General features: G+C 45.3%; 2 protein-coding genes across 2 annotated transcripts; one reads left to right on the plus strand and one right to left on the minus strand.

The window, feature by feature from the left end:
* Positions 1–56,986: 56,986 nt before the first annotated feature.
* On the plus strand, positions 56,987–84,809 carry Txndc5 (thioredoxin domain containing 5). Its single transcript, XM_041632712.1, has 10 exons — positions 56,987–57,555; positions 61,855–62,004; positions 67,079–67,184; positions 73,852–73,948; positions 76,116–76,231; positions 78,281–78,367; positions 78,958–79,098; positions 81,185–81,267; positions 82,401–82,530; positions 83,363–84,809. Exons 1-10 carry the CDS (start codon positions 57,236–57,238, stop codon positions 83,483–83,485), a joined length of 1,353 nt encoding a protein of 450 aa, XP_041488646.1. The 5' UTR covers positions 56,987–57,235; the 3' UTR covers positions 83,486–84,809.
* On the minus strand, positions 84,796–229,602 carry Bmp6 (bone morphogenetic protein 6). The gene is made up of 7 exons (XM_041632711.1): positions 228,179–229,602; positions 113,260–113,452; positions 97,192–97,340; positions 96,220–96,417; positions 87,651–87,727; positions 86,174–86,284; positions 84,796–86,081 (listed from the first exon to the last, which is right to left on the minus strand). The coding sequence occupies exons 1-7, from the start codon at positions 228,810–228,812 to the stop codon at positions 85,932–85,934; spliced, it is 1,512 nt and encodes a 503-aa protein (XP_041488645.1). The 5' UTR covers positions 228,813–229,602; the 3' UTR covers positions 84,796–85,931.
* Positions 229,603–288,358: the final 58,756 nt, after the last annotated feature.

Raw genomic sequence — 288,358 nt, forward strand, 5'->3', positions numbered from 1 at the left:
CTTGTTGCTCTTCCAGGGGACCCAGGCTGGGTTCCCAGAGCTCACATGGCAGCTCACAACCTTCCGTAATTACAGTTCCAAAGGTTTCCCTCTTCTGGCCTCGGTGGGCATTGCATGCATACAGTACATAGACAAATGCAGGCAGAACACCCATACTCATAAAATTAAGTCAATCTAAAATTAAAGATGATCTTATGTTTTCAAGATAAAATTGACCCTGTCTCAAAAAACCAAAAAAAAAGATAAAATTGAACTTACTATAATTGTATTAAATATAAAACTACCTCTGGTGACTTGTGCTTTTCTCTTTCAAAAACAAGTTTTGAGTGGATTTTAATCTTCATTTTAAACTGGGGTGGGGCCGGGAGTGTTTATACTAAAGATTTAAACCCAAGCTGTTGTTTCTTGCTCTATCTGCTTAAAAGTGGATCAGAATCAGGTTAGGCTTCGTATTAAAAAAAAAAAAAATCAGAGTTCTTCCCCTTTATCTGTATTAAGAATGGTGTCTTGGGGTCAGAGAGCTGGCTCAGCAGTTAAGAGTGGATTTCTGTGGTGTTCGGGTATAAGGATAGCTATGGGCTTGCATGACATAACGGGCGAAGTTCGGGTGGAATCAATTCTGAGTCTGTCCTGAAAACAAGGACGAAGAGTAGCCATGAATGTGGGGAAAGTGGGTGCCGGGCTGCGTAGCTATCACAGTTCTATGTCCATTTCAGTGGTGGATGAAATGCTTTTAACCGAATGACCGGTAGAAGAGGCCCCAGCTACAGCTGTCAGCCAGCAGCAGCATCAGGAGGGCTCCCAGCAATGACGGAAGCAGTTTCGAGGAATCCCCAACCTTCCTTTGTCCACTTACCTGACTTCCACTGCAGCAATGAGGGAGAGCAGAGGGGCTGTGACTGAGAACTGTGGTCCCATCCCCCAAGTTTTGGCAGGCTTTTTGTTTAACCTCCTGGGCTAATAGACTCCTGATTGGTCCTTACTCTTTGCCTCATTTATATATAAGGCAGCCAATCAGGGTCTTTCCATCATCAAGCTGAGACTTATGGGACTGTTTGGAGTTTTGTTGTTGTTGCTCCTGTTTTGTTTGTCTCAATGACCTGCTCTCTGAGATCCAGCGCTTCTGCCACTCTGATCCTGAGTCCAACTTTTGCAGACCTGTTCTTAGGAAGACGGCACTTGGGGACCCTGAGGCCCTGACGCAGGTTCTCTCACTTGGCATCCCACAGCCACTGCAAGCTAAAGCTTTTCAGTTTTCTGTTCAAACTGCCGCTGCCTTCTCCAGTGTGGTGACCTTCCCTTTTCCTTCCGTTCACAGAGTCGTCCTGATACATACACAGTCAGGGTCTGCACACTTCATTCGTGGAGGAGGGGGCAAGCGTTTCTCAGACAATGTGGGCAAACAAGTGTATGCGTATCTCTGTGCATCTTTCCTAAGGCAATAGTTTGCCATCTACACATCTGTATTCATGTTTGTATTTTTTCTTTTTCCTCTTTTTCTTTTTTGTTTTTCAAAAGACAGGTTCTTACCGTATAGCTGAGGTTCATCTCACGCTCAAACCTCCTCCCTCACTTCCCGAGTGATGGAATTGCAGGTGTACAAGCCACACCCAGCCACATTAGCGCCATATCTGTATCTATATTTTATCCTGTGTTATGTGACTTTTCCAGGGGTGGGATGATCAGATGTTTACTTGCCCCAGATAAGGCACTAATGATAGAGCAGGGAACAGACTGCACTGGAGCCTGGAGCCTGACTTGTTTAACCAATGAGTTTATTGGGGTTATTTACAGGCGTGGAGGTGTATCGGGGGCCGTTGTATCACCTCAACATGGGGGACAACTTGTAAAACCACACCCCTGCAGCTCCCTGCACAACTCTCAGGCATCATAGAGCCACTGAGTCTCAACTCAAGCCTTCTCTTGCTGTGTCTATAACCTTGGGGAGCATCCTTGTGATTCCTGTAAGTCTCGAGAGCCTCCTGGGCCTTTTAAAGTTAGTTTTCTGAGTCTGGTGAGTCCCGCCTCCTTCCAGGAAGGGAAATTTCAATTCAGAGGACAAAGCTATTCAACACACACCACCTGTTTCTGTTTAAATGGGATGAAACTGACAAAACTTGGAAGAGGTTGTGTAGCTTGAATGTTATGCGTTATGAAATGAATATCATGGTCGAGCCATTAGCATACAGCTCACCTCCTATAGGAACTATGCGTGATGAGAATATTTAAGATTTAAGGTTTACTCTGAACCAATTTCAAATATGCAAAATTGTTAACTAGGTAGGGTTCTGCAGCATACCCACACCCACTCACAACCCCCCCTCCACACACATGCTCGATTCACTAGAATGGCTTACACCCCAAAAAATGTGCCAGGGTAGTCCATCAGTGGCTGTCTTCATGCTGGAAAGACTGAGAACCCTGTAGTCCTGAAACTGATGCTCAGCAGGCTCAGTCTCATTCCGAGGGCCAGGAAGCTCTCTTTAACACCTCTGGTGTCAGTCTTCATTATAAGGCAGAAGAAGTTAGAACCCAATGTTCAGTGGGTGATGGTGATAGCAACAGCAGGAAGATCACATGCACAGTCCTGAAACTGATGCTCAGACACTCCTCACCAGCAAAAGCGGGCATGAGGCACTAATGTTGGACCTCTGCATCTGCGCTGCCTGTGAGAAGACCATTCATGCTGACGGAGTGTCTCCTTGCCTCCATAAATCCCTCCCGGAAATATCTTCCTAATTTACCAAGAAGTGTGTCTCTTAGTTGATTCCAGATCATGTGAAGTTGACAAACAAGATTAACCCTCACAGTAAGTGATTTTCAAATTCCTTTGAGAAAAAGTTGTGAAAAATATTTGCCTAAAGGAGTAATATTTGTTTCCTATATTATCTTCTAGAAATTTTGTAGTTTGAGGCTGCACATTAGAGAAGTTAGATTCAAAGTTCATTTTTCCTTATGTGACTATTCAGCTTTTCAAATACCATTGACTGAAAATGTTCCCTCTTCATCTCAATTAAACTCTCTTTGTGACTTTGTAAAAAACTGGCCTTCCCTGGGGGCTTGTAAGATGGCTCAGTGGTTTAGCACACTGGCTGCTCTTCTGGAGGTAAATTTTCAGCATCTACAGCAAGTTAGGTTTCAGGGGATCATCTAGCCTCCAAGGACACGGCGTGGTGCACAGACTTACATACAGCCAAAAGAGCCATACACATAAAAATTATTTTCTAAATTGGCCTTAGTATTGCGGGTCTGTTCCTGGGTCCTCTATCCCACCCCACCCCATTCCATTCCATCCACCCCTCCCATTCCACCCTATCCTATCCCTTCCCATTCCAGAGTGAGTCTTATATCATCACCACTTTGTTGTGACTGTAGTTTCCCAGTGAATCATAAAATGAAATCAAGTAGTAGTAAGCTTCTAACTTTTCCCCTTTTCAAGTTATTTTGGGACCCGTGCAGTGGTTCAGACACCAAGTATGACAACCTTGGCTTGATCCCTAGAACCCACACAGTAGAAAGGGAGAGCCAACAAACAAAGGTGTCCTCCGACCTCCACTCTTACGCCATGCAATGTACACACACACACACACACACACACACACACACACATAAATAAATGTAACAATGTTTTAGAAAAAACAAAATGAAAACAATTATTTTGGCTCTTCTGTAGGACTCGTTTGATTGTGCTAATGGTACTGCTTAACATGCATGAAGCCCTGGGTTTAATTCCAAGTAAAAAACCTCCCGAGATGTCTTCAGGCTGGTGTTCATTCTGCAAATTAAGCTAGGGAGGATGGTTTGCTAGACTAGTCTCAAAGACTGGCATGTTTCTTTTATTTGAACTTTCTCAATTGCTTATTCAAAAACAAAACTGTAAATGTAAGTAGACGAATGAAATTTAAATTTAAGACTATTCAAAACCAACTAGGTCAATACAAACACTACTACTCAGTGTAGAACCGTGGTTCTCAACCTGTGGGTCGCCACCCCTTTACATTAAATGACCTTTTCATAGGGGTCATCTAAAACCACAGGAAAATACTGTTACCTTACAATTCATCACAGTTGCAAAAATTAGAATTATGAAGTAGCAACGGAAATAATTTTGTGATGGGGGAGTGGGTCACAACATGAGGAACTGTATTAAAGGGTCACAGCATTAGAAATGTTGAGAAAAGCTGGTTTTTAAAAATGTAAAATTATAAGGAAGTAAAAATCTTGCTTGGCTAGGGATGTGGGTCAATTAGAGCACGTGCCCGGCGTGCCCAGCCCTGTTTTCCATCTCCAGCAGAGTAAGCTGAGTATGAGGCACCTGTCTGTAATGCCAGCAGGTGGGAGATAGAAGCCAGAGGAGCTGAGGTTCAAGGTCATCCCTCAGCTGCACAGTGAGGCTGAAGCTGGCCTGGCCTGTGTGTGATTCTGCCTCAAAAAATTACTAAACAAAACAAAAACAACTTCCACTCAAAATCTTGGCCAACTTGTATACCATAAAGAAAGAATGTTAGGGGTAAGGGAGGTGTTGGAACTCCTTCTTGCTGGTTCTTAAATGTTAGAGACTGCCTGCTAGATGCAGGGAGCGAGGGACTGGCAGGTGTCTGGACTTCTGGACCCTTTGATTCATGTAGTTGCTAAGTCAATACTGGATTTGAGTTTGTTCCCCACCAAAGTCTCCTCAGTCCCTCACCTGGGGAGTAAATTTGCAGTGTTGCTCATCCGAGGTGAAGGTACCACCTCGGAGCTATACCTAGCTTGAAGGTACACCTAGCTCGGAGCAGCATTGGGGTGCCTCGTACTCCTCAGGATTCTTGGCTTTCTAATACAGGTTGTCTATTTATTTATTTATTTATTTATTGCCTCAAGTGCCCCTTAACTCATGCCTTTCCTTCAGAACACAAAAAGGACCCTTCTTCAGGCAGGCCATCGAGGTTCCAAGGGCCAATCCTCTTTCTTGCTTTGTGGACTTACCATAGGTTATGAATAGCACATTAGAACTGCTTTTCCATTTTTCTTTCCTGTGTCTATTTGTGGGAAACAATGATTTCTTATTTGTCACTAAACAAATAAGGTCTACTAGGTGCATGCCACCTCAGAGGTCCTTAATAAGGTGCTGCAGAATGACTAAAGCAATTGCGCATGAATGAGTACTTTAACCCAAGGTGCGTTCGAAATGTTCTCATGCCTGAAATAATTAGTACTCTTACCCTCTCATAGGGTGCTAGCCTGCAAAAATGCAACCACGGCTCTTCCTGCCCTCGGCCTCAGTTAGTCAACTGCCTTAGGCACTGGGTGTTGGGGTAAGGTGCCGTCCCATAGGCTGTGTATCATGGATGTGACTTTTGACTTCAATGTTCTTTTGACATCTCAATTTATGATCTCAGGGCTGGTTGGGATTTGCTCTTACAGGTCACCAGAGAAGCTAGTCACGGTACTTCTGCAGGGCTCCTGGTCCTCAGGTTGTAAGGCAGCCATATCCTGCATTCTCTCTTGTTAACAGTTGATATCCCCTTCTAGAGGATACCCATCAGACACCTGGACATTAGAGTTTGATTTTCCAGGACTCTAACTGCTTTTATGCTATTTTTTGTGTGCTTTAGTTTTTCCTTGCTCCCCTGACCAAGAGGCTACGGTTTCTTTCTGGGGTGAGCGTCTTTCTGCATTCTTCACAAGACTAGAACTGCTTTCAATGCACCACTCCGGGAAACAGAACCCGGTGATAGATTGAAACTATCTTAGAGTCACTGCTAGGTTGCAGGGAGCTTGATTCTAGAGCCTCCTGAATCGGGTACCTACTTGTTAGAGGCAAGTTTCTAAAGTTGTGAAATTGATCTCATTTCCCATTTTTAATGCTCAGCCCAGTGGCTTTGAGCATATTCACACTGTTGCACGACTGTCACCACCGTTAGTTCTCAATTCTAACTCCTCCAGGACCCAGAAGTGAGCTTATATAGGACTTCCTAGGGGAGCAGGGCTTTCCAGGGTGGATTGGGATTGGTCGATTTTTGTGGTCTGATTCTAGGGCAAACTCAGGGATTGGTGGGATTCTGCAGCCCATCTGATTCTAGGGCAAACTCAGGGATTGGTGGGATTCTGCAGCCCATCTGATTCTAGGGCAAACTCAGGGATTGGTGGGATTCTGCAGCCCATCTGATTCTAGGAGAAACTCAGGGATTGGTGGGATTCTGCAGCCCATCTGATTCTAGGGCAAACTCAGGGATTGGTGGGATTCTGCAGCCCATCTGATTCTAGGAGAAACTCAGGAATTGGTGGGATTTCAAGTTCTGGTCCTGGGTTAGTCGGGGTTGGGGTGTTTTTTCCTTGGCCCTTTTCACTCTGTAGATAGAAAAACTATAACCAGTGCTTGTATCCACGGAGCCATCTCTCCAGCCCTGTAATTTACCCAGTTTTAAGTGGGAAAATTTATCGACTTTCAGTTCATCTCCATTCGGTACAAACATCACCATTACTTAATTCCAGGACATTTCCTCACCCTCAGAAAAACTTTACATACATTGATTCACTTGTTAGGTTTTCTTTTGGAGACAGGGCCACATATAGGTTGACCTGGAATCACCTAAGTAGGGGATCAAACACAGGGCTTCATGTAAGCTGGGCAAGCACTCTACCAACTGAGATGCATTCCCCGGCCCCATTGGTTTACTTTCTGAGTAACTGCTCATTAACTTTCTGCCTCTGTAGATTTGCCTATTTGGAACTTTTTATATTAATAAAATGACTGTAATGCTGAGCTTCTTTTCTTTAAGAGAATGATACAATATTTTCAAAGTTCATCCATCTTGTGTATGTATTCATACATATATGTATGTGTGTATGTATGCGTGTGCATATATATGTATATATATAGGGACATTATATATTATACTATATAAAATCAGTTCATTAACTACTGAACATTTGTCTTCAGCATGCAGTTACTATCGACAATGCTTCTATACACACTTAGGCTTCTGGGTGAAAGCCTTCCCCTCTCTTCCCGTCTCTGTTTTACTTCTTACATTTAAGAAGGTGGCTTTTATATGTTTTTCTTATCCAATTGCCCTCATCGGGATGCCCATTCCATGCCATATAGAGCTAAAAACACACTTCATTTTGGGCTCCTGTCTTCAGAGCAGCTTTTGCTTTCGCTGTGGTTGAGAATTCTTGCCACGGGCTTTCCTTGTAGCTGGTATTAGCGGATTCCAGGAGTTCTCTTCTCTTCCTAGCTATTGGGTGTCATTATTAGTAAAGGGTTGTAGTTTGCTAAGTATTCTTCCTGGACCTGTAGAGGGGAACATGTAGGCATTGTCTTTCCTATGATACTGTTTTCAGGTGACTTTTGTTACTGACATAAACCCTCCTGTTTTAGGTGTATAATGCAGTTTATATCTCTGGATTGGGGTACAAATCTTTTTGTAGGATTTTACACTCATATTTCTGGGAAGTACATATTTTTCCCATCAGTTTGGTACCAGTATCATTCTGGCCTCACAGACATCCAGGAAGTGTCTCGAATCTGTTTTTTTCAGAAACATTGCAAGAGATTAGTGTTGGTTCCCTAGGTAAGAACCTATATTTCTTCTTGGTGGGTAGTTTATCAACTATTATTGTTATTATTACCTTGATATCCTTGCCTGATACAAACATACTCAGACTTCATACTGCTAAAGTGAGTTTTCTAGTTTCTGCCTTTCTAGCCCTTTGTTCATTTTATCTAGACATGTGATTATCCACGGAATTTCCTTTTTACATATCTAAGATACGGAGTGACATGCTCTCTTGTTTCAGAATTAATAATATGAATCCTTACTATTTTTTATTTTGATCAGTCTACCTAAAAACCTTCTTAGTTGTTTTGTTTTTGTTTTTCTCTATTGTTTTTCTACTCTCATTTTTTATACTTTCATTGTTATAATTTTTTCCTTCTGATGGCCAGGGATTAGTGTGCTTTTTTTTGCTATCACGTTTATCAATCTGGGATTTTTGAATTGTTTGTTTGTTTGAAGAAGTAGCTCATGCTGGCCTCAAATTCAATATATAGTCAAGCCTTGAACTCCTAACCCTCCTGCTTCTACTGCCAAGCATGGGATTATAGGTCTGCTTACCATGCCTGGTTTGTGAGGTGCTGGGGACTGAACTCAGGGCCGACTGACTTCCTCCACAGTCTGTGATAGTTCTTGTTTAAATGCAGGCATTTACAGCTATAAGCTTCCCTCTAAACATGCATTTCCTTCTAAAATAGCACATAAGCTGCACCTCATCAAACTTAAAGTTTTAATTTACCTTAAAGATTTGCCTCCATTTACCTTATTTCTTTAATACATAAATTATTTTAAGATTATGCCCCTTGACTTTTGTATGGTGTGAATTTACTAAATCCCTTCTGTTGCCGACCTCTTATTTCATTGTCTTGTGGTGGAAAAACACACTTTGATAATTCCAGAAAGTTTCATCTCTTGAGAGCAGTTTTATGGGAGAGTGCTATTTCTCTGGATAAGTTTGTCTGCTTGATAAGAATGATATTCTGTTGTTCCTGGGCAGAGTGTTCTACAACATCTGGGAGAGCTGGCTGATTGAGTCATTCAGATCACCTGTGTGGTAACTGACCTTCTGTTGTTTGCTTTACCCATTATTTAAGCTGTGCTAGGATTGAGGTATGGCTCCGTAGGAAAGCACTTTTCTAACTTGTGAGAGGCTGTGGGTTCAGCTCCCGAAACCACAAATCAATGAGTTAATTAATGTGAAAGTGGACTATTGACGTCTCCAGCTACTCATGTTGGGGTGTCTAGTGATTCCTCCACTCCCGTAAACTTCTGCTTCAGGCCATGAGATCCTGATGCTAGGTACATGTAATGTATGTCCAAAATATTATAGTTTTGACACCTTGATCCTTTTATCTCTATTAGATTTCTTTGTCTCTTGTAATAATTTTTTTAATTAAGGTCTGATCTTTCTGAAAGTAGCTTATATGATACAGTTTCCTTTCATTTATTATTTGTATCATTTATTTCTCCATCCTTTTAGTTGTAATCTATTTATACTTTTTGAATCTAAGCATTATCTTTTTGTTTTCATATGTTTTGTCAACTCTGTATTCCACTGAAGTATTTCACATATTATATCTAATATAATTTCTAGTATGGCAGGATTTAGATATGTCAATTTCTATTTGATTTCTGTATTGTATTATATATGTGTGTACATATATATTGTGTGTGTTCTTTGCTTCTTTTTCCTCCTTCTCTATGCTCTTCTTTTGTGTTAAATTCTAGTTTTCATTTTTATCTTTTTATCTACCTATTTTTAGCTATTTCCTTATCTGTTTCCCTAAAGATTGCCATTGTCTTAATTTATTACGCTATTGTTCAAATCTTCCAATTAAATCACAATAGTATATAAAAAACATTTCTCTTATTCCACTCTGTTTTTGATCTCCTATTATAGACTATTTTTCATGTTCATTACATCTTTATTTATCATATGCCCCTCAATACAAATATATTTAATATATGTATTAATATATGATTTCTCAGTGTGGTTACAAAAGGAAAATAGTTACAAAAATATCTTTGTACTGACTTTTACTTATGTAACAGCCATATTGCTTTCTTGGCTGGTCTTCAGTTCTTTGTTTTGTTGAGCTGCTGTCAGGTATCTCTTTATTTAATCCTAGAAGACTCTCAATTTCCAAATTATTTTTTAAATTTTTAGTACATTTATTTATTTATTCGGGGGAAGTATGCATGGAGGTTAGAGGACAACTTGCGGGCGTCAATTCATTCCCCTCTACCTAGGGATCAAACTCGGATCATACATCCTGATGACAAGCATCCTTACCTTCTCTGTCATCTTGGCAACTCCAGAATTATTTTTGTTGACTAGTTCCACCAGTAGCCTGTCTCTCATTTTCTGGAGAGTATGTCAATCTCTCCTTCATTTCTAATGATAGATTTGCTGGGTATTGAATTCTTTTTTTGACAGGTGTTTTTCTTTTAGCATTTTGAATATGACATTCTGTTGCCTTCTGCTCTCCGTGGCTCCTGATGAGAGACTTGAATTTGCTATTACTGAGAATTACTTGTCCACAAGAAAGGCAACTACTTTCTTGGTGCTTTTAAGTTTCCCCCGTAAGCTTCAATGTGCAACAACTTGATTATGATGTGTTCATATGAGACTCTCTCTGAATTTATCCTACATAGTGATTTTTAAATGTCATATATGCTCTTGTACACTGAAAAGATTTATCACTTGAATTGGTGTAATAAAACACTGATTGACCAGTAGCCAGAGAGGAAGTATAGATGGGGTGACCAAACTAAGGATGATGGGAAGGAAAGGGAAGGTGTGAAGAGGGGCCAGCCAGACACAGAGGGAGCAGGAGATGAACATGTCATGCTAATAAAGGTACTACCATGTGGCAGAGCATAAATAAGGAATATGGGTTAACTTAAAATGTAAGCGCTAGTTAGTAATAAGTCTGAGCTATCTATAGGCTGAGCATTTACAATTAATATAAGCCTAAGAGTGGTTATTTGGGAACAGGCAGTTGGGATGAGAAACTTCAGTTTACACATATTTAAATGTTTTACATTAAATTTGTGAAATTGTTATCTATTACCTTTTCACTTATTCTTTCTTCTTTTTCTTCTGCAACTCACATTCAGACATAGTTATGATTGGTATCTCAAGTCTCTGAGGGTCTGATCATATTACTTCATCTTTCACCATCTGTCCTCAGACTAGAAACTCAATTGACCTATTTTAAGGTTCACAGATTCATTCTTTTTTTTTTTTTTTTTTTTTTTTTTGGTTTTTCGAGACAGGGTTTTTTTGTGGCTTTGGAGCCTGTTCTGGAACTAGCTCTGTATACCAGGCTGGTCTCGAACTCACAGAGATCCGCCTGCCTCTGCCTCCCGAGTGCTGGGATTAAAGGCGTGTGCCACCATCGCCAGGCTAGATTCATTCTTTTTTTTTCTCACATGCCTAAATCTGCCGTGGAATATCTCATTTTTAAAAAAAATTTGGTTAATGAATTTTTTAATTTCAAAATGTCTGTCTAGCTATTCGCTATATGTTTTCTATTTATTGATATTTTCTATTTTGCTTTGTATCATTTTCATGTTTTTTTGTCTTTTCAAGACAGGATTTCTCTGTATAGCCTTGCTCTCTGGAAACTCACTCTGTCAGGCTGGCCCCAAACTCACAGAGATCCATTCACCTGCCTCTTTCTCCCAGGTGCTGGGATTAAAGGTGTGCATCACCACCACCTTATTTCTATGTTTTTATTTAGTTCTTAGGTGTGGGTTGGTTTTTTGTTTGTTTGTTTGGTTGGTTGGTTGGTTTTTTGCCAAAACATTTTTTCTCTGTGACAAGGTTTCACTTACGTAGCCCTGTCTGGCCTGCAACTGACCATGTAAACCAGGCTGGCTTTGAACTCACAGAAATCCACCTGCCTCTACATTCTGGATACTGAAATCAAAGGCATGCACTACTCTGCCCAGCTTCTCCAGTTTATAAATAATTGACACTTTAGTGTATAAATATTGCATACAGTTAGAATAGAAATTCTGAAGCTGTGGACTTTCACATGGGACTTTAAACTTTAACTATTGGATATATTCTTGTGCACACCTTATCTCCCAGTGAAGATGAAAACTTTATGATAGAATCAGAACTAAAAAAAAAAAAAGCAGCTTTTCCTCCCTTAGGTGGCTTCCTGCTGCGTATTTGGGCATGGTGAGAATGGTAGTTAATCCAGTGCATACTTTTGTCACTTGGTGATTGTTTTGTCCTTCTCCTGTCAAGCCTCTGGTTTTGTTCTGCATAGCCACTCTAGTCCCTCCCCATTTGTTTCCTTTGTCAATGAAGGGTTAGAAAAATTTCCTTAGGGACTTAGGACCACTAAGTCTCTCAGTCTTTGTAGTCTCTACCGATTGGCTGTACATGTTTTCAGCACTCCGCCAGGCAGGTGCCAGTGCTGTTCTTCTGACTCATGCAGAGCTGCTCACAGCGAGCCCCCAGGGCCACCTGTTTTTTTTCTAAGCATGTACCCAGAATCCACCTGGACATTTTCAAATCTCTGTGGATATCTCATTCTCCAGGTTTCCCTCTTTAAGTTCTTTTGGTCTTCCCGTCTCTCCACCTGTTTCCACTCCTCAGCCATCCTCGGGATGAAACAGCAGACTCTGGCTGAAGTCTTTGGTACTTGGTAACTGGGTCAGGTTAAACACAGACAAGCTCCCTAAGTCTGGCTTCCCAAGGAATGCCATGGAGGTCACATAGCGACTCTTCTCTAGGAATGGGTCTTTGAGGAAGCTCAGTCTGTCTGTCCTCCAGTGGTTCCCTGTGATTCCTTCACTGGGATAGTGAGGCATTTCATTTTCGAGGTGACCACAGATAACAGTGAAAAGAAATGGTACACAGCAAATTAAAACACCTCAAGGCTTACTGTTTTAATTCAAATTCAAGCATTTTTCTTCAAATAAATGTTCCCTAGACTATTGCAATTCTCTGGTTAATTCCCAGAGTTCTGAAAACGTTGCCTTGCTCAGATTGCTTTCCTGGAAAAGAGTTCCAGAAGCTTGGGTATTAACCTCACCGTTCCCCCATGTCAGCCTCCTCTAAATGTGCACTCAGTTTGTATCTTCACAGTTAAACTCCAGTCCCCGTCAGGGTCAGGGAGGTGCTGCTTGACTTCACCCTTGGTGACCTCCTCATCTTGTCACCTACTGCTCTTGCTTCCCTCACTGCATGGCCACTCTGCCCTTCCCATTCCTTAAATACATCTCAGTCACGGTTCACTGTCACCATCCGGAGAGGTAATACCTTCTTCCATACACCTCCATGTCCCTTCATCCATTGCCCTACATGCATGGTTATTGTTTGAATTTGGCCCCAAAGTCTCTCTCTCTAGAGTGACCATAAACTCAGCACGAGTGAGGGGTAGGAAACAAGATTTAAATGTGTTGATCAGGTGACATGCTTCTTCCAACAAGGGTGAACCTCACTATAAACTCCCCAAACAATTGTTCAAATTGTTCAAAGGACCAATTGTTCAAATACATGAGTCTATAGGGACATGTCTCATTCAGAGTGCCAGCAAGGTGTTAGATAATTTTGTGGCGCCATGAGGAGGCTAGAGAAAGTTTAAAGTTAATAGGGAGTTAGAAAGCAAGAACTCAGGGCCTCATTTTGCATTTATTGGCATATCGTAGCCATTTGTTGTTGAGAGAATTGAAAGCTAAGTTCATTTTGCAAACAACTAAAAGAGACTCATTCCGGTTATTAATGATTAGAACTTTATGACTGATAAATCAAAACTTCTCAAATCTCTATTTTCATTGCTAAAATGAAGTTAATAAGCTTTGGAAATAGTGGGTAAAGGTGTTTGTTCCCCAATTCTGCTCACCTGAATTTAATCCCTGGGACCCACTAGGTGGAAGGAGGGACTGATGCCCAAAGGTTGTCTACACACACACACACACACGCACACACATACATACACACTCATGCGCACACACACTCACGCACACACACATACACGCACACACACACTCACGTGTGCACACACACACTAAATTAATTAAATGTAATTTAAAAATAAATTCTCATAAAAAGCTTTGAGGAATGAATATATTTTGTAATTGCTTTGTATAGCTGGTTGTAGTCTGTATTAACTGTGTCCAATGTATATTCTCAATATTTTTCATTCCTAGCCTCATACCTTAAGACCTCAGAATCCCGTTTGATGCTTTATCTAAACCCAAAGATCATTTTCCTTCCCTTTATACTTAAAACATTAATCACAGGAAATTCTAAAGAATCTCCGTCCTGTTAGTAAGGAAACAGTAAGACCTGAAAAGAATGTGAACTATAACAAGCTACAAAGGGAGTCTGCGGCAGCGTGTGGTGTGTCGAGCCCTTCTTTCCAGCGTTGTTAGGGTCAAAGCCTTGGTCCTCTTGGCCCCACTGGTCCTGCTGTCTCCGTCCAGCCTGTCGGTCCTCACAGCCTTAGTAGGCTAGGCTCAGCCACCCGTCTCACATGTTCCAAGATTTAGTGAAAATCAGAGAACAAGTCACTTAATGTGGTAACATTTGGAAATTCCCCAAGTCCATTTTCTGGGCCTTGACATGAGGTTGATTTAGGTTTAAGTAGAGGGCAAGAGGTATACATAGGTAAGCAGTCCTAGTCGAGGTGTGGTTCTGCCCAACCCTGTCTCAGCTCCAGTCTCTCCTGCAAGGTGGACTGAGAAATTATCAGAACCATGTGAAATCTCTGCAAAGAAACAAGGTCTCCTTGATGGCACAAGGTTTCGGCATTTTTGTCCCAGCACGAGACTCCTGAGAGAATCGCAATTCATGGGGTTCATTGTCTCAACAGTCTGATAGCCAAAGTGAGGCTTGTTGCTCTGTTTAGAATATCTTTGCTCCTGCCTAGGATAGTTCCCCCTACAGGGTATGAAGCTCATCCTTGTGCTATTGTTTACCCTAGTGCTAAACTACCCTCACAGAGTAACCAAACCAAATCTGAATTAATACAAAAAAATGTTCCCACCTTCCCTGGACACTTTCTTCCCCTGTGGCACCACTGGCAGAACTAAAGTCTGAAAAGGTGCTCCATCCCGTACCAGTGGCGTGGATAAGTACACTGAGGTGTGGCCCAGTGACTCCCTCTGTAACTAACTCCGCTCTCTCCAGGAACTGAGCCACGTCCACAGGCACAAGAGCTCCAATGCCAGATGTCAAAAGTCAATGTTTTCTTAGGAGAGGAAGTGTGTCACTGGGTGTCACTGACTAACACAGGGAAGTCATCTAAAGTCGCTCCTTTCCTCTCCAGCTTGTAGTGGGGATTGCATACTAGATCCTCAGGGTTGCCGTGAGAAAATAAGGGACATGGCCAGCACCGGTGCTTTCCGTGCCATGATACCTCTAACACTGGCCTTGGAAGACAGCAGTTAATTCCTTTCTGTCTGAGCAGAGCTTTTGACCTCACGAGCACTGTGGGTGGGTGGGTTCCACGCAGGTGTATTCTTTGGAAAGTAGGAAGCAGCTTGCCGATGTGAAAAGGTACCAGACCCAGGAACTCCAGGGCAGTGATGACCTTGGAAATGCTTTAAATAGGGACCAGAAGCCCCACCCACCTAGCTTTTATCATTTTTTTTAAAGAGTGCAACAGGGTCCTTGTCCTGTCCTTGTAGCTAAGTACAAGATGGCTCACCCACTCTCCCCTTACTGGCTATAAACCACACAGGCTGAGAGACAATCGCAAAAGTACCTGATTGACTGACAGTCGCATGGCGCTGAAGGGCCCAAGGATACTGGGTCCTCTCCAGTTGGTTTGCTTATATGAGAGGAAGCATGCCTATCCATGTCCACAGCATTATCCTTGACCAATTCACTAAATGATTTACAGCTGTTAACAAACCAGATTTTTGGCTCAAGAGGAAAGCAATTCCCAGAAGTCACTTTCTAAAGTCTTTCTGCACTGAGGACGGTTGAGATGTGACAGACAGAAGGAAGCTAATATTTCAAGTGCATAGCATGGTGTTGACATGCCCATCACCTCACATAGTCACATCCAGAGGGGAGATGATAGAAATACTAAATATAAGCTTAGTAAGTTTTAAATATCAACACATTATTATTAACTATTATTAACTCACAGAACATTCAGTTCTCATTAAAGTATATACCCTTTTACCAACGCTCCTGTTTTATTCACTATTAGCTCTTGGTAACTTCTCTGTTTCTCCAAGTTTAATTCTATGTTAGAGTTACATAAAGGTGGCATCAGTATCTATGGGTCACAAATTACAGAATTTCCTTTTTTAAATCTGAGTAATATTCCACTGGTAAAACGGGCCGCTTTCACCAATTTCCATACTTCTTTCAAGAGAAAACTGTTTCTTAATGTAAATAAAGGTATATAATGATGATGATGATTTAATTATGTGCAATAGAAGAGTTTTAGAGGTTGTATAAAATATATTTAGACATTTACTGACCTGTTAATTAAATCAGTAGGGAGTATTTAAGACTACACTCAGAGAATACAAGGACCAAAGAGAAATATCTCTGCCTTCTGAAAACTTATAAGGTAGGGAATTTTCAGTTTGGATTGAGCGACTGAAGGATAAGTTCTCTTGAGGAGAAAACCGTAAACTGAGTTATGAAATTCAGTTATTCTCACACATTTCTACAAGAAGCACCTCCCCCCTACATATCAAATTTCATTCAAATGAGTAGTGTATGCCTCTAATCCCAGACTCTGAGGCAAAAGCAGAGTCATGAGTTTGTTGTGGGATAATCTTTCTATACACTGTGAAGATGTGTCTCTGCCAAGGCACCTTCTGATTGGTTTAATAAAGAGCTGAATGGCCAATAGCTATGCAGGAGTGGATAGGCAGGACATCCAGGAAGTGGTAGGAATTCTGGGAAGAAGAGAGGCAGGACTCACCAGCAAGACACAGAGCACATTGTACATGTAGTATGGAGGAGAGTTAATAAGCCACATGGCAGAATGTAGATTAATATAAATGGGTTAATTTAAGTTATAAGAGGTAGTTGGGAACAAGCCCAAGATAAGGCCAAACTTTCATACTTAATAAGAAGTCTCAGTGTCATTATTTGGGTTCTGGTGGTCCAAAGAAAGCCTGGCTACATGAGTTCAAGGCCAGCCTAGGCTACAGAACAAATTTATTATCAGCCTGACCTAAAAAATAATACCTAGTCTCAGCAAAATGAAAAATGATGAACTAAGTGGAGCTCTTGCCTAGTATCCACAATGCACTGGGTTTGATTCCCATCATCGCCAAAAACAAATTCTAAAAATGAAATAATAAACTTCTTTCTCTTGTTATTATAAATAGATAGCAAATAAGCATCTTGAAACTTCATTTCTGGTCAACATACAGAGATAAAATTTTACATATAAATTAATCCCAGGCACTTTAAAGAGGGAATCTAAATTGATACTTTATATAAGAATATAGACCTATTGTCTGGAGAGATGGATCCATGGTTAAGAGCACCTGCCGTTTTTCCAGAGCTCAAAAGTTCAATTCCTAGGACCCACATCAGGTGATCCACAGCCAACTCAAGCTGCAGTTCCAGAGTATCTGATGTTCTCTTCTGGTGTCCACAAGCACCTGCATTCATGTATACATATCCATACATAAAACAAGTGCATACACAAAATAAGTAATTGGAAAAGGAATATAGACCTAGGGAGTAGTGAATTTTTAGTGTTTTCTTCTTACATATTCTTGTAGAATACTCAGACTATATAAATTGCTCACTGTTTTGTTTTAAGACTTAACTTCTAACCTTGTATCTATAATAGCAGCAAATTTTGGTAGGTACACATGACAATAGCTGCCACCTCAGTATGTAGCCAAGCCTGTTATAGCCAGCATCCCTATTACATCCAGTGTCTTGTTTGATAAATGGGCTCAGCCCTCCCTGTGTTTACTACCAGTTTTAAAGGTAATAAATTGGCTGGGCGGCGATAACATATACGTTTAATCCCAGCACTTGGAAGGCAGAAGCAGGTGGATCTCTGTGAATTTGAGGCCAGCCTGGTCTACAGAGTAAGTTCCAGGACAGCCAGAGCTACAATGAGAAACCCTATCTCAAAAAAATAAAAAAAGTAATAAATTGTGTGACTTTTTTTAACCATCTTTTTTACTGAGATATCGTGTTAAGTCATGACACAGAATTTTAACTGATTTGATTAAGCAGATGCACTTAGTCAAATGATTTATTTTTGAACCCTTTGCTATTATACTAAATGCCAGTGGTAAGCATGTGTTGTTGTGATAGCACACTGAAAAAGATCTTGTCTCCAAGATTATTTTCTTTTCTTTTCAAGACATGGCTTCTCTGTAGCTTTGGAGCCTTGAATTTACCCAAGTGCTCGTGCCATTATGCCTGGCAAGTTAAAACATTTCACTGAAGAGCAAAGGACTTTTGAAGAAGTCAGCCCACTTGTAGAGGAAAATGAGTCTGTGTTCTGTTGAAAAGGAGAATGATTGGAGAGATAGCTCTGGAACGTGGCCAAGAATTCAAACGTAGTTAAAATATAGATGACCCAAATGAGGAGGATTTTCTAAGAACACAGTGGTGAAAAGTATCCTTCCATTGTTCTGTGTAGTGGAATAAATTCCTCAAGAGCTCTTACAGATAATGTGTTCTCTTCAGGGCAGCCACTGATGCCAGATTCCACTAATGTGGACTAACCTCTTTTGACAGATGGCATCTGATGCAGGCTTGCTGAAATGAGCTTTCATCTCTCGTGATAACCCTTCATTCTCAAGCACTTTCTTTACTCAGCTGAAGTTATATTTGAAGATTTGTATGGCTCAGGAATACAGGTTAGCCCCCAGTAACCATGGGAACGATCCCAGGAGTCCCATGGCAATTAAACCCCAAGAATTGCTCAAGTACCTTAAACAGTTGGCATAGTCTTAACTTATGACATACACAGACTTTTCTACATAATTCATCATCTCTGATTACTTAGGATAATTAATGTTTGGTTAAAAGCATCACCTCAGCTCCCCAACACTCCTTTATACAAAGAGTCTGAAATGTTTAGTCAGTGGTTTATCCCCATCCCCATGGCATCCATTTTAAAATGTTGAGTGGAAAACTCCATTCCAAGCCCCCTTCCCTGGGAGTAGCTGCAGTCCAGACTCCACCTCCAAGAAAGCCCGCCAAATGGTGACCCTACTCCAGGGACGGTCACTCCCACAGGCTATTTTACTACGCCCCAGAGAATGAACATGTGGTCTCCTGATGTAGGATTCCCCTCTGTATGCTGTGATTACCACTAATGAATAAAGAAACTGCTTTGGACCTGTAGCAGGACAGAACTTAGCTAGGCAGGGGAAGCTAAACTGAATGCTGGGAGGAAGGTGGAAACAGGAAGAAGCCATATAGCCCCACCAGAGACATATGCTGGGAACTTTACCCAGTAAGCCACAGCCACATGGTGATACACAGACTACTAGAAATGGGTTAGATTAAGATATAAGTGTTAGCCAATAAGAAGTTAGAGCTAATGGGCCAAGAAGTGTTTTAAATAATACAGTTTCTGTGTAATTATTTCCGGTCTGACCTGCTGGGCGGCCAGAAACCAAACAAGCGGCATTCTAACAACAATGTCCTGGTTTTCCATGGTTGTTCTGGTTCTCCTTTTCTCCTTCCGTGTTTTCTGGGGCAGGGGGAGGCACCCGGGAGTGTTGGCATCCATTAAACCTGGACATCTTCTAATTCAGTCTGATTTGGTCTGATTGGGATTATTATGTCAGCAGAGAGGTTTGTTGACTAAAGACAAATGCGTAACACTTAATATTATATAAATGCTATGTAAATAGTTGTTATTTCTATACTGTTTAGGAAATAGTCACCTTGATTTTATAGGAAAGTGATTATAAATTTTGTAGAAAAACAAAATGCTTGATGGAGAATCCCATGGAAAATTACCCAGCTCTATTCTAGGAACCAAAGGCCAACTAACTTATTTAACCCTTGTTAAAACTGCCTGTTTGTGTGGAACCCCCTGTGGTTAACTGCTCATCTTAGCATCTAGTAAAATGAACTGCTTTAAGTTGCTTACTCTGTGAAGCCTACCCCACAGCTGCTGATTGATGGAAATGCTTGGATATGGTCTCTCTCCTTGAAAATCCTATGTTCCCTTCGGGAATTTCCTTTCTGGTGCAGTATATTTGGTGTTTTGTATGCTTCTTATATCTTCTTAAGGTTGCATAATTTTTCTTCTATGATTTCGTTGAAAATATTTTCTGTGCTTTGAACTAGGTTTCTTCTCCATCTTCTATTTCTATTCTTTGTAGATTTGGTCTTTTCATAGTGTCCCAGATTTCCTGGATATTTTATGCCCGAATTTTTTTTTAAGATATAATGTTTTCTTTGACTGAGATATCCATTTCTTCTATTGATTCTTCAATGCCTGAGATTTTCTCTTCTATCTCTTGCTGGTGAGGCTTGCCTCTAAGGTTCCTGTTGAGTTCCTAATTTTTTTTTTATTGCCAGATTTCCTTTAGTTTGGGTTTTCTTTATTGATTGTATTTCTACTTTCAAGTCTTGGGTGGTTATTAATTTCCTTCTCTTCTTTGTTTATGTTTTCATAGATTTTTTTTAGGAGATTTATTTGCCTCCTCTTTAAAGACCTCTATCATACTCATAAAATCTGTTTTAAGGCCTTTTACTTATGCTTCAAATACATTGGCATATTCAGGGCCTGCTGTGGTAGAGTTGCTGGGCTCTAGTAAAGACACATGGTCTTGGCTGCTATTGTGTTTTTATGCTGGTATCTAGGCATCTGAGTTTGGGATGATTGTAATTCTAGGTGCTGATATCTGGCTTTGTCTTCATTGGATGGGACTTTCTTCCTTGGATTCTGTGACCCTCTCTGGTAGTAGATGTGTATTGTCTGGCAGAGAATTCTTCTGGGATCCTTCCAGGTGTGGCCAATGGAGTTCTGCATAGAATATGTTTCCAGGTATTGGAAACTGACCCTTAAGAATGGGGATGGGCAGAAGTGGGGGGGAGCTGAGGGTTTATGTAGGAGGGAGGAAACCCAGCAGGATCTGTTTAATCTCCTAGAAATGGGGGTAGAGAGTTAGGAGAGGCCACAGTAGGTTGTGTGCTACAGAGCTGGGGATGAAGACTGGAGATTGGATTTGGAAGAGAGGAGGCAGAGTGAAGATCTGAAGCTAGCCTACCTGTTTTGTTGGCCTACTTGCTTCTTTGGCAGGCTTGACTGGCAGATTCCCAAGGGATGCCTGCTGGAGTTGGGGGCTGGGCGAACAGGATGAGTAGGAGGAAGGAGGGTTAGAGGAGAAAGACCTGATCTGCTGGAGATGGTGGCAGGAAAGGAGGGGAGGCCACAGCAGGAGGTCTACTGCAATGGCTGGTGGGGTTGGATTTGGGATTGGATTTGAAGAGGAGGGAGAAGTGAAGATCTGCCAAGAGCCTACCTGCTTCCCTGGCTGCGAGCAGCCTGTGGGTTTCAGGATTTGAGAGCTGGGAAATAGGATCAGTGAGAAGAAAGACTGTCAGAGAAGATATGTCTAAATATAAATAATTCTTGAAAAAAAGATTATGCTATGGTATATTTAAGAGGAATGTTTTTTATCATTTGTAGAAATTAAATGTAAAAGAAATAATTCAGTTGTTTTTCTCTTGGAAAAAAAGGCCCACAATCCTTTATTATTCTGAAATCCAGAAAACTTTAAGGTAGAGCTCTTCTCCTTTGCTTTCAGCAAGCTTTTTTGATGATCTAAGGGACCTAAGCAACTGTGAGTCTAACCTTATTTCTTTGCTAACCCTTCTTAACATGTGTGTACTGGTACCATGCTACACAGTACATTAAACAGAAGCTCTGTTCATTATTAAAAGTTTCTTACGTATCTTGACTATGGAACTTTTGTATGAAGAATGACTTACTTGAATCTGCATATTAAATTCACGAATAAAACAAATACTTTCGACAGGGACTCCTTTTGGAAATTTAGTCAAGGGAAATGTAAGCATCTCAGATCTAGTAACTTTTTAGAGGGTATAAATCAATAGGATGTGCGGTCACAGAAGGAGACTTTAAGAATGGAAGCCACGTTCACAGCCCATGGGGAATATACTCTCACTTCAGTTTGATGCAGATTACATTAGCTTAATGTTGGGCAGAATGCTAACCAGATAGCCACCCAGGGGGAGAGAAGGAAGACTGATGTCAGGCCTGGCAATCCCGACTTCTTCTTAAAAAACACACTCTGTTGTTCCACCTTCTCTGTGACAGCTAATGGGTATGAAAAATCAACAGCTACAACCCATTAAACAGGGTGACGAGACACACCAAGTGGTCCTGTCATTGCTGGTTATATTATGGTAGTTTTATAATAATATTATATTGAGAGTCTTCTTCACTTTAGGGGACCCTGTAGCAGAAGGGCCTTACTGCTTAGATCAAGGGTTCAGACATGATTATTGGCCCTCAACAGTAATATTTAAGTCCTGCTTTTTTGGCTGCTGAACATACAAGTTGTAAATCTTCTGAACAAATGTTGGCTAGGGAAGAAAGAAACCAGTAGCTAAAGAATTAAAAATAGTTTTTCTGTTAATCTTTGATTAGGCTAGACTAAGCCCTGAGAATAAGAAGAGAGTGCACTGTTGTGGAATACTGTGTGAAGATGCATTGCTGTGACTGGTTTAATAAAGAGCTGAATGGCCAATAGCTAGGCAGGATGTATAGGTGGGATGTCTGGGCAGTAGGAGATGAATCTAGATGCTTGAGAGATGCCAGGAGACACAGAAGAAGCAGGATGGGTGGTATGCAACAGAACATAGATTAATAGACATGAGTTATAATAGCTAGTTAAAAGCAAGCCTAAGCTAAGACCAAGCTTTCATAACTAACAAGAAGTCTCCATGCCATTATTAGGGAACTGGCTGTTGGGACAGGAAAAGAATTGTTACATATGGTGTCCAACATGGGGGCACGTATTTCATATGGGACCTGAGAAAGCTTTTTTTTTTTTAAAAAAGTTTCAAACACACAAACAAGAGTCAAATGCAGCTTCCTAGTCCCACAGTCTCTTAAGCAGGCCATAGCATTCAGAGAGGTGACTCCCAGCCATTGCCTGCACTTGAATCAGGCAGCACCATGTGTAGAGCCAGTCACATGGGGGGGCTTAAGGCTTGGTTCACATGGTAAGAGAAGGCTGCAGGCACACAGAGAAATAGTCTAAATCGAAAAAACATTTTAATAGACACAGTAAAGAAATGGATTTAGACAGTCACAGAAAGGAATAAATAGTTTAAAATAATATAGTAAAGTCTTTAAAGAAGAGCAAATTCATATACAGTGAATACATCACACAAGGAGGAGAAATATACAGGGCATCTGGATCCTGTATGATGCTTTGTTGACTTTGAATTTTTTTCAATGCTAATGAACAGAAATTGATAGCTGCTGAGAAACACTGAACTATGGAAACTGCTAAATTAAACTTACCTATATATTTTAAGAAAGTCTTAACTTCAGAATGGAAGTCAGAAAACATGTTGCATTTGAGGAGAGGTTATTCCTTTGCTTTCACAGGAAATAAAAGGTTATGGTTCTTTTCAAAATGAATGAAGAACAGATTTGATTGGGGGAGACCTCCTAAAAAAATCTTGGTTACAAATATGAAGAAAAGAAAAAAGAAAGGCTATGTATATGCTGAATTTTCTCTGAAACTGCATGAGACATGATGAATCTTGTTGACTACAAAGTCCTTATTACTTATTATTACTTGATATCCTTTCATATGGCATGGATAGAAGTTTGGGTAGACAGACCTAACAGACTTATAAAGTTAACAGACAACTTTTATCTGTTCAAACATAGAACAAAAAATCATCTTTAGCTGACTTGTGCACACCGCACATTCCATATTTGTGTTAATACAGATATTTATGTTGCCTTTAAAAGTCTGTGTGTTTTCCAAAAAGAAAGGACCAGAGAGCAATGAAAACAAGACAAGTAACCCAGGTGATCCAGCCCTAAGAATGACTCTGCTGTGATGTGGGAGTGTCATATATCAATCTGTTGATTTCATTGGTTAAGTAATAAACAAACTGCTTGGGCTCATAGCTTAGAACATAGGTGGGTGGAGTAAACAGAACAGAATGCTGGGAGGAAGAGGAAGTGAGGTAAGACGCCTCAGACAGAGACGCCATGCTCCCCTCTCCTGGGCAGACGCGATAGCTCTGCTCTCTGAGGCAGATGGCGATGCAGCCAGCCATCTGGTCAGACATGCTGAATCTTTCCTGGTAAGCACACCTCTTGGTGTTACATAGATTATTAGAAATGGGTTAAGAGGCTAAAACTAATGGGCCAGGCAGTGTTTAAAAGAATACTTTGTGTGTAATTATTTCAGGGCATAAGCTAGCGAGGCTGCCCTGGTGCTGGGGACGCAGCCCCGCTGCTCAAATTACTACAGAATGGCACTCAGACGTGTGGACAACTGAATCCACTGAAAGCCTGAGGAAGTTTGGGAAAGAGTAAAGCATGTTTTCTTGGTAGCAGCGATATCTTGGGTCTGCTCTGCTTGCTAGTAGCAAGCAAGCGCACTCATCTAAGAGAGGCTTCCTGACTCAGCTTCAGCTGCAAAACCCTGCAGCTCTTAAGAGGTCCTGCCAAGAAACATTTAAATGGTGTTGATAAAAGCCAACTGAATGCTTGTTTGTTTTCAGCAGTAGCAGGAAAAAACCTATGTTGTTATAAAATGCCAGCTTTCTGGGCTGTCCTGCCAGGGCAAACTCTGACTGTTTGAGGCAGGAGGGCCAGCTACAGAGAGAGGGCTTGAGTGCTGTCTGTTGCAGCTTGTTTGATGGCAAGGACCTTGAAACACTATAGACTTGTGGCACTGAATGCGGCTCTGGCCGGTACCTCAGCCACAAGGTTGGAATGGCAGAAAGCTAAGGAATGGGCTACATCTAGCCGGCAAAGCCATGGCTTTAGTCCTACTAAGATTGCTTGGTAAATTAAAGACTCATGTGGTCAGAAAAACAGAAAGAGATATAGAGTAAAAAGAGATTCAAAGACAAAGAAAATTTTTAAATGATTTACAGTGTGTTAAAAATATGTGCAGGCTAAAAGTTGAAGTTCTTAAAGTTAAAAAAAAGGAAGAGAGTTGTTGGTTGCGGTAGTACACACCTTTAATCCCAACACTTGGGAGGCAGAGGGAGATTGACCTCTGTAACTTCAAGGTGTGGTAGCACATGCCTTTAATCCCAGTGCCTAGAAGGCAGAGACAAACAGATCTCTGTGAGTTCAAGATGTAGTACCATACACCTTTAATCCCAATGCCTGGGAGGCAGAGACAGGTGGATCTCTGAGACTTCAAGGACAGCGTGGTCTACAGAGTTATTCCAGGTCAAAGATACAGAGAACCTGTCTCAAAAGGCAAAAAATAAAAAGGAAAAATAAACAAAATAGAGGTTAAAATAAAACGCACAAAGATGGAAAATACACAGAGAATTTTGATATTGTATGCTATTATGCTCTGTTTGAATCATTTGAATGCTGAGGAAGGAGCAATAGTTGCTAAAAGATATTTGTTTATAAATGCTGCTGAACTAATCCAACATAGATATTTTGAAAGTGCCTTGACTTTAAAATTTGGATCTAAGGGCATGATGCTTTGGAAAGGAGGTTCTTATTTTGTTTTCACAGAGGGTGAGAGTCTGTGGATTGCCTCTATCCCAATATGGTATGATGGACCACACCCTCCTGAAAGGTTACTGTGAAAACCTTCAAAAAATTGCTTCGCTCAACTGCCAACTAAGATGAAACTAGCACATAGGTTATACCATGAAAGACCTAATTAACGACGCCCCCATTCAGCAGGAAGCAGTTTGGAGAGAAAAAACTGCACCCATGTTCCCAAATATGGTTTATAAATGTTCTTTTACATTTAAAGGGGGATATGATATAGATATGAATAATTTGCATTAGTATAGACTTTGCTTTATTGATAGAGATTTAAGGTCAATTTTGTTATATATATATATGCATTTTTATCTTTATTAAGGTATTGTGATTGTGTAGTTCATTTAAAAATGTAATGTATATAGGTTGTTAATGGATAATCATTAATAATAGTCAAGTTTGTAGTTATGTTAGTTAAGATTTTCTAGATGTACATAGATATATTTTAGATAGGCATTCTTCATATTTTTTAAAGATTATAGAATATGGCATTTAATGTTTTAATAACTTAGGACTTTTCATGACAATGAGACACTCTACTCCTGGCAGCACCAATCTACTTCAAGAAGAAGATGGGCATCAAGGAGGATCCTTATGGAGTTTGATAGCCATTTGGGCAAGAAACTGCTCTTGCCTGGACTATTGCATAAACTGGAAACAGAGAACCCTCAGAGAGAGGACTACTGAACTTGCCTAAAGGTGAGATCATCTTTCGGGGTTCCTGATTCATGAAGGAGTCTGCAAGACATTCTTCAGGACAAGCAGATAGTGACTGCCTTTGAAATTTCCTGCTTCATGGAAATGTCTGCTGGAAACTATGGGCCTGTAGGCCAAAGATGGATGCCCCAACAGTACAGAGGAACTTTGGGTGACTGTCCAGGCAGCGAGATGTCTCTGTCATTTCTAGAGTTTGAAAGTTGCTCTTTTTCTTGTTTGCTTAGGTAATATTGTATCTTTCTGGAGTCTTTGATGGAGTTAAGAATAGTTAGTTATAGTTATAGTTTTCCTTAGTTATGATAAAGATTATTGTAACTTTTACTTGATAACTGTTTTGTTATATGTAATGTTGCTATGTTAAAGTTAAAGCCTTTTTTTTGTTTAAACAGAAAAAGTGGAAGTGATGTGGGAGTGTCATATCAATCTGTTGATTTCATTGGTTAAGCAATAAACAAACTGCTTGGGCTCATAGCTTAGAACATAGGTGGGTGGAGTAAACAGAACAGAATGCTGGGAGGAAGAGGAAGTGAGGTAAGACGCCTCAGACAGAGACGCCATGCTCCGCTCTCCCGGGCAGACGCGATTCAACTCCGACCCAGGATGGACGTAGGCTAGAATCTTCCCGGTAAGCGCACCTTGGGGTGCAACACAGATGATTAGAAATGGGCTAAATTAATATGTGAGAATTAGCCTAGAAGAGGCTAGATAGAAATGGGCCAAGCAGTGTTTAAAAGAATACAGTGTCCGTGTAATTATTTTGGGTAAAGCTAGCCTTGCGGGCAGCGGAGTGCTGGGGACGCAGCCCCGCTGCTCATATTACTACACTGCTGTAATTTCCTCAAAATTCTGTATCCAGAACAACTTCAAAGCTGCTAGCTGAGATGATCAAACCTCATGGACTATGCATCCAATATTTCAGATAAGCTCTATACAGAGACTAATAAACAAAAAAATAATATAGCTAGCTCTCCCAGCACTTGACCATTATCCCAATTTTCTCAGGGTCCTCTAAAGATGCCATTGCCCCCAGATAACAGGAAGCAGCCTAGAGAACAGGACACCCACATTCCTAGTAGGTGGAATGGATGGTTTTGGTCAATCAGTGAATTATGGTTGTTTATCATCATTTATGAGGGTTTGATACAAATAGTTATTGGCTGTGGCCAGTAAAAAAAGCTTAACAAAGCATATTAGATTCAGGAATCTCTTTCTGGAGGGAAAAGCACGAGATATAGTATAGAAATGGTAGAATAAAAGGGTAGATTGTTGAGTCTACTTTTGAACAACCACTAGTCTCAAATATTTTACTTTGGTATAGATTTTATATTTTGATACAAAGTTACATTTATTTTTATTATGCAGTACTGTATGTTTCTACTCTTGTTTAAGGTATTATACCTATGGAGCTTATTTTAAAATGTAAAGTTTTAGTTCTTGGAAGCTATTTAGGATAATAATAAAAAAAAGGATAGGTTAGTAGTTAGTCATCTATAACAATCAAACTTACAGTCATATTTGACACCAGGTGCTTTTTCAGTCTCCAGAACCATTTGTGGGTTTCTGTGCTGTATCATCCCATGGCAGGAGAACACGCACAAAAGAAAACAAGAGAGGGCAGCTCACTGCATGTAGTAGGACATTTTCCTATTCCAAATAACCATCTCAGAGGCTGAATATGAATTATAAATGATAAACTAATAGCTCATGCTTGTTACTAGCTAAATCTTATATTAACCCATATTTCTATTTCTGCTTTGCCATGTGGCTCATGGCTTGTTTCCTCATTTTTCACATGTCCTTCTTGCTTTACGGCTATTGATGTCTCTCCTGACTCTGCCCTTCTGCCTCCCAGAGTCCTCTTGTCTCATTGTTCCACCTATACTTCCTGCCTGCCTACTGACCCGTCAGCTTTTTATTATCACAGTGTGCAGAAGGATTATTCCACGGCAATAGCAAGGTCACTGTCATGCTTCATGATACAGTCCTGGGAGGGTGACATCAATCCATGCCCTCGTGACCTAGTCACCTCTGATCAGGCCTAAGTTCCCAACACTATGGATGAGGTTTCCAACAGCAGGGTTTGGGGGTGCATGAATATTCGTGACTGCAGTGCTGCAAGTAGCAGCAGTTGTAGAGGATGCTGACATGTGTGTCCTTTCACAAAAAAGAATGGAGTGTAGAGAAACATGCTTGGCTTGCCCCAAACAAAAGGATCAGCTGCAGGAGGAGCAGGCAGGAAATACTCTTTATCATCCAAAACAACTTCAGTACATGGTGGTGTGTCTGAGCAGTCACCCTGGAGAGCAGCATTATAGCAGAGAAAGCTGCAGAAGGAGTGACCAATCATAGCACATATACTTTACATTCTTGTCTCCAGAGCCCCAAGTTGTGAAAACCCCAATCAGAAGGGGACCTAAAATTCATAATTTTACGCAGGGATTGCTGTTGGCCATGGCTCTCCGGGAAGCTAATGGCTCTTGTCGTAGCTGTAACGTTTCTGGAGTAGTAGTTGCCAAACCAAAAGAGAAAACAGCAAACATAATAACTTTTTACGAATATATTTCCTTTCAAATACCCAAGAAATTTGTCAACTTAGTCGGAGCTGTGCTCCATCAAGTATAAGCCATCGTCTGGGCTGTCAAACCCGTAACATTGGTGGGTGGCGAGATGACGTCACCGCTGCTCTGCAGCTTGTGGTAATTTCCACTCCCAGCTTAGCACAGAGGCTGAGATGACGGCTGGAAATGGGATTTAGGCTTTCGGATGAAAGTCACACTTTTCTTTTCCATTGCAATCACAACATTCCTCTCTTGAGTGGGATAACAATTGTGCTGTCACCGGCATTATGTCATGCTATCTCCCTTGAAATAGCATCGTGTAAGCATGTGAGCACAGCTGTGCAAATAAAACATATTTGCTGGCAGCCTGGTGAAATCCTGCAGGCACATACTAATTGGCTTGCCTTTTTAAGAGTAACATCAAGGATGTAATATGAGAGTGGTTGCTGCTGCAAATGAGCCAGGAGAGAGGTCGGGAACTCTGAACCAGGCCTGGGCTCTTGTCATGATTCCTATGCCTGTCTGAGTACTCATTGTAAGTCTCCGCAGGAATACCCTGGACAGCCAGGGAAAGCCTCCATTGCTATGCTAGTCTACCCTTGGTCCCTGAGATCTGGCTGAGCTTGGGGAACAGGTGTATTGCCAGCTGATAACCAAGGGAGGGAGCACCACATGTTCAGAGTCTGAAGGAAACATTTATTGTAATTGTTGTTAGAATCTGAAAACCTTGAGTACCTTTTGCAATAGCCCAGAGCCCATCGAATAAATACAACAAAGACACAATTGATGAAGTGCTATTATGTACCAGGGTGTGGGAGTATAAATAAGTGTCTCTTATAGGTTCATATATTTGAATACTTGGTCCCCAGCTGGTGGCCCTGTTTGTGGTTATGGACTGGGCATGACAGGGAACTTTGCTAGAGGAAGTACATCCCTGGGGGCTGGACTTTGAGAGTATAGAGCCTCACCCCACTTCAGTTTTATTTCTGTTTCCCCGATGTGCTACAAAGTGTAAAATCAGTCAGCTTCCTGCTCCAGCCACCTGCTGCCACACCCTCCCCTGCCATTACGTCCCTGCCCTCTGGAGCTGGAAGCCAAAGCAAACTCTCGTCTGTATGCTGCTCATGGTCATCATTTTATCACAGCAACAGAAAAGCCACCGAAACATGGGGCAAACCAAAGAACTACCCTGGTGTTAGAAATACGCTCCGATGCTACCAGGGTGGATAGGAAGGGATTAGAGATGCTTGAAAGAGGGGCTGAAGAAACGGCACTTCCTTTAGCCTACAACAGAAATTCCTACTTGGTAGTCACTTCACCCACGACTTCTCTACAAACGGTGTGTCGAGAAGCCGGGGATGCTCACCTCCAGAGTCATGGACAGAAGGTTTGGGCAGTGATAACTGCAGGAGATCCTCCTCCACAGACATTTCTGCGGCCAGAGCTCTCTTAGCTTTTTTTTTCTTGTTCATCCTCCTCATTATCTTATCAAGCAAGTTCAGAAAGAGCTGGGGGTTTGGCTCAGTTGGTGGGGTGCTTGTCCACATGCAGGAAGCCCTGGGTTAAACCCCAGCATTGTATAAATTGGGCATGAAGGTACCTATTTGTAATCCCAGAATTTAAGGATTTCAAGCTGAAGGTCATCCTCGTTAGGTAGTTTGTGACCAGCCTGGGATACATGAGATGGAAGAGGAGGAGGTGATACACGACACTTCCTTCACAGAGCTGTGTATAAGTTGTGGTATCACCAATTGTAGTGGTGTCTTAGGGTTTCTTTCTTTATTTTTCTTTCATTCTGTTTTTGTTGTTGTTGTTTGTAGTAAGAACGGAGCAGGCTGCGTCCCGTTCTTTTGCTTTTTTCGAGACAAGATTTCTCTGTGTAACCGTCCTAGCTGTCCTAATACTAGCTCTTGTAGACCAGGCTGGCCTCAAACTCACAGAGATCTGCCTTCCTCTTCCTCTTGAGTGCTGGGATTAAAGGCGTGCACCACCATTGCCCGGCTAGTTTGGGTTTCTATTGCTATGAAGACGCCATTACCAAAAGGCAGTTTGGGGAGGAAAGGGTTTATTGGTTTATACTCCCATACCGCTGTTCATTATTGAAGGAAGTCAGGGCAGGAACTCAAATGGCAGGATCCTGGAGGCAGGAGCTAATGCAGAAGCTGACGCAGAAGCAGAGGGGTATTGCTTACTGGCTTGCTTCCCAAGCCTTGCTTGGCCCACCTTCTTATAGAACCCAAGACAAGAAGCCCAGAAGCCCAGGGATAGCACCATCCTCCATGGGCTGAGCCCTCCCGCTTTGATCACTAATTGAGAAGATGCCTTACGGCTGGATCTCATGGATGCATTTCCTTAACTGAGCCTCCTTCCTCTGATGACTCTAGCTTGTGTCAAGTTGACACACAAAACCAGCCAGTACAGATAGTTTGAGAGAAAATGGCCCTCGAAGGGAGTGGCACTATTAGGAGGTATGATTTTGTTGGAATAGGTGTGGCCTTGTTGGAGGAAGGGTGCCGGCAGATTTTTCTTTGGGCCGCCAGCTCACAAAAACAAAACAAAACAAAACAAAAACAACAACAAAAAAAAAACTGTGGAGACTTATTATTAACTGTGAAAGCCTGGCCTTTGCTTAGGCTTGTTTCTAGCCAGCTCTTATAACTTAAATTAACCCACTTTGATTAACTTATGTACTGCCACATGACTTGTGGCTTTTACCTCTCCTCCTGTGTGTCTTGCTTCCTCTGTGGTCAGCTGGCAACACCCTTCCATCCCACCCTACCCCTGCCACTTCTTACCAGAGTTCTCTCTCTCCAGAAGTCCTGCCTATACCTCCTGCCTAGCTGTAGTAAGAGGTCGCTTGTTTATTTGTCAGCTGCCTGGCTCAGCCCCAAAATAACCACACAGAAACTGTAATCTGTGTATCATCATGAGGCTGTGGCTTACCGGATAAAGTTCCGGCATCTGTCTCCAGTGGTGCTACATGGCTTCTCCTTGACTCTGCCTTCTTCCTCCCAGCATTCACTTTAGTTTTCCCCACCTAGCTAAGTTCTGCCTTGCTATAACTCCAAAGCAGTTTCTTTATTAATCAGTGGTAATCACAGCATACAGAGGGAAATCCCGCATCACCTGGCTAGTTAGCTTTTTATTAAACCAGTCATGGTGACATATCTTTACACAGTGTAATTAAATATCTCACAACAGAAGTGTCATTGTGGGTGTGGGCCTTGAGATCACCTTTGTTCAAGCTATGATCAGTGTAGGAAACATTTCACTTTGTGTTGCCTGTGGGTCAAAATGTAGACCTTTGAGCTCCTTCTCCAGCACCATGTCTGCCTGCATGCCACCATGCTTCCCACCACGATGATCATGGACTAAGCTCTGAAAGTCACCCAACTAAATGTTTTCCTTTATAAGAGTTTCCGTGATCATAGTGTCTCTTCACAGCAATAGAAAACCCTAATTAAGACACCAATCATTCATTCTGGGAACCCATGTCTCCAAAATGGCAACATATTCTGGGGTCTGTATTACCAAGAGAAATAGTGGTGGTTTTCTTTGATAAGGTCTTCATAATAAAGTATCACAATCTAAGGAGCATAAACATCAGGAATATATATAATATATATACATATATATATATCACATATGTATGTATATATATCACACACACACACACTCATAGCAGAGATGTGGAAACTGGAAACTCACCAGGATTGGTTCCTCCTGAAGCCTTTCTTTCCCCTTGGCTCACAGAAGTATCTTCTCTCTTGTCCTCTTGTGTGACCTCCCTGTGTGTCTATGTCTTATAGCCCCTTCATATAAGGACTATAAATGGCCCCACTTTAGCTTAATTGCCTCTTTCATGGCCCTGTTTAGGACTGTAGCTAGTGATAGACAGCCTGTTGAACAGCCCAGGGCTCTGAGCCCAGACCCACTCAGTCTGCCCGGGCAGAATTGGAGTGGTGTAACAAGGAAGGACCACTCAAGACTCTTGGGGATGGTTCCATGTAGATCTGGCTTCAGAGCCCTAAGGTAAAAGTTTATCACTAACCCTCTTTGCACTTAAAAACCACCTCTTAGTGTCTTACGTGAGGGACAAGCTCGGAACAGTAGAAACGCTTTTCCTCCCCAGCAAAAGTGGATTTCTTCCTTCCCTTCTGCCAACAGAAGTTTCCAGAGTGTAAGGCATAAAAAAATATCCATTTGAGGCCCTCATTAGCATGCCTATTTTGCAGACAAAAACCCCTGCCAGCAAGCCTTTGGCAGAGCTAGCCTCTAAGTCAGAAATTCCATTTGTGAGCCTCAGTGACACAGATGTGAGTGACCACCTCTGCCGACATGCTGCTCTCTCTGCTGGGGTCCCCAGAAGCTTCCTGTAGCCAGTGACCAGCCTGCCTCTGGCTGCCATGCCAGCCTTCCTGGTAAAGGGAAGCCAGTGGGTGTCAGGTTTTGGCTGGACAACAGGAATCATGCCACTGTGTTTATAAAAAGCACAAAGGCTTTTTAACCTAGTAGAGAAGTCTTCATTACATCATTGAGGTGCGTCCACCATTACATATACTTGGTGTATTTTATATTATGTCTGACTTTCGTGGATGAAGCTATGGAATCTTCTATGTTTAGTTAAACACCAAACAAGAAGGCCCAACTGAGTAAATACCAGACACTCAAGACCTAGAATGTTGACTCAAAGGTACACAATTTCACAGCTCTCCAGTTATTTGTAAATCTTAAGAACTAAGACTTTAATGTAATTGCACTAGTTCGAGACAATCGATTCTTACAGGGTCCATCATGGTTAACAATGACTGTCAACCTTGCCAGGTTCTAAATTCACCTAGGATAACACCTGTGAGGGATTATTTAGACTATGGTAATTGAAATGGAAGACTCTCTGTAACCAGGCAGAGCCTTTCCATAGGTGTGGTCAGAAGGCTGCTTGTTCGTTTCCTGACTGCCCAGACCCAAAATAATTACACAGAAACTATATTATTTAAAACACTGCCTGGCCAATAGCTTAAGTGTACTGCTAGCTAGCTCTTATATCTTAAATCCACCCATCTCCATTATTTTATATTTTACCATGAGGCTAGTGGTTTACCAGTAAAGTTCCTGGCATCTATCTCCTTCAGCGGCAGCTACATGGCGTCTGACTCTGCCTACTCTCTCTCTACATCTATCTACTCGGGATTCCTGCTTTGCCCTACTCTGCACTGCAATAGGCCCGAAGCAGCTTCTTTATTAACCAATGGTATTCACAGCATAAAGAGGGGAATCCCACATCTCCTAGGATCCCAGAAGGAGTAAAAGGGGGAAGGTGAACTGAGCAATGGTGACCATAGTTCCCTGATTCCTAAGTGTGGGTGCAATGTGACCAGCTGTCCCATTCTGGTGCTGCCAGGTCTTCCTTGCCCTGATGGACTGCAGCCTGGAACCACCAGCCAAAGCAAACTCCATCTTTCTTAAGTTGTCTTTGTCAGGGTATTTTATTATCACAGCAAAAGAGGAAGAAATGCAGCATATTTAGTGTTTTTGCAAATAGATTTTCTAAAAGAAGATAAAAGAAAAATGTGGGGGTTTCAGCAACAGGAAAATGACAGAGACAGCCATTAACCAACTTCAGAATGAGATCTTGTTTCCATGGAAATATAATTGTACTAATAACTGAAGGGAGAAGAGAATGTGCATTTATATAGGATTTGAAAGTTTAGCATTTATTTCCATTTTCCCTAATAGCTGGCTCTGTTAATAAACAATTTAGAATTTCATTACCAGACATTTTGGCTCAAACACAAGAAAACTGAATATGTTCCCTTGGTGAAACAGGTACAGCGAACATATCTATCCATCTGTCTGTCCGTGGGTTTGTCTGTCCGTCCATCTGTCTACCTATCTATTGATACAGATAGGACTTCATTGGGATTTAAGAGAAATAAACTGCTACTTTATTGAACATTTTTTTGTTTTTACAAAGGTTTGTTCTTCAGAGGTATATGCCAAGTTAGTCCAACCTGGAAGAGCACGTGACACAACATTTAGAAGTGCTTATTTCTAAAACAAAATATGACAGAATCGAGGCAGCCATTAGTGCAAAAAGAGACTACTAACTTTTGCTTGAACTAATTTATTGATTGATTGGTTTTTTTTTGGGGGGGGACAGGGTATCTCTGTATAGCCTTGACTGTCTTGGAACTTGTCTGTAGACCAGGCTTGTCTAAAACTCACAGAGATCCTCCTGCCTCTGACTGCCAAGTGTTGGGATTAAAGGCATGCACCTTCACTATCTGGTATGAACTAATTTATTTTAAAGATTTATTTTTCTTGTTCTTTTACATTTATGTATGTGTGTTTTGCCACATGTGTGTGGGTCCTCAAGGAGCCCAGCACAGGGCATTGGACCCTCTGCAGCTGCAATTATAGGTGGCTGTGAGCTGCCTGATAATAGAATCTATAAACTGAACTCGGGTCCTCTGCAAGAGTAGCAGGTGCTCTTAACCTCTGAGCCATCTCTCTAGAGCTGAATTTCCTATTTTAATAATAAAAATTTAAAAAAGTCCGCAAGTATTTATCCCTACTGCTTGTACTGGCTTTTGGAACCCATTCTCTTTGGAAGCATTCCTTGCTCAGCCTAGATATAGTGGGGAGGGCCTTGGACCTGCCTCAAAGGAATGTGCTAGCCTTCGTTGGCTCCCCATGGAAAGCTTTATCCTTTCTGAGGAGTGGTTGGGGAGTGGGGAGGGGGGAAGGTGGAAGGAAGAAGAAGAGGAGAGGGAGTGGGAACTGGGATTAGAATATAAAATGAGAAAAGTAGTTTAAAAAAAATAATTAAAAAAAGAAAAAGAAAAGAAATGGAAGGACAGATCACAGAGTAAGAGAAACAAAAAAAAAAACAGAACGATAAAACCCACAAGTATATTTTCTTTAATTGTATGGGCAATATTTAATTTGCAATCCACAGTGGATTAAAGTGGAATAATGGAGACTGAGAATTCTATTTCTTTTCCAAATCAGAATGTGCTGTTTGTAAGAGCCATTTGCTTCAAAGCCACAACAAAAGAAAAACAAACCAAACAAACAGCAACAACAGGGCGCTGCCTCATCACTGTGCCAGAGACGATGGTACCCTCAGTGAGCACATAGTCAGGAATGTAACTCAGATCAAACTGCTCCGTCCCCACCAAATCTAAACAGGTAACCTAAGAAATATAAAATTAGGGAAAACATCAATCTTCACAGAAAGACGCAGATATCATCAGATCAGCAGTGAAACAACCTTCTGGGAAGGGAAGGGGTAAAACCGTGGGCTCCACGAAGTCTGGACCTAGAGGACTGAGCTCTGGAGAAAACTTTGATTCATGAAAGGAAGCTGGCGGCCTGAGCTAAGGTCCCCTCAAAATGTTTGTGCTGAAGCCAACAAGCTGGTCTAAGGTGGCAGGACCTTGGGGAGGTCATTGGCGTGGGTTTCCCATGAACTGTGGTGGCATCTTTATGAAAGAAGGTTCTGGAAAGCTGTCCCGCCCCTACTGTCAGATGCCAGGGAAAGGTGAGCTCTATGAACCGAAAAGTGGGTCATCCCCAGACACTGACACTTTGATTTGGGACTTTCAGCTTCCAGAACTGTGAGCAATACATCTATTGTTGATAAGCCACTCTGTGTGTGATATTTTGTCACAGCAACCAACATAGATAAGACACTCAGGAAGTGGTGTGAACTGTGGATGAACTGCTAGGATCCCCTGCTGTGGGGTCAAGGCAGTGGGCTGAGATCCATAATTATAATTAGTGAAAAATGGTGGCTAACGTGATGGAAATTGCCTAGTAAAACTGGGTTGGAGACTTTGGAGCAGAAACCACTGCATCAAAGATGAAGCTGCCAGCAACGGGAACAGCATCCCTGGATAGTAAGGGCGATGGCTCATCTTGGCTATCACTTGACACACCTGAGAAGCGGGAACCTTAGTTGAAAATAAATGGCCTCTGTCGCATTGGGCTATGGGCGTGTCTGCTGGAAAGTTTTTGATTGCTAACTGATGTAGAAAGGCATAACCAACTATGGGAGGTGCCATCACTAGGCAGGTATTCATGGGCTGTAAGAAAGCAGGCTAAGTGGTGGTGGTGCACGTCTTTAATCCCAGCACTCAAAAGGCAGAGGCAGGCAGAGTTCAAGGACTGCCCGGTCTACAGAGCAAGTTCCAGGACAGCCGGAGTTACTCAGAGAAACCCTATCTTGAAAAACAAAACAAAAAATGGGCTGAGCAAACCAGGGGAAGCAAGCCAGTAAGCAGCATTCCGCCTTGGTCTCTGCTTCAGTTCCTGCCTCCATGTTCCCTGCCACAGCTTCCATTGATAATAGATTGACTGTCACCAATGAGCAAATGGACCCTTTCCTCCCTCTAGTTTGATCTGTGATTTATCACAATAAGAAGGAAGCAGACTAAAGCTGTGGCCTAACAAAACGGTAACCTCTACGTAGGAGACTAGGCTGATGCTATAAGGAGGCCTCTTGTTTGTTTCCCTGGCCACCTGGCAGCTCACACTCGACATAACCATACGGAAACTGTATTAATTAATTCACTGCTTGACCAATTACTTAAGCATATTGCTAGCTAACTCTTACATCTATAATTAACCCATCTCCATTAATTTTTTTTATTTATTCTTTTTGGTTTTTCGAGACAGGGTTTCTCTGTGACTTTGGAGCCTGTCCTGGAACTAGCTCTGTAGAGCAGGCTGGTCTCGAACTCACAGAGATCCGCCTGCCTCTGCCTCCCGAGTGCTGGGATTAAAGGCGTGCACCACCATCGCCCGGCCCCATCTCCATTATTTTATATTTTACCACAAAGCTCGTGGCCTACTGGCAAGGTTTCTCTGGCATCTCCATGGCTTCTTTTCACTCCGCCTTCCTCCTCCCAGCATTCAGTTTAGTTTTCTCCACATAGCTAAGTTCTGCCCTATCACGGGCTAAGGCAGTTTCTTTATTCACCAATGGTATTCACAGCATACAGAGGGGACTCCCACATCAGGCTGAGGAGCAGGCTGGCCACAAGCCTGGTGGTAGAGAAGCGTCACTGTAGCCACAGAAGAAATCACAGGGACAGAGTTCCCTCATCAACATAGCAGTGGCTCAGATGGTCTCTGCTGTACTCAGACTGATCACCCACTGGGTCAGCACCAATCAGTAAGGAAAAAAAAACCACCCAAAACTATGCTATCCACAAAAAAATGTTCTTTATCACAAAATCTGAGGTAGGGTTCAGAGAAAGCATATATTTTTGGATTTTTTGGTAAATCAATAATTTTCAGACATCATTTTAAACCTCAATAGCATTCAAGGAGTATCTCCCCCATGAAATACAATGAACTGTGAGGTGACTGCAGAGGAGCAAACTGAAAAGTAGTCAGACTGTAAAAGGAAATCAATGGGGTATTGAAGAAATAGAACCAGGAAGATGACATCAAATTTTCAAGAAGCTTTAGACTTTAGTGGGAAAGAACAGAGTCAACCCTGCCAAGAATTATTTCAGTAATGGAGAAGACAGACTGGAAGTGGCACACACACACACACACACACACACACACACACAAATATTTATGCACACATATACCATAATGCAAAAAGAATCAAAGAATATGGGAGTTCCTATAGTCATGCAATGGCAAGCCAATGCATGTATAGCTGATACTTTTAATAGTTGTATTTGTTTATTCTGTGTGCATGCAGGAGTGTGTGTATATGTGCCACAGTGTCAGAGGACAACTTGACACAGAGGACAACTCTCTCTTTCTCTCTCTCTCTGCTATATGGGTATGAGAATCAACCTCAGGTTCTCAGGCTCACCGGCAATTTACTGAGTTATTTTTCAGACTATCTGATATATTTAAAACCATCAGAACTAATGGAACAGGTATTATTTTAAAACACATATTTAATTATGTATTTCTCTGCATGTGGGTATGCATGTGGTAGCCAGCAGACAACATCCTGAGGTTGGCTCTAAGTCAGGTAGTCAGGCTTGGCAGCATATGATTTTACTCCCTGAGTCATCTTCTTACCCTGGAAAGCTATCTTTAAAGAACTAAAATTTCCAGGAACCAGGGAGATGGCTCAGCAGTTAAGAGCACAAGCTGCTCTTCCAGAGAGCCCAGGTTCTGTTCCCACTGCACAATGGCAATTTATTAACCAACTGTAACTCCAGTTCCTAGGAATCTTACGCCCTCTGCTGGCATCCACAGGCACTGTATGCACATGGTGCCCAGACTTACATGCAGAGAAAACTCTCTGAGTTCAAAGCCAGTGTAAGTTCCGGGATAGTCAGGGCCTAATCCAGAAACCCTGTCTCGAAAAACCAAAATTTCCTAGAAATCTAGATCTCCCGATTAAGATAGACCAGCATGTATTAAGCAAAATAAAGAGAATGACAGACAGCACACACCTTGGCTAAAGTTCAGAAACATGTATAAATATAAGCATAAAAATAAATAACATCATTCACACTCTGAAGGAAGTTCCACACAGGGAAACAGGCTGGTTTCGGAGCAACAGGGGTGTCTACCCTACTTTTTACGAGATAGTGCAAAAGGCAATGAATGATTTTGAGGGGGAAATTTGTGGCCCCAAATTCCTCACAGTCAGGCTTCTCTTCACTTGTCAAAAGCAGAGAGATTCAGAGAGACCCAGGACCTGTGAATGTACATCTTTGTATTCTTCATGGAAGGGCTCAAACAGTGCTTCACAGTCCAGCAGAATCCTGTCACCTGGGGGCATCTGAGAAATCCCAGGGATCGTGTAATCATGAACTCGGTTGATCAGGTGACAGGCACCGATGACAGGCACTGGTGACAGGCCCTCTCACCAGTGAGTCACCAATGGGGGACAGGCTCATGGGCCCCTCCCCCTGACTGCTGAACTATTGGCTCTCAGGAGGTGCCATTGTCTTTAGTTGTGTAGACACTGGTGACATTGCCAGGCTCCAATGGATAGATCCAATCCCAAGGCCACACAGACAACCGCGGTCAAACCCGGAGAGACACAAAGAAAACAGAAACTCTGAATGTGGGGAGGAAGTTAGTGGGGGGGAGGAGAAGGGGACAGAACGGGAGGGAGGAAGATGAGAGGTGGTGGGAGTGAGAGCAATTAGGATGCATTATATACACGTACGAAAGTTTCAAAGAACAACTGTAATTAATAAAGAAGTAAAACACATACACACGCGCACACACAATCCCAGGAACAATCTCGGACCCACTACATCAGAATCGGACACTTATCAGGCTTTCCGTGTGATTTATGTGCACATTAAAATCTGAGACCTGAGGCTGAGGAGATGGCTCTCAGTGGGTGGGAGCACTTGCTGTATGAGCATGAGGTCTGGAGTTTGGATCTTCAGCACACATGAAAAGCTGTTACAGTGCCAGGCACCTATAACTGTGGTGTTGGGGCTGTGGCAGAGACAGGAGATTGTGGGGCTCACTGATTGCCAGCCTAGAGCAAAAGTAGCAAGCTCCGGGTTCAGTGGAAAGTGATAGAGGAGGATACTTAGCGTCGTCCTCCTTGGCCTTTTGGGGGCAAATAGCTATGCACCCAAAGACATGAGAGCAGGGTGGGGAAGGCAATAGTAAACCCAGGGTTTGATCAAAATGTAAACCAAGGGCTCTAACAAGCACCCAAAATGAATATGTAGAATCAATTTTTCTCCTTTTCCCCCACCTTTCTCTATGTGTGTGTTTGTGTATGTGTGTGTGTTGTGCATATCATGGCATTTGTGTGTAAATCAGAGAACAATTTAGGAGAATTAGTTTTTATCTTTCACCATGTGGGGTCTAGAGATGGAATTTAGGTTGCCAGGCTATCTCATTCAGTCAGGCTGACTTCTGTCCTCAGCTGTGAGGCAAGTGTGGCAAGTGCAGCTAGACCTTACCTGCTAATATCTGGGCCTATGTACTGGAACACAGTGGGTGATAGGCTGGGCACTGGAACACAGTGGGTGATTGATAGGCTGGGCACTGGAACACAGTGGGTGATAGGCTGGGTACTGGAACACAGTGGGTGCGAGGCTGGGCACTGGTACACAGTGGGTGCGAGGCTGGGCACTGGTGCACAGTGTGTGATAGGCTGGGCACTGGAACACAGTGGGTGATAGGCTGGGCACTGGTACACAGTGGGTGCGAGGCTGGGCACTGGAACACAGTGTGTGATAGGCTGGGCACTGGTACACAGTGGGTGATAGGCTGGGCACTGGTACACAGTGGGTGATAGGCTGGGCACTGGAACACAGTGGGTGATAGGCTGGGTACTGGTACACAGTGGGTGATAGGCTGGGCACTGGAACACAGTGGGTGATAGGCTGGGCACTGGTACACAGTGGGTGATAGGGCACTGGTGCACAGTGGATGGGAGGCTGGGTACTGGAACACAGTGGGTGATAGGCTGGGCACTGGTACACAGTGGGTGATAGGCTGGGCACTGGTACACAGTGGGTGATAGGCTGGGCACTGGAACACAGTGGGTGATAGGGCACTGGTACACAGTGGGTGATAGGCTGGGCACTGGTGCACAGTGTGTGATAGGCTGGGTACTGGTACACAGTGGGTGTTAGTCTGGGCACTGGTACACAGTGTGTGATAGGCTGGGCACTGGTACACAGTGGGTGATAGGCTGGGCACTGGTACACAGTGGGTGATAGGCTGGGCACTGGTACACAGTGTGTGATAGGCTGGGCACTGGTGCACAGTGTGTGATAGGCTGGGCACTGGTACACAGTGGGTGATAGGCTGGGCACTGGTACACAGTGGGTGATAGGCTGGGTACTGGTACACAGTGGGTGATAGGCTGGGCACTGGTACACAGTGGGTGGAAGACTGGGCACTGGTACACAGTGGGTGATAGGCTGGGCACTGGTACACAGTGTGTGATAGGCTGGGCACTGGTGCACAGTGTGTGATAGGCTGGGCACTGGTACACAGTGGGTGATAGGCTGGGCACTGGTACACAGTGGGTGCGAGGCTGGGCACTGGTACACAGTGGCTGATAGGCTGGGCACTGGTACACAGTGTGTGATAGGCTGGGCACTGGTGCACAGTGGGTGATAGGCTGGGCACTGGTACACAGTGGGTGATAGGCTGGGCACTGGTGCACAGTGTGTGATAGGCTGGGCACTGGTACACAGTGGGTGATAGGCTGGGCACTGGTGCACAGTGTGTGATAGGCTGGGCACTGGTACACAGTGGGTGATAGGCTGGGCACTGGTGCACAGTGGGTGATAGGCTGGGCACTGGTACACAGTGGGAGATAGGCTGGGCACTGGTACACAGTGGGTGCGAGGCTGGGCACTGGTACACAGTGGCTGATAGGCTGGGCACTGGTACACAGTGTGTGATAGGCTGGGCACTGGTGCACAGTGGGTGATAGGCTGGGCACTGGTACACAGTGGGTGATAGGCTGGGCACTGGTGCACAGTGTGTGATAGGCTGGGCACTGGTACACAGTGGGTGATAGGCTGGGCACTGGTGCACAGTGTGTGATAGGCTGGGCACTGGTACACAGTGGGTGATAGGCTGGGCACTGGTGCACAGTGTGTGATAGGCTGGGCACTGGTACACAGTGGGTGATAGGCTGGGCACTGGTGCACAGTCTGTGATAGGCTGGGCACTGGTACACAGTGGGTGATAGGCTGGGCACTGGTACACAGTGGGTGCGAGGCTGGGCACTGGTACACAGTGGGTGATAGGCTGGGCACTGGTACACAGTGGGTGATAGGCTGGGCACTGGTACACAGTGGGTGATAGGCTGGGCACTGGTACACAGTGGGTGCGAGGCTGGGCACTGGTACACAGTGGGTGCGAGGCTGGATACTGGAACACAGTGGGTGATAGGCTGGGCACTGGTACACAGTGGGTGATAGGCTGGGCACTGGTGCACAGTGTGTGATAGGCTGGGCACTGGTGCACAGTGGGTGATAGGCTGGGCACTGGTACACAGTGGGTGATAGGCTGGGCACTGGTACACAGTGGGTGATAGGCTGGGCACTGGTACACAGTGTGTGATAGGCTGGGCACTGGTGCACAGTGTGTGATAGGCTGGGCACTGGTACACAGTGGGTGATAGGGCACTGGTACACAGTGGGTGATAGGCTGGGTACTGGTACACAGTGGGTGATAGGCTGGGCACTGGTACACAGTGGGTGCGAGGCTGGATACTGGAACACAGTGGGTGATAGGCTGGGCACTGGTACACAGTGGGTGATAGGCTGGGCACTGGTACACAGTGGGTGATAGGCTGGGCACTGGTACACAGTGGGTGATAGGCTGGGCACTGGTGCACAGTGTGTGATAGGCTGGGCACTGGTACACAGTGGGTGATAGGCTGGGCACTGGTACACAGTGTGTGATAGGCTGGGCACTGGTGCACAGTGGGTGATAGGCTGGGCACTGGTACACAGTGGGTGATAGGCTGGGCACTGGTGCACAGTGTGTGATAGGCTGGGCACTGGTACACAGTGGGTGATAGGCTGGGCACTGGTGCACAGTGTGTGATAGGCTGGGCACTGGTACACAGTGGGTGATAGGCTGGGCACTGGTGCACAGTGGGTGATAGGCTGGGCACTGGTACACAGTGGGTGATAGGCTGGGCACTGGTACACAGTGTGTGATAGGCTGGGCACTGGTGCACAGTGGGTGATAGGCTGGGCACTGGTACACAGTGGGTGATAGGCTGGGCACTGGTGCACAGTGTGTGATAGGCTGGGCACTGGTACACAGTGGGTGATAGGCTGGGCACTGGTGCACAGTGTGTGATAGGCTGGGCACTGGTACACAGTGGGTGATAGGCTGGGCACTGGTGCACAGTGGGTGATAGGCTGGGCACTGGTACACAGTGGGTGATAGGCTGGGCACTGGTGCACAGTGTGTGATAGGCTGGGCACTGGTACACAGTGGGTGATAGGCTGGGCACTGGTACACAGTGGGTGGGAGGCTGGGCACTGGTGCACAGTGTGTGATAGGCTGGGCACTGGTGCACAGTGTGTGATAGGCTGGGCACTGGTACACAGTGGGTGATAGGCTGGGCACTGGTACACAGTGGGTGATAGGCTGGGCACTGGTACACAGTGGGTGCGAGGCTGGGCACTGGTACACAGTGGGTGCGAGGCTGGATACTGGAACACAGTGGGTGATAGGCTGGGCACTGGTACACAGTGGGTGATAGGCTGGGCACTGGTGCACAGTGTGTGATAGGCTGGGCACTGGTGCACAGTGGGTGATAGGCTGGGCACTGGTACACAGTGGGTGATAGGCTGGGCACTGGTACACAGTGGGTGATAGGCTGGGCACTGGTACACAGTGGGTGGGAGGCTGGGCACTGGTGCACAGTGTGTGATAGGCTGGGCACTGGTGCACAGTGTGTGATAGGCTGGGCACTGGTACACAGTGGGTGATAGGCTGGGCACTGGTACACAGTGGGTGCGAGGCTGGGCACTGGTACACAGTGGGTGATAGGCTGGGCACTGGTACACAGTGGGTGATAGGCTGGGCACTGGTACACAGTGGGTGATAGGCTGGGCACTGGTACACAGTGGGTGCGAGGCTGGGCACTGGTACACAGTGGGTGCGAGGCTGGATACTGGAACACAGTGGGTGATAGGCTGGGCACTGGTACACAGTGTGTGATAGGCTGGGCACTGGTGCACAGTGGGTGATAGGCTGGGCACTGGTACACAGTGGGTGATAGGCTGGGCACTGGTACACAGTGGGTGATAGGCTGGGCACTGGTACACAGTGTGTGATAGGCTGGGCACTGGTGCACAGTGTGTGATAGGCTGGGCACTGGTACACAGTGGGTGATAGGGCACTGGTACACAGTGGGTGATAGGCTGGGTACTGGTACACAGTGGGTGATAGGCTGGGCACTGGTACACAGTGGGTGCGAGGCTGGGCACTGGTACACAGTGGGTGCGAGGCTGGGCACTGGTACACAGTGTGTGATAGGCTGGGCACTGGTACACAGTGGGTGATAGGTTGGGCACTGGTGCACAGTGTGTGATAGGCTGGGCACTGGTGCACAGTGGGTGATAGGCTGGGCACTGGTACACAGTGGGTGATAGGCTGGGCACTGGTACACAGTGGGTGATAGGCTGGGCACTGGTACACAGTGTGTGATAGGCTGGGCACTGGTGCACAGTGTGTGATAGGCTGGGCACTGGTACACAGTGGGTGATAGGGCACTGGTACACAGTGGGTGATAGGCTGGGTACTGGTACACAGTGGGTGATAGGCTGGGCACTGGTACACAGTGGGTGATAGGCTGGGCACTGGTACACAGTGGGTGCGAGGCTGGGCACTGGAACACAGTGGGTGATAGGCTGGGCACTGGTACACAGTGGGTGATAGGCTGGGCACTGGTGCACAGTGTGTGATAGGCTGGGCACTGGTGCACAGTTGGTGATAGGCTGGGCACTGGTACACAGTGGGTGATAGGCTGGGCACTGGTACACAGTGGGTGATAGGCTGGGCACTGGTACACAGTGTGTGATAGGCTGGGCACTGGTGCACAGTGTGTGATAGGCTGGGCACTGGTACACAGTGGGTGATAGGGCACTGGTACACAGTGGGTGATAGGCTGGGTACTGGTACACAGTGGGTTATAGGCTGGGCACTGGTACACAGTGGGTGCGAGGCTGGGCACTGGTACACAGTGGGTGCGAGGCTGGGCACTGGTACACAGTGTGTGATAGGCTGGGCACTGGTACACAGTGGGTGATAGGTTGGGCACTGGTACACAGTGGGTGATAGGCTGGGCACTGGTACACAGTGTGTGATAGGCTGGGTACTGGTACACAGTGGATGGGAGGCTGGGCACTGGAACACAGTGGGTGATAGGCTGGGTACTGTTACACAGTGGGTGATAGGCTGGGTACTGGTACACAGTGGGTGATAGGCTGGGTACTGGTACACAGTGGGTGATAGGCTGGGTACTGGTACACAGTGGGTGCGAGGCTGGGCACTGGTACACAGTGGGTGTTAGGCTGGGCACTGGTACACAGTGGGTGGAAGACTGGGCACTGGTACACAGTGGGTGTTAGTCTGGGCACTGGTACACAGTGTGTGATAGGCTGGGCACTGGTACACAGTGGGTGTTAGGCTGGGCACTGGTACACAGTGGGTGCGAGGCTGGGCACTGGTACACAGTGGGTGATAGGCTGGGCACTGGTACACATTGGGTGGAAGACTGGGCACTGGTACACAGTGGGTGGGAGGCTGGGTACTGGTACACAGTGGGTGATAGGCTGGGCACTGGTACACAGTGGGTGGGAGGCTGGGTACTGGTGCACAGTGAATGGGAGGCTGGGTACTGGTGCACAGTGAATGGGAGGTTGGGTACTTTGTCCCTTCCTGCTTATCTGCAAGTAGTCAATCTGCTCCATGTCACTTGTTGCCTGTGAGTGTCTCAAGCATGTTAGTAACCAGCACACTGCTTTGCAGAACTGTAAACCAATGCCTTGGAAATAAATGCTGTCGAAACCTAAACTAGAGAGGTAGAAAGAATGGGTAATAGGACATAGAATGAACCAATTTAAAGATGTTCAATAATGGCCCTAATGTGGGGATGCTTTACTCTTTAAGTTGGTAGATGTTGATAATATTCTTTAACCTTTTAAAGGTCAAAAATATCCAAATTATGAATTATCTATATGGAAAACTATTTGAGAGGGGGAAAATTATATAATAAGAAAGCTAAATTTAAAAGTAAATGAATCAGAGCATAATCTTTATAAAACTAAATGCAAACCAGAGGGGGGAAAAAGCAGGCTGATTTTAGACAGTGAAAAGGGTTGCATTGCTAATCATCAATTCAAGGAATATAGGAAGTATAAAAAAGAAACCAAAATTCTTCTGAGCTCCCATTATACTCAAATAAGTAGATTGTTCTAATGATCATCGTTCCAGGAAGTCTGCTTAGTATTTATGAATAGACCATGCCACACAGATGTCGTAAACACACCCATTGAATTTGGTGCCTACTTGTATTTGTTCCTGTTATTTGTTAATTCAGCTCCCCCTACCCCACCTTATGTAGCCCAGGATATCCTCAAATTCTCTATGTAACTAAGGCTGCCCTTGAACTCATGACCCTTCTGCCTAAGCCTACCAAGGACTTGGATTACAAGAATGCACCACCATGCTCAATGATACAGCTACTTAAATTTAAAATATCTAATGACAAATAGCAGCAAGGAAATCATCTTTAAAATTAAAATTGCAAAAGTGGCATGAAGATCTGTTTATTGTGCAAAATTCAAATGTATGTGTGGTGTGTTGGTGTGTACATATTCATGTGCGTGTGCACACACGTGGAGGCCAGAGGGTGATATTGGGTATTTTCCACTGCCACTCTCCACATTATTATTATTATTATTATTATTATTATTATTATTATTATTATCATCAATTGGAAATAAGGTCTCTTATTGAGTATGGACTTCCCCAATTTGGCAAGACTAGTTAGCCAGTGAACTCCAGGGTTCTTCTAGTCCTTAATTCCCCAATAGGTGCTATGATAACTGATCTATGCCACCATGTCCTTTATACATGGGTGCTAAGGATTGGAACTGGGGCTTCAGTCTAGTGTGGCTAGTACTTTAGTAGCTGGGCCCAAACCATGTAGTGTAGGTTTTAATTGTCCCCTGCTGGTCTATGTGGTAATGCCTTGGTCCCTCTCCTGAAATACTATAGGGAGCTGGGCAAAACTTGAAGACACAGAGCATCATGGGAAGTCCATAGATCATTAAGGATGTGTCCACAAGGGGATGGCAGCCCCCTCCTCGTTTTCTCCTTTGCTTCCCAGCCATGAGGTGAGTGGCATTGCTTTAGGGAATGCTCTTGCCATGACATCATGATGAGTGTCACCTCAGGCCCAAAGCCAGAAGCCAATAGAGGGCCAAAAGAAACCATACCTTTTGTAATTAAATTATATTAAGCACTTGTCATAGAAGGGAACTGACTAATTCGCATAGAATATGATGCCTCAGTGAATGAATCGGCAGATGATTCACTGAAAATTATTAACAGGTCAAAGAGGTAATGGACTCACATACTCTGTGTTCATGGCTGAGTACTCCAACCTCTAAGATATCAATCACATTATCTGGCTGACTTAGATTATATGGTTCAGTTTATTAAGTCTCTTCTCAAGCATTCACTCTGTTATCTCTCTGCCTCTGCTACTCCACTTGGCCATGTAACAAGCTAAGTCCATCTCTCTGTATGCTTTGGGGATGAACTGTACAGTAAAACATACTTGATATATCACAATGGCTTCAAGTGGACACTCAAAGCTACCAGCAATAATGTTAAACCACCCTGATCCAGTTCACTGCCCACTGATTTCTAGACCTCCATTTCAGACCTTCTCCGCCCTCCCAAACCTCTACTACCTCCTCTGTCTTCAGTTCCTACTCCAGATATTGTTTCCCATTAAAGCCAGAGAGTGGAAGACGCTGGAAGAGGACAGACGCAAGCTCCCCCAACCATCATCTACCCGCCTCTCTGGATCTATGCTTACCCATTGTGTCTGCGCACATCACAGGTAACATCCGTGCTCTGTGTCGCCTGGGGACATCCCTGTACACTCATCCAGTTTCAAGTCGTCACCCTTGGGATGCAAAATCAGATGAGTTGACTTTTCTTTCATGGTGAGAAAACAAAACCCTCTTAGTCACCCTCCTCACTTTGTTTTCCTTAACAAGGTAAGTTCTTTTTTTTTTTTTTTTTTTTTTTTTTGGTTTTTTTTCGAGACAGGGTTTCTCTGTGGTTTTGGAGCCTGTCCTGGAACTAGCTCTTGTAGACCAGGCTGGTCTCGAACTCACAGAGATCCGCCTGCCTCTGCCTCCCAAGTGCTGGGATTAAAGGCGTGCGCCACCACCGCCCGGCAACAAGGTAAGTTCTTGAAAGTGCCACGTGCCCTCATTGTGCCCATTCCTCTGTCAGCTCTCAAAGCACTCCCATCAGATTTTTATTGCGCCTCCTGAAATGACTATTCTCAAGGTCACCATCTATACATTGCCTAATCCAGAGAGCTTATTCTATTTCTCCTCTCGGAGGGTGACTTCTCTGCTTGTTGGCTAAATTGGGACATATTTAAGAGTGACTGGAGAGGCAAACTCTCAAACTATTCAAAGAGAGCCTTCCTTAGACTGAATAAACCTATTAGGGTTTTGCTTGTTTGTTGTCATTTTATCTTTTTGGTTACAAGGTTTCACGTAGCCCAGGCTGCCATTAAATTTGATATGTACCTAAGGGTGACCTTGAATTCTTGATCTTCTTGTCTGTACCTCTCTAGTGCTGGGGTAGCACGCACGCGTGTACGTGCATGTGTACGTGTGTGTGTGTGTGTGTGTGTGTGTGTGTGTGTGCGTTTTGTGACCATATCCAGCTGGTAGAGTTTATTTAAACAATGCAAAAGAAGAATGATCCACAAACCAGGTAGCTAGCAGACCTTGGCAACAACATCATCTGACAGCATTTACAAAAACTGAAGTGAAGCATTGTTGGTAGAGGGTTCTGTCCAGCCTGGTCCCAAAATAATCACACAGACTGTATTAAGTAAAACACTGCTTGGTCAATAGCTTAAGTATATTGCTAGCTAGCTCTTATATCTTAAATTAACCCATTTCCTTTACTTTATATTTTACCATGAGGCTTGTGGCCTGCTAGCAAGGTTCTAGCTGGTAGCTCGCATCTTTCTCCTCTGGCGGCTACAGGGCATCTCATTGACTCCACCTACTTTCTCCCAGCATTTAGTTTAGTTTTTCTGCCTAGCTCTATTCTGCCCTATCACAGACCAGAGTAGCTTCTTTATTAATTAATCAATAAAAGCAGCACATATACCGAAGGACTTCCTACATCATCTAGAGATTTGCATTGGTATGGATCTTGGTTTATTGATGCATATATAAGCTCAATTTTGTTATATGTATATTTCTGCTCTTGATTAAGGCATCGTGTTTGTGTAGCTCACTTAAAAATGTAATGTATAATTATTAAATAGGCTAATAGATAATCATCTGTGCTGGTCAGGCTTGTAGTCATGTTAGTTAGGTTTTCTAGATATACAAAGATATATTTCAGGCTGGGCAGTGGTGGTGCACATCTTTAATCCCAGCACTTGGGGGGCAGAGGCAGGTGGATCTTTGTGAGTTCTAGGCCAGCCTGTTCTACAAGAGCTAGTTCCAGGACAGGCTCCAAAGCTACAGAGAAACCCTGTCTCAAAAAACCAAAAAGAAAAAAGAGATATATTTCAGTTAGATAATCTTCAAACCTTTCAAAGACCTAAGGAATATGGCATTTAAAATATTTTAAGAACTTAGGACTTTTTATAACATGAGACACATCTGCTCTTGGCAGCATCAATTGCTACAAGAGAATGGTGGGCATCGAAGAGACTTCTTATGGAGTTTGCTAGCCATTTGGGCAAGAAGCTGCTCTTGCACGACTGCTTGACTGGACTTGCAGGGTCCACAGAAAAATGACTGCTAAAGCTGCCTAAAGAAGATGAGACAGTTCTTGGGGTTCCTGCTTCATGAAAGAGTCTGCCAGACATTCTGCAGGCGGAAGAAAGTGACTGACAAACTGCCAATACAGGTGTAACTGTCTTTGAAATTTCCTGCTTCATGGAAAAGTCTGCCAGATACTATGGGCCTGTTGGTTCAAGATGGATGCCTAGAAGAATGTTACAGAAGAACTTTGGGTGACTGTCTAGGCAGCGAGATGTCTCTGTCAATTCTAAAGTTTTGGAAGATGCTTACAATGTACTTTCTGATTACTTAGGTAATATTATATCCTTCTGGAGTCTTTGATGGAGTTGAAGAATAGATAGTTATAATTTTCCTTACTTATGATCAAAGATAAAGTAGATAAAAATATTGTAACTATGATTCTTGCTTGATACCTGTTTTGTCATATGTCATTTTACTATGTTAAAGTTAAAACCTTCCTTTTTATTTAGACAGAAAAGGGGAGATGATGTAGGAAGTCCTTCTGTATATGTGCTGCTTTTATTGATTAATTAATAAAGAACCTACTCTGCTCTGTGATAGGGCAGAATAGAGCTAGGCAGGAAAACTAAACTGAATGCTGGGAGAAAGTAGATGGAGTCAATGAGATGCCATGTAGCCGCCAGAGGAGAAAGATGCGAGTTGCCAGCTGGAACCTTGCCAGTAGGCCACTAGCCTCATAGTAAAATATAAAATAATGGAAATGGGTTAATTTAAGGTATAAGAGCTAGCTAGCAATATATTTAATCTATTGGTCAAGCAGTGTTTTAATTAATACAGTCTGTGTGATTATTTCTGGTCTGAGTGGCTGGGAACGAATGAGCCGCCTCTGACAATAAGGCATAGTTTTCATTGGCTACAGCTTAGTTAATCAATCAGCCAGTGGATTACAACTCAATTAGATAATTGGTTCCAGGGCCTCCAGCAACCAGCCAAAACATAGTCACTATGGCTAACTTCTTTGTTAGTTTGGGCTGTTTGCCTGTCCTGTTTAGGAACCCAGTTCAAATCAATCGTCTTCTGCAAATTAGAATCAGAAAAACCAGTCACTAGGCATGAACTGGGACTATTCTTGGAAAAGCAAATCTTCTGGTAGATTTGAAGCAGCTGCTCACTGCTTTCTTGTTATTCTATTTGTGTCTCTATTTGAATAACAGTGATCAGGCCTTCCTCTCCCTTCCTGGTTGCTCCTAGTCAGTCTTTCCCTCAGGTCTCACCTGCTGGCTTTGAAACAGTAAGAGCCCCTCCCCTCTTCCCAGCAGCTCAGCTCAGACTTCCACAGTGATCTCACTCATCTTATAACTTTAAATGCTACCTCCACCCTAATGCTTCTCAATTGAAGCATTTATTATTATTTGTTATTATTATGTATGCTGGCCAACACCTCTTCTCTGGACTGGAATATCTGTGTGCCAGCTCTAGGTATTAATGTGGGATATTTTTCTGTATATGTATTGCTTTTATTGGTTAATAAAGAAGCTGTGTTGGCCTATGGCAGGGCAGAGTAGAGCCAGGCTGGAAGAGTTGTAGACGCGGAAGAGAGTAGGCAGAGTCGACAAGACGCCATGTAGCTGCCGAAGGAGGACACGCCAGAACCATCCTAGTGGACCACAGCCTCATGGCAATACACAGATTGATAGAAATAGGTTAATTTAAGATGTAAGAGTTACTTAATAAGAATCCTGAGCTAATAAGCCAAGCAGTGTTGCCATTAATATAGTTTCTGTGTGATTATTCGGGTCTGTATGGCCAGGAATGAAGGGCAGTCTCTGCCTACAAGGTATCTGCACACATCTCCAGTTCCTGTGTTCAGTGCTGAGTGACTCTGACATAGTTCCACTGATGACAACTCAGTTCTCCTGGTTGTTGTAGCTAAACCCAACAACGTGATCCTGACTCCTCTCTGTCCCACAGTTCTCAGTCCACATCTGCCCATTCATTAATCCTACTGGCAGCTACATCAAACAGCTACGGGATCCAACTGCTTCTCACCACCTAGTACTGCTTCCACCCTGGTCGAAGTCACAGGCATCTCCTATGGCACAGTTGAGACAGGTCCTTCACTGGCCCCTGGCATCTCCCCTAGTGATGCTATTGACACAGAAATGAGAGATGGTGTCATCATTCTGCTGATAGTCCTCTAAGGACAACCCTTCTCGGTCATGGAAGCTAAGTTCACACTACAAACTGTCTCATCCTGTGCCTCTGACCCCTCACTACCCCTAGTAATACTTGCCCCTCAATTCTTTCTACTCAAAAGTTTTTGTAGATGCTGTTCTCTGAGCTAAAGTTTTCTTCCTCCAAATGATTTTATGTGCTATTCTTCACCTTCTATTAGAAGTTTAAACCCTGTCACCTGAACCCCAAACTTTAATACCCATCCCTATTTTCCCTTTGCATTTACCACAAATAAAACATTTTTTCTCTCTGTTATTCTCTCCTCCCTTTCTCTCTCTCTCTTTCCTTCCTGCTCCCCCCTCCCTCCCTTCTTCCTCCCTTTCTTCCTTCCTTTTTTCTTTTCTTTTCTTTACTTTTCTTTCAGGACTGTGTTTGAACCTAGGTCAATACTGATGTTGCGCAGGCACTTGACCTCTTTGCTGGTAAAATGGCTCAGTCAGTAAAAGCTCTTACACAAGCCTGACAATCTGAATTTGATACCCAGAACCATGGTTGAAGAAGAGAATCGACTTTCACAAACTGTCCTATGATCTCCAAGTGCACACTGAGGCCCATGTGCCCCCCCCCACAGAGATAGATAGAGAGACACAGAGAGAGAGAGACAGATAGAGACAGTTTTATATTCATTGGAGGGGTCTATAAATTTAGTATTCACCAAACATAGTTGAATCAGCACCTATTTCCAGGTGTTCCTCAGTCCAGTCATAACCTTCTCCAAGAGCACCAGAGACAACACCACTGAACCTTGGTACTTTGAAGCCTTGGAAGCTGGGCCAGGACATCCATATTGTTTTCAAGAGCTAAGTGATTCTGGGGCAACCACAATGGAGAGCCACTGTGTTAGTCAAACCATTTTCCTGGATTCTGAGTTTGGAATAGTCTTCTGGGATTCAGGCAGCCCATTCAGGCAGCCCGTTACAGCTGTCTGCTAAGCACAATGAGAGAAATAGATCTCTATGCCAAACCAGTACATTGCAGATTCACAGAGATGGCCATCAGCGATGACAGCAATGGGAAGGTTGGCAGGAACCAGGGCAATGGTTGGTGAGCTTGTGCCTCTGTTTGCTGGCCCTGAGTGCAGGGTTTCTGTGGGAGGAGTACAGAGGAGCCTCCATAGAAGCATCCAGCAGCCAAAGGGCTGAGAGATGGTGGCTGGGAAGAAGAACCAGTATCAGTAGAGACTCAGTGAGCCAGTGGGGAGTGGGAGCCAGGCTTCTGTGGACTTCGCCAGAGAACATAGACCTCAGTGGCCACAATTCATTCAACAGAGAAGCTTTCTGTCTTCTCCCCGCTGTCCACAATGATCTCATATGGATTTCAAAAGGTTTTCTCTTCCATTAGAGTCCCGGATCTATTATGTTATAATGTGTTTGTCTGTGCTTATTAACTATTCAGGAGGCTGTGTTGTTCAAGAGCTTATGTGGATTAATTTTTAAAAAAAAGAGCTTATGTGGGTAATGAGTAAATATTAAGTTCCTTACACCATTTTAAAACACTGAAAAACGGCACTACTTCCCTGAGTGATCCCAGACAGAGAAATTTCTTTGTTCTTTAGATTGTTTTTTTCTTCTGGTGATCACAATAATCTCTTTGACCTCCTCTCCATATCTCATATTTGAGCAATCACAAAAGTTAATTTTTTAAAAAAAAGAATGTAATGTCCTTTTTTAGAGACACCTTCTAGAATGTTCGTTCTGAAAGTTAGATCAAGCGGATGTATTTACTTTCAGTCCCTGCTTAAAAGCAGCATTTCAAGCCCAATAATAACTCAGGATACACCTGTTACATTAGTGCAAGTTTCAGTTTCTGAGCTTTTTGTGAGGCCCTCCTTTCAGAGAACTATTTTAGGGGTATGTGGCACTGGGAGGAGGTGGGACCTGAAAGCTGCAGTTTCTCCTGCTTGGTAGTGATTCCTCCTGCTTCAATTTTCATGGGATGCCCTGGGACACAGAAAGCTTTGTAACCAGGGGGCTTTACCAGGCACCCGACGGATTACTACTGGAAGAGCCTGCAACCCCATAAAGGCTCAAAATACACAATCAGAAGATGGTGTATCGAGATGTCTTTGTTCAGTGATGACCCCCATGTTCATGGCTGGTTTACTTGGGACACCTTCTCAAGGAAATCAGCCTCGGAGAGTAGACAGCTAGGATTGTCCAGCTGTTCATTTCATAAACAGGTGTCAAATGCCTGCGGAGAACCAGACATCTTCTTCACAATCCTCACACCATGGAGCTTCCACACTGAGCAAGGTCTGCCACACACAGAAACGGTAGCAGCGGGAACCAGTGTTCTGTTAAGGAGCCTGGAAAGGATAATTTGGCACAGGTACACAGGAGTGTCACGGCCACCCTCGTCCTGCAAGGATGATGAGACCACCTGAGCTCTTCTCACTGCAGTTTATTCCAGGACTTTATTCACATTCTCTCTCTCTTCCCCTCTCTCCTTCCTCTCTCTGTCTCTCTCCCCGGGCAAACCTCTCCCAGCTCTTAAGTAGGCATGGGCTACCAACCCTGAATTGCCAGGTGAGCACCGCCCATAGGTCCACACATATGCAAGCAGCTGATAATCATTGCGTGATCATAGCATAGGTCAGGCCTTAGCCATCTCGGGAATTGATTATACATCTCCATCAGGTGTGATTCCACGCAGCTCGCTACATAGGAGTACCTTCCTTCGGAGGCCAGACAAGTCCTTCTTGGAGATAAGTCGTGAGGTGCTGTGTGCCAAGGACATGTGTACAGCTCTGGGGATGAACGAGGTCTCCAAGAGAGTGAGTGTAGACAGAAGGCCATTTGGAGGCTAAGCCCCGGGAAACTAACATGAAGAGGGAGCCCGAGGAGTAATGGATGGGAAAGTGAATCAGAGAAGTTGAAGAGGATGGCAGATGTGTGAGTGTCACTCATTCAGGTGGAGTGAGAGTTGATTGTGTCAACCCTGCAGAGAAGCCCAGAGGGATGAAGAGAATGGAGCGTTCACAATCAGACTGGGATGCCTTCATGCTAATCTGCTTTCTGCCACTACAATAAATACCTGAGACATATACAAAGAAAAGTATTGAGACTCACAGGCTTGGAGGTTCTGGGCAATGATGAGCCATCACCTCAGGAGCCATAGAATGAGAGGTGGGGGTCCTGAGATCTGTGAAGATACACCTCCAATGATCTTACCCCCACCCTTCTCTGAAAGTGCCACCATCTTCCACTAGCACCACTTTGGACCTCCAACACACGGACCCACAGAGGGGACATTCAAGACACAAACCATAGCATCTTTATTCAGATATTAGAAAGATTTCCTGTTAGGAGGGATGGCACCTAGATGCTGCAGTCACCAGGAATAAAGACAGGAAGGAGTGAAGAGAGATTCTGTTAGCCAGAAGGAACCACAGTCTTCAGGGACATAAAGGGAGTGTCCCGGAAGAATGGCAAAAACTAGAAGGGCAGATGGAGCCATACTCAGTAGAATCAATATCAGTATAATGGGAGACGGCATTCTGTAGACAGGAGGGAGTGATTCGATAAAGGAAGGCACTTGCCTTCCTTCTCAACTGCAAGACTCATGTGTCAAACAACCAGCAGTCAATGCTTGAGAGGGTTCCCAGAGCTCTGCTTTATGCCAATGGTTCTCAACCTTCTAATTCAGTGACCCTTTAATACAGCTCTTTATGTTGTGGTGACCATAAATTATTTTTGTTGCTACTTCATAACTAATTTTTTGTAAATGGAGACTGATTTTTTTTTTGTTTCTGGGCCACCCAGGCCTGAATAATCACACAGAAATTATATTAATTACAATAGTTTGGCCTATTAGCTCAGGTCCGTTCAGGTCAGGAAAGTGGGAAGAAGTGCTTGTTTGAAACCTGCTGTCTTAGAATTCGAGGACACAAAAAAAGAGAAGGAGTGAGCAAGAGATGCTGCCTGAAGTCCCGAAAGAACAGTTTTGGAAATTCGGTGTTTGGCAAACCACAGTTAAACATTTGCAGGAGGCTCAACCTATGATGAGGAGTGCGGTTACAGATGCTGCCAGTTTCCCCTGTTGTTAACGCAGGAATAAAGACTTTCGGTCTAGAGAGGTTGCGACTAATAAAAGCCAGGTGATTCTCAGAAATGCTGCTGAGAAGTCCCGATTTTAAAAATCGCCATCTACACTTCTTATAATGTCAATTTCTTTTTCATCGGCATAGAGCAGAGCGCTGGGAACACTCTCAAGTGTTCACGTTGGTGTTGCAATTTCCCTAATTTAACTTCAGTTTCTCAAGGCGGGGCCGGGAGCTCTGATTGCCACCTGCCGTGAGATTAGCGTGTTGGCGTGAGTTATACCTCAGTCCCGGCAATGGCTCTCAGCCATGCTCAAGGCCGGCTCAGTCAGAGCAGCTGGCGGCATTCATTTTTGTAGCCAGTGTGAGTTAGAACGCGTATGGCAGGAAGAAGAGGCCGCTTTGAAGAATGCCTTTCTTTTTTACCCTAAGTGAGGGCAGGGCTGAATAACAGGGAGGCGCTCTTAGGAAATGGTTTCATCACAGCCCCTGAGGCCAGGCCCTCAAATCACAGTTCAGTTCTGGCTAAGAATCTGAGTCATGAAAGTGAAACCCCACCCACTTTTGCCCATTTTCCTCCTTTCTGCTGATAACAGCTCAAGGTGGTCCTGAAATCTCGGGGTCTTGGTGTGTGATTAGATCAACAGAGGCTGCCACTGCCCCGTGCCTTCACTGCTTGGCCTTTTCGTTCCCAACAGGGAAACGAAGGGAAAAGGCTGCTGAGGGGCTTGGGAAGGTGGAGGAGCTTCGCGAGATGGACCGGAACTGGACTGGGATAGCGCTGGAGGTGCTGCACGAAGGACCCGAGGATCTGAACGAGGTCTTCCCTGAGGCTTTCAGCAGAACGCCGCTAGTTGCCCCCAGGAGGTCGGGCAGGCCATGAGGCGTGCCCAGGAGAGCGGGGGCGTGGTTAAGGCGGGGCTCTGAGATGGGGGCGTGGTTATGCGGTCGTGGGAGGAGCCGGGGCGGGAGGTGGTGCCGCGGAGGGGACCGGCGGCCCGGGCGAGAGCTCGCCAGCCCCGCCGCGATGCCCCCGCGCCCAGGACGCCTCCTCCCGCCGCTGGCCGGCCTGCCGGCCCTGGCCGCGCTCCTTCTGCTGCTAGGCTCCCGTAAGGGCGCCCGAGCCCAGGAGGTGGAGGCGGACGGCGAAGCCGAGCAGGACCCGCACGCCAAGCACCTGTACACGGCCGACATGTTCACGCACGGGATCCAGAGCACCGCGCACTTCGTCATGTTCTTCGCGCCCTGGTAACTGCAGCTCCCGCAGACCGGCGGGACCCGGACCGGGGGTCAGGGGAGGGCGCGGGGCCGCGCGGGCCATCCGGGGGGCGTGGGCCGTTGCGCCCGGGCCTCGCCGCTGACGTGGCGCTAGCCGCCGGGCGGAGCGCGAGGAAGGGCGGACCCCGAGGGGGAGACCCGGAAAGGCCTCTCGGCCCCGCCACACTGCTGGAGCCCAGACCCCCCACCCCCACACATATATACATGCTCGCGCGCGCGCACACAGGCACACACAAGTCCTCTGCCCAGCTCCCCAAACTTCCTGTGCTGGCCGGACGCGGTGGGAGCCCGGCGACCACGTGCCCTCGCCCAGAGGGTCCTCGCTGCTGGCCCTTCAATATTGGGTTGGATTGAAAAATCTAAGGCCCTCCCAAAATGTGACTTCCCACTCTGTGTGTCGAGGGTGGGAAGAGATCACCTAGGTTGAGGAGTTGGGGTTCCCCGACCCCAGGGAGCCCGGAGTAGTGCCAGTTCTGGAGTCCCCGCTGCACGCTGGAGTGGACAAAGCTGTCTTCTGTCACCTCCTCGTCTTTGCTTATTTGGGGCCCCGGTCAGTTGGGAGGAACAGTGTGAGGTGGAACAGTTTATGTAAAAGCCCTACACCTTCATGCTTCCATTCTCCGGTTGGGGCTTCCTGGTGCACCCCGCTGCGTTCTCCAGAGAACTGTACCTCAGGAATTGTTCTTGACATAGCAGTTCTTTCTTGCTGGGCCTAGATGCTTAGAGAAGAAAGTTCTCTCTGGTCTAGAGCAGATAGTGTTCAGAGCGCAGGCCGCTTGAGGTGTGGGTATATGCTGGCTGTTTATTGTTGAGCAAAGTACTTTTCCCCTCGCTTGCTCGGTAGGGGCCCCTTAAGGAAAGGGGGCTAAGCGGTTAAGAACAATGTATCTGTGGAATGCGACTTATTCAGTGATTGTGCCTTCCAAAGTGGTAGAAACTTCCTTTTTTTAACCCTGCAGTGGGTTATTTTTGCCTTTCAACTCATTTAGGGTTACATTAACTTCTAAGCGCCTGGCTCACAGCCATTATCTATTAAGAATCCGCGAATGGATACATTGTTTTGCGAGAACAGCTGACTTGAATCTGTAGCTTCCAATGAAAGAGAAAATACTGGTAGCCTGCAACAGCCAGTGGGTGTCAATAGTTACTCTGCAGGAGTATTCTCAGAGTAGTGACTCCAATTAAGGACACCACAAGACTTAACTGGGGCCAATTTCAGTGGAATAAATCTGCGGGGTTTAGTTTTACAAGGATAATCGACGTGCAGATAGAGTTAGGTTCTCTGCGGTGCTGGTGGAGTTTTAATTTTGGAATATTTCCAATAAATAACCAGCTAGTCTTTGTCAGTCCACGTAATAGGTATTGCATAAATTCTTTTTTTAGTTGTATTTAGGTAGACACTGCTCCCCAAGGTGAGCCTTTATTTGTTTGCTTCTTGCTACTCTGCTAAAAATGTCAGAGATGAGTAGGCGCCCACCGTGGCCTTTGAAAGCTAGACGTTTGTTTTGAAAGGAGGTTGAGACAGGACCTCTGTGTGGCTACGTTGACCTTGAATTCATCATCTTTTTGTTTCAGCCTGTGGAGTGCTAAGATGTCAAAATTAGACTTTTAAGAATGATTTGAAGCTCAAGAAAGAATACACTGGGTCTCGGCCCCACTTCTCAGGTTGCGTGCCTAGAATGTTAGATGCCTACGTGTGATACTGGGGGCAAGGACACCGTGTAACGAAAACATTGACCTGTGTCTGTTTGTTCTAAGCTTGGTGGCCGCAGGATTGTCCTGCTGTTGATTTTTTGTGCCAGCATCAGAGCATGGTGCCTATAGTGGTGCCAGTTTTTGGGTCACACTGAACCTGGGGACAGTAAGGTCAAGATTAAGGTTAGGTGCCTTTGCTGTGACTTGGCCCCAGGCCACCTTCTAAATGCAGCTGGCTGGCTCAGTAGTGCTGTAACCACAAGGACTCTGAACCAGAAATGCCAGCTCGATGGGACTGTAAATTCATCGCTGTTCTTGGGTGCAGAAGGGTGTGCCTGCTTGGTGACAGCCCCAGATGGTCAGTTTAATTTGGGGTGCAGGGAACTAAATTTTTATCCTTGTTTTTAATAATGTATCGTCATAAGAACCTTTTCAAGGATGCAGAGGATGGGCCCAATTGTAAGACGAGGCAATCAGATTCCTGTAATGTCAGAACTGCCCTTGACGGTCCTTGTGGCCACCTCAAGGCAGTCACCCTCCAGTCACCCGGCAGCATCTTGTAACTGGGCTCTGCTCCACCATGAGAACCAAGCCAGCTTTCTTTGATTAAGCCCCAGATGCCATGAGGAGCAAACAGGAATGTGGGCCAGCTGGGGAGCAAAAGTCCATGTGCCTGATTGTGTACACACTTAAGGAGTCCTTGGATCTCAAACCCCTCCCCCCCCCGCCTTTCTTCCTTACTGTCCTTTCTTCCCCAACCCACACCTTGCTGAACTAACTTTGCTGAATTCACAGAAGTTAAATCCTGCAATACAGTTACATTGTGTGTGGATTTTCACCCCATTCATTCTGCTGGAGTTGCCAAGCACTTTGCACACCAAGTATCTGGACAGGACTGTGCTGGCTTTCTTGGCACTTATACCAGATACATAAAAAGAATACTGACAATCTTCCAGAAAAAGGGAATGATGCTGGTTTTAGGGTTTTATTGCTTATATGTTTTATTTTTATTTCTGTGCATGTGTGTATCTCTATGGGTTTGTGTGCCATATGTGTGGATCCCCCGATGAGCCCAAAGAGGGTGTCAGATTCCATGGAACCAGAGCTACAGACAGTTGAGACCTGCCTGGTGTGGGTGCTGGGTCATCTGAAAGAGTAACAAGTGCTCTCTTAACTACTGAGCTCTCTTCAGCCCTATTTTATTTGGGCCTTTATAAAACAGGGATTTGTCTTAGCATCCCAAGAAAGTCCTGCTGGGAAGACACATTAGCTTGAAGCTGACTTCTCAGGACTACCTTAAGATGTTTGTTTTGGAGGTCAGGTCTTCTGTCAAAAAAAAAAGGCTTACCACAGATTTTATTGAGGCTTTACTGAGTCAGTACCAATTATCAGTGCCTGTCTTCCTTGTGAATGAGCATTTTCTTAAAGGAGCCTTTCAGAAAGCAGCACAGCAAGTAGTGACGTTATAAACACACATTACTTATTTATTCGATAAGAGAGAATAAAAAAACAGCCCTGTGCCTTAATGCGCTCATTCAGAACTCACATGTGGTACAGCTTACAGATTAGAGTGCAAGACAGCAGTCAGCACTGCCCTGTAGGTCCTGTGACGAAAGATGCTGATGCTGTAGTGCAGTGCAAAGAGAGGCAGGTCAGGGCCTTGCTGGTATTAGAGATAGATGGTTTGAAGATGAGCGGATAACTAAACTCATGCAGTCAATACCAGATACTTGATTCTACCAATGATTGGAGGGCTGGGGATGTAGCTCAGGCACAGTGCTTGCCGAGCATGCACAAACCCCTGGATTGATCTCCAGCACCACATTAGGCTGAGCGTGGCTGTGCACACTTACAGTCCCAACACTTGGAAGGTGACGGTAAGAAAGGCAGAAGTTCAGAGTTATCCTCAGCTACATAGAATGCTCAAAGGCAGCCTTGGTTACCCAAGACCTGTCTAGATAAATTATATTTTAAGGGTTCTGGCTGGAGAAGGTGCAGAGCTGATTAATCTTGAGATCTCCTTGCATTTGTGTACATTTGGTTATGTAGTAGAAGAGAGCTGTCTTTGTAAATAACTGAGCAGTTTACAGAAGGGCGATAAGCTGCTTGGGAGAGCAGGAGAGACTTCCAGAAACGTAGAAAGAGAAGAGAGTGAATACAAAGTAGCCTGAAAGACAAGAAGACTTCTTGAAGGAAATGATACATAAGCTAGATCTGAAGGCAAACAGAAATCGTCCAGGTGGAGTTTAGTGAAATTCTTGGTAGGGTGCATGTATGCCTTGAGTTCCAGGGGCACAGCAAGTTTATAAGTTTCAGGAAACTGAAATAGTGCAATTGTACTTGTAGGCCGGCTGGAAGTCAAGGAGGTAGTATCTGGACATAGAGGTCAAAAAAGAATGTTAGGACAGGAGTCTGCAAAATTTGATGAATGTGGAGAATGTTGTCATTGTGAGCTATCCATCTGCATTTTGAGAAAAGCAAGGGTGGGGAGTTGATGTGGAGAAGGCTGAGGTAGCAACCTGGACGCCCTGGGACCTGGCGCTCAAATGTGCTCTTCCTCTGACCTCACTGTAGGTGTGGACACTGCCAGCGACTGCAGCCAACTTGGAATGACCTGGGAGACAAGTACAACAGCATGGAGGATGCCAAGGTCTACGTGGCTAAAGTGGACTGCACGGCCAGCTCTGACGTGTGCTCCGCGCAGGGTGTGCGAGGATACCCCACGTAAGTAGGAAGAAGGAGGATGAGTGTATCTCTGTGCTGGGGTTTCCACATGTGTGTCTCTGTTGTTTGTGACCAAGGAATGCCCAAGCTGAACCTGTGCTAACTTCCTTCATAGCTTTGCCCCGCTGAGTGTAAGCAGGTCCCTGCTATTAGGATAAGATTATATTGAGCACTGTTTATTGTAGACGCCTTTTGCATTTTGCATGGGGAAAGCCTTAATCTTTGTTGAGCATTTGCAGGGCAGTGGTGGGATCCAGTTGCCTGAGATCCAGCCCTGGGTGATGTTCCACTTAGTTTTACACAGCCCGTTCAGACTTAATCCCTTTTGATTTGAACTCTTACCACCACTGCCGTTCTTCTTTTTCTTACTGATTTAAGGTCTTTACATCCTCTGCAGCTAGCATGCGGTCTCTTTCTGTTGGGGGGCGGGGTTGTGACAAGCCAGAGCGTAGTAAGCATCTGGGCAGCCACTTGTTCCCTTACTGGGCGTGGGCATAATGGGGTGAACAAATGATGACTGGCTGCTGCACTCTGGATAAATGTCCTCCGGAAACCCGGGTGTTAGGCTGACCAGTAGACTGTGTGCTGTGGGGAGCATACAGAACCTTTAGGACGTGGGGGCTGGTGGTTCACTACAGTTGTGTCCTTGAAGGGGATATTGTGATCTCAGCCCTCTCTGTGTTTTCTTTTGTTTTTTGTTTGCTTGTTTCATGTTTGTTGTGAGGAGAGGGTCTGTTAGGTTCTATGTGGGTACAGACCAAAGGCAGCGAATTCAAGTTACCTCATGGCCCCAATCATCTAAACCAGGGAGTCAAAATACACTATTTCTCTTTCTAAGCTGATGATCCCAGCTCCTTGTTAGAAAGCAACAGAAAGTTGGCCAACAAACTGACTTCTTAAAGAAAAGAGGATGTCTTGGTCCTCTTTTGTTGCTATAATTGCATTGTGGACTGGATAATTTACACAGGAGTAAAGCTGTATCGAGTCTCCAGGTCTGGAGGGTCAAGATTGATAGGCTTCGTGTGATGAAGGCCTTCTTACTCAGCAGAGTCCCAGGGTGGCTCAAGACATCATATAGCGTGAAAGAAAGCTTGCTTATTTGGGTCTCTTCATATAAAATCACTAATGGAGTCATGGCCTTGCAAATATGATCTTATCTAATCCAAATTGCTTCATAAAGATCCTACCTTGTCCCACTTCTTGGAATCTCACAATGGGAACTAATTTTCATGGGTTTGGGTGGGGACAATCAAATTAAAGCACACTGTGGGTGAGTCTTAGGGACTCCAGCCAAGAGGTCGTGGAATTGTTTCTACTGCATCTGCTTTGGGGTGACTGAACTTTCCATTCCTGTCTCTCTCTCCTCCTGAGGGAGGACATGGACTCATGACCAGGCACCGTGTCTGGTGGAGTCTTCCAGAAGTAGTCATTGTGGTGCTGATGCAGGATCTCATAGATAGCAGCCTCCCCTTTCAGGCCCTGTGGCCTGTGGAGGGATGGGAGAGTAGTTTACCAAGGGGTTATGCCCTTCCTCCTGCAGGGGAACTCTTAATAACTTTGACTTTTAAGTATCCGTTACAGTTGGGGTACCAAGTCAAGTCTATGTAATACATAACTTAATTGACTAATCCATAGGATCTGGAGTTAAGTATGGAGTCTGAAGTCTCTGATCGTTAGAGGCAGCGTGGGAATGTGGAGGCCACAGTGGAATCTCAGGTCTGCCATCCATAGCTCTGCAGCACTGACTGTGTCACTTGACCTCTGAGTCTAAGGGTGACAGCAGTGAAGCACAGGGCTTCAGTGGAGTTCTACATTTGAGATTCAGCCTTTCCATAAAGGACTCTGGACCTTCTGGGTGTTAGCGATTGCTTACTGATAAGCACCACATTCAGACCTGTATCAAGTCAGATCTTAGAGAGAAGATCCTGGTGTGTGTACCTTGTAAACAGCATTCACTCACTGCTGTGCAGTGCGCAGATTTAAAGTGAACTGTGGGACTGGGTATGTAGCTCAGTTGGTAAAGCTCAAGGCCATAGACTCTATCACTGATCTGAATGAATGAATGAATGAATGAACTCCTGTTTGGTTTCCTTAAGCATTCTAGAGAAGCCGTTGATAAGTAGCAGGGGAAGAAAATACTCACCTGGTGAGAATTTAGTACTTCTAGGGTGCTGGGACGATAAGAAATGGGTTGACTGTGCCCCCTTCCCCTCTATACTGCTTGCCATACAAAACATGCCACAGGGAGGCTGAAACTGGAGTCACAGTGGGCGAGAAGGATGGGTGTTACCGACAGGAAAGCCGTCTTAACTCTTGCTGTGATAGAATACACCGACTAAAGCAGATGAGAGGAGAATGTTTATTATAGCTCTGAGTGCCAGGTTAGAGACTGTCTTTGTGGGGAAATCAAGGTGGAAAGAAGTTGAAGCAGCTAGTGACATCCCCAGTTGAGTAGAGGGGAAATCTCATCACATCCACAGTGAGGAGAAGAGGAAGAATGAACGCATGCATGATCGTGCTCAGCCAGTTACTCAGTAGTTCGAGATCCCTGGCTTAGGGAATGGGGCCACCCATAGTGAGCATGTTTTACCACGTCAGTGTAATCAAGACAACCCCCTCCCCCCAGACATGCCCACTGATTAAACTCTGGCAATCCCTCACCAAGACTCCCTTCCCTAATGACTGTAAATTGTGTCGTGTTGACAAAACCAACCACTGCAGAAACTTAACAGGGTTCTGTACTGCAACATCAGGACCCCATGGGTGCCACTGACAAATTTAAAAACACCTTGCAGTTTGTATCCTGACTTATTTAGAAAATCAAGTCCCCCTGAGTAAGTCAGACGTGTGTGTGTGTGTGTGTTTAAAGAAATTGGAAATAAGCTGAGACTGTAGTGAATGTGGTCTGAGAGGGATTCCCATGTTGATCAGGGGCCTGCAGAAGTGCCCAAGGACAAACTTTTGTTTGTTTACAGGGCGCAGGGGGGCAGAGTGCTGCGAAGGTGGTTGTATTGAGGCAGGCGGGTATACCTGCGAGTGCTTTTGCTTCCTTTCTGATTATGACAATGCACTTTAGCCTGCTTAGACTTTAGTGTTGTTGCTGGGTGGTTTTCTTTCAGTTAGGTTTTCACTATGTTTCCAAGATGATCCGGAACTCAGTTTCTAGGCCTTGTGCATAAGCTTCACCTGCCTCGGGCCCCAAAGTACTGGGATGTTGAGTGTGTGCCTCTATGCCTAGCTTTCATATGTTCTTTATTGGAGGTACAGTATAGTGCCTAAATCTACTTATCAGACCTCAGCTTTTCCTTGTGTAGATGGTCCCAGACTTAAAGATAGTTTGACTTGCAATCCTTCACCTTCGTGATGGGGCAGAAGCAGCCCCATGCAGCCATTCTACCCACCGCTTTCAGCACAGTAAATTACAGGAGACATTAAACACTGTTCTGGTATCAGGTGACTTTACCCACCTGAGGCTCCTGTGTGTGCCTGAGCACTTGTTAGGCTGGCTAGGATGTTTTTTAAGTGGTCCAGCTTGCTGTTGTTTTAACTTAGGATGTGCTGTGAGGATGTAAACCTACTGTAAGCTTAAGAGAATTGTCTCTGGGAGCCTGAGGACGCTGGACATCTGCTCAAATGTTCTCCATAAGGTCATTCTGTCCTTCTAGCTGCCAGAGATAGCCAGTGGACTGTTCTTCCCTTCATTTCTTGATGTAGGAGAGGGAGCCTAGGGTCTTGCGTGTGCTAAGCGAGCACTCCTCAGTTCTTTCCCAGACAGGGCTTTACTGTGTATCCTAGGCTTGCCTCAGACTTGCTGTCCTCCTGTCTCAGCCTTTGGCAAACTCCGCCATGTAGTTTGGTTTCCTTGTGTAGCCATGGAACTTCATTTAAAGGGAACTTACCTGTCTGTTAATGGGCTGGATGTTTGTGTCTGGGAAAACATGCTGACATTCTAACCCCACTGTGTTGGTACTGGAGGTAGATGCTATTAAGGGGGCTCCGAGAGCTCTCTTGGCTTTCCTGCCACATGAGGACACAAGGAGAAGGTGCCATTAGGGAACCAGAAAGCCACTGTAGACATTAAATGTATTACTCTATGAATTTGGACTTAGTCTCCAGAGCTATAGGAAATGAATTTTTGTGCTTTGTGGGCTGCCAGGCCAGTCTTGGTGTGTCACTGAAGCCCACACTGCCTGTGACACTACACTACATATCTGAGTTGTACACACCCTATCTTAAAAATCTGTTTCTGAACATTGTGCATCACCTCACAAAACCCAAATCATCTCCGGGAGGTGTTAGAGGGCTCCTAGTCCTTGCCTGCATTTCTCCTTCTGACAGGAGCCACACGTTTAATACAGTCTTGACAACTTCTGTGAAGCTTTTTCTAAGGCATGTTATAACGGGAGTGATCCAAGACCAGCATGTGTGACATTCATCCTCTGGTGATGTCTTATACTCACCATCAGAGGAACTGTTCCCTCATCTCTGCAGATTCCGCAGAGGCCAATGAATAGAAGATTCTTGTTCCGCGGGGATGCAGGGGATGCAAGCGGAGCTCTGGGGCTGAAGTGAATGTGGGGGGAGGTAAGCAGATAGACTGCAGCAGCTAGAGGGCCCTGACGGTTGGGATCCCTCAGGGACTGACTGGGATTCCATCTGCCACGGTGCTCTGTAAACACACCTACTGCAAAACTGTTTTGTCTACGGCAAGCCTAAGCAAGGCCCGCAGGCAGCGGGAGCAACAAGGAGGCCAGGAAGGATGCGGGGTGCTACCAGGGTGAAGCCTGGCCGAAGTACTGAGGGCAGGTTTAACTCACAGCGTGCATCTGTAAGTTTTCACCCCAGTTGTATTTCCCTTGAAGAACGTTGGAAATGTGTGAAAGTTTAGGAGCTTGGGACAACTCCTGTAACATCGGTTTTGATTGCCTTTGAAGTCCTGTCTGAGTGGCAGATGGGTACCTGGCTGCAGCCCCTGGCGGATCCGTTGCTGTTTCCCTGCATGGGTTGCTCTTAACCCAGAGCAGCTTTAAACTTGTACACTTCTGCTCTCCCTAATCTGTTGTTGTTCTTTCAGCCTGAAGTTTTTCAAGCCTGGCCAAGAAGCGGTGAAGTACCAGGGTCCTAGAGACTTCGAAACACTGGAAAACTGGATGCTGCAGACGCTGAATGAGGAGCCGCCTGTAAGTGTCCCCTCCTCCCTCCCTTTACAGCCAGAGGCCAGGCGAGGTGAAAGCTTACAATTCTTTTTGAAGTTGTAAATAGACCTCTCCCTGTGCTGCTTCTGGCTGACTGAATGAGTCTAAATTTGCTCAGAGGAGCTCACAGCACTCGAGCATGTTCTCCTTAAGTACGAGATACTGAGTAAATGGGAATCATTGTTTTTAAATGGTGGAATTTCCACAGCATGTTCACTGGACTGTGGGGAGCTTCCTGTTGTCAGGACAGCTGTAGATTTCTGACTCACTGTTGGGAACAGGCGGTTCACCATACTGATCCCCTGAACTATTCTTGGTTTCCTTGGGCAAGAACCTTGGGGATTAGATTCTTTTTCGTTTCTATCTACAGTTGTCAAGTGACTCTTGTGTACTTCACTGTTTCTCAGTGTGTAGCCCAGGCTGGCCTTGAACTCAGGTCCCCCCCCACTTTCCCATCTCCCCAGAGCTGGCATTATAGCCATGTGCCACCATACTGAACGTCTCTGCTTTTGTTTCTGATTGCTCCTTTTGTAGCTCAATAACTTTATCTTTCATTTGTCTACTTTTTCCTTTAAGTAGTTTGCCATGATTGTCTTGGAGTTCTATGAATTTTTTATATGAGTGTTAGATGTTTAGTAAGCTATAATAGGTGTTTTACTCCGTGCTGAGTTGTGTAGATGGCAGCTGGGACAAGCCAGCTCACAGCCCTTGGAGGCTGTCTCAAATGGCTTTGTCATGGAGGCCGTCCATAACATTTATCTGCCTTCATGCTTTCCGGAATTATTTCATTTAAGCTACAAATATCATTAGCGTATAGCAGCCCGCCGCATGGTGACCGTCCTTGGCAAATGGTGGTGTTGCCTCAGATTTATGGGCTTACTTTTCAGTTTTCTTTACGCCATTCAGGGGAAGGCAGGACTGCCAGGTTGGAGAGGAGCCTCTTGCCGTCTCCAGGTTCCTGTTCAGCTAAGCACCTGTCTCAGAACTGACTGATAAATAACCTGAACACAGTTCTTCATAGGAAGATATTCAAACATGTACGAAAGTGCCATTTTTACTGTTTTGCCAGCCTCGTCTCCCTCCTGATCCCTTTCATCCATCCAGAGCTGTCACTGGTAAATATTCAGGGCACAGACACACACTTTTGCTGTGTAACATAGGCACTGTGTCGCTTCCACATGAGTGCAGTGAGCACCCATGCATCTGACCACCTGGAGACAGGCAAGACCAGTGCTTTCTCGTGTCTCCAGCTCCCGGAGCTCACTTGGGCTTGCTCCTGCTGTCTGTCCATAGTGTGGCTCTTTTCCTTTGCTTCTTGATCCTCAGCTTTCCAGGCTTGTACTGGCTTTACTAATAATGTAAAACTAAAAACCCTTAGTAAATGCTCAAGTGTTTTCCTTCTGTTTGTGTGTAGGCACCATCAGAACACTGTAAGTGTTATATACTAAGGCTGCTACGGAAACCTTCATTTTGCTCTAAATCATAATGATGCTACACAGTTCCTTTAAGGGTCCTTCTGTATGTGGATGGTTACATGAGGGTAGGTAGACTTGATGGCTTGTGGTGCCGTGTTGGTGGGACTGGAAAAGTAGCCAGCGTTGCATTGTTTCCCATCTCCGACAACTGTCAGGGCTTCAGGAGTTCTGAGTACAACTGCAGTGGGAACAGGTTACTGAGGGCTCTGTATTGTGTGTCGGAGCTGTACACCGACTGTGGCTGCCTGTGGTCCCAGCACTGGGTTGAGCTCCACCTCTCACTGGTGCCACTTTCAAGGGTGTGTGACCCTGCAGCTGTGTTCTTCACTCTGGATGTCCCAGATCATCAGAAAGTTGCTGCTTCCTTTAGTGTTTCCATACCTCACATTTGAAACCACCATTACTGTGTCCGTAGTATCGAGGAGCTGGCCTCATTTTAGGTAACCAGAACCCACAAGCTTGTGGGTGAATTTGCATCTTTGTCATGCCGAAAAGCTGCAGGGGCAGGTGGGGTTTTCATGTAGGTTGAAACAGTATTGTTTTCTCTATGAAAGTTTTTTTTTCAGAGGGGTGGGCAAGATTTTTTTTTTAAACACTTGAACCACCACATTTATTCAGTCAACAAGATTCTTGAGTGACTTACATTCCTGGCAGTGTGACATCCAAAACTACCTATATTTTTCTTTTCTCTCTTTTTTTTTTTTATTGATTTTATTGAGGTATACATTTTTCTCTGCTCCCCTCCCCTTCTGCTCTCTCCCATGGTCCCCATGCTCCCAATTTACTCAGGAGATCTTGTCTTTTTCTACCTCCTATGTAAATTAGATCATGTATGTTTCTCTTACAGTCCTCTTTGTTGTCTAGGTTCTCAGGAATTGTGAATTGTAGGCCATTTTTTGTTTTTTACTTTGTCCAAAAGCCACTTATGAGTGAGTACATGTGATAATTGTCTTTCCGGGTCAGGATTACCTCACTCAGTATGATGTTTTCTAGATCCATCCATTTGCCTGCAAATTACAAGATGTCATTATTTTTTTCTGCTGTGTAGTATTCCATTGTGTAAATGTACCACATTTTCCTTATCCATTCTTCAGTTGAGGGGCATTTAGGTTGTTTCCAGGTTCTGGCTATGACAAACAATGCTGTTTATGAACATAGTTGAGCACATGTGCCCTTTGGATATCAGTATGGCAATTTCTCAGAAAATTAGGAAACAACCTTCCTCAAGACCCAGCAATGCCACTTTTGGGTATATACCCAAACGATGCTCAATCGTACCACAAGGGCATGTGCTCAACTATGTTCATAGCAACTATGTTCATAGAAAATTTTAAAGAGAAGGTAATAGTCTCAAAAAAACTTTTAAAATAAACTTTGCACAAATAGGCCTACTAATGGGATGCTGTGTCCTGTATTTGATGGCAGGTGGCAGAATGGATGTATGTGGAGGCCTGGCTCCAATTGGGACGTACAGGCTGGGAGGGCTCAGCACAGATGTCTTGAGGGTTTTCATCTTCAGTGTAGGAGAGAGATGGCTGCATGCTAGAACCAGTCACCTAAGCTTCATGTTTAGTGTCTCTGAGCAATAGAGGCTCTCAGACAATCACCAGGAAATATGCTTTCTTGTGGAAAAGTTTAAATATGCACATTTTTGAGGTGCTGTAAATTAGACCCAGGGCCTTGACTCAACCAGGTATCCTATCCCTGAGCCATATTCTCAATCCCAAATAGGCAGTCGTTCTATAGAGTGTTCTTTTTTTTAAATTGCATTTGTTTATTTAATTTGTGTCTGTGAGCATGTGCTGGGGGTGAGAGTGGGGGAATTGTATTTTGATTCATTCACATATATCTAATGAAATGTCTTGGGGATGAGAGCGCCAAGTCTAGACCTGAAATTCATTAATGTTTCTAGTTTTGTTATATGTGCTTTTTCTGTATGTCCCAAAGGTAATTTTTGTACAGTGTTTTCCATATGCCTACTTTCTGACTTCAGTCTGGGACATTAGGCCAATGTGGGTTCCCAGCATGTGGTGCCTGTTGTGGAATATTAGTTTAAGATGTGTTGCATTCGTTTATGCTGTGGAGCATTTGTTTAATGATGCAGAGGTGTGTTGCATTCTTTGTGTTGCATTTTTTTAACTCTGTGAAGCTGTGTTACTTTGCCTGTCTGAAATACCTGTTTGGGTTAATAAAGAGCTGAATGGCCAATAGCTAGGCAGGAGAGAGAAATAGGTGGGGATGGCAGGCAGAGAGGATAGGAGGAGAAATCTAGGCTCAAGAGAAGAAGAGGAGGTTGCCAGGGGCCAGCCATAGAGTAAGAAGGAAAGAAAGACATATAAAATAAAGTTAGAAAGTCCAGAGGGAAAGCATAGTTAAAGAAAAATGGGATAATTTAAGTTAAAAAAGCTGGCTAGAAACAAGCCAAGCTAAGGCCAGGCATTCATAACCAAGAATAAGTCTCCATGTATTTATTTGGGAGCTGGGTGGCTGGCCCCAAAGAATGAAAAAATGAACTTCAGGTGCCTGCTCAAAAGCTCAGATTTTGGAATATTCGTGGTTGGCATTAGGGATGTTGAATTCGTGGTTGGCTTTAGGGATGTTGAATTCGTGGTTGGCTTTAGGGATGTTGAATTTGTAATGTAGACAATGTCATGTTCATTAACTTGACACCAGCTAGAGATAATCTAGGAGGAGAGTTTTAACTGAGAAAATACTTCCATAAGATTGGCCCGTAGGCAAGTCTATAGAACATTTTCTTGATTAATGATTGATGTAGGAGGGCCTAGCGTACTAGGTGGCATCTCTGGGCAGGTGTCCTGGGTTCTGTAAGAAAGCAGGTTGAGCAAGCCATGGGGAGCAAGCCAGTAAGCAGCAAACAACCATGGCCTCTGCTCCTGCCCTGACTTCTCTCAGTGATCCACTATGATGTGGAATTATAAACCAAATCTTTTCCTCCCCAAGTTAGTTTTGGGTCATGGTGTTTATTATAGTAATAGAAAGCAACCTAGGACATACACTTTTATTTAAATTAAAAATCGAGTTCTTGAAAACTTTAACTTGACGAGATATGAAGCAATTTAAAAACATTTAAAGATGTATTGAGAAAAAGCAGCCTTTCTAAAAGTGTTTATCATTACCAGAAGGTAAATATATTAAAATGCTCGTGCTGCATAGGCAGCTCAGAGAGGTCTAGTGTATGTGGTCGAGGGGCAGAGAGTAAGCATTGGGTCTTCAGCCCCGCTCTTCTTTTCATTTCTTCCTAGAAAATAGTTTTACTATGTATGTTCATATGTGTGTGTGGAGGTGTGTGCAGATGAGCGCAGTTGCCTTGGAGGTCAGAAGAGACTGTTGGAGCCCCCGGAGCTGGCGTTATAGGTGGCTGTGAGCTGCCAGGTCGGTGCTGGGAACCAAACTCTGGTCCTCTGCAAGAACAATGCAGCTCAACTGCTGGACCGTCTCTCCAGCCTCCTTTGTCCGTTTCTTACTGCTAGAGCTATATAGTCATTTATTCTTGTTGGGTGACTGACTGGATGCTGGTGGAGATGGTAAGCCATCTATTTAGCCCTGCCCTGCTCAGCCTCTGGAGCAGATAAATTCTCCACTGGCAGAACAGCTGCTTTCGTCTCTGGCATCTTTTTGTGTTGGGTTCTCTGGGCATCTGTATTAGTAAATAAATTTGCAGTGGCAGTTACAGTGGGGTGGCTGCTGACTTTGATCTCATTCCTTAATGTCCCTTCTCCTCTTCACTGTCATCTTCTCTAGGCTGCCTTTGGTGCAGAGGGCCCCGAGGGATTGTAGTCTGTAACCCATGTGTATTCTGTGTCTCTGGTGTACTTTGTTCTGATGAACCCTGATTGTTAGTGTCCCCCGTCACTACTGTGTGTTCAGGGTACTCCCCACATGCACTAAGGTGGGAATACTAGCATGTGACAGGGCTAGTGTTGTGGTCTCTCCAGACCTCCTCTCCCCATTCTCACTGTTCTGGGAATTATCATCACTGTCTGGAGCACCGCTACAAGGCAGATAGCGTCTATGAAGGTTATGGTCTGTTGCGTCTTTACTGTGCCTTGCACGGGAACTCAACCAAGGCCTGTAACATTTGCTGTCCCCAGTCTCCTTTCTCCTTCAGCAACATCAAACTACAGTCTTTCTCTGTCTTCCACACTGTGAAGGCACTCCTCAGCTCCTTCTGTATGTTCCTGTTGGTGAAAACATACCTCTTTCTTACATTGGACAATTTTACTGTTCTCCAAACCTTCATTGGGATGGCTTCTGGTCTCCACTGGCATATGTTGTGTGGTGAGGTCGCCTGGGCCTCTGTTGCCTTTGGTGCCTGGCTTGGTGTCAGTGGCTCTGGGCATGGCTGTGGCTTCTGGATCTCAGCCTCATGGTCGTGGTTATGATGATGAAATGACTTGGACCAGTGGAGGCTCCTCCCGGGTGTGATGGGAATGAGGCTGGAGTTGCTTAGGGCTCTCTCCAATTCACAAGTTTTAAGTCGTTTTTATTTTAGAGTTTTGTTGTGATTTCTATTTTGTCATTATTATTAAATCTCCCATTTGCTTCATTTACAAATTAAACTGCCACAGGCATGCATGCTCAGGGAAAGTAGCAAATATGGGGCTTGGTTCTATTCATCGTTTCAAGCAGGCTCTTGAGATGTCACCTACCTGCTGTGCTGGCAGAAAATCCTTTGCATTTCTGTCCCAAACCTGTCACGTGAATTGCTTTCTTAAGGTTTATCTCACAAGTCCATCCCTTCCATGTCTCTCCTTCCTGTGACTTGTCAGGTTCTTGGTTCCTATCACTACTTTTTGTCACTCTTTGGTAGCATCTCTTTCTTGTTCTTCCTGCCCCCTGTGCAAACTGAAGGTCGCCAGGACCTGCTCCCTTGTGATTTCACCTCTAGCTGTTTTTCCACCTTTGTGTCTTTAGCACCTACCTGTTCAGAGCCGCTCATTGGAATTTTACCCTAGAGCCTCAGTCCTATAGGATGGGCTTGGTGCTAATGCACCCGGAGCACTTGGTGGAGGTGATTTCTTGTCTCTCTGGCCTTGTTCAGCACAACTGTGAGATAGACAGACGAGGACTGTTCTGGACAGGGACAGGTCACCTGCCTGCATCAGCTACATCCTCAAGGACAAACCAAAGATAATTGCTTTGCTTTTTCCTGTTAGACACCAGAGCCTGAAGCGGAACCTCCCAGAGCCCCAGAACTGAAGCAGGGGTTGTATGAACTCTCAGCTAACAACTTTGAGCTGCATGTTTCTCAAGGTAAGGATGGAACTGGTGACCATGGGGCTCTGTGCTGGCTTCTCCTCTTGCCATTTGAATGCTCATAGCAACATCGAGTCGCAGCTCCTGCTGTCTCTTCAGCACCAGTGGACTGTTGCTTAATAAGCCTGCTCTTAAATAGCATCCCCTCCTCCTTCATCCTTGTGGGCCTGCCTGCCAATGCTGTGAGCTCACCGGGTGCACACAGCACCCTGAAGCTGTGAGCACACTGGGTGTGCACACAACACCCGGGGATAAGAAAGCCCTCGTTATGGTGGTTATATGTTTACTGGCTGGAGGCTGAAACAAGCACATTTTTTGTTTAAACAGTGTAATAGGACTGTTCAACTATGAATCAAATTAGGTGTTCTTTATACTCCCTTTTTGGAATCAGTCTCCTAAATGTCTTCCTACACTCTCCACTGTGAATGAAGCACAAGCCTCCCTTTGTTAGTGCACGAGCATGTTTCAGAAGTTGGTCCAAGCTTCCTTGCTGGCTCCATTATCAAGTGCTGCCATGGGGAGAACCCCCTGGAAGACTGGCTTGTGCACACTGTGGAAAAGAACGTAGGACTGTACCTGCCCTGAAGCCTGCCTGCTGGGAGTCAGACCGCCCCCTCAACACCTGTATTACTGAAATAGTTTCATGGTAGCTTTCTTTACCACTAGAATGAGGTCTGTAATCTGTACTAGCTCTCCAGCCCTGGGACCTTGGGAGTTTCCCTACTGGGAAGTCAAACTAACTTGGGTTCTGTTAGAATGTACATCCAAATGTCATAGACAGTCTCCCCAGTCCTGCCCCGCCCGGAGCAAGTGTCTCCTGCAGGACACACCCTGCAGACCCCACATGGTATTATTGTTCCAGGGCTCACTAAGGCTCAAAAGGCAGCTATGGCTTCCTGCCCTTGCTGGCTTCCCATCAGAGCGGCTTGGCTTCTTCAGTCTCCACCCTGCTGCCCGGGATTTGTACTCCACTTGTCTGCAAAGATTAGCCTTGAAAATAAGTCACTGATTCCGTGTTTCCTGAAATGCTTTATTGTCATAGCAAGAAGACCTTAGCCACCAGTGCTCAGGTCACCATCACATTGCCTCCTGTCCACTGGGGGCTCTCTCCTGATTTGGGGGTGCTGTCAGCCTATGTAAAGCAGAACAGACAGATAAAAGTCCCCAGTGTCCAGAAAATAATGTTGTGAGGACTTGGTTTTGTGGTTTTTTTAAACCTGTTTTTTTTGTTGTTGTTGTTGTTGTTGTTTTTTTGGCAAAATATAATGTAAGTACAAAAAGCAAAAGTAGGGCTTAATGAATTTTAAGACAGTTTTCTATGACCACTGTCCAGATCAAAAAACCGTAGCCCGCTGTGCACCACCCACCTCCAGGGCTCTCTGCCATCCTCTCTCCCGTGGCACTTGTGTGGGCCCATGGCCTCATAGCTCAGGTGTGTATTACTAAACACCAGGCTTTAGTCATCTGACTTGTCATGCTCAGCTTAATGGTTTTCTTTTTTTCCCCCAAGTTTATGTTAGATTTTATGGATCTTAAGAGCTTTCTTTTTTCCCCTTCTTTTGGCTTTCTTTTACTTAGCCTATTTGAAGGCTGAGAGTGTCTGTAAGGCCCTGCTGATCTGCATGCTCTCCAGCATGTCTGTGTTTACTGAGCACATGGTTTGTGGGTCTGCAGAACTCCCCAATCTGGACTCTGCTGTGGATTCATACACTTCCTCGGTTTGTTTTTCCCTTATATACTTTTGGGATGCTGGAAGGCTGTATGGCTGTCTGTGACTATGATGTCTGTTTCTGTGATTGTGATTGGAGCCGCACCGATGGCCACTGTCTGGTCCCTCCCCCATCAGGTGTGTCCGTGCTGGCCTCCTCACTTGTAGTTAGGGTAGTAAAAGAGGCAGGGAAAATGCACAGTTCTTTCCCTTTTTGCCAGTTTTCGCAGTGTAAGTTGGTTCTCTATAACTCTTCAGAGAGGACAGATTTGATTGTGAGTTACTGTTTTGATCTCAGATATAAACATACATGGTGGTGAGTCCCTTTTTACCAGAAGGACTTGAGATCTGTGGGCAAGAGGAACAGAGCTGTATTCTTCGATTCAGCATCTGGTCTCTTGTGACATAAACCCCAGTGCTTCTTTCCCCTCCTCTCTGCCTTGGCCTTCCCTACAGGTGACCACTTTATCAAGTTCTTCGCTCCGTGGTGTGGTCACTGCAAAGCTCTGGCTCCAACCTGGGAGCAACTGGCTCTGGGCCTTGAACATTCCGAAACTGTCAAGATTGGCAAGGTAAGTGCAAGCCCTTGTTAAACTGGAAACAGTCCGCTTTGGGCTGGATTAATTAGCAGAGTGGCCCATTATTCATTCCGTGTGCAAAGTCGAAAGCTTGATTTATTAATTGCAGTTAGTGTGCCACTTGACAATTCATTTCACCCTCACAGATGGCAGCCTGGTTTTGGAGTCTGCTGGCTTTTCCACAGCCTGGAGATAAATTATGGCCTTGGCCGATTTATTCTGAAGGGATGGCCAATTCTGAGTTGGCAGCCCTGGAGCTATGCAAAGATATGGGGCAGAGCCTTGTAGAATGTGCACTGGATGTCCGTGGAGCTCAGCCAATGGCTCTCCTAAAGGGTCCTGGGTTCTGCACTCACACAGGCTCGGGGCAGAGCTTCTCATGGCGAGCCCTGCTTTGCACTGCTGTCCACCGTTCAGAGAAGCCAGAAGTAGTGTGTAACAGCTCCTGTGTGTCCAGATCTTCTGGAACTATCCAGAGCAGCTCCTGGACTACTGCGTGCTTTTAATCTCATTGATTTTTCTGAACTCACCACTCACTCTTTATGGAAAGCCTCTAGAGAAAATCTCCCTTTTCCACTCTGCCACAGGGCTACTTTGCATACAGAAACAGAGCTACGTATCTGGTTATGAGAGGCAGAGGCAGAACCTCAGGGTGGGTTGGGTAGACCTGGTAGGCTGGCCTTGGTTGAAATGTCTCTCCTCATTTGCCACTTTGCAGAAAGGAAACAAGGCGAATCATGTGTAGTCATGAAGATGAGAATTTGCTACTTAGCATGGCCCCTGGGGTGGGGCGATGCTGAGGAAATTGTAATTCTCAGTGTGCAGTGTGTGGGTTTTCTCCTGTGCTTGCCATGCTGTCAGTGCCCTGTTCTGTGCTGTGATTATTTCCGTCATTGAAGAGTGTGTGGACCTAAGTGCATCCCGTGCATTCTCTCTTGCCCCAGTCTTTGTATCCTTACTTCAGATTATTTTGCGAGTTTTTATGGGAGGTGATTTACCCAGGCTGTAGCAGAAGCAGGCATGAGCAGACTCAGGCTGTGAGGGGCCGTCATGGCCGGGCACTTGGAGCTACTTTAGACAGGACCCTGGAGAGTGCTTGTGCCCCTCACAGGCCCAGCTTAAAGCTTCCTGGACTTCATTTTAACACCTTAATGGCTCTCACAGCAGCCTGACAGCTTAACATAGTTTAAACCCTTTATTGACATACTAAAAAACGGCTTAGTTCTGCTTGGCTAATTTTAATGCTGATACAAATTTTTAAAATGTTTGTTAAAAATATCAGGCAAGCAGAATCTTGATTTACATGTAGTAATCTGAGCCAGGCCTGATGGGACAGGTCTCTAACCCCAGTTATTCTGGAGTCTGAGGCAGGAGGGTCACAAATTCAAAGTTAGCTGTAGCAATTTACTGACTCTATCTCTAAATAAAAATATTTTAACAAGGGCAGGGGATGTAGCTCAGCAGTAGAGTGCTTGCCTCATATACACAGGGACCTGGGTTCAGTTCCCACCAAAATAATGGTTCCTGTAATTCTTACTGGGACAAGTTATAGTGCTACACTTACCAGATGTTCTTATTAAACGTGAACTGCTTGCTCCCACTTCCGGGGGTACATGCACAGGGGCCCATGCACGTCACTGAACTGTGTCCCCTGTCTTGATCTGAAACGTTAGAGCTACAAGGGACAGTAAGCTTCCATGGCATTGGGAACTGCCCGGGCGAGCATCTCCCTCACAGCTGCCTGGCTCACACCACACCCTTGCCAGGTGTCAGGCGAGGCTTCCTAAACCTGCCATTTTTAGTGGAATTCAAATGAATCCTGTATCTTAAGACAGTCTTGTCACCATGTGCCATTAGCGTGGGTGGTGGTGTGCACGGCTTCTAGACAAAGTCTAAAACTTGCAGCAGACTGCCACAGATGCTGTAGAATCTGGATTAAAACCTTTTTTTTTCGTTTTTGTTTTTGTAAAGTATAAATTGTCTGATAATGCTTTTTCCCAGGCTCTGAAGACACTAACTGGGTACTGTGTTCTTTGTTCACAGGTTGACTGCACGCAGCACTATGAGCTTTGCTCAGAAAACCAGGTTCGAGGCTATCCCACTCTGCTGTGGTTCCGAGATGGCAAGAAGGTGCGTCTTCACCTCCTGTGTGGATGGGACAACTGTTCCACTCGCCATTGCGGCTGAGGTGCTGAGGTTACAGGGTTAGGAAATGGCTGCTGTCACCTGCTGGGGGAGTGTGCACAGTGGAGTGTCATGTGTGCTTCCTAACTGATAAGACCTAGTGAACAGGAAAACTGACATTTGTCAAACTGCTCTGAGGGACTTTTGGTAGCTTGGGTTTTCATTGGCTTTAGACACCTGTGCAGGATGCCTGTGCTCTGGGATGAATACAGCCCTTCCAGGCTTTGGAACAGTATTACTGCTAGCTCTCAGTGGGGTGGGGTTCTGTCCTCTGCCCCTTCCATGCCTTGCCCATGGTCAGCGTCTCAGAATTCTCAAGGAAATGGGATGGATGGATAGATGGCCAGCCTCTACTTTAGACTCTGAGGATGTACAGCTTGTGTTTGCAGGGGTAGGAGGTGAGTGCTGTGGAATCTAATTTCCCGTCTGAATGGGAGCAGGCAGATCCACAAGACGGTGCCCAACTGGACCAATGGGGTGGGCGGGCATGTGACTGAGAACGCTTCCAGCATCACTGTGGCCCGTGTCTTGGACAGGTGGATCAGTACAAGGGAAAGCGGGACTTGGAGTCACTGAGAGACTATGTGGAGTCACAACTGCAGGGTCCAGAGGTGGCCCCAGAGACCGTCGAGCCCTCAGAGGCCCCAGAGCTGGCTGCTGAACCCACGGGTGACAAGGTGGGTGTCTGTCAGGATGGAGGGAGATGGTTCTGCCCGCCTTCAGAGTCTTCTCAGTGCAGAATTTGTCTACTCTTACATGGCCAAGGTCAGCAGAGTCTTCCCTTGAAAAACCTGAGCTATATGTGAGAAAATCCCTCCAGAGTTTGCCTTTTTGCCCTAGTTTCTTGGGGACAGTATATGCGAGGGTTTTCTGTTAAGCCTTTCCTGCAGCCCGGGCCCCATTCTGTTTACTCCAGAACTGACTGCTGTCATTTTACTCTGACCCTGAAGCAGAGGCTCCTGGGAGATCTGCAGCAGGAAGGGCAGCACAGGGGCTAGGTCAGCGGATCACAGACTATTCCATGTGTGTTTGGGCAGCCTCTGCCCTTACTCATTCAAGGCTCCTGGGCTTTAAGATTTATTTTTATCACTTTAATTCAGTGTGTAGATGGGAGTCTATACATGCAGGTGCCTGCCAGAGGCATCTGACCTCTAGACAGGAACTACAGGCCGCTCTGAGCTGCCTAGTATGGGTGCTGATAACCAAACTTGGGTCCTCTGCAAGAGCAGCTCTTAACCACTGAGCCATTTCTCCAACCCCAAAGGTTCTTGGGTTTTAGATTTTAGTTTTTTAGTTCTGCATTTATCAAGTTTCAGACACATTCTAGGTACTGCCATGGGGTGCCAGGGAAAACAAACAAAAACCCTTCCAACTGTTTCCCAGTCTGTGCAGGGCGTGGGTCTCTGGAGGATACGATGAGAGAATTATGTGAGCAGGTGGCTGTGACAAGCCTGTGTTCAGGGAGCCGGCCTAGAGAGCCTACAGCTCAACAGTTGCCAGAGGGGGGCGCTTGTGAGCCAGCTACCGTCAGGAAAGCCAGCCTTTGTGTTCAGAGCAGGGCCGCAGGCAGGCACTGAGAGGACCCAGTTCCAGGAATGCAGTGGGGTGCCCAAGACAGGGAGGTTTAGGAGCTGGAGGTGGAGCCCTAGCAAGTTTGAGCAGTCACCTTTTCAGGAAGATGAGCTGCAGCTGCTGGGGTAGGGAGATCTGTTGGCTCTGGGCTCTGAAACACGAGACCCCAAAGTAGGGGTAGGAGGAGGGAGGCTAAGGATCCCACCCAAGTGAGGATAGTTCCTGGGGAGCAGGAAGCAAGGGAGGGAGGTGACTCCAATTTACCCAGTGGTGGCAGACAGGGAGACTCACTGGGGCCAGCGCTTGAAAACCCAGGCCATGGAAACTGGAAAAATCTGTGGTGTCAGTTGCCCCTACCCCTTAGTGGGGCAGCAAGAGGGCCCCCCCTTAAGCTTAGGGACCCGTTCCTTAGCTGTGCTCTTACTGGTCACGGGTAGCCTGAAGTGTGACCACTAAATAAGTGTTAGAGACCATGTGTGTCACGATGTCATCTCTAGCGGGAAATTACACCCCACAGGGCTGTCTTTATACACCATGGCTGTTTATAACCAAGTTTTCCATCACCAGTCTGGCCTCTCAGAGAGCATGGCTGCTTACTGTGGCCCACTCAGCCTGGGAGTCTCCACCAGTACACGGAGCTATTAAGTCAGTGCTCCACAGTGGGACCCTCACCCTCACCGGGCTGCTGAACATTAGAGAAATACAGATGAGATCTGAAGAACTGTAAGACAGAAATGCTTTAAAATGCCCGTGTGACATTCCCCAGCCTGCATATCAATACATAGCCTATGTAATTATAACCAGCATCCCATCCATGTTCTCAGTTCCTGATGGCTAGAAGAAACAAATGCTTCAAGATAAGCAGGACGAGAAAAATGGCATTAGCAGTTAGTTCCTGCAGATCCATAGGCGTCTTGGGCTGCAGGCTTGGGAGCTATAGGCTTAAGCCTAGAATGGACTGGTCCTCACTGCAGAGCCCTAGAGGACAGGACCTGTCCTTGAAGCCCCTGGGCTGGTTATGGGTAGAATAGAGGCCTGGAGGGCTATCTCAGCCTACTGCCTACAGTCCCCAGCAGCTCTGTGATAGTGTGTCTGCCCTGCATATAACTTGCAGATGGCTCTGGCCAGATTCCATCTTTCTGCCCTGTTCTCTTTTATCAGTGTCTTTAAATTGACCTTCCTCCCTTGAAGGGCACTGTGCTGGCACTCACCGAAAAGAACTTTGAAGACACCATTGCACAGGGGATAACCTTCATCAAGTTCTATGCTCCGTGGTAAGTGGCCATCTTCAATATGAGCTAGTGCATCCTGTCACACAGCGTGTTTCTCAGCTGCGTGGGCAAGAGTCATTTACACAGACCATCTTGCAGGGAATGACGCCACTGTACCCTGGCTAGCAACAGTTATTTTATAGAGAAAAACATTAATCTACTTTAAAGCTCAATCTACTTAGGCACAAACAGAAATGGAAGTGAATTGGGATGGACGTATAAAAAGTTCTGGAGAGCTCAGCTTTCTCTTAAAGCCATTCAGTACGTGACCTAGTTACCTGAACCTTCCTGCCATGTGATCCTCAGGGACCAGAATAAGAGTAGATGGAGAGCAAACTGAGACCTAGATAGCCCGGCATTGGAGGATGATAGCTTCCATGAATGGCTGGAACTCCGCATGTCCTTTGGTGCCCTGGGCCTCTTTTCTTTAGCTATAAAATTGCACCATCCATTACTTGAAGAACCAGAGTCTGGGGAAGAGTGTTAGATGCAAGGTCACTAGGTCACTCTTATCTGCTTGTCCACTCCGTGTACTCGGGGGCGTAAGGTTAATGAGGCTATGACGCATGACTTGGGCAGCTTTTGCCCTTGAATAGAAAGGCAGCTTGGTATGGTGATTCATGCCTGAAATCCTAGCATGAGGGAGGCAAAGGCTGGAGGACTCTGAGTTCATGGCCAGCTTGGGCTGCAGAAAAGAAACAACCAAAAAGAAATGCTCCCACATGATGCCATTAGAGTTAGTCTTTATCTAGACAAACCCTCAGGCTATCCAGCTAGTGAAGGAAGAAGACCCTCCTTTGGGAGGACGGACAGAAAGAGTGACTATCAGCACAAAAGGCAAGATTTGCCCTAACTTTGCTGTGGCCTCTTAGAAGGGGCTAAAGTATCAAGGAATCTACACCAGTGCAGTCCAGTCTAAACTGTCCACCCTGTTCTACTCACCATACTGTGGAAGCGGGCTCAGAGGTTACCAAGTATGGCATAACTTCCAATTCCTTTTTAGGAAAGGAAGGGCCCCAGTGTTCCCAGGGGGAGAAAGTGATGATATGGATTCTGATGCTGTTGTGACGGTCATGCAGGAGAAACAGAGTGACCTTGACCCAGATCTCAGCATAGATGCCCCTGTTCTCTTCTAGGTGTGGGCACTGTAAGAATCTGGCTCCTACCTGGGAGGAGCTCTCTAAAAAGGAATTCCCTGGCTTGGCAGATGTTACCATCGCAAAAGTAGACTGCACTGCTGAACGGAATATCTGCAGCAAGTACTCGGTGGGTACCTCTGGGGACTGTCAGTTGGCAGCACGGAATGAGTTCACTCTGTCCAGGCCTCTCTAGAGAGTGGCTTGTATCTTGAGTTGTGCCATTTGAGAAATAAAGGACACTCTGAAAGGCCAGCCTTCTCTGCCAGAGAGAAAGCTCTGGGCCTTGCTGGGTCGAGTGTGCAGTACTGAGGTGCCAAGCGCTGAGAGAGGTGTGCTGCTGCCGTCATGACCCCGCCTGCCCAGCACCCGCCTGGTGCCCTGCCCTAGCCACCCGGGGGCTTAGCGTTCAGTTATAAACAAACATCCTGAAGGATGGAGCTAAAGAAATCTATAAACCTAAACCACCCTTGGAAAAGGCCATGACTGGAGGACCAGTCTGTTTACCTGATGAGTTTCTTCTGTGCTCATCACACGATGGATGCTATGGGGTGTTTATATTCGTTCTTGTGTGGTGATGGGCATGGAACTGGCCTCATACATACCCCAATCATCCTGTACTACTGATAATAGTCACAGACTCTCCCAGCCTTACCTCTGCTCATATGTGTGAACTCCCGAGAGCTGGTGTCCGATGTCTTTCTTAGTCACTGTCCATCTTATTTTTGAGATAGGATCTCTCACTAAACCTAGACCTGATTGGCTAGGCTGGCCAGTCTCAACTCTTGGACTCAGTCAGTTCCAACACCGGAATTACAGATGGGTACCCCAGAACCTGAGTTTTATATGTGTGCTGGAGATCCAAATTCAAGTCCTCATACATATGTGGGTGTCACTTTCCTGCCACCCAGTTTTCAAGGAACAGTTTGTGTGATTTAAAGTACTTTCCCTCTCTTTTAAAGGTACGAGGCTACCCCACACTGCTGCTTTTCCGAGGAGGTGAGAAAGTGGGTGAGCACAACGGAGGTAGAGACCTTGATTCCTTACACAGCTTTGTCCTGCGCCAGGCAAAGGATGAACTCTAGAAACCCCTGGGAAGTCGTGCACCCTGGCTTCCTGACCTTGTGCAGAGGAGTGACAGCAGACGGACACCCGCGTTCCTATGGGGTTAATCAGAAAGCTGCGTGTACTAAGCCTGTGTAGCGTCCCCATGTGTGCTGCTTCAGCCACCACACACTACAGATCTTGGTTGCATTTCTCTGATCATAGCTCATGGTCCCCGGGCAAATGTTTTCAGTGGCAATCCGTCCTGTAACCTTCTCTTGACAAAATTAAATTGGCTTCCCTTGCAACGAAAATATAGTTAAGGAAAACCAAATTGCTGACCCCTGTTGGCTCCTGAGGGATGTGGCAGATATGCATCATCCAAAAGCAGGTTTTTGAACTGCCTGAATTCTGGAAAGGTGGCCGGTGGCACGTTGATGTCCCTCTGATCTGAAGGTCATAATTGACTTTATGGACCACCATATTATAGTTTGTGGAGATTTTAAAACAAAAAAATCCACAGAATTTTAGAAATACCTTCATAGCTAAGGTTGGGCTCCTGGCTGTCAGTACTTCTCTCATTGAGAGAGGTAAGCCACGGCAGCCATGTGATGGCAGTTCTGATGTAGGTTCAAAGGATCCTCTTGTCTGCTTGGCATAGGTGGAAGGTGTAGCTGTCTTCTGCAGGAAGTGAGGGTGTGGGAGGGGCCACACGGTGGTCCCCACCATTCTATTTGCCTCCTGGGGCAAAAGCACCCGATGGGCTCTTCAGGCCCAGGGAGATGCTGCAGCTTCAGTCTGGCCTTCCTAGCTACAGCTCTGATCCTCTTCCCAAGCACTCCTCTCAGCAGCTTGCTCTCTGATGTCCACCTTCACGGAGGCTGACTTTGTACTGTATGAGCAGGAGGATCCATCTGACCTCCAGACCAAAGACTGCCCAAGGCTGGATATCGCACTAGCTCCTTCTGATTCTTGTCGTCCTGGATGGCAGACATTGCCGCTCTCACCTGTACAAAGCTGCAGCTAGGCTTGTGCCAAGCCTCTGTCTTTGGCATTGAGTTGCTTGTCCTCAGGAGCACTTTGTGCCCAGACCCTGCACCCACCTTCCATGAGCAGGTGAACTCAGCACCTAGCACAGAATGAATTGTAAGGGGACTAGAAACAAGACCACATCTACTTCCTGATCAGCAACGGCACCCTGCCGGCCCCTTCCAGACATTTCTTAGTAATCATGTGTGGTTCACAGCTGTCCTTGAGGCCCAGCTCACCGTGGCCTCAGCTTTGCATCATGAGTCTTGTATTAAAAGAAAACTCAAGTGGTACAATTGGTTTATACTTTCTAAATAAATTTTTTTTTAAAGAAAAGGTCTGGTCTTTGCTTAAATGTTACAGCAAAATGGATATAAAATAGACAATAAATTATAGTTTCTATTTACAAAAAAAAGCTGTAAGTACAGTTACAGATTATAAATGTATTATTTAATCAGTTTAGTACGAAATTGCTTCCCAGTACATGATTGTGAAAAAGACATCTAAAAAATATCCTAAGATTTATTCTCATTCTTACTTTCTACAAGAGGAAACTGTGGTTTTGGTTCACAAATACCATGCTCACCTCGACAAACCCATTCTTAGAGGCAAGGCCCTTCCTCTGGGTCTCTGCTGCAGACCAGTCCTGAGCTGTGGGTGTTACCGTAGGGAAAAGGCAAAGAGCAGTTGGAGAGCTGGTGTGTGGAGCCGGTGTTCCTGTGTGCTTGTCGAGCCCGCTGAGAGCTGCAGTCACTTTCTGCTGGTCCATGACTTAGAGGAAGGCTGCTGCAGATGCTTCACACCCTATCACACAGTATGGCCCTTCTACTTTGGGTTCTAGTAAAGACTTTAGGGAAGAAGGGGGTGCACAAGTGCTTCAGTTTGTTTCGACTGAAATTAGTACATTTTCACACCACCACCAATAACAACAAAAACCATGTGACCACAACAGCAAACAAAAGGCACCTCCCCAGAGCATGCTGGTGACCCAGAGCATGCTGGTGGTCAGAATGCAGGTGTAGGGTGAGCTGGCCTTGCTGGGAATGGAATCTGATAGAGCTCCCCTTCCCCCTGCATTCTGTTACCTGCAGAATCTCCCAGTGCTACTGAACCAGCTGCTCTTTCCGTCAGGTGTATTTCATATTCCTTCGAGGTTATTCTTTACTTATACTGCAAACAGCTAGATCTAAATGCTAAAACTAGTCTGGGAGGGACTGGGGGCGGTGGTCTGCAGTTACCAGGCCTGTACTGAAAGCACTACAACTTCCTACAGACAGCAACTGCTCAGGTATGACCTGGGGACGTCGTTAGCAAGGTCTGCATGAGATACCCCTTGGGCAAAGGCACCAGCAGGAGATGCTTCCAGTGCCATCGCCCCACTTCGCTGTGCTTCTTTGTGTGTGTTAAGGCAGATTTAGGCAGGAGTCCAAGGCAGAGTCACTAGCAACGGGCTTCGCCTTAATGGCATCCGCAAGCTCTCACGACCATATTCCTGTATTTTTTCAAGATGACGTTGGAGTTATCGTCAAAGTAAAGAACCGAGATGGCATTGAGCTTAGTCGGTGCACAGCATGGCTTGGGCACATACTCAGGATTCATAAGGTGAACCTGTTCCAAAATAGAAATGGGAGCGGGCACTGTTAGAAATGACGACCTGGTCTGGGCTTGAGCCTGCTTACTGCCAAAGCCAGGGCACTCACCAAGGTCTGTACAATGGCATGGTTGGTGGCATTCATGTGCGCATTGAGTGGGAAGGAACACTCTCCATCACAGTAGTTGGCAGCATAGCCTTTGGGTGCAATGATCCAGTCCTTGAGATGAAACAAAAGGAAGTGAAAGATCACCAGGTACCCCTACATCATCTGCACTCTCAATGACCTCCAAGAGAAGACACTGGTCATGGCACACAGTGTGGGGACAGGCAGAGAAGTTTGGGGACTGCCCAAGTTCACATTCAAGTGATGCTAAGGTATGAACGTGGTTGGTCTGACCCTAGAGCCTCGGTCTTTCCATGGGCTCATGTGACTTAGCTGTGGCAAACCTGTTAGGTCTGGGCTGACCTGATGGACAAATATGCTGCCGTGGAGGAATCTTTTTCTACACTATGAATATGTATTGCTCTCATTGGCCAATAAAAAGCTGACAAGCTGGTACCTGGATAGGAAGTTAGGCAGGAAAGCCAAACTGAGAATGATGGGAAGGAGGGTGGAGTCGAGAGAGAAGCCAGCCAGTGGCCTAAGAAGCAAGGCATGCTTGAGGATGGGTAAAGCCATGAGATACATGGCAATACATAGATTAATAGAAATAGGTTAATTTAAATGTAAGAGGTAGTAACAAGCCTGAGTTATCAGCCAAGCATTTTTAATTAATATAAGCCTCTGAGTTGGTTATTTTAGATGGGGCGGTTGGACAAAAAGACTGTTTACTAAGTGCTCCTTGACTTAGGATGGGGGTTACATTTCAATAAAACACCAGCTGGAAATGCCCATTATACACCTAAAATGGCAAGCATCCTATCTTAGGCACAGTGCATTGTGGAGCTGACTGAGAGCTGCTGCCACCTGTCATGTCCAACGATGAGGAGACTCCAGCCCAGAAAGACCCAACCTCAAAACTCAGGGCACTGTATCTAGAGAACACACTGCTCCTACATCGTCATATAGCTGGAAAATGGTCAGTTGAAACATTGTAGGTCAGGATCTGTCATGTCTCCTTAGACCCAAAGGGTCATCCTCAGGATCCCATTACAGCCCTGTCAAAGTAACGCCACCTACATAGAGAACTCCTATCTCCCATTTCTCAGCACACTTAGCTGGACTTGGTATAAGCCAAACATCTCCCACTGGGTGAGCAAGTTTAGAGCTACTGGGGAAATTATTAATCAGATTTTTTTTTTTTTGTAATCCTGTTTCTAAGTAAAAGTTGCTTAAATGTCCAAATGCCCCTCAGGCTTTGAAAGAATAAGGAAAGAGAGAAAACCATAAAGGGGCACAAGGTTTTCCTGCCTTACTTCAGCAGCCTGAGTATTTGAGAGCTCCTGGGATTCCCGAATCAGCTCCTCCCGGAAACTGACGGCAGCAGCCATGGGTGAGGTATGAACAAGGTACCCATGGAGGCCCATCCTTATTCTGAGGACTCACCTGCCATCCCAGGTCCTGGAAGCTCACGTAGACTCACCTGCCATCCCAGGTCCTGGAAGCTCACGTAAAGCTCGTGCTTTTTGCAGGCTGTTTTTAATTCACTGCTGTTGTAGTCTGTTGGAGGTGATAAAAAAGAGGTACTCATTAATTCCTTCACTTAAAAACATACATAAGGGCTTTCCTCTCATACATGCCAGGAGCTCCTCACTTTCCTTGGGACCTCAGATCTCTCTCTTTCCTGCCAGCTGGGTGCATGGGTTCAGTCTTCTGAATATTCCAAGGTCCTCGGTCCTTGTACTTTTGCAACTGTCCTGGTCAACTGTATGATCCCTGACTTCGGTACTCATCTGGAATGGCCTTAATTTATCTAGTTCTGGCTTGTCCTTCCTCCAAACTTCCTCAAAATCTTTTAGATTAGTCTTAGAATCACTGGCCATATAAAAAGTGGAGATTTCTAAATAAATTTCCTTCAGAGATCAGGTGCAGAATAATAATAAGTGTGCATGATTAGGCATGGTAGTACACACTTGTAATCCCAGTATTTAGGAACCTGGGAAATTTGAGGCAGGAGCACTCACCATGAGTTCAAAGCCTGGCTTCAAAATGAGTTCTGGTTCAGCCAGGGCTACAAAGTGATGCCCTGTCTAATATTATATATATATAATCTATTTTTTGTCTCTATTTCCTAGCAGAGGGCATAGAAAGCCCTTGGAATTTGCTGAGAGGAGTGTCTTTGTTAACAAGACCCCCACCACACACCCACACCTATATCTTTTATTGTAGGCCCCTAGAAAACTTCAAGATGGGTGCTGCTCACCAGAAAACCTTAGCACATAATAAGGTTAGAGTTCTGAGCCTGCCTCACCTATGGAGATTGAGTATAATCATGTGGCCAATGATTTGACTGTGCACAACAAAATCCCATATTCTATGGTTCATACATAGTATGTTGTTCAAAGGTTTGTATGCCGGAAACTTGGTCCTTAGGATAAGGTATGAGGGTAGAACAAAAGTGGGCCTCACAGGAGGTAATGGTGTCATGAGGCACCACCTCACAAGGTGCTACACGCCTTTCTAGTGACTGGATCAGTTACCTTGACAGTAGATTCCTATAAAACAAGGACACCCCACTGATGTGGGAAGTCCTTCTATATATATGTTGCTTTTATTGGTTAATGAATAAAGCTGCTGCTTTGGCCTGTGATAGCGCAGAGCTAGACGAGAAAACTAAACTGAATGCTGAGAGAAAGAAGGTGGAGTCAGTGAGAAGCTACGGAGCCACTAGAGGAGAAAGACATAAGCTGCTAGCTGGAACCTTGCTGGTAAGTCATAAGCCTCATGGTAAAATATAAAATAATAGAAATGGCATGAGCCTCATGGTAAAATATGAAGTAATAGAAATGGGTTAATTTAAGATGTAAGAGTTAGCTAGCAATATGCTTAAGCTATTAGCCAAACAGTACTGCAAATAATATAGTTTTTGTGTGTTTATTGCCGGACGGGCAGAACAGAAACCTCCGCCTCCTACCCTGTGTTTACTGTCTTCTGTATGTATCATTTTCTGTCCTTAGGAGATAGCTTCACATTGGATCTATCTTGTGACACTTCATGAGGTCTTTATCACACGTACCTGGCCAAACCTTTCAGCTTCCAAACCATGAGTTAAAATAAGCTTTTTCTCATAAAGGACCCAGTCTCAGATACTTGGTTATAGCAACACAAAAATGGACTGAGCCACCACATAGAAATCCTGGACCATGAGGTGCGGCGACATTCCCAGATGAGTGTATATTCCGAGGCTATGAGAGAGCCGTGCACCTGGAGAGGGGACAGAAACTCCAGGACCCCAGGTCCCACTCCACCTTATTCTAGATCTCTGATTTGGCTATTCCTGAGTTTATAACAAAATGGTAACCATAAAGACAGCCTTCTGGAGAAAACAATTAAATATGAAGGAGTGGGCACAGAAGTGCCTCGACCTATAGGAAAACCAGACACAAACACGGGTGGCGTGGAGACCTCAGGATAGTTAGTATCTGATAGGGAATGGCATTCCTTCTGGGGACCTTATTTTAATGCGCTGGCTCATATTAGAAGTAAACTAAAGGTCACCCGGTTGGTCAGTGTGTGAGAACTGGGGTGCGAACACAGGGACAACTCCTTCACCCCTGGATTCCTAGCTTCCGCTCTGCAGCAGGCCTAACATCTTGTAACCCAAGAACTCTGTCCACTTCCCAGCTGTCCCAGCTGTCTGCGAGCACGCCTGGACTGACTCCCTCAGTGCTCAGCACAGAGAACTTTCTGGAAGGAGAAGCTATTTCTTTTAGAGCCAGACATTGACGTTTTTGTTATTAAGGACTGGGGCCAGAGAGAGGAAAAGCAGGAATTCAATCCTCCTGTTTCCTTTCCTACAGATATTCTCAGGCCAAGCTTGTGTTTCCTTATAGTTCCATGGTGAGCGCTGGCAAAGAGTGTATAAATATTTGTGAAGGTCACTGACCTTTGGAATGCTTATTTCTGTAGCTCAGGGTTCGCTGCCCTGGCTTCCACGTGGAATGATGCTGACCCAATTTTTGGTGTGTTTTGTTTTTATAGATTGACAGGCAGCAAAAAAAAAAAAAAAATCCTCTTACACATACCACCATTGATATCTGTTTAGAAGATGGGTCTGAGGAAGACCAGGTTTAAAAAAATAACAAAGAGTATGCAGCTAAAATTTCATAAGAGCATACCCACTTAAATGGGAGAAAAGAAGAGACCGCAGGTTTGTCCAAGTGGGGGCAGAGGAAGGCGAAGGTACAGTGTTAGAGGCAAAAACAAAACAATGAAAACACAGACTTCTCTAGCCCCAAGGCCAATGATAGGGCCCATGGACACAGTGTCTGACTCACGGGCAGCCGATGCACCAATCTGAGGAGTCACCAGCAGGGCCACCTAAAGGCCACTAGTGCTCCGTCCAGACTCCAGGTCAGAACCATCAGGAACAAGTGACACACTGTACAGGGCAGGTCTGAGCACACAGGAGCCACAGGTGCTGTCTGGGGAGGATCAGAGGCAGGGACGCCTTTGCTCCAAACAGAGCCCACGTCTGTCTTTGGCCTCCAGGATGCCAGGCAACCCAGGGACATGCTGACATGAACACTTGGTACCAGCCTCAAGACACACCAAGAAGGGCTGGCTGCTAGAAGCTTAACATGGCAAGCAAAGCCTGGCCCTCAGCCACCCCATATAGTTCTCGGCTCCAAGACAGGAGGGCAGGGCCAGCGAGTTAAAGGCAGATGCTGCCAACCATGATGGCCTGACTTCCCAGTTTCTTCCCTTTCTTTCTTTTCTCTCTCTTTCTCTCTCTCCCTCCCTCCCTCCTTTTTTTCTTCCTCTTTCTCCTCCTCCTTTCAAAGAGGACATACCCACTTCTATCCTCCCCTTCTCCTCAAATGACAAGGACAAAAGCAAAACAGTAGCTCCTACAATGACACCTCTTTTCAGGGGCTTAGCTGTCCTTGTCTTATCTCTGGGCTTCTACGCCCCATCTTATCCAGCGGAATGTCTCTGGCTCCCACTAACTCCACCCGTGGAACAACGTGCCATTGAGGGGGGTGCAGGAGGTGCCAGCTCCTTGTGGTTTATACTGGTACATCAGTATGAGAGCCACAGGAAGGCCCCAGTCCAGTGCAGTTCAAAGATTTCAAGGCTGCACACATGCCAGTTCCTCGGTATATGACACCAATCTCCTCTCGGCTGCATGCCTTAAAACAGGCACGATTCCCTTAAGCACCAAGAGTTCATGAACTGGCTGCGACTTCCTTTCAGTCTGTCACTTCCTGGACTGAGGTGTCTCCTGACTCCCTGAACCGTCTCATGGCTGGTCATCACTATAACTTACTGGGCATCTTATGCCTGCCTATTCTGCTTTATTAAGGTGGAGAATCAAAATGCTCAGGACCAGACCACAAGTGTTTCAGATTTTGGATTTAGTCCCAGGTAGCAATAGAGCAATGACAGAACCGTGCCTGGATGCTCAGTTCCGAGGACTTGCTATGTCATAGGCAGAAGCAGCATCAACAAAATCTCCCATTATCTGAAAGCAGTGATAGCAAAGACTGAACTATATAGCTCAGTGGCAAAGCAGTCACCCAACATGCACAAGGTCCCGGTTTCCAAGCCCAGAGCCACCAAAGGAAAAACCCCCTCCCTTGCAAAAAGAAAAAAGCGACAGTAAAATTCCAGTGATCATCTGATAAAACAAAGACCAGTTCAAAGTCACAGCATCAGACGACTTGAAATGACATCAATGTTCCTCTCCTCCCCAGATGTGTCACGGAGGGCTCTGAAGAAGTAGCTGCCGCAGAACCAAGAATTGCCAAAGGACATCATCCTTCCAGGCCTTTCATGCATTGACCTCGCAATGGACCGAGCAAGTGGCACCGCAGTCCCCCACAAGGCAGAACAGCAGAGGCCAAGAGAAATATTACAGAAGAGGAGAGATTGGCAGCCGGCAGAGACTTCGGACCGCAGTGCAAGGACCCAGGGCGCGGCTCAGAGCACACCAGACTGGCAAGACCTGGGGCTAGGAAACAATCGCCAGATTCATAAGGATCCCTCCTGGGCTACACAGAGCAACTTGGCCCAGCACCGTCAAACAGGTGTAAAAACAATAAAGACACGTCCCGAGGCCATGCAAGCCCATGAGAACAGTGCAGCTCAGCCAACGTCCACCATTCCTGTGGAGAGGACAGCTGTAGGGAAGCGTAGGCACGTGGGCACCATGCAGGGAGACTTCCCTCTGACCCACTGTCCGGTGCACATGTCTGCAGGGTCCAGCATGAAGTCAAGTACAAATGGGAAGAGCAGGCTGGGGCGGGCAGGCTCTTGGCCCCTTCCTTGTGGTGGGCAGACCTAGCTGTCTCAGGAATCCACCGCTCGGTTGCAAAAACAGCTACTTGTCACGTTTCAGCCTGATGGCAGGTGGTTTGATGAACGAGGCTGGCATCTTTACTCAGGTGCGAGATGTCCCTGGCGGGCTTCTTCTAGACAGGGCCTCTTTGGGAAGAAGGGTCAGTGCCCTGGGAGTGTACCATGGAAGAAGTGGGCAGCCGAAGAATAGGAATCTCTCCCTTCAATGAGGCATTGGGGCCGGGGGGGGGGGGGGGGGGGCGAGTGGGTGGAGTCACACTATAGATGGCCTCTTTTCTTGAAGACAAACTAGTTTGTCCCGCAAACCTCTGGCCCTTCAACAGCCTGGAAGGGAAGCCTAGAAAGACATTATGCCCATTCTCCAAGCACAGGCCAGATTTCTGAAAATCTTCCTTCTTTTCTTCCTTGGTTTCCCCTGTGGTTTGTTGCTGTTGAGTTAGTTCGTTAATTGGCTTTAGGGTTTTTTTTTGTTTGTTTGGTTTTTTTTTTTTTTTTTTTTTTGGTTTTTCAAAACAGGGCTTTTCTGTGGCTTTGGAGCCTGTCCTGGAACTAGCTCTTGTAGACCAGGCTGGTCTCGAAAACACAGAGATCCGCCTGCCTCTGCCTCCTGAGTGCTGGGTTAAAGGCGTGTGCCACCACCGTCCGTCCTGGCTTTAGGGTTTTAATGTATTTACTTTGAGACAGTTTTATACCATATCCGAGAATTTTTGCCTCTGGTGCTCTGTAGGCAAGGATGACATTGAACTTCTGATCCTCCTGTCTCCACCTCCCAAGTGCTAGGAGTATGGGCATGCACTGCCACACCCAGTTAACACAGTATAGGGGTCAAACCCAGGGCTTTGTGCTAGGCAGGTACTCTGCCCGCTGAACTGCATCTCCAGCCCTAGAAATCTGTTCTTAGGTAGAAATCTCTCCCTCTGCACACCCACTTCCATTAATAGAAAAAAAGATCCAAGAGCATAAAGCAGAGCTCTGAGGGGCTGAATTCGAGTCCATTCTCAGTTCCCTGAAGGTTCAGAGAAGACAGAGATGACAGGCCCCATCATCTCTGCGCTTTCTTGGGGGTTTTAAATATGTGAGAACAGAGGGACTTGGCATGGGCCCTTTTGCCCTGAACTACTGAAGGAACACAGCAATCTAGGAGGACTGGGTTGGAAAGTGGAGTAGGGAGGCAGAGGGGCAACAGGAACCCTTGGACCGTATTGCAAATTAGGCCACTAATTAATACCCATAATTAATTTTAACTCATCAGCTTGAAAGAAAAAGTTGAAAGGGACTTGGGGAAAAGGAACGGGATGACTTTGCTGAAGCCCGAATCAGAGACAACACATTTTCCTAATTAAAAGCAACTGGCCTGTGTGTGAGGCGGGCAGGGTGAGTGTTGAGTCAATCATGGGAAATTATCATTTTCAAAAGCAATCAGCACTGCAAGGGTCGCCTCCACAGTCTGAGGTCCTAGTAACCAAACTGGCCACAGTTCCCAGATGAACCCTAGCACTGGCTGACTTCATAATCAGGCCCCGGAGAAGAATGTAGACCATTAATTCAACTCAGCAGTCTGCCTCCCAGGGGAATAAAGCAAAGCGGGCATTCCTTTTTATTTCTCCTTTCTTTGAAAGCCTCAACCCTGACTGCTTCTAGTGGTAAAGAAAGACAGGAACACCCACACTGTGCAGTGCTCCCAAGACACACCTTGACGAGGAGAGGCAAAATGTCACGGCAAGCTGGGTGGTGGCTACTAAAGGGTCACCTCCAAATCGCTGGCTTAAAAGAAGGCTTAGCACATCACTGCCTAAAATCTAGGGGGCACTTCCTCCCAAGGAAAGGTGGGGTGCTTTGAGAAGCTGCATTCATTCTTCCGCGAGCTGCCGCGAAAATAAACAGAGCTTCTAGAAGTGTTTTACTTCCTTGGGATCCCAGCATGCGCTCTAAGCACCTACTTCGTACAAGTGGCTGTAAGTCATCTTTGAAGGTGATTATGTGCCGTGAGACTGCCTTTCACCAAACCCTGAAGCTGTGAGGTATCCCGCACCCTCACTGACAGAGGGCTGAACTGAAGCGCAGGCCCACTGGGCAGGTTTCTCCAAAGCCACAAGGTTGCAAGAAAGAGAAAATTCTGACAGAAAGTCTCACTGCCGAGACTCAATGTCACACTTGTTTTCTGGGCAGTTCAATAACCCAGGGAATCCAAGACTCAGGAGCCCTTGCTCTAGTGTGACCAATGTTGGGGTTCAAATTCAGTACCACTTAACTGCTATGCACTTGCTTCTAGGAGCTTCCATTTCCCCCTCCTCCCAGTGCTAGAGAAGACTTCTGAGAGTTGGAATTAACCCTCAAACACTGGGGACCGTTTCCTCTCTCTTGCCCTTTGGATTTGCTGGTCCAGAATAGAACTGAGTACCTGATGCAGGCTTGGCCAATCAGAGTTCTTCCCAGGCAGCAAGGTGATCAGGGTGGGGCACATGGTACAAGCCAGCCCAATGAGCACCAAGGCCTGCCTTCCTGCTGAACCCAGCAAGGGAGAGAACTCTTGATCTGAAGATGAGGTTACCAAGGTCACCATGGGACTCTGAGAAACCTTACCATACACTGACATCTTTCTGAGGATTCCACCAACAAGAAATAGAACTTTCTAGAACCATCAGTTTCCAACAATACAACCAAACCGAAACAAGAAACCCTGAATTTCCCAGTCAAGTGAGCCAATAAAATCCATGTCAGAGGCTCTGAGAGGACTATTGCTCCAGCCAAGAGTTCTGGTGACGTCGACAGAGCATGAATGGTTTGGGGTGTTGGTTTTTGTCGTTGATTTTGTTTTGTTTTGTGTGCACTGGTATTTTGTTATGAGTGTCAGGTCCCCTGGAACTGAAGTTACAGACAGTTGTGTGCTGGCATGTGGGTGCTGGGAATTGAACCCTGGTCAACTAAGCAGTCAGTGCTCTAACCTCTAAGCCATCTCTCCAGCCCTATAGAACATGAATGGATAACACTTCTTCATGGAAATTGAGCACTCCAAGTCTGCAAAGCACAGGCTGATGGGTGATACTCAAACCAAAGCGCACTAAAGATGCTGTATAAAACTAACATAAGTTATATGTACATAAGGTGAATAGGTGATATAAATGAACTTTGTCATCAGACAGAGGTCTTATCCCTTAAGAAATCTCATTATGTATATAATGCAAGTGTCCCCAAATCTGAAGGAAAGAAACATCTGAAACCTCTCTGGCCTCAAGCAGAAGACCTGGGTTTGGTTCCCAGCATGCACACGGTGGCTCACAACCATCTCTAACTAGTTCCAGGAGACCTGGCACATCACCTGTCCTTCATGGGCACCAGACACACATGTGACACACACATACAGGCAACACATTTATGAATTCAATAAAACAAATCCAAAAATTAAAGTAATTGGGGTATTCCCATGATTTTTGTGGGAAGGGAATAAAAAGAGTTACAGACATCCCATCCAACAGAAAGATGCTCATCGGAACCAAGAGGCAATGTGGGTGCCTGCAACTCCAGTCTTCGGGTAATAGCGCTCTGTGCTGTGGGGCCTAGGATCCCATACAGGTATCTGTGGCGGGGACATTACCACCGTTGCCACTGTATTTGCTGAGCAGAAGCCATCCAACACCTGGGACCACAGGTACTTTTGTCCTAATGGGCACCGAGCCTCTGTCCACACTCACCTGAAGCACTGGAGCCCCGGGACATGTCCTGTGACTGGGTGGAACGGTTGCGACTCTGCTGCCGACGCCGACCGGAGACTGACCGGGTGGTGCGCACGTGGACCTCGCTCACCTTGAAGAAGGCCACCATGAAGGGCTGCTTGTCGTAAGGGCCGTCTCTGCCCACCAGGCCCGCCGCGCGGGGGTTGACGTGGAGTCCTTCAATGCAAACCAAAGCCCACCCCTCTTTACTCCACAGAACCTTCGTCTCAAAGCTACACAATGAGGCGGCTCTTCCTAGGCTTCCGTGGGCTAGTAAAGCAGTAAAGAGTGGGAAACGTGGGCAAGGCCCTACACAGTCTCCCACCCTAGCCGGCTCCGTTTAGATGGAAGACTCAAAACGGCCTCCCAGAGTACAGAATCAACCAATGGAGTGCGTGCTCTCACTTCTGGTCCTTTTATTTGTCAGTATTCATACTTCCTTTCTGGCTATATTTCTCCCCACCAATGTGAGGGAGATGAGCAACTGAAGCAGGGAGCCAGTCAGGAGGGGAAGTTTCCTCACGGGACAGTCAAGATTCTAATTACTTTCTAGGCTCTCCTTCCCCCTCTCATTCCTTCCAGTTCTATCTTTTGGTGCTGGGTAAAACCCAGGGACTCATACATGCTAGACAAGTGCTCTCTCCCTGAGCTGTTCTTCTGGGAATTCTCCCACCTGACTCAACCTGGCTATCCTTCTCATTGTTTTCTGTAGCTGGGGTGGTGGGGAGACACGGGGAAGGGGGACAGTAGAGGACAGGACCTGAGCCTGCCTCTAAGTCCTTGCTAGAAAAAAGGTCTTGCTTTTGATATGGTGGGGTGAGGAAAGAGAAAAGCAGGTTATGCCGGCGCCAAGGGCTGGGCTCCAAACAATGGTTCCACCACAGCTGCTCCGGAGGAAACGAGGGAAAACGGCTGCGGGCAGATGCTGGCAGCATGCAAGTCACAACTCACCATCCTGAGTCACCACACTCAGCTGGAGTCCCATGTTGTGCTGTGGAGTCACCACCCACAGATTGCTAGTTGCTGTGATGTCAAATTCCAGCCAGCCTTCTTCTGAGGCCCACACCGCACGGGTGTCCAACAAAAATAGGTCAGAGTCCCTGAAAGACAGTCAAACGGCACAGCGCGTCACCTGCTGTCCTGTGGCGCATTCCTACTGCGTCTTGTCATTAAAGGAGGCTGAAGTCAGATCATGTCCATTTATGTGACCAGCCACGGCTCCGCCCTAAATGACACCATATAGAACACAGATACAACTTAGTTAGGAAAGACCGGAGACATGACCTATCAGGGCCTCTTTAAATTCACCAAGACCAAATCTTTCTGGGAATTAGGGTAAATCGCAAATGTTATTTCACTTGTCTGAAGATTTAGTTTCCTTTTATTATGGCATTGTTTTATTTATGATGCTATTTAAGAGCTTAATTATGGCTAGTGAACTCTAAAAAGTAGGAGGTGGGGAAGAATAGGCATAAGAGTAGATTAAATCAGGATCCAAACAATATATAAAAATTATATAAAGATTAAATCTCGCATCAAATCTCTGCAAATATCAAGCTAAGTGTATTAGATATATGTGAGTCAAAACAAATTTTGCATTTCGACTTAGCAACCATTCCCAAAATATTTCATTATATATATAAAAATTATCCCCAGTTACCAGAAGCCCTTCTAGTCCCATGCAATTTACACAAAGGATGCTCAGCCTTCACTGCTTTAAAATAAGCATCAAATTCTAATCATGTATGATTACAGAGTATTCTCTTCTAGCTTGCTTTACTTAGCTGTTACAATAATCATCACTGCCCGAGTACCGATATCTTCCTTCTCAGCTGGGAAACTGAGTCTCAGACACGAGGTTATGGTCAGGATCATGAAAGCAAACAAGCATGAGCATTTAGCTCAGCGCCGATTCAAAAAGTTTTTCATAACGACAGATTATCTTTTGAGATTATTTCCCAAGACATCCTGTGATAAATGAATAAAGTTCACTTCTCAACCATCGGCATTTTTTGAGGCCAGTGCAGCACCTGAGTTCAGAATCTTAGATTTCTTAGATGGGAAATAGGCTTCTCCCTTCCAAGGCAGCTTGGAGCTAGAAGGGAGAGCTATTGTCATCGTTCCCACATGGAAACTGTAGGTAGAGCGACAGGGAGTTTACTCAGCTGCTTAATAGTCTGCAGGGGCACAGGCAAGTCTGTCCTCTTTAATGTTCTCCCCCTCGCCATGGATGGGTCACCCTCCCTGTGGACAGATGCCCCCCCCCCACGGGGGCAGGGAGATGAGGGGCGTTCAGGGAAAACAGCAAGAGGGGACTGCGAGTCCAACGCTTTGAAGTGGGGATGCAGAGAGACAGAAGACCCACGCTGCAAGGTCAGAGGTGACCCTCATCCAGGAATAACACAGACAGTAGGAACAGCTCTGCGGGAAAGCCAGCCCCAGTCCCCAAGAAAGCGGAGGCTGTAGTAGTCATGTTAGGGGCAGACTTTGGCCAGCATTCCCCAGAACTGAGATCCAGAGAGAAGTTGAAGGTAGGAGGTGGAGTGTGCGCCTGCATACTGAGTCCCTGGCGAGGGTCAGTTGTTGGGTGCAGAGCTCCAGCTACGCGACAACAATATCTAAGGAAGCGAGATAAGGATGCAGACAAGAGCACTGTGGATATGGCCAGACTGGCGGGCAAGGCTGGCAAACAGAACTGGGATGGACTTATGGTTTTCTTTCTGAAGGGTGGGGTTCGCGAGCGGAACACGAAGGTGCACACCTGTGATCCCAGCACTGAAAATCGCTGTCTAAAATGGAGATAGAGAACAGAGAAAAAAGAGAAGAGAATAAAGAAAAGAGGAAAGTGGAAACATGGATCTGGGAGCAAGTAAAATTTGAGACAATGGGAAAACAGTTGGTGAGAAAGATTATTATTACAATGTGGAACCTGACACAAGCTGGAGTCATCCGAGAGAAGGGAGCCTCGACTAAGAAAATACCTCCACAAGGTCGGGCTGTAGGCAAGCCTGTAGGCTTCTTCCTATTAGTGATCTGTGAGTAGTCCAGCCCATTGTGGCTGGTGGTCCTGGGTTCTGTAAGAAAGCAGACTGAGAAAGCATTGGGAAGCAAGCCAGTAAGCAGCACCCCTCCATGGCCTCTGCATCAGCTCCTGCTTCCAGGTTCCTGTTTGAGTTCCTGTCCTGACTTCCTTCAATGAGGAACAGTGATATGGAAGTGGAAGCCAAATAAACCCTTTCCTCCCCAACTTGCTTCGGTTGTGGGGTTTCATCACAGCAGTAGAAATTCTAAGACAATGGTTTATGGTCATCAGTGGACACTGGGCAGAACAGCCTGACCACAGAAACATGCTAAAGAAGAGAGCTCTTTAACTTGGAGGCTGTCTCTCTGAGACAGAGGGTGAAGAAGGGAAGTATGAAGGCATGGAGGGAGGGAAATATGACGGAGGAAAGGAAGGGAGGGAGGTAGGAAGGGAGGGAGGAGTAGAAACAAGGACAACATACCCTCTGGAATACACCCCAAGCTAGCCTCTGGCTAGGCCTACCACTTCCCAAAATGCCACCATCAGTTAGAGGCCAAGTGTGTGGCACACCAGCTCGTGCTGAACATTACACCATAAAAAGAAATAACACACAGACTTAAGGTAACAGGACTAACTGGAATAAAATATACATATACACACAGGATACTGTGCTTCCACGGGACACTGTACTAGAGGTGTGTGTGTGTGTGTGTGTGTGTGTGTGTATGCATGTGTGTGTGTGTGGCAGGGCTTCACACACTATATAGCTCTGGCTGGCCTGTATCTCACTATGTAGACCAGTCTGGCCTTCAATTCACAGGTATCAGCCACCCTAATATAAGCAGCAGCGAGCAAGACACACTGTCACAAAGTAGATTGCAAGAACTGATGCCTGAGGTTGCCCCTCTGACCCCCCAGAAGATGCCCACACCCCAGCAAAGCCCTAGATTTCCCTCTGATCCCCATACAGATGCCTGCACCCCAGTAAAGCCCTAGGTTGCCCTCTGACCTCCACACAGATGCCCACATCGCACCTCCTACCTCCCCACAGAAGAGGTGGAAGCTTTCATGAGAAGAGTTCAGGTAACCTTGACATGAAACCCATTGATTTGGAGGGTATGTCTGCAGGATCTGGCCACAGCTCACTGACAGAGATGGCCACATATGCAAGTGTCCTTGTTAAGAAGCTCGTCTGGAATATTCCACTAGAAGGAATTCCTTGCAATAGTTCTTGGCTTGTGCACCAGGGGATCATGCTTTATGGCCTCCATTCCCATCTATAAAAAGCAAAGTCTAGAAAAGTCCACAGGCTGAAAATACCGAACAAGGACTCAGAAAAAGTAGGGAATCAAAAAAATAAAAAATAAAAAAAAGTGCATTTAAAGATCAGAGTTGGCTACATATAGAAACAGGGCAGCTACGGGGTTAGAATCATGAGCTGGCCTCACACACCAGGGTCACGGTGCCTGAGAGGAGCATGCTGGCAAGTTCCCAGTATAGCTAGCTGTGGTGGCACCCCCAAGACCATCCTGACTTTGCCCTGTTCCTCCCATTCAAGAGAACAGTGTGTTCAGCGCGAAGTCACCACTCACATCTACTAAGAGCTGAAGGTGCCCCCCCCCCAAAGTCATGGGTTGTGACTTCTTCTCCAGTGCAGCAGTACTGATGTGGGTCTCTGGGGTCTGATTAAGTCACAAGGGCTCTTCCCTCACGAACGGACGGTATCCTTGTCACCAGGGAAGGTTTCTGAGAGAGGTCAATCCCGCTCATCTCTCTCCACTCTTTCCTTTCTAAGTTCTGTCCTGGCGATGACATAAGAGACGGTCCTCAGCAGCCGTGGCTCCCTAATCGGGGACTGCCCTTCCTCCAGGGCTGTGAACTAAGAAGTCTCCTGTTCTTTGCACAATATCAGTCTTGGGTAATTCGTTACACTGAAACAAAGTGGAGCAAGAAGCACCTATTTACCCGGGAATTCAACTCGAAGGCACAATCTCAAAGCATCTAGGAACTGTCTGGCCCCCATCTATTCATCTTCTTCGTTGTCTTGTGGCCTTCTCAGTGTACTGACTCCTCAGTAAAGTGTGGCCTTCCTCGGGTAGACTGGGGGCTCTAGCTCAGTGTCAGAGGACTTGCCCAGCTCGTGTAAGGGTTCCCACCTTAGCCCTGGGGGGGAAAAAAAGTCCCTCAAACCGAACAGGATGCATCTGATTCCTCTTAATCACATTCTGGCAGAGCTAAAATGAGATAGCCTCAGCTAAGATACTCTGCACCCCCAAATGGAGACTCCCCATCTGACCACAGTCACCCCAAGTGGTTATTTGGACTCTTGCTGGCATAGCAGACTCAACTCACATAACAATGGCAAGGGAAAAGAAAATCCCAAAACTAAAGAAATCTTTAAGGCACCTTTTGGCAACCGTGCTCGTAATCACCACTCAGATTCCATTTTGTTTGATAATCAAGGCATCCATGCCCAAGGATAGAGCAATGTCACTCTTCTCTGTGTCTCTAGGACGTGAATTTCCACAGGCTATAATCAACCTGGAAACATTTTTACCAATCGGCAAATCTAACTGAAGAGATCTACAAATTAAAATCAGCATTGGAATTAAAATCAACCAGCTGGCATTCTACTCACAAACCTGGAAGGTTCTGGCTGGTAGACACAACTGTCCCCACAGGGTTCCTCCTCTGACTCAGCTCCCAAGGTGTCCTCCAGGTTGGTAATATTCCCCTGGGTAAAACACCGTGGGCCTTTGCTTCATTTAGTCCAGAGATGGGCAGGAGGTGCCCGAATAGCCATCCTCCTGACTGTACCCAAGGTCACGGTGCCCGGTCAGAAACAGCTGTGTTTGCCAAAACTCATTTTATTAGGGAAAAAATGTTCTTGATAAAGTAGAACTTATTTATTTAAAATAAGCAGATTCATAACACATGTCTTTGCCATGTACGGGTCTGGATTTAGTGGAAAGTGAAGACACAAACAAAATTCCAACACTGGTAAACTCATTCTAACAAGGAGATTCTAGTTTTTGAGCAGATTAAAGAAAAAAAACAATTGAAGAACATTTGACACTTGAGCTTTTCTTAATGTAAGGTACGTATTTAAATTTTTGCAACAAGAAAGACAGAAAGGGAACTATAAATTTGAAGATAAAGTGTTACAAACCAGGATGCACTGCTACACACACACACACATATACACACACAACATACATGCATGCAGGCATACACATGGGTTTGAGAGGCAATGCTGAATAAATACATGAATTGATCATTTCAGTTGAGTTTGTAGCACTTGGTTGTGCTAAGCTTTCACCTTGGTGACAACCATATTCTGAGAAGATGCTGAAATGCCAACAGAGATCCTTTCATCTTCATCCGGTACAAAGTGCTTTGCCATCAGAACAGAAACACAGAAAATACTAACGGTGTTGCCCTTGTGACTGTCCCAAGAACTCTTCAATATGTTAGCTCCTCACCAACACCCTAATATAGACACATGACCAGCACAGCACAGATTTGGCAAAAGTTGAAGTAGCTTGGTCACCATGGTCACACAGCCAATAGCACCTGGTCTTCCCCATCTTCTCTGTCATCTCCAGAGAAGACTGCATCAGACTGCAGAGCTTCAGGCTCAGTAGGCCCAGGTGGGTCTCAAGCAGGCGTACATTTGACAGGCTTGAGAGCGATGCAGACACTACTGGACTTGGAGAACACTCCACGAGGCAAGGCCCAGAGCATAGCCCCTGTTCATTCCGTATTCACTTCTCCCTTTGCCTGCTCCTAGACCTAAGTTTGGAGGCCACCTACTCTTTCTCCTTTCAGAAACAGTGCACATCAGATGGAAGCTGGGCCATAAGCTCAGTTGTATTATGGACTGGCTATCAAGTTAGACTGCTAAGAAGACTCACAGAGCGATCATGCCTAAAGTTTCAGTATTTGAGAAGATAGAGGAGGTGGGAAGGGAGTGGTGTATATCCAGGGCTTCTCAACATGCCTTCTACAGCTACTTAAACAAACCATTGATTCCATGGTCTAGAGTCTGTTCCAGCCTGCCTTAGTGGCAAACACAAAGAGAATGCAGAATCCTTATACCTTCAGAGGAAGAATACATCTTAATCTTACCTATTTTAATTCTCTGATCCTACATTTCTCTATCTTTGTCCCATGTAGGGTAACAAAACAGTTAAAATACGGTTAATTTGGTGGAGGGGGAGAAGTTTCATAAAATAATCCTAACCACTAATGCAGTCTGCCTCTCCCCATGTATGGAGATGCATGCAATCAAAAGCAATCAGCTCCTAGTAATGAATAATATATAAGGCGCAGTGCACAGAAACCTAAGCCCATTTTCCTACCTCATTCAAGCTGACCAAGTATGTAGGCAGTTCCCAAAGACTGCTGCTCTCTCTGACCGCACACACCCTGACTGCTCTTCAGCAGGAAACACCTCTGCATTCATCTGAGTATACGCGGTATTTTTATAATTTTAAATCTACACTGTGTTTTACAAACAGCTCATAGGATCTGGGGGGCGGGGGCTGGGGACATTCTCGAGCTTGAGCTTTGGTTTTGTATTTCCTCAGGTAGAGAGCATTCTGAGTAGAAGGGGCACATACTTAACCGGAGAAGCTAGCTGGTTTCATCACCCAAGCTGTAGGTCCCCCCCCCTTTTATTGCCCCCCTTCCAGGGGGAAAAGAACAAATATTGAAAGGGTTATTGCCTGCCTGAGGCCCACACTCAGTTGTGAAAGCTAGGTAGGAAAGGGAACATGGTGTGGCTGGGCACCGTGATAAATGCTTTTTCTCTCTCCAAACAGCAAAAGCAACTTCCCATCCTGATTCTCCCAAGGTTGCCCTTCTTTTCAGAAAAGAAACTGTCTCTGGTATCTGAAAAGGTTGAGTTCTGTCTTCGCTGAAAACCCAAGAGCATTTCGTAACAGCACCGTCTGCTCACGAGTAGAGCTGTACTAAAGAGATGCTTGTCCTGGATCCCAGATCTGGGCCAGTTCCTGGACTCCAGTCTTCTTGTAGATCTACGTTTGGTTCATAACACACGTATCAATATCTGTGGGGGATCCGTTTAGAGACTTTTGAACTAAAATGCTATTAAGATGTTGGTCTCCTAAGAAAATGTAGACTTTTGGTTTTGATGTGTCAAGCTAACCCCACCACCCAAAAAAAAGGAAGACATGGGCAAAAACTCAAGCCTGTTTGAAATCATCAGAGAGAAGGAAGCCGGGCACCACACGTGGGGTCACATTCAAGAGCCCCAAGTGGGGCAGGGTGGCAAGGCAAGGTGTTTGCTGCCTTTTTCATTTCAGAGCACTTGTGAATTCCTACAATTAATGAACCAAAGCAGAAAGCAGGAGGTTGGCATGCTATCACCAGCTAAAGATAAAAATGAGAGTTCAAATGTTAATAATGATGAAGATGATGATGGGTTGAAGGGAGAGAGGACATGAAGGAGGAAGGTCGCTAAGGAAACAGCCTTCTAGAAGTGAACATGTCAACGTGATCTCAAAGGTTTGGATTCAGTTTTCTTCCTCAAGTGCTGGCTGCCATGAACACCAATATTTTCATTTGAGATATTTGCCAAATATGAGGCTGTGTATACATGGGATGGGAAGCTGAGAAAACAATAGAGAGAAGCTGTTTGGAAGCTTCAGAGCAAAGGAGGATTTTTGGCAGTTTCACAATGCTGGGAGTTTAAAAAAAAAAGAGAGAGAGAGAGTTCCGAGCCCACCAAGGATGAGGGCCTCTGGGAAGGATCCTAGTCTCAGCTGAAACCCCCAGGGAGCTAAACTGCAAGAGGAGGGGAACCAGAAACAGATGAGTCCTGGGGAACCCAAAGCCCAGCTTCCTCTGGGACAAAAGGGCAAAATGATTGGCTTGCACTGCCTTGGACTTGCAGAAGAATGTTGAATTCAGTCTGCAAGAAGAAAGCAACAGTGTCTATAACTGTTTTTATTAGATTATACACAAAATTGAATAAACAAAAAAGTTGTCAGGCATGTCAGGAAATAAAATCAAATGGAAAAAACCAATCAAGGGACTAAAAAGATGATGGCAATAGACCCAGAGGTGATCCAGATACTAGATCAAGATGCAGTTTCTGAATCCAAGCTGTGTAACAGCAACAAATCACCAATTGAACTTATTCCAGGGTCTGAAACTGCCTTAATATTTGAAAACCACTTAATGTATGCACACTATAAAGGAGAAAAAAACACATACTCCTATCAAATCAGAATATATATACATATATATGTGTGTGTGTGTGTGTGTGTGTGTATACACATACACAAAATGTTACATCAATTCGGAACATTAAAACAAACAACTACTTTTAGGAAGTTTAGAGGATAATTTCCTTAGTCTACTTAGTTTGAACATCTATAGAAATATTCATAACAATCATTCTTAATAGTATGATAGCAAATCTCACTCGCCCCCCACCAAGGTTAGTGAATAAGTAGATGCCAGAATTGCATTAGACTTCCTAGCCAGCAAAATTTAAAAAAAGGCAGCAGCAAAAAAAAAAAAGAATTTTAAAGAAAGAAATAACATAGGTATTTACAGCTGATAGGGTTATACTCAGACATTTCAAAAGTATAAACAAAGAAATGATTAGCATCAACAGAAAACTCCAAGTTTCTGGATACAAGATCAATACACAAAAATCAATTGCAGTTCTACATGGGAGCACAAACCACATACACTACATCATATTACACTACCGTTTACAATAGCATGTAAACATTCAATGCCAGAATTGAAGAGATGACTCCATGGTTTGCTGTGAAACCATGGGGACCAGAGTTAGGTCCATGAGAACCCCAGTACTCATGTAACACGCTGAGCATGGTCACACATATCTCTGCAACCCCAGATCTTTTGTAGGATAAAGATGGGATAACTGGAGCTTGCCTGATGTTAGCTTTGCCAGAAATTGTGAGCTCTGGGTTCTGGGAGAGACCCTGCCTCAAAGGAATAAGGTAGAGAAAGAGAAGGACACCTGACACCCTTCTCTGGCCTCTACTCAACCCTCTCCATCCACATACTCACATTAGCACACATGTATGCATTCTCCCTCTCCCCTACCTCCCCCCCCATACACACATCTTAATGCTATTTTTACCAGGAAAAAAAATGTATTTTAAGTTCATTAATTCTTACTTTAAATGTCTTCCGAAGAAACCAGTTTGACAGAACATGGTAAAGAAAGGGGATCATACCCAAAGAGAATAAGCCATCCCTGCCAAACAATACGATTGTGAGACAGGGAGAATGTGGAAGGCCAGAACCAGCAGAGGTGAGGTGACTAACCCATGCATGGACCGGCTAGCCACACCTGGGAAAGGAAATTCTTTCTCAGAATTTCTGACTGGCACTCACAAGAATCTCTTGGACTTCCAGGAATGAAAAATTGACTGAATAAGAACTGCAGACAAAAAGTGGCAGAAAGGCCTCAAAATTGCCTAATTTACCTAACTATCTACTATAGTTTAAACACAATATACCTTTCACAGAGTCAAGTGTGAAGAGCTGATCCCCAGCTGATGCTGGTGTTTTGGGAGATTGTGGAACCTTATTTAAGAGATGAGGCCTGATTGCAGAAGTAGGTCTCTGGGATGGGCTTATGGGGCCCTGGTGTGCCCCTCAATACCATAGTCTCTCTCTGCTTCCTCATGAATGAAAATGTAACAGTCTGTGCCCCAATTCCTTCCACAGATAAAGCCACCATGCCTCCCTGGTCATGAACCTATGGACTAAAAGAAAATCCCATCTTCCCCAAGCTACTCTTTCCTGGCTAAATTTGGTCACCATGAAAAGTCTAACACAGATGTGATAGAAGTCCTGTGTGTGTGTGTGTGTGTGTGTGTGTGTGTGTGTGTGTGTGTGTACACCAATGTCCTACCATCCTGCTACTCTACGTGGGTATGGGAGGGCAAGGGGAACTCAGAGAGGCCTGAAAGTGCACTCCAAGTATGAAGACAGGTACTGTGCACATCCCACAGAAGATTGCAATGAAGAAGTAAACGAACAGGATGATCTGTGGGAGAGTGCAGATGGTGGCACACAAATTTATCCCATTCTTCTCTTTCTCTCACTTCCTCTACAAAACATGTGGATGGGCAGAGATGGGTCAAGAGAACAATTGAAGAATGGAAAGGCCGTCTGTATGAAGTCCTGAATTCTAACAGACATGCTCTACCACCAATGGGAACAGACCGGAGCATCCTTGTGACACCTGCATCTGAGCTCCAAAGATGGAGGTTGGGGCACGCTAACCTCTTCTGGGCATTTCTTGCTTGTCTGAGCTTAGAAATAACCCCCAAGTCATCAGGTGACTTTTAGGAAACACAACAAACCATATTTTCAGCATTAGTTAGCCTCGGCAAAACTCAAATATGCCATGCTTTCTTCTCTTAAAGGCGACCTTTTCCTCTCCTATTTGATGGAGCAGGGGAAACCTAACGACAGGATATGAAGGGCAGACCTTTTCCCAACTGCTAGTTCTATATAAAGAGCAAATTTAGCTCAGTATTACTGTAAGGATGTATTTGTTTGAAGTAGCAAATCTTGCTCTCACTTTAAATATATTTTCTATTAATTCTTTGAGAATTTCATACATGAATATTTTGGTGATTTGAATAAGTATGGCCCTCATAGGCTCATATATTTGAATGCTTAATCCCCAGTTTGGTGAACTCTTTGAGACAGATTAGAAGGACGAGAAGGTGTGGAGCATTGGAGGAAGTGTGTCACTGGGGTGGGGGTGGGCTTGAGGTTTCAAAAGCCCTCACCAGGCCCAATATCTCTCTGTCTGCTGCCTGTGGATCAGGATGTAGCTCTCAGCCTGCCTCCTACTATGCTTCCACCATGGCGGAAATGGATTAACCCTCTGAACCTATAAGCAAAGACCCAATTAAATGCTTTCTAAGAATTGCCTCGGTCATGGTGTCTCTTCACAGCTAGAGAACAGTAACACACATTCCATAAACTCATCTTAAAACATAAACATTCACAAACCCCTGACTTTTAAATTTTATTGTCATTTTGTGACACACAGGCATGTGCCTGTGTGCATGATGCATGTGTGGACCATGACATGTGTGTGCATGGTGCACGTGTTCACCATGACATGTGTGTGCATGATGCATGTGTTCACCATGACATGTGTGTGCATGATGCATGTGTGCACCATGATGTGCGTGCATGATGCATGTGTGCACCATGACATGTGTGTATGATGCATGAGTGCACCATGACTTGTGTATACATGATGCATGTGTGCACCATGACGTGTGTATACATGATGCATGTGTGCACCATGACATGTGTGTGCATGATGCATGAGTGCACCATATGTGTGTGCATGATGCATGTGTGCACCATGACATGTGTATACATGGTGCATGTGTGCAGCATGACATGTGTGTGCATGATGCATGTGTGCACCATGACATGTGTATACATGGTGCATGAGTGCACCACATGTGTATACATGATGCATGTGTGCACCACGACGTGTGTATGGTGATGAGAAGACGACTTTGTGGAGTTGCTTCTCTGTCTACCTTCATGTAGGTGCTGGGGATTGAACCTAGGTCACCAGGCGTGAATGTCAAGCACCTTTACCTACTGAACCATCTTGCTAGCCCACCACGGAGCAAATTTTAAAAGAAGTAATAGACATAGGGTATCCCGATACCTCGGACTTGGTTGCTCTCACTGTAACCTAAGGGTTGCTTCAGGTCTTTCCTTGACTTATATACGCTCCATCTCAATACGTGTTCTCAGGCTTTGGGTCAAGTACCCTGTTTCTGGAGTAAGCACCCTGTCCTTAAGAAGTCACTTGCTAGTGGTGTTGTAAACTTACCTGATCCAGTTACTTACAGAAACACATTTCTACAGCCAGTACTTGCCTTCTCAGGGGCTCTTGTCACCTCCCAATCAGCTCTTTATGTCAGGAGATGCAAGATGGCATTTCTTCTGCCTTTAGCTGAAGTTCTGAGTTAGCATTTAAAAACCCAACTCTCCTCCCTCGAGGAGGCCAACTAACTACTTTGTAGCACAAACATTTGTTACATTAAGTGAACACAGCAAATGCTACAAATTGCACTTCAGTGCAGATTAGATAAAAAAAAAAAAAAGTTTCCTTTCTGTTGAGAAAAGCCTGTTCAGCCAAGACACCCCAAGATGGTACAGATGGGGAGGTCAAACCAGCAGAAGGAGCCCTGCAGCTAAGTCTGGAGGCCTCTGGAAGAACATTTGGAAGTAGCAGGAAGCCTGGGCTCCTGGCCCACAGATAAGAACACCTCCCCCACTCAACCTGGAGGCCTTCAACAGCCTGAAAGTCTCCCAGCTTCCCTAGTCTTCTCCTAGGCACACAAATTAAACATACCCAACTGCCAAGCGCTCCCGTCCTATGAGACAAATCAACCTGAGAGTCATCCAAGGTTGGGACCATTCTAGTTTCTGCTTTCCAGACGCACTGCTAGCCCAAGGAAGGATGTCACCATCATCCCGAGCACGTGGCAGCTGCTCCTTTTTGGCCAGAGTTCAGGATACATTTCACAAAGCTCCTGCTAGCACTTTCTTTGAAATAAAAACTCTTTTGAAAGATTTCGCAGTCACTATACTGCTAGCCTAGTGTTTTTGTTAGGACTCTTCTTGTGAGAGAGGGAAAATCCTGCATTTCAAACAAACTTGAGCCCAACAAGTACCTTCAGGCTATTCTCACTAGAGAAGTGAAATGTAATATCCAGTTGGGCAGATTGAAAAGCCAACGGCTAAGACAGGGCCAAGGAGCCACTGAATGCCGGTTCTCTCCAGTGCATCAAAAGATGAATATCTAGCAAGGAGAGACTTTGTTTCCCCAAACAAGACGGCTCTTGTGAAGCTACCAGATTTATGTATTTATGAGGGAAAAGCAAACACCAAAATCTTCCTTGTTTTGAAATCCTGGTCCATTGTCTCCATACCCCAATGCCTTACTCTTTGTTTGACCGTCCCAACTAAGATGTGACATACAGCTTTAGTGTATCTATCCAGCACCAGTGCCTGGCATCTGCTGGTCCTTCTATTATTAGGTCTCAAACCTGGAACAAAGGGGTAACTGAGAGGCCTATTAACATATCAAAGGGGACGCTGGCCACCAGGTTCTTCCAGCATTCCTCAGTCCCTAACAGTCTTCCTTGGCTGACTGGTAAGGAACAGGGTACTTTCCTGTTCCTTACCCCACATTCTCCAGCTCAGGGACTAGGCTGGTTTCACTTCCTCCAGCTCCTCTGGCCCCTATATAACTCAGCCATGTTGGCTACACTAGTGTCTTGGCCCAGGTTGCCACTCATGGTCTGTGGCTCCTCTCTCGCCTCCCCACCCCCAACTCCTTAGCCTGGCCCAGTCTAACCATGAGTCTAACCATGTTCACCCTGGACTTTTCCAGATGCTGCTGCCTCTGGCTTTGCCCTCCCTAACCTTCACCTCAACCCACACCTAGGAGCAGTCATGTCTTCCTTTTGTTTCTTTTTTTTTTTTCCAGTCATCCAGTGCTGAAACCCAGGAATGGCACAAATGAATCCCCATCCCAGGAACGCATCCGTTCTGAACCAAGCTGCTGATGTATGTACGTACGGAGCATTTATTTGTTTCTCCTGGCTTTCGCCATCCACCAAATCTGACTCCAAATTCTAGATTCCAGTACTTAAGCTGTGGCCTCCCTCCACCTGCTACTCCTCAGCTACTTTGTTAAGTATGTCTCCCTGCCAAGGCACCCACCTGGGGACTCTCAGCTCTGGACCGCAACACCCATCTGGCTATCTATGGGGACATCTTTACTAGATGCTCACCCATCCCTTTCCCCCAAAACCTCAGTCTCTCACCTCCTCCTAGGAGCTACAGCCCCGGCTGCAGTCCAGCCTTGGGCCACCTGAGACCTTTGCTGTTATTCTTTTTTAAAGATCTAAGGATGGGAGAGGAAGGCCAGTTCCACGAGGAACAACAGTCCCACAAGGGATAGGGGCAGTTAACTTGAGGCCTTGGTGGGTCCCCGTAACAGGTGGAAGACTTCATGCAGAGAGAGTTTGGGCATAGAGTTTATTTAGTGAGTTATGGAGGGGGAAGAGGAGAAGGGGGTTAGAAGAGAGAAGCTGAGAGGCAAGCAGGGGAGAGACAGAGGAGGAGGGAGGCAGACAGAGCAGAAATCATCTCTTCAGGAAAGAGACAAAAGAGAGAAGAGACAGAGCCCAGGCTAGAGGAGGTGGGATTTCCAAGCGGAAGGGGAGGGAGTTAGAAGTAGGTGGGGCTTGTCTCTTAAAGGGACAGGGCACCCAGGTGACAAGCCAGCAAATTATAACATTTTCCTTGTCTCCTCCCCTAGGAGCCTCCTGCAGTCCCACAGCTTCTGCTCTTTGCTCCCTTCTAAAGTTTCCTTTCCCCACTCATAGCTGCCAGCTCTGTCTCCCCCTTAAGCCCTCTTCGGTCTCTCTCCTCCCTCAGGTGGAGTTCTGAGAGCCTGTTCTCTGTCAGCTCCCTCCTACACTCTTTCTCAAGTCCTTTTGGGAGCTTATAGAGATTCTCTCCAGCAGAGCTCCCAGGGAACAGACCTGAGAGGGCCTGAGCGCCAGACACTGTGTGCCTCCAAAGCTACAGCAGCCCTTCCCAGGGCTAGCTCCCCCGCTCCCACCACAGATCTGTATATCCAGAAGAAACCAGGGTCAATCTGGAATCTCTGGAACCTACTGGAAAGTCGACAGTCTTTCAAGGCAAATTAGATTTGGTTTCGGAAGCCAAAGGAGACTGTGGGGGTGCTATAATCCCAGGTCTCAGGAGGCAGAGGCCAGAAGACTGCCAGTTTGAGGGCAACCTGAGCTACGCTGCAACCCTGCTTCAGAAAAATGCCAAACTGAAGTGTCTTTGGGTCTGTGTGGGGTCTCCTCCCTTCTTTCGTGCTTATCTTTGCATTTACTTTTCCAGTTGCTCTAGGCATTATCCGGGGCTTAAGCTGCACCCCGTGTCACGTGACTCTCCACTTCCTGTATTCTGTTCTCACCTAGTGCTGTGCCAGACAAATCCCCGTCTGCTCAACACACTTCAGACCTATTGGTTTCCTTTCTGGGACTACAGGTTTGAATTAAAGCCTTACTAGCGTGTCCTCTGCCTGTCCATGCTCCTTCAGTTGCTGGCCAAGTTGTTCTTCATTGCTAGGCAACACCATGAATATACTTTATTGCAGATTTTTCCCCCTATAAAGCAGTCACTTGAACTCATTTTTAGCAAGGCATAGTAACATAGACATACTGAAAAAGTAATCTATCATTCCCTGTATCTAAATGGTAGTGTTTGAATACGCTTATTCAAAGTAAACATGTAAGTATACTATATACACAAATACATATTTGCAGTCACCTGACTTGCACTCACTTGTAAGCATTATTCTATAATTTAAATGTGTGCATTAATTTTAGCCACCCACATATCATCAAAACTGAGGATCAAACAATAGAAGGAAACAGTTTATCCCAATAAATCAATTAGCTGGTCATCAAGGATGTTTACTAAGTATTATTGACTTGCTTGGGGGAAAGACCCCTATTTTAAAAAAAAAAATCTACTTAGGGGCTGGAGAGGTGGCTCAGAGATTAAGAGCACTGGCTGTTCTTCCAGAGGTCCTGAGTTCAATTTCCAGCAACCACATGGTGGTTCACAACCATCTGTAATGAGATCTGGTGCCCTCTACTGGCCCTATATATAGGGATATATGTAGGCAGAATACTGTATACATAAGTAAATAAATCTTTATAAAAAAATCTACTTAGCAAGAAAACACCCTGCCGGGTAAACACTACCCTTCAGCACACCAGCCCTTCATGTTCAATAGCCCCTTGACCGCCAGACCACCTTCCAAAGACACCTGGGGTCACATGAGGAGAGAGGGTGAGAAGCAGGGAGCAGCCCCACCTTTGGGCTTCCTTGAGCCTTCATACCTGTGCTGGTGCTCCTGTAAGACTTGGTAAATGCTGATAAGAAAAGTTTGGTTTTTAAAACTCCCCACAACACAGTCCTTGTAGACGCGGAACTCTGCAGCCGTCACCGCCTCACCCTCGGGAATCTGGGATAAGTTGAACTTGAACTCTTTGTGGTGCCGCTGGCGTGGGGAGAACTCCTTGTCGCACTCCACTATAGGGTCAAACAAGAGAGAGTGATACACTGGTGTTACTTGACCTGGTGCCACGGGCTCATCTCACGACCGCTCCCCAGTTTCACTTCACAGATTACCAGTGACCAGCGGTGGATTCACGAGACCAAGGGGCTGAAGGGAACGCTGGCTGAACTGCCAGGCAGGTTGAGATTGAAATCCTCCCTTCTGCCCGAGATGAAGCAACATCTTTGTACCGCGTTCAGTTTGAATACAGGAGTTTCAAGAGTCAAACAAAGGATTGGCATGAGGTCAAGTTACTTAAAGACTCTTGGTTGCGGGTTCCCTCATCAGCACACCAAAGAATACGGCTGTGCAGAAAGGCGTGAGAACGAATGAATTATCAAAGAAGAACTTGCCACCCACTACACCTGCCTAAGAGTTGTTGGTCCCCAAAACAATACGGGTTAGCAGCCAATGCAATTGGTTGCCCACCAGAACAAGATGCTGAGGCCTTGGTGGTGGATATGCCACGCACTCTCCCTGCAGAACATGAGAATCAAGAGGGAACTGAGATAAAGGCCCCCTTCCTGCCTGGGAGGTCTCCTAGTGCTGGACGGTGCTCTGTGGTTAGGGGACCAGAGTCTGAACCATCCTCCTCAGTGGTGGGCCCTGACTGCCCGCATCTATACCTAGAGAAGTGCCCGCTGGTGGGGGAGTGGCATAGCTCTTATGACAGTAGCCAGTCGCTTCCTGCAGTCCATGCCACAGGATGGCACTCACATCTGGTGCTGTAAAGCTGACCAAAAACCTATGACTGGGGAGGTCATGGGTCCTAGTGGAAGGCTATTGCTCTTTCATAAATAAATATGATATGCCTGTCAAATTACCTTCTAAATATTCACCCTTATTCCCCTAGGTCAGTGCTGATGTCAGCTTCGGGAAAAAAGGCTTCAGTTTGTCATGGACAGTGGGAACTACAGAGACTCAGGTCTGCTCCAAGGTTGGTGAATAAGTGACTACTGAGTGCCCAAAGTAAGTGGGACATCTGTGTCCGTCACCAGATCCAAGGCTTGGGGAGTACTGAAGAGAAGGCAGAGCCCAAGGGTGGGGGGGAATGGTTTAGAACGCTGTCTCCTGGGCACGGCATGTGGGCTGCACGCATGAACTCATGGCAGTGTGACAGCCTGCAAATGGCCCACGTAAGACTTGGCCTGGTCATGGAAGGTGTAGAGACTTATAAACTGCCACCCCCCACACAACACCCTGACAATCTACATGCTATTGGCAGTTGCTGGAGGAGGGGGAGACATTATCTTCTGTGGTGTAGCCATTGGTGAGGTGCCTCTGCTCCTATAAACAACCTGCTACTATGTTTGACGGTTCACTGGGTGACAAGGGACAGGAAAGCAGAGCTGCTGGAAAGGAAGAGGGGGAGCAAAAGAGGGACACGAAGATAGTGAGGGGCTATGATCAGAGTATAGGAGAGGTCATCAGGAAATCCATCATTACGGATATTAATATTTGCCTATGACTTCCTGACCCTTCTAGCCTTTTCCTCCATGTTGCTTTTCCCTCCCCAGTTTTGTTCATGTGTCACCATCTGTAGATGACATGAAAAGGGGCACCCTGAGCTAAACTTGGGAGCTAGGCCATGCATGGAGGACAGGCAGTGCCTCTCCCCTCTTCCCGCTACAGAGGTCTCCACATTTTGCTTGCCTTTCTATGACGATATTTGTAGAACATTAATTTGCTATTTGACAACTCCATACATGTAAATAATACATTCTTACTCCCACCCCACCCTCTCATCTCCCTTCCACCTATGTCAACACGTCTAAATCCCTTTTCATGTCTTTTTGTCTAGGGATCTACTGAGTTTAACCGGGGCCACCTGTTAGACTGTCTAGAACTATCCTATCCACTGAAGCCGAGTGTCAGTGGACTTTTGTTGAGGAGTCTAGGGTAAAGTCTCATCGAAGATGGTCAGATAGCAGAAGAGGGTGTGAGATTCTCTGAAACTATGGTACAGTCATCTACACAGGCAAAACACTCAGACATTTAAAAAATAATTTTTAAAAGATTTAAGTAAATAAAAATCTATTGGTGGGAAGATTTCATTGAAAATGACACCGACCAGATCTACAAGAGACTTCAAGAAGTGACAGATGGTTGTAAGCCACCACATGAATGCTGGAAATTGACCCTGGATCCTCTGCAAGAGAAGCCAGAGGCCTTAACAGCTTCATCTCCCCTTTTCAGTCCTTTAGAAAAAAGCAGAGAGTAGATGATGCTGTGTCCCCAGTGCGATGGCAGCTTTGCTAGTCAGTGACTGAGGATGAAAAGCAAGATTGTTGAAGAGTTCACACAAGGACGGCCACACAGAAGACGGATCACCTTTCTTTAAAGCTGATCTGCCTCCTAAAATTTGATATGTTATCATTGTCGGTTAAAGAGGAATTAAATCTGATTTCTCAAAGAGATTTTCTTGAAAAAGAAAAGCCACACATCCTTTCTATAGGACCATTTAGATACTAATTTAATATAGATAAATGGAAATGAGTTTCTTAAAGATTCCTTAGAGAGCACACACAAAAATTCTCCAAAGAATCCCTTCCATCTCTTACTATGAATAGAAAAGAATTGCATGCATAAAATGAAATACGAGAAAGTAAGACATTTCCATTTGCAAGAAGTAGCAGGACCAACTATGTGCAATGAATGGGAAGTGTGGCAATCAGTCCTTGCTGAGGACCACCATGTCCAACAAGCCACCTCCAGCTGTATTTGTCACCTGCTCTTGCCTGTGCACTCTGGCACTGGTGAAGCTGAAGCTATGCCTACCTACGCTGCTGCAGGCCCTGAGCTTCCTCACATGCCTGTGGGGGGGAAAGACAGCTGCTGTGTAAGATGTCTCATAGCCTGAAACCTCCCTGCTAGGAGGAAGTCCAGACCAGGGCAGAAGGACATGGAAGTGTGAGAGGGGAAGAGAGGAGTAGAAATAACGGGGGGGGGGGGGGAGGACAACTGTCCAACCATATCACGTTAATTATTTTTAGCTTTGAGGTTTCTTTAAAGATGTATTTGTTTAGAGAGAGAGAGAGGGAGGGAGTGTGTGTGAAAACATGTGCAAAATGTGTATGCAGTACCAGAGGTAGCCAGAAGAGGGAACCCTATCTCCTGGGACTGAAGTTAAAGGTGGCTGTGAGCCATCTAATGTGCGTGCTAGGTATTGAAGATGGGTCCTCTACAAGAGCAGCAAATGATTTAAGTGCTGACCCATCTCTTTAGCTAAAGCTTTTTGTTTTGGGTTTTCTGCTGTTTTGTCGTGTTTTGTTTTGTTTTTGAGACAGGGGTTCTCTGTGTGGCTTTGGAGCCTGTCCTGGTACTAGCTCTGTAGACTAGGTTAGGCTTGAACACACAGAGATCTGCCTGCCTCTGCCTCCCAAATGCTGGAATTTAAGGCATGCACCACCGCCACCTGGCAGGTTTTTGTGATTTGAAACAAGGTCTCATGCATCTCAAGACAATCTCAAACCTGCCATGTAGACTAGGCTGGATTTGAATGACTGATCCATCTGCCTCCACCAGGACTAGGGTTTTAGGCATGAAATCATGCCTAGTTGAGGAAGCCATCTTAGACATCTAGTTCATGGGGCTTTGGAACAGTCCAAGCACAGCCACTAGCTGACATGAGAAACCCAGTGACTTCAAAGGACTGAAAAGTCACACTGCACTGCTGTTTCTAGCCACTACATTCCTGGAGATTTGTGTGACAGGCAACTGATATAAGAAAAGGAAAATGGACAGAAGAGGCTAAGAAAGGAAGGAGGAAGGGACATAGGATCATGCTAGGAAGAGAGCAATTGCATGTAATTCTTAAGGCAGAAGACTGCCCAACACTGGGAGACAATGTGCGGGGCTGAGGAAGAATCCTGATAGAGGCAGGTAGGGTTCATCTTTAATCAGGAGGAATTGACTAGAGGACCCCAAATTTAAGAACAGCATGGAGAGAGATGGCTCAGTTGACAAGTGCTTGCCAGGCAAGCTGGGGGACTTGAGTCTGGTCCCCAGGACCCACACATTAGGTGAGGTGGTGTGTATCTATGCGATCCTGGCACGAGTGGGAATGGGATGGATTCCTGAGGCCTGCAGGTCAGCCTGTTTAGCCAAATAAGTGAGTGCCGGGGACAGCGAGAGACCCTGCCTAAAAAAAAAAATAAATAAATAAAATAAAATAAGGTGGAAAACAGTGGAGGGGAACACCTAAAGTTGATCTCTGGTCTCCATATACATCCACCCACACATGCAGACATCCACACACAGTGTAAGCTACATGCTTAGCTCACAAAAGAAGAGGAAAAAAAGGGTAAAGAATCTGGCAAATTCTCAAAGACATAAAAAGATGCTAGACACGAGAAAGCATTACTTTGTTACAGTGTGAATTACAACCCCTGCCTTCCAGGGACATTTTCCCTTCTAAGACAACGCGGAACATTCTTTTATCCTCTTTGGAGGAGAGTCAGTCTCTACAGCCCTGAGAGCCTCTGCATCTCTCACGCACCGCTGGGTGAGAGATGTCTACCTTCCTCTCTTCCTCCCTGGACGCAGAGCTATCATCACTGAAGTTGCTTTCTCACACCACAGGGTGAGGGCCGATGGCTCACAGCAACATACGACATAAATACACTTAGGTTACATGCCACTAGGTGTACCCGAAGACCATATAATGGTACAGCTTGAATGTCTGGTGTCCTCTTGGGTTCACGTGTTTTAAGACACAGTCTCCAGCTGACAGCACTGTTTTAGAAGGATGCACAGCCTTTAGGAGGTGGAGCCTCAATGGAGGAAGTGGGTCTCCAGGGTTGGACTTTATAAAGTTTCTTAGCCTGGTCCTACTTCTGGTCTAATTCCTGCTTTCTGACTGTGGATGTGAAGTCACTAGTAGCTTCAGGTTCTGGCTGCCACCCTGCCACCGAGCCATCGCGCATTCCTGCTGCCGTGATGTCTCTGCCACCATGAACTGTATCCTGTCTTAATCCTCGAGCCAAAATAAACCCTTTCTTAAGTTGCAATGTGAAATCTCAGCTTCCCTTTCTTTTTTTCCCCTTATTTGATGCTGACTGTACGGTAGAACATCAGTTGAGTGGGGATAACATTTCCCGAGATCAGGTGAGACCACTCTTCAGTATAGCCAGACATCGGGTAATGGATGCAATAAATGCTGTGACATCCATAGGCGGTTATTTGAGAATCCAGCCCTCTGTGTTCAGAATGGGCCCTTGCTGAGTCCCTAGGTAGTGCCAATTAATACCTCCTGCAATTTAGCTTTGTCTTTCAGGACAGAATACTGTGCCCAGAAGGGGGCTTGTGGAGTCACATTCTCCTCCAGTAAAATGCTGCTGCTTTCTCCCGGGCAGTACTTCCAAGAATTTTTACTTCAAGGACCAGTTAAAGCCCTTTTTAAGCAGTAATAACCTTGTACGAGGTCACCTACTCTCTCTCTCTGTGTCCTTTGTAAGGTCGGTGAAAAAAAAAAAAACAAAAAAACAAGGCACTGCGCTCTCTCGCCTTTGTTTTAACCCTCAATCAAACAGAGAGAACGCGACTGAAAACTGGAATTCCACCCTTTAAATGGAACAAATTTGGTTCCCAGGACTCACTTTAATCTCTCTGTTTGTCTCAGATTCTACCTGCTTAGATTTCAGACCGACCCCGGATCATCATTACCCTAAGGACAGAAATGACAGATTTAATGACGGTGCAGCTCGGGGAGACAGGCACGGAAGCAGGGCAAGAAACACCACCTTAAACCTAGAACTTGACCAGCGCCACTGCACTCCTGCCTGGTCCATTCCCACCTCTGCCCCATAGAGCCTCTTACATGAACCGTGTACCTATCATGCCTTGCCTCCTAAAAGATGAACACTTCTATTACTTATATGTGAATCACTGTGATTCAAAGGGTTTTATGTTTTTCTTTCATAGGGTTTTGTGTTTTTCTTTTTCCCTTGATGTTTTTCTTTTCCGCTTAGAGGCTGGGTGGAAACTGAGCAGGCACTTAGGAACACAGGACAGGCATGTTCCCAGGGAGAGGGCAGATGGTTCCTGCAGATGTCCAGCTGCTTGTCAGCTGAGAAACAGGGCTGCAGATCCCCAGGTGGCCATAGCTATTCTGCAGGTCCTGTTGAGTGTCCCATCTCCCTTCTTCACCCTTACTTTGGGTGGATCTATTAAAAACATGGAGATTACTTACAAGAGCTGGCACAGATGTGGAGAAAGTGGAACTCTTGTGTGTCACAGATGGTATGGCTGCTGTACAGAAAGTATGATAATTCAGTATGCTCATTGTGGACTTTCAATGGGACCAGTCACTGTCTTGCGGGATATGTCACAGCCATGCCATAGAAGTGGTGTTCCTAACAGTCCAAAGCCAAAAAAGCAAGGCAAGTGTCCATTGATGAACAAAACATGGTGTGAACCCACAATAAAATATTCTTTAGCTTTCCAAGGTAAGAATGTTCTCACAGACACCACAGTATAGATGAAATCTTAAGGCATTGTGCTATGTGAAATAAGCCAGACACAAATGGATACATAGTGTATAGTTACATTTATATGATAGCCTAGTTCAAAGAGAGAGAAAGTAGAAGGCTGTTACCAGGAGTGGAGGGAAGGGAAATTGGAAGTTAGTGGTCAGTGAGTAGAATTGTAGTTTGGAAGATGAAAATGTTCTGGAGATGACTACAGAGCAATAGGAATATACTTGATACTGTAGAACTGCACACCCAAAGGCTGTGGAATATTCCTTTACACTGTGTCAATACATGTCTCTGTGACTGGTTTAATAAAGAATCTGGCTGGCCAATAGCTGGTCAGGATAACGTTAGGTTGGAGAACCAAGATTAAGGACACTGGGAAGAAGGGCAGAGTGAGAGGAGTCACAGCTGGATGAAAAGGAAACAGGACACACAGGAGAGGGAAAAGTCATGTGCCTCAGGGCAGCACAAAGATGAACAGAAATGGGTTAATTTAAGCTGTAAGAGCTAGTTAGTAATAAGCCTGAGCTATCAACAGAGCATTTATAATTAATAGTAAGCCTCCTGTGGTTATTTGACAGTAACTGCTGAGACACAGAAAAACTCTGCCCACAAAAGGCTTTTGGATTGTGGGGCTCAGAAGATGGCTTATTCCTTAAGAGTGCTTGCTGCTCTTGCAGAGGACCTGGGTTTGATTCCTGGCTCTCCCAAGGCGGATCACAAGTACCTGTAATTCCAGTTCTGGGGAAAGTGATGCCATCTTCTGGCCTCTGCAGATATCAAGCATGCATATGGTGCATACATACATACATACATATATACATACACATACATACATACATGCACTCAAACACTTAAACACACAAAAAATAAAATTGGACACATCTTTAAAAATGACAAATTTAGGCTACTCATATGTTTAACCACAATAAAAATAGCCTACTAAAAATAAACACTATGTCTATCACATGATCAGATCAGACCCAGCTAAATTAAAACATTCTTTACTCTCTCTTTGGATAACCAACCTGTCAAATTTTCTCAGACATTTCAAAAAATGATTTTTCTCTATTTGGCTTAATGGAATTGGGCTCTCAGTTGAGCTCTTCCTTTCCATTTCATTGTTTTGTCTCTTGATTCATTTTTAAAAGCTCATTAGTCAGACATACGAAAAATTCCATTAACCTAATTTTAAAAAAATAGAGCTAGCAACATGAATGACAACATGAGAACCACGCCCTTTCAAACAGTGCGGATGAGTCTCCTTTTCAGTGCTGCTTTAGAAGCTAGGTCAGGGATGTATGAAGAACAGTGGAGTTAGAGACATGCTCCACATTGCTGGGTCTAATGCAGAGCCCAGGCTGGCCTCAAGCTCAGGCTAGGGATCCCCTGCCTCCACCCCCTGAGTGCTGGGATCCTAAGTGTAGTCCACCACACCCAGCTTTGTTTGGAATTTCTGCAGTGTGTTCAAGAGAGGCCTGGATACTCTCTCCCATAGAGTATGCTCTTGGATTTTGCCAGGGATGATTGCTCTCTTCCTAATAATCGATCTATGTCTCAGAGGTCTAGCAGCTTATCTACAGACCATGTCATTCTGATCATGTTTTTGAGGGAAGGTTTGTGTGTGCATGCCTGATTGTGTATGTGTGTAGGTACCTGTATGCATGCGTGTGAAGGCCAGAGGGCAATCTTGGGTGTCACACCTCAGGAGCTGACTGCCTTGGTTTTTTTGTTTTGTTTGCTTGTTTTTAGTTATGGTCTTTCAACAAGACCTGGTGCTCACTGATAAGCCCACTGTCTTAAAAAAAAAAAAAGAATTTCAGAACTGTTATTCATTCCCAATTTCCCCTTCTTCATTGGGCCTAATTAAGTGTTATTTTTCTTCTCACTGTTGCTTAATTGGGTTATTAAAAGGTAGTTCAATATGGATATTTTTCTAAAAGGCATCTATGTCTGAATTATATCTACTTAAGTTGTCTGTCTAGAGAGGGGCTGGGAAGAAATCCCAGTTGGTTTTGTGCTTGCTATGCAAGTCCAAGAACCTGAACTTGCTCCTCAGCTCCACACATGAGGCCCTGTGCTAGATGCGTCTCTCATTCCCTTGTTACTATTCTCACAGTCTTGGCCTGGTCTCTGCTAGGCACGGAAACATGTGTCTACAAATCTCAGGGCAAGGGCAATAGAGGCATTTCTGGGGCTCACTGGCCAGCCAGCCTACGGGCATTAGAAAGATCCAGGCCAGTGGCAGGCCAATCTCATAAAACAAAGAACGACTCCCAAGGTTGTACTCCAGCCCCCACAGATCTACCCGTCCCCACACCCTCACACCACCTTGCTGCCCCCCCACATATGCACCTATACATGTAAAAATGGTTTAGAAAAATATAAAGATAACACCTATTTCAACTGAAAAACTCAGAGAGAAAAGGAAATGAGAATGAGGGGAAAGAAGAAAAAAAATTTGTTTAATGTACAATCACACACGGTACTCCATCACTAACTGGATTGGGGTCCTGGGAACCGAACACGGGGCCTCGTGCATACAAGGTAAGAATTCTACTGACTGAGTCATATACCAAGTCATTACTAAAAAGAAAAAAAAAAACCAACCATTTTCACGCCCAAATGTAGGTATTAATGTCATTTAGGTCAGGAACATTGTCGGTAGCTTCATATTTATGTCTCACTAGGGAAATAGCAGATCTCAGCTGGCATCAGGGAGCACATTTGGCACTTACCAAACACAGATCAGGAAGTCTCGGGGCACCACTGATACTAAGTGACTACATTTTTTTTTTGCCCACTTACAAGGACTAGATAAAGCAACCAGGCCACATTTAGTACAATTCAATATGTATAGCGTGCACTTTTGTATTCCACAAGTGATAAAAAAAATCACATATTTGCTCAAAGCTGAACAACCTAAGAAGAAAAGCAGATTCTCTCCCAGCCCCCTCACTTCCACAGCAGAGCAAGGCTGGGCAGCCAGAGCGTCCTCTGTGAGGGAGGGAGGCGGTTAAGCCTGGACTCTGAGCTCAGGGAGCAAGCTCAGGCCTTGCAGAGTGCTTCTCTTTCCTCTCCCTGGGGTTACCCAGCAGCACATGCACCAGTAGATCCCCATTTCCCATCACTTCTCAAAACATCTATCAGAGTTACACCTCTGCTTCATTCTCTGTATCGTCTCCTTGGAAACGACAGCTAGACACACGGCAGACTCTGACATTTCTCATCTCTTAGTTCCTTTTTTTTTAAAATCTTGTTGATGAAGTCTATTTACAAACTCATCAATACTCCCTTGTGTTGTTTAATATAATACATTATTTTTCATTTCTAATAACTCCAGTTGTCATTATTGTTGGGTTTGTCCAGTCCTTTTCAATTGTCCTGTGGTGCTATCTTCTCTTTCCATGCAGTTCCCATGGTTTCAGTCTAACCCGGGTTTAGTCTCCAAATTCCCCAGGACAGCTGACCAGCTACTCCTCTCTGATGCTCTTGACTTTGGTAGTGTGCCTCCTTGTGTGTTTGGGGGTTTGGGGTTTTCAAGTTTTGGGTTAGAAATTCACTGTGAATATTTAAATTGATGCTTCTGTTGTTCCTCACAAAATGCAGTTTTCCATTAGGAACCATTTTATTGCCCAGGAGTCCCAGAATGCTGTGTGACCCTCAGCAATAGCTCCAGGCTTTGTTTTGAGCCCAAGCTGGTCTCAGGCTTTGCAGCAGTGGAAACCTGGGCTTTCTGTGTATTTGCTCCTGGGAACCAAGCCTGGTCCTCCTGCCACTGGGGAGCAGCCCTGAGCCCCTTGCTTTTCTTTATCTTGGATCTGACAGCATGTCAGCAGGGGGCCCACAGACTGCCCTAAAAACTTCCACATTTTGAAGTCTTATCTTTTATGTTTGGAAAACAACCTTTGGGATGCATCCCTCTCAAATCTCAAGGATGTTGCAAAAACAGCTTAATGTCTGAAGTGTTTACAAAGTAGTACCACAGCCATGATTATCTTGTCTGTCCTTAGAACAGTCCCTGAATGTAGGCAAAGCAAATACTAGCTACCACTGCCATAAAATCAACAGGAATCTAAGGTCAAAGGCTACTAACATTTACTATTTCAACTGTTCTTTTTATGCTCATCCTTCCAGTGTCTCCCATCCCTCCCCACTGTCCTCCATCCCTCCCCACTGTCCTCCATCCCTCCCCACTGTCTCGCCATCCCTCCCCACTGTCTCGCCATCCCTCCCCACTGTCTCGCCATCCCACCCCACTGTCTCGCCATCCCACCCCACTGTCTCCCCATCCCTCCCCACTGTCTCCCCATCCCTCCCCACTGTCTCCCCATCCCTCCCCACTGTCTCCCCATCCCTCCCCACTGTCTCCCCATCCCTCCCCACTGTCTCCCCATCCCTCCCCACTGTATCCCCATCCCTCCCCACTGTCTCCCCATCCCTCCCCACTGTCTCCCCATCCCTCCCCACTGTCTCCCCATCCCTCCCCACTGTCCTCCATCCCTCCCCACTGTCCTCCATCCCTCCCCACTGTCTCGCCATCCCTCCCCACTGTCTCGCCATCCCTCCCCACTGTCTCCCCATCCCACCCCACTGTCTCCCCATCCCTCCCCACTGTCTCCCCATCCCTCCCCACTGTCCTCCATCCCTCCCCACTGTCCTCCATCCCTCCCCACTGTCTCGCCATCCCTCCCCACTGTCTCGCCATCCCTCCCCACTGTCTCGCCATCCCACCCCACTGTCTCGCCATCCCACCCCACTGTCTCCCCATCCCTCCCCACTGTCTCCCCATCCCTCCCCACTGTCTCCCCATCCCTCCCCACTGTCTCCCCATCCCTCCCCACTGTCTCCCCATCCCTCCCCACTGTCTCCCCATCCCTCCCCACTGTATCCCCATCCCTCCCCACTGTCTCCCCATCCCTCCCCACTGTCTCCCCATCCCTCCCCACTGTATCCCCATCCCTCCCCACTGTCCTCCATCCCTCCCCACTGTCCTCCATCCCTCCCCACTGTCTCGCCATCCCTCCCCACTGTCTCGCCATCCCTCCCCACTGTCTCGCCATCCCTCCCCACTGTCTCCCCATCCCTCCCCACTGTCTCCCCATCCCTCCCCGCTGTCTCCCCATCCCTCCCCGCTGTCTCCCCATCCCTCCCCGCTGTCTCCCCATCCCTCCCCCACTGTCCTCCATCCCTCCCCACTGTCCTCCATCCCTCCCCACTGTCCTCCATCCCTCCCCACTGTCTCGCCATCCCTCCCCACTGTCTCGCCATCCCTCCCCACTGTCTCGCCATCCCTCCCCACTGTCTCGCCATCCCTCCCCACTGTCTCGCCATCCCTCCCCACTGTCTCGCCATCCCTCCCCACTGTCTCGCCATCCCTCCCCACTGTCTCCCCATCCCTCCCCACTGTATCCCCATCCCTCCCCACTGTATCCCCATCCCTCCCCACTGTCCTCCATCCCTCCCCACTGTCCTCCATCCCTCCCCACTGTCCTCCATCCCTCCCCACTGTCCTCCATCCCTCCCACTGTCTCCCCATCCCTCCCCACTGTCTCCCCATCCCTCCCCACTGTCTCCCCATCCCTCCCCACTGTCTCCCCATCCCTCCCCACTGTCTCCCCATCCCTCCCCACTGTCTCCCCATCCCTCCCCACTGTCTCCCCATCCCTCCCCACTGTCTCTCCATCCTCCCCACTGTCTCCCATCCCTCCCCACTGTCTCTCCATCCTCCCCACTGTCTCTCATCTCTCATCCCTCCCCACTGTCCCTCCATCCCTCCCCACTGTCCCTCCATCCCTCCCCACTGTCCCTCCATCCCTCCCCACTGTCTCGCCATCCCTCCCCACTGTCTCTCCATCCCTCCCCACTATCTCCATCCCTCCCCACTGTCTCTCATCCCTCCCCACTGTCTCTCATCCCTCCCCACTGTCTCTCATCCCTCCCCACTGTCTCTCATCCCTCCCCAATATCTTCCTCCATTCTGCTGTCCTTCCTAAAAGAGTATGTTTTATTCCCAGGTACCTTTATTCCCCCAGTCCCCTCCATACCAGCTCAGCCCCAAAAGGTCCCATCATCCCCCAGTAGAGCTAGAAGCCGACAACCAAGCCCTAGCAAAAGACTTCTTTTAGAACTTTTAAGTTTTATACATATTTTTAAATCTAAACCACAGACTGAGTGGCTTGCAGACCATAAGAATTTATTCCCCGCAGTTACAGAGAGATGTCAGAGGGCCAGGATCAAATCAACATATCCAGGGATTGCTAAGGGCCTGCTTCCCACATGGTATCTTCTTACAATGTCCCTGCATGGTTCTCAAGGCAAGGAAGCACTCTGGGGCTCTGTGGTTTTGAGGGACTGGAACCAGGGTTTCAGGTATGCTAACTAACCATGTACATCACTAATCTATACTCTCAGTCCCATGCAACCTTCTTTAAAAAATATTTATTCTTATTTTTAATTATGTGTGTACATGTGTGTCAAAGGGAAGGCTTGCATCCACGTGTGAGTTCAGAAGAGGGGGTTAGATCTCCTGGAGCTGGAGTTATAGGCAGTTGTGAGCCACCTTGCGTGGGTGCTGGGAATCGAACACAAGTCCTCTGAAAGAGCAGCAAACAGTCCTACTGCTGAGCCGCCGTCTCTCCAGCCCCATGGAATCATATATATAAATACAAATCCTATTCGTGAGGATGCTGGCCTGAGGAGCCAATCACCTCCAAAGGCCCCACCTTCTAATGCCATCACAGTACTTATCAGGTCCCAACAAATGCATCTGGCAGGGAGAGGGGCCCCAGCATCCAAGCTATTAAAGTAACACAGTGCTCTTTTCAATCTTCCTACAAGGGGCCGGAGAGATGGCCCTGTGGCTAAAAGCTTGTGCTGCTCCTGCAGAGAACCCAAGAATCAGATCTCAGCACTCACGTTGGGCAGTCCATAACTATCGGTAATTTCAGCTTCAGGAGAGCTGATGCCATCTTCTGGCCTCACTGGGCACTGCACTCACAAGTGCATTGCACATACAGACATACACATGCACAAAACTAAACATAACAATCAATACTTAAATCTCCCTTTAAAACTGAATCCCAGGAAGCCTTCTGCTACAATTTAAATCTTAAGTTCACCCCAAAAGTCTAAGGGTTAAAGACTTGACCCTGGCAAAGTATTGTTAAAAGACAATGGAAACAATACAAGATAGACCAATGGGAGGTCTTAAGTCCCTGGGTGTCTGGCCTTGAAGAGGAGAACAGAATCTGTATTAGTTTCTTTTCTCACCACTATGAAAAAAGGAAGGGATAAAGATATTTATTATGGCTCATCATCTCGAAGGCATCTGTCCATCATGGCGGGGAAGAAGTGATAGCACAAAGCAGTTCAGAGAATGGTGGCCAAGGAGCAAGGAAAGGGAGACAGGAAGGGCCAGGGAGAAAACACTCCCAATGATCAGCGCCCAGTGGCCTACTTCCTCCAGCGAGGACCAAGCATCAAAACATGACCCGCTGGGAAATATTTCATATTCGTGCCATGGGGTCCCGTGTCTTTTATCTCTTCCACCCACGGGATGAGCAACTGTATTCTGCTGTGTGTTTCTCTCATGAAAAGTTGCCTTAGCTCAGTCTAAAAGCCAACAGAGCCAACACAAAGGTTCCAAAGCCATGGCCAAATGAACCTTTCTCCTCTTTGCAGGTGTATTGCCTTGGGTGTGTCTTAGGATGATAGACAGCTGCCCTCTGCATCTACCTACCCCCAGTGGTGGTGGTGCCCTCAACAACTTTTCATGGAAATCTGCAGCATCGTAGCCTATCGTTAACCTTGTACCGCAACGTAACCTTGTACCGTACCTACCGCAACGTAAGGTCAGAGAGCAGGCCCTGCGCATGTTTATCTCTAGCCTCCAAGAGAGGGCTTAGGGCTGAGAACTCACAAGGGACAAACAAATGCCCAAGCCAGGGCTGAGCACTCTTCCTAGGCCCTGGAACACCCTCAGGGGGCATGTGGAGTGTGAATGGAAGTCAGGCTTCTGACTTCTGCCCCAGTGAGCTCTTCCCCTGAGATCCAGGAGAGATTCTCCAGAACAAAGTCACCTGGCTGGAACAGCATGGCAGGTCTACTCAGGGTTGCTGGTTTTACAGCAGCAAGGCTATCGGCCCAAGCAACTAACACTCATTGCGCTTCAGGATTCAAACTCCAGGCATGCTAAGTTTCAAAAAGCAAAAGGAGGAAATTAATCTGACAAAGCTAGTTCAGTCATAGTCAGTCTGAGGCACAGGTCGCCATGCACAGGAGGGAACCAATTTCAATATCACACCCTTCATGCGCTTCATGCACAGAAAGAGACCCCTTACTCCTTATTTCTTTCTCTTCCATTATTTTTTTTAAATCATACAATCTACATGATGTAAAACAAACCATTTTGAGGTAAATGATTCAGTGGCATTTAGTACACTAACATACACCACAATCTTTAGCTGATACCCGAAAATTCCATCTCCTCAAGATAGAAGTGACTAAATGGGAGCTCCCCAGTCGTTGCTCATCTCAACATAAGGTCAACTGCACAACACTCGGAATTTGGTGCACAGTCTGGTTCCCAGCACACAGCAGGCTCCCAGCAAGCCTCTGTTGAGCAGGACAGAAATGAGGCTAACCTGGAGGAGTCACAGACGAGAGTAAGGGGGAGAACCGTATCGATGTTGCAGACCGATAGTCAAAACATGAATATGATACCCCAGATCAACATCGTGGGAAGGATGACGAGGGAGGCTGAAGACCAAGCAAAGACAAGAGAGGGCACATCTTGCCAGAACAAACTCTGGCAAAGCTAAGAAGCAAGGAACCCTCATCAGATGACGTCTGTGCACTCTTTTGAAAATGAGTCGCCTGGCGTGTGGGGCACGCGGGGAGGCTGACGATGGGGGAGTCAAAGGGACTCTTTCTAACTTAACCAGTTTCAGTCTCTCCAGGTGGTCACAGAAATCTAGCAACGAAGACAGTGTTATGTTATTTTATCGTGTATTGGTCTACAGTATCAAAAAATCGACTTTAATGGATTTGTCTGTGTTCACTCTCTGGTGACTAGCCGGTTCTGATGAGGTACAGGAAGTGACAAGATTATTTTGTTGCAATACATTTTTTTTCTCTTCTTTTTTTTTTAAAAAAAGAAAACAAATTATCTTTTTTCATTTTACATACCAATCCCAGTCCCCAATCCCTCCCCTCTTCCCATTCCCTCCATCTATGCCTCCCTACTTCCCCATCCACTCATCAGAGAGGGTAAGGTACTTTCTTTGGGGAAGGTCCAAGGCCCTCCCTACTATATTCAGGCTGAGCAAGGCATCCATCCAAGGAGAACAGGCTCCAAAAAACCCACTACAAACAATAGGGATAAATCCTGGTGCCACTGCCAGTGGTCCTGCAGTCTGCCCCAGCCACATAACTGTTACCCACATTCAGAGGGACTAGTTTGGACCTTTGCTGGTTCCTTCCCTGTCTGGCTGGAGTTGGTGAGCTCCCATTAGCTCAGGTAGACTGTTTTCATGGGTGAACCCATCATGGACTTGAATATATTCTACAGACTCTGGCACTAGAAGATACAGCCATCCCTTTTATTAAGAGCCTTGTTTCTCAGGCTCTCCCACACTGTGGACTATGTTAATTATGCTAACATCTGTTTATCTGACCGACACATCTTACTGATTCCAGGAAAGATTCTAGGGGAGGAAAACTAAAAACCTCCAAAATGGAAAGTCATCTCCCGAATAATTGAGAGTTAACTATGCTGGCTTGGGCAACGGTCTCTCAAACTGGGTGGTAGAAAAAAAAAAAGCAACAGCAACAACAAACGCGTCACCCCCAACACTAAATCCTGACTTTCTTCACAGTGGGCTTAACCATGACAATGGAGCTATTTGGTCCAACAAACCATTCAAGTCTTAAAAGTTAAAAAAAAAAAAGTAACAGGCCCAGGCCCCTCCTTCAGTTCCCAGGGTCACCAAGGTTTATATTCCTATCAAATTACACCACATCAGGTTATTATATTCTTATAATCCATGGCACAGCACCCAGTGTGCCAAACACGGGCATGTGGGTTGAGTCCTTTCTCATGGTCCTTTCCAACCCTCCCTGGATGTGGTTGGCACAGGGCAGTCTAGGCTCTGAAGCCAGCACACATCCCTAGCCAGAGCCACCTGCACACCATCCTCCTCGGTCATCTCCAAGTAGGTCATCTCTGGTGGCAAGTGAAAAAGAAAACATTGGTGTGTCCTGAAGGTAAGGCAGGTGAGGACTCGGAATTCTCTTTTGTGTTCCTCTGGCTCAAGTGCCTCCAGCAACTCCTGGCCTGTAGCAGGTAGTGGCACGCATTTGTCCAATGAAGAGATAGAAGCCCTGAAGCCAGCAGAACTGTACTTCAAGTACTGGCTGGCCTGGCAACAGCAAGATCACACACTGGAAGATTTCCTAGTCAAACCAAAGGCCAAGACTTGGCACCAGATGCCGAGGGTCTTAACAGGGGTGTGTGTTGATGCCTCGGGGGTTCTAAACCCAAGAATAAAAAGACTCCACCCTGGGGGTGCAAATAGCTCCCTAGTACAGCAGAGCGGTCCGTGCACAAACAGAACGGGGCCTCTCCTTTCCTTTAATAGACAAAACTTGGATCCCAGGTCCCTGCAAAAACATAACAAAATGCTTCTCCCAACACTGCTTAGAGAGAATGGCTTGCCTTTTCTGGGGCAACAAGGGCCTCTCTATCCCTCCTGAGCCATAGCGAAGTGGCTTCCTTCTGTCTAGTCCTGCTGGATTCGAAGTCTACTTGCAAAGGTCACATGCCCTACATTGCTAAGGGCACAAACTCAGCAGGACCGAGCACGTGAATAGACCATTCCACGCAAACAAGACAGAACACACCCCTAGAAAGCAAAGAGGGTGAGAAAAAGCAGGTCAGTTGCCTCTTCCACGTTGCTGTCTACAAGAGAAACATAACTTCTCAGCTGGCAGGTACCTTTCACCTGAACAGTGTTATCTTAAAGTTGTTCTATTCTCAAGGGCCCCATAGATGCCAACCTACCAAGGCATTTGGGGGCACTTTTCCTCAGACAGGGCAACGACAAAGACTAGCATAAAGCCAGGAAGACACGTTAATCTGGGAACCTTTCAAGTGTGACAGATTTGTGGCATGCACTTATTTACATTTTTCGTGTGGTTTTGATTTACTAATTAACACGTGGGGCCAGGAAAATACATTTCGGGTTGAGTTGGAGGTGCGGTCTCTCACAGGGCCTCGTCTGTCTCCGCCTTTGGTGAAAGATGACTTTTGGATCTGCTGTTCTTCAGTAATTTCCATGTCTAACATGACCTTGTCATGTCGCTGCAGGATTGAGCTTAGGAAAAACCAGGCTGGAGAAGAAAATCCGTATCCAAGCATGTATCTGTGGGGAGGGGAGGAGAACAATGGGAACGACCAAGTGACCGGCCAAAGATTTCTCCGTTCCTCCCTCCCTCCTCTAATTCAAAACATTAAACTTTCTTATTGCGGCCGCACCAGACGGCACATTCTTCGCTCTGGTGATTCACTTAGCTTCCTGAGAACACAATGACAGAGGATCTCCGTGTGAAGTGACTGATCTGCCTCCGGACCAGGTCCAAGCTAAACTGCTCACTTCACATTCTGTTTTCCCAGAAGCACAGCAGGTTCTCGCGGTAGGAGAGGGTCCACAGGGTGGGTGGCTCCCTGCCTCCCTCTGGCCAAGTCACAAGGTCTCCGGTCACAGGCCCATGAGATCAGCAAGCAGGCATTTCCGCAGGTTTGGGGCAGAAGCAAAGCAAAGCAAGTGGTCAAGATGGGTAGAGAGGGCAGGGAGCATCTCTGACTTGGCTTTTGACCCTGGGGGATTTCTCGAGACCAACAGTCCAGCCTCACCAGAGCACTGAGATAATAAAGAGCCAAGGGTCACAGAGTGGAAAGAAAACAGGTAGGGCGGGTGGGACGGGGTAGCTCAGTGACAGAGCCCTTGCCTTGCCTGTGGAAGGCTCCGAGTTGCATCCATAGCACTGGAAAGGAAAGGGTGAGAGGTGATGGAGGGAAGTGAGAGGAAAGGGGAGCTGTTGGGGGATGTCGAGAATGCCCTAGGGAAGGAGGCAGGCAGCAGCCCCACTGTAAAGGCTCGCACACAGATTAAAGCCCAGTGCCCGAGCATATCCTCGCCCTAAGTTCCTACTTGAAATACAAACAATGTGGTCCATGTCCACTTGGTACAATGAGATGTCACATCTTGATGCTCCCACAGCCTACACCTAGCCCGGCCTTATCTTATTCCCGTCTGGTATCAGCACTAAGCGGGCAACAGGCGGGCAGGAATAAGGATAAGTGCAGGCAGCTATGCAAACCATCTTAACTATCTGCTTTTCCCACCGATTCTTCCACCAGAGCCGTGCAGCAGCAATCAGTAACTGATGGTCTCTCTTCAGAACCTTCAGCATCACCTCCTACAGGTAAGCCTCCCAGCCATTCAGGAAAATGCCGGTCAAGACTCCTCACTGGGCTGGAGAGATGCTCAGTGGTTAAGTGGGCTTGCTGTTCTTACAGAGGACTGGAGTTTGATTCCCAGCACCCACGCCGGCCCACTCACAACTGACTGTAACTCCAACTCCAGGGGATAGACACCCTCTTCTGGCCTTCAAGGGCACCCACATAAATATGCATATATACACACATAAACATAGATACACATAAATAAAGATAAAATGAATCTGAACTTTTTTTTTTTAAGAGACATCACAGTGGCAGCTACAACCTAGAACATTTTCTGTGGAAAAGCCAGGGATCTGGGAGAATCTTAGAATCTCGGGGCACAAGAGAATGCTGAACAGGCTGGCTGCAGTATATAATTTCAGACTTAGAGACCTTAAGCTGGACCATTGCCAGGAAGGGGGACTGGCTGCAGGGTTGCTGGAACACACACACAGTGCAAGCCTGCTGTAGGGCTGGAGTGGCCCTGTGGTTGACGGAATGAATGAAGGGCCTGAGGGACTCGTTGCCATGGCTTAAGATTCCAGCAAATCAACAAGGCCACAGAGCCTGGCACTGGGACTTCTGAAACTTCGCCTGCTGCAAGTCACAGCACAATCTGGGTCATCTGTACCATTCGCTTCACTTTGCACTGCTGTTCCCAGGGGAGCGGGAACAGCTCGGAGGGGGGCCTACAAGGTTGGAGAGAGTACTGCAGAGGGAGGGATACAGGTAAGGAGTGGGGGAAACCCTAGGACAGAGCGGGCTGTGGGGATCAGGAAGGTGTTTCCATACAAGTTCCCAGGATGAAAATAAAACCCACAGAAACAGACCAAGTCCACCACAGGCTGCGGTCTGGGACAAGAAGTAACTTTTGGTACTAGGCTCATGCACAAGGTAGGACTAGGGATGAGTTTCCAAGACCTGACCCAACCATGAAAGCATTGCACACAAAGAGAAAGGAAGAGAAAGTGCCACCCATTTCCAAAGCCCGGGATAATACGCGGCCAGTCCCCTGTCCCCGTGCAGTCCTTTACAGCGACCCTCACTACCAGCAGCTGTCCTCCTGGGGACAATCTGAGTCCTGCTGCATACACTTTTCTCGTGTGACCTGTCGTATACATCTTGCTTCAGCGAGACTACACTGAACGCCCGTTATCCACAGAGGGCTTGAGTGATGTGTACACAGAGTCCTTCTGATAACCACACACACGGTAGCCACGTCACTGTGCGGACTTCGTGATGAAGAACACCGACTCTCACAGACGGGAGTAACTGACTCAAGGCCACACGGCTCATGAAGGACTAGGAACTGACCCCTAAACCCATGTAGGAATTACTATCATCTAGAGCCCGTGGGCAGCCACCAGGACACCTAAGAGTTCAGAGGACGGTGTCAGCTCACGACTCAGAGATCTCACCACATTGCAAGGACCGGAGAGGCAAGGTTTAGCCATCCTACCCAGATCAGAAAGCATCCCGCCAGTGGGAACAGGAAAGTCAGAACACAGCGCCCTATAAACTCACAGTTTGGGGCTCAAACTGCCACATCTAGATGGAAGTAAGACACAGTGTGCACCCCAAGGCATGAACCCTGTTGTGCTTAGGAAGTGTCCATCAACTCAGACATGGGCTTCATGCCTGTTATCTCAGCAACAAGGAATCAGCTTTTCTGCTAATTCAAGGTTAGCCTGGGCTACAGAGGACTCTCCCGTCTCATACAGAACAGAACACAACAAAAAAGGAGCCTGAAATTTCCCTGGAAGGAAGCTACCGATGGGAGAAACAGCCTGGAGCGAGCTAGAGTCCCTTCTGTGTCTGAGGAGAAGTCAAAGATGAAGAAACAATTCCAGGGCTCGAGGCCTGGCTTACAGTCCTCTTTCTAGGCCAGCTGTGCCCGCTGCCTCAGGGCATCGACAGATGGTCATGTTTCAGAGGACTGGCTCCACCTGGTGCCCCATGGGACTATGCACAGAGAAACTTAAGGTTCCCAGACCCTAAAGCAAGCAGAGAACTAGATCAGCCGGGGTCTGGAAGAGCTACCAGCAGGAGAGAAAAAGGCAGCATGCGCCATGAGCAAGCCAAGAGAAGTCCTTCCCTAGACCTGTGACATGTCAACCAAAGCTGTGGTCATGCTGTTTCCAGTGGCTTTCCTACCCACCATAGCCTCGCAGGGACAGATCTATTGTCTCCGGACGAAAGCTTCCTTCAGAACTAGTGCCATCAGAGAGAGCAGGAAAGGGTTCACAGTAGTCCTCCCCTATCCTTGGGTGTCCCAGAACATCCCTTCAGACACCAAAATCTACACATACCCAAGGCTTATATAAAATGGTACCAGGGCTAGAAATATAGCTGGGTGGTTGAGGTTGCCTTGTTTTCACGAAGCTCTGGGCTCAATTCCAGGACCATAATAAATTAATAAATGCCAGAAATCATCTCCAGGTTAATTTATTTACACTTGTTCAACAGAGAAGCAGTTTCTGTTTCCCATTTTCCTTAGGTTTTGTTGCTGTTTATTCATTGGCTTATAAGACAAGGTTTCAGGGAACCCAGACTGCTCTCAAGCTCAGCATGCAGCCAAAGCTTGCCTTGAACACCTGATCCTCTTGCCTCCACCTCTTGAGTTTTGGGTTGAAAGGTATACACTACATCACCCACTTGGTTCCATATTTGCTTGACTCTGTCAATGCAAATGCCACAGATATTGAGGTTTACTATAGCTATAGAACTACACATTGCTTTTGTATATTGTTCTATAATACAATTTGTGTGCATACACACACTAAAATGCACACACAGAAGAATTACAACAAAGTTACATTTATGTGGAGTGATTACTGTAGATGAGTCTTTTGTCATTTCTATTTCCTAAGTGATTCTCAACAAATAGGTTCTGTTTGTAATAAAATACATGTATTATTTCAAAATCAAAAGTTAGACCAGCACCATTTAGATGGGCTATTGATAGCCCTGATTTCACTGCCTCTTACTTTTCTTCCTTAATTGGTTGAGTACTCTCAGATGACCAGGGACATAGCTGTAATGCCTCTTTCCAGCTGATGGGGAGATTACTCACTAGACAAAAACTGCTACAGAAAACAAAACCTCAGGCTTATGTTTCTGGTTGAAAAGTCACAGGATCATCTCGACTTCAGTTGGAAGATGAAAACCAGCATTTGGGATGGAAAGACTTCTTTCCCTGACTTTCTAAGCCTTGGGAAAGTGTGATGGAGACGGGAAGCTAAAGACAGTAGCAAAGGGCAGGATATACCGCTTTCTGGCTTCCACGGGGTGAACTGACTTTGACCTGAAGCCTCTGAAGCCACAAGCCTAAATTAATAGCCATCCCCTATCACTGGAGACTAAACCCAGGACCTCACATATGATAGGCAAGGAATCTACTACTGAGACATCCAATCTGTCCACTTATCATTCATTCATTTCATTCATTTTGAGAAGGGTCAGTTGGCTGAGTCTGACCTTGAACTCACTGTCCTCTTGGTTCTCTTACCTTAGCCTCCTAATCAGTTGTGATTACAGTCATGCTCCTGCATTCTTGCCTACTCTAGAGAAGGGTGATAGAGCAGGCCTCTGGGGTTCCATGGGGTTCCATGCTCCGAATGAGGCCATTTGGCTGGAGCCCATAGTCTGACTATTTGTGACAAAGACATTAGAAGCCCCTCCCATTGGGAGCTTGTTTGTGATAAAATGCCTTCTACTCAAAGAGAAATTCTGCAAGTTGTGTATGCTGACAATGTAGAACTCCACAAAGATGCCAGCCACGCCCTACAGCTGCCAGCAGGCTCAGGTGGGGAGGAACGTTCCAGATCTGAATGAGAAGGGCCGAAGTGTTTCACAGGTTGTGATACCAAGTTAAATACCACAATTCCATGGGGGAGTAGCAAAGATAATAAAACTATTTTTATCTCAAGTCCGCTTCAGCAAAGGAGGACAGAATATATGGTGCAGGGAACTGGGTGTGGAGGGCACAACCCTACTGCTCATGGGGTTGCTTTGAATTTAGGGATAACCATGGTTAGACACAGAGAGGGAGACCTTGTCTCAATGAAGCAAATGTCCCGTGGGTCTAAAACAAGCACATTATAGTGACTTTTTCATGTGTTATGTGAAAAATGGAATGCTTGAAGAATGTTCTTTTATACTCCCAGCACGGTGAGATTAGGAGATCTGGAATGCTTCCCTGGCTCTAATTTGTACATTTTTGCCTTGTTTTTGATCTACTGAAATTCTTTGTAAATTATGAGAAAAAATCGGCAGAACAAAATTGTCTCAGCCATGGATTTGGGCTATTTTATGCTTTGTAAATATCTTCAAGGAAGCAGTCCAGTTATGACGTGGGCATGGAGTTCATTCACCTGTCAGACCCAAAGCACAACTGTCCCACACAGATGGGAGTGGTCAGGCTGGAGGACACTGTCCGGTTCACTTTCTCATCCCCGTCCTTCACTTTGCAACATGAAGTGGTTGAACAAGGTGGTCCCCAAGGCCCATCCCAGCATTCCATTTCCACAAGGGCAGGAGGTGATTTGGGCGACTCATACAATCTGCTTAGATGAAGGTTAGAGGAAAATGCACACATATGCAGGATGTTCACTCCAAACAAAAGCTACTTTATGAATACATAATCCCATGACTCACTGATGACTGAGAATTCCGTTAAAAAAGTAAGAAGTCAGTGGGGCTGAGCCCTAGAAGACCTAGAGACGAGAGCATGCGCCTGATTCAACTCAAAGCACACAAGAACCAAGTGAGCTCATCCGCACATATAAGAACATGTCATTCTTGTGATGCTCAAAAGCAAGGCATGGAATACAGAGATGGCCAAGCCAGTACCAGGCTCCTGAGCTCAATATCTAGAATTCACATAAAACAACAACAACAAAACACACACAAACACACAACAAACAAAACAAAAAACCAAAAACTGGGGTATGGTGGCATACACATGTCAACCCAGTGCTGGGAAGATGAAGGCTGGCAGACCCCTGGGGCTTACTTGCCAGCTAGTCTAGCATACTTTGAGAGTTCTAGGTTAGTGAGAAAATCCATCACACACACACACACACACAAGTGGGCAGCACTTCTACATGCATGAGCACACATGTATTCTCTAGTACATGTTCCCACACATTCTAACACACATACAGATGAAGGTGCACACACAAAGACAAGACACTGTGTTTTTCGATGAAACCAGAGAGTTGGTTTCTCGACAGTCAAAATATGATGAGGAACTGGGGCTGTTTGCTGCTATTTCTGACTCATCTCCCTTTTAAAGTAATGTTTAGGATAATTGATACTACTGGAACTACAGGACTTGAGTGTTAGGAATTAAAGTTAGACCTAATAAAAAGATCAAGCATCCATAGGGCCACATTGGAAATACTAGGGTGACAAGTTTTGTTTATATAACATTCTACATTATTTCCCCCTAATGATACAGTGTTGTTTCCTTTAATCTATGATAGCTTTCCATCCCACTAATTCAATGCTTGGAACAATCAACTTATAAAGAAAAAAGTCAACAACACTGTTTGGAGGTTCCTGAGCAAGACCCATTGGCCATGTGGCAAGGCAACATACCACAAGATCAGGAATGGCGTACTTGATGGCAGAGATGAACAAGATCAGAGGGACTGGACTTACAGCCCCGTTGAGGGCACTGTCCACAGTGACATAAAGTCTTCCCACTGATACTACCTCGTAAAGGTTCCACCTCTCTCAACAGTGCCAGCCCGTGGGCCAAGGCTAACCCACGAGCCTTATGGAGACACTTGCTATCTAAGCTGTGGAGTAGCTCACATCCTGATGCACTGGTACACCTTGAGGTGAACTAATTCTCATAATTCAGTCCATCTGCAAACCATTAATCATCAAGTAAAAGCCAGTATAGACAAAAGACAATTAGGGCTAGTTGTTTAATTGGGAAGTTTTCCATCTGGGGAGAGGTTTTCCCTCAGTTCCTGCTTTCATCTTGTTTGATCCCCCGGTGACTCAATGGCTACATGCCCTGAGACTTCCTGGCAGTGGTGATTCTGGATTAAGGCAGAATCCAAGGTCACTCCAGGAGCTAATACGTGGGTTTTTGTGACTCTGGTTCGATGCCGGCTCCTTGACAGCTGAGCAGCCGGTGTGTCGTTTGAATCAAGGCGATCTGTCCTAACTGCTCTTGAATCAAGTGTGAGTGTTCTCAAAGACTCCATCGAAATTCTCCATCTGACTCTCTACTGACTCCGCCATCTAACTATCCACTGACTCTGCCATCCAGAGGGCAGATTCTGCAGGGGGTTGGCTGAGACAGTCTAATACAGAAGCGGAACCCATGCTCAAGTGTCAGAGTCGGACCCTAATTTAAACCACACCAATGCACAGGAGATTAGCACGGTGCCCCTGCCAACTCTTTGGTTTCCGGTCTGTGCTAGTATTTCTACAGCTCTGCTGTGTTCTATTTCCTCTGGTTCTATTTTTGGACATAGGGATTGTGTTGGGAAGGCCACAAAGCGGAGACAAAGGAAAACTTTAATAGCAAACACAATCACCCTTGCTCAACGCTCGCTGCAAATTATAATGGGAACCGATTAGGCCATTTCTTCCCTCCATTTTTAAAAGTTTGGGGCTGGCAGATACAACTCAGTGGTAAAGCGCTTGCCTGAAAGGCTACAATTCCCAGCCAACAGTACACTATACTGTACAACACACACACAGACAAACACACCAATCCAAATTGTGATCTTCCTCATGATGCCTACGATCATTTTAACCTTTACAATATTTTCATTAAAGCCATTTCAGCCAAGACTATGGATGAACAAGGCCACCTGTGGCAGAGACAGTACATACGATCAACAGAACACTTGCTCTGTGCCCAGAAGAGTTATCAGCTCCATACACAGACCCTTCCACATAGCTCCCACGCCATCCCAACTGGTGACAAACTTCCCCCAGGTCCTGAAACCTATCGGTGACAGTGCCTGTCTATTTGATTTGAACCCACAGACTTTATTCTAAAGTTCATGCTGTTGAACACTCTGTGACTCTCCACGCATTCAAAATTATTTTCGTGTCCACTGGCCCATGATTGTGTTAGTGCTGAAGCCCTTGGTGGAAGTTAAGAACTCATGGCTTCCAGGAGGTAACGACTCTCACTGTTCAATGCTAGAAACCAGGACTGACTCCTTGGTTAAGCCCATGAGTTCTTGTGGTAACTGTGAGAGAGGGACCCTGTCAAAGGAAGAATAATTGAGCTGTTGACTCATGAGTCTGGCATCACACAATATGATTATTTTGAAAGATATATAGATACGCTCATTATATAACAAGGACACACATGAGTCGCCATCATGAGCAGGCGCCCTCAAGGGCCCATCTCTTCAAGGCTTATTCCCCAGCGGCTCAGATGTTGGGAGGGGGCAGAACCCGTAGCAGATGGTGTGCGGTGAAAGGAAGTTAAGTCACTTGGGAACGTATCCCTGAAAGGCATCCTTGGACCCTGGCCTTTTTCCTTCCCTTCAGGGGTATCCATTCTCTGTCCCCCACACTATGACATTCTGCCTACCATGGGAAGAGATGCAACAGAGCCAGCTGCTCATGGACTAACATCTCCAACTTCTCTTCTTCAGTCACTTTTCTTTGGCACTTTTGCCATGGCAACTGAAAGCTAGGATCAGAGAGGTAGTAGAGCCATTCCAGGCATGACGGGGCTTACGTGCCTCTGATGAAGAGAAGACTAGTCGCTGAGAAAGATGGGAGGCTTCTAGAACGTTAAGTCCTTTGACTGATGGCCATCAAAGAAATGGGGACCTCAGGTCCTACAACCACAGCAAATTAAATAATTGCACCTCCAAAGATTGGACCAGCTGCAGTTTCCAGGGGTTGCCACGAGGGGGCAGCACCACTCAAGAACAGTGGGTTTTAATCCTGAACCTCTGGTGGCCTTTTAGAGTAGAAGAAAAGGTGGGAGGAGCAAAGAAGGGCCTCTTCTACACGTGACTATTGCCTATTCATATCAGGGGGATTCCCAAGATAATCTGAAGGGGAATAAATGGGGAATTTCTGCCCTCAAATGTGGAGATTTGAACTTAGAATTATGTTTACTTTGTGGCAATGGAAAAGCAACAGGAAGCCCAAGTGACACCATACTTTCAAAGTGAATGTCTATCTGCCCTGGACGGGTGACATTACCAGTCTTCTCTGGAACTGCCAAGCAGTGACACTGAGTGGCAGGTCCACCCTGACAACACTACTCCCTTGAGGGTGTGGCTGAGCTAGGATGCTCCCTAACCGAGGTGTATTCCATGCACTTTCAACTTACGGTGGGTTTACTGGGACATAACCCCACCTGAAACACAGGCCATTCTACAAAATATTGGAAGCATTTTACAAAAATCCAGTTGTGCATCATGCTAAAACTTAAATAAGAACACCAGAGAAGAGGTAAGAACATGGAACCTGGAACAAAGTGTGTGTCTTTAAGACCCTTAACCCAATCTGAGGATGCTGTTCTGTCCTCCCAGCAATTGATGAAAACAAAAATCTACAATCAGTTATACACTTCACATAAAAAAATTACCCAAGAAAAGCTGGGACCTAAGAGTAGACCCCGATGAGGTGGCTTACAGCTGGACAAGGTATTAAAACCATCAATGAAGTTTTTTTTACCGTACTTTGATACCCAGTAATGAAACTAACAATAGCTGAAAATACACCAGAAACATTTATATTTCCTTAGTTTTTTGAGCTTTCAATATTTTAAATATAATTCAACATTTTTCTTCCCTGGGCTCTTCATATAACAACGTTTTGTGTGGAGATGGCTCAGAGGTTAAGAGCACTGATTACTCTTCCAGAGGACCCTGGTTCAATTCCTAGCACCCACATGGTGGCGCACAACTTTCTACAAAGCCAGTTCCAGAGGATATGACACCCTCTTCTGGTCTCTAAGGGCACTACAGAGATGTGGTACATAGCCATACACATAAAGAACCCATACACATAAAGAGAGGAGGAGGAGAAAAGGAAGGAAGGAGGAGGAGGGAGTAGAGAGAAGGGAGGAGAAGGGGAAGGAGAAGAAGAAAAGAAGGAGGAGGAGGAGGGGGAGGAAGAGGAAGAGAAGGAGGAGGAGGAGGAAAAGAAGGAGGAGGAGGAGCAAGAGAAGGGGGAGGGGGAGGAAGAGAAGGAGGAGGAAGAGGAAGAAGAAAAAGGAGGAGGAGGAGGAGGAGGAGGAGGAGGAGGAGGAGGAGAAGGAGAAGAAGGAGGAGAAGGAGGAGAAGGAGAAGGAGAAGAAGAAGTTGTTATTGTTGTTGCTGAGGGTTTATAAAATAGCTGTCTGTTTAATGCTTGCTGTGCAATCATGAGGACCTGAGCTTGATTCCCAGAACCCACATAAAAAGCCCGTGTGGTAGAACAATGCTTAGAATCCAGCACTGGGGAAGCAGGGGCAGGAAGATCTCTGCATTTCCCTGGCCATCCAGTTGTCAAGCCCTGAGTCCCAGGGTGAGACTGTGTCTCAGAAAAAAAAAAAAAAAAAGTGGGCAGCTGTCTTGAGGACAACGCCTGAGCCTGACCTCTGACCTCCACAGGTACTTACAAAGGCACATACACGTAAGAATAGCTTTGGCACTTACTGTCTATCCTTGTTCGAACAAATGTACCACAGGGTTAATACTGCTAGCGTGTTTAATTGTGTGTTGGGGGAGATGCAGCTTAGGGTTAAACCCAGCGGCTCCTGCACGCTAGGGAACAGGCTGCTTCTGAGCTACATCCCCAGCCTAATTCTGTTTATCTTGTGACTTAAGCAAACTTTAACTTTCATTTCTTCTAAAGTATGTGTATATTTACTCCTTACTATGGGTCTCTGATTACTTTATAGCTAGAATTCATAACCACTTTCATTTTCTTCCAGTTTGTAATAGATTAATTTTGTGACTTTCTGGTGCCTAAAGGCTATTGTATTTCAAAATGTATCTGAAGTCTAAGCCAGCATTCATACACACCAAAATGGAGAGGGTTCCTTAAGTAAACCCAGAGAAACGTTCCCTAAAACAGAGTCTAAAATAGTTACGTGAGAGAATATTCTGTCAGTCTCGAGAGCAGATGGATTCGCTTATTTTTCCCTCCCTAAAGTCCCTCCTGCTTTCTTAATCCAGTTATAACACAACCTTATCAAAGCATATAACACGGACAAGCCTTGCTCTAAGTCGGCACCGACCCAAAACAACCATATCACTGTTAAACCTGGAAACTCCGTTCTGGCTTTGACCCCCTCCACCCTATTACCTGCATTTCAACACTTGCCCATATAGATACCAGACTCTGAGGGAGACATTGCCCTGTGCTCTCACAACTATCACAATCGTTTTCACAGATATGTTTTCTCATTTTGCAAAGAATCCCAGAGCAGGGAGGTGGCTCCATGGGTAAATATGCTTGCTTCTAAGACCTATGACCTGAGTTCCATCCCCAGGGCCCTGGCTCCCCACACTGCCCTGCCTCCCCAACATACACATAAAAGAATGTAATTTAAAAATTTTTGATGGAAAAACATTTGGTTTAACACAAACACACACATGCACACACGTACACATACACACACTTTCCATCAGCAGGGTCTTTCACTACCTAAAGAGAACATTAGGTGATTCCAAGATAAGAGATACCATGGGATGAACTGTTACCAGGGCAGCGACACTGGAAAAGCCTAGCCAAGGGAAGAGAGCCCATGTGACCTTCAGAAGGGGTGGGGGTGGCCGAGGAACGGTGGTGAGGCCTGGAATCAACTGGGCCAAATCAGACTGTGTTACAGTCAAGGGAAACAGCAGTGAGGATGAGCCCTGGCTCAGACCTTATTTCAGGACAATGTGCGTCCCTAATACCGCCTCCTCCATCAAGTCGGTCCAGCTAGCTGGGGAGGCAGTAATGGCAAACTTCAAGTGCTTCTCTCTGGGGAGATCCATTTGCCCTGCTAGGGTGCTTGTTTCCATGATGCCCAGTGGACGAGAGGCATAGTGATGAGTTACCATGGCAACAGGGTACTCCTGTGAGTCAGACCTTCTTCTTGAAGATTCTGTGCTATTTCCTTCTCTGCCACTGATTTCTCGCCCCTGTCATTGTGTCTGACAACAGCATTGCTGCTCCCTAGCCTGATGCTTTGAATCCAGCCCTCATGGGGCTCATCTGACTTTTGCCCTTAGATACCAACTTTCCACACTGATACCAAGTGGATGGAGCTGGGCATGCCATGCATCTAGGTGAGTGCCCTCAGCTTCTAGGTCCAGAAGTGAGTGTGGAGAACAAACCTATTCTCTCAGACAGAACTTTGAAAAACCAGGGATGGTGTAACAGCCGTGTTTACTACTGACCTTCAACACTATTCAGTGTGAGCTTCGGAATTTCTTATCCAGCTGTTTAGGCTCTAAGTGTGAGCTGCCCTGAGGTAACTATGCACTTATGATGAGCCCTTCCACATGGCATTTTCCAACGTGGAAGCAGTGGGGGGTATTGCTCAAAGGGACTCCGCGTCCAACTTGGGTGTCAGGGACAGGTGAGTCAGAGACAGGGTCAGTCCCAGTATTCTGACTCAACACTGTTGCTTTCCCTATTCCTTCACAGTGTACAAATGTCTAGTCTTGGGGCTGGAGAGATGGCTCAGCAGTTAAGAGCACTGACTGCTCTTCCAGAGGACACAGGTTCAATCCTCAGCATCCACATGGCAGCTAACAACGGTCTGTAACTCCAGTTGCAGGGGACCCAACACCCTAACACAGACATATATGCAGACAAAACACCAATGCACATAAAAATAAAAAATAATTACTTTTAAAAAGACTCTTAAAAAAAAAAAGTCAAAGATCGCCTGTTCTCAAATCACCAGAAATCGGTGCTTACTGCAGAAGCCAGTGTGAATGTCGCCTCTCTCACACTCTTGAGAGCTTCCCCTCCTCTTCAGAACAAATGTTTTTAAGGCTCTGTAAACACTTACAGAAAGATATAAAGAATACAATATGAAGTATAACAAAGCCCCTGGAAAACAATCTATGCGATACTTTGTCTGCTTCAGTCCTTAAATCCAGCACAGCGCCTGGGACCAAGTCAGTGTCTCAGGATGAGTTTCATGCAAGCCTGGCTTAGTGGTACACACCTGTAATCGCAGCACTCAGGAGGCGGAGGCAGGGGGATTATGAGTTAAGGTCAGCTAGGACACACAGTGAGACCTCATGAAAGAAAGATAGAGACAGGATGGAAGGGGAAGAAAAGAGGGAGAAAAAAAGAATTCTGTGCATGTAGCGTGTCCACCTGAGGAGCAAGGACAGGAAAGGGCAAAGCTCCTGAAATTGGCTACTCATCAGCCTCTGCGACAGCAGGAGCCTTCCTGGCCTCAGCATGTTCTTGGTAAGCATGGGATGCTGAACTGGGTTGTTCTCTGACTTGCTGGACATTTAAGGTTTTCTGTGAGCCTTTGTAGCTCTTAATTACACTTTGGAGCTCACACAATATGAGGGCCACCATTCTGCTATTTATAGATACCAAGAGCTTGGCCTGAAGGAAATGTAAAATTCTTATTTTTTAGCAAGAAAAATAAATATATTTGAGTATAATGGCATTAAAATTTTTCCTTATTGGTATATACAATTAGCCAATGAAGATCCAACCTCAGGGAGTTAGAGAAAATACAGAAATTTATTTATTTATTTATTAATATTTTATTTACTTTTGAGACAGGGTTTCTTGTGTAGCTTTGGCTGTTCTGGAACTCAAGCTGTAGACCAGGTTGGCCTCAAACTCACAGAGATCCGCCTGTCTCTGCCTCTGGAGTGCTGGGGTTAAAGGCATGCGCCACCACCACCCATAATTATTCTTAGAATTATTTCAAACCTTTGAGATGATAATCTCTAACTCTATATGCAGTAGGCGGTCAGATAATTTTTCTGTGACAGATGCCTAATGTGAAAAAGCCTCTCGGTGCAAAATATTGTGGGGGAAAAAAAAATACTATTTCCATGATCCACTCCAGTCCTCCAGGTTCTACTGTCTCATAGAGGCCTGTGAGCCCTAGAAGGCTTCCAAAACATTCAACCCTCCAGAGTTCAGCATAGCATGAATTCAAGCACAGCCACACACTGGGCTGTCAACCGGAATCAGCAAACAGCATTTGCAGTCATAACCATACCTGTCTGCCTCTCGGAGGGCAGAGCTTTCTACTGAGCAACAGCATGCGGAATGCGGTCAGCCCGTCAGGACAGCCCCCAACTGCAGGCTTTCTGACACTAATCAGGAGACGAGCCACGAGTCTACACTTAATTCCTAAACCTCATCTCATCCCTTTCTATCCCTCCCTAGCCACACACAGGGGGAAAAAAATCCTGTTGTCCATGCTACGCATTCTTTTTCCAATTCTTCGGGGGCTGTTCTTCCATTTCTGTTTAGAACAGCTAATCTTCCACGAACCTGGACTGAGTGCAAGAGGCCCATTTTGCACATCCCAATCCCACAAATGTAAATAAGGCCTGGATACCATTAACCCTTCAATGACAGCCACAAATCCAAGGAAGGTTTGGGAAACATATGATATCTGTTCCTCACTCATTCCAATGAATTTATTACAGGTTTCAGAAAGCTACCACAAATTTCCATTTATTTAAACCCAAACCAAACATTTTGAAAGGATGAAATGTTTAAGCAATCACTTAAATTTTTATCAACATGGACATAAAAAGGCTATACTCCTGAGCCATGTGCCAATTGGAGTAAGAGGAACCGAAGCCCCACACTGAAAAACATTAGTCCTCGATGTTCCTGATGGTCACCAAATTCAAGGACCTTTAAAGTACAGATGTGTAATAGGAAATGGACCAAAAAGAGCCAGTTTGATCTTTCAAAGCAAATGCAATGATCTAGAAATCATTTAGTGCCAACTGTTGGAAAGGAAGAGAGAAAGGAGTTATGAAAGTCATCGAGGCCCTTATTAGGTATGAATGTTTAAAACTGACAATTCAGAACTTGTAACCAGGCTGTTGAGAGGCTAACCATAGCAGAGATATTAGGGATGGTTTCTCAAAGAGGATCTGAGCAAATTCTGGCGAGGGGCATCTGTTTGGTTCACAGGCAGATTGCAAAGATCCTTTCCCATCCATCAGTGAATTTTCAATATTCTAAGAGTTTGCCTTTGACCAAGAAAGCCTGGAATCAACCATAGACACTGAGGGGTCACTGATCAAACCTGCCTACCATAGGAGTCTTTGAGACGAGTTTGAAGTATCAGACATGGGGCAGGGGCCGACTTCTCTCTCTCCTCAACTGTCTACACACTAAGCATACAGCAGACTCAGCATACAGCTGAAGCTCCTGCAGGGCCAGTGAAAAGTCAAATTGCTGGGCCCCATAGCCCACACTTGGAGCTTAGCAGCAATCTGGCATAGGCTCCTAGAGCCATAATTAGCAAGTCCTCCAGGGACAGTGATGTTGATAAATTGCAGACTGCACTTTGAGAACCAATGGCCTGTGTGTATCAGAAGGTCGGAGATGGAACACGAGGTTAAGCATCCTGCAACTCTAATGATTAGGTGGCTACTCTTTAGGATACTAGCCCACTGGTTTCTATCTCTATTCTATTATAGTGCTACTGCTTTGTTGAGAGTCTCATACATGCTTACAATGTGTTTTGCTCATATCCATCCCCACTCCTGTTCCTAACTCCTCCTGGATCTATCCTCCCCCAGGACCCCCAGTTGCATCTTATGTCTTTTTTTTTTTTCAGATAACCTACTAAATCCAACTTCTCTTGCCCATACATGCACAGGTATGGGACCATCCACTGAAGCATGTTGATTTACCAGAGGCAACACCCTTAATAAAAACCCTAGTAGCCATCAGCTGTCAATAGCTCCTCAGCTGGGGGAGAGGGATCATGAGCCCCTCCCTTCTACATGCTCTAGTGTTGACTGGCTTGATCTTGTGTCTTGCACAGGCAACCACTGCAGTCCTATTGTGTCCAGATGTCCAGAAGATACTGTTACATCCTAATCGCCCCTGACTTCTAGTTCTTATGATCTTTATCATAATTTCTTCTGTGATGATCCCCAAGTCTTGCAGGGAAAGGATATGAGATAAACATTCCATTTATGGGTGAGCACTCCACACACATTTGGCCTCTATTCTTCGACTGGTTGCAAGTTTTGGTATCAACTGCCATTTAAGGCATAAAGAAGCCTCTCTGATGAGAACAGAGAACTTCACTAACCTATAAATAGAGAGATATGAATTTAGATGGCAGTTTGATACTATGACCATTTGGTAAAATAATAGTATAAGCTCTCCCTGAGCTTCCCAGCTGTGAGTTTTTGTTGTTGTTATTTTTACCTGATTATTTACTCTATCATGTGTGTGGAGCCTTAAATCCATTCAGAAAGTGGCTGGTTACTTCCATAACATTTGTGAAACTATTGCACCTGCTAGCATATCTTGCCATGCAGTTCATTACTGTAACTCACAAATTTACAAGATAGTGATGATTCCTCCTAGCAGCTTACATAAGTACCTTCTGATACTGTGAAAGCTAGCCAGCAAGGAGGAAAGTTCTTGGTCAATACCAGCTTGATTTTTCCATGTTCTATGACGCAGTTGTGTGGTGTCTTCAGCAAGAGGATCTTCTCATAAAGTTCTGATATGTAATCAAGAGCAGTGGCCATAGCCTGTATTGTACAACTCAAAGGGAGGGGGTTTCCCACACCTTGAACTTGGCTTTTTGTTTATAAGTCTATAGTTTCCAGGTGGAGTATTATCCCTCGTTAACTCCAATTAAACATGTGTGTATTTAAGGGTTTTTGTGTGTGTGTGTGTGTGTGTGTGTGTGTGTGTGTAGCTTATAAAGTAGCTGGTTTCCATATGATTTTTCAAACACCCTCTCCCAACTGCCTCTTCTGTCCTACCTGTCAATGTTTTTTTTTTTATTTATCACATTAATCTTTTTTTTTTTTTAGTGTGTTTTGAGAAAAGCATGGTGTGTAAAGATCAGAGGATATTTTTGAGAGCCAGTTCTTTCTTTCTACCATGTGGGTTCTGAGGATTGAACTCAGGTCGTCAGGCTGGACGGCAGACGCCTTTACCCACTGAGCCATCTGGCTTGTTCGCGTGTTTCTATTTTTAAGAGTTAAAAAGAAAACTGACAAACCGAATCAAGAGAAAGAGGAGGGTTGGTGAGTACTGAGATGGGGTGGCTGGTAGGCAGTAGCGTCCTCTTATCAGGAGGACAACATTGGAGGCAATTGGCACCTCACCATTATGACTTACGCTGGACAGAAGGGTTAATAAACCCATTTTCACCCCAGTTAGATGAACTGTATTATTTCTGGCCTCCTTACTATTCTACATGAACTAACATCTTTATAACATGGAACTTTAGTTCTAAACTGTGTTTTCTTTAAAAAAAATTAACAATTAAATTTCAGCTTACAGAAAATAAACTAATTTTAGGCTTAAGTGGAAAACATTAATTTTAGTGGCATAAAAAACACTGAATGTCAGCCAAGCCAAGAGGGGAAAGAACTAAGGAAAGACAACAGCAGTAGAAGTCTCCGGAGCTTACTTAAGTCATTTAAGTTCCCTAGTTGTCTAGGCAGATAGGTGGAATGTGGTCCTGAGAGTCACAGAAAACATCACAAGCCGAGAGAGTGCAGGCTGACCACAGAAGCTACGATTTTTTAGTCAAAGATCCCTGTAAGGGAATGAAAGAAGCCACAGTCCACATAGTCACAGGACAAGAATCTTAAAGGGTCACAAAACTGTTCGCATGAGGCAATTAGCTGTCTCCAAGTCCTGGGAACAGGACATGAGAGTTTAATATATAGCTTTCCCACTGACCCTGAGACCTGGTCACCAACAAAGAAAACAGCCGTACCAAGTTGGGTGGGATTACAATACATGTCATCCTCTTTTGAGGACCTGGACCTCTGAAGCAAGAGGTCCAGGTGCTGGAACCCCCAAGGCAGCACTCACCCTGGGGGGGTGTCACCAACTGGCCAACTTAATGTGTTGTTGACTATGCTCTTGTGGAAATGCTTGGTGCTAATCTCCTGAGCCACATGGCTGACCCGTGTCTCAGAATGCAGCAATGTTTGTGTGTGAAAGGGTACATTCTTTCCAAGGGGACCCTTCACACTTGAGCAGTAATGAGACCGAATGTGACCAGAGTCGTGTGTCAGTGCAGCCAGAGATAAGCAAACTCGAATGCGCCTTCTGTGCTGACCTCGCTCAGCCTCACGGGGACACTTGACACGCTGTATTTTTCGGATTTTAACAGCCTTCTGACTTCTGTGCTAGCATAATTTATGGTCTCACTGACCCTCAACATGCTCTTCGTGGGGTTTTAGTTTGCCTTACATGGTCCCACAAAGGCCCTTAGAAAATGGCAAAGCCCTTGAACCAGATACTGAGGCTGGTTTCTGCCGGCATCGCATAACGTGCGCTCACTGATTCCTGCTCATTTCTGCAACGTGAGCGCTCCCTCTCCAAAACTGCAACAGGGCTAGCCGTGGTTTGCCCTCCTCCGCGTCCCGTGCAGCCACACAATTAATATTCCACCCTCAACCACTCGAACATGAGAGCAGGGCAAGTTTGCTTCTTTAGATAAACACAACAGGGTAACAGGAATGGCGGCCTTCCAGGGTCTCAAGTTAAATGGATACACATTTTAGTCGACTTTTAAAAATGTCTGTGAGCAAGCCCATCATTGTGTGTATACTGGATAGACATGGATCACTTAACACACCTGTGTGTCAGTGGGTGGCTCTGTAATCCAAAAGACAGCATTTAGGAACTCCACATTGTACAAAGCATTGGCAACCAACTCAGCAATCCCTCTAGGCTCAGCTAAAAGGTTGGCGGATGAACGGTAAACTTTTACTTGGGAAGGACCCTAGGCAAGATTGCTGATCCTTCTCGCTGCTGTTTCTTAGACTAGCTAATAGGCAAGGGAAGTTTCCACCTGCTCAAAGAGAGCACATTCATAGGGTTAAACCTGGAACAATACCAGTGCTTAGAATTTAATAATAATTAGCATTCCGTGAAAGATTTTTCTTACTCGCCCTGGCATAGCTAGACAATGAGTTTACAGGCACCATATTGAAGTGGGGGAAAGGGAGAGAGTTTACAGAATATGTATTTTTGTGTATATACATACATACTCTAAAGAAATGGAAATTAGTACTTAGAAATTTATTTCTCCCTAGGCCTGGCCACAAACTGAACTACGCCAGCCACCTTGGCAATGGACCGTGCTCTCCAGAGCGTGAGCCACAGTGAAGTTCTGCTCCTCTAAATTGCTAAAGGAAAAACTAACATGGTGACAAACAGAGGTCTGTCCTTCCTTCCTTCCTTCCTTCCTTCCTCCCCCCTCCTCCCTCCCGCCTGCCTTTATATAATTTAGAATAAGAAACCTTCATCACATTGCCCCAGAGGCAAGCCTGTGGGGACATTTTCTTGATTAATGATTGATGGGGGAGGGCCAGACCCCGGTAGCTGGTGACACTCCTGGGCGGGCAGTCTTGAATTGTGTTAGAATGCAGGCTGAGCAACCATGAGAAACAAGCCAGTGAACTGCATTCTTCCATGGTCTCCGCTTCTGTTTCTGCCTCCAGGTTCACGCTCTGACTTTCATCTGTGACAGAGTGTGACCTGGGAGCTGTAAGATGAAATAGACGCCTTTTCCCTAAGTTGCTTTTTGTCATGGTGTTTACTGGCAGCAATAGGAAGCTCAGACAAGAATAAAGGAACTTGATGCTCTGTTTTAATGTGCCACACTTTTGTCTTAGGTAATTCTTAGGAGATCAAAATTCCTTAGTACAGTCTTTGGGCTCTCTACTCCCTGAATGCTCTACCCACTTCTGACAATGGCTACAGAAAGGGATACCACATGCTACCTAAGCTCATAATTTTCAATGCAGAAAAAAATGTAATTACATTGGTTCTTTATAGGTTGCAATTGATGGCTGTATTTTATCCAGTTTAAGATGCCACATTCAATGAATCACAGCATTCATTTAGGGGACAACTAAGAAAGGTCAAAGCTTGGCAAATCAAACTTTGAGAGCATGCAACTATGAAGCTCCACCTGAATCTTTTTTTTCCACCTGAATCTTGATCTAGCTTTCAAAAAATCAGCAGCCATGACCTAGCTTAAGTCTAATCCTTGGCCTTGAGTACACGGAAGAACGCAGCATCCTCTCACAGCCTGTTTCCTTCTAGCACATATGAGGAGAGAGACCGAGGGATCAGAAAGTTGTAACAGTGAGTAGGCTTCCCAGTGGAGGCCAGCCTCCAGTCCCCTCTCCAGAGTAATCACTCTTATTTATAGCTTGTATATCCCTTCAGAGCAAGCCTATGCATGCACACACGCAAATATTCATGCTTATGTAATCTCCCTTTAATAGAAATGGCAGGCTCTTTAAAAACGTGAATATTGAAGTTAAGGGAATATAGTTGTTTTCTGAAATTACAAAGGGCTGGTACTGAAAGGAAATCACACCTGGACTGAGAAGCAAATGGAAGAAAGGCCTAGTAGGATTACCACATGGAGCCTTGAAGAGGAGGGGGAGGGGGAAACTCCTCATAGGTCTAGCTAATCTCATAAAGGAAAGCTTGAGGAGGAGGAGGAGAAGGAGGAGGAGGAGAAGGAGGAGGAGGAGGAGGAGGAGGAGGAGGAGGAGGAGGAGGAGGAGGAGTATATGGAAGGAGAGCAGACTTTGACATTAGATTTGAGCTTACTTTGCACACTAGGAAGAAAACGATAAAAAAAAAAAAAATCAAAGGACACCAAACACCAGATGGAAGGGCAAAGACCTCAAGATATAAGTTCATTATCAGTCCATAGAGCCAATGATAGTGTTATCTAGGACTATGGTATGACTGTATTCAAACCATCTGGCGAATTCCAGTTAGGACCTCCCAAACTCTTTCTCAAGAATAAGAAGGCGTTTGATAGTCCATCTGACCCCACCCTCTCCGGGCCTAGTCTTCTCCTTCTCCCCCTTGACCGCCATCTGAACCATCTGTCTCTGAGCTAACAAAGATCTCTCAGCCCTGCGCTGTATGTACTGATCCCTCTTCCTAGGCTAGCGGTTCTCAAACTGTAGGTGGCAACCCCATCACATGGGGCCACACATCAGATATCCTGCATGTCAGATATTTATATTATGATCCATAACAGTAGCAAAATTATAGTTATGAAGTAGTAACAGAATATGAGGAACTGGATTAAAGGGGTCGCAGCATTAGGACATTAGGAGGGATGAGAACCATTGGCCTAGGCTGCTATTCCTTTTCTCCTCACACAGCCATTCCTTTCACATGCCAGTGTCTGCACCTGTGCAGGAGAGACCTACTGCAGCCAGCCCACAGGTCTGGTCGCTCCCTATCCAGCTTCTACGTCCCTGCTGAGCATCCAACCCAGGCTGGATTGATTACATGGCTATCCTATTTATATGTGAACTTTGTCCATCGTTATAGTGACTGGGTCTCACCTAACTTCTGATTGATCCCAGGTACCTAGCAGAGTACCTAAAGCAGCCACACTTAGGCCTGACCCCTACCTCCCTGCAGCAAGTGCACTCTAGGCCAGAACTCCAGATGGTTCCCAGACGGCCTCGGTCTTGCCATCTGGAACTAAGACCGCCTAGGAATGTCTCTGGGATAAAGACAGCATGACAGTCAGTCGCTGAACAGTCAGAAGAATATATAATCACCAGGTGATGACCAAAGATGTCCCAGTCCATCCAAGGGCACTGCCACCACCACCTCCATTCAGCAGCCTGTTCATGGGGGTCACATCAACAGTGGCAGTATCCTTCTCTCCTGGTCAGATGCTTGCCTTGTTTCTCTGTTACCAATGGGTTATGGTATAAACTGATAAACTGGTCTAACTCTCTGTCACCAACCCAGGATAACTGTGACGGCATACTGACTCTGAGCGACTTATCAAAACCCCATAAACCAACATCACAACCATGTCCAACAGATCCCGGGGGTGGGGGCATTGATACTTGGGGCCACCCAGAGTCTCCAAGTAAAGGCCCAGTATATGACATTGCAGGCCGTACCTGTTTTGTTCTCCACTGCATAACCAGGGTTGACAACACAGAGGGATATGAGGCTTCCCCTACTTGATTCAGTAATGTGATCACTCACACTTCTGAAGCTGAATTATTAACCAAGGGAGCTTTTTCTTTCATGACTAATGGAAAGGGATGAAGTGAATGCAGGCAGTACATGGACTGGCTCACATCAGGGCCACGCCCACACATACCACACACACACACACACACACACACACACACACACACACACACAGCTCTGGGAGAGCCCACCAAACACTTTCACTTCCCTGTGTATCCAGAAGTCAACGAGGCATTTACCCTCTGAGCTTCAGGCTGGTGAAGGACACACCATGTCACCCTAACAGAAGGTCTTCTACACATTTGGGGACAAATCTATCTCTCTTATCAACATCAAACCGATCATACTGATTACCTTTGGTATTGAACCGTTGCCATTCCCACAATACTTGATTTCCAACAGGCATACAATTGCTTCTGTCAAGAAAGAGCTCAGAAGCCCACTAAGTCCTGACGGGCACCCATGCCTAGGCTCTCTACAGAACCCAGAGAGGCATAGAAGACGTCTGTGACCACACTACTTCCTCCCACCCAGCCCAGTCTGGCATACATCGGCTCCACCCAGAGTTGAAAATCTCCTCCGACGCTACCCAGCCCTATTATCTAGACAGACCTCTTCAGTCCCTGCGCTGTGTCAACGAGGGCCCCTGAGGTCACTGAGGACAGCAGGGCTGGCAGGGAATCATGACTTGGCAGCACGCAATTGTCCTGGGCCACACCGCGTGATCACTTGGGATCTCAGAGCATGGAGCAGACGGACAGGACTTCCTCTGCCCTGCTCACCTGGGTTTGCTCCTGAGGATTGCCTCACAGTCGGCCCCGTTGCGCCCACCCAAGCAACCAGGCGTCACTCCTCACAGGTGCTCCTCTATCGAGTTTCTCACTGCGTCACTGCTCAGCGATGAAGGGTTGGGTTGAAGTCCAATGCTATCAGGCGATGCCAAAAATAAGAGGGCTGGTCTTCGAGAAAACAATAAACAGAGCCATTTGGAAGTTTTGCAAGAAAGTTTTAAGAGGGTATGGTTTAAGTTAATAAATACTCTGTTAAAAAGCTAATGCTTAGCAGCCGAAGGGATATCACTCATGTGCACAGGCGGAATCATCCAGCTAGAAATATTTTGCCTCATCATCTTTGACTTGATTACTGCATTCCAGAAATGTGATACATTTCTTCTCCCAAAGTAAGGGGCCAGATGAGAACAGTCTCGATTCTGAAAAGCTCACAGACAACTCCCTCGGACCTGAGGCCAATGCTTACCCTTTTCCACAGAACTGAAGTAGGTCTGAGGACTGACCAGCTCAGCTGACTGCCAGGGTCAAGGACTTGTAGCCCTCTCTCACTCTGTTTTACAGGCACCCTGGAATGACCACTCTTGGTCCTCAGGTGAAGAATCATTGAAACTAGAAAATGCGGCTGAATGTGATTTGCTTATATTAAAGAATATTTCTTGAGCAATGTGGTCAAGTGGGTTTGGAGAATAAAGACACACCGATGAGCATTCCCGCCATGCTCCTACACATGAACATGAAATGGTATGATAAAAATAGGATATAATTCCTAAAAGTAAATACACAAATTAACCTCTAGGGCAGGGTTCTCAACCTATGAGTTGCGACCCCTCAGCAAACACAGGCATTACAGTCAGAGCAGCAGCGAAATTACAACTATGAACCAACAATTGAAATAATTGTGTGGTCAGGGGTCACCACAACACGAGGACCTGCATTAAAGGGGCGCAGCATTATGAAGGTTGAGAACCACTGCTCTAGAGGAAGGAAAACCATGCCTGTAAATATTAAGAGAAGCTAGTGCATAATAAAGACAAAAATGATCCTGCCACCTAACAGGGCTTAGACCTGGCTTCCAGGCCTCTGTAGGTAATGGAGGAAAATTGTTTGAATTTTAGAGGACATACAAGCCATGGAGACAGACACTAGTCCATAGGGGAACAGGAGATCAAATGAGACATTTCACGGACATTATTGACTACGTATGAAATTTTGTACTGGAATTATTTAGCTCCACAAGGCAATTTTCCAAATGTATATTTAAACTTTCCTTAAAAATTCAAGAAGCACTCTTGTATTTATTCTCTTTGTATCTGTTACTGGTGAGGAAGTAAGAAAGAGGAGGGTTGTCCCATTTTATAGTTGAATGTGTAAGATGAAATGTCCCAGTAAATCTGATTATGACTGAAAAGGAGTTTAAGGAGGAATGACGCTACCTACCAAGTGGGGGCTTTCAAATAAAACATATAGACTTTCGTATGTATGCTCTCAAGTACTCTTTCCTTTATTGCAATAAAATCCATATAATGGCTAGAAGAAGATACACTGATACAATTGATAACAGAAAATTGGTGATCATAAAACGTACTAAACGTTCACTATGCATTATGCACTAGCCAGCTTTTTGTTACTATGATAAAAATAACTGAGATAATTAAGAAAGAGAAAAGGAACTTGGGGACTGAGGGTTTGGGCAGAGGGCAGTTTCTATTGAGCCATTACTTTGAACAGGAAGCATGAATAGGAGCAAGGAGACAGGACAAGGAATAGGAGGCATCAGGCCCCCACTATCCCAAAGGGCATACCCCTAATGACCTAAAACTGCCCACAAGACCCTGCCTCTTAAAGTACCCATTACTCCCCAACAGCACTGGCCTGGCAGAAATGCCTTTAACACACAGGCCTTTGGGGTACATTTAAAGTCCAAACTACAGCAGACCAGGAGTTTCAGTGATTCACGACTGTTTATCAACACCAGGCCCTTCAGTATTGTTGGTTAATCAATAAGCAATCGGTTCCTTAAGCGAGCACAAGATGTCTGTGTAAGAGGACAAACTCTGAGAAGAACCAAAGAGCTTTCCAGGATAAACATTCTAAGATGACATGATTTTTAAATATTACAGATTCTTAAAAGACCAAACCAAACTAACCAACCAACCAAACAAATAACAAAAAACCAGTGTGCACATAACAGAAGTCAGCACAGATTTGTGGCACTTTATGACTGAAGATCATAGAGGCTTGTTTATTAAGCTACCCTGATCAAGATTATTTGGCCGTTTCTTTTTTATTACCATTGGCCTTTTAAAGTAACAGTCCTGTATTTATAGAATGTCAGCATTGGAGGAGACCTTAAGATTTATCTCGGGATAGCCCTAATATAATATATAATATTATACACACACACACACACACACACACACACACACATATATATATATACACACACACAAGACAAGGAGACTCTGAGGCACAGAGAGGGCAGGCCACTTGCACAATCATGATCATCGAAAACCAAGCAGTCCTATTTTCAGAGGAAAAAAAAAGTCAACATTAATGTCTTCAATAATTTCAACAGGCCTTCCCGGATGAATAATCCACGTTATTAGCGGTTCTCTGACCCCACTTTATACACAATTACTGATTTAGCATCTGACTCCATTCCCTGCTTTGGTTGGCTGAGGCAGGGTGATCATTGACAATCCGCAACATAAATAATCCTTGAAATGCATAATTGAGAAGTGAGTGTGGTAATTTTAGCAAGGGAGCTTGGCCCTTGGGCCTCAAATGAGGTTATTCTGTTGAGCGAGCCACCCTCCGCTCTCTGCCTGCTTTGGAGTCCTTGCCAGATTTTGCCATCCAAAACCTTGGAATCCGCAGTAGCCCAAGTTTTCCTGAGCTGTGTTGGAAAGTTCGAGTAAGCTTGTTACTCTTCGGCTACTGACCAATTAAAATCAGTACACGATGTGGTGAGGGAGAGTGAGTGAATGAGGTCAAGAGGTAATAATTAGGAATGAGGTAATGAGATGATTCAATCCCCGCTGCCTGCCAAAAGGGCCCACTGGTGACGACGTTCCCAGTTTCCCTGTGTTTCCCAGGCATCTAGCCACAGAGTCTGTGGAATAAAGTCACCTCTAACCCTAGCACAGATTCCTATGGTTCCTACATGGGTTACTATAAAGTCTGAACGTAAGAGAATTCATTTGCGGCATTTTCCTCATGCTACAACATGGCTCAGAAACCCAAAGACGGTTTTGAAGTATGCCTCACTAACAGGTGGATGATCTGTCTGTCCTGTATCATCCACGTGCACAGCAGCGCCCAGAGGGTGACTGTGGATCACCTAAGAAGCACCCTTGAGATGAGTGGGAGAATGTTACTGGCTTGAGGAATAGGAACGATAAATGGCTAGGAACCTATAAGGTTGGGTCCTAGGGTACTTTGCTCATTTATGATGATAATGTAGAAAGTTTGTGGAGACAACTATTCCCGTACACCAGAAAGAGTGCTGCACAGAAGTGTGGCTATTCAACACAAACTAGAAGAGGCTCTGGGCTTCTCATGGACTTGACCTAAGGAAAGTGGCCCAGGTTATCCAGGAGATCCCTGCAGGTCCAGAATCTTCTGGTCTTGTAATTGCTTCTATTCCACGATGCATGCATGACATGGATATGGCTACTTAACCTACAGGTATACATGACCTATGACCCCTCACATGTTAAGACAACAAATGTAATGAACCCTACAGTAACACATTCTTAGGTTAAAATATAAGATGATTTTTGCCATTAGTAAATTCAAGCCTTGCACTTCTCCGTACTTCACACAAACAAACAAGTCAACGAGTTAAGTCTACAACTCAAGTGATCCAGAATTCCATATTCACGTTAACATGGGGAGGGAGGAGCAAATAATAGAAGCAGAAGATCCATAACATAATTACATGCAGAAGCTACCCACACACACACAGAAAGATGACCAATGGTCACCTCCACTCAGGTGCTAGCATCTGTATTTCTCATCATATTGTGATGGGACTAACCCTCTCAGAGAAGGCCACTTAGAAAGGAAGAAAAAAAGAAAGGAAGGAAGGAAGGAAGAAGAGAAATACATGTAAAATAACACAGAATCTAAAATATCTTTTTATGTTGATGCCTCTAACATTTTGTTGCTGTATTTAATAAAGTTGAAGCCTAAGAGAGGAATCAAGCCATCTCCAGGCCCATGGAACTTACTACTCATACAATCTGCAATCCAAAAAAGAGATTTACAGACCCATGGAGGAAAATAAATCAAAGGTACACTCGTGAATAACGTCCAGTAAGAACAGCTTCGTGACGACACGTCCCCATTTGCAGGGTGATGGCTTATGCTGCTTCTCACCACCCACTCCTGGTTCCTCATCGACAACTCAATTTCACATTGACAGAATTTATAAAGCCTCAGTTTGCCAAGGTCGGTTGCCACCCCTAACTTCTTACTCAATGAACTTTTAGGTGCCTGTTAAGATTAAAACACATCACCTACTAGACCATCCACTCCTTGGCATTAGATGCCAAGACAAAGTTGGAATGATTGTAACACTCAGTTGCTTGGGATTTCTAACAGCCCACATTCTGCATGGGAGATGGAAGATGGGGTGCTGCCCACACTACATTTATTTTGGAGACTGGGAACTTAGGGACACATTAAATAGAGCATACATTTAGAAATAAGCACCACCTGGAATTTCCAGTATGTCACCTCACAAAGAGTGTGACGATGTATATTTGTTGTGGTTACTGCAAAATTTCCTGTTGCTTTAGCAAAAGCTCCTTGGCTTTGGACTGGCTCTCCTACAAGGACGTTTACCATGAAGAGGTAGGACTAATAAAGAGGCTTGCCCTCAGGATTTTATATCTAAGTTGACAAAAACAATAAACTCCAACTCTCTCACAAAAAAAAGAAAAAAATTAAAACAAACAAAACAACCCTTAGGTTCTTTTTCTGAGCTGAAGGCTGTGTCGATATAGTTAAGACAGAACCAATTGCCCAGACAGATTTTGGTACCTCTGAGTAGGACCACAGTTTCCCAAATTATTTCACTAATTTACAATGTGAAGATGCCGTTCTATGTGAATCTGGCAACTTCATCTGTTTTTAAAGCATGCACTAGTTTGCTGACAGATCAGATCTTGTGTGAGACAGAGCTAAAACTCCATGTGTTGACTTGACTAGCAGCACAGGGTTTGCTTACACTAAAACAATAATGAGGAAACATATATTATTTGCTAAGTGTTGCTTTTTCTGTCAAAACAGCTTCACCACACGGAAGTCTAGATTTCCTAAGATTCAGGACACAGGAGACATACAGATAATTTTCCTCTGCCTAGAATGTTCATTTTTTTTTAGTCTGGTAGGAATCTGGGTAGGATTGGTTCAATCTCAAAATTTTTTAAGGTCTGTGCCTGGGAGTCATTCTTGACACCTCACCGTCTACCATTACCCTCTGGTTCTGGTTCAGCGCAAAGTAACTGAAATTGAATTTCCTCCTATACTTTTCCCGTGCCTCCACTGCCTTCACCCAGGCTTTCATCTCTTTGCTAGATTATAGAAGGGCTTCCCATCACCAGTTTCTGTTTCACCCAATTGCCTCACAAAGACAGAGGGCACAGGCTGATAACACTACTCCTGATCAGATAGCTTCAATGTGTTGTCATCAATAAGAAGGTTGCCTCTAACTGGCCTTGTGTATCCTGGACCTGGCCTGTTTGTCTGGCCATGTCCTTCTGGGGTAGAGATCTCTGCATGACAGAGCTGATTTTCATTCTGTGGCTTAATCTTTTTCATCTACTCAGATTGCAGCAGCCCCTAGCCCTGCCAGACATATCCTCTAGCTGAGTGGTTCTCAGCCTTCCTAAGGGTACAATCCTTTAATACAGGTCCTCATGTTGTGATGATCCCCAAACATAAAATTATTTTCATGGCTACTTCATAACTGTAATTTTGCGACTGCTGTAAATCATAATTTTAAAAATGTCTGGTATTCATGCTATCTGATAGGAAACCCCTAGGAGAGGGTAGTTTGACCTCTAAAGGGGTCGTGACCCACAGGTTCAAAATTGCTGCTCTAAATTATCTGCCTAAATCAACTTTTATTAAGACTTGCCGGGCGATGGTGGCGCACGGCTTTAATCCCAGCACTCGAGAGGCAGAGGCAGGCGGATCTCTGGGATTTCGAGGCCAGCCTGGTCTACAAGAGCTAGTTCGGGGACAGGCACCAAAGCTACAGAGAAACCCTCTCTCAAAAAACCAAAAAAAAAAAAAAAAAAAAAGACTTGCCTCTGACTCTGATTTCCCTCCTTGGTGATCTCTGCAGCTATGCTATATGCATCTTTCAAAATCGTAGATTAGGTATAAAGTAAAATCACCCATCTCGATGTTTCTCCTCCATGGAAGGTTACAGACATAGAGAATTTCAAGTTCACTGCACACAGTAGGTGCTTTATCCACTGACAAAGAGAAGGCTCAGTAGGTCTTTTTTCTTTAAGACAGCAACTATTGTTCTATTTTACAGCTTAATAAAGAGTGCAAAACCAAACAAAAAAACCACAAAGGTTTTCAGAAGGGATCCTTATAATCTTTTAGGCAGTGTGGGGATCCCAAGGTACAGAAAACTTTCTCTATAGTAGGGAAGGTCTTGCCTGAGCTAAATACTGCAGCTGGTTCTCTTCACACAATGAAGGCTTTTTTTTAAATGGCACAATGATATCAGTCCATGTCCAAATCCTTGCCCCACCCCTAGACCTTGGGTAAGTGTGATGGCTGCCCCAACTCTGCATCTCATTTCCCCATCTTCTCTTGGCAGTGACATGATCTAAGACTGTTGTAACTGTGGCAGAATGACTGAAAATTATCAAATAATGCATTATTTCCCAAGGCCCCTGCTACTCTTCTCTGTCCTATGACTATCTTCTGTGTAGACTATGACACCGATGACTATCTTCTGTGTAGACTATGACACCTATGACTATCTTTTGTGTAGACTATGACACCTATGACTATCTTCTGTGTAGACTATGACACCTATGACTATCTTCTGTGTAGACTATGACACCTATGACTATCTTCTGTGTAGACTATGACACCTATGACTATCTTCTGTGTAGACTATGACATATGATATATGAAGTAGGCCAATATCACAAAGAAATCACCAAAGCATAATAAGAGAACCAGAGGCCAACACTTCGACTTTTGAAAGTCAGGACTCCCCCACTCAGGAAGCAGATTTGATATAGCATATGCTGGACCAAATGTATCTCCCTCCACTCTTTCTCTGACACCAGACAGAGCAGGACAATATGAGTATGGGGCCCAGAAGATGAGTCACATCCTCAGGCAGAGCTGAGATGACACGCAGTATGTTTTCAGATCCTGTCTGAGAGCCTTGGGGGACATCTACAGTGCACACAACGCTCAGAGGGCAGAAAGGTGGGCGTGGCTGTTTGCTCAGAAAGTCATGGAGAATAGGGTGGAGGGGATTACTGACATTTAAAACATGTGCTCAAGAGTGAAACTGTCAGATAGCAACACTAAGAAGACCTCGAAAGTAGCATGTGTTGGCCTGGACTGGGTACCTGAAAGTCCAGGATCTGGCTATGGTTTGGAGGTGGTTTCTCCTCCAAAGGGTAATGTGTTAGTAAATGGGCCTTCAGCATGGGAATGTAGAAAGGTGACAGGACCTTGAAATGGCGGGACCTAGCAGGAAGTGGTTGAGTGCGTGGCCCTCAGAAAGATAGATAGTTCTTGTGGGGTCTGCTAGTCCTACTGAGAGGAAGTTATAACATAGCACTGTCTTTTCCTGTGTCCTGAGTTCTTTCCACACCAGGTGATCTCTTTCCTACATGTTCCATCATGCTACCCAGCCAGGGAGGCCCTCACTAGAGCCTGAGTCTATGAAGCCACCCAATCTTTGACTTTTAGCCTCTAAAACTTGAGCTAAGTGAATTTCTATTACTTAGAACACGGATTCTCAACCTTCTTAGAAGACTGCTGGGAAAGGGTCATGTGACCCCAAGCTGTCATGACCCACAGGTTGAGAACCTAGTATCATTTCGTTATAATACTACAAAATGGAGTGTTATAGAGACACAGCAGCATATATCAAAGTGGTAAGGGATGGGAATACAAAATGGGAAAACAATCCAGTGAATTTGCCTGGAAAAAATGATGACCAAGGACAGACATAACCCCAACCCCAGCTTACTTTCTAAAGCTATACAAACTCAACAAATGAGATACAATCCTATAAATAAGAGATAAGATTTCTGTGTTAGAGTATAAAATAGGAAACAGGCCAGAAGGAGGCGTCTGAAAAAGAAAGACCCAAGCTGATTGTGGTGTCATGGGGATGACTCTGTAGACAGGTGTGTGTAGAGATGGAAGCAGAGGGATGGGTGGATTTCTGAGGCAGAAAAGGGTGGAGTAGGAATTGGGAAGACACAGTGAGGGCTCTTTGATGGCAATGGGGCGATGATGGGACATAGCCCTGAACAATGCCTTTGACATCACACAGGGGGTGACAGAAGCTGGTGGTTTGTGTCCCATTCAGTTCTGTTTGTACTACAAAGGTCCCAAGAACCCCAAAGTGACTGTCAAATGGCAACTGTCCACTTGTCCTTCCTGCCCCACGCTAGATAAATTCCCACAAAGTGGAAGGGGTAGGAAGATAGGGACATCGGTCTCAGACACAGGATACCATCTAGTCCCACAGCCCTGGCCCATGACCGGTGGACTGTGTGAAAAGCAGCCAGGTTCTACAGCTCCCTGTAGGTTGTTCAGTCTCAAAGATACCCCTAGAACCTTCTTTATCTTGAAAAGACAGGAGCATCATTTGTAAAAGGTTAGTTAGGAAGAGTCCCCTAAGGTCTCCTACAAGATGGATGATGAAGATTAACCCCATGGACGCTGGTCAGAATGTTTTGGAACTGGCTGCTTAGGAACAAATGGCTCATCGCCAGGAGATCCAATGCACCTGCGAGCCTGTCCACCTGTCTCTCAACATCAACCACAGTTTCAGTGCACAGATCCATGAGAACCACAGGCTCATGGGGCTCATTCTTCTTTCCACTGTCTTCCCAGCTATACTTTTTCTTTAATAAGCAGTCAGATCATAGAGTTTTATCTTTCACAACACTAAGACATTTCCTCTCCACAAGTCTCATGAGAGTCACCTCCCAGCTGGGGTTCACAATCGGCTATGTGCTTACAGTGACCCCCCCTGGAGACCTGAATGTGGGTGGTTTTTTCACAGTTGACTCAGTTCCCAGTTCAGTGTCAAAATGAACTCTTTCCTGTGCTACATCATGGATCTTAAATGTCACTCAAAGACCTTTGTGGCCTCCATGTGGTAGCACTGGTTGGTGAATCCTCTAAAAGGAAGGGCCCAGCAGGAAGTCAACTCGGTGGAACATGCCCGCAAAGATAATTAAGGGACCCCAGCCCTGTCCCCATCTTCACTTCCATGTCTGGGCTATGAAAGTGAATAGTTTTGTTCCCCCATCACGATGGATGGTGTTGCCACAGACCCAACACAACAAGGCAATCAATATGGACTAGACATCCTAAACCGTGAGCCAAGGCTTTATCTTGGGTGTTCATGAGGGCACCAGAGTGCGGATCTGAGCAGAGAGAGTTCTTTCCTTGTTAGCCACCGAGGGCAGTTCTCCTTTGGTTGGGCTGTGGCCTGAGTTTGCGCTCTCTTGCTAGCTGCTACCAAACCTCTGACCAGAAAGGGGATGAGTGAGGGTCTGGCACTTAACTGATTAAGTCCCTGGAAAAATACACTTTACTCCAGCAACTCAAGAAATAAATTCCAGAGCTGTGCAGACTGTACATATAAGATAAAATAGAAAATGAAACTTAAAAATAAATTAAAATTAAAAAAATACTAAAAAGAAAAAAAAGACTGCCCATATAGAGGCTGAACCATCAATCACCTGTTGGTGGGATCTATAACAGGGCACATCTACTGTATGTGGTCTAAAGTTATATACTTAAAACTGTGTCAGTCTGGGCACCCATTACATCAAAAATGGCTTGATTTTTAACTTCTTTTTTGAGACGGGGCCTCATGGTATTGCTTAGGCTAATCTGGAACTCGGAATCCTCCTGCCTCAGCCTTCTTAGTACTGAAATTGTAGGTTTACAGGCATAAGCATATAACACATATGGAATTTTTTTTTAAATCTAAAAGCAGAGTTCAATGGTGTACATTTGTACTCCTAGTACTGGAAGACTGAGGTGGGAGGGGTGTGAGCTAAGGGCAGCCTGGGATCATGTGGTGGGTTTCTGTCTCAAAAACAAAACAGTAACAGGAATCTACCAGCCAGCAATCCAGAAGGTGGCTCAATCTTGCCAGATATAAATATGAATTCACTTATCAGCAAAAAGGAAGGCTTGCTTTAGAAAAAAATCTATCAAGGGCAAGTCATTTTGGGGGCTTCTGAGTAAAATATAAAAAAAACAACTTGCTGCTATAATGAAAGTAATAAGCATTCCATAAGAATTAAGAAATACAATTCCCAGGAGTCTTATAGCAATACCCAGGATTTAGCAAATGGAGGGCTTATTCCAGCTTAATTCAAACACACACTAGCCCCTCAAGTGTGACCTAGACCTCTCTAGACAGGGCTGCTGAAGCTGAGGCGTGGCCAAGTGGCGAATGACTCAGAAGGCAGGGCACCTGGGTTTGCTAGCCGGAAGGCTGCAAGCCGACGGAGAGGGAGCCCTGCTCGGAGAGAGGAGCAGAACGGATTCCTTGCAGAGCTTTTTCCCAGTCTGCAACAATTCATCTGTCAAAGGAGCGCATGAATGGGAAAAATCCAGCACCGGAGCCAAGGACTGTGTTGCAACTGTCTAAGATTTTTGAGAGCGGGCCAAACCCGCCTTTATAGATTGTTTTCACTCTCGTGGCTTTGCAGCCCTTCATCCCTAAATACTTGATAGCTGCTCGAGAGGTGTAACGTCGGCTCGGACGCTGACTCACTTCTGTGCTCCTCGGTTCACGTTTGCTGCGCAGATGGTATGCTTGTACAGCTGGCCAAGGGACGCGCAGACACATGCCCCCTCTTTAAGAGTTGACAGACAGTTATTCAAAAAGTCTTTCTCTGCCTTGGTCCATCTCTCCCTCCCTGATTGGACTTTTTCTTCTACCCTGCTCCCCCCCGCCCCCCACCCCCACCCCATGAGCGGAGACTGCATTTAAAACTAGTCATTTAGGTTCACGGGGCAGCTCTGGAGAAAAATGATCCTAGGCAGGCCCAGGTTGTGAAAAGCATTAACGAGATTTAAGGATTATCTGTGGCTCTTAATTCCTCCTCCTCCTGTTCATACCTCTGAAGGTCGGGAACCCTGACAGCTAGCTGCTGGCAAAGGCTGAAGGTGAAGGAATGCCACGCCGAGGGTCCCCATAAGAACCTGCTTCCTTTAAACCCAGCACCAACCCCCTGCTCAGCTACCTGATGGGCTGAGTGAGCTCGTCATTCATTCTGAGCACAACTTTCAGAGACTGCTGCTATTTACACGTAAACCTGCACGAAGGGGCTGCTCGTCGCTAGGGGCCGTCCTGTTCTAGGGTGGTGGCATCTACAGTTTTGGTAGATGTGCACTCCTAGCTCTTCAGACAGCAACCCGCCCAGTCGACGGCTGATAGTAACAGGTGCTAGTGGGGGGGGGGGGCGGGTATCTCACCACTTGGAACCCGAGGGCTTCTGCGAAGCGCTCTGCCAAGGGTGGCAGTTCAATGATTTCTGGAAGGATTTTATTGAAAAATAAAAGAAGAGAAAAGAAAAACACACCAAAGAAGGGAAAAACAGCTGCTTGGAAGTAAACTATAAAACATCTGTAGCACACGACCAGAATCTCTAAGTGTGACCATGAACTTTTACAGGGACTTCATACTTTAGAAACAAGACCCCCGCCCACACAAGATATCTCAGGCAATAAACTGTCCCAGGTGTTCTTCGCAGGGTACAAGAGAGGTGAGTTCAGGGGTCCTCCCTGGGGACAGCACTGACCTTTCTGGAATGCCACTGAGCACACTGTCCCCACTACAGCTGGCCACAGGGAGGAACAGAGAAGAGAAGAGAATAGTGATCTTTTCTAATCATCCATGGAGTTTGGAGAACCCAAGACCTCTGCTGGGAATGCTTTGACTTCTGCCTTGAGCATTTTTTTTTTTTTTTGAGACTATTCAGGACACACAGTTAATCAAAGAGCAGAGACACACTCTGTAGTTTCTTTAGCTCCCCACATTACTACACTAGAACTCAGAGTTGGTAGTTTGTTTTTTTTTTTTTGTTTTGTTTTCATTTTCAATAAAGGTTTAAGGGTCTAAGTAGCTCAATGTATTTTTCAGTAACTAAGTTACCAGAAACTTGTAGCGTGCCTGTATTTACTCTCTTTAGGAGGCTCCAAGTTGCTAAAAGGGTCCTCAGAAGGACATATTTCTTCACTGTTCTCTTGATCTCTGTGTGTGGAGATTTGCTTAACAGCTGTTTTATGTACAAGTGTTTTTTCAGCCGTGTCCTCCCCCTCCATAAATAGCCTTTTTTTTGAAAGGCAAAAGACACAACCGAAAGTTAAGTTCTCCACACAGTCCTGCCAGCAGCAGACACGGTAGGCCGTGGGAAGACAGTTAAGGGAAATCATCCTGCCCCACGGCCTCCATTTATTCCCTTAATCACTTACAATGGAATTGGAGTTGAAAGCAGAAGAAAGCCCGTTGAGTGTGAAGACAGCACAGGCCTCCCCGCAGCCCAGTCCAGCAGAAAAAGCCGAATGTTGTAACAACTGATTTTACTAAGTGCCTGGGAATGCCACACACCCAAAAGCTCTTTTCCCCTCCACCACGATGGCTAGTAGAAAGGATGCCGGGTGCGGTACAGGAAGAGAAAAGCCAGCAAATGAGCCATCGCAATCCGTGAACAAACTTCCTTCATCTCAGCAATGGTACTTGTTGACACCGCCCCTTCTGAAGCAGACACAGTACCCTCTTTTCTTCCAACAGCACACATGGAGATGCCACACGGGCCTGTCCCTATGTCATAGCTGCTGAGAGGCCCGCCACAGAAAACCCAGATGGCACAGTACTGTGCCCGTAAAGGTCCAGGGCCGCTTCGAGCTACCTAGAACAGGTGTCTGGCATGGGGGTAGGAGGTCAGTTTTCTCCAGAACTGGCCTACATTTCTCATCGCCATGACAACTCGCCTCGGTTTATAAGCACAGTCGAACATTCCTAGTTTGAAACACTGCAAAAATCCAAAGCCATGAGAGCTGACATGATATCACAAGCAGAAAATTCCATACCAGGCAACAATGTCTCGTACACAGAACCATTGAAAATACTGCATATGTCACTAGCAGGCTATGTATATTAGGTGTATACAAATCATAACTGAATTTTGTGTTTAGACTTGGGTCTCATCCCCAAGATAGCTCATTAGGTCTATGTAAATACTCCGAAACTGGAAAAAATCCAGAAGTTGAAGCACATCTGGTCCCATGCATTTGGATAAGGGATATTCCATATGTGTTATGCTTACTAGGAAGGGAGGGTCCTAGGGGCTTCCCTTTCCTGGAGCGAAGAGTGCACTTCAGCATGTAACTTCCACAGAACACTCTGGAGTCCCAGAAAAAAAAGAAAGTAACCATGTGACAGCCTCTCCACCCGGAGAGCAGGAAGTAGTCAAGCTGTCTTGGGACAACAGCCCCCCTTCCCTTGCTGCTCCTAAAACTCTGGGTTAGCATCCAGCTGAGAAGTGAAATGACTCCCAGCGTGGATGAAGAGCAACTTACTGCATCATCTTGACTTGCGTGTCAAAGGCTGCCTTATATCAGACGCTGCCATTTAAAGTCTGAAGGATTTTACAAGACAAAGTGAATATCACCAGATGCATAATTTTTAAAATAAAAGACACCCTGGAAACAAAATACCTAAATTTAAGACACAAATTTGAAACTTTACTCCAGCAAAGAAAAACCTCATTTTCCAATATCATGTGTGTTAACAAGATGAACATTTCCCCTTCAGATGACATGAGTTCTTTCTCTCTCTCTCTCATGCATGTGCACGCGCACCACACACACACACACACACACACACACACACACACACACATCACACAGACCAGCTGAACTCTAGAGACAGCAGATGTAGATTTTTTTTGAAAGAGAAACTAGCACTAAAGAAATAGAGGAGAAGGACTTAGGTTTTAAGCAAAGGAGATCCAAGAAGATATATCAGAAACTTGATTTTTTAAAAAAGTATCACCCATCACAAAATGGCTGGGGAAGAAGGGCATGTTTTATAGTTTATGTGAGTCATACAGTAAGCAGACTAGAAGCACCACCTCCCATGTCTGGGTAACAGACAAGATAATTTAACCAAGTTGCAGAAGAATCACATCCGCTTTATAATAAAGACCCTGCATTTAAAAGAATTAAAAAAGTGATAGAAACTACTGTCTATGGAAAGAAAACAATAGACAAAGAGACATCACATGAAATGTGAAGGCTTTTCAGACCAGTAACATGGGACCTTAGAAAGGATCCAAGAAGCTGGACGGTGGTGGCACACACCTTTAATCCCAGCACTCAAGGAGGCAGAGGCAGGTGGATCTCTGTGAGTATGAGGCTGACCTGGTCTACAGAGTGAGTTCCAGGACGGCCAGAGATACATAGAGAAACCCTGTCTCAAAAGAAGGAGGAGAAGGAGGAGGAGGGGGGAGGGGGGAGGAAGAAGAAGAGGAAGAGGAAGAGGAGGAGGAGGAGGAAGGATCCAAGAGAAACCTCATTTGCCACAGAAAGCAAGGAGACCCGCTGGGTGGAGCACATTATTCAACCACAGGGTGACTTTCCCACCTTCCACTCTCGGTTGCCCTGTTTCTCCTGCAGAGTCAGCTGCGCCCTCTTAACCAGATCCCTCCCAGGGACCATCTAAACAGATGTAAGTCCCTCTGACCATTGCTCTCCCTCTGAGTGCTCACATCTGCCTTTTCCTCCCTCCCCAGCCAGAGTTCAGACCAGATGCCTGCTCTCCATGTCCTCACTTCCTCCTAACTCCCATCCCACCTGTCTTGGGTCACCTCTGCTGCTGGGATGAGACACCATGGCTAGAAAGCAACCTGGAGAGAAAAGGGTTTATTTGGCTTGCGCTTCCACAACAGGAACTCAAACCAGGGCAGGGACCTGGAGCTAGGAGCTATGCAGAGACTCTGGAGAGGTGCTGCTTGCTTCCTGGCTTACTTCTCATGGTTTGCTCAGCCTACTTTCTTATAGAACCCAGGACCACCAGCCCAGGGACTGAGCCACCCACAATGGACCCTCAGGAGCCAATAAATTAAGAAAATGCCCTATAGACTTGCCTACGGCTCAGATCTTATAGAAGCATTTTCTCAACTGAGGCTCCCTTCGCTCTAGCTTTGCCAAGCTGACAGGAAAAAGTGTGAGAATACCACGGTTCCTTAGACTAACCCATGACAAATTAACATACAGTTGAATGAAAAAAATACAGAAATAAATGTCTGGGCATGTGGTGCTATCTAGAATCTCCTGAATGCAAACATATACTCAGCCAAACATGGCCTGTGAAGTAACGTAGAAAGAACCAGAGTGACACATTGGTTTCCGTAAGGCAACCTGTGGTTCCAGGGAAGAAAGATCATATGCACCGAAGCAGAATCGCCCAACACTGCAAGGCACAGCCAGTCTGAGGGGATGCCAGCAAAACACTGTTTCTCCTAATCCCTTCTTGACCTCCGATGGCATCCCTTGGCTACTTAGGTTCCACCTCCTTTCCACTTCAATTTCTCTCCTCTCTCATGAGATTGTGGTTCAGATGAACTGAATGGCACCTTTGAGAACACTCGCGATGCCGTAAAGCGCTACGGGGGAGCATGGCACTCTTATCTGCAGGCTCAACCCCGGCCTTGCTGCTCAGAAGTCAGAGTCTCAGATGAAACCTGCTCAGATGAGAAGTGAAGGTAACAGTGTGAGAAGGCACCATGGTCACATGGTCCGTGGCAAACCCATTTCAAGAAGTATCAGGATTCTTGGGCACCCATATCTAGTGGATGGTCACCGGCAGTTCCAAACACCAAGCAGCTAAGATGTGATTTTCTAGATGGTCACAGAGAAGGAAGCAGGAGGGTCAGCTCTTCTGAGTAAAGGTCTATGGATGCCTTTTCACAGGATAGCACCTGCTCCTCTCTGTTACCAAGACAACAGTATTGGAGTCACACCTCTCCATCATTGTCCTCCAAATGCCCTTGGTTTTCAGTTGAACTCAGTTCAGCAGGAAAGGATGCATTATCCTTTAAGTGTGCTCCATTTGGACATTCTCCATGAAATGCCAGCCTGCAGAATACAGGCACGCCTGCTTGCTATAGTTCTTTTCACAACAACCAAATTCTAGAACGTGCCTAAGTGTCCATCACCAGGTAAATATAAAAAAGTGGCTGTCTTAGTTAGGATTCTATTGCTGTCAAGAGACACCATGACCACTGCAATTCTTAGAAAGGAAAATAGTTAACTGGGACTGGCTTGCAGTTCAGAGGTTTGGTCCATCATCATCATGGGAAACAGGGCAGCAGTGGATGTGGTGCTGGAGAGGAAGTCTACATCTTAACCCACAGACAGCAGAAGGAGATTGTAACACTAGACCTAGCTTGATATAAAGACCTCAAAGCCCACCTCCACAGTGACATGCTTCCTCTAACAAGTCCACACCCCCTAATAGTGCCACTCCCTATGGCCAAGCATTCAAACACATGAGTCTATGGGGGTCATACCTACTAAAGCACCCCAGTGGTTAATACCAATAATGGAACCAGCAAGGAGAACATAGGTATATCACTTGCAGGAGAATGGATGGAGCTGGCGATTTTGCAAAACAAAATAAGCCAGACAAAAATAATGATTTTTTTCTCACACGTGGAAGGGTGTGTGCACTCACACATGGCTAGTAGGAAGGAGAGGGACAATCCAGAAGACAGAATAAATAAGATGGGAAAAGGGACAGATGACGGTAATGGGAAGGAGGATAGTCCAAGTACATGACATTCTTGAACAAAATGTCACTGGGAACCACATTGCTTTGTACAATGTGTACGCACGAAGAAAGTTAAAAAAAAATAAAAGGGTAAATGTGGAAAGGGAAAGAAAGGTAAAGGAGCCGTTGCTATTTCTGTCCTAGCTTAGGGCCCCAGGGATTTTGTCCCATGATCCCTAGGCACTACACCCAGCATGAAAACATAGCAGCTATCTGTGGAATACGGAAGTGAAAGAATAGATGACTGAACAAAAACACCAAGCCCTTGAAATGCTGGAACATTCCATATTGTAAATTAATTCTAAGTAGGCCCTTTGGCAATTCTAGTTAAGAATCATTAGAGATGGGGGTTCCTTCCATAGATCTCATGCTCCACTCATGACAGTGACAAGGGGTAAATGTGCTCTTAGGATCAAGAGGGTGCACACGGGACAACCTGCACATTATTCTTTGGGGACAACACGGTGGATTTATGCCAATTTAAACATTTCTAAAGTACAGCCTGAACTTGAACTCCATAAGGACTTCTGTCATTGGTGGGGGCGGGTGCTGGAGGAATGGCATCAGAAAACCCGAATTCAGCAAGCACATGCACACACACACACCACCTGCACCAAACACACACCACACACACATACCACAAGCACCACACACCACACACAGCTACTATATGCAATACAGTTGCCTTATTTATCTACCCAGGAAGAAAGGAGGCCGCCATGCCACCAGGATAGCAGCCTCAACAGTCAGCAATAAATACAGACAAGAGACATCAAAAGTCAGAAAGCATTCCAGAATGACCACCTCATCCTCCATCATTCTACAAGGAGGACACTGAGGCCAAGGGTTGCTAAACAGTTCACAGAATTAGGCTCGCAGAGTTGGGACTTCTGTGGGCTCGGGTGTGAGACCAGAATGTTTCCTAAGATACCACTTGGCCTGGGCTTTGCGCAAGCCTTCAACCTGCTGCTTAAGCTTTCACACGAATGTTGTGAAACCATTTCAAGAAATTCTTGGACGTGTTATGCTCGCATTCTTTCGAGTTGTCCGAGCGTCCGGCAGAGGCCGAGAACAACAGCAGAGTTCTGGGCAGCCCACAAAGCCACTGATTTTTCGAGTCTCGTTAGAACCACTCATGAATATCAGGACATCGGCATGATGGCTCCTAAATGGTAACCTTGGCAGCAGCCTCCCCTCCGTCTGCACGCACGGTTACTATTAAAGCGCACTGATGCTGAGAACAGGTTTTGCTCGTGGGGCTTGAAGGAGACAAAGAAACAGGAATGCAAGAAGCACAAGCCTGGGGCTTCTACTCTGTGTCCACCACAGCACAAATGAAGGGTCTTCAATGTTGGAGTCTGTTTCTGCTCCCAGTATCTGTATTCCCAGTATTCTTGTGACAGGAGATTTCAGATTTGGCTCCTGTATAACATAGATATGCTATAAATTCACCCATCAGTCTGTTCAAACCATTTTGAACATGGGATTCCAAATCTTTTATAAATCTACGTTGCTGGGAATAGTGGTGCACTTGGGAGGCAAAGGCAGGTGGATCTCTAAATTCAAGGCCAGCCCTCTCTACATAGTGAGTTCCAGAACAGACAGGGTTATGTAGAAAGAGCTTGTCTCAAAACAAACAAAAACAAAACAAAAAACATTTTTTATAAACTTGTGTATATGTTATATGTTGTCTGTGGGTGTATGTGTCGTGTGTGTGTGTGTGTGTGTGTGTGATACATGTGTATGTGAGTGGGCATGTGGACACATATGTGTGAATGTGTATATGTGATATATTGGAAAAAGGCACGGAAGAAGCAGAGAGAGGTTGAAATAGCCCCGTGAGAGTCAGCATTCTGCTTGTCTTGCAGTCTAAGCAGTGAGAATATTGGGGGGCATCACATACTGACTCATCTATATCATGAGGAGGAGTTGAGATGCAGATGATGACACTCAGCCTAGTGCACTGAGGATGTGGCTCAGTGGCAGAACATTCACCTAAGTCATATAAGGTCCTAGGTTCAAACCCCAGCATTACAAAAACCCAACCTAGCCATCTGGAGAAAAGATTTATATATACCCATGCATACAAATTCAAATGTATCTGACTTCCCTTGAGGCAAGGCTATAAACTCATCTTCATCTCTCCACCTCAGATTCACACTATTGAAGTCTGGGTGGCCTCGCTCTTCCTGCTGCATAACTGTAGAAACCCTGGAAGGGCACAGTGGTGATGCTGGAGACTGGCTGACGGGCACACATTTCTGAAAGCATAAATCTTAATTCCTGGCCCTTCCGTAATAACTTATGTGGACTGTCTAGAAAACATTTTACTCTTACCTCAGAGTCTTAAATTGTACAGATAGCCATAAGTAGCCCTACCTTGGCTCTCCATAATAGCTGAGAAACTTCCAGTAAACTTGATGACCAGACTGCTATATCTATAAAGGATTAGTTTAAGCAGCTGGGTGCACACTGAGCCACAATAAGTACCAGAGGGACCTGCAACCATAAAGTTATTCCATTGCTACTGCATAACTGTAATGTTGTTACTGTTATGAATCCTAATATAAATATCGATATGCAGGATATATCTGATATGACCCCCAAAGGGGGCGCAACCAACAGGTTGAGAACCACTGCCCTAGAACAACACCGGACAACACCCAGAAGTGGCTTCCTTCAAAGAATTGCTACAACAATCCCAGACAGTCTGGAATCCAGGGCCGTAGCCCTGGCCCCAGGACCACACATCATCTTAGGCACGACCCAGGGAAACAAGAATCTGCTGGTAGACCAGATATACCCTACTGGGCTCAAAAGATCAGCACTCACCAGCAAATATCCACCCCCCACACACTTGCCTTGCTCCCACCTCTAAGGTGATTCCAGCCTGAGGGTGTCTGATGTGGGAGTGTCATATATCAATCTGTTGATTTCATTGGTTAAGTAATAAACAAACTGCTTGGGCTCATAGTTTAGAACATAGGTGGGTGGAGTAAACAGAACAGAATGCTTGGAGGAAGAGGAAGTGAGGTAAGACGCCTCAAGGAGAGACGCCATGCCCCGCTCCTGGGCAGACACACGCGATGAAGCTCCGACCCAGGATGGACGTAGGCTAGAAGCTCCCTGGTAAGCCACTTCGTGGGCTACAGCAGTTTATTAGAAATGGGCTAGTCCAGGTGCGAGAGTTAGCCTAGAAAAGGCTAGATAGAAATGGGCCAAGCAGTGTTTAAATGAATACAGTTTGTGTGTTGTTATTTCGGGCATAAGCTAGCCATGTGGGCGGCCGGGTGCCGGGGACACAGCCCCGCTGCTCCTATCACTACAGGTGTCCACAAGCACAGCCAAGTGGGGAAATGAGAACCCCACCAAGAGCTGAGGCTGCTGCAGCTGGGCCTGAGTGATGCAAAGCACAGTGGGAGGGCGGAGCAATCCTGAAGAACTAGCCTGCTGCCCTTGTGGGCAGCGAGAAGGTCCAGCCTTCCTCTGAATCATCCCCATCCTGGAGGATAAAATCCAGGGCGAGCCCAGGCCCTCAAGTTATTCAGATCGCCAGGAAAACAGCAAACGCACTCGCTGCCTTGCTGGAGAGTCAACTGCGACCAAATGCAGAAATGTTAGTTCATCTAATTCGATGGCACTCTGTCCTGGTGACCCTGACAAAGGTCTCTCCATCCCCACACCCTCTGGACACAGAGCCCCCACCCCACCCCCGACACTGCTTTAGTGATAGCCTGGCTGCTCTCTCTCCAGTATTCCTTGACCAGGTGGGCTGGAACTAGCACCTCTGCTGAGCCAACAGGCAAATCCATTGAGTTTACAGACCAACCAGCCTAACCTAGTCAAATCAGTGAGCTGCTCCAGGTTCAGGGAGAGACAGTCTCTCAGGAAATAAGGTAGAGAGCAATAGAGGAAAACATGCAAGGACATTGACTTCTGACCTACACACATAGACATAGACAGACAGACATACACAACTAAAGCATATTTATTTTGGAACATGGTTTTAAAGGATACAACAGCAAGGCTGGAGAAGGCATACAGGCCAGCAGCTCCATAGGTGTTGTAGGATAATCTTTTTGTACACTGTGAAAATGTGTCTTTGCCAAGGCCTTCTGATTGATTTAGTAAAAAGCTAAATGGCCAATAGCTAGGCAAGAATAGGTTAGGCAGGACTTCCAGGAAGAGAGAGAGAAGAGGATATGAATCTTGGCATAAGAAAGACGCCAGAGGACATGGAGAGGAAACAGGAGGTACAGGACGGAAGAGAGATAAAAATCCACATGGCAAAACATAGATTAATCTAAATGGGTTAGTTTCAGTTATGAGCAGGACAAGCCTAAGCTATAGGCCGAGCTTTCAAAATTAATAAGCCTCTGTCATTTTCTGTGAGCTGGCGGTACAGAGAAAGGCTCTACACACAGGAGTGGGAATGTGCAGCCCGAGACACCTCACCTCCTCATATCCCAGCAGAACTGAGAGTAGAGAAAGGTACAGAGGCAAGGCAGAGCTGGGCTATCACCCTCAAGGCCTGCCTCCCGCAGCCCACTTCCTCCAGTGAGGCTCCACCTTCTAAAGGTTCTATGACCTCCAAGACAGCACTGCTAGCTGGGGTCAAGTGTTCAAGCACAGGAGCCTGATGGGCACACTCCACATAACAGATACCATGACAGAATGGGCTGTGGCCTTCGAATGGTCCAGCGGCACCCAGAGGCGCTAACAGATGAACTCGAGAGGTCAAGTCCCAGGCACTCCAGGTTCACGGAAAGGACTCAAGTATTTTCTCCTACTTTGAGTTGTTTTCCATCATGTGCCTCTTTCCTTGCAAACGATTTACAAGTGTGTAAATCAGAATAAAACTGAGGTTGCCTCTGCATTAGCATCAACCTCGTTCACCTACTTGCATTTGGGTGCCATTTCTGTGTGGTGTACCCGTCAGGCTTTCCTACCTGCCTACCCCAATCCTATCTGTGAAGGATGCTCTCCATGGCGAGACCCACTTTCCCATTATCCCATGGACTCTGCTCAGCCACCTTCTCTAGGAAAATGCAGTGTGGTGAGTGAACACGATTAATTCCAGATGTTCTCTGGTCTCCTGTTCCCTCCTAATTCCCCTTGGAATATGGGAACTCTACTGGCTTTGCCTGAAACACTGCAATCAAGCACAAACCTGGTTTTCCTGGGCTGTGTCCACATGTGTGCAGAGAGGCAGGGCAGAGGGAGGACCGTGCCAGGACTTTACAATCACGCTGGGGAGCACTCACGCCCGGAAACTACAGAAATGGCGGCAGTTGGTCAAAATCCGATGATACTCATATGTATTTCTCTTCAGCTATTTTCCCAACTACATCATAGGGACCTATAGTGAGAAATCTCCTCTGGGAATCTGGAGATAAAATTGCCCTTGGAAAATTCAATTTTGGAAATCAACCCATAATGAATCCAATTAAGCCAAGTTAAGCCACCATAAAGAGGCAGATTAGCTCCCAGGCCGGCAAGGCATGGGAGTAATCAGATCAAGTGTTTCACAAAAGATCGGAAGAAAGAACATAAGAATGTGGTAATCAGCTGGGAAAGGGGGTGTTCCTGTCACCTGTCACCACCGGACCTTAGGAAATGGGATCCAAAGCCAGGCGTGATGGCTTATGCTTATAATCCCAGCACTTGGGAGGCTGAGGAGAGCATATTGTGAGCTCCAGACCATGGGAGGCTATACAAAGAGAGCCAGTCTCATCAGGAAGGGAGGGACAACAGAAAGCAGGGTCCTGAGGTAAGGGCAGACACAGTTCCTACCCAAGCACCGTCCAGAATTCAGGGAGACAGTCTCGGGAATTTAGAACGAAAGTCACAGTTTGGAGGATCTCACCCTCTCTTGCATTCTGGTTCCTGCTTTGTGAGCCACCTCCCAGTTACAATAGGATTCTGTGATGTCAGGCTTCAGGGAGAGGGCACACTGGCCAAAGGACACAAGTGTTTGGTCCCACTGGGAGTCGTCATCGTCACTGTATGCTAATAAACCAGTACAAAGTTTGGAATGTGGCTTGCTTCAGCTCCACCTACATGGAGGGAAAGGGCCCACATTTAACTAGAGTTGTCTGCTGCCTTCTGCCATTGTGATTCCACTATTAGTCAGAAAGCTTGTGGCCAGTGTCAGGCATTGACCTTTACGACCACAGTACAAGGTGGCACGTTCACCCAAGAGAAAACTACCCCTGACACATGCAAGGCTACCTGAGGAGGGGAATGGGAGTGATCCTATTCCCCGAGTACCGAGGAGGACAGGAATCTCATCTCTGTTAGGTGCAGACCATCCCGTTGGGCTAGGACCTAGATGAGCCTTCACAAAGCGAATGTGGAAGTTCTCTGTTAAACAGAGAACAGAGTGTGTGGTATTCCCGGGGGTGATCTCGGCAGGAGACAAGCTGGCACACCCAAGTACACAACCCAAGCAGCATGTTCCTGGATCACACGAGGAAAAGACACTATGGAGATTCGGTTTGAGATGGATACTGGTTGCTCTGCTAAACCTGGGCCCCCCGGTGACATCCTCTCCCACAGTGAACCAGTCTTCAGCAAAACTGTCTGCTGACAGCGCGATGCTAGAGGACCCAGCAGACTTCAGCATGGGATGCCCGAGCCCAGTGTCCTGATCCACCACACACTCGCCATGACACCTCAGAAAACGTTCTAAAACTCCTCTGCCTCAGTTTCCTCATCTGAGAAAGGATAGAAGAGCGGTGTCTTTATGGCAGCCTCTAGAAGCTGGAATCATCACGAAGTACTAGGGATGGAAGGGATGCTCACTTGACCATCAAAGCCATCTCTCTACAGAAGACAACCCGGAGCAAAGGCCAGCAGAACCGGCAACTCTAACTTGCCGGCTGTCTCCAGGGCATGGAAGAACAATCCCACACAATCGGGCCTCAAGCCCAGGGAGCTGGATAGGCCTGGATGACATCTGGAATCGACCAGCAGTAATTGGTGTATATTGAGCATCTACTATCTGTTGGGTACACATCTGTTTCCCTGCAAAGGTTTAACTGGCTTGACCAGTAGAATTTTAAGCAGAATTAAATCCAAGACAGACAATGAAGTGCCATAAAAATCAGAACAGAATGAGAGGTCAGTGTCATTCATATTATACAAAGGCACATCATGCCCTGTTATACTCAGCCTCGTTCTTCCAACGAGCCAAAGAACCGTCAGTCATCTCAAGGAATATCAGCTGGGTCCCAGGAATGCTCAAAGTCAACACTGCAATGCTGGCAGACAACACTGAAACTCCTCATGCCCAAGGCTCGTTTCCAGAGATGGATTCACTTAGCCGGGGAGGCCAGAACACTGGGATTTAAGGCTCCCCCACGGATTCTAGACAAGAGTTAACAGCACAGCTATAATGGATTTTAAATTATTTCCACCAAGACAGGGTTTTCCGAGCTCCCCTCATAACAAGGGTCATCTGGGGTAACTTGACTGCTATGTATCCCAGGTCCCATTTCCCGGAATTTCTGAATGATCCACTCTGGAGTGGGGTTCATAGTTTGTATGTCTGAAAGTACCTTGGGTGTTAGGCATAATCGACAAGGAGGCATTATTAGGAGAGAAAGCCAGTAATACCATAAAATCTGCAGGAAGCTGAAAGTAATGATACAAAGTATTATGTTTACATCCACAACCCAAAGTCTCTCCCCTTGGGATCCTGCTGCAACACTAGCCTATGTCCTGGACCTAGATGACAGATGAAAGAAACAAGAAAAATAAGCAATTCTGAGAACTCTCCATCCTTACTCAGGGGACCACAAGGCCCAGAGAGGAGAAGCAATTGTTGCATGTGGTTTTGGTCACTCCCCCCGCCCACCCCTGATATTATTTGAACAAACAACAACCAGGACCCAGGGTTCAGCCCTGATGTTAGCTGCGCTCACACCATGGAATAAGGGCCTAGATATTGACTCAATTCACAAGGTATATTCAGCTGCTTCAAAACAGGATGTGGCTGATTTTCCTATTTTAAATAAGTTTTATGCTGTGTTGTTTAGACTAGTCCACGGTATTAAACAACAATAATGCAGAAAGCTTGCAAGCTCATTATGTTAACTCTAAAAATAGATGTGCAACCCCATGCCAAAACTCAAGAAACATGGGGGGTGGGGTGCAATGTAAAACAAATTCTGTCTGACTCTCTCTAAAGATACTAAGATAGTAGTCTGTTTAAAAAAAAAAAAAACCAACAGACAACCACAAGGTTTACTGCAGGATGCAGCAATGATTTGATGTTAGAAAACCTGCATACAATTTTACGGTTTTCAAGTGATTTCGATAATGTCATTGAAGACACTGAAGACACAAAACTGCAAATGACTGCAGCCTGGTCCTGTGATCCCAGGGCAGGCAGAAGACATGCCAGCTCCCCCGCGGCACTGCTATGACAAACAAATCATGTGATGGAGAGGTGGGAAAGAGAAAAAAATGGAGGAGTGTGGGCACTATGGAGAGAGGCGGAACTGGAGACGGGATGGTGGTGATACATTGAGAGAGAAGACTGAGGTTGACATGCTGTTATTGCCCAAAAAAAGTCAGCCTGAGGGTGCACAACAGTCTGAAGTTTATGAAGACACAGACTCAGCCCCGCCTACCAAACTTACCACTGGGTAAGCGGATCCCCCTGGCTCTGAGCAACAGTGGACGCCCAAGATGAAGAAAGGTTCACTTTCTGAATTGGATCTCCTCGAAGGACCATTGCAGTCCTCGAAGCCATTGGAGACCCTGCTGGGGACGGACTGTGGTCCGTGCTGCTGCCCCAGAATGGGATGAAGCCTAAGATCCATGTGGACATAAGCCTTGGTGTCGCTGCCTGATGCCTTGGTGATGTTCTCAGGCTTTGCTGCCTGGCGGGGGGGTGGGGGGGGGCTCCTGATAATGCTGTGGACTGGACAGCACTAATCTCGCAGCCCACAGGAGAGCAGGCCCCGCCCCTCGCTGGCCACCCTATGGCTCTCCTCAGTAGATAGTTTCTGGTGGAGATGCAAGCAAAGACTCATTCTCCTTGGCGGGGCTGGCCACTAGGAATTTGATCATTTCCCATGAGTCCATGGACAACACAAAAGGACTTGCTTTCTTTGGGAGAGGTGGTTATGGAGGAGGAGGATGGAAACGGGAAGACCAGGAGGTGGGCGAGATTGGGATACATAAGGCGAGATTCCCAAATAATCAACTAAAGATAAATTTAAAAAGAATTGCAAATGACAACTCACAACTGACATCAATAACTCTTTTTTCCAAACCTTTCTTTTTCCCGGACAATTCTAACACTCCTGCGGAAGCCACCAAGCATATTTTTCCATGCTGTGGAAATCTACTGGTTAGTTTTCACAACTTTTAAATTTATAAAAACTAGAAAACTCAAAACACACTGCCCCACAGAAGGTTAGGCATTTTAGTACACCTGTGTTGAGCTTGACCCCCAGCTTAGTCCATCTGAAGGAAAAGCCAGCGGTGCTGAGCCAACGCTACTGCAAAGAGAGGGTCACCTGGAAATCTCTTAAAGATGCCCAGCTCCTACACCCAGACATGGAAATTGAAGAGGTGCAAAGTATAGGACACTTTTTTAAAGCCCTCCATGGTGGTTCTAATGCCCAACGAAATGCAGGAACCACTGACTTGGACAGGATGCCTGTTGGATAAGCTTGCTGACCAGCGTGGACCCCTGGATCCTTCCCCACTAGGTAGCCCATATCCTTTGCTCTGGGGTCCTAGCCTTCATTCAGAAGTTACCTGGGACTTTTGAATAGTTCAGTCTGGAGTTTGATTGACTGCACTGACACATCCCAGACTTGACAACTTTTGGGTCGGGTGGGTGAGAAGAAGCATGGATAGGAATGGTCCCGCCCTCCCCCAGCACCGTTTGATCTGTCCAGGGAGGCTGTTAGACACTATTGCCAACAGCAAGATACTTTTTTGGACACCGGGAAAACACAGCAATGAGACTTCCATTTCTGACTTCCTGGACTTATAATTTACAATACGGCAGAAAAGGACACGAATAAGCACAACATTTGACAGACCATGGCAGAAGTAAAAATAAAGTAAAAATAAAATAAAATAAAATAGAAGAAGTAAAAATAAAGGGTAGAAGGAGTTCAGGGGAGGGAAGACTTTTCCACACCCCCAACTACTAATACAGGATGTAACAGGCACTCCCATTGAGGGAGTGAAATAACTAAGGCAGACCCATGAATCCCCAGACAGGTGACCTGATGAAGTGGCAGGTGATGTCAGATAGGCTGAGGTCACTCATTGCCAGAGAAACCACTACAGTCAACCAAACAGGACAAAGTGGAATGTGGCACACACGTGTTGCGGAAGCAGAGGCCACCTCCAGGCTGGGGACCTGCCTACGCTCAGGCATCAATGTAACAGAACCCAGGGCACCCAGGCCTGACTAGGCAAGGAGTGCAACTTAAGTGACACCTGGTCATTTCAACTCTGGTTCCCAGTCCAGTGTGTGGCACCCTGGTAGGCACACCAGCCTAACAAGCTAGAAGCCATACAAACCAAAAAATTGCAAGCACTCTGCCCAGAATCCCAGGGAATGGGCAAGTGGGTTACCCTGTTGCCCCATTGCGGGCACCGACAGCTGCATACGGAAGAAAACAATTTACCAGAAAAGAAAAGCCAAACAGAAAAGGTCAGAGGAGCCAGCACCAGGTTTGGGAAACGGATGGATTGCCAGAGGCTCCCTGCAGACAAGTCTAGGAGATAAAGAATTAGGGAGGCAGCCACGGTGATGGCACTTTTACCAGCTTTGAATCCAGGGGATGGAGAGGTCCTCACAGTGAGTGAGAGAACAGACTGGCCTCCTGCCTCCAACCAGGGATGGGCAAAGGAACCATTTTGGCAAGCACCATACTGCTGTGATATAAGGGGGCCCACGGCACCTACTCCAGCAGATCCATGGTTTCATCTGAGCCTCATCAACCCGGAGGAAGGCAAGCATTCGATTCTAGCCCCCTCCAGCCTCCTGCCCCATCTAAGAGGAGGAAAGAAGATGAAAGAGTTTTGTGAGGATCCCAGCATCTAAAGACTAAAGATTAAAACCTAACATGAACTTCAGGATGTCTCCCCTCCCCCAACACCTGCCTGCCACATCCCCAAAGGGCTATTTACCAGGGTTTCTTGGAGCAGCAAACCTAACAGACATTGGTGGACAAGGAATCCAGCTCAACAGATGTTACCAGGCATACTAAAAGGCAAGACACAAAGTTTGAAGAGACAGAGCAAGCATCAAGACAGATTCTGGTGGAGCTTTTAATGATCACATCCGGAAATTGAAATAACTCCAGCTAAGTGCCAGGGGCAAGAGATTTGCCAGCTAGTTCCTGAATAAGGATTGTCTTTGGCCTGAATGAGCTGACTGTATTAAGTTTTCACCTAGCATAATAAATACAGAAAAAGACAGCTTTGTATCTCGGAGGAAAAATAGCTGAGAACTGAGTTTCCTCAGCATCCACCCCCACACCTACTGGACCCAAACCTCCAGGGTGGGGCTTCAAATCTACACTTTGCAAAGTACCAGGTTCTCTGATGATCAAACAGTTTGGGAAAAGCTGCTCTGTGCCAAAGGACGCAAAAAAATAAAAATAAAAAAAAACCCAGAGACACACTCTCTGCCTCCCTGAGCAGAACAAACGACCTACTTGAAATGTTTTCGCCACTCTCTACAATCAGCACCAGAAGCGCTGACGTATCTTCAAAATATTATGATGTTCCATACTTGTTGGCTCATGTACCGAAGTATTTAATTATCTGACTGTTTCGGCCATGACTGGAAAGTCTCCTCCAAAACTCATGTTAACATTTAATCACCAATTGAAAAGTATTAAGAAGGGGGACCATTAAAAGGCAATTAGATCACAGGGGCTTTGCCTAAGGGAATGAGTGGTGTCGATGCTTGCACACCACACACACACACACACACACACACACACACCATACTCTATATTCTCTTCATCTTTTGCCATGTTACGATGCAGCAATACGGCTGGTACCAGCACCATGACCTTGAACTTCCCAGTCTCTAGACCTGTGAGCCACATCTCTATTGTTTATAAAATTATCCAGTCTATAGTAGCCAAAAGAATAGATGAAGATGATAATTAATTTTTCTTTGACTTATGTTTTTTGAGCCATAGTCTCATGTAGCCCAGGCTGACCTCAAAGTAGCTATGTGGCTAAGGACAACCTTGAACTCCAGGTCCTCCTGCCTCCCCAGTCGAATGCTCATATTACAGATACATACTACCATACCACAGCCTTCTCGGATTTTTAAAAAACCCTTATGAAATAGAGTAATAAACTGACCTAAAAGATAGGGGTGATAGCTAGAATGTCCTTACCTACGGCCATGAAGTTGTGGAGGACATACCTTCAAATTACACATTAAATTTATTGTACCATTAAGGTAATCCTCCATAATATCAGCCTATGAATACATACCTTCTAATTAGTTATTTCTGTAAATACATTTTATTTAACTTATCATTAAGGATTGATTGAAAAAGAAACTCAGAAAACCTACAGATCCAAGTTTTGAAAGTCTCCACAGGGTCTTCCTACAATTTACAAAAACAAAGAAAGATCCTCCCACTCAGAAGTCGTGAGAACCAGAAAAACACCAAGTCTGCTGTAACAGGCAGAATAACACAGCCCTTCCTCCTCCCATGAAGATGCCCTCATGGTAATCCCTGGAACCTGTAAGTAGATTACCCACACCTTGACACTGGCCCAGTTAAGGGAAAGACGAGGTAGAGAGCCATCTCAATTACACAGCAAACCCTGTTAACACAAGGGCTCTCTTACAAGAGGAAGAGAAGACAGAGCAGTCTGTGGAGGGGGTGTAAAAGCCAAGGAAGAATGGAAAGAGTTGGAGAGGTTAGAAAATGCTTACTGCCAGATTTGTTTTCCCAGTAATGGGGGTCAAACTGTGGGCTTCTTGCACATCAAGTAAGTGCTCTGCCCATCAGTTTCGGCCCCAGTCCTACACTGCAAGACTAGAACATAAAGGAACCCGAACCATCAACCAAGGGACACAGACAACTTGTACAAGCTGGGAAAAAAAATACATGAGATGTGGATTCTTTCTCGGAGCTTTCAAAAGGAAGAGAACCTGCTGCCACTCTGATTCTAACACAGAAACACTGGTGAACTCTCGTGTGAAGAATACACTTGGGTATCTTACCATGAAGTCTCTGGTAATTTGTTCCAACTGCTATGCACCAATGTGTGTTACAAGCCAGTCAAACTGCCAAATGGTGGTGGCGCACGCCTTTAATCCCTGCACTCGGGAGGCAGAGGCAGACAGAGCTCTATGAGTTCGAGGCCAACCTAGTTCCAAGACCGGCTCCAAAGCTACAGCAAAACCCTGTCTCAAAAACAAAACAAAACAAAACAAAAAAGCAAGTTAACAAGGAACTCAAGAGTCAGAGTGGTTCCTTGGCACAAGCTGTGGACATACACATGGGAAGAGACGCTGCTGGCTGGTGTTTGCTCTACAGACCTCTGCAACTCTCTTAGTCTAGGTGACCTAACTGAACGGAGCCAGGAGTGGCCACGTTCTGTGTCTGTTATTCTCTTAGATAGTGGGGGTGACTAAGGGTGTTAAGACTGTATTGTTACATTGTCCTCCCTACATTCCTGAGGTTAGGAGGTAAGATGCCTGAAGCCCACGCCCATTCTCAGCCCCTCCAGAGGCCCAGAAAAAATGGCAGCTGCACTAGGTTGAAGGGCACAACCCTGACTCCACAAGGAAGGGGACGGAGGGTATTGCTCAGTGATGGAAGTGCTGATGAACGCGCACAGGCATGCTTCCGTCCCCAGCCCTGCAATAATCGTCACGATAGCTTCATTACCATCTTGAGGCAGCAGCCGATGATGAGAACAGTCAGAGTTCCCTGAGAAATGTGAATTTCCTGACAATGACCCCACAACCTTGAGTTTGTTAGCATCCTTTAGGGCGGCCAACTATTTTAACCAATGGCAGGTGGAGCTGGGATAAAGTAATGACTGGGAAATTTTAAGCCTGCTAGTCTCAAGGATGCCAGAGCCGTGTGAGTATTTATGGACTACGGTGTGATGTTTCAATACATTATACGAGCTAAATGAACACATCAGGCTAAGTAGGGTTTCCTTCTCCTATCATGTCTGTATGTCTGGGGCCTTCACTGAAAATGATACCATAAGGGGGGAGCAGGGAGGGAGAGAACAAGGAATGAGATAAAAACTAGGATCTATCACAGACGTGGCCATGGAGTCCACTAGCTACCTGCATTTGGTAAGGACTTCATAAATGTCTATCAAATAAATGAAGGCACGAACAGAAGCCTCCAGCCCTCAGATGCCAAGTTCACAGGCTGTCCATGCACAAAGTCAACCAATACAGTCTTTGTAGGTTACCAGGATATAACCATAAACGTTGCATACAGCATAGCACACGCGTTTTAGCTTCAGCGAGAGAAAGGAAGCAGGAGACACAGGACTTCTAACTGGAAACTGACGTGGCATATAGGCTGTTTGGTCCACGGGTTTCTCATGTTTTTACTCAAAATTGTACATTACTTTTAAAGGAGAGCAAGCAGAAGAAGGAAAAGTTCCCTCATCACCACCAGGAAAGGCAGCTGCAGTCTTGTGTATGGGAAAAAAAGGTTTAAAATTAAGGCGGAGGATGTAATTTGAGCCTCCTTTTCCCCCAAAGCCTTTCCACACTCATCCTTCTGACCCCTCCATCTGCCTCAGCTGGACACACAGAACTGGCCCCGCTCACACCCAGCTTGCTCTGGAAGACACATGGACGCAGCCTGTTGAGCCTCGCCTGTGCCTCCAAAGGCCCAGAGAACACTCTCCTGCTGCGAGCTCCCTGGCAGGGCAGGGCTATTTTTTCACCATTTCTGAAGACGGGCCTTCACTCAACAGCTGTGTTTGTTTACAGGCCTAGAAATGAGCACAAGACCCGCTGGCTTGATCCAGCAGTGTTTCTCTTTTGGCATTTCCCCCTCCAGACTACACAATATATTGGTCTATGTGGCCCAGTTATAACTTGCCATCAATGGGAGCCAAGAGGCTGCCATGTCCAGGAATCTGGTTTTATTTACTTCAAATGCTACAGACAAACAGACTTTTTTTCCCTTTCAACAGGACCACACCTACAGACCTACTGTCACCCTTAACACGGGACCTCTGCTTACTACTGATGGTGTACCCACTTCTCACACATGGGGGACAGCGCAGTAAGTCAGTCACCTCATGCTGTTCACCAGGGTGAACACGGATGTCAGTGACTGCGAACCAGACCTTTCTATCTCACACGTTATTCCGGGTGGCAGATAGCTTTGTGTGTGAAACCAGTCATCCTCTATCTTTTAAAGCGACATGAGGAGGGGGTAAAAGGCAAGGATGTGGAAGAAAATGGGGCTGCCTTCTGGAGTTGCTTCTATTTGGAAAAACACTTGTGTTTTCTTTTGGTTTGGGTGTCTGATTCCCCCAAGGATGCCTTCTCCCCAGTGCTTTAAAATAAAAATAAGAGGATTATTAATTATTATAAAAATAAAAAAAGCTTAATTTTGGGTTATTCTTTTTTAAGGAATACTAAGTCCTGTTCTTGAGAAGTCAAGGCATAGCTTATGCTTTTGAGAACTCTTTTGTGTTATCCCTCCCCTGGAGCTGACCACAAACAAGAGACTGAACACACACACACACACTGAACAACTTTCTCCAGGTTCACAACTCACTTTAGAGAAACATACTTTGTACTGAAATACACACACACACACTTCTACAAACTGTGCCTCCCAGGCTCACAGAATTCTTGCTGTCTCTACCGAGCCGAGGGCAGGAATGAGCAAAGTCTTAGCAGTTTAGGGGTCAGGCAGAGCAAGGAGCCTAAACTGCACAACCACATTGAATAGGCTGTGTAGAAGGCTTCCAGGATGCCCTAAGTTCAAAGTGCACCCCAACTGCACGTACTTCTGTGCCTCACCTGGCTTCTTCACCAAGCCAACTATCAAGATGCAGCCAGCTTCCTATTGCCTAATCCCCCTCAGGAGAAAGGTGACTCCGTGGATGTAAAACCCACGCTTTGACAGGACAAGTTACAGGTTGAGCATGCCTTATCCAATATATTTGGGACCAGAAAGATTTCCAAGTCTGGATTTTCCCTAGCTTTGCCACACTTGCAGGTCTGCACTGAAACGGGCTGTGAATGTGGCCCAGATCCAAACATGAAACTTATTTATGCTGCCGGCACACTTGATGCACACGGTTGAAGGTACGGTTACAGTGTTCGCAGCGTGCCTTTGTTTTGACCCCTGCCTTCCACAGCAGGCCAGGTATGGAATTTTCCACTTGTGTATCCATGCCGATGTTCAAAACATTTTGGATTTTGGAAGAATCTGGATTTCTGATTTTCAGATTAGGGATGCTCAACCTGTAGGGCCCCTGGAAAAATACTTAAAAGCTGCGGACAGACACTGGGATAGGCACACAGTCACATCTCCCCCTGAACCAGGATCTGAGCACAGATGCCTCCATGCCCAGAGCCAGAAAGGGAATCAGGAAGCCATGAAATACAGCTGAGGTTTACATTCCTACAGAATTTATTAACTGTTTTACTAGATTAGCATTTAGAACACAATGATGCCGTTCATTTTTCTTTTGCATTTCTTATCGTCCCCAGTAAGAGGGCAACACCTACTGCAGAAAAGCTCAACCCCACAACACTGCATCTTAGCAATATAGCAGGTGTTGAGAAAATGCATCACTGAGGCAAAGGTCTACCCAGGAAGGCATCGGCTGGGCCTGAATGTTTCCTTGGGAAAATAGCATCGACACATGGAGTCTCATCTTAAGGAAAGAGCGACCTCTTCCTTGTGAGCCATGCAAGCAACACACAGGCCACACCCTCAAGAAAGTTACAAATGAAAAGCAGACAAGTAAGAACTGAAGGATAAGTGGGGAGGGTACAAGCAACGCTGAGGAGATTTGGAGAAACAGAAAGCTGGGGTCTACTCTGAAGATGTCAAGAATGAAGTAGCTCCCATTTTGAGGCTGGAGGCATGAGCCAGCGTGAAAACACACCCAAGACAGTGAGGGGCAGCCGCGCATGGGCAGGGTGCTCACCTTACTGTTTCAGGGTCTCGCCGAGAACTGGTGACTCCGTGAAATAGCAAGGATGACCAGGCTTGTGTCTGGAGCCCCTAGCTATGCCACGAGATTTCTGTAATGTCACGTGAAGACAAGACATCACACGCCCTTCTCAGCCTTAGAGAGATGCACTTAGAACGCTACGCTAAGATAATAAACTGTGTTCTCTCCATCCACGGCCAATGACATTATGGTGGAACTCTTGCCTGGAAACTTACTATCATGACCAGCCAAGAGCTGAAGGCCAGTATGTTTTGATTGTCAAACAGGTTGCACATGATGCAAATCCATGACGTCAGAAGTGATTTCACAAATGTTTGCGTAACAGTAATCTGACTCATAAACTCCAACATAGCCTAATGAAACAGCTGTGCATGTAAGTAACCCCGAGATGGGCCTGGAAAAGGGTTACATGGGGAAGCGTGAAATGAGAGGATAAAGTCTGAGCCTTGAAGAGGATACTGTCTCACGCCATAGCTTTATGTTCTATATGAGGCAAAGGCAAATCCACTTTTCAAATATGAGGTGCTACTGCTGTTCAGGATGGGCAGGGAGGTGGGCAATCCTAAGAAAACTATGCATAGTGGCTTATAGTTTACGAAGTTAATAGGCAGCGTTCTACCAAGTGCAGCACTGGGCAGAGGAAATGCCCTTGAGAGGCCCCACAAGACAGCAGTACTTATTTCAGCGTCTGTGTGCCATGTGCATGTATGTGCATGGGTACATATGTATGTCCATGTATTCTTATGTGAGTGCATGTCTTCCCTGATTGTCCCCTAACTTTCTGTTTGAGAGACAAGGTCTCTCACAAACATGGAACTCTTTAGTTGGCTAGAATGTTTGGCCAACAAGGCCAAGAGATTCTCCTGTCTGCCTCCCCAGCGCTGGGATTCCAGATGTTCACTGCCATGCCCAGCTTCCTAAGATGAAAGCTGAAAACCCAGGTCTTCATGTTTGTACAGGCTTTACAGGAATCTCCCCAGCCCGTCCAGAGAACCTTTTGAAACACCCAAGGTTTTGACTTTGATTTTCATTTTGTCTACCAGACCCTCCTTTTTACCTATGAGATCACATAATCCAAGGCAGTGAAGCAGCTTACCCAAAGTCCCCCGGCACCAACGTCAGGGTAGAAGTGTCTTTTGCACTCTGACATCTCTTCTTACCCATGTGCAGACTGACACAGATACCCAGAATTGGGACAAAAATGTTACGATTCTGCATTTTCTTTCAATTTCATTTTGTTTCAATTTCATGAATTTATTATAGCACACAATTTAAAGGTTTCATTTAAAAAAAAAAGCTAACTGAAAGCTGAGAGTAGTGATGCATATCTGCAATCCCACACTCCAGAAGCAGCTGAAACAGGAATGTCGCAAATCTAAGGCCAGCCTGGGCTACACAATGAATACCAGGCCAGCCAAGGCCACTTACAAAGACTATCTCAAAAAAAAAAAAAAAAGGCAAGGAAATATTTGGTCTTTAAATTTTACTTATTTTTTAAAGCCATCACAAAGAATATTTTATTTTACTCATTTTTTTTTACTTATTTGTTTTGCATTTTAGGTTTTAGATTTTTCTGGGAATCATTTTATTATGAAGCCCTTAATTGCCTGAAACTTTCAGTGTAGTTGGGCTCAAATTTGAAAGCCTCCTGTCTCAGCTCTTCTAAATGCTGGCATTACAGATACACACAGCTTACCTGTACAGGTTATGTGTACCACATAAGTCTTTGAAATCTGACTGGGGTCAGGGATGGGAGCACATCGCTCTAGTGGCGGCTACTCAAGAGGCAGATGCAAGACATTTCCTGGAGCCCAGGAAGTCAGGTCCAGCCTGGGCAACATAGCAAGACCTTGTCCCTAAAATAAATTAAAATGCTGGACTGAGGATGTAGGTCAAAAATACAGTGTTTGCCTTGCAATCCCTAGCACTATAATAAACAATAAGATAGAATAAACAATCTGTTTAGTCCTGCGTGTACTCATTACTTAAAACCCGAAGCAGACGCCAGGCGAGAGTTCAGAGTTAGAAGTTCTCGAACAGTATGTGCTTGCTTCACTGATGAGGCAACTGGGATCACAGAAACGTCACGTGACTCTGAGAGCACCGCTTTGTTAATGACAAAACCAGGACTAACCAGCATGCTCGCGATTTCAGTATGCTCTGTGGCGGGTGGGAAGGCATGAGTTCTGACTGCCCAAAGTATCGGGGGTGCTTTCTACCCACACATCCACAGGTCTCCTCTACTCACGGGCATCTAGGGAGGCAGAATTCTGTCTTCCCAGGGACACTGAGCTCCTGATCTAATTAGATGCAATCACAGCTGTCAAGCACAATGACATGAAGTGTGGTCCTTATGTGACTTAAAACTGCGAGGAATATCTCCTGGGTGATTGAACTTCAAGTCTCCAGATGGGCACCCGAGAAGACAACCAAGACAAGCTTTCTCTGTTCCACTTAACCATTTGGAAGAGCATTCTGAGGGTGCTATCCCAGCACTGTGGCAGACATGACAGATACAGACACGAGTAAGAAGACCCCTGGCCTTAGGCGCGCTCAGGCTGTGGGAACAGCCTGTGCAGAACATGGACCATCCATGTTGGTCTTACACGGACACTCCAGTTCTGCTCTGGCCATGTATGAGGAACTACAAGTTGCCGTAGCTGTGTGAGGGGAGCACAAAAAGGGGAGGACCCTCATTCACCCCAGATACACATGAGCACAAAGAGGGGTGGTGATTGTGTTTGTGGTCATGTCCAAAACAGACAGGATGGTGGAGTGCCGAGGGCTAGCCTGTCGCTAGATATGTTCTCTAGGGGTCATGCTTGGCTAAGAGACCCCTGGAACTAGCCTCTCTGAAGCATCGGTAAGCTTTACCCTTCAGCCACCAGCACCACGGCTGTGTGACAGAAGAAAGGGAACATACAAGACGCCACAAGGGAAGAGAGCAGAGCGGTTCCATTCATCCTGCTTTCAACAGTCTTGGATGCAAGTCCTAATTGTCAGTGTATGACTTTCTAAAACATGGACCTAGTAAGTAAGGTCCTGCAAGGACCTAATAGAAGCCTGAATGAATGTCTTTGGTTTTATTGTTGTTTTGTGTTTGTTTGATTGGTTCTTTGAGACAGAGTTTCTCTGTGTAGCCCTTGCTGTCATCAAACTCGGAGATATGCCTGTCTCTGTCTCATGAGTGTCGAGATTAAAGGTGTGCACCACCACACCTGGCTGAATGTCTTTGTCTTTAAGAAAGTGCCTAGTGTTATATATTGAGCCCCAACTCACTGAATCTATTCCTGGCACTGATGTTTTAACCTTGAGGGAGGACCTTTATTGCTTCACACAATTTTGCCCACAGAACTGGCACGTTGCTTATCAAAGTGTAGTGCCTACTCAACCTGAACTCACAATCTCAGTGACTTCACAAGGACATGAGACCACTGGGGCTTGGGTGTCACTCAGTGGGGGGGGGGGCGGAGTCCTGGGCTCCATCACAGCACCAATAAAAAGGAGGTAGGGAGGAGAAATAACGGATGGGCTTATTTTGGATCTTGTGCAGGCTATGACAGGCTGAGCTGTAGCTCAGTCAAGAATAACACACATCTATCTACCCAGTTCTCTTCCCGGGCAATGGTGCCCTTCTCCAACCAGCAGGAGTACAGTTTGCCATGATTCATTATCCTCAAACTTTGATCTAGAAAACGAGTGTCAGCTAGGGAGGGCATCACAAGGAAAACCTGCGCAAGTCATCAGAGGCAGGATTAGCACGCGAACTTTTGACGTTGGCGGGGTTAAGGAGGTGACCAGCACTTATGACTAAGGGCCGTGAAGAGAAGAGAGAGGAATGCTAGATGCAATATCCACCTTGCTCTGTAGTACAGGGATATCTGGGGGCCTACAAACATCAGACACCCCTGCTGTGGTACATTGTGTAACACAGAAAACACTGACAGATTACTGGGCAGGGAGCAGAGACACAGGAGAGAGTTGAGAATGAAGCAGGCCATGTACCTGAAGTTAGCCTTGTTTCAGCATAAGGACTTTCCTTACCAAAGGACCAAATGAAGGCTGGCACTCACAGACACCCTATGTACTGGATGACTAGTGTCTTTCCAGAACCTTGGAATGTGATGTGATTTGAAAACAGGGTCTTTATTGATACAATCAAAGTTAAGGTAAGGCCATACTAGAATAGAGTGGACCCTTCTTAGTCCAATATGATAAAGACCCTTTTTTGAAGAAAGACACCAAAATGGGTCTGGTGGGGGCGGGGACAAGAGAGGTGGAGACGGAGGGGTACTCCTACAAAGCCACAAATGTCAAAGATTGACAGTCACCTGGGAGGCGAGGAGATGCTCTGTATTCAGCATCTCTAACTAGAATCCCTTGTAACAGAATTGCTGAGGCTCCACGGAGCATGCTCACTCATACGACCTGCTTGGTATACACATTTCAACTTGAAACCACTCATCTTTTTTTTTTTTTACTTCCTCTTGTGTGCTATCCCTTCCACCTCAGAAAGTCCCTGGATATTCCTGTACTTCAGAGCAGAATGGATTTCACAGCTGCCATTCCTCCCCTTTCTCTTCATGACCCTGACTCACTTCAGAGAGACGAGAATCACCAGGGACCAGTGGATCAATTAAATAGCAGGTGTCTGACAAAAATCCAGACTACTTTTAATAATTGTTGCTTAAAATACTCTGAATGCTTTTTAAAATCTGAAACTGCTTTGGACTCAAATCAAGAAATGTTTTTAAGATCAGTAGTACTTTTACCCTATGCAATGGGAAATGGTGCTGGTTCTTGCACCATCGGTGCCAACTCTTGGTTGACCCAGTGTCTTGGTCTCTTGAGATAGATGGAGCTGTTCACCATACCCAGTAGATGATACTCCGGCAATTCTTTGGCCCTACAGAAGGTGCCAACTAGGAAAACAGAAAGTACTAAGTGGAACTGATGTGGGATGTCCTTCTGTACGCTGTGAATACATGTAGCTTTCCTGCCTGGCTATATTCTGCCCTGCCATAGGCCAAAGCAGCTTCATTCATCAACTAATAAAAGTAATCCATATTTGCAGTGTACAGAAGGATGATGGGAAGAACATGTGTTGCATTCCATGTAGTTAACTCTATGTACTCCGAGTCTACATTCAAATTACTATCATGGCCCTGAAGGGTATGCAGAACCATATCTACCATTTACCCTTGTTCCCCTGCATCTTCCTCTACTCCACAGTGCCAACTCAAACATAATGTTCATCCATGCATCCTACAAACCCCTTCTTGAAGATATAGATTCCTTATATTAAATAGCATTTCAATTATTCTCTTAAAAAAAACTAGCCTGACTGGCAAGGTAACTCCACAGGTAAAGGGGCCTGATGTCAAGTCTGATAACCTGAGATCAATCCCCAGAACCCATATGGTAGAAAGAAGGAATCAACTCCTGTAAATTGTCCTCTAACCTCCACATGCACTTTGATACACATGCACACAAACATAGACACATACACACATACAATATAAATAAAAAGTGATTTAAAATCATATTGATTTCATAATGAAAACACCTATATTTTACAATTCTATTAAAAAGTCGTTTATTAGGATTTGTTATGGTTTGAACATGGCTTGACCCAACAAAACTTATATTGAGCCCCATTTGCCCACTGTAATAGCGCTCAAGTCGATCTTTGCAGGACCTATACCACGCCAGGGCAGCACAATAGAGCCAGCGTTGTTAGCACAGGTGTGGGAGAGCCAGCCCCAAAATTGTGACCATGGGAGAGCTGTCCCTATTGCCCATCTGTCTTGTGGCGACATGGGTGGGGGAGAAATGCCCCCTTTCACTGCCACCCATCAACACTGCAGGCAGGAGGAAGAACTGGCCCTGTGGTCATATGAGTGGGAAAGCCATTCCTGACCCCCACCAGCTGCAACACTCAGGAGAACAGACCCTGTACCTTGCCAGGGCAGCACAATAGCGTGAACCCTGTTAGCGGAGTCGCGAGTGAGCCAACCCCAAAACTGTGACCGTGGATTGCTGTCCCCATTTTCCACCTGGTGGACCAACCCTACAGCTGCCAAGGCCCAGACCCAGGGTTATGACTTGGTCTGTCCTAGCATCCACTCCATCTGTGATCTGCTGGAGCACATGAAGGGACCTGACCTGCAGATCCAAAGCTGCGGGATCTCCACAACACAGGGCAGCAGCGGGATGTCCAGGAAGAGTGGGGGCGCAGCATCGATTGTGTAGTGGAGAACAGGGGCCTCCAACCAGACCTATGACTCTTTGCAATGAGAGATGTATGGACCAAGGAGAACATGGCATGACCTGCTGGGTCGCAGTGAAGCTTTCCTAATTCGAATTTTTATGTTTGTCCCTACCTTTATTTTTTTCATTTTATTTTCTTCCTTTTTTTTTTCTCTCTTGAATTTTGTTTTGTTTGGAGAGAGAGTAGGGTCAGAGGACAGATACAAAGGGACAGGGAATGAGTGAGATCAAGAAACATGGTGTGAAGAGATATAGAATAAATTTTTTAAAAAAATATTTTTTATGGTTTATTTAACTTTATTTTATGTGCATTGGTGTAAAGGTGTCAGATCCCCTGAAACTGGATCTTCAGATAGTTATGAGCTGCCATGTGGGTGGTGGGAATTGAACCCAGGTCCTTTAGAAGAGCAGTCAGTGCTCTTAACCACTGAGCCATCTCTCCAGCCCTAGAATAATTTTTTTTCTTTTTTTATTGAGAAAAGGAGAAAAAAAAAACAAGTGTCCACCTCCTCCCAGCCTCCCATTTCCCTCCCCCTCCTCCCCCCCTACGCCCCCTCCTCCCACCCTTCTCCCCCTCCCCCCACTCCTTTCCCCCTCCCTCTCCAGTCCAAAGAGCAGTCAGGGTTTTCTGCCCTGTGGTAAGACCTAGGACCTCCCACCTCCGTCCATATCTAGGAAGGTGAACATCCAAACTGGCTAGGCTCCCACAAAGCCATCACATTACGTAGGATCAAACCCCGTGCCATTGTCCTTTGCGTTTCATCAGCCCTCATTGTTCGCCATGTTCAGAGAGTCCAGTTTTATCCCATGCTTTTTCAGTCACAGTCCAGCCGGTCTTGGTGAGCTCTCAATAGATCAGCTCCACTGTCTCAGTGGGTGGGTGCATCCCTCGTGGTCCCGACTTCTTTGCTCATGTTCTCCCTCCTTCTGCTCCTCATTGGGACTTTGGGAGCTCAGTCCAGTGCTCCAGTGTGGGTCTCTGTCTCTATCTCCATCCATCACCAGATGAAGGTTCTATGATGATATGCAAGATATTCGTCAGTATTGCTCAAGGATAGGTCATTTCAGGTTCCCTATTCTCAACTGCCCAAGGAACTAACTGGGGACCTCAGCTTGGGCACCTGGGAGCCCCTCTAGGGTCAGGTCTCTTGCCAACCCTAAAGTGGTTCCCTTAACTAAGAATTGTGGTTCCGTGCTCCCCTGTCCAACCTTCCTTTATCCCAATCCTCCTGCTTTCCCAAGGCCCGACCTCCTTCCCTTCTAACTTTTCTCTCCCCATCTCCCCTTACCCCCAACCCACCCCACCCCAAGATCCCAATTTTCTCCCCGGCAATTTTGTCTACTTCCCTTAGCCAAGAGGATAACTATATGTTTTTCCTTGGGTTCCCCTTCTTACTTAGCTTCTTTAGATTCACCTATTGTAGACTCCGTGACCCTTATTTATGGTTAGAAACCAATTATGAGTGAGTACATCCCATGTTCATCTTTTTGGGTCTGGGATACCTCACTCAGGATAGTGTTTTCTATTTCCATCCATTTGCATGCAAAATTCGAGAAGTCATTGTTTTTTACCGCAGCGTAGTACTCTAGCGTGTATATATTCCATACTTTCTTCATCCATTCTTCCATTGAAGGGCATCTAGGTTGTTTCCTGGTTCTGGCTATTACAAATAATACTGCTATGAACATAGTTGAACAAATGCTTTTGTCATATGATAGGGCATCTCTTGGGTATATTCCCAAGAGTGGTATTGCTGGGTCCAGGGGTAGGTTGATCCCGAATTTCCTAAGAAACCGAAACACTGACTTCCACAGTGGTTGCACAAGATTGCATTCCCACCAGCAATGGATGAGGGTACCCCTTCCTCCACAACCTCTCCAGCAAAGGTTATCGTTGGTGTTTTTGACTTTAGCCATTCTCACAGGTGTAAGATGATATCTCAAAGTTGTTTTGATTTGCATTTCCCTGATTGCTAAGGAAGTTGAGCATGACCTTAAGTGTCTTTTGGCCATTTGAACTTCTTCTGTTGAGAATTCTCTGTTCAGATCAGTGCCCCATTTTATAATTGGGTTAATTAGCATTTTAAAGTCTAGTTTCTTGAGTTCTCTATATATTTTGGAGATCAGACCTCTGTCTGTTGAGGGGTTGGTGAAGATCTTCTCCCAGTCAGTAGGTTGCCTTTGTGTCTTAGTGACAGTGTCCTTTGCTTTGCAGAAGCTTCTCAGTTTTAGTAGGTCCCATTTATTCAATGTTGCTCTTAATGTCTGTGCTTCTGGGGTTATACATAGGAAGCGATCTCCTGTGCCCATCTGTTGTAGGGTATTTCCCACTTTCTCTTCTATCCTTTTCAGTGTGTTCAGGCTGATATTGAGGTCTTTAATCCATTTGGACTTGAGTTTTGTACACGGTGAAAGATGTGGGTCTATTTTCATTCTTCTACAGGTTGACATCCAGTTGTGCCAGCACCATTTGTTGAAGATGCTTTCTTTCTTCCATTGTATACTTTTAGCTCCTTTATCAAAAATGAGGTGTTCATAGGTTTGTGGGTTAAAATCCGGGTCTTCTATACGATTCCATTGGTCGACTTCTCTGTTTTTATGCCAGTACCACACTGTTTTCATTACTGTAGCTCTGTAATAGAGTTTGAAGTCAGGGATGGTAATGCCTCCAGAAGATCCTTTATTGTATAGGATTGTTTTGGCTATCCTGGGTTTTTTGTTTTTCCATATAAAGTTGATTATTGTCCTCTCCAGATCTGTGAAGAATTTTGATGGGATCTTGATGGGGATTGCATTGAATCTATAAATTGCCTTAGGTAGAATTGCCATTTTTACTATGTTGATCCTCCCAATCCAAGAGCAAGGTATATCCATCCATTTTTTGGTATCCTCTTCAATTTCTTTCTTCAATGCCTTAAAGTTCTTGTCAAATAGATCTTTCACTTCCTTGGTTAGATTTACCCCAAGATATTTAATGCTGTTTGTGGCTATCGTGAATGGTGAAGCTTCTCTGATTTCCCTCTCTGCTTCCCTATCCTTTGTGTACAAGAGGGCGATATCGTTGGAGGCATCAAGAATCCATCCCCATGAAGATGAAGGTTCTTCTTCAGAGTCGGAGTTGGTCTCTTAAGATTGGGTTAGGCATACAAAGCAAACATTTACTGAGAGCAAATCATTAAGAAATTTATTTTAAAATAATTCTTTAGTATGCACATAACCTTTATCATTTACTGAAGACAAAAGCAAGTTGCACACAAATGAGATGGAAGCTTTATTTTGATATAAAGAACTAAATCTTAAGCAGGGAGGCAGGAGAGGAGAAGGGGAAAGCCCACTAAAACATACTTTGCTTGAAAATGCCAGAACAATGTCTAATACTTTGCATGTTATTCTAAAATTTTAAAAATGTAAGCAAACGAAGAACTCTTGGCTGAATGTTTGATACTGCAGGACATAGAGCTTTTTTTGTTTGTCAAGATATATCAATATTTTGATTTCATAATTATATTTTGATTGTACGTGAGAATGCCACTTGACATAAACACATAGTACAAAATGGCAGAAATATGTTTAGGGCCATTTCATAAACTGTTGGAGATTCTTTTTAATCCCCGGCCAAAATTAATTTCACATTTTTTTTAAAAACATGGAACTCAAGTCAGCAACGCAGACAGCAATTTTTTTAAATCACATCCTAATACAACATAACTCAAAGATGAACTAATTGGATACTTACATGCTGAGAATTGACGGGAGAAAAATATATTAAATCTTTGTTTCATATCATTAAATCCTTATGTTTCTGTAAGACCAAAAATATATGTATGCACAACATGTACGCACAGGAATACTTAATTCATAGCAAACAGTAGTCAAAAATATGAGCAAATATGTTTCCAGCAGCTACCCTGATGTTGCGAGGTCCCGTGCATTATACCACTGGGTGTGTGCTGTGTGTTCAGAACCAAGGCTACAGGGAAGTCATGCAAGGTGATATGGCTGGATACCGCTAGGAGCTCAGTTTCATTACACGTTTAGTTTAAAATTAAACTTTTGGTGGCTGTACCTTCAGAAACCTTTAATCCTTGTCAAAAATTTTGTGACTCCCATGTTAAGTTACTCGATCCCCATAGGGGGTCACAGCCCTCTGTTTCAGAACTTGAGCAAAGACCAAGAAGCCTTAGTAGGGTGAAGAGTTACTCCACTAAGCAGAAAGCATGAAATATCACCCAGAATCTTACAACGTCTTTGCCACGTGCTAAACTGTAGGACCTGGGAGTGTCTAAATTACTGTCAGATAAGACTACCACCCTAAGACCTGAGGTGAAGTGAAGTGATGCGTGTGTCACTCAAAGTGGTGCTTCCATGACGACTGAGCCTCCGCTTCACTGCGCTACTACCGGTTGCTCGGGGACCCCCATGAGCCTTCCTGAAAAGCAGTCTCACTTGAGTAAACAAGGACATCTTACACTGTAGCTTTATAAAGGCAGAAAGAAAACGCGCATCTTCCAATGATGTCTGGATACCTTCTGGCTTCCAGCTCATCGGGCCACTGAAGTAACTGCTGGACAGAAGCCATGTCTAATTCTATGACCACTAAAGTTCTTTGCATGCTACAATTGCTCCACAGAGATCTGTAAACATGGTTTAATAACGTATGTATGCAATCTGGAGTACCAGATCCTTCTAGTCTTCCCAAGGATGTAGCGACAAAGAACATATACATCAACCTGAATATAAACTCGGAAATATCTGCCATTCTGCTCACATCTTTTAAAATAAGAGTCAAGGAATACTTAAGTTGCTAAAGGTTCATTTCTTGAGAGTTTTTTGTTTTTTTGTTTTTGGAAGTTTCCAATTAAAATGCTCGCCGTGTCTCCTAAATTTTAGTTAGGGAGCCCTGTGAGGCTGATCTGAGCTCTGTGTCTTGGCCAGAGGAATAGACTTTGCAATTCTCAAGCCAATTTCTTCTTTGACGAATTTGGCAGTGTGATTGGTTGAGCCTGTAGGTAGTCCAGCAAGCACTCTTGGTGAGCCCCATTTTTATGGTGTTGGCTTCCAGCTAAGCATCAGCAGGAAGGAGGCATTACCAGCTGGTCAAGTCTGTCTTTCAGCTACATCAAAGGCCAGGAGCTTACTGTGGCTGAGAAGAGAGTAATCCAGCAACAGTCACCGCTTTGGATGGCAGCCAGAAAGAAGTAGGTTGCAAAGTCAGGGCTCCTCTAGACAAGGTTCAGCAGCATCCCATGTGGCTCCTCCACCCTCTCAGCTAAGGCACAAGAAGAGAAGCAAGGTGGAGGGAGCCCAATCCAGGACTGCTCAGAATGAGGCGGAGGCGGAGCTATGGAAGGAGGTTACCTGACACTTCACGTCCAAGTATTTGATGACCATGGAAACCAGACTTGAAAAGAAACAGCCAAGTTATTTTTTAAAAAATTGCCATTTTTAATCTTTCAAATAAAGAATGTTTGCTTTGTATTTCTAAAATGGGGGAATGAAAAGTCAAAGAGGCTTTTGATTTAAAAATAAAGAATTCATGTTCCAGATCCCACTGGAAAAAAAAAAAAAAAACAAACCTCAAATATACCTAGTCAAGGCCACTATATTTTACAGTTCATTAAATTTTTTTAAAAGGCAGGTAAATCACAAATGAACTGTCCAAGAAAAATAAGAAAGTTATTGTTATAAAAGCCACCGTAGGAATCCCAAGCTGAATCATTGCGCTGTACAACTTTAGAAATTCAAAAAAGCAAAAAGCCCTCTCAACTTTCAGTTTCGGAACCCCTCTGCTTCCTCATCCTGCCCTTATCACTTCCGAACTGATATACGTCCAAATATATTTCTGGATTGGTACTTGCTGCAGGGTTCCCGTGCCTAAGCCTAGCAGCCCCTCCCCCCCTCTAAACCACGTGCTTGTGGGAGAACGTGGCCTCGGGATCTTAGTATCATTGGGATCCATCCAGGCAGCGCGCACAGCAGATCCTCCGTGTTTAACTGGAACGAGGCATATTAAATATTTAAACTGATAGCAATGGTTTGGATCTGGAATGTTCTCCAAAGCTATGCGTCAGAGGCTTGGGAAGAAATGAAACACACACATACAAGGAACACTAAAGTGACTGGGCATTGCATTATGTGTTAAGTGTGTGTGTGTGTACCTTTAAATGTATCTAATAATATACTTTTCAACATATAAATGTGTAACAAAGGAAAAGAGTCATGAAGTTGGGAGGAGAGGGTGGAAATTGTTTCTAGTTATATGTTATATTGTACCAACATGTACAACACAGTATAACATGTAAAAATGAGAACACGAAAAGCTAAATGTCAGGGCACGAGGAAGGACGGCGGGCAGGTAATTGACATGATTTATGAAGACGATATAAAGAAGGGTTTGTAAGCCAAACTCTGTCATGGACTTTTCATTTTGAGTGGTGGATGAATGCATAAAAATATATTTGAAGCCAAGCTTGGTAATACATGCCTGCAAGCCCAGCATTGCCGCAGGACAACAGCAGGCAAGAGCTCTGGGAGTTTGGGGCCAGCCTGGACTACATAGTGAATTCCAGGTTAGCCAAGGAGACGCTATCTCAAAAGAGAGATACGTAGTAGTCAATGTGCAGATCCAGTGGGAAGCTCCACAGCTGCTCCGAACGCCTTTTCTACCCGGTACAGATGTCCGTGGAAATGTATAGACTTTGAGCCTGCTTCATTTGGGCTAATGGGTTTTTTTTATTTGAATTTTGGAAGTTTATAAAATGTCACAAAAATTTTAAATGGCAACAACTAAAAGAAGTGAGGTCTAGTGGAAGAGTCCCTAGTGGGGTGTGCCCTTATAATGCACACTGGGACCCGGGCTCCTTCCTCTGAGAGGAACACATTGCATCATTATACCCCAAAGCAAAAGCCAACTGACTAGCACTGAAGCCCCTGCAACTGGGAGCCAAGTTAATCCTGTCCCCTTTTTTTATTTAGCATCATCATGATCATTATTATTGGCTATTTTTAAACAGGGTTTCTTTGTGTAGTCCTGACTGTCCTGGAACTCACTCTGCAGACCATGCTGGTTTTGAACTCATGGAGATCCTCTGCCTCTGCCTTCCAAGTGCTGGGATTAAAGGTATACATAGGCCACCACCACCCAGCTTCCTCTTTTTTATTTTACGAATGCTGGGAGTGTTGCAAATGATTGTATTCTATGGTTTATTTTTTTCACCCCCTCTGGGAAATGCAGAAAGACTATTGCAGAGCCACAGCAATGAGTAAAGAAACTAACACAAACATTCAGCAGATGTAGAAACAAGAATAAACAGGAAAGGGAGAGAGGAAATAAATAGTTAAGATGGGTATGCTAATTGTAGTTTTTTTATTTTTATAATCAAATGTCTAAAAGCAGCAGATTTTTAAGGCTCATTTTGAGGGGGTGAGTTCTGGCATGGCAGGTGGGAATGGATGCAGGAGCCTGAGGCAGCTGGTCATGTGCATCTGCATCCAAAGAGGAACAGGGACGCTGACGTCCAGCTCACCCGCTTTTCTGGTTTTACTCAGTCTGGGACCCTAGTTCATGAAGTGGTGCTACCCGTCAGGGTTGACCTTCCTCTCCCAGATATTTCAGAGACATAACTCTGGAGACACCCTCACAGACACATAAAAGGTTGGGCCTCAGTAATGCCCTGGGCATGCCTTAATTTAGTTGACAAAAATCAGCTATCCTGTAGGCAGGTGCACATCAGATGTTATACAGAAGGTCTTTAAACCCTGAACAACTATGTCATCCAGCAAGGGTCCTAGTTTTCATTAGGAAAAACCAAAGCTGGTTAGAAAAAAATTTCCTGACTTTTCCAGACAGTGGCAGCTGAGTTTCCAGTTCCCAAAAGCCCAAGAATCACAACTCTGCAGATCACCTACCCCATCTACACGGGAAGTTTTCCCAGCTTGATCCCGTGCAGATAACCACAACTACTGTGAGTTCCCAATACAGGGTAGGCATGATCATATTTCATTGTATATATGGATGAAAGTGTAAAAATAAAGAAGTTCCCATTTATCTCCACTAATAAAACTTGTTATTCTGTTCCTTGTATTCTAGAAATGGTCAGATTACGTTTGTCATTAATAAAGGCGAACGCCCTACTATTTAGGAAAAATGCAGTGGGTCCTCAGTGCCTCAGTGGTTGCCTATCGCAGGTGAAGCTCACAGTAAATGAGAAGCAATAAAAGCCCTACATCCTCACAGTGAAAAGGAGTATGCACACGGTATGTCAACGTGACAGTACAAACTGTGGTTCAGGATGAGAATTTATACTCTGGAAACCCCATGTCCCTTCTCCCTCACCCCCGTGTGGGGGGGGGGGGCTGAACCCAGAGCCAAAGCATGCTAGAAAGTTCCGTGCTACTGAACTACACACCAAGATGGGAAATATGAAAACTATAAGCGATTGCATCAGACTGCAAGAGGGAAAGTGAATATCACATAAATCTACTTCCCCACACAAAATCATTTCCAATATTGCAACTGTATGTGGGGAGACTGAGGCAGGGGGTTAGGAGTTTGAGGTCAGTCTGGCCATATACCAAGACCTTCTCTTTAAAGAGAGAAATAAACAAAACATTGTGGAAATAGAAAACACTATCCTGAGTGAGGTATCCCAGACCCAAAAAGATGAACATGGGATGTACTCACTCATAATTGGTTTCTAGCCATAAATAAGGGTCACAGAGTCTACAATTGGTGATCCTAAAGAAGCTAAGTAAGAAGGTGAACCCAAGGAAAAACATAGTTATCCTCTTGGCTATGGGAAGTAGACAAAATTGCCGGGGAGAAAATTGGGATCTTGGGGGTGAGGTGGGATGGGGGTAAGGGGAGATGGGGAGAGAAAAGTGAGAAGGGGAGGATGGGGGGAACTTGGGGAAACAGGAGGATTGGGATAAAGGAAGGTTGGATAGGGGAGCACGGAAGCACAATTCTTAGTTAAGGGAGCCACCTTAGGGTTGGCAAGAGACTTGACCCTTGTCCCAGTGATATCCCCAATTAGTCCCTTGGGCAGCTAAGGATAGGGAACCTGAAATGACCCTATCCTATAGCAATACTGACAAATATCTTGCATATCACCATAGAACCTTCATCTGGTGATGGATGGAGATAGAGACAGAGACCCACACTGGAGCACTGGACTGAGCTCCCAAGGTCCCAATGAGGAGCAGAAGGAGGGAGAAGATGACCAAGGAAGTCAGGACCACGAGGGGTGCACCCACCCACTGAGACAGTGGGGCTGATCTATTGGGAGCTCACCAAGGCCAGCTGGACTGTGACTGGAAAAGCATGGGATAAAACCGGACTCTCCGAACATGGCGAACAACGAGGGCTGATGAGAAGCCAAGGACAATGGCATGGGGTTTTGACCCTACTTCATGTTCTGGCTTTGTGGGAGCCTAGCCAGTTTGGATGTTCACCTTCCTAGACATGGACGGAGGAGGCCAGACCTTGAACTTTCCACAGGGCAGGGAACCCTGACTGCTCCTTGGACTGGAGAGGGAGGGGGAGAGGAGTGGGGGTGAGGGGGAGAAGGGTGGGAGTGAGGGGGAGAAGGGTGGGAGGAGGGGGAGGGAAATGGGAGGCTGGGAGGAGGTGGATACTTTTTTTTCCTTTTCTCAATAAAAAAAAAAACATTGTGTAAAATTATCTCCAGAGTATGCGTATAGGTGTATTATCAAACACCAGTGAATTTTGTATTTAAACTTGGGCATATTTCCAAAATTCTCAAATCCAAACCACTTCTGGTCCCGAGTGTCTTTGATACTCAATTGTATTTAGAAGTTTCCCTTTGGGCGGGGCGGGGGGGGGGGGGACCCAGGCTCATCTTTTCTAAGATTGCTGATTGTCTACAAGGATATTCCAAGAACAGAGATACAGAGATTCTAGGACTGTTTTAAATTCCTCCTCAACTGATTCCAAGATGGAGGCATCTTCAAAACACAGCCACGCTCTCATAGTAAGAGAGACATTGTGACATCCAAGAAAGCCATAGGGCTGTGGAATCGTGGGAATGTAGAATTCCAAAACTCCAGGTCACTGGAATGGTTCTCAGTACTGTTGGCTACTCAGACATTAGCAGTGAGTCTTGGTGGTTCCACTTGAGTTAGAGCAATAATAGCAAACATCTCCACCCCAGGCTGAAGCCCACGTAGCTCTGACCTAACTGACAGGGTCTTCATGGTACTCACAACTAAAGCAGACCCCAAATTCTGGTCTATTTTGCCATACACTGACAGGTCTCTTGAACTTATAAGCATCTTTCATTTCTGTTCACATTCCAAAACTTACAAAATATGAAGTGTCTTCCAGAAGAACTTTAAGACAAACAGGAACCACTTGAGGTTTTCCGATTTTCTGTTGGATATTTCCCCATGCTCAGCAAAAGATGATTATGCATTAAATAGTGTGATGGGCAAGGGGCATGAAGACTTGGTTTTACGTGGCCCCTCATTACAAACAAGACTAATAAAACTTTGTAATTATTGAATGCTTAAAAGGTACAATGCACTGTGATAACCTCCTTACAGTAGCATCTTTCTCTTTCCTTTTAGGACCTGAAGGGGTGGAGGCAGGATCTAATGATGCAGCCGAGCTAATCTTGAACTCAGTATCCATATGCCTCACTCTTGCGAGTGCCGGGACAACAGGCATGTACCACCATTCCTGACTACATGTTTCAATCAATCTCAACAGTAACCTTGACAACTGCACTCAGTTTCCATTTTGTGGTTAATAAATAGAAGCCCAAAGAAGGCAACTCGCCTTAAGCCATACCACCTTAAAGAGTTAAGCTCATTCTTGCTGTTATTTAGTTTTTATTTCATAATCATAAACTGAATTTGGCAATCTAGCCAGACTTCCAAGTAAGGAATCAAAAGGACCACAGCAAGAATGAGAACAAGATGGTAATAAGCACCTGGGGCAGAGCAACACTCTCCAAAGCAATGGAAGGAGGGGCCTGGTTAGTCAGGCACAAAAAACAAAGATGAATTGCAGAGGGCAGTGGGGGTGGGGAACTAAAAAAAAATTACGTCAATGATGAATGGATTAAAATTGTCACAACAAGATCATCTGTGTGTTAACAAAAGAATTAACCTTAAGAGTGAATCAAATATACAGAAAGAGATAAAATGGAAGTCAAATACATTAGCACTTTCCAGTCAGTAATCCTGAACTTGCTGATTCTCAGCACAATTGGACCCCAACACTAGACAGATTCCCTCACATTCCCATTCTCCTCCACCTTTCCAATGATCACATGTTCATCCAACCAAGCAGCATTGGTGCAGATGAAAACATGGGACCTTTCATGTTCCTCTCTTCAGCATTTGACATGCAGAAAACATCAAGATCCAGATACTACAGAATGACGTTCTCAGCCTCAAATTTTGTACCATTAAGTCCCACTGAGGTACACAAAGTCACCACCAGAGCACACACATCCCAGGATGTTTCTGTAAAAGCAGGGGAGCCCTGGCAACCAACTCTTATACGCAAGTCTTCAGGACACGAAAGTTTCTGCTGTCTTTCAAACTTGGCAAAGACATCAGAGGAGAAGTTACCAAAGAGCTCACAACCAATGCTGATGTTGAAAACATGGTGGCGTTGACCGTGGACAGCAGGCAGTCTTGGGAGGCAAGATGCATCTTCAAAGCCCAGCAAACAGGCTAACTCAAGCACCTTTACTCCACAATACCCGCAGCCCTTCCAGAAAGGTCTACCAGCTTAAAATATTCTAATGAACCGATGCCAAGAGAATAAACTATACATATACCACACTATTTTTCATTGCTGCCTTCACAAAAAGTGACAAAATTTTCTCCTCTCCCAGTCTGGTAAGAAAGAAGCCCAACAGGTTTGGTGGGCTGAAGTCAGGATGCCAGACATCTGTGTGTGCTGGGTGGAGGATCTGTTTCCACACTCATTTATCCTACAGGGACAATTGAACCCCTTGTGGCTACAGGACTGTGACCCTCCCTTCTTTGATGGCTGTCAGTGCAAGGCTATTCCCAGCTTCTTTAGGTCATAGTGCTCCACAGCCTGAATCCTCTTCCTCCATCTTCTGAAACAGAAGCGGAGAGCCCCCTCTTGCCTTTTCTTCTAACCTCAACTGTCTTCCTCCTCTGTTTGTAAGGGCCCCCTGTGGAGGATAGTTCAGGGAAAAAAAAAATCCCTGTTTTGAGGTCAGCTGTTCAATAATCATAACTTGCTTCGCCATATAAAGTAATATAGTCATGGATAAAACACCAGGAGTGAAGATCAAGAAGCTAAAATCCTGCTTACAGCAAACACCCACCTCAGCTGTTGTTAGGTTGGGATAGGAAGAGTCCTGCTAAGAGGCACAAATATGGGAGGCTTGGTTCCCAACACAGCAGTGTCCAGAGCCAAGGTTTGGGGAAGTGATGGGATCATGAGAGCTTTGAGTTTAGTAATGGATGAGCCCTTTGTGGGGGGTCACATGACTGACTGCATCATTGGAAGGAGGTGGGAAGCAGGAAGCAAGGCCTACTTGGAGGAAGTAGGCTACTAGCGGTGAGCCCTGGAAAGCTGTATCTTGTCACCAGCCCCTTTCTGTTCCTCTTCCTTCTGCTTCCTTGGGGCCATGAAGTGAGCAGTCTCTGCCACTTGCTTCAGCTGACATCTGTGACATTGTGCCTTACCTCAGAGCCAAAGAAATGAGCCCAGGTGACCACTGAATGCAATCTCTATGATTGGCCATGAGCCAAAATAAATACCACCCATGTTGATTTTCTCAGGTATCTGTCAGAGCAATAAAAAAGTCTAACGTAAGTTTCTAGATTTCTCTATGCCATCTCCTACCTACGTGACTGGCCTTATTTTCGAATGCCAAAGGGATGAAGTTTGGGGAACTGCATCCTGTAAACAAAACCTTCTTGGGAGTAAGGGTGGGTGTGATGGATTGGAGAGGAATCCTCTCGGTGGTCACGTGACACATCACCGGCTTCATCTGGCACTGGTGAACCCCAGCCTTGGAGATGACGTCACCAGGCTTCCACCATACCTGGGCAGGTGTGGGCTGGCCAACAGAACTGAGGCAAGCCAGATAGAAAGGCAGGTTGGGTGCCCCTGAAAGAGTCCCAGATCCCCGAAGTCTCCTTGTGGGCCAATTAGATTCACCATGGGAATAGTCTCTATACCTTGACCAGAGATGCCAATTCTAAGCAACCAGTTCCCAAATGGGCATTTTTAATCATCAGGAGAAATGAAGGGAGGAGTTCCAGGAAGATCGGCCGATTTAAATCAGAACTCGCCAGATTTCAGGCACTGGAACGAGAATTTTTTTCCCCACAAGTTACAATCTCCTGGGTGTGAGTTACAAATGCTTCAGCTAGTTTCACCTACTCAGTGAAAACCTCCTAAATGTAGCTATAGAAAAGTAAAAACACACACTATTTTAAAATTTCAAAAAAGACACACTCAAATGTCGCAAGTAAAGTTAAACTGGGGATGGAGCAGGAGATCAATCTAGATAACTCCAAAAAAAAAAAATGTCCTAACCACTGTCCCCATTTCCTGGCCTTCCTCGTCCACAGGCACACAACCATTGTTCCAGTCTCGCTGAGGGGTCATGGTTTCTTGCTGCCAACAAAATAAAATCTCGGATCCTCAGGCTTGTTTCCACATCACCCGACTTGTCTCAGCTTGCCTTTGTCATTTCTCCCCCACCACCATGCCACCACCAGCAAGAGAGTGCCCTGGCGACCTGTCCCCTGAGACTACTTGCCATTCTTAAATCACCATTGCCATGGTCCTTGGTGCCTTCCCCCTTTGTCCTCATCTACCAGCAGAAACCCATCTTTTCTTTCCACCCTCAGTCTGAATGTCTTCAGTGCTCCCCCCCAATAACCACACCCTCGGGATGTTCTGGAACATTGCAGTCTTACCTCAACAAACATCAACATGTGCCTCTAAGGTCAAAGTCAGTTCAATTTAACTGTCTCTCTCTCCCAAATGAGTGAATTATCCCCCTGAGTTCTGCATCTTCAACTCCATCCCTCCCTGCTATAGTTAAGGCCCACCCAATATGATTGGTACAACCAGATTAAAATTACCACATACACTACATAAGACACTCTATGAACTTGAGAAATACTCTCTTTGTGCTAGAACTGTAGTTCTGTTTGGCTAGAGAAACACCGGCACTACATCTTCTGGTGTAAGGACCATCTTCTGATGACAGAGTCCATATACTGTTTTCCTCATCTGCTACTTAACATCCTTTCTTAGTATGGGTACCACTTGACTTTATGATAGTTGATATATACATCTCAATATAAATTTAAAAAATCATAAGCTGAAAATGCACCAAATATATGTCACCTCCCAACCCTTTCAGCTGAGCCTCACGGCACACTATGGAGTAGGAAGTTGTCACCCCTCATGAAGTGGAGAGAAGCAGAACCCTGGCATTGATAAATGCACACTGCCAACTTAGGTAATAATCCAAAATCAAAGTCCCAAGTATGACTTCTACTGAATATGAATGGCTTTGCACCAACATGAGGCAGGAAACTTTGAAGTCAAAGCAGCCTGGATCCTATGAGACCTTTTGTGTATCACACACACAATAACTATAAAAGAAATTAATACCGTTCATACTAATAGTAAGATCTTATTAGACCTTTTGATTTTTTTTTAAAAGCCCACATCCAGCTACCTTAAGGCTCTAAAACAGTAGTTCTCAACTTTCCTAATGCTACAAACCTTTATTATAGTTCCTCATTTTGTGGTGATGCCAACCATAAAATTTCATTGTGACTTCATAACTGTAACTTTGCTACCATTATAAATCCTAATGTAAATATCTGATATGCAGGATATCTGGACTCACAGGTTGAGAACCACTGCTCTAGAGGCTGACCAAAAGCTGGCATATTCCAGGGCTTGGTACTAGAAGTGGGATGGCTTTCCCAATTCTGTGACTTCCAGGTAAAGCCAGGCACAGTTGACCCTAGCTGGATCACCAGCAAGAGACCCACAACCCTGCCTGAAAGGATCACAGGATACAGACCACCCAGCAATGAAAGGGGCCCCATAAGGGAGAAACAGGGAGCTAAAATCCTCAATTCTTTGTGACCCCTAAACCATCCATACCCAAGACAGCAAATGGCCTCAAGGAACTTTCTAGTGCTATATATCTTCTGGGTTGCACAGGTGGATGTATATATCAAAATTCATCAATAGCAAACAAAAAACAAGCATTCCACGTCAGCACTGAATTGTACTGACACGCAAGGAGCAGTTCTGCAAAGCTGCTATACTAGTGTCTGCAAATTTATTTTAAAATTCAGTTTTTAAAAAAGAGTAAATTGAACTGCCAGGCAGTGGTGATGCATGCCTTTAATCCCAGAACTTGGGAGGCAGAGGCAGGTGGATCTCAGTGAGTTCGAGGCCAGCCTCCTCTACAAAGTGAATTCTAGGACAGCCAAGGCTACATAGAGAAACCCGGTCTCAGAGAGAAAGAGGAGAGAGAGAGAGAGAGAGAGAGAGAGAGAGAGAGAGAGAGAGAGAGAGGCATGCATGAATAAAAGCATGAGTGAACCAATTGGAGCAAGTGCAGTGCGGTCACGGTAAAGGCAGGTTCTAAGCATCAGACTAGAAAGCATTTCAATTTTTCGGTAGGCTTGAAACTTTTCACAATAAAAATAAATGCTGGGGAAAGTTAAAAGACACATCCTAACTTGGAATTTGGTCCCTCCACAAAAACTATGGGAGCCCCACATTTGCAGGAGTCAACGTGAGGGGAGCCAGGAATTTATTACCAAGTTGTAAATGAAGAGCGCTTAGGAAAGAGTTTGGTAAAACACGGTTGCCATCCAGTAGGAAAAAGCACGTCCTGGAGGTGACCTTAGAGAATCATGGAAAGAACTTCCTCATCCCCGTGAAATGTTGGGGTGACACACTTTATTTTTGTAGTGTCAACAGGGCTATCCCGGTAGTCTGTGTGGTTAGTGGTATTAGGTGGCACCTTCAGGGTAAGCTTCAACTCTGAGCTCAACTTTCTGTGAGTCAGACCCACAACTCCTCAAGTGCCATGGAAGTTTAATACTGGATAAGGGGAGAGGACACAGGCATACCTGTGGATGAGCAAGGTTTTAAATTGGCAGGTGGAGCACTTGCCCATTTTTCCAGGCCTGGGTTAAAAGGGCAGAGGGATGGTCAATCCTTTTGTCCTAGAAGGGACCACCCCACATCCTCCAACACTGAAGGGTGCCATGGTTAGATTATATCCTACAGACACAAGATAAATGGTTCTAATAAGAGCCTGCCGGTTAGGAAAAGAATCCACATATATGTCAAAGGCCAAGACAAATAAACCTTGAAAACAGTGATCGACACACCACCACCCATCAGCATTTATTTCAAAATGCAGATAAAAAATTTAAAATGAAAAACGAAATACAAAACTGATTTAGGGTGGGAGGGTGTGGGGAGAACAGACCATCTAGAAAATTCCCTCTGCGTGTCACATTCTAAAAGCATGAGATGCCCAAGATAGGCTTGGAGTATAGCTCAGTGGCAGAGCGCATACTTGGCTTGCCCAGAGTCCTGGATTTCATGTCTGGCACCAAAACGCATCCAAAGAGACAAGATTATCACCTGGTAGGGCTTACAAACACGAGACTAAAATTGTTTTCATATTTCCACCCCATTTCCATCCAATCAAACATGGAGGGCATATCTGGATTTGCTCTGTCAACTCCATTTCTCTCCCTCTCCCTTTTCTCCATCGTACAGCAAATACCTGTCCTAGAGAGGAAAGTCTTTACATCACACTGACTCTAGCAGAGGAAAAGGTTAACTGTGATGGGAAGGAAAAGAAAAGTGGTCCCCCTTCCAAGACCTACCTATCTCATTAGAGATAATTTAAGAACTGAAAAACGGCTTAATTTTAAACACCTTATAGCAGCCTATGGAAAGAGACACAGCGCACCTTGCACCTTGCACGTGCTTACTCTCGTGACATTCTGCCGACCGGTTTGGACATCCTCGCACAGGCTGAATCAGTGTCTGGATTGGCCTCTCTAATTCTGCCTGATTCATTTCACCAATGGTCTGGAAATACACCGAGGCAATAATGAAGGTCTGTTTCAGGCACCCAACCAAGAGACCACCCTCCAGCCCCACTCCCTACCACCTCCACCACCCCCACCCCCGAGTAAGAGGCATCTCAGCCCTGCTCAAGGCTTTGATCTGTTTTCAGTTTTTAAATGTTCCCTGCTGCCTGGTGGGGAGCTAAGTGACTCTGCTTCAATAGACATTATGTCACCCCTCAACCCTTATGTAAACAGAATGTCTAACACCTTCACAGCACAAGCCAAGAAAGTCTCCAGCTGAAGCTGACAAGATAAGTATTTTGGACCAGCACCTGCAGGAGCCATGCCTGTTTGCATGTGAGTTTTCTGCCTGGCACAAGCAAGGCCTTGATTGAAATTGAGGCTTGGTGGCAACTTCTGATTCCTCTGAATACTTAAAAGTCTCAATGATATCAGAAGGAAAATGCTATTTCATCTTCCTGGGGACTGTTTTTTTTTTCAACCATGTAGAAAGTTCTTGAACATATACCCTGAAAAAGGGAGGCAATTTCCCTTTTTTTTATAGCAATTGCTGTATACGGAACCTAATAAGTACTTCCCCTCTCAGCACACGGTACTTCCCAACTTACGGTTTTGCCACTCAAAGTTTGGCTTTATTGATGAAGATAGAAAAGACAACAGCATAAGCCATTGCATTGTTAGACAGCCTAAGCTACACAACAGTATTCTTAGAGACCTACTCAGTTACCACCACACTAGGTGTGTGGGTTTTCCCACATATCTGCCAAGTATGAAGAAAATATAGAGAAAAGGGCTGTGGATTTAGTTCAGGGATAGAGCACTTGCCTGGTATGCCCAAGGCCCTGAGATTCATCTCCAGCAACCACAGAACACACAAAACTTAGAGGACTGTCAGCACAGGAGTCCGCCTTCAAGGAATTGAACTGATTCATACAACTGCCGGGTGGCAGAGACAAGAACTCTGGGCTGCAGCTCCGCGTCCAGGAATCTGAACTTGAACGCCTTTCAGGGTTCTCTCCACTAAGAAAGTCCTCTCTCTTTCGGTCCCAAATGTTCTCCCAAAGAATCTTGGCCTACAGATACGCAAACCTCAGAAATGCCTCCCGACTAAGGTGGCATTTGAGCTGGGTTTAAAGAACCAGGTAGAATGGGAAGTGTGAAAGCAGACAGCGGGGCAATGTCAATGGGCAGCGTCTCCGAGCAGCGTGAGGGACAGGAGAGTGTTCACAAAGACCAGAGAGTGCAGGAGAAACAGATGGGGCGGGGGAGCCAGCGTTTTGGCTTCCTCTAGTGGACCATAAGGATCCAATGAAGGTGCTGGAGGGGGAACAGATCACATCTGTGCTACAGAGAAGCTGGGCTGGCGGGAACACCGGGCTGGGTTAGCGACAGGGAGGCCAGGGCAGAAGTCAAGCCAAGGCTCATAAAGGCTTCATCTGGGGAACCTGGGAATCAATGGACAGAGAATGAGCAGATGGGAGTGGGGGGTTTCCAAACCAGACCCCGTGAGTCTGGCAGGGGGATGGATGTGAAAGTGATGGCAGATTAAACTCAAACCTGCAAACTGTGGTTCTCAACCCTTACGCGGCTCCCGTCGCCAAGAGTTTGCTATGATGCAGAATTGCACACGCCCTGCCCTCCCGAGTCGCGGGCAGATGTAAGAAGCTGCGCAGTACCGTGTCTGTGATGACTCCTCACTCTCCATTACGGGCCTGCCCTGAGATCTGAACAGAAAGGGAGAGCTTGTAGACAGTTCGATGGCAACCTAACTAATAACCTTATAGGAATGGAATCTAATAGTTCAGAACTGAGGCTTGACGTTGAGCGCATTTGGCTTTCCTTTGTCACTTTTCTTGTAATTCATTTCTCAGGAATTTTGCAAATATACGGGGCCACAGTTTTTACCATCTGTTCAACGGAAATGATGCCATTCTTGTACCAAGGCAGTTTGAGAACGCTGGGCTATTTGATTCTGACACAGAAGTGGCTTAGGTTGCTCCGAGAGGAGAAGGGTCAGTGAAGGAGGAGGGCAAGGATGTCTTCAGTGAATGCCTATCTGCATGCCAAGGCAAAGGAGGGAGACCTCTCTGCAGCTAATGTCACAACACACCGACTGCCACAGCCTCCACAGTGCGTCACCCAAGAATTCCAGCTATCAAAGTACCCAGGGGCCGCTTCCCTTCATTCCTGCACCCAACTGTGACCTTTCGGTACCCTCCCTTCCTTCCCTGGGCCCAGTGTGTGGTTCTCCTGCCATGTATCAATCTTGGGAATCTGTTATGTTTGAGAAATGTCCAAAAACACAGCAAGCTAGACAGCAGAGCAAAGGAGCACCAACAACATCAGGTCTTAGGGAGAAGGGACGAGGACTTGGGGAAACCATTAGTTGCCACTGATAAAGCAATTCTCGCAAATCAACTAAGACAGGAACCAGGACGCAGGGGATATGCAACCTCCCTGAATGACAGGCAAGTGCAAGACATCAAATAATTTCCAAAACCAATTCCTGAACCAGCCATGGCGTACACACCTGGAATCCCAACACGGGGGAAGGCTAAGGCAGAAGGATCAGGAGACCAAGACCAGTACTAACTACAGAGCAAGACTTTGCCCTGCCTGCCCCCCCCCAAAAAAGCATGGGGCTGCAGAGATGCCTCAGTAGGCAAAGCACTTGCTAGCCAAACATGAAGACCTGAGTTCAGATCTCCGGCATCCACGTGAAAAGCAAGTGTCCTTTCCTAGTGTCTTTACAAGGGCAGCACCAGGAGTGTGGAGAAGAGACAAGTGGCTCTCCAGAGCTCACTGACCACCAGGCTAACCGAAACAGCACATTCCAGACTCAGTGAAAGACCCTTAGCAAACAAAGCTGAGGCTATCCCACAACAATTAAAAAAAAAATCTTCACTATGTCTAATGGCCATAAATTATTTTAATTCCAGAAATACTTAACCTTTGCACTCCAGTGAGGTTTTGGATTTGAATGTCTAAGAACCCCAGGTCTGGACTTTCCACTGAATTTACCATCATCTGAGGAAGGACCAGGTAAAGTCTACCTCCAAAGAACAAACTGTCAGGTTCTCCTGTGTTACACAGTGTAATATAGCTGTAGACTTTGAGTAGGCTTAGTCAGTTATTACTGCTAACTAATTCAAGACTATTTTTAATAAATTATTTAACAAATGACACATTTTCTAGATTATAACCTTTTGACTGATTTTCTAACAGTTCGTATGGCCATAGCTTTCTGTGTGTTCTGTGTAAAAACAGGCCTGTTATAATTCGGGGTGCAACTTGGTGGTAAAATCCTTGTCTGACATGTGCTGGGTCTTGGGTGTGGTTCTTGGCACCTCAAAATTCAAATTAAATAAAATAAAAATTGACCTCTAAAAAACAGTATGATTGAGAACAATAGAGAAGACTCAGCATCAACTTCCGGTCTCCGCAGCATACATTCACACCCAACACACCACACACACACATACACTATCAACCACAGGACTGAATGCTGTTTAGACGCTTTGGTTAGCATGGCCTTAAATATCATTTTCTCCCAAGCTTTCCAAATTCTTGTCTTACTCTGAGCATATGCACAGCTAATCAAGTCGAAGTTTCTGCCTTTATGAGATAATAGGAATAATAAGTAACATCAGCTACTCCATAAAGCAGAAGGTCATAACAAAATACAACATTTATATTCTCTCTCTCTCTCTCTCTCTCTCTCTCACACACACACACACACACACAGTATCTACTTATGCTCCCAGAACCCTTGGGGAAGGGGGAGCATGGGGAGAAAGTTGAGAGTTGATTGGAGACTGCTTTCTTAAAGGTTTTGGACTTAAGCCCTCTCTAAATTGCCCGAATTTAAAACAGAAACCCATAGAAGCATCTTTGTGCCGTTTTCCAGCAGGATCCAATCTTTTAAACTCGACTCTTAAGAAACAAGACGCTGACGGGGTCACTAACAGCCCCAAAGTACCCCAGATGTCTGCTCTCAAATTTTAAAAAGAAATGTGCCTACTTTTATCATGATTTTCAAACATAAATAGAAAAAGCAAAATACCAGATGAAGGCCAACCATAGTTGCAAAGAGCCAACTTGACGCCCTGCAGGTCCAGAGCCCATACACACCCTACCCCATTGTTCTCTGATCCAAGAAAACCATTCACAAATATCTTCCACGCATTCCTTGCATGTGAACAGCTAACATCCTCTAGATAAAAGCCAGTGAAATGACATGGATGAAGGATGGGGTTCTGAGTGTTGCTTCCTGTGTGTTGGGATTGATCATTCTGTGCCCTTTGGTGGAAAATTGTTTGTAGTAGGTCAAAATAGAATATTCTTTTTGACTGTGGTGAAGATTTCACTGATACCTTCTATGTCAAAGTTAATTATATTTCAGGGAGCCAAATTAGGTAACAACCCTAGAACTAGGTGGGCTCTAGGCTAGTCTAGGATTTCTGAACTGTATGTATTCCAGGACACTAAGAGTCATGGGGGAGCTAAGGAGATGGATTAGAGGAAAGGCTTGCTGGGCAAGCACAAGGGCCCGAGTTCGAATCCCCAGACACCATCTAAGCCAGATATGGTAGCACATGTCTGTAATTCCCTCAATCCCATGGTGAGATGGGGTAAAAATAGAGCCCTCTATAAAATAGGGCTCTTACATTTTAGTAAAAATTGAACCCATTTAGCCATCTAGCATAGCCTAAACAAGAGACCTGAGATTATCCTCTGACCTTTATGATATGGCCCACACTCCTATACATGAACACACACACTACATACATATCACACACACACAGAGACAGAGAGTTTTCTTTTTAAGAAGAGCCATTAAGGTATGTAACCGCTTGGGACTAAAATGTTCCCAATAGCCCATGTTTTAGAGGTCTAGGCCTCAGCTTGGAGCTGTTGGAAGATGGTACAACCTTTACACGCATAGCCTGGAGGGAAGGCTTCAGGTCAATGGGAGGAGACCATTTGAGGAACTAGCAGGATGGACCTTCCTCATCCTCTTGTTTGTGTCCTGGAAATGAGGTGGACCGTTTTCCTCTTCCACATGCTTCCCTCGGGGTATGCTTCCTCACCCCAGACCCACAGGCAAGGGAGACAGCTGATCAGGGATCTGAACTTCCAGAATGGTGATAAACCTGTTCTCTTTGTAAGCCGATTGCCTCAAGTGTCTGTTATAGTAACAAAACTGACAAACGCGCATGGTTGTTGGAGTTGGAACCTCGACTGTCCTTCAAAGGCTGTGTTGAGAAGCAGTCCTCGATACTGCAGCATTCAGCAGTGGGATTTAAGGGACGGCTCTAACTCAGAGGACCAATCAAGCAAAAAGTTCGCTATCGAATGGATTATCTGGAGGTGGTAGGAACTGGAAAGGATGAAGGCTAAGTGGAGGAAGGAGGGGTGAGGGCATACCTGTGCAGAGTCTGTCTGAATCCTGGACTCATGCACTCAGCCTCCACACCACCTCTCTTCACCTTCCTTGCCACCAGAAGCTACGTGGCTTTGTTCTACCACAGGCTCCTTGATGTCTTTCTGGACACAGGTCCCCAGACAACTTTCAAATCACCATAGAGAAAAACCTCTGAAAGCATAACACGCGCGTGAGCACACACACAGACACAGACACACACACACACCTCTTTAACTTGTTTATTTGAAGCATTTTGTTACAACAATGGAAACTGACCAGCACTGGGACCAACAAGAGAAAGCAAGTGTTTCCATGAAGGGCGATGTAACAAAAAGAAATGGCAGCACAGGAGCTGGAAAGCTCAGAAGCTTGACAGGTCACGGAATGGCACTGAGCAGAGTAGCAACAATGGGAAGCCATTCCCACCTCCAGGACGAGGAGAGAAAGCCTATAAGTCACCTATGCAAGATGGAACAAGGCAACCTGCTGGAAGCAGAAGCCCCAGAAGGTCAGGGGCAGGCGGGAACTGAGCCTCCAGTGGTCCCTGTCTTCTACCGTAATAAGTAGGAAGGGCCAGGAATGGGCAAGGCAGTGAGTAGCCCAGGTTGGACACAGGGAGCTTTCAGTGAAAGGAGGTTATATAATAGAGCCGGCTCAAAGGCTACGATGCAGTAGCTGTTTGCTATTGGCCTAGTCACAGCCTCAGTGCCCTGACAAGCACACAAATCTCCGGGAGCAGAATATAAAGAACTTCCATGATCTTTCGCAGAACATTTTGGAAAAGGAGTAGTCACCCATGAAATGTGTTTTGGAAAAAGCTGATCTAGTCCAGTATTGAAAATTTAGAGGCAAGGAAAGAACCCTAAACATTTGGTTAAGTGGCTTGAATGAGACCAGAAAACGGGACACTGTAAAGACTAGAGTCTAGATGTAAGCCTCGGGGTCTTAGTCAAAGGGGTCTTCTAATCTGTAAGAAAAAGGCTTTAAGTACTCTGGCGCCATCAAGAAACGGAATACTTAAGCATCCAGTCAGCAATGACTTGCAAAGCTCTCTGGAAGAGTGTATTACTATTATCTGCCCTTCTGCCCTGCTGGGTCAATGGCAACTGCATCAAAACTCTGGGGAAAGAGCACACATTAGAAAGAGAGAAGAAATGCAATGAAGTCGCTAGAGCTATTAATTGGGAAGAAAACGAGGGGGGAGTTGGGCATGGTGGGACACAGCTGGAATGCCAGGACTCTGGAGGCTGCAGGAGGGTTGAGAGCGCAAGGTCAGACTCAGCTACAAAGCAGGTTCAAGCCAGCCTAGGCTACATGAAGCATTGTCTCAAAAAAAAAAAAAAAAAAAAAAATTAAAATTAAAAAAAGGGAGAGCCAAAAAAAAAGAGAAAAAACTAAAATCCACTACATCCCTGCCACCACGTCACACGTTAATTCCAATGGCACACGAGCCTGTGTAACAATAGGATCAAATAACTTTCATTAAGCAGATAATGTAACGCAGGGGCCAAGTGTGTAAGAGGAGGGGTCCGCAAGACTACTGTTAGAGGTTCCCGTCAACACAAACTGCATAAAAACGGAAGGGCCTATTCCATGGCTCTCTGGAAGAAACACAGTTCTCGGTGGTGGCTGTCGTTTTCCCCAGCTGGAGGCACCCACCACCTCCTTACGATCTTCTCACACCCACCATCTTCATCTCTGTCCTTCAGCATCCTCTCTGTTCAAAGAAGTGTCTATCCGATCAGCCAGAACATACCCTAAATAACACGCTAGGGAAACACAGGTGAATTTCTTGACCCTAACTACATAGCCATGGCCCCAAGCTCTTCCCTATTGTGGGAGGTCCTTCTGTGGAGGTGGTAAGTAAATGGGAAATAAGGGGTGGGAATTTGGCCATAATTCAGCGAGAAAATACCCCCACCTCTGATGAATATTCATAAAATAATACTCAAAGTCTTGACACAGCTCAGACAAACTACTGTGAGCTCAATGCTACTCTAGTGCCCGTGGTCCTTGTTCATGCTACCACATATTCACACTTACCAGTAATCTGTAGAGCCCATAATAGAAAACAGTTAAAGACACAACAGCCTACTCTATATATTATTTACAAAGCCCTACGGGGTTATAGAATCTCAATTAGTCTAGATTCTTCACCACAGTCTAAGTAGTTTCTCCGAAGATAGGCTGGGATCTTGTCTCTAGGTCCAGAAAGATTTTTGGAGGGGGCTGGGGGGTAGGTAAGAGAATTTTCTCAATTCCAAATTCACACTATTTTAATACAAATTTTCATAAAGAAAGGAAAAAGTATTTGCCTCTTCCCCTAACTACCCCCAATTTCAATAATTTGCAAGCATAAAATTCCAATAATTCTTGCTCATTCTTCAGGACTCTTTATTTTCCTCCTTCAATCCTGCCGAGCACGGATCAAACAGAGCACAAACCAGGGAGCAATTTAATCACTCGTGTCTCTCTCTGCCTGAGGGATTGTCTAGGTACTATGGTGACAGACACCTCCGTGAAAGTATGCAGACGGGGGGAAAAAATAGCTCCTAGACTTTAGAAAAGGAAAGAAAGATTTCTGATAGATTCGTCGTCAACATGCGAAAACACCGTAAGACCCAAGTTGTCATACGCATCAAGCGTTTTTATACAACGCCAGGGTGGCACTGTGGCCAGAGCAGCAGTCAGCAAAGTTATTTTATTATTCCTCCTCCAAACGCTGCCTATTTTGAATTTGTACATATCTATGGCGTGTTCTTGCCCATGAAATGAACAGCTTTCCCACATAGGACAATGACCTACTTAGGATGGTGGATACACATTATATATTTGCCCAGACTCACAGAATGTACACCACAGGAGTGAACCCAAATGTAAGCTGGGGGACTAGCTAACAATGGTGTGTCCTCCATGATAAGAGATTTCTGGAACTTTCTGCTCAGTTTTGTTGTGAAACTAAAACTTCTCTAAAAATAAATTATGTGTGTGTGTGTGTGTGTGTGTGTGTGTGTATTATTTCTTTTTAGCATGCCGCCTCTGCTATTACCATATACTAACCCTGGAAAGCACAAATAAAATCTGGAGGAAGAAAAATTAAGCCAAGTAAAAACTTGTCTGTCAATTTGCAGTTGAAAGAGTCAGCCTTTGGACAATTTAAATGCAATTCAGCCTTTTTTTTAAGGGAGGAAAAAAAATAACTGGTCTTGGAGGGTAAGCAACGCCAATTTGTAAAAATATCCCCTGGCCACATCCACACAGACAGTTTGCCCCAATGATACAGCTAAGCTCCTCCTCTTCCAAGACACAAGTCGGAATATTTTCCCCAGCCCATGTTGACGAACAGGAAACCAACAAGACTGTAAACACAGGAACAACAATCAACAGGCACAGATGTTTCAGGCTGGAAGTCGCGTCCTGGACAGGGCGAAAGGGTAAGTGTTGAGAGAGAAAGATAATGGGGACCCTGGCAGAGAGCAAAGGTCAACTCAGAGTGGGTCCTCAAGGGACACTGTCCCTGCCTGTTCTGAGTCCAACACTCTCCCGCCCAGACAGCGCTCCCAGTGATGAGAAAACAATCTGAACATCAAGTCGGTACGGGGGAGCACAGACAGTTCAGGTCTAGGGCAGTCCCAAGCTATCTAGCAGGACCGTCATCATGGGTGTATGCCCATGAACTTGAAAGCCAGGAAGGCGCTCCCTCTCAGAACCAACAACGGCTCTCTCTGCAAAAATGTTTGGAGGAGATTCTTCGGGCCAGTCATCTGGGATTGTGTTTGAGATAATAAGACTGTGGGGAGCCATCAAGGAATTACCTGATGTAATTTAGATACCATCTCCATTCTGGGCCTGGTCAGGGAATAATGGACCTGGGAAGGGCAGGAAGAGGGATCTCCTGGTGCCTATCAATGGAACAATGCAACCAAGACAGCATGGTTTTCGACTCAGTTTCTGGAAGAAAACAATTCTGTGTGGGGCCAGCAGTCCTGCAGCATACCAAACAAGCCACATTTATAGACATACTTAGTATTTTCTTTTCAAAAAGCAGAGCTCTAAGAGAAAATGTTACTGGCTATGAAAGAGTCCAGACAAAAATCCAGAAGCTGTGTACCTCGCTCACCTCTTAGCTGGAAGAGTGCTTCAGGATGCCCTTGCCGTGTCTCCATCATTTAAGCCATGTGCCCCCCAGCCCTACTGCTCCGATCACTAAGAACGGCTTCTGCCGGGATTGCTCTTAACACTGACATCTCGCAACAAGACAGAGGAAATCCGTGCTGAGCAAATCTAACAAATATAAGTACCGGCACAGGAGGCCAGGGGCGTGTGAGTACATGTTCAATCAGTAATTTACCAATAATCCCAAACTAGGTTCATCAATAAACCCAGAACCAGTCATCTGCCACAAGGCATGCTTCCTCAGAAAAACCACATTGTGAATGTTTTTCCAAAACATATTATAGATCCTAACTTTATTCACAGGTGCCAGAAGACTACAGATTTATATTTTTAAAAAAAACTATAGAGAACATCTTTAAAACACTTGTAACTACTTTAAAAAGTGATAGGTTATGCATTATTGTGTAGGTGGAGTGGCAAATGCTTGTTATCCCAACAATCAGGAAGCAGAGGCAGGAGGATGGTGAGTTTGAGGCCAGAATGGGCTGCGCAGTGAGACCTTTTCTCAAACAAATAGCAATAAACAAACAAACAACCCACAACCCATTGTTAATTTCTCATGTTAGTAAAAAAGACAGGCAGGTAGAATTTAGGCTCCGAGGATTTCTGCCCCACTCAGACAGACACTTGGGAGTCTGACGGCACTGGTTACTTAGTAACTAAATCTCACTAACTTGGTAGTTTTCCTCCTCCTCCTCAACACAACTGTCACTCTTTTCCCACATTGCAGGTAAGACCACATTTGTTTTCTGGCGCTCGGATTTCACGTGGATAAGAGATGGGCTACAGGCGAGTATGGACTGGAGGCTGAGGCTTTCAGAACAGAACAATGTGTCTGAATGAGGTTAACCCCGCTGTCCCGGTGGCAAGAGAGAAACAGGGTCAACAGAACACTGGTGCTTTGATAGTGACACAAAGCCACCAGCCCCAGACACTCTCCTCATCAGCTCCTGGGTGACAGCCTGTGGCCAGGGACGCTGGGCTGGATTGCCGGCGCGTGGTTGGGCTGTAGTGGAGCCTCTGGAGGGTGGGACAGTTAATGTGTAACAGCTGTTTATGCACGGGCCCTTGTAAACTAGTGTCTTACTCCTGCATTGATTTCCACTGCTTTAAACGAGCTATTCACGACAGCTTCTAATCAGAAATAACGTTACCTCCTTAAAATATTGCCTACTTTCTTTCCACTGCTCAGAAAGAGAGAAGCAGGAAAAAGCAGCTCAGAATGGGTATTAGAAAACAAAACCACGATAACTTTATATCAAGTTATAAAGTCCGCTCTCCCTAGAAAAGTGCCACCTCTGATGGGAATGAGAAGCAGAGCAGGTGGCTGATTCCTGACTAGCCTAAAGGTGACTCGCTCTCTATCCTTCCCTAACTCGGCTTCTCCAGTAAGCCCAGAGGGAGACAAGCGTCCTTAGAGCCTGGTCCACTATTCTCTATGGCAAGTCTTCACGGCCTCAAGCCATATCTGTGCAGCATACTGCTTTGAGACTGGGTGTAGCTCAGTGCAGAGGGTGATCTTAGCATGTGTTGGACCTTGGGTTCGATTCCCAACCCTGGAAAATAAAATCCAGAATCCAGCAGCTGGATTCTGAAAACACCCAGATGCAACCATGACTTGTGAAAAAAAATGCTGAGAGTCGCTTTTTCCCCCCCACACTGAAGGCAAAGATTCCCAGAGCCAAGGAAAGCCTTCTCCCAGCTCATCAGCGGCAGGTTCTCAAGCAGAGGAACTAAGCATGATTCAGCACATTTGACAAAGGATTTATACCCACTTTTAAAAGGACAACTAGAGGAAGCGCCATCTGAGGGCTACACAATGGTATCTGCTTGCCCTTTGATCTCAGCCGAAGAACACTGTGTCCAGCTTCTTTGCTGAAATGCCACCGAATTTAGCATTTAAAAACTCTATTTACTACTTCCTTGGACTACACTCTTTCACACTCTCCCAGCTACTCCTCCTGAGGATAGCTTACAGGCAAAAAAAGAAAAAGAAAAAAATGTATTTTCCGTTAAAAAAAAAGAGAGAGAGAGAGGAGAAGAAGAAAAATCTTGCTAAGTGTAGGCAACCCAGATGAAAAACTGCAGTGCTGATCCTGTTTATGTGAGAAAGACAGTAGAGTGTCTCTGGTTACAAATACAAGTAGGGAGTATTCCATTTTTCTTCTAATTTATGTTTCCCAAGAGTAATTCTGTTGAGAAGATTGCCAGTATTTTCAGTACAATACGTTTCTTGTTTCTTGTACTAACACTAGCTGATTCCCCTTTCCGAGCTAAATGTGAGCCTTTTATTTCATCGAATCCCAGCGTCTAGAGATCAACACCTTATTAATTCAAGATAAGCCTGAAGCACAGGTGTTTAGCAAGGCATCAGTTCTACTCTCACACAGGTAAGGATATTACAGGACAGCTGGTTTTTAAAGGCCTATTAATAAAGCATTTGTCATTTATAAAATGCCTCAACGAATGTCTAAATATCTCCAAGCATTTTACTAAGCACAAATCAACTTGGGCAGTGGTGCTACACATGCCGTTAATTCCAGTACTCAGAAGGCAGAGGCAGGCAGATCTCTGTGAGTTCGAGGCCAGCCTGATCTACAAAGTGAGTTCCAGGACAACTAGGGCTGCACAGCGAAACCCTGTCTCGGAAAACAACAAACAAAACACAGATAAAGAATATCTTTCCTAAAGAATCAGGGCTTGCAGATCAGTGGGAATTTAAAATATAGGATACTGTGTATATTTCCCTTAATTCAATCTTTTTGAAGCACTGCCTGTGTGCTCAGCATGGGGTTAGACTTCCCTGTGGGATCCATGTAATGTCAGTCTCTAAAGGCTGACATCCTACAATGTCCATACACAATGAGTAAGCAATTTTAACAGCAGAGAGAGAAATTCCATGTGCTCAGCAGGAGGAAGGAAAGGACCAGGGTGCCCTGATGATAAAGGAGAGGATAGAGAGTATATAGTAAGAAGGTGTTTGTAGGAGGGTGGGATTTTAACCTAAGACCTAAAGGATATTTCAGGATATCTCTCCAAGGTCACCAAATTGGCAAGTCTGCTTAGCAGACTGCCAAGACGTTTTAAGCGGTAGAAAACTAACAGCGAACGACATCTGTGGCCCTGGTTTGCTGTAAATCCACCAGTTCACCCAGGCCCTCGGCTGCCACACCGCATCCAAGGCAGACAGTCCTTCGCTTCCGAGCCTGTTCCCAAGATGGGATTCTGAACAGTCAACAGAACAATGAGCTGGTCGAATGACCAGCGTTCAGGCTCGGAGAGATTCATCCTGTTGATTCATACTTCCTGATGTCGGGCTGGCTGACAAAGCTAGGGTGGTTCAAATGTACTCCATGAGCAAATTATTCCCCTAGTCCCAGGAGAGAGGGATGCTTACAGAGATGGGTAACTTTCCCTTACACTTTTAGCGAGGAACCTTCTCAGCCCAGTGGATAGAGCACAAACACAGTGATGTAAGATGGATCTTTCTGTAGGTTCTTTAATAGATGAGTCACGGATTACGTCATCCAACATGACATGGACATCAACTGGGAAATCTGCAGAATTCTAACATCCTTAGAGAATGCACTCTGCTCAGCTTCAGAAGCCTCTTCTCCAGATAAATGCCCCTTCTTATGTTCCCAGCCAGGGTCAACAGATGTTACCACAATCTGGCCTCTGATGACATCTGTCTTTCCCACTGCCACCTGGATTAAGATGAATACAACTGTTTTTACTGGCAGGTGGCAATGCTTGCTGCTTGAATTCTACCTATCAAGAAGTGGTCTCTTTCCTCCCCCCACCAGTGGAGTCTAGAACTGGATCTACAGTAAGGATAAGTGCAGAGAGCCCTGTGGTTGGATATAAGGGGCTTGGGGATCTTTCAGTTCTGTGTCAGTCTGTCCAGGAATTCACTTGTCCCTTGGAGCTTCCAGTCTTTAAAAATCACTCACAACAAATAAAGTCACGTGATCCTGCTGGCCAGTAATTCTGATACTATAGAGGTTTAGGCAGGAGCGTTTCCAGCTCCAATCCAGCTTGGGCTACACAGCACAGGCTCTTAAAAAGGAAGACTACGATGGAAGAGAGGGAAAGGAAAGGAAAAGGAGAGGGAGGAATGACGGGGGGAGGGGAGCAGAAAGAGTTAAAAACATACCGAGGGAGATATAATGCTAAACTATATAGCCATAACAAAATGAGTTGCCAACTACCTTCAAACAGGGTGACTCAGAAGTTGTGTGCAATTTAGACCACAAAAGGTCAAAAAAGCAAGGAAAGAGGGGAATTTGGAAGTCACCACACACACACACACACACACACACACACAAAACAAATCTGTGCAACCCAGATCTTGACATTTCCATTACCACCAAAAATAACGGTTGCTGAACCCCATGAAAAACATAAAGGTCTCTGAACCCTTGAATCATTGGGGCAGCACTTAAAAAAGTTTCTGAATTCTGCCCGACCCTCCACATGCTGACTGAGGTCCAACACAGTGGCACCTGGCACTCTCAAGGCCCACGGGTTTCTCTCATATGCCACGGCATTTAGAAGCCTTGCTTCTTGTCTCTTCCAGAGATGGTATGATTTCCCTCAGACATCTGGTAACCCGCTTAAAAAAAAAAATCTAAGAACTTTTAAAAAGATAAAAGATGCCTTAGCTCGCCCACAAGATTCTGCCAGTGTCTGGGTCTGGGTAGAACCAGCACCCAGTACATTATAGGCCCAAAGCGGCACTAAGACTAAGGCCTATGGCACAAACCTACTGATTCCACAGAACTGAGATAAGATGCTCTGAGGGGAGTCACCAGTACCAGCTTTCCTTCACTTGACTTTAGGATTCCCCCACGTGGCAATAAAACATGTCTAAAGCAGTCGGGAAACTTAAGAGGAAGGAGGTGCTGAAGGAGAGAACAGGAGTGGGAATTATGAAATCAAGGAACCAGATCTGTTAGAATAAGAACACTGGTTCTCTGCCACCCTGGCCACCCCCATCATCAACCTGTATTGACTGGCATAAGAGAAAGTTTCCTTAGAGTGCTTTCTGGTGGTGGCTCAACCTTGAACTTGATTCCAATACTGTGAGAATTACTGACCAAACAGAACCCCCTCCCCCATCCTGTAGTCCAAGCAGCCAGGTTGGCAGCCCTGAGTCTCCACTCCCCTTGAGATTGTTCCATGAACCCCCAGAAGGGTTTCAGCAGTACTTGGATGCTGGCAGTCTTGCCTCCAGACTTCCTGCTCCACTTGCTCGCTACTCTTGGTTCGTTTTTCTTCTACACACCGGTTCTTAAGAATCCTAAGAACACTTGTAAAGAACTCAGATACTTAACCCTGGGCCATCCCTGTAACTACTGACTTGAAAAGGATGGATGTCTCCCACAGCCCTTGCAATTCTTTTAGCAAGCACAGCTAACCCATTCTGGGGCCTGAGTACAGGCCTGGGTCTCCCCCGTACTGAAAGCCCACAGAGACCCAAGAACCGCTGTACCCACTCTGGGAGGGTCTACTTCCCAAGTCTACCCACTTGGGGACATGCCTCCTACATTCCTGGTTTATACTAAGTTTATGAAAGAAAAAAAAAGTCTAGCGAGACTCGGAAGCACTGACTCGGCAGTCTTCCTTACCCCCTTTTCTGTTTACAGATGAGAGAAAACTTCTGGGGGGGGGGGGGGGGGGGGACGTGACTCTGTCCGAGTTTGCCGCAGAACATTTGTGGCAGAGCCCAATTTAGCCGCCCTCGACTTTCCATTCTGTTGCCTGGCAACGGAGTTCGGTGGAGCTCAGCGGCCAACCCTGGCCCCTACTCTGCACCCCAGCAGCTTGGGCAGCATTGATGAAAGGGTCAGCCTTTTGGGACAATGGCCAAGGGCATGAGAGCGCAGGCACTGGGTGGATTACCCCAGTTGAGCTGGAATCTCGCCCCACACTGACGCAAGCCCCGCCTGGCTGGGATTGGGACACCTTCCACCGTGTTGTGGGACCTTCCTCAGCCTCCAAAGCCTTCCTTCCTCAACACCTGTGAGTTTCTCATTAAGCACTTGCATCAGGTTCTCAAAGTTCTCAACCGCTGTCGGATGCCCTGATAGTCAAAGTGGGTAAACTGGCACCCCAAGTGTCTAGGGGGCAGAGAAGGACAGTTCAGAGGTGGGGGCAAAAAAGCAGAGAGCCTTATCTTACTAAGATGGCCACACTCGGACTAGAACTGAGTAGGAGTGGCCCGAGCTTGGTAATAGTAAGAATACAGAGAAAGTGTTCCGAGCTCCCCCAAAAAGACACCCTCTGCAGGCACCGCGGGACGCCCCAGGCCCTCCGGCTGCAGCAGAGCGCACGCCTTCCCTCCGCTGCGCAGGTGGCAGAAGCGCCAGCTGTCCCGCATCCCAGCCACGCGCACTCCTCCACCGCTTCCCACCACTTGACCCCGGGAGACAGGAAAGGAGGGATCTGCTCTCGGCGTGACATTACCCCAAATCCTTACCCAGGTTCACAAAGCTCATGACCATGTCCGCGTCGTTGAGGAAAGCGCTGTCCTGCGCGCTGGTCAGTGGGGACGCACCGCCTCCGGGTCCCGGTCCCAAGAGGCTCTTGCGGTTCAGGGAGTGTGCAGCGCCAGGGGACGGCGGTCTGCGCTGGAACGAGCTGGCCCCTCCGCGGGGTCCAGGTTCCTGTCTGTCTCCCTCCGACACCCCATCCTCTTCGTCATCGGCGGACAGAGCGTTATAGAGATCCAGCATGAAGAGCGGAGCGGACTTCAGCCGCCCTGGAGGGGGCTCCTCGCGGACCGGTTGCTGCTGCTGCGGGAGCACGGGGGACTGAGGCTGCTGGAGACCGTGCAGGGGGCGCGGCCTGTGCGGGAGCCCCAACACCGACAGGATCTCCTTTTGCATCTCCCGCTTCTCGTGGGTCTTGAGCCGCCGATAGAGGAAGCCCGAAGAAGAGGATTGCGGCGGCGGCTGCTCTGTACGCACCGGGCTCCCGCTGGCTCCTAGCAGCTGCCCCCCGGCGGCGGCCGCGGCTACCGGCAGAGGTTGCCGCAGTGGCGGGGGTCCACAGCTGCACAGTAGCCCCCACCACCAGCACAGCCACTGCGCCCTTCGCCCCAGCCCGGGCATTGCCGCCCGGCCCGGCTGCCCGGGCAAGCCACTCGAGGCGTCGAGCGGCGGAGCGAGGCCGGAGCACGGCGGCTGTGGCCCTTGGCGTGGGCAGCCCCCGCCACCTCTCGGCGGGCTCTCTTCCCGTTCCTGGCACTCAGTCCTTATCTCTCATGGTCATCCGCGGCGCCCCCAGAAGCCCAGGCGGAAGAGAGACGAAGGGGCGATGGCCAGGATCTCCACCCTCCCACGGGTCTCTGGAGGCGCACGGGTTGAGCCAGGTGTGTCCTAGGCAGGACTGCGCTGCAGCCGGCACCCCTGGACGGGTCACGGCGCGGTCACTCGCAGTCCGCACACGTGCGCTGCCCTGTGCCCTTGCAGGAGGCTGGCCGAGGGGGACCGGAGGCAACAGTTCAGGAACTGGGGGCGATGCCGGGCACCATCCCTGCGCACGTCCCTCCTGGCTTGTAGGACGATCGTGAAGTTTACCCCGCCGAGGGTCCCGGGCTGTGGCGACCCCGCGTCCTGAAAAGCCGGTCTTCTCCGTGCAGCTTTAACTTTCCTCTGGCCCAAAACTCAGCGCCCCTCCGCCCTCGGGCACCGTCGCTCCCCCTCGGAATCTCCACACGCCTTCCCAAGTAGAGGCGGCCAGGATCTCGCTTTCCTCTCCGCGATCTCTCGGATAGCCGGAGGAACTCACGCTCGGAGGTGAAGGGAGAGATGAGGACCAGGGCGCGGACCAGAGGCTGCGGCGTCGGCTGGGGAATTCGCAGTCTCCCGCCTCTAAGCGCTGCGCTCCCGGCAGCCGCCAACGTGGGCTTTCTGCTGCGCGTCTCGCTCAGGTACCGCACTCAAGCCCCAGAACGCCCCGCCCTTCTCGGTAACGGACAGGCTACCATCCAATGGAGAGACGATTCTTGCGTACATTTACATAGGCCCACCCCCTTCTTTCACCCTCCCTTCTCTCGAGGCCTCGCCTCCGCTGCGCGTAGGTTTCTAGCACGGAGAATTCTTGGAGGCACCGGGAGTTGCTTGGGCGGGTAAGAAAGGTAAAGAGGTCATTACTAGGAAGAAATGTCTGATGGCGACCCCGATCTAAATCTTTCTCTGCTACTACCTCGTCAAAGGTCAAGTTGTGTTAAATATAAGTAAACACGGTTATTTAATCCATGCAGTTACCGAGGGAGAAAATAATGTAAGTTTTCTCCTTCCCTCCATGGTTTCTCTTATTGATGGAATGTAGGCGTTTAGCGGACACGTGGCTCTCAAAGGCAGCTGCTGTAAGTTAAGACACACCCTGCGAGGAAGCTGCTCACACTCTCGCTGCGGAGAGGGCCTAGGACAAGCCAGATTAGCGTCCTGAAGGTTTCCAATCAGATATTTCAATGTGTCTCTTCATGTGGGCTCCGTTTGCCTTCTTAAACCAAAACCGACATGAAAAGGGGCCCAATCTGCTAGTGTTACTAAGAAAGCCTTCCCTATGTCCTTGCTAGTCTCTCAATGCAACTTGTCGGTTAGCATTAAATTTTAACATACTGAGATAAAATATAAGTCACACATTCCGGGAAAAACGTAAAGAGGGTGGTAAAGATAGTCTCAATGAGAGCAGAAGCCTGGAAAATAGAGAAAATGGCCAGGATAATAAACAGGGCCCCGGGACCAGGTTGCTTCAATCCTTGAACAAATTGGGACCACTTCCAATACCACCTTCTACCAATAAAGACGAATATTCATTTCCTTCAACACTACTCAGATGCCTGCTCATCTGTTGATGTTTATAATCAAACCCACCTTAAAACATTATATTCTTTCACCTGGGGAGAATGTAAGACTTAGGAAACTTCACCGACTTTCAGTTTTAGTTTTCATGGTCTGAAACATTGGAGATCATCAGTGCTTGGTTTAGGATGCCAGGACCCTGAGAAGTAAAAATCCTGCACCATTTCTTCTATCTAGGACATCATACAAGTATAAAATCACTGTGGTGTTGCCCAAGAGGGCAGGAGCTCCACTCAGAAGATCTAAAGTCCAGCCAGTACACAAAGGATTCCAGCTGAGGGCCTCCTCTTTACACAATCTCAGCCCTACCTCCTTTGTAAGGGGTCTGGCAAGGCATATGTGCAATAAAAGAAGCTCGGGTTATAAGAACAGAGGAGACAGCGCTGAGATCTGTGAAAATAGAGAAACAAATGAACAAATAAACCTTGAGGTCACTCCCTAGGGCCGTTCCATTTAAAACACAAAAGTGGAGTTGTGTTTTGTGTATGGTTCTATGAAGATAAGCCTAGTGCAGAACCTACATCTGGGGGTAGACTACTGACCACCCTTTTAAGGAACCCACATAGTGTGAGTCTAAAATAACAGCAATCAACCACGCTCCTCAACAACATCCCTAATTCAGGCCTGTCATGGGCTCCCCACCCTTACCAAAAGGGACTCTGTTCTCATAGAATAGTGCTAAAATAAGGGGGTGTCCTGCGGGTGCCTTCAGGAGGTGAGTATGTGAATCTGAGGAAGCCTGAAGAAGAGGTGTGGCGTGGGAGGTCATAAGAACAGTGATGCCCAGCTGAGGGTCACAAAGGTTGTGTCCTTACAGGTCATGTCCGTTGTGCGGAGGCAGGCAAACACTTGGGGCCATTGGGGTTCAGAGTGATGAGTGAAGAGATACTATCCTCAGATTTCAGTGACTGAAAAATGGGAGCACAGCTTCTCTGTATCAACTGGAACTCGGGGTGCAGAGGGAGCCTTAATTGGGTGGCCCTCCCACTCCCTGCTTCCCTGACCACATCCCATACGGGACTCCATATGGCCCAGAGGTCTTAAATCAGGGGACTGGACAAAGCACAGGTGCGATTCAAGTGCCAGCAGGATGAAGTTGAGGGAACTTGAGCAGGTCCGGCTTCTGAATTCACTGGAACCAGCGAACACTTGGAGAAAAGCAGAGGTCACTTCGCCCCCTGCAGGACACCAAAATATCACTGCCCGCTTCCTCCATAAACCCAGGCAAGCTCTCTCTGAGCATCCCTCAAGCATATGGGAGGAAAGAGGAGGAATTCGTCAAGAAGCCAAATGTGAGCGCCAACCCATAGCAAACATCTGGCCGCTTGGCTGACATTTCCTGCAGATGGCCTCAGTCTCTGGAAATAGGTTGTCTGTCCCACCCTTGCTTGCCCCACTTCGTGAAGACATGAAGATGGCCTCACCATACAGCACAAATTTGTTCCACACGTCCAGTGATACTAGGGACAGGATGGGAATCCTGCTGGCACACGGATGGCTCACAGAAAATTCTTTAAAATGAAGATTTTTCAAAACTGTTCCTTAGGATTTGTACAGAGTTGAATGTTTACAGCACACTTGGGTAAATAATTTCTGAATTGAAAAGGTACTCCTTATTAATTTACCATGCCAAATATTCTTGTTTTGAAACAATACTACTTATTTATTTCATACATTAAATAGTCTGTGTTTCCCTTTGGATTACCCCATTAACAATACCCTACAAGTAGCTGGTGGTAGGGGCTGTCCCCTTTAATCCAACACTCAAGAGGCAGAGGCAGGTGGTTCGGGGCCAGCCTGGGCTACAGGGCTACAGGGCAAGTCCCAGGACAGCCAGGGCTACAAGAGAAACCCTGTCTTGACCTAAAAACAAAAAAACAATACACGAGTGCAGTCTTTAATTTTATATTACATCACCTTTCCTAAAGCCGTGTGTTGTTGCCTTCGGAACTCAACATGAAAGTCCCGTAGGTGGCTGTGGTGTTTAAAAGCCTACGCTCTGCCCTCCTCAAGTCGCTGGGATGCTCCACTCAAAATACTAAACTTCCATCATTATAATTAGCTCAAGGTTGGAGGAGTTTAACATTAATTCCAAAATATAATAAACTCACTCACATTTTAAAAATACCAGTTTGGGACGGAGTGAAAGGGAACTATGTTAAGTAAATGTTTGCTGAGTATGAGAAACGAACGTTTGAGTGTTAAATAAACATTGCTTCTGAAAGCTACACCTGTAAGGCAAACTTCAAAATCCATGTCTCATCCAAAAGTCTGCGGCCACATGCACATTCCCTCACACTCTCCCCTCACTGTCTATTCAAAAATGCTGGGCATTCACACTTCGAAATGTCATTCAGATCATCATAATTTCCTACTCGGAGGACATCTGGTGGCAAAGCGAAAAACTAATATATAAATCTGTTTCCAGAGACTTTCTTTCCACACTGTAACCCAAATAGCAAATCTGTTATTTGTTGAGTTTCACCCTTCACACGTTCTCAAGATCAAAGAGCACGCACTATCTATATAAACGGAACAATGAAGTATTAGCAGAATCCCGGTGACTAATTCAGTCACGTCTCTTCATTCACTTTTTCACTGACCAACTGGCGTGTGTAAATGAAGTCATTTTTTTTTTTAAGGCTGAGCCAAACAATGCCACCTTTCCTTGCTTAGTTTCACTGTTCCTGAGGAACCTTGTTCTGAGAAAGCAGTGGACGTGTGTTTAGTTGGCTATAGCAGAGAGTCCTCTGACCCATCAACCTCTTGGTTTCTTGGCATCCTATGACCCGGTTATTCCAGGCATGTCTCTGTATGTACTAGCAGGCTACAGGAAAATATGACATTTTGTGCTATCAATCCTCTTAGCCATACTGGTGACATGTCAGGGCCTGAGGAAACACCATAGTAAGTAAACTCAGGTTACATGAAAGTCATGTAGGGATGGCACATAGCTGTAATCCCAGCCCTGAGGACGCTAAGGCAGGGTGAACTTGAGTTCCAAACCAGGCTGGGCCATACAGTGAGGCCTTGTTTCAAAAAAAACAAAAAGCAAAATCAAAATTGAAAAAAAAAAAACTACCAACAACAAAAAACTAAAAGTCAATGTCACTGACTTTCAGCTCTGAAAGAAGGGCAAGACTACACACCAGCCTCAGTCACTCAGTTACTCAGCCATTTAACAAATGTTTGGATGTCTGCTATGTGGTGGGCAGTGTGCTAAATTGGAGAGACCAAACTTTAGTCAGAGACCTGTGCCCACCTACAGCCTCGACTAGGAAATGGACTAAATAAGAAACTACGTTGGGATCTACCACAAATTTTCTGGGAATTTTCCCCTAGGAGTCACACCTATGAAAACAGTGTTTCACAGTGTGCTACAAGGGGGACTTTAAAGATAGAATTATAGTTGTTAAACAGGTGACCTAAAGGTAAGATTGGTCCTGGATTTTTCAAGGGGCCCAGTGGAACTGCAAAGTTCTTAAAAAGAAGATACCAATAGAAAGGCACATCCAGAGAGAGAGAGGAGACTTTTTAGTCTCACTGACTTTGAAGGTGAAGTGGGAACAAGTCAGGGAAAACAAGGGGCACAGCTAACAGGTATTAAGTAAACAGCATTGCCAGCCTTAAGTCCTAATCATGTCAACAACCCAGAGGAACTTACACTCCAAATTTAGGTCAGAGCCTACAGATAAGAGCCCAGGGCAGTGACTTCTTAGGACCTTTGCACAGAGAAAGGATCCACATGAACCATAGTGCACACCCTCAGAACTGTGACGAGGAAGTGTGGTTGTAAGGCACTAAGAGGTGTGCTCTTTCAGTAATAAGACAAACACAAACACGTGCCTGTTTGGATGATAAGTCATATGGAGAACATGTAGACAGGGAAAGGACTGAAAGTACACAGATACTACAGGTTATGGAAGCAGCATGTGCAGGAGATCTGTGGTGGGGATATGCCTGGAAAGTTTGAAAAAGACAGAGGAAGAAAGCCCGGGAGGCTACAGCAGGAGACATTAGCGGGAACGGCAACAGGAAATTCTGTCAGAAAGTAGATATACCAAGATGGTATAGGACCATGGACACCCTGGTCAGTTTTCAAACACTAAGAAAGAAAAGAAAAGAAAGAAAAATAATCAACATAAAAGATGTTGAGATGGCTCAACACAGACACATCTTGCCAACATACAGATGAGAAGGAGTATAGCCTATCACTGTATTTATGTAAAAGTCAAAGACAGAGCCGGGCGCTGGTGGCGCACGCCTTTAATCCCAGCACTCGGGAGGCAGAGGCAGGCGGATCTCTGTGAGTTCGAGGCCAGCCTGGTCTACAAGAGCTAGTTCCAGGACAGGAACCAAAAAGCTACGGAGAAACCCTGTCTTGAAAATTAAAAAAAAAAAAAAGTCAAAGACGGGCTGGCTGAATCTAGACATCTGTTGAGTAGCTCCCTTTCAGAAGAATCCTAAGAGGAATGATGGCATGGAACCCAGCAGGAACTTCCCAGCCGTTGGTCCATTTTCTCACCTGGGTGGAAACCGTACGGGTGAGGTCAGTTTTCTAGATTCATGGAGTACTTTGCACAAAGTTTACACACTTTCCTATATAAATCAGTACAGTTTTTGGTTTAAAATAAAGCAATAGCATCAAATAAGTGTGAGCTGCAAAGGTCATCAGGTGGCTTTGGGCATAGGAGAAACTAGAACTGATTGACATGTCAACAGAGTCTCTTAGGTCACTGGGCTGAGAACATGTCAGCAGAGTCTCTTAGGTCACTGGGCTGAGAAGAGCATACAATATCCTCGGGACAGAACCACGAAGACCAGCCATGAAGCCCTTGCTCATAATCAGGACAGAGAGGACGGCAGCTCACAGCATCCGTCGAAGGGAAGCAGAAGATGCAGGGCAGGGGAAGATGGGTCTGAACAGGCTCTGAAGACCGAGCCCAGTGCCAAGGAGATGTGCTAACTGCACACACATACAAGTCATTCCAACCTCTACTCCTTGCCTGAAGCCTGGGATGGAGCCCAGTGCCAAGGAGATGTGCTAACTGCACACACATACAAGTCATTCCAACCTCTACTCCTTGCCCGAAGCCTGGGATGGTAGATAAATTTCCTGAGGGCCAAAGTTAAGGACCCTAAAGGTTACTGTCATACTGTGGAGAGAGTATAACCGGGCTTTTCATCTGCCCCTCAAATACAGAATGTGCCCCAAATAAACAGAAGCTTGCTGTGCAAGTACAGCTTCAAGACAAGGCCCCTAGAAGCCTTCCAGTGAGCTCTGTACCACCGTCCCTCCACCTCTGAATCTCTCCCTAGACATGAGAAGGCCAATTAGAAGTAACTTTATAAAAAAAAAAAAAAAAAACTCCTGCAAGCCACACATGATGGTGTCCCAATATAGGTCCAGCACAAAGAAGCCAGTGATGGGAAAGGTCAGCCTGGACCACCTAACAAGACTCATCTCAAAGTTAAATAACAAATGAAAACCCTCCTAGATAGGACAATATAGCCAGAAAAAGAAAGAGCGAGAGATCTTAACAGAAAGTGGCTAGAATTAAAGGGTATAGTTCATAATACTGCATTCATGGTGGTTCGTGGAAGATGATAAATGTTATAATAGTGTAAGGTGATACCTTACAATCACAGGAGACACCAGGCATAATATATACAGGAACTCCCCACTGCGTGTGAAAACTTTCTGGAAGGTCAGGACTAGAATAGGAGTAGGAGAGTGGATTCAGTCACTAAGAGCACTTGCTACTCTTCCAGAGGACCTGAGTTCTGTTCCCAGCCCCCACATCAAATGACTGCTCCAGCTCCAGAGCTCCGATGCCTCGGGCTTCCAAGGGCACCTTCACATAACCACATGTGGAGATACATATCTAAAAATGATTTCAGAATTAAAGTATTTTTTAAAATGCTGAGTTTGTTTTTGCTTTGTGTGATTTAAGGGATCTGTTTATTTGTTTTGTTGATCTTTTCTTTTGAGACAAGACCACACTCTGTAGTTCATGCTGGCTTGGCACTGACTACATAATCAGGCTGGTCTCAAACTCGCAGATCTCCTTCTGCCTCAGACTTCTGGGTGCTGGGATTAACTATGAAACCCAGATAAAAGCTGTCTTCAAACCTCAGTGTCCCTGTAGCTTTAGTGTGGGGATGTGGCAGGCGATGTTCTTCACTGCAGGAAACAGCATGAACCTTTATTCTGATTTGATTAGTCACAGGGCGACTGTGCCACTAAGATTTTACGTACCACATTTTCTAAGGTTATTTCCACTTTCACCTGCGCATGAGGCACGAGAGAGACCCACACTTCCATCTGACCAGTGGTTCTCAACCTTCCTAACACTGTGACCCTTTAATACAGTTCCACATATTGTGATGACTGGCAGCCATAAAATTATTTTCACTGCTACTTCATAAATGTATTTTTGCTACTGTTATGAATCATAATATAAATATCTGGTATGTGGGGTATTTAATATGCAACCCCAAGGGAGTCATAATCCACAAGTTGAGAACCACTAGCTTCTAACCCCTTTACCTTCCTATTTTTGTTTGTTTATTTAATTTTCTGGCAAGTGATAATAGAAATGCAACAAAGTATAATTTTTGTGTTTATCATGAAGCAGAGTTTCTAAAACTCAGGAGGGAAATGGCATTTTCTGGTTCACCAGTATCCTGCTCCCTTTGGCTTTTCTTCCTCCGCCTGGGAATCTTTGATTATTAATAGGGATGATCTTCTTCCGGTCATTCTTTAAGGACAGGTCTGCTTGCAGTAAGTTGTGGGTTTTCCTTTTGAAATTACAGTTGACTCTCCTATCTGTAGGCTTTGCCATCTCCAGATTCAGTCCACCACAGGCAAAAATAGTCAAAGCACTATCTCATCTGCACTAGACACAGAGAGATGTTTCTTGCCGTTACTCCCAACTAAGCAATACATGTAACAACTATTCATACGGCATTTACATTGCACCACCGACTAATCTACAGGTAATTTAAAACATGCATGAGCATGTGCATAGGTAACACACAAAGAGGATTCCATGTCCCCTCTGTGGTGGGCCGGATCCCTCGCAACACAAACTAAAAGAAACTCTTCCTCCTTTCAATTGCTTCCTGCCAGGAACTAAGGTAAAATATGAACCTCTGTAGTGATCTTTCATTTGTATTTTAATAAAGAAAGTTTGCCTGAAGATCAGAAAGTAAAACAGCCACACTTTAATCCGAGCCCTAGAGAGGATTATAAAATGGGAGGAAACAGCTCTCAGACAGTCTCATTCTGAGATTCCTGGAGGCAGGATCGCCATTTCAGACTGAGGTAGAGGTAAGAGCCAGGGACTGCTGTTTTGCTCTTCTGACGTTCAGGTTGAGCTCCAATATCTGCTCCTGGGTTCTTATTGATCATGCTACACACCCCTGAGGCTTTGGGTCTGTGAGAGATCCCTGAACCACTCCCATTCAGAGGCAATTACGCTTTGTTTTCCTGTCACTCCTTACTGCCCTGATATCAGTTCTGTTGCTTATGTTAAAATATCCTAACACAAACCAACTTAGGGAAGAAAGGAATAATTTGGTTTGTAATCCTATATTCCACCCCATCATTTCAGAGAGGTCAAGAAACTCAAATCTCTTCCATTCAAGAGCAGAGAGAAACAAATGGGTCCATGTTGTCTGCTTGCCCCTTTTGCTCAGCTAACTTTCTTCACTCTTGCCAAGCCCAGGGCCTAGGGAACGGTGCCACCCACAGTGGGCTGTGCCCTCCGACATAATGAACAATCAAGACAATTCCTCACCGACAGCCCACAGACCAGTCTAGTCCAGGCAACCCCTCCACTAAGACTCCCCACTTGATTCTAGGTTGAGTCAGTTGATATTTAAAAACTCACCTGCACATCCGTGGACAGTTCCGCTGGAGGTGAAAGGCGGCAGACAGCTCTTTTCTTCCAGCATCCGAATCATGCTGGACCACTTCCACCGTGGTTCCAGATGAATATCTGTTGCCCAGATTGCTTGTCCCTGTCTTCATTCAAGACTTTCCCTCTGTTTTTAGTTGTCTGCAGTTTAATTCCATGTCTTCGGCTTATTTTGTTTAAGGCCTTTCTCAGCTTCCTAAATATGTAGATAAGTGGCAAAATGTGTGGAGCGAAGTTTGGTTTGGTGGCTGAAACAGAAGGATCACAAATAAAGCTCCCTTAACTATATTGCCAGACTTGGGGGAGGGAGGATACAGACAAAGTAGAGCCTGGAGTTTGTAACTCAATAAGTAGAATGTTATCTAAGAATACATAAAGCCCTGCATTTGGTCCTTAGAACCACATAAACTCCCTGGTGGTGTTGGCTTGTGATCCCAGTACTAGGAGATAGAGGCAAGAATACCAGTTCAGGGCATTCTTAGCTAAGTAGAGAGTTCAAGGCCAGTCTGAGATACTTGAGACCCTGTCAGACTGAAGGAAGGAGGAAGAGAGGAGGAGGGAGGGAGGGGAGGAAAGGCAAAGGAAAAAGAAGTAACATTAGCCTTTTCTTCCTTTTGGGACTAGACAATGAAATGGTTCATCTTTTGTGATTCCTCCACAGGCCGCCAGGGTTCTGCTGATTCCCATCCCCAATTTTCTCCATGTTATCAGAATGAATGGATTCTACTGGTAGCTCTAAAGACCTGGCCCTCCGGATGCATCTGCTATCATCTATGCTGTTCAGCCTAATCAGCAAGTTTTAAATTTTTTTCTGCAACATGTCAGTATAAAATATAAGGCCTCTGCTTTGATGCGAAGATTTGCAGCTCTCCACTTGTGTTCGGATGTGTGGTTGGCAATGCAAGTGCTTTGTCTGTGACAGCTTTGATTTGGGTGATGTGGGATGCGTTTTACATCTGCTTGATTTCTGTGCTTTCGCCAGTTTGTCTTTAAATAAAAGAAAGCCCACAACTCTTTGGGTCATTTTCAGGTTTACACCCAAAGTGAAAGATACAGAAGTTTCCCACAGGCCCTCCATACTTCCACCTTGGGCCCTACTCTCACCAGAGTGATACAGTTGTTACAACTGATAAACCTCTTTGACACATTGTTATTACAGAATTGTTATTACAGAAAATCTATAGCTACCTCACTTGGTGGTGTACCTCCAGATGGGCTGTGACACCCACCCACCACTAGAGTCTCACCTGGAACAGGTCTCCTCCCCTAAAATACCTGTGCTTCCCCCTCATCCCCTCACCTGCATTCCCAGAAATGGGGGGGACGGTTGTTTTGTTTTGTTTCGTTTTGCTTTGTTTTGTTTGTTCTTACTGTTCTTACGGTTTTGCCTTCTTCAGAAGCATACAGAGTGGGAATCACAAACTCTCCATGTTTTCAGTCAGGGTTCCTTCACTCAGGGTGATGTACATCAGTTTGTTCCATGCCTCGTTTTCGTTGTTGTTTTGTATTTGTTTTTGTTCTTAGCCCTGTGTGACAAATTTCACACTATTTTGTTGAACCACACTTTGTCTCTCCCAGGAGTTCTCAATTTGTGGGTTGTGACCCCTTTTGGGGTCAAATAACCCTTTCCCAGGGGTCGCCTAAGACCATTGGAAAACACAGATATTTACATTATAATTAAAAATAGTAGCAAAATTACAGTTATGAATTAGCAACAAAAATAATTTTATGGTTGGGGGGTCACCACAGCATGGGGAACTGTATTAAAGGGTCACAGCATTAGGAAGGTTGAAAACCACTGCTCTAGCCATTCACCTCCTGAGTCAGAGAGAGGGTGAAGCTACACCTGGGAAGGTAGAGGAGATTAGGTAGGAGTGGGGTTTTCATGCCCACTTGAAGAGGGCTGGCACCAGGTCTTCAGGAAATAAAAAGGCTTCCTGGAGCCAGCTTCCCTACCCCCAGAAGCTCGACTGTCTCCAGTGACTTAGCTTTACTTGTCTGATTCTTCAGATAAGCGTCTGGGTGTTGACACCCTTTCCTCCAGCTGACAAGCACGTGCCAATTTTCCCCTTTTACTTGAATAAATCTATTAAGCATGCTGGCACTTCTCCAGTAAGAGTCAGATGGTGTATCCATCAAGGAACGCAAGCTACTGTGCTGAAGGGGGTTGTTTTGATCTGATGGCAATGCATAACAACACACAGGAAGCACCCAGAGTTACAAGTTGCTTGAATGGGAATGACCTTCACACGCTCACGTATTTGCACACTCAGTTCCTAGTTGGTGGACTGTTTCGGAAGGATCAGGAGGTGTGAGCTGGTTGGAAAAGGTGTGTCTCTAGGGTGGGTTTTTCAAAATCTCAAGCCAGGCCCAGTCTAGCTCTCTGCCTGCCCTCCTGCCCAGCTGCTTCCACACCCCCAGATATGACGATCATGGACTAACCCTCAGAAACTACAAGCAAGCCCCCAATGAAATGCTTTATTCTCTAACTCCTCTTGGTCATGATGTCTCTTCACAGCAGCAGAGCAGCAACTAAGACACTAGATTATCAGGGAGTTCCAGAAATAATTAGATTTGCTACAGCCTGTGGGAATGGGGAGGGGGATTACAGCAGCCTGCCAGTCCCTCAGGCTGAAACCACAAGTTGATCTCCGTCTCTGTGCACTCCATGAATGGCTACCACGAATGATGTTCCTGCAGACCTGGGTGTGAGTCTCCAGGGATGGTCCTGGACTTGGAATCCACAGGCTTACTCTCCTTAGTTGTCACCCAGCATGTGTGTACAACAGTTAGATCCTCCCAGACCATGGTACCCTCTGACCCTGGGTGTGTGTATTTCTCCAGACAGGTAGAGGAAAGAAGTCCCTTCAGGTTGAAGTCCTACTCCTTGAAATGATCCCTCAAAGCCTGCATAAGTTTCAGATCTCCGAGGTGGAGCCCCTTCTGTCTAAAATACTTGATGATCTCTCTCCCAAGCCCCATTGAACACCATACGGCTTGGTAACAATAAAGGTATACCCATTGCTGGCCATGTTCCCCAATAGCTACTTGAGCTTAAACCTGTTTGGCTTTTTATATGGCATTTTTGTCCAAGCTTTATATGGAGGCTCGTAAAACTGACTCTCCTAACACATGGACAGAGATGGACAGGACAGGTAATAGCCGTCACCGCCTCGGTCACTCCCAACATCCATCCTGATCTTTACGGGGAAGAAACCCAGTACTCCCCACTTTCAGCAAGTCAGGCTATAGGCTCTGCTGTTTCCCAGCACTTCACACAGTGCCTGGCACACACTAAGGTGCTCGATAAATATTTGTTCAGAGATGGAATTTTCTTGGGTAAGTCCTTGGGCGGGGAAAGAAAACATATAGGACGCCTCCTCCATCGTCCTCTACTCTCCGTGAGACGATCACATTAGAACATGGATGAGCAAGTATGTTTCTGACCCTTAAAATAAGTTACGGACTGTGATGGTAAATATTAAATCATTTGGTAAACACTACAAGAATGTCAGGGCTTTAATCCCATTACCCTCTCTCTATGAGGACATTAGAACAGGATGATAGAAGCTAATTTTAACAGTTGCTTCTACTACCTAAATGTGTACAAATCACACTTCTAAAAATGAGACTTTCCTACAGAAATAAAACTAAAATTTGCCAATACACCTCAGAGTAAAATGTTATTTAAGGACTAGTAAAACATTTATTTTCCCAGCGTCTGAATAGGACACTTGTTCTCATAATTTTCCTTCACGTCCCTCACCAGAACTGAATCTCCTGGCATGGGAAGCAGATTCCTTCACATGCCCTCTGGATGCACACTCATACCTGCCTCCAATCCCACCTCCCCAGCACAGGCAGGAGAAAGAACCTCCTGGCAATGCCAGCAGGACAAGGCTGCTGTTGCCAGGCACACTCTGCTCAGTGACGAATGGGCTCTGCCCATGCCCTTAGCTGGGAACTGAGGGGAAAGAAAAAGCTGTTTGTGTTCTGCTAATAAAATGAAGATGTTATCACCCTCAAGTGTGTGTGTGTGTGTATTCACCCAGTGCTAAGCATGTTGTTACTGCAACTACTTTATCCTGTGTCATTTTCTCTTACCTTTGAGCAGAGGGGCTCAGTAAACAGCCTTCACAAGGCCTTTGCACGGCAAACATAGTTCCCTTAGCAAAATCCCAAGGTCTCAAAGGGATGCTTCCCAGAGAGGCTCCCACGCCTGTCAGGTTGCTACAGGTCCCAGGGGGAGGAAGCTGGCAGAGTGGCCAAGGAACCAAGTATTGGGCCTGAGCCAGGAAAATCACTGCCTCTCAACCCAGAGCTGAGGCAGGCTGGTGGACACACGCTGTTTCAGAACATCACCAGGCACATGGGTCACTATCAAACACTGTAAAGAAGGCTTTGGTTTGGGCTGATCAAAAGCCAATAAACACCTTCTGTGAGTATACATATGGTCTACTGTAGATGGGAACGCAGAGTGGTCAATACATCACAAAAGCTGCTACAGGGGACATTTCTAGGAGAATCAGTGTCTAGGTGAACCCAAAGGAATCTGGGAAGGCTTCACTGGCTGAGAAAGGGAGATTTAAGACTTAGAGCATGGCTGGAAGCTGTTTCTTCTAAGAAGGACCATGTTAAGTGACCGGTACTACATTTACTACTGAGAACCCAGCAGGCTTTCTCTCTGCTTAAGGAAGCAGTTTTCGGTGTAATGGGGTAGGCTATAACTGAACAAAATGAATAAATCTGTAACTAATAATTTTAGCACTAAATACATGAGCTAGCCTTTAATAGAACTTTTCCCCAGCCTGGTCCCAAACAACAGACTCATAGACTAACTATGAATTATAAATGCTCAGCCAATAGCTCAGGCTTGTTAGTAGCTAACTCTTACATTTAAACCAACCCATTTCTATTAATCTATGTATTGCTATGTGGCTCATGGCTTTACCTGTCCTCCAGCATGTCTTGCTTCCTGGGCCACTGACTGTCATCTCTCCTGACTTCACTCTCCTTCTTCTCATCATTCTCAATTTGGCTTTCCTGCCTGACTTCCTGCCCAGTGACTAGCCTGTCTGCACATTCACAGTGTAGAGAAGGATTGTTCCACACCACTATCCACTGCAAGAAACCCAAGGAAAAGAATTTCAAACTGAAGGAACAGAAAGGTGCAGAGGCCCAGGGAGAACCACCACAGAGAACCTGGCATTCTTCAGAGCTGCTGGAGGTGACTGCTGACACATAGTCCATGCGGGTGGGAGGCATGGTCTGAGCTTGGAATATTAAGAGCTACAAAGGAAAAAGGCCAAGTAACATATAAAGGCAGACCTATCACAATTATATCTGACTCCTCATTGGAGACAATAAAAGCCAGAAGGTCGTGGTCAAGCATTATGCATATATTAAGAGACCAGGGATGCCAGCCCATACTATTATACCCAGCAAAACTTTCAATCAACCATAAAAGGACAAAAACAAGATATTCCATGACAAAACCAGATTTAACCAATACCTAGCCACAAACCCAGCCCTACACAAAGTACTAAAAGGAAAACTCCAAACCAAAGAAGTTAGCTACATCAACAAAAACACAGACAACTGATGATATCACAGCAGAAAATCCCATAGAAAGGGGAAACAGACAAATTAACATCACCAAGAATGAAAACTAAATTAACAGGAGATAGCAATCACTGGTTATTAATATCCATTAATATAAATGGACTCAACTCACCTATAAAAAGACACAGGTTAACAGATTACATATGAAAACAGAATCCATCCTTCTGCTGCATACAAGAAACCCAGCTCAACCTCAAAGACAGACATCGCCTCAGAGTAAAGAGTTAGGGAAAAAAATTCCGATCAAATGGATCTAAGAAATAAGCTGGTGTAGCTATCCTAATATCTAACAAAATAGACTTCAAACTAAAATCAATCAAAAGAGACAAAGAAGGACATTTCATATTAGTCACAGGAAAAATCCATCAAGAGGAAATCTCAATACTGAACATTTATGCCCCAAATACAAGGGCATCCTCATATGTAAAAGAAACACTTCTAAAGCTTAAATCAAGCATTAAGCCCCACATACTAATAGTGGGAGACTTCAACACTCCACTCTCACCACTAGACAGGTCTGTCAGACAAAAAATTAACAGAGAAATAAGGGAACTAACAGATGTTATGACTCAAATGGACTTAACAGACATCTATAGAACATTCCATCCAAACAAAAAAGAATATACCTCCTTCTCGGCACCTCATGGAAACTTCTCAAAAATTGACCACATACTCGGTAACAAAACAAACCTCAACAGATACAAAAAAAAAATGGAATAACCCCATGAATCTTATCAGATCACCATGGCTTAAAACTAGAATTCAACAGCAACACTAATTCCAGAAAGCACACAAACACATGGAAATTAAACGATGCTCACCTGAATTATCAATGGGTCAAGGAAGAAATAAAGGGAGAAATTAAAGACTTCCTAAAATGACCACACAACATACCCAAATTTATGGGACACAATGAAAGCAGTGCTAAGACGAAAGTTCATCGTACTAAATACCTACATAATAAAGCTGGAAAAATCCCACACTAGTGAATTAACAGAACATTTAAAAACTTTAGAACAAAAAGAAGTAAATTCACCCAAGAGAACTAGACAGCAGGAAATAATCAAATTGAGAGCTGAAATCAACAAAACAGAAACAAGAAGACAATACAAGGAATCAATGAGACAAAGAGGTGATTCTTCGAGAAAATCAACAAAATAGACAAACCCTTATCCAAACTAACCAAAAGGCAGAAAGAGAATATCCAAATTAACAAAATCAGAAATGAAAAGGGGGGGGGCATAACAACAGATACAAAGGAAATCCAGAGAATCATCAGGTCATATTTCAAAACCCTGTACTCCACAAAACTGGAAAACTTAAAGAACAACTTTCTGGATAAATATCACTTACCAAAATTAAATCAAGACCAGATAAGCAAATTAAATGGACCTATAACTGCTAAAAATAAAAAAGAAAGAAAGAAACATCTATCAAAAGTCTCCCAATCAAAAGAAGCCCAGGACCAGATCGTTTCAGCTTAGAATTCTACAAGATTTTCAAAGAACTAACACCAATACTCTTCAAATTGTTCCACACAATAGAAACAGAAGGAACATTGCCAAACTCTTTTTATGAGGCTACAATTACCCTGATAACCAAACCACATAAAGACATTATAAGAAAAAGAATTACAGACCAATCTCACTCATGAACACTGATGCAAAAATACTAAATAAAATACTGGCAAATCGAATCCAAGAACACATCAGAAGCATCATTCACTATGATCAAATCGGCTTCATCCCAGAGATTCAGGGATGATTCAACATATGAAAATCTGTCAACGTAATCCACCATATAAACAAACTAAAAAATAAAAACCACAGGCTGGCGGTGGTGGCGCATGCGTTTAATCCCAGCACTCGGGAGGCAGAGGCAGGCGGATCTCTGTGAGTTCGAGGCCAGCCTGGTCTACAAGAGCTAGCTCCAGGACAGGCACCAAAAACTTCAGAGAAACCCTGTCTCGAAAATCCAAAAAATAAAAAAAATTTAAAAAACCACATGATTAAATTCTGAAAAAGCTTTTGACAAGATACAACATCGCTTCATGATAAAGGTCTTGGAGAGAGCAGGGATACAAGGAACATACCTAAACATAATAAAGGCAATATACAGCAAACCAACAGCCAACATCAAACTAAATGGAGAGAAACTCACAGTGATTCCACTGAAATCAGGAACAAGATAAGATTGTCCTCTCTCTCCATATCTATTCAATATAGTTCTTAAAGTCCTAGCTAGAGCAATAAGAAAACAAAAGACGATCAAAGGCATACAAATTGGAATAGAAGAAGTCAAACTTATGTAAACTTTAAAAAAACTATTTGCTGATAATATGATAGTTTACATAAGTGACCCCAAAAATTCTACCAAGGAACTTCTACAACTCATAAACACTTTCAGTAATGTAGCAGGATACAAGATTAACTCAAAAAAATTAGTAGCCCTCCTTTACACAGGTGATAATAAATGGGCTGAGAAAGAAATCAAAGAAACATCACGCTTCACAATAGCCACAAATAACATAAAATATCTTGGAGTAACTCTAACCAAATAAGTGAAAGACTTGTATGACAAGAACTTTAAATCTCTGAAGAAAGAAATTGAAGAAAACACCAGAAAGTGGAAAGATCTCCCATGCTCTTGGGTAAGCAGAATTAACAGAGTAAAATTGGCAATCTTACCAAAAGTAATCTACAGATTTAATGCAATGCCCATCAAAATCCCAGCAAAATTCTCCACAGACCTTGAAAGAACAGTATTCAACTTCTTATGGAAAAACAAAAAACCCAGCATAGCCAAAACAATCCTTACAATAAAGGAAGCTATGGAGGTATCACAGTCCCTGACTTTAAACTCTACTACAGAGCTACAGCACTGAAAACAGCCTGGTATTGGCATAAACACATATAGGAGGACCAATGGAACCGAATAGCAGACCCGGATATTGATCCACACACTTTCAAACACCTAATTTTTTACAAAGAAGCAAAAAATATCAAATGGAAAAAAGAAAGCATATTTAACAAGAGGTTATGGCATAACTGGATATTAACATGTAGAAGAATGAAAATAGATCCATATCTATCACCATGCAAAAAACTCAAATCCAAATGGATCAAAGACCTCAACACAAAGCCAACCACACTGAACCTTATAGAAGAGAAAGTGGGAAGTACACTTGAACACATTGGCATAGGAGACAACTTCCTAAATTTAACCCTAGCATCACAGACACTGAGAGAAACAGTCAATAAATGAGACCTCCTGGAACTGAACAACTTCTGTAAAGCAAAGGACATGGCCAACAAGACAAAACGACAGCCTAAGGAATGAGAAAAGATCTTCACCAACCTCACATCAGACAGAGGTCTGATCTCCAAAATATACAAAGAACTTTAGAAATTGGTCATCAAAAGAACAAATAATTCAATAAAAAAAATGGAGTTCAGACCTAAACAGAGAACTCTCAACAGAGGAATCTAAAACGGCTGAAAGACACTTAAGGAAATGTTCAACATCCTTAGTCATCAGAGAAATGCAAATCAAAACAACTCTGAGATTTTATCTTACACCTGTAAAAATGGTCAAGACCAAAAACACTGATGACAACTTATTCTGGAGAGATTGTGGGGCAAAGGGAATATGCCTGAATTGCTGGTGGGAGTGCAAGCTGGTACAGCCCCTTTGAATATCGGTATGGCAATTTCTCAGAAAATTAGGAAACAACCTTCCTCAAGACCCAGTAATACTACTTTTGGGTATATATCCAAAGAATGCTCAATCATGCCACAAGGACATGTGCAAAACTATGTTCATAGCAGCATTGTTTGTCATAGCCAGATCCTGGAAACAACCTAAATGTCCCTCAACCAAAGAATCCATAAGGAAAATGTAGTACATCTTGAAATTTGCAGGCAAATGGATGGATCTAGAAAACATATTGAGTGAGGTAACCCAGACCCAGGAAGACAATTACCATATGTACTCACCTATAAGTGTTTTTTAAACATAAAGCAAAGAAAATCAGCCTACAAATTGCAATTCCAGAGAGCCCAGACCACAATGAGGACCCTAAGAGAGACATATATGGATCTAATCTACATGGGAATAGAAAAAGAGATCTCCTGAATAAACTGATAGCATGGGGACCATGGGAGAGGGTTGAAGGGGAGGGGAGAGGCAAGGAGGGGAGCAGTGAACAATGTAGAGCTTAATAAAACCAATAAAAATTAATTAATTAAAAAATCTTGTAATATTATTCCACAAAGCAAATCCCCTAGAATATTATTGCTTCTCAGCAAGATCTTCTCAATTCTGCCAGAAGAAAAAGCCTGGGATCCCAGCATCAGGAGAAAGAAGCAGCTATAACTGTTAAAAAAAAAAATCACTGTCATGATGAAACTATATTTCTCTTGATTCTTGGTCTGTCCTTTAAATATGATATTTAGAGAAAGAAAAGAAAGCCTTTGTGGTGTTTTGGAAGAAAATGGTTCTCAAAGGGAGTGGCACTATTAGGAGGTGTGGTCTTGTTGGAGGAAGTGTGTTACTATGGAGGCGGACTTTGAGGTCTCATCCAGGCTCAAGATTACTGCCCAGTGACTGAGATCACTTCCTGTTGCCTGCACAAGATGGAGAACTCTCAGTTACTTCTCCGGCGCCACGTCTGCCTGCATGCCACCATGCTGCACCATATCGGCAGAGGAAGTCTCCACACAGCCTGGTATAGACTCTGCCCTGTGGTTTTCATTGGTTACTCTAAGGGAGATTTATAATGAAAAGGAGCAAGCTGAGCAGAGTAAATTACAAAACGTAAAATGTAAGGAGAAAAGGAACACCTGGAAATAGAATGAAGCTAAATGCTGAATTTGAGAAGATAAATAGATTAAGAAATGGAATAAAGGGAATGATGACCTCAGGGCAAGATCCCACCTTGCTAGATTTGCAACTTGTGAAAACAAATTAAAGAAAACCTTAGAGCTGGGTGTGGTGGTGCACACCTTCAATCCTAGCTCTGGGAAGGCAGAGGCCTCCAGGTTTTTGAGTTTGAGGCCAATCTGGTCTGAGGAGCAAATTCCAGAATTGCCAAGCTTAGGCAGTAGAAATAACCATCGAAAACAGGAAGGTGGTGAAGATGTAACTGGACAAGGGGGCCATCCATGTTCCAGCCCCAGCAAGCAGCAGAACATGGCAGCTTCAGTCATAGTTCTGTCTTTAGAGTCAAGAAGAGAAGAAAAGGGGCTGTGGAATTTGCCTCTGAGACTAATGAAAGCCACTGAGGACAGGTATGTGTCAGGGGTGTCTCTGAATGGAGTCAGAGGCCATTGCGTGAAGTTGTGGAGTTCAAGCTTGGATTGCCTTGGAGACACCAATATGCTGGAGATGCCAGAGCCATAGCACCCCTGCTGAGGAGAGCTGCTAACAGGGAGTGGAACCAGTGCAAGAGAAAAAGTGTGTTGCAATCAACAAAACTGAAAGGAGTTGGAGATCTAAAACTCTCTTTGACATCAGACATTAGAGATGCAGATTTTGGAGTTTACCCAACTGGTTTTCAGTCTTGCTTTGGTCCAGTATTTCCTCACTGTGCTCTTTTCCCTACATTTTGGAATGGTAACGTATATCCTGTGCCATTATATGTTGGAAGTATGTGGTCTGCTTTTTAATTTTGATTTTAAAGGAGACTGCAGCTAAGAAATTACATGAATCTCAGAAGAGACTTTGAACTTCAGACTCTTTTTTTTTTTTTTTTTTTTTTTTAGTTTTTCCAGACAGTGTTTCTCTGTAGCTTTGTAGCCTGAACTTCAGACTCTTAAAGAAGTTTGAGACTGTTATAGACTATGAGACTATGGGGACTTTTGAAGTTGGACTGAATGCATTTTTGCCTTATGATATGGTCACAAAACCTTTGGGGGTGAGGGAATGAAATGTAGTGGTTTAAAAGAAAATGTCCCCCCCCCCCAGGGAGTGGCACTATTAGGAGGTGTGACCTTGTGGGAGTGGGTGTGGTCTTGTTGGAGGAAGTGTGTCACTATGGAAATTGGTTTTGAGGTATCTTATATGCTCAAAGTACCACCCATTGTCTGAGAGCTGCTAGCAAAGATGTAGGACTCTCGACTCCTTCTCCAGCACCATGTCTGCCTACACACTGACATGTTGCCCCATGACGATAATGAACTGAACCAATGATATTGTAAGACACCCAATGATGTTTTCCTTTCCAAGAGTTGCTGTAGTCATGGTATCTCTTCACAGCAGTAGAAACCATAGCTAGGAGAGCCTGGGAATCCATGAGCAGGATTAACTTACATGGAAGCATGTGACACTTGGGCCACCTACTGATGTATGGCATGATGTGATAATCATTTATTTATAGACCTTTTAAAACTCTCTACTTTTCATACTTTGTTCTTCATCTTTTAAGAGCTCTAACATTTAAATGGATATTAGGTTTGGGATGGTATAATGGAAGAACTGATTCATCAGTGATGCAGTATTTTATTACCTTGGTCCAGGTTTGCAAAAGATTACACATACTCTGTGTGTTGTTTTGGTGTGTAGTTTAGTTATGTTCTACACCTGAGAAATCCAGGGGTGGGCTTGCCTACAGGAACTTTAAAGCACTAGAATTATTAGAGTATTTTTCTTTCAATTATATTTCTTTGACTACTCGTTTCTGCATGTGTTGAATACATATATACTTGTGGAATATATATATATATATATATATATATATATATATATATATATATCCCACTATGGTAGAAATCAGTAGCCAGAAACTAAATTTCCAATGTTGGCCTTCTCTTTCTTTGCCAGAATCTCTACTTCTGATTCCAGTGAAAGGACCAGAGATGCCAGATTCACTGAGCCACTGAAGCACTGAGGCCCCACAAGCTCAGGCTGTTCTCGCCAAATCACATTAGCAAGCCGTGCTGTGATGGAAAGCCTAAATGTCTGAAGTATCATCTAACCAACGAACAACTTCCCTGACATGCTCTGAAACCTAGACAACCCCTAAAACAGCACAGCTGAACATACAGGGGAAGGAAAGGGCCCAGGGAGCAGCCTGGAGTCACCATCGTCCTCACTGGTCTCTCAGGGACACTGCACTCTGAGAGCTGTCCAGCTGCAAACAACAGCAATGTCATACATCCTCACTTGGCCCCAACTGCTGCCTTCTTGTCATTTACTATGACTTTAGGTCAGGCTGGAAAGAGTTAAAAAAGCAACCTCTTGGGAAGAAATGTTCCCTCCTACTACACGAAGACTATGGACACCTGTGTTACAGTAATGGACTGGCTCTCCTATCCCAGAGGCAGAGTAGAGTAAACTCATAGTCTTCCATGTGTGTGATGACCATGTCTTATGACTGACTATCCACGTCGGTTTTGTTTTGGGGTGGGGGGGGGTCGTTTTTTGATTTTGTTGCTGTTTTGGGTTTAGTTTCATTTGGGTTTTGATGAGCCAAAAGTGTGTGCTGCTGTAGAATAATCCTCTTGTATACTGTAAAGATTTGACACACAGATTGGTTTAATAAAATGCTGATTGACCAGTAGCCAGACAGGAAGTATAGATGGGATGGCCAAACTAAGGATGATGGGAAAGAGAAGGGCGGAGTCAGAAGTCACCAGTCAGACACAAAGGGAACAGAAGATGAATATGCTATGCTGATAAACATACTGCCACGTGGCAGAGCCTAAATAAGGAATACGGATTAAATGTAAGAGCTAGTTAGTAATAAGCCTGAGCATTTACAAATAATATTAAGTCTCGGTGTGGTAATTTGGGAAGCACCCACTGGGTATTTGGGAACAGGCAGGCAGGAGAAAAATGTCCGATTTCAGTGTTCCTATGTGACATTTTCTCACATATATGACATCACCATTACTGATCTCTCCAACTGTGATACATGACATTCATCCTCCGCCAACTGCCTTAGTTTGAGATTGTCCACCTGTTGAGGCCTACCCTTTAATCCCTTGACAAATGCATACTCTGTGTCAGTCTGCTCTAGCTGCTGTAACAAAACGTCATAGACTGAGTGGATTATAAACTACAGAATTCAACGCTCACAGTTCTGGAGGCTGAGAAATCCCAGATCAAAGAACCTGTGTCTGGGTCTGGTGAGGGACTTCTGGGGTATAAATGTTCTTGTTGTATCCTCACGTGGTAGACAGGAAGAACAAGCTTCTTCAATAAGGGCACTGATACTAGTCACAAGGGTGGCATCCTTGAGATCTAATCATTTTCTGAGTTGCTTCATCTCTTAACATGTCACCTTAGGGTTAGGATTCCAACATTTGATGGGGACACATTCAGAACACAATACCAACCATCTCGCAAGTTCCTGCTCCCTCTTGTCCCTTTCCCATGAAGAGTATTCTGCACATACCTGTCCCCACTTTAACTTCTTCAAACTGGCTTCTACCTTCCCCTGTGTATGCCACCATTAGCCTTAGCCCATCAAAGCCAGGAGCTTTGCAGATTTCTCACAGCAACTGACACACACGACCTGGTCTCTGTTCTAATAACACTCTCGCCTCACGGCTTGAATGAAGTCCTCTGCTGGTTTTATCCTATCTTGTCTCTGATTCTTTGTTTCTGTTCTTTCTGGGCCATCCATTCTTTCACCAGCAGCCACAACAGACTTAAAATCTAAATTGCATCCCTGCTCAAAAACCTTCCAACAGTCTCTAACCTTCCCAGCCTCAAAATCAGGCTATGCCCTTGTCATTTGCCGTCTGGCTTTGTTATCCTTAGCTCCTCCCACCTCCTTAAGGTCTCAGTATCCTCCCTCAGGGACTTTGCTTTTACTTTGTTCTTTCCTTCTGGAATAATCTTTCCTCCCTCACCAAAACTCTTTACCTCCTGCAAGCTCTGCCTTGATGCTTCTTTGTGTCACTTCCCCCAAAAAACTTCATTTGACTCTAAGTAACTTTCCAGTAACAGATGCTCACAGCGCCCTCTACAGGTTTCCTGGTAGTATTTAGCACAGTTTAACTAACTGATCTCATGTGTTTATCAGTCCTCCACCTATAGACTCAACCATATTCAGGGGGAAAAAAACACCTGAATCTGTAGTGAACACACAGAGACATTTTTTTCTTATCAATATTCTCTAGACAACACAATGTAGGTTGTATTCGGTATTATAAGTCATGAGACATGGTTTCAATATACAAGAAAGTATGTGGAGGTTCTCTGAAAGTACTGTGCTGTTTTACAGAAGGGTTTTGTCTATGGAGGGATTCTGCTATCCAAAGAAGGTCCTGGTACCGACTCCCTGTGGGTACCAATGGGACAATGAATTTATCATTTGCATCAGACTCTGTATTTCAAGCAACTTCATAATTGTCGAGAAGTTAAGGACCATGTTTATTCACCCCAGAACCCAGCCTCCTTCATGATTCCCAGGAGATGCTGAGCAAATCTGTCAGACTGAAAAAGTTGACAGAGGCAGTGTATCTCAGTGCATAGAGTATTTGCCTAATAAGCTAAGACCTTGGAGTCCATCCCCACTACCACAGTGTGGAGAGGCAGGGGAATAAATATTTGGAAATAAAATTTATTTGCTGAATATAGTGCATTATTATTGCAGAAGACAGGTTGTACAGTTTGAAAAAAATCTCAGCATATTCTAACATATTTTTAGCAAACTTTTTTCAAAGAAAATGTTAGAAAAATATTTTCTTTTTTAGAGAGAGAACAATTATATCTAAATAATACTAAGAGAATTACTGAGAGGATTGATTAGGAAGAGAAGAAATAATACACAGACCGTACACTGTAGTATGCTAAACAAATCTAGTTACAAACATCATATGGTACCTAGTTTAATTCATTAGCATATTTCTTTAAAACAAACAGGTCAATTGACTGTTCACTGTAAACACACAGAGTGGACACTTTCACCTGAGTGCACACATCCCACTAAGAACAGATCCCGAAGGGATCTGCTTTGGAAAAAGGGTGTTTATTTATGTACTGACTGGATTTACTTATTGAGACCCTGTCCTTGGGATGCAAATTCACGTGCGTCTTAACCTTTGTTGATAAATAAACACAGATGCAGAGCCATCAAATGTTGAATGAACACATCTCCCAGACAAAAGGATTCCTTTGTTAAAGCTACACTAAAAAGATAGCCAGCTCCAAGCTCACAACTGTTTCTAACTCCAGTTCCAGGATCTGACACCCTCACCAGTGCACATTTTAAAAATAAATAAATAAATGCCAGCTCCAAAGTGTAGTGCATTTGCTGAAAGAGCCAGGAAGTCTTGAAACTGTCTGTTTCTTAAAAATACACAGGCCTCTTCTGCAGAAGAGATGAAGTAGGAAACTGATAAAACTCTAAACGAAAGAGGTTCTCCGCTCAATCTTTGATAACCCAAGTATCACCTGATTGTCTATTGACCTCTAAAAATGGTGCTTGGTGCTCCTGGAAGACTAAGGCCAAATATTCCTTCTAAATGAGTACTCATTCGGATGTGATTTTCCAAAACCAGTTTGCTAATTTAAAAAAAAAAAAAAAACTTTCAGTATTTTACAATTAGTGAACCACACCAAAAGTGCTTCCATCAAACTGGCAACTTCGGTCAACTGACTGACACCCATGCATGGTTTCTTTTCTGCCAAGACCTTTTCAGTTTAGAGAGCCCGTGCATGCAGGCTCTCCAGTGTCACCATGCATCATCCTGATAGCTCCCACATGCTTCGTAACTGTCAAAGATGTGATAAACCTGTCAGAGTCTGCAGAGGGAGCTGCAAAAGCTATGAGACATTCCAAATCTCTATAGCCAGGGACAGCACGAGGGTTGCAAATGCTTAGTATTGTAGCAAGTAGAAACCCCACCCTAATATCAGTCTGTAAATGTATGCTATAAGAATTTCATCCATGAAGTAAATAGCTGTTAACCCCTTTTGTTAAACCTTTCTAATCTTATGAAATTTCATATATATATATATATATATATATATATATTTCGAAACTCAATAAATGTTCACAAGCTGAACACTCATAAACAGTACCCAAGTCAAAAAAATCACAGAGAGTCCCTCAAGAGTTCTTCTAGCAACCCCTAACAAGTGCTAGAAACCTATCCCACAAATGACCAGTGTCTTGACTTTTACCAGGCTAAATTCTCTTGTTTTTGAACTTCATATAAAAGTAGTCAAGCCAAGCTGGGCAGTGGTGGCACACGCCTTTAATCCCAGCACTCGGGAAGCAGAGGCAGGCGGATCTCTGTGAGTTCGAGGCCAGCCTGATCTACAAGAGCTAGTTCCAGGACAGGCTCCAAAGCTACAGAGAAACCCTGTCTCGAAAAACCAAAAAAAAAAAAAAAAAATAGTCAAGCCAGCAAAGGTAGTTCATGCCTGTAAGTAAGCTCAGCTCTGCATTCAGGAGACACAGGAGCACATGGAGGAGGAGGCTGTTCTGCTTGTGGGAGGCTAGGAAGCAAGAGACAAGGACACTCGAATCGCAGTATCCCTTTCAAGAGTGTACCCCCAAGGTCCTAACCTCCTCCCACCAAGTTCTGCCTCTTTAAGAGGCTCTGTAGTGCCATGGCCTGGAAATCAGGCCTTTAGAACAATGGCCGACCTTTGGGGTGGTGTTTAAAAGCTAAATTACCGCACAAAGAAAGGTCTCAAACTGGTGCCATACCCTGAAGTCAGGATGGAAGAACCATGACTGGTCTCAGAGGCTGCAAACCCCAACAAGTGGAGAGGAAGTGTTGTGTAAACGATTTCATGAAGTAATGGGTCTCCTCACTCCCCCTCTCTTTCTCTCTGAAACAGGGTCTCTTGTAGCCCAAGCTGGCCTTTCGCTCGCTAAGTAGCCAAGAGTGGCCTTGGATCCCTATGCCTCCAAGTGCTAGGGTTATAGATGCCCAGCACCACCTACAAATTTTAACTTCAATCATTAAGCTTAAAATCTACTCTCCAGGGAGTGGAGAGATGGCTCTGTGACTAAGAGCATTCACTGTTCTGTCAGAGGCCTCTGGTTCAGTTCCCAGCACCCACACAGCAGCGCACAACTGACTCCGTTGTCAGGGCATCTGATGCCCTCTTCCGACACCCACAGGTGCGGCTTCCATACGCTGCACAGACATACGTATAAAAAAAAAAACTACACTTTGTACACATAAACAATTTTTTTCTCTGTATCCTCCTCCCACGTGCTCCTGAATGGGAAAACTGAAGTGTTTCTCAAATTTAAGCAACAGAAAATAAAATGAGAGAGGGGCAACAATACAGCACAGTGCTTGTCGAGCATGCCGAAGACCTGGGTTTGACCCCCGCCCCAGCATTTTGATACATAAGTAAATAACAGAAGATGAAAGTAGAAGTCCAAAGGAGGTTTATAATGTTGACAAATACAAGAAAAGATGCCCTGCTGAAGCCCAGGCTTGCTTTCCATTCGGTAAGGTCTAAACTCGTGGACTCATTTTAGGAACATCAACTGGAGAAAGCCAAAACAGACAGAGCCGGTGGGCAGGGCTACTGCTGTTCTCACAGGCGAAGGTGCAAACATTTAAATCAACCCCGATCCTATTTTGAGTTTGTTGGAGTGAGAAATATATCAACACGGATTTTTTTTTTTTTAAGTCTGAAAAGGCAGTCACTACTTACGTAAAACAAACATCCAAGAAGGAATGCTCCCCAGTCTGAGCCTGCAGTGGGATCTGAGGAAGGTGTTGACACAACCCAGAGGTTTCGTCTTCCAACTGACAGCCCAACTCGTGTGTATGCAGGGAAGACCCGGAAAGGTGCGCAACAAGACACATTGCGTAATGGCCCACAAGGGAAAACAAGTGCTTTCTGGGGTCGCGGTCTTTCAACTCCCAATTCTTGCTTCAGTGGCTCTGTTGAGTCACAGCCGGGCTCCGTGTTGGCACACACCAAAAACAACATGACTAACTGCGAAAGGTGACAGGGTTTTGGCCAGCATTTTATGGCCACACAGCCGTACCTTTCTGTGGAGTGGAAATGTAACATTTAGCTTGTAAGAGAAATCTTTCTCGGGCAGGTTCGGATTCGAAGTCGTCTGAGGTTTGCCCGGAGTGTCCTTTCGGCTCTGCTGCCAACCAGAGGGGGCAAACTGCTGAAGTACAAAAACACCCAGAGTGCAAAGAGCGTGCCTATCTCAGAGGGGCTTCGGACATCCTAGGCTGGACACGGCCTCCAATGGAGAGAATGAAGCACTCTAGCCGAGCGATGTAAATGAGCCCCACATCTGATTTCCATTAGAAGACATAAACCCTTTTCAGAATCTTTTCCTCATCTGCCCCCTCCTTCCCCCCAAATGGCACTACGGAGCACTTCACTTTTTCCAATCATACAGTGATATTTGGAAAGTTCCATTTGCTTCCATTAAGAAAAATACAGAGAAGGGAAAAAATACATAATAGGCATCTATCATTTTGTACGTGAGGCTTGCTTGGTTATGGGATTTTCCCTCTCTCCCCCACAAAAACAGAAAACAGAAAACGTCCTGTCTGTTATATGAGTAATTTGGGTATCATACTGGTCAGCCTGCTTTTCCCTAAACGAGTGATCCATGACAGATGCTCTCCTTTGTCACGGCTCAACAAGGGGTTAGTTTTGCCTTCGTCTTTCTTTCATCCACTGTCGTCCTTTATTCATTTTAGCTTATAGCTAACAAGTATCGATTAACTCTTTACTATCCTATAAGCACTGGAGAGACAAAAAACAAGTAGCATCAGACATTGTCTCTGTCTCAATAGAAAAATCTAGGAAGACTAACCACAGGAATCAAAGACTCACAAAGTAAGTTTGACAGTTATTGAAGCTTCTGCAATATGAACAAAGCACATGTGCTCATCCTCCTCCACGAAGCTTATTTCACTTAGCAACATGGCCTCCAATTCTATCCGTGTTGCTATAAATGACAGGGTTTCATTTTTTCCCTTTTTCTTTCTTTCTATTTTGCTTGTTTTTAATTTTTGAGGGGATGGCAAACCCATTCTAATAACATAGCCCAGGCTGTCTCCAGATTCCTGAATGTTGGGATTATAGCATGTACCTCCATATCAAGTTTTATTTCATTCTTTTATATATATATACATATATATACATATATATATGTATATATATATACAAGAATATGTTTGCCAACATGTATGTCTGTGCATTGTGTGTGTGCCGGTACCTTTAGAGACCAGATGAGGGTGTCAGATCCCTGGAACTGGAGTTACAGATAGTTGTGAGCTGCCTTGTCGTTGTTGGGAAACAAACCTGGGTTGTCTGGAAGAGCAGCCAGGGCTCTTAACTGCTGAGCCATCAGTCTAGCCCCTTTTATTCTTTTAGTGGATAAATGATATTCTAATAAATGTACACATTTTTATTATCTCTCAACAAATACCTTAATTGGCTGATCTGGCTGTCATAAAGAAATCTTACACTAGACATGCATAATGGAAGCCCAGTAACTAGGAAGCTGAGGCAGGAGGATTAAGAGGATGAGGCTAAACAAAAGGAAAAGCATATTACTTATTCTGATCTAATCATAATCCGTTATATGTGAGACAATACAATAATACAGCATGCATATTAAAATATTGTTTTCTTAAATTTCTAACAAAACAACTGGTATTGGTACTCCACAAGAAACCTTAAAACTTTCTAAAGAACTCTGTTGAGACAGGATTGGGCCTAATCAAGGTCAGAAACGCCATCGTTAAGTTAAGAGGTATTCAACCAAATACCTAAAGGCAAAGGCAGAGCTAATGACAGGAAGTAACACTGCTCTTTCTAGAGTCTGCTTTTTTCTGAAGCAAAGACCCCGTGCAGGAGAGTGTGTTGCATGTTGGAAGATCCAAGGTCTAGGCTGTCCAGGAACAAAGCAGAAACTAGAAAGCAGAGAGAAGACTGGGGAACCGGGAAAGCCAGAGATCACTGAGGCCTAAGTTAGTCAATAAGTTAGTTGTTCTTCAAGAGAAATCAAGAAGCCATTAAAGGTGTTGTCAATAGTGGGTGATTATCACAACTTGATATTACGTCTGTTGTATGAACTAATAATTGAGTAAAAATCAATAAATGAATAGCGAATACACTCAAAGGTACCTCCAAATGAGCTATTGCCCAAGTTACTGATTACTGCATGAAAATCCCTAGTTTATGTATTGAGAATAAACTTGGCCCACGCCAGATTATTAACAAAGATGATTCTTGTATTTATGGCTACAGAAAACTGACCAAACTCGGGTAACATTCTTCATCAATCATTTTGGTTTGAGCCAGTTCCGACCCACCTGTTTTCAAGATGCCCAAAGAGTCCTGGGTGTCTGTAGATGGAACCCCTGCAGGAAAATGCAAAGGCAAGAAACAAATCCCAAAGGCCAGAGGCCAGAGTGTCCACAATATGCTAACTGGAGACCATCTCTCTGAAGGTTGTGTGTGCTCTACTTTTTCTTGGACAGAAGGGATTAAGCCCTTCTAGAGTTACAGGGCACATCATTCTCACATGGAATCCCTTGAGAAACTCTGCTATTAACCCTGTGTAGGTCCCACCATCCATATCCCTGTCCATACTTTGTATCTCTCTGTCTTCCTTGTCCAGCTCTTTCTAGCGAAAGCCTACTGAGTCATACCCACAACATATCCTGCCACTGGAGGGCGTAAATAAAATTCTTGGAAGGATAAAGCTCTTTTTAAGAGTTTCACTTTCCCCCCCCTCAAAGGCCAGCGAGATTGCTCAGCAGGTAAAGGTACTTGCTACTAAGCCTGACAACCTGAGTTAGAACCCTGAAACCCACAAAGTAGAAGAGAGAACCAACACAAATTGTCCTCTGACCACTGCACATACGCCAGGGCATGTGCCCTCTGCCCTGCCACACATACAATAAATAATAAATGTAAAAGCTTTTTTAAGAATGAAAAGGACAATGGTAGACAAGGCCCTCCTTCCTAAGTCCAAACACAAAAAGAGTCCCTACAGAAATGCCCAGTTCAGCTGTGAACATTCACAAAAACATCAAACCAAACGTGTGCTCAAGAGATATCAAAGAGAACACTCTTGTACAGTATCAGGAGCCGCGATCACGCTAGCAAACCGTTGCTATTAAAATAAGTGCTCAGGGCTGGTGAGATGGCTCAGTGGAAGCAGGCCTCTGCCTCCAAGCTTGATGACCCAGGTTTTAGCCCCGGGATCCACAGGGTGGAAGGAGAGACTCGACTTCTACAAACTGTCCTCTGACCTCCACTTGCCTGCCATGGTGCGCGTGTCCATAAACATATATACATGCACAAAATAAATAAAACACAACTTTAAAAAAAAAAACAAAACCTTTTCAACCCAGCTCTCTGCCCTCCCTGATTGACTTAGAAGTTAGTCCGTGCCCCACATCACCTGGCCCATGGAAGAACCAGAACAAGACTCCGTGAGGATCTTTACCTTATAATAGATTACTACAGCCAGGGACATATTAGGAGACTTATTGGAACTAAGCATTGCTGATCTCCCGTGCCCCCCTAAAAAGGAAAACACACACATGATATTTTTCACATAATATTACTCAGTTCACATATGTTTACTGAGTCTATATAGGGGGCTGAGCACCATATGAGTGAGAATGAAAACATCCCTCAAAGATGCTGCTGCTCTGAGAACTCTCAGGGTACCATAGCAGTTTGGTTGTACTCATACCCAGTTCATGACAAAAGTGTATGAATTACATATGTGCACACACACATGCATATCTATGATATTCAGTAGGAACAGTGGATGGTCAAGTCTTTTTGAGCCACACTTCTATGGCTGTGAAGAGACATCATAACCAAGGCAACTCTTACAGAAGAAAACATTTAATAGAGGGGTTGTTATTGTTTCAGAGGTTTAATCCATTATCATCATCATCATCATCATCATCATCATCATCATCAGGGCAGGGAGCATGGCTGCACACAACGCAGACACGGTGCATGAGAAGTCACTGAAAGCTCTACATTCTGATCTGCAGGCAGCAGGGAGACTCTGGGCTAGGCATAAATTTATGAAACCTCAAAGCCCACTTCCCAGTGACGTACTTCCTCCAACAAGGTAACATTTTCTGATCCTTTTCAGTTTTTTCAAACAGTTCCACCACCTGGTGACAAAGCATTCAAATATGTGAGCCTCTGGGGACCAATCTTATTCAATCCATCGTGAAATTCCTTACTGCAAATCACATAGTATTATGTAATAGCTATGCACATGCTTTCATTTTAAAAAAATATGCTATTTATTCTGTTATTTATTTATTGTGTGTGCACACACGTGCACACATGCGCATGTGCACCTAGGCACCAGCATGCCGCTGACTGCATGTGAAGGTCAGAGGACATATTTCAGGAGTCCATTTTCACTCTCCACCTCATTTTGAGGCAGGGTCTCTCTTGTTGCTTCTGTAGCTGTGCTTCATACTGGCTTGAGAGCTTTTGGCCGATTATCCTGCCTTTGCCTCCAATCTTGCTCTGCAGGTGCTGAGGTTGCAGGTGCCCATCACTGCATCTGACTTTCTACATAGGCTCTGGTGAGAGAACTCAGACTGTCAGACTGGCATCTACTGAGCTATCATCTCAGGCCCCTCCTGTATCCAATCAGCTATAGATGATTTTCCTGATAGAAGTTGAACACTCCATAAATAGTTGTCATACTGTATTTTGTAGAAAATAAAGAAAAGGAAAAAGTCTGCGTATGTTAGGAAAGATGCAATTTTTTTCTCCAATATTTTGTATCATTTTGAAAATATTGAATCTGTGATGTAGAACCTGCAGGTGGACTGTGGGGGCAGGGAGTGCTGATTGTATCTGAAAATTCTATGTTACAACTGCATTATTGCAAGACAAATATTATATATATATATACATAAAGACAAAACTTTGGCCTTAAAATTCATCATTTTCTTCAGATTTTAAAAGCAATGGGAAGGTCTCTGTAAAACCCAGAAAAATAAAGGTCATCTACAATGCACCTACTCTATAATACCCTGTTACTACAAGGCGCTGTCTCCTACAAACACATGCTCAGCAGTGCTTGGTCCAAATATGCAGGTACCCAGGCCTCTGATTGCACCTTTGTTACAGCACGTGTATGCCTGATTGTGCGAATACCGGCGTCACACCTCCCCATGACCCTATGAGTTCCCAGATGAAAGGCATCTTGGTGAAGGTTTTCCTCCTCACACTCAGCAAAGGGCTTAGCACTCAAGAGGGACTCAAAAGTGAATTCCGTGAGCTGGTAAGCCAGCTCAGCTGAGATGCAGCTACACTCTCTGAGGTCAGCCTGTCTGGGCTCCATGCTCAGAATCATCCCATGTGGATGGAATCAGGCAGACCAGTGGAGAAGAACAGGGCTGGATCTGCACTCTCTGGGTGATGATGTGCGGTTGTACAGATAGGGGGAGAGTCTCCTAGCCTTCCATGCTTCAGCATCCCCACCACAAAATGAAGGGTGGTAGACCTGTGGTAAAAGCCAAAGGAGACAGCACAGAGAACGTAGGCCAGAGCCTGGCATATAATCACCCTGTACTGAGTGTGTTTATCATGTCTCTCCTTGTCTGCATAATAGGAACAAGCAAATCTGCACTGTCGTTGTGAGAATAGAGAGGGATGACCAAGGCTGGTGCACTTTACTGAGATACAGCAAGAGAATGTCAAGACAGTATACAGCAACAGAGGACCCAAGCCTGTATCCCAGCTTCAGAACTCACTAGCTGGATGCTATGGTTTGGAACTTGGGATACCTCCAAAAGGGCCATGCATTTAATGCTTTTCATCCCCATAGCAGAAGAACTGGGAGGTGGAAAAGCCTCTAAGATGAGGGGCCTACTCTCCACAGGATGGAATGTAGGCAGAGACTGCTCATTCATTTCCTGGCCACCTGGACATGAATAATCACACAAACTGTATGAACTACAACACTGTTTGGCCAATAACTTATAAATATTTCTAACTAACTCTTACATCTTAAATTAACCCATTTCTATTAATCTGTGAATCACCACAAGACTGTGGCCTACCAGCAAGGTTCTGGCTGGTGGCTGGTGTCTTTCTCCTTCAGCAGCTGCATGGTGTCTCTTTGACTCCGCCTACTTTCTCTCTATATCTCTGTTTGGATTTCCCACCTGGCTTTGCTTTACTAAGCTATTGGCCGAAACAGCTTCTTTAATAACCAATGGTAATAAAACATATTCATAGCATACAGAGGGGAATCCCACATCAATGGAACCCATACCTGGCATTACTGTCTGGGCCGAGAACCTGTGACTGCCCATACCTGGCAACTGTTATCAAGGCCAAGAACCTGGACAGGCCAGGTCATAAATCCTAGAGAAAAGCTAACACTATTAGTCTGATAAATGGGTATACCATTAAAATGATTCCCCATGTATCTTGCTGTACCTGTAGATGTCAGTTATCACAGAGACCCACTGTCACCATGCAGAGAATTGAAGACTCCAGAGTTCAGCCTTAAATAGGGATATCTATATTATACCCCTCCCCTCTGAGGCTCAGGATCCTAGAGGAAGAGGGAGCAGAAAGACGGATCCAGAGGTGGCAGATTGGTCTAGAGGTAGCAGATGACTTCAAGAAACCGTACTTTCTAGATACAACAGGGAAGTTGCATATGTGAACAGAGATCGCAACAGCATACACAAGACCTGTGCAAACTCAAGGCAAAATCCCAGAGGGGAGGGAAGCAGGAATGAAAGGAAGGAAGGAAGGAAGGAAGGAAGGAAGGAAGGAAGGAAAGGAGGGAGGGAGGGAGGGAGGGAGGGAGGGAGGGAAGGAAGGAAGGAAGGAGGGAAGGAAGGAAGGAAGGGAAGCAGGGCCTAGAGGGAGGAAGTTAGCTTACTGGGTGTACGCCATGTCATCAAAGGAGATGGAGACTCCTTCCTATCTCTCATTTTCCCTCGTGGCTGACACAGGCGAAAACACACAGTCTGTCGTATGCCCTCTCTATATGTATGGAGATATCACAGGCCCAAAGCAACAGGGCCCATTAACCATGGACTGAACCCTATGAAGCCAAGAGCCAAAGCAGACCTTTAATCCTAAACACTTGGTTATTTCAGGTTAGTTTTTTGTTTCTTCCCTCCAGTCTTAGAAAGCCGGCTCACACAATGGGGCGCTTAAACTATTCACCTCATCCAGCCTCCCTTTATTCGTTCAAAATAGAGACGATGACTACCCCCCCAAAACATGTCTCTGGGGTGCAGCAACACCCTGAGTGTGAGTAAGGAACTTTGTCAAATCCAGGGTGCTTTAAGGAAAATGACTGCACAGCCCTAGCTGCTGTTGACAAAGACCCAAACCAATCCATCTGCAGTGTCAGCTTGACAGCGCCCTTCATTGGTCTTGTCTCCTCTCTTCCCGATTCTTCGGGGTCTCCTTCCCCATCTTTGTCTTCTGCTTCTACTAAGTTGCTCCTGGTTCTGATATTGTTCCTTCAATGAGGTGGACCTTGGGTTTGGCTAACCTGGGACCCTTCCTTTATACACCCTTTGCTAGCCCTATACTGCTTGCTAGCCTAAGATCTCTCAAAAATGACCTTATTTTGTGAGAAATCTGATATTACTTGGCGGTCATAGACAGTTTTTAATGTTTCTCACTTTTCAAACTGACCACTGCGGAACACACACATGTGCACATGCATGCACGCACACTCACACAGCTACCCATGAGATTACCATGCTGGGTGTCCGTGACAGTCACAACAACAAAACAGAAAAGGGCTGTGGTGGGCTTAGCAGTAATGGCAAGTTTGGGATGACAACTATCCTCACTACAGCGGACAGCTTCAAGCCCCCTCGCAGTCACCTCTGACTCGTCTCTCTCGGCTCTGACACTGGCAATCCAGGGCAGTGACTCACCCTTCCAGAGGAAAGGGTGAGGCTGCTGAATGTAAACAGAAAGGCAGCAGCACCTGAGTCTGGGAACGCTGGGAGTGTGCTGTCTCGGGGAGGAGCTCTGGGCTCCCTAAAGGTAGTGTGGAAACGACAGGGTTTGAAAGAGATCATTGTGGGCCGCCTCCTGGTACCTCATCAGCTGCAGCGTCAAAGCCGGTGAAACTGTCTTGTTGCGCTACAGATAGTCCCTTCCAGGCAGATTTTCTCTCATTTCCACAGCAGCCATTTAGAAGCAAGATTTCTCTCCTACCCATGCCATCTGCTTCTTCTCCTCCCAGCATGCCTTCCTCCACCCTCTAGACCTGCAAACTGGTAGATAGATGTCTCTCTCACAATCCCAGTTCCAGGAACAACATAATGGACAGCCACTATGAAAAGCTCCAAGTCCCCGTCTAATAGTGCCCTCAGAGGGCCACCTTAGCCTTGGTCCTCTAAGAACCAGAACAGTAACCCTTCCACACTTACCCCGGGGGGTCTGGTAGCTAGCCTTATCTCTAACTTGGTGCGCTGTTCACGGCAGCAGGGGCACTAGTCCAAGATAACTAAACAGATGTCCTGGAATGAAGAATTAGATGTCAGAGGTGGTCAGTTAGTGGGAAAGGAGGAAAAGGAGAATGAGAAGGAAAGATCAGAGGCAAGGGGGAGAGGAGTAGGTGACAGGGACAGAAGGGAGGGAGAGGGAGGGGGAATAAGCAAGAGGAGAGAAAGAATGGAAAGATGTCAGAATGAAGAAGAAAGAAAAGTGAGAGGAGGGGAGGAGTAGGGAAGGGAAGGAGGGGAGATGAGGCAACAATCCGGGCTAAGGCTCCCTGGTTCATGACGGCCAGGCCTCCTCTTGGGCCCATAGCTTCTGCTGAATTCCGCGAGACCAATCTATATCTGTGAATGAATTCCCACTCTTCATTTAAACAAGTTCCAGCTGATTTCTGATGGTGTACCTACACTAGGCTTTGGCTCATGCCTTTCTGTGTATTTCCCCTCTCTTGGCAACTGCAGTTAAACTCTTTCCTTCTGATTACACTCTTCTTCGGGGAATGCGATTCCAGAATAGAACCTAGGACACAGGCTTATTTTAATCAGTATAACCCAGCCACAGCTGAAGGTTCATGGTGGGCCCATCAGCCATCAAAACCAATGTAATTTAAGGAGAGGTCTAAAGACATCTTCTGGATCTCTTTCCTGATCAATGCCCTCCCTCGAGTCTTAAGGAGGAAGCATATTGATAGCTTTGTATTAAAAACACAAAAGCGGTAACACCATGAAAGAGTAACTGGGAAGCTGGAAAAGAAACTTGTCGTGGAAAGTGCCATTAAACTGTCTCAGCAAAGTGTTACTTAAGTCTACCTTCCTCAGACTGTTCAACTGGAAGAAATGTTTAACTCTGCTCCTGAGAGGCTGTTCTAATCACGCATGCTCTCAGATGCTGCAAATCAACCTACTTCAGTGTGTTCTGAGAGAATCGAGATAATATAGGAAAAGAGTCTTGACTGGAAAATGGGAGCTTCAAGATATTAGTTTTCTTTGCCACTAATTGTCTGTGGAACCTCAGGCAAATGATGCGCCTTCAAGCCCAATCGTTCTCTTACAGACGGGTTCACATCCAGCACTAGCATTCTGTGAGTTTTTCTGTAGGCCCTGAGTGCCAATATTTATCAAATCCCATGAGGGTAGTTCACTATATATATATGAATTATACCAGTTTCTCACTTAGAAATGAGACAGTAGCAAAAATAAAAACATTTACTTTCAATTAAAACTCTTACCATGAGGTAAGAAACTCATTTGCAGCACTGAATGGCAGAGAGGGGAAATGAGTGGACACGTGAGGAATCTTCCGACTTAGCCCTGTTTATAAAAGCCAATTTACAAAAATCATTCCTGAGTTGTAATAACCAAGAAATCCATGGCTTGGTGCCTACCCCCCCCCCCCCCGCTGGCCACACCCAGCTGGGGAATATCCTTCCCTTGAACTGTGTGGTGTGGCTGGCTCTAACAATGGAAGGAGTGGCTGGCCCATTGCTCTGTGGAAGAGTCTCAGGGTGTGATACTGAATTCAAGCTCTGAGTTAGCTGGAGGAGGCACGACCTCTTGAGAGTTAGGATTTGCTATTGGTATTATTTTCAAGGCATTTTTTTTCATTGTTAGGGATTGTTTTATTTATTGCTGTTGTGGCTCGCTTACTGCTAAGAAAATAAAACCTGCTCCAGCCCTGAAACCCGGAGCTGAGACTCCAGGTTTTCTTGATGGAAAGAATAACAAAAACCAAACCAGTATAATTGGCTTGTACCACAAGAGCCCAGAGAAGATTGTAGGGGGGAATGTGTGTGTGTGTGTGTGTGTGTGTGTATCTATGTGTGTATGTATGTATATGTGTGTGTTTGTGTGTATATCTGTGCATATGTGTGTATGTTTGTGTGTGTGTGCGCGTTTGTGTGTGTGTATGTATCTATGTGTATGCGCTTGTGTGTGTGTATATGTGTGTATCTATGTGTGTACGTATGTATATGTGTGTATCTATGTGTGTACGTATGTATATGTTTGTGTGTCTATGTGTGTGTGTCTATGTGTGTGTGTATGTTTGTGTATGTGTGTGTCTTGGACCCCACCACACAAGACTCAGGCTAGGATCAGACCAGGCGTATAGATTTGCTTTTACCAGAAATTTCCAAATATTCAAGTGTAGAGCAGGTTTTAGTATACAGTCTTCAAGAAGCCTCTCCCCCAGCTTTAGTATCATTGAGCAGAAAATCAAATATGAACTCAAAAGAACAAAGCAGGAAAAGTTCCCAGGTCATTATTTGGTTGCTTGCTTACTAAGGATGCATCATCTGGCAGGATCAGTTTATCAGGCCAAACTTAAGACTGATGTCTAGCCATGCTTGGGAAAATAACACTAGAGAAAAACATAATATAAAGATGAAGTAGAGTGTACATTTCCTAAATGTCTTTAGTTCTTTTTTAAAGATTTTATTTTTGGACAAAATAATTTATAATTCTTTTAACTTTGGGGTTCAAATTTAAGACTTAGAAGAAGCAGGAACATTAGTCAGTCTGCTAATCCTTGTTGCTACCTGGTATATCTAATCAAAGTTACATTAAAAAGTAATTTGAAATATAATTAAATGAAAAAAAAGAAATATAATTAAATGTCCCACTAAGGGTGCAGGATTCATTGCTACATGGTTCTAGTCACACACAAGTTCAGAACCAAGTATAGAACATAGGTTCTTGTGCAGGCCAGATGTCAGCTTGACACAAGCTAAAGTCATCTGAGAAGAGGGAGCCTAAATTGAGAAAATGCCTTCATAAGATTAGGCTATCTGCAAGCCTGCACGGCTGTTTTCTTAGTGATTGGTGGAAGAGGGCCCAGCCCGTTATGAGTGGTGCTACCCCAGGGTTGATGATCTTGGGTCCTATGAGCAGGCCAGTAAGCAGCACTCCTCCATGGTCTCTGCATCTGCGCCTGCCTCCAGGTTCCTGCCCTGTTTGAGTCTCTGTCCTGACTTCCTTCAATGATGAATGGTGATATGGAAGTGTAAGGCAAAGAAACCCTTCCCTCCTTGTACTGGCTGGTTTTGTGTCAACTTGACACAAGCTAGAGTCATCAGAGAGGAAGGAGCCTCAGTTGAGGAAATGCCTCCATGAGAGCCAGTTGTAAGGCATTTTCTCAATTAGTGATCCATGGGGGAAGACCCAGCCCATGGTACCACCTCTGGTCTGGTGGTGCCAGATTTTATAAGAAATCAGGCTGAGCAAGCCAGGGGAAGAAATTCAGTAAGCAGAACCCCTTGATGGCTTCTATATCAGCTCTTGCCTCTAGGATCCTGCCCTGTTTGAGTCCCTGTCACAACTTTCTTCAGTGATGAACAGCAATATGGAAGTATAAGCCTAATCAATCTTTTTCTTCCCAACTTGCTTTTGGTCATAGTATTTCATCACAGCAGTCGAAAACCTAAGATACTCCTCAACTTGCTTTAGTCATGTGAAGTCAAACTTTCTTGGACTGCCAGCTCCCAAATAATGACATGGAGACTTCTTATCAAGTATAAAAGCTTGGCCTTAGCTTAGGTTTGTTCCCAACTAGCTCTTATAACTTTAATTAACCCACTTATATTAATCTACATTTTGCCACATGCTCATTACCCTTCCTCAATACAGTGTGTGTCCAACTTCCTCACATCTCACTGCTTAATTCCCCACCTCTCAGATTCTTCCCGAGTTTTTCTCTCTTCCCAGAAGTCCTGCCTATTCTCTCCTGACTAGCTGTTGGCTACTCAGTTCTTTATTAAACCAATCAGAAGGTGTCTTAGTAAAGATATATCTTCACAATATACAAAAAGATAACCCACAGCAGTCATGGTGTTTCATCACAGCTATAGTAACCTTAACTCTAAAGAAAGGAGCTGGTGAGGGGTTTCTGCAGGTTCTACTTCACCACCTGAGTGTGCACAGTGAAGCTTTTGACAGTTGTGGCCTTTCACAAGCTTTGTCTGTATACTTCTTCACAGTTTACATTCTTATACATCAAGGTATAAGAAGTTTATTTGGGGGGAAAAAAGTGAAGTGCAAGGCATCAAATCCAAAGTGTTTGTTTGTCCCACAATCCCAGCTCTTTGGTGGTAGGGACAGGAAAACTAGGAGTCCAAGGACTTGATCTAGACTCCAGGACCCAAATTAAAACAACATAACAAAGACAAAAGTCCAAACAGTGCAGCTATGATTATCTGTAATTCCAGCACCGGGGAGGCAAAAACTGGGGGATCCCTAAGCTTGCCAGCCAGCCAGTCTAGATAAATTAGTGAGCTCCAGGTTCAGTAGAGACCCTGTCTCAAAACATAAATTGGAAGGGTAGGCAAGATGTCCCAGTGGGTAAGGACACTTGTTGCACCTAATGACCTGAGTTCAATCCTCAGAACCCACATCACAGACGGAGAAAAACGGCTCTTGTGAGTTGTGTCTGATCACCATATGCATGCTAAGGGAGCCATGCACCCACACAAATACACACACGAAAGAAAAGAAAAAAACAATTAAGACAGAGCACAATTGAGAATGTCACTCCACACTGACCTCTGACCTCCTCTACATATACATTCACGCATACACAAATAGCCCTCCCCAAAAAACAAAGTAAGATGTCCTTGATTCTCAATCTGATATTTATAAAGAGATTAATTTCGATAACTATTTAATCAATATACAAGAAAACTGACTTTTGTGCTGATGAGATCGCATGTAAGGACAGTTGCCACCAAACCTGGCAATCTGAGTTCGATCCTTATAACCCACATGGTAGAAAAGTTCTGACTTCTTCAAGTTGTCCTAAAACCTCCACACACGTGCCATAGTGCATGCAAACACACACTCACACTTAAAAAATAAACCGAACATCTAACATTTAGAGGTATAAATTTCTGAGTCAGAACACTGACTTACCAAGATTCAGAACCAGACAATCCCAGGAGAATCGTGATCTCCCAGCCAGTTGGGACTACTCATTAAGATCTTTCTAAAATGACAGCAGCAAAGATTTAGGACCATCCATTATCCCCAACATTCTGGAATGTCCTCCATGACAGTCAACGCCTCCCCTACATTCAACCGTGGGCAACCACTGATCTGCTCCGCTGACTTAATGTTTTCCAGAATGTCATAAGAAAGCACTAGTACATGATGTAGTCTTTTGAGATTGACTTCTTTTACTTAATGCATTTGAAAGTGGCACATGTCACACGAATCAGTAACTTGTTCCCTTTGCCTGTAGAATGGTACCCTGGCCGATGGTTGTACCACCTTCTGTTGATGCATCCCTCACTTGAGAAGATATCTCGGTATTTTCCATTGTGGGATGATTATTAGTTGGTGTGCTACGAATACCCACACATAAATTTTATGTGAATAAAAGTTTCCTGGTCTCTTGGGTAAAAACCTAGGAATGACTTTGCCAGACTGTAAGGTTTATTGGTTACGCTCCTTATTTCAGCATGGTGGGTTTTAAGAAAGAGGTGATGCTACCAACACAATTCTGCAAGACAGTAAAGTATTACACTTCCTTAAGAATAAAGCACTTTCATGCGCCACAGCTTGTGTGTGGGCCCCAGAAGACAATTTGTAGAAACCTGTTCACTTCTACCATATGGGTCCAGGGTCTCAAACTCATCAGGATATTGGGAAAGCTCCTTTACCCCCAACCCATCTAACTCAGCTCTGGTGACATACCTTTCTGCATGAATTACCTTTTTAGACACTTTGTCCATTTTTCTATTAGGTTTTTAAGAACTTACCCCAAGGAGCTCTTGGCAATTGATTGACATTCTGTTGTAAAGAAATTTGTTTGACTTTTACTTTATGAAGTTCTCTGCTATACAAAGAGTTTATCGGTTTTCTTTCATGAATCCTGATCTTAGGATTATTTTTACAAAGCTCCTTCCTACTGAGAAATTATAAAACAAGTTATCGCCATATGACGCCCAATTTCCTTATGATGGCTTTACTGGGTGTCAACACTGCTTTGTCTGGAAATACTTAAGATAAAAATAAGCACCTCAATTTACTGAGGCTATAAAGACAAGAAGTTGAAGTTGGCAGGTGAAAATCCTAGACATGAATGAACTGAGTTTTACACTTATTTATTTATTGCATGTGTGTGGCTGCGCATGTGCCACACATTTTTGTGGTCAGAATACCATTCTCCAAGAATTGGCTCCCCATCGCCACGTGGGTTCCGGAGACAGACCAGCAGATTTGTCAGCAAAAGTCCTCTTCCTCACTCCCTGCACCATCTCAGTAGCCCCATTTAATAAACTTTTCCCAAATTGTCTTATTCAATCACTTTTGTTTATTGTTCAAACAGGGTGTGTGTGTGTGTGTGTGTGTGTGTGTCTGTCTGTGTGTCTGTCTGTCTGTCTGTGTGTATTTTACTGGTTGATTTGGAACCCATCATGTAGTGCTACCAACTTGCGGCAATTCTTCTGTCTCAGATCACAGGTGGGAGCCATCATGCCTGACTAACAGCTATTATTTTTAACATAGGCTTCTTTTGTTTATTTGATTGATGGCTTGGTTTTTGCAGTGCTGAGCAGTCGACCAAGGTCTCTCATATGCTAGGGAAGAGTGTTAGCACTCAATTACACCCACAGCCCAAATTTAGGTATCTTTAGTCATTTGATTTTTTATCATAGTCTAGCTTTATAATCTTTTGAGACTTTACTTTTTTCAGTTTTAATTTAAACATAATGTAAAAAAAAAAAACCCAGAAGACTTGTTGGGGTGTTAGGAATATAGTACACTGATAGGGGCTTGCCTAGAAAGGATGAAGGTCTAAGTTCAATTCCCAGCCCTGGGTATGGAGGGGGGCAGACGCCTCTCAGTAAAATGTGGATGTCATTTCCTTCCTAACCTAGATATTTATAATGTAACAATTCAAACAGCATGGCTTGATTTTTGGCCAGTGAAACAGGATCCTGATATCACACGCACAACCAGGTGATGGAAACGACAAGAGAGAGTCCGCCTCAAAAGCGTGGAAGGAGAGAATCTGTTTCTTTAAAGCTGTCCTCTGACTTCCGCATGCACATTGCATTCACACCCATGCCACAGGCACACTCACACCCCCATCTGCAACTACCTGCATATATGCAATAAATAAAAAACCATTTAAGTGAGTTCAAGACCTGCCCGGGCTACATAGTGAGACCTTGTCTTCGATAAAATAACTATCACACATTTTGTATATATAAACTCCACAGCAGTGGTTCCCCACCTCCCTAATGCTGCGACCCTTTCATACAGTTCCTCATGTTGTGATGACCCCCAACCATACAATTATTTTTGCTGCTACTTCATAGCTGTAACTTTGTTATTGTTATGAATCATAATGCAAATATCTGTCTTTGGCAAGCCCTGAGAGAGGATTGTTCCACCTCCTAAGGGGAAAGAGATTAGAGATGATGAGGAAAAAAAAGAAATATAATAAGAACTGCTGATATATTTTTGGACACCAAATTTTGTTCCAATTTTGTTTAACCAAGGCTTTAAAAATACTAAATTAGTCATGTAGTTCTCCTTAGGCAGAAGGAGGCCCATACTTTTATTTGGCACGCTGTTTTCTGGCAATAATATTTGACAATAAAATATTATGGGACACTTACACAGGTTGAACATGCCTAATCCCCAAATCCAAAGATACCAAGCCACTAGTAAAGTCTATGAAAATACTCTAAAATCTGAAAGACTTTGAAATCTAAACACTTCTGACCCCAAGCACTTCTGGAAAAGGACCTTCAGTATATAGCCACATAACCCACGGCTGACTGGACCATCAAGGTAGCTTCAGGCTTCACCTCTCCTCAAGTAATCTTTGAATCTGGCATATCAAAGTGTTACCAAGGATCACTATCAAGTGGCAAAGATGCTGCTGGTGGTTTTGTGTGAGATGAAGGGGATAATATGATCATAGACCACACCAGAGGTGAACGGATGACCCCGAGGAAACAGTGTTTTTCAGACACACGTGAAGCACACAGGAGCTCACAGAGACTGGACAGCATGCCTGAGACCTGCACAGGTTTAAGGCAGACACAGTCTCAGCACAGAGAAGGGAATCCCACCCCATAACCAAGAAGCTGTTTGCAACTGAGAAATGCTAGGAGAAGAAAAGCAGGTTTTTGCTTCAGAGTGACACTGGGTGTATCATCCCCTCTACAGGTAGGTTGCGTGCTCGTGAGCAGCAGACCAACACAACATAGACTCTATGTTTTTCATTTTTTGTATGTATGTATACTTTTTGTGGTGCTTTTTTGTTTGCTTTTGTTTTTAAGAGCAAGAAAGATTATAAAGTTGTGAGTGTATATGGGAGGACTTAGGGAAGGAGAAAAATAGGACCAAAATATGTTGTATGAAAAGTTTTAAATAAATAAATAGAAGATTTTTGGGCTGGAAAGATGGTTCAGTATTTGAGAGTACTTCCTGTTTTTCTTGACAGCCTGAGTTCAGTTCCTAGAACCCATAATAGGCAGCTTACAACTGTCTATAAATCCAGGTCCAGGGAATCCAATGTCCTCTTCTGACCTCCAAGGACACCAGCACATAAGTGGCATATACTCAGAAAAATACACACACACACACACACACACACACACACACACACACACTGTCTAAAAATAAATCGTTAAAAAAGTAGATTTGCCAATATGGAATAACAGCGGCATCCTTTGGGTGGACCCTGAGCTCCCCAGTTCCCCACAGTTGTCAAACATTCCCAGCACATCATGTGTGCTGGCTTCACCCTTCTCATGGCCCTACATCTCCATGAGCTTTTAGTTGCTCTGATTAGAATGAGCTTCCTTTGCTGGAGACGTGGCTGACTGGTCTTTCTTCTTGTTTGTTTCTAACTCCGGCAGCTCACAGCATCTACTATTTGACTGGCACTTAAGGCACACTGATTTTTAAATGAGTGTCGCACGGATTATTGTCACAGTCTGTTTTATGTTGCTGTAACAGAACACCACACAGGTATGGTGCAGCTCATTTCCTGGAAGGCTGAGAAGTCCGATACCAAGGCAACAGCTTCTGCTAAGGGCCTCCAAGCTGATGCACTGTAAGCATCCCATGGCCAGAGAGGGCAACCACAGGTCAGCCTCAAGTCTTCCTTTCTCAGGAAGTCACCTATGTCACCACAGGGCTCCACCCTCATGGCCTCATCTGATTTTAACCGACCCCCAAAGTTGCTACTTTCAAAAGCCATCAACATACTAATAGGAGAGTTTATTTCTAAAGCTTAAACTTTTGGAGGAAGCACAATCCAAGCCCAGCCATGAAACATTGATTTTTCATTACAGCAGTCAACGTGAAGAGACTGTCCTTCTTTGGCTCAGCTTTGGTCTCTATTCTGAGTTGCAAGCCTACTTTGTGTCTCTAGCGGTTTCCATGGTGACTGCCTACAAGTCAGCCTGTGGGTGGTTTGAAAAAGAATGGCTCCACAGGCTCGCATATTTAAATGCCTAGTCACCAGGGAGTGGTGCTATGTGGAAGGATTAGAAGGATTAGGAAGTGTAGCCTTGTTGGAGTAGGTGTGGACTTATTGGAGGAAGTGTGTCACTGAAGGTGGGCTTCATGCCAGGACCAGACTTTCTCTCTCTCTTCCTCTCCCTCTCTCCCTCTCTCCTCTGCCTGAGAATCAGGACACATGTAGCTCTCAGCACCTGCTCCAGTGCCCTGTGTGTCATCATGTTCCCTGCCATGATGATAATGGACTAAGACTCTGAAACTGTGAGCAAAATGCTTTCCTTTTAAGAGTTGCCTTGGTCGTGGTGTCTCTTTACAGCAATAGAACAGTGACGAAGACAATGTCCATCTCACTGGCCCCCAAGCATCTTAGCTCAGCAAACTTCCATCTCAGTCACAACTCATTCTGCCAAGCTCATGGTTGTGTCAGAACCTTACAGTTCCTCTAAGGCATGAAACAGTCTACACCTCCCTCTAATAAGAGTCACATATGGTTAACTCCACCACCCCTTGCTTCTCAGACAGACAAGCATACCATATTGCTTAGCAATCTGGGACACGACTTAGCTTGGGATACATCTATCCCTCTCCTGACAATGCACCTAGCAATCGAGGATCCCCTACGTTGACCAAGCTGCCCATATACTACACTCTCAACAATGGAGTAAGTTTCTCTTCTGCTATAACCATCAACAGTTTTTATGCAAAAGTATTCTCAAATGCATTCAGACACAGAAATGAGGGGAACGATCTAGCCTAGACTGGTTTGGGATGCATACACAATTCAGCAAACTGTGTCCTCTGAGTTAACTTTGAAGGGAAATTCTCTGTATACCATCTTATGCACATCATAATGATTTTTATGAGGTGCATTATGGGAAAGGACATGTGCATTAGAGAAAGACATACATAATCCATGCCTGTGAAGAAAAATGGAAAACAATCTATACCACACCCCTAGCAACGAAATTCCGCCTCCTCCTAGATCTCTAAAAGGAAGGCCCCATACAGTAACGTAGGACCCTTGGGCACTCTGAACACAAGAGCTCTCTGCTCTCTCTCCAGCAGTGAATCTGACCTGTACTCTCGCTTTTCTCATAAATAAAATGACCTTGCTCCTCTGCAATCCGGGTGTGCTTTGCAACGCTTTGAATAAGAAGTCAAGAGCCTAGAAATGCCTGATCCAGACAATGACCACCAGAAACACTTCCATTGCGCCTGTCTTTAAGCCAGCAAGGGACAGGCCTTGTGTGTTCTGTTCCACTCTCGTCCCCTGCCTGACTGTGCTTCCTCCATCCAGAGTCTTGCATTGCTTCTCAAACTTAAAACTATGCTGCGTTTGATGACTTCACAACTCTTCCCACCAACAGTTTAGAATCTGAAATGTATAGTTTGGCAACTTGTAGTAGATACCCCAGTGTAGAGAGGTTTCTGCTTTTCCTTTGATTGGGTATGATGTATGATGTGATATGCGCCCCGCCATATAAAGTTATATGTCAACGTTACTGAAAACTTCAGCTATGTCACTTCTAGAGCAGCTGTCGAGAAGAGTGGGACCACCAGAAACTGAGTTTCCCACCTGCTGTTCCAGCTTCACACCCAAGCCTACTGGGCACACGAGTTGGCTCTAGGGGTAAGGAACCCACCCACACAGCATACTGAACACTGTGATTCCCAAAGTGAAATGTCACCAATGGGAAATCTGAGTGAGGAAAAGCAAACAAACAAACAAAACACAAACTCAAAATCTTATTAAAAGAGCAGTGGCAAACAAGTTGAATTAACTTCGAAAGTTGAACTAGCCTGGACATTTGATCTTACATGTGTGCTGATATATGTAAGACACCCGAATTCCTAGAACTGAAGTGTGAACAGTGCACTGCTTAATCTGCAAAAGGGGAGGCTCCTAGGAATTAAAGTACAGAATGCAGAAGCCGGGACTGATTCAAACTCAAATGTGGAATCCTTACCAAAGACAGAAAAGTGTGAAGAAAGCAGCAAAACGGGGTCACCTACCTGAAGACAAAAACAGAAAGGGAAGTGACCACTTAAATAGATGGAGCTGGCAGCTGTCCAGAGCTCGAGTGAATGAGAATTAATGTTCCATACTGATCTCCCTTAATCTCCTTCTAGAGTCTGTCCCCAAAATACCCGCTGTGTTACCACACTGGTCCCTTGAGTCCTCAGTCCAGGACTCTTGTCCTTACGCCCAGCCAGACAAAAATTCTGAGGCTGTATTGTAAAGAAGGCAGACAAAACGCTAGAGGTTGAAAGAAAATCCATAAAAAGAGGGAGGTACTTTACAAAGTAAAGAAAACCCTCCTAACAGCAATGACCGTGTCAACACTGGCGTTAGAATGCATGTTATATAGAGAACATATATAACAATCCCATTTATAACAAGAAAGAAAAAAAATCAACAATGAAAGCCAGAAGGCATCCTGGCTTTCTCATTTCCACCCCTGCCTTGTGTCCTGGTAGGAAGTAGAGAAAGGACCATTGAGAACCACACCCTTCAGAGCTATTGCACCCCAGACATGTACCAAGCTGCGCTAGACAGCCAAAAAAAAAAAAAAAAAAAAAAAAAAAAAAAGTAGTATTAGGAGATGGACGGGAGGAAAGCCAAACTTCCCCACCATGGGCTGCGTCAATGACAGACTTGGAAAACAAACCTATTTCCGGGAGATACCCTAGCAAAACAAGCAAGACACCTTCAGAGGCACGTAGTCAGCAGCAGTGACAATGACATCCCTCTACCACATTCATTTACCATATGCCATTTTTATAGCATGAACCACTGACTAAACCAGGTCACGCGTTAGGAAGTTGCCCTATCCCTGCTGTCCCTGAAGTCTCTCTTACTCAGTGGGAGTGCCCCCCAGGTCACGCGTTAGGAAGTTGCCCTATCCCTGCTGTCCCTGAAGTCTCTCTTACTCAGTGGGAGTGCCCCTCGGCCTCTCTCCCGTCTATTTTCTGACTGATCTATTACATAATGTCCTCTAGCGCCCTTCCTCAGAAATTGTTAGTCAGTGAAGTACCGGCCCTGTGCTCGCTCTGCCTCTAAGGCGCTCTGCAAACTGCCCACATCCACTAGTTCCATCCTCCCTTCTCTCCTGTACGTACTCTGAAATCCTCCTTGTCTTACTCCATCCTGCTGAACTGCTGGGATGGCATAGCTGAGACCAGCTACTTAGTACAGGAAAAGAGATTTATTTTGCCTCACCCTTCTGAAGCCAAAGTAAGGCTACCACATCTGTTTGGGGGTGGGTGTCATTCCACATGTAACAAAGAAACGGGTATCATGAAGCCGTCCCAACGGAGGTCCCAGGCCTTAAGCCATCCTGCTCTTACACCAACCAACTTAGTTCCTCAAAACCTAGCCCACTTCCAAGGAATATTGTCAGTGCTTTTCTGAAAACAAAGCCACCATGGTCCTAGTTTCCACCTTTAGCTATGCCTCTTGGAGGTTCTGCCCGTCAACATAGCCATGGCGAGCCTCTACGACGTGACCCTTTGGAGGGTGTACTGAATCCCACCACAGCATGCCTCAAGAGCTCCTTCTCAAGTAGTTCTTGAGTCTCCTGCCTTGATGGAGCTCTTTTTGGCTCTGGTAACTCGTGAGTCCCTGGCTCTGGGGCTCCGCTATGCTTTCCTTCTTTTTAGGGTACAGACCCTACCTCAGGTCCCAGTGGGAAGACCAAGGCACTTCCCTCCAGAGTTCTGGGCCTCCTGTCTGCTCCCTTCATGCTTGCCTGCTAGCCTCCTAACGAAGCCTTCATCTGCTTCATCCACTAGGCAAACAAGTACGGTCTTGCACACCCTAGGCAGGCCACAAATGTTTCCTTAAATATTTGTGATGGAGCTGGCCTTCTCTTTAAGGTAAGGCTTATATGCTTTAGTCGTTGGGACCCCTCAAACTAGTTATACGGAATCACAGAATATTAGCATGAGAGAGCACTGGGGAATAAGCCCCTCAACTCTCTTTACCATGTAGATGGAAGCCTAAACAAACTAGTAACTTGCCCAAGCAAGCCTCATATTGTGCAATGTTCAGGCCTAATATTACAATACTGGTCTCAGAAGATCTCCTGAGAACGCTGTCAGACTTCTTAGCAAAACCTGGGAAGTGAGAAGATCCCAGGCTCAGTGTTCAGAGGCGGAGACTGCCTAGAACCCCTACATAGCCTCTGCATGGCGTGTGTGTGTAAATCCAAAGCTACCATTGTCCTTGGAAAGTAGGAAATATTCCGTGAAGATCCCGCATAGCAGGCTGCCTGGGCCCAGGAAGAGCATCCTCTTCCTAATGTGACGTCCTCTGTGCATTCAGCTAACCATATTCCTGTGTGTGTGTATGTGTGTATATACATCTTTATGTGTATGTGCAATATATATGTATATACAATGAATATACACACATACATAATTGTTTTATTAGCTGGTTTTGGTTTTTTGGAGATAGGATCTTGCTACATGGTCCAGGCTGGCCTAGAACTCGAGGGAACTCCTGCCTTAGTCTCCCTAGTGAGGATTTACAAACAAGCCCAACCACACCTGGCTCCAATTTTCATTCCTCCTCTGTTCCCCTCTGCTCTTACTCAAGTAAAAGTCTTCATTTTTAACTTTAATTTCTGCTTTTATGTTTTGTTTTGCTTTTGAGACAGGGTCTTACTATGTAGTCTTGGTTGGCCTGGAATTTTCTATGTAGACTAGGCTAGCCTCGAACTCATAGAGATCCCCCTGCCTCTGCTTGCGTTGTTTTCATTTTGTTTCTTTGTTTGCTTTTTCCTTGCTTGCTGGCATAGAACTCACTAAGAAGATGGGGCTGGCCTTGAACTCACAATTGGCCCCCCACCTCTGCCCCTGAGTAGAGGGATTACAGTGGTACACCATCCGGCCCAGCAGAAGGCTTAGTTTTAGGTCTCTACCTCTCCTCAGCTGGCTACCCCAGCCCCGACAGCAGCTGCCTGTGCTGTAGTTTTCCCTTTCATGTGGATTGACTGATGGTGCTCACATTGCTAAGATTATGAGGTTTATGGACAGGAATTTCAGTCTAGAAGATATACACTCCTACCCCAGCTTCCAAAGAAAGCAAAAAAGGGGAAGTACACCAAAAAAATAAATAAAAAGGATTTTAACCTCTACCCTTCCATTTCTCCCCTGCCCTTCCTTTTGAATCTTGTCAAATTTACTGTCTGCTAACGTAATGAGAAAAAGAGCAAGATGCCTCTCACAACGTCCCCGAGATTGGCCATCACCCTCTGTGCCATTCCTGGTTGGCCATCACCCCCTGTGCACTTTGTCCTTCTTGCTTCATTCAAGCATCTTGGAACCATGGGTTCCATTTCTGGCAGCTGGAGTCTGCTGCTAGGCGGCCCTCCACTCTGCAGGATGGACTGGGGTTCTTTTTTCTACATTATTTAGGAAGTAATCCTTAGGGCACAAATCACCTCCATAATGCTGACACTTTCTTCTTTGTGTAGCCGACCAGCTCGCATGCTTATCCAGCCTCCTCACAGTGCATCACCCTGCGCGCCGTCAGAACTCCAGCCAAGCCCGAGCTGAGAGAGGCAGGCTGCAGGCTGCCTCCATCATATTTTACATTTTCATTTCTTCCATTGGCTGGTGCCCAAGCGCTGTTTAATTCTGGTTAGCGCCCATTTCTTTTGTTTCTGGGACTGTATCTAATACGGACTGACATTAGTCCAATTCTTTATCAGAGGTGGAACGAGAGTTCAGAGGAAGAACAGCCCTATCCATGGAATCAAGAGCGAACAGTCCTGGATTTATTTGTCTGGACACAGAGGGATTGGGCCCCTTTGCCATCAAGCAGAAGTGAGAAGTCACAAAGGATTGCGGAAGAAGATGGCCTAAGGTATGTGGATGCTTGACAGTTTGCTTTCTGTTGCTGGAACAAACACTGCAAAGCGACTTAGGGGAGGAAAGGTGTATTCTAGTTTCTACTTCCAGGGCACAGTCCTTCTCTAAGGGAGTCAGAAGCCGAGGCGGGAATCATGGGAGAAGGCTGCATACTTGCTCCTTAGCCTCTACTCAGCCAGCTTTCCTACATAGCCCAGGACTCCCTGCCTGGTCCTGCCCACAGTGGACTGGGTCACATGAGTCAGCAATCAAGAAAATGCCCCCACAGACATGGCTGATCTGATTAAGGCAATCCCCTAATTGAGACTCCCTCGGGTAACTGGTAACTGGGCTGTGTCAGTGACAGCTCAGGCTAACCAGAAGAATAGGATCAGATTCCTAAGTGGATTCTTGTCGCTCAGAGAACATTTTGTAGGTGTGAAATTCTAAATGACTTTGGTGCAAATTTAGATACTGTCCATTTTCTTTTCTTTCTTTCTCTTTTTTTCTCTGTGTAGCTCTGACTGTCTGTCCTGGAACTTGATCTGTAGACCAGACTGGCCTCGAACTCAGAAATTCATCTGCCTCTGCCTCCCAAGTGCTGGGATTAAAGGCGTGCACCACATCACCTCGTTAAAGACAGGGGTTTTTATTGTTGTTGTTGTTTATTTTTTGTTTTTTGTTTTGTTTTGTTCGGTTGGTTGGTTTTGTTTTCAAGACTCGGGTCTCTCTATGTAGCCCTGACTGTCCAGGAACTCTCTCTGTAAACCACTATCTGTTTTCTTTGCTCACAAAAACAAAACCGTTCCTATGAGTCAGGACTGTCCAGAGAAACACAAGCATTAAGTTGGAGCTAGAACAGGGAGTGCCGTCTCAAGTACTTAATCCCAGCACTTAGGAAGCTGAGGCAGGAGGATCGCCATGAGTTTAAAGCACTTCTGCCACACAGTGAGTTCTAGGGCAGTTTGGGATAGAGTAAGATCTTATCTCCAAAATAGTGGATAAAGATAGATAAACTGATTGATCAATTTTAAGGAAGCCAAGTGATTTAAAATTTTATGACGAATCATCTATTTTCCTCATCTGGAGGCTTAAATTAATGGCTCATCTTAAAAAAATATCGTCATGGCAAAATCTAGAGTAGCATTCCATCAAATATCACAGTATCTTATTCTAGCCAGTTTGACATACAAAATTACCCACTGCAACATCGTATGTTCCACTCAGAGTTCTCTACACGGAAAGGGAAGGCAATTGTACTTTGCTTGATCTTATTGCTTCAAGCATCATTTTGACTCTGAGACATCATAAGAAAATTTACTGTTTACACTTCTTGGGCATTGGAAAGGAAAGTCATTATTTCCAAAGCTTTGGCCCCTTGCCTTCATGATAAAACACACGTGACAGCTGGTATAATAAACTGATGTCTCCTACTTAATCCATCCTAAGCTGGAGAAGGTGCAAACTGATGGCTTTCTCTGGCCCTCATCTTACCATTGTTTAACACCGTGTGTACACATCCTAGGCCTCAAAACAGCTGTTAGGGAGAGGGAGGGCAGTGGAGAAATTTACCAGTGTACCCTAGGTAGGGGTTAGATAGGGGTTCAGAAGCCCTGATGGCATTACACAGCTCATGGTCCATAGATAACAGTCACCTAGAGGATGTCTCCAAAAGAAAGAGCAATACATCATCTTACCAGGAGGAAAGAATAAAAAGCTGAGGGAATATGTTTAACACATTGTGTGTGTGTACACAGAAATATGAATGGAGACATTGCATAGACTCTTCATTAGCATATATAATCTTCATGTTTTTTTGTATAACAACGCAAGGAAATAAATAAGAAACAGGATAAGCCCTGTGGTATTTTACTGTGGCAGCCTCCCCATTGGTTAATGGGACTGTGAAAAACCAAACAGACCAGAACTGGAAAGCACCCACGTCCTTGACCATCCTAATCTTTGTATTCCTATTTGCATAATCATAGAAAGTAACTACTCTAGCCTGGTGTGGAGGTGCACACCTTTAAAATTCTTGCACTTGAAATGCAGAGGCAGGTGGATTTCTGAGTTCATGGCCATCCTTGTCTATGTGGTAAATTTCAGGGCAACTGAGGCTGCATGAAGAGACCAACAGAAAGGAACTAACCACTGCATTTTTCTTAGCTGACATCAACCTAAACCATTCAGCACTTGGGTGTTAATGCTGGAAAGTGGACTCACTCACCTGCCTTTCTGTTAGGGTGCTTACCAATAGCAGACTAGCTGGTCTAGGTAAACGCTGGTCTATGGACCCTGGCTTTTAATGATTCTCATAGACAATTCTCTTCAACTTTACCGAGGCATGAAGTTGATATACATTCATTGGAACCTGAATTTGGAATTTGGCTCTTTTCTGAGGCTGGTAGTATGCAGGCTGTGTTTGCTCCTCTTCATCCTTGGGTCTGAGGGGCAAACACAGCCTTGAGAGCATATGAAGAAGCAGTCAGTTCTGCACACTGTGCTGTGTGGATGCTGAGCTCTCGGTCCAAAAGATGATGATGGACTGAATGCATCGCCAAGTCAGGATGTTTTATTTCCAATGATGGGAGCATCTGTGATATAAAACGTTCTCCACACCCTGCCCTGCATGAACACAGTTGCTCTGACACTGCAACTGAGCTGCAAATAACAGCTTCTAATCTGACAGTAGTGGCAGGTGCAGTACTGTGTATGCATCAAATCCCTCTTTCTTTTTTTCTTTTTCTTTTCCAGACCCACTTTTCCAGCCTGCTAGCAGTTAGGTGCCCAGGTGCCATGAATGTGAATCTGGTAGAGGTTATATAAGCCACCTCTAGGCCTGCCCCAGTGACCCATCCCATCCTGACCCTTGCGATGGTCTACCATGGTGTCCTTTCTCTTGGCAATCTCTTGAATTACAATACAATACAATACAATATGTACAATATACAATATATTATATCAGTACTCTTACACACACACATACACACACACACACACACACACACACACACACACACACCATGGTTCCAGTACTCAGAAGACCAAGACAAGAGCATCAGGACTTATAGGCCAGTCTTAGTTACCTTGCAAGACTCTGTGTCATTAAAAAAAGAAAAAAAAGGAATCAGTACAGTCCAGAGACAGAACAGTGGTAATACTCAGACCAGCACAACATAAAAAAAATTGTTTGTGGCATAAAGTCACTGAAATATACAGTTTGCTCATTACTCTTAGCTTCCCTGTCCCAATAAGTCATGTGCCCCATAATGACAATATAGTCAATGATAAGCTCATACAATGATGGCCTTGAAGGTAATAACGGAGAGAAAATGTTTCCACCACCTAGAGTCCCTGCAGTCATTCCTACATAGTACAGCATTCATCTCGTCTGCAGTGATGCTGTGTGTTAAAAGACATACGCATAAGCCTGGTACCTGGCAGCCCCAAGTGACTGCATTGTGATCGTGCAAACCATTGGCTTTACTTTTATCATTCTTTTAGTTCACACCCCTACTTAGAAAACACTGACTGGAAACTCATCTGATGCTGATAGCAGCCTTGCCCATGTTGCAGTTAGTGTTTCTTGGCTGCATCAAGAGGCTGCAAGGGGTCATGCTTCTTCCATGCAGGTTTGTGGAAGAGATCTAAGATGCTCACACAGTGACAAAGTCATCTTCCCCCACCCCAAAAATCCCTTTCTTAGAATGTTTCCTCATCATCAAGCAATGCGAGGCTGGACCTTTCCTAATCCTTGCCATTTGCCTGTAGGGAACAGCCTTGCTTAAAGGGAGCACTGCGTGCGAAGGATGCGTCATGTGGATCATATTTAGAGAACAACACACAGCATAAAGGATCTTAACTATTCCCAGCATCTTTCCCAAATGTCTAGAAGCTTCTTTCATTCAGGTGTCCTACGGCTGGCTAAGTATTTCTCATGGCCTTCAATCCCCACACCAGCTTGCCATTCTCTCCCTCTGTACCTGCATCTTCCTTCCCCAGCCCTTGCTTTTCTTTCTAGGGATATCAGGCCTTTATGTAACTCCCACCATCTCGTGAATGTGCTCCTTCCACTTCCTCTTCCTGGCTTATTCTGTCCCAGCTGTCTCTAGCTGGCCTGGCCATCAAAGGCTGTTCATCTTGAAGATACCAAGCAAGAGTTTAACCCTCACAATTGTAGGAGATACATAATCAGTTTGTGTGGCCATTTTTGCATCTGGGACTATGAATGCAGTAGCAGGCAGGTAGTCAGAAAGGGAAGAGGAATGCAAAGATGGGGAAAGCAAGACAGATGCCACTTGCATAGCTTGGGAGCCAGGAGGAGGAAGTGGGACCCCAAGTGGACACTCAGGCTCCTTGGGTCAGCATGCTACAGGGGAAGTTCGCAGCTTGCACCACTGACCTAAACACTGGCCAGATGTCAGAAATTGAAGGAGGGAGCCCGGCACAAGCTGAGGCAGCTGCAGACTGAGCTTTGGCCTCCCACTAAGGCAAGTCCAAAGCACACAACAGCAAGCATCAGTTTAGAGCCAGCCAAACAGCGGCTCTGGTTCCTTGTATAACTGCCCTCAACTGCTCTTGACCAATACATGGTATTCTAAATACAGCTCGCATCATGATTCCCACATGAATTGTATAGCCCAGACTGTACTTTAACAAGTTTCCTTATACCTTAACCTCTCTACTTATGGCTGAATCCAGGGGTCAAAGGGAATTATGGGAAGTGTAGTTCCAGTTTGTTAAGCAAGCAAGCTTAAGGTCACCACTCTGCTGGTCTTTTAGACTCATCTGAGTATCTACCTTTGGAAATTACATGTGAACCCGCTGTCCATTCTCTATGTTCTTCCTTCCTTACTGTCTTAGCTTCTTTCTTTCTTTTATTATGTGTGTCCACGATGTGCTTGCCATGGTGTCTATGCAACAGCTCCTGAGTGTAGAGGTCGGAGGAGGTGTAGGTGTAAAGTTGTTCTCCCCTTCCACCTTAATATAGGTTCCAGAGACCCAACTCTGACTACCAGACTTGAGCAATACCTTCACTGCTGAAGCCAAGTCACTAGCCCAATGTTTCCTACAGGGTGTGTGTGTGTGTGTGTGTGTGTGTGTGTGTGTGTGTGTGCGTTGCTACTGCTGTTGTTGACAGAAGCCAAGACCATGAATTGGTTAGGCAAGCATTCTACCAATGAACAACCAGCAACCCTTCCCTTGGCTTTCTCAAGCCTCCTCGCTTGCCAAGGGGGCAACATTAACAACTGATATGTGATTTGTTTGTGTATCTGTCTCCTCAGTGGAATCCAAGGGCCCGGAAATGAAGGAATGTATTTTATTTATTTATCTTTCTATCCTAAGCTCAGTGTCTGGACGCACAGTAGGGCTACGGTGAAAGAGGAAGCAGAGCCCATTGGCTCGCATGCTTTCCAAGACTTATTATCACCATGTCTTACCAGGATCGTATTTAGAAACAAGAGCAGAAATAGGCAATAACATTCCCTTTATTTTTTTGGAACTAACGGTATCCAAGCCTTTCTTGGACGCCAGGCATTATTTCTAAACACTGCACAGGGCTGGTCAAGAATTACGTAAGATGGGTATCATAACCCCCCAAGGAGGATGTATTGCTCATAAGCAGTCTGCCCACAGCTAGTCCACATCACAACTGGATTTCCAATCTTCTGCTCCTGGGCTGGTGCTGCACTTTCTGCAGCAGACTGGGGACCTAAGGTGGCTGGACGGTGACTCAGAGGGGATTTCAAATAGAAGTGAAGAAGGTGGCGCCAGCCGCTGGTACTTTAAAAAGGCCTGAGGTGCTTATAAACAATCCCGCCTTGGGGCCGCACCCTCCTCCCATGCGTCCATAGGCCTTTGCTGCTGAGTCTAGCTGCCCAGATCCCTTCCAGGGCTTCTCGCCCTGGGGCTGCCAAGCCAACCAACATCTTTGCTTCCTGCTCACAGGATCTTCCTTCCTCCAAGGACCCCTAGGCTGACTCCGGACCCGCTGTACTTGCTTCGGTGTTGTTAAGCCCCCTCCTCCTACCCCCAGTGAAGTGAGGCAGGGAGGGGTCCTAAACTGTGACCGAGGCAGGACTCCAGGGACCCCTCAAGCCTAGCCAGATTTTCTGCCTGCACTCTTCCATTGTGATCTTCGGTATCTGGTAGGGACCGGCTCTGTGAGCGGGCGGCCATGAGAGAGGTATTCTTTGGACTCAGAGAAGCTTGGGTGTGAGCCCTTTCACTGTCCTTACTACATGAGACGGCAAGCCGCTTAACGGCTCTGGACCAAGTATCCCTCACCCCTAAAAGGAAGACAGCATGCACTCCATGGTCGATAAATTAAATGGAGACAAAGCCCACAGCACTTGGAAAAACTCTCAGCCTGGGTAGAACTTTCAGCTCCCCAGCCAACGTGACAAGACCACTGCACTTCACTCCCAGAACCCAGAACAGTGAAGTTAACAGCAGACTGCTTCATTCCGAGAGACTTCATGGAGGTGAAGCAGTCTTTACCATTCCCAGCTTCTAGGTTTCTCAAAGCTCTTCATAAGAGGCATTTGTGTGCAGGTCTCGATAGACATTGGAGACCCAGTTCCTAACTTTAAGGAACTCCCAACATTTTTCTTCAAAGGCAGTGTTTGGGTGGAGTCGATAAGGGGTTAACGGCAGCCTTCCTATTTCGCCTTGGTGCAGTAGCCGGCTTCAGGCAGTAAATTCTCCTCTGACCTATAGCTGACCCCAGCACACAATCATGTTATTCATATTCTTATAAACAGAGGGGACGGTATGTATAATTTCCTAGATTTCTGGGAGATGGATCATAACTAAATTCCCAACTTTTCCTTTGGAGAAATGGTCCATTTGTTTCTGGTTAGCTTCAAAGCAAAAAGTCATTTTTTCCTTGTATGTGTCAGTAACTTGAGTGAAATTTGTCACTTGTTTTTTATGAAATATTCTTTGCCATTGCCTTCATCGCTTGAAAGAGAGAGAGAGAGAGAGAGAGAGAGAGACAGAGAGAGAGAGAGAGAGAGAGAAAACCACCCATAACAACTCAGTCTCTACACAGTTCATGAAGTGCAGTGGCAGGACAGTGGTGTCATTTCCGGTCACGGAAACTCACAGGAGTCCCCCAGAATGGCCTACATCTCACCCATCCGACAATCTATTTTCAAGAGCCCACTATGGGAGCAAGACCACGAGTGACATCTTGTTCCAATTTAAGCAAGGTTGAGCTGTGGGCCAGCTCCTTCAAATCATAACCAGCACAGAAATTACCTCCTACCAAAAAACCACAAGGTTTGGAGTCTTTAAGAATGAGGCCCACTAAAGCTGGAACTCCGGAGGCCAAGCATTTTTCTGAAGCCATCCCGTCATGAACAGCGATTTCATTTTCTTTAAATGGAGGGTGACTTGTTTGTCCTGGGATGAAGTCGAAGGGTGGTTGGAGAGGATGAAGAACTGCTTTATTTTGCCTTGCAAAGAA

Source organism: Microtus oregoni, unplaced genomic scaffold (assembly GCF_018167655.1).
Source record: "Microtus oregoni isolate MIOR12 unplaced genomic scaffold, Mior012 000042F_ref0000377, whole genome shotgun sequence".
In the NCBI taxonomy this organism is placed as follows: Eukaryota; Metazoa; Chordata; class Mammalia; order Rodentia; family Cricetidae; genus Microtus; species Microtus oregoni.

Coding starts and splice junctions, on each gene's coding strand:
- Txndc5 (XM_041632712.1), top strand. CDS start 57,236: ATGGGGGCGTGGTTATGCGGTCGTGGGAGGAGCCGGGGCGGGAGGTGG. Junction 78,368..78,957: donor GGTTCCGAGATGGCAAGAAG/GTGCGTCTTCAC, acceptor TGTCTTGGACAG/GTGGATCAGTACAAGGGAAA. Junction 81,268..82,400: donor ATCAAGTTCTATGCTCCGTG/GTAAGTGGCCAT, acceptor GTTCTCTTCTAG/GTGTGGGCACTGTAAGAATC.
- Bmp6 (XM_041632711.1), bottom strand. CDS start 228,812: ATGCCCGGGCTGGGGCGAAGGGCGCAGTGGCTGTGCTGGTGGTGGGGG. Junction 86,285..87,650: donor TCCAGGACCTGGGATGGCAG/GTGAGTCTACGT, acceptor TTTCATCTCAAG/GACTGGATCATTGCACCCAA. Junction 86,082..86,173: donor ATGCCATTGTACAGACCTTG/GTGAGTGCCCTG, acceptor ATTTTGGAACAG/GTTCACCTTATGAATCCTGA.